The 288,358-nt window shown below is 44.6% G+C and overlaps 7 protein-coding genes across 9 annotated transcripts in view; 4 read left to right on the top strand and 3 right to left on the bottom strand.

Annotated features, from left to right (window-relative positions):
• Window positions 1–19,561, top strand: part of WIPF1 (WAS/WASL interacting protein family member 1) — a 20,759-nt gene extending 1,198 nt beyond the window's left edge. The window contains exons 2-7 of one of the 2 annotated variants that reach the window (XM_056861508.1): window positions 3,601–3,730; window positions 4,527–4,703; window positions 9,524–10,300; window positions 13,870–14,094; window positions 15,153–15,266; window positions 19,493–19,561. In XM_056861508.1, coding sequence (XP_056717486.1) covers window positions 3,601–3,730; window positions 4,527–4,703; window positions 9,524–10,300; window positions 13,870–14,094; window positions 15,153–15,266; window positions 19,493–19,548 — 1,479 coding nt within the window. In that variant the 3' untranslated portion in view covers window positions 19,549–19,561. The remainder of the gene's footprint in view (window positions 1–3,600; window positions 3,731–4,526; window positions 4,704–9,523; window positions 10,301–13,869; window positions 14,095–15,152; window positions 15,267–19,492) is intronic. The other variant, XM_056861509.1, reaches the window with a different exon arrangement.
• A 28,163-nt stretch (window positions 19,562–47,724) lies between these two features.
• GPR155 (G protein-coupled receptor 155) lies at window positions 47,725–85,982 on the top strand. 2 transcript variants are annotated; one of them, XM_056861571.1, is made up of 15 exons: window positions 47,725–48,210; window positions 57,251–57,650; window positions 61,131–61,296; window positions 63,316–63,471; window positions 65,643–65,726; window positions 66,721–66,841; window positions 68,269–68,353; window positions 68,448–68,538; window positions 71,450–71,663; window positions 73,509–73,613; window positions 75,269–75,402; window positions 77,159–77,254; window positions 79,156–79,220; window positions 81,185–81,322; window positions 85,716–85,982. In XM_056861571.1, the coding sequence occupies exons 1-15, from the start codon at window positions 47,748–47,750 to the stop codon at window positions 85,966–85,968; spliced, it is 2,571 nt and encodes an 856-aa protein (XP_056717549.1). In that variant the 5' UTR covers window positions 47,725–47,747; the 3' UTR covers window positions 85,969–85,982. The 2 variants fall into 2 exon arrangements, with proteins under 2 accessions (XP_056717549.1, XP_056717550.1); XM_056861572.1 differs by having other exon boundaries at window positions 85,663–85,835.
• A 4,642-nt stretch (window positions 85,983–90,624) lies between these two features.
• Window positions 90,625–103,763, bottom strand: SCRN3 (secernin 3). The gene is made up of 7 exons (XM_056861576.1): window positions 103,599–103,763; window positions 101,925–102,106; window positions 99,056–99,255; window positions 97,824–98,033; window positions 93,979–94,141; window positions 92,647–92,827; window positions 90,625–90,833 (listed from the first exon to the last, which is right to left on the bottom strand). The coding sequence occupies exons 1-7, from the start codon at window positions 103,755–103,757 to the stop codon at window positions 90,669–90,671; spliced, it is 1,260 nt and encodes a 419-aa protein (XP_056717554.1). The 5' UTR covers window positions 103,758–103,763; the 3' UTR covers window positions 90,625–90,668.
• Window positions 103,764–109,282: 5,519 nt separating this feature from the next.
• Window positions 109,283–130,887, bottom strand: KIF17 (kinesin family member 17). Its single transcript, XM_056861190.1, has 14 exons — window positions 130,657–130,887; window positions 129,445–129,591; window positions 128,435–128,536; window positions 127,272–127,461; window positions 124,511–124,951; window positions 122,730–122,839; window positions 120,746–120,887; window positions 119,591–119,667; window positions 117,565–117,647; window positions 116,344–116,575; window positions 113,473–113,728; window positions 112,493–112,566; window positions 111,039–111,159; window positions 109,283–109,452 (listed from the first exon to the last, which is right to left on the bottom strand). Exons 1-14 carry the CDS (start codon window positions 130,885–130,887, stop codon window positions 109,283–109,285), a joined length of 2,376 nt encoding a protein of 791 aa, XP_056717168.1.
• An 8,018-nt stretch (window positions 130,888–138,905) lies between these two features.
• Window positions 138,906–165,311, top strand: CIR1 (corepressor interacting with RBPJ, CIR1). The gene is made up of 10 exons (XM_056861574.1): window positions 138,906–138,980; window positions 141,252–141,346; window positions 144,093–144,166; window positions 145,513–145,526; window positions 145,626–145,681; window positions 146,191–146,239; window positions 147,057–147,174; window positions 159,907–160,013; window positions 162,050–162,135; window positions 164,578–165,311. Exons 1-10 carry the CDS (start codon window positions 138,909–138,911, stop codon window positions 165,248–165,250), a joined length of 1,344 nt encoding a protein of 447 aa, XP_056717552.1. The 5' UTR covers window positions 138,906–138,908; the 3' UTR covers window positions 165,251–165,311.
• A 13,920-nt stretch (window positions 165,312–179,231) lies between these two features.
• SP9 (Sp9 transcription factor) lies at window positions 179,232–181,731 on the bottom strand. The gene is made up of 2 exons (XM_056861573.1): window positions 181,632–181,731; window positions 179,232–180,608 (listed from the first exon to the last, which is right to left on the bottom strand). The coding sequence occupies exons 1-2, from the start codon at window positions 181,650–181,652 to the stop codon at window positions 179,232–179,234; spliced, it is 1,398 nt and encodes a 465-aa protein (XP_056717551.1). The 5' UTR covers window positions 181,653–181,731.
• A 61,514-nt stretch (window positions 181,732–243,245) lies between these two features.
• The window catches only part of OLA1 (Obg like ATPase 1), a 107,874-nt gene continuing 62,761 nt past the window's right edge, over window positions 243,246–288,358 (top strand). The window contains exons 1-4 of the mRNA XM_056861575.1: window positions 243,246–243,346; window positions 245,367–245,510; window positions 248,499–248,626; window positions 285,125–285,300. Coding sequence (XP_056717553.1) covers window positions 243,246–243,346; window positions 245,367–245,510; window positions 248,499–248,626; window positions 285,125–285,300 — 549 coding nt within the window. The remainder of the gene's footprint in view (window positions 243,347–245,366; window positions 245,511–248,498; window positions 248,627–285,124; window positions 285,301–288,358) is intronic.

The following is a 288,358-nucleotide window of genomic DNA, read 5'->3' as shown; positions in this document are numbered from 1 at the left end:
CAAAGATGGCTCTTCAAAAAAAGAAAATTAAATCTTGCTGTCAAGCTATATTAGAGGCTTGATGTGAAGAGAATGGCAGGCAAATATTTTTATGGGATTAAACGGCTTCTTAAGAGATGCTTTACATACAAGGAAATAACAGAAGTATATAGTTGCCAGGTGTTAACCAGAGTTGTGCCTGGGCACTGAAACAAGCGCACAAGGTGCTGTGGTGTATTTTGCATGTTTTGAGCCCTTGTGTATGCCACTTCCCTAAAACAAAACAAAACAACACTCAACAACCAGTGTTTGGGCTATGGAAACTTTTATGAACATGTCAGTTAACTAGTACTGTTACATTGCCTACTTTCAGTTATGCAAATAGGCTTTTTAAATACTAGCTGTTTGTTGATCTCTTGCTGTCCATTTTGACGAAGTTTAGTTCCAGTTTTGATGAAGTTTGCCGGCTGCCTCTACTACCCTGTCCTTCAGATTGGGGGGTTAATGGAGGACCTTAAACTCAGCTGGCGCTACCTGGGATAGCATAACATCAGCAGGTTCATTCAGCCAGGTTTTGCTCAAGCCGTCGAGGTCTGCAGGCTTCCCTATAGAAGATTCTGAATAACAGATCTAGGATAGCACGTTACAGAAATCTAAGTGGAGCTGTTAGGAGGAACCTCTCCACTTACATCCTTCCAAATCAGACTGATACTAGGTAGGTGATCAGCTAGATCTGAGTCCAGTCGAACCTTAGAGAACAAGATTCTCTTTGGGAGCTCTGGCTCTCGAAAGCTCATACCGCAAAAATCTTGTTGGTATCGAAGGTGCTGCTGGACTTAAATGTAGCTGTTCTGATGCAGGTCAGATGAGAAGCATTGCATTTCCTGGTCTGTCTCCCCAGGTCAGCCCCCTCCCACCACCACCGTACGTTCCTCCACCTCAACATGAGCAAGGGTTGTTATTCACAGTGGGTAGCCGTGTTAGTCTGTTTGCAGTAGTCAAAAAGGGCAAGAGTCCAGTAGCACCTTAAAGACTAACAAAAATATTTTCTGGTAGGGTATGAGCTTTCGTGAGCCACAGCTCACTTCTTCAGATATCTGAAGAAGTGAGCTGTGGCTCACGAAAGCTCATACCCTACCAGAAAATATTTTTGTTAGTCTTTAAGGTGCTACTGGACTCTTGCCCTTTTTGACTAAGGGTTGTTATGATTGTGGTATATTCTTAGAGTGCTTGAGCAGAACTGGGGAGACTGGCATTCCAGGCCCCACTCAACAATAAAGCTTGCTGTGATCTTTGGACAATTGATCTGTCTCTCTAACCTACCTCACAGGGTGGCTGTGAAGATAAAAGGTGGAAAGGGAAACTGTATGTGCTGCCCTGAGCTTTTTGGAGGAAGGATGGGATATAAATATTTTTTTTAATGGAAAAGTGTTTGGGGGGGGACTAGAACAGAAATCTCCTAAATTATTGTGCTTGAGAGGGGGAAAATATGCTTACTTAGTGGAATCTTGAACAAGCATGAGTCAGTTTTTGAACATCTGGGAAAATTTAAGCTGCTTCATGTTTTCTTTTTTTTCTGTTAAACATATAATTGAACTACAAACTTTAAAAAAAAAAAGGGCAATCCACGGCAGGCTTTAAATGTGGACCGCAGGATGCTGTGAAATTAGAACGGCTGTGTATTGTTCGAAGTAGCAAAACAAAATTCTTCAAGTGGTTTTGATAAAAAATGTTGTCACTGACAATTTTATTCCCGTACAAATATATCTCGGATATCCTGTTTTTGGATAGTGGAAAGATAAGAAGAGAAGTTTTTATGTGAATTTTTCTGAAATAGCAGGCAGTTCAGAGGCAAGAGTTTGGTAACCCTTGTTTCTCACCATTCCCAGAAGGTGTTAATTTCTGTTTCCAGGATGTATGTCTACCCTGCCCATCAGTGACAGTTCAAGCCATTTTGCCACCTGAAGTGGGAGCCCTAATTACCACTGCTGCAACCCTCATGATCCTCTGCTGCTGTTGCTCTTCTTCCCAATTCTTCCTAATGTCTAGACAGAAGCTCTTTTGATTTAATTTCAACCCGTTGGTTCTGGTCCGACCTTCTGGGGAAACAGAAAACAACTCGGCACCATCCTCTATATGACAGCCCTTCAAGTACTTGAAGATGGTTATCATATCACCTCTCACTCTTCTCCTCTTCAGGCTAAACATACCCAGCTCCATCAGTGTTTCCTCATAGGAGTTGGTCTCCAGACCCCTCACCATCTTTGTTCCCCAACTCTGTTGTCTCCAAGGCTGTTCTGTTCTGTATCTTTCAACTTCCTTTTTGGCATGTTTAGCTGAGAGGCTAGGCCTGCTCTGTATCTGGCATGCAGGAACATCCTCCATGATCTTTTTTGGTCAAGCCCAGCAGCCATTCCCCTATATTTCTAGCTATATCCATGACGTACAACTATTAGAATCTGTAATGGCTGGTGAGGGCATTGGGAAATATGTAGGAAAGAAAGATCTGGTTTCTCCACAACCAGATCAAGGGCTGTCATATAGAGGAGGGTGCCGAGTTGTTTTCTGTTGTCCCAGAAGGTGAGACCAGAACCAACGGGTTGAGATTAAATCAAAAGAGTTTCCGTCTAGATATTAGGAAGAATTTTCTAACAGTTAGAGCGGTTCCTCAGTGGAACAGGCTTCCTTGGGAGGTGGTAAGCTCTCCTTCCCTGGAGGTTTTTAAGAAGAGGTTAGATGGCCATCTGTCAGCAATGCTGATTCTATGACCATAAGCAGACGATGAGAGGGAGGGCATCTTGGCCATCTTCTGGGCATGGTGTAGGGGTCACTGGGGGTGTGAGGGGGAGGTAGTTGTGAATTTCCTGCATTGTGCAGGGGGTTAGACTAGATGACCCGGGTGGTCCCTTCCAACTCTATGATTCTATTTTAGTTAACAATAATTGCACATGACATGACTATCCTTTAAAAAGGGTCTTAAGGCCACAATCCAGGAAGCTCCTTGAGGCATGTAAAACAAGTGGTAGCTTACTAAGCAATGATTTTGTCCATGGCAGCCAGAAGGAGGGACCATATGTTTGGAAATCAGCTTGCCATGCAAGGTGGGAGGTAGTTCAGGAAAGAGAATATCAAAAATTTCTCTGAGTTCATGATACAAAATCATCTTGTTCTACAGTTTGCAGCCTAAGATAGGTGGTGAATGTCAAATACATAAAATGTCAGGAATTGTGAAAAAGAGCTACCAAAAATCTTGTGCTCCCTGAAATTGTGGTATACGCTGGGTAAGGCTATAACTTCTTTTGATGCACAATGTTGTGATGATTTTTGTGAGTTTTGAAGTAACTATGCTCCCTCCAAGGCGCAAGAGAGAGCCCTCAAAACAGTAGGTATGATGGCACGTTATCTGTTGTAATGAAAGGAGAAGTGCATTCATGTAGAAATCCACACGGAACATTTATTGGCTTGCTCAGCTCTCCATGCGGGGAGGGGGGCAATTGCAGCTAACCTTGTTGCTAATAGGTAACAGGAGGACCAATTCCTATGTCATCATTTAAAAGTATTTCGAGATTTAAGTGCTTCTATTCAGGTTGTACCTAATCTTTTAGTTTTGTTATTTTGCAGGCCAATACAGAGAAGCCTGCTTTAAACAGGTCAGAGCAAGCAGGGAGAAATGCTCTTCTGTCAGATATTAACAAAGGAAAAAAGCTCAAAAAGGCTGTTACCAATGATAGAAGTGCCCCAGTTATTGAGAGTAAGTATACATGAATATTGCTTAATGGGCTAGAAACACAGAAGAATCCCTACGTTACTAACTGGGAAGCTTTGACGTTGGGAGTGTTGTCTGTAGTGTTCTGCATCCACATGTGCAAAGACTGCAATACTGCCTGTTTATTTTAAGTCAGGCCACTTTATTTGAAGTCTATTTAAGTCAAATTTTAAGTTGATCTTTTGTATGGGGATAGTCATATACATGCATACATATCGTCCTTTATTGGCCTAAAATCACTATACATACAGTAGCATGTAAAAATATAAATATTTGAGATATAACCTTACAAAATGGTTAAAAGACACTTGCATAAGATAGTGTTGTGAGTTAATATATCCATCTATTTAACTGATTTGCGGCGTTCTATAGCAATCTTTAAAAATTGTGCTACAGTCTCCAGAACATGGAGCGAACAATTATTCAATAGAAAGGAAGCATTACAGGAATCGAAAGCATTCAGTCTACATGTCTGCAAAGGGCTTAGTAGTTCATTACGAATTTCTGAATAGAAACTACAATAAAACAAAACATGGACAACTGTTTCAACACAATTACTGCCACAGGGACAAAGTCTTTCTGATTGGGTGACTTTGCTAAATCTTCCATCGAGTAACTCAGATGGCATAACATTAAACCTAGCTAGGGAGATGGCTCTGCGATAGGATGGATATATGGGGACAGTCATAACTTAATTGCAAGTGTGTATGAGCAACCTACAAGTTGTATTCCATTATAGGTTAACACTCACTGTCTTCCTCCCTCTCTTCCGTGACTGTAGAGCCTAAAGGAGGAGGAGGAGGAGGTGGTGGTGGAAGCAGCAGTGGCTTTAGTAGCAGTGGTGGCGGCAGCAGCTGCGGCAGCGGCAGTAGCTATGGTGGAGGGGGACCACCTGGCTTAGGAGGCCTGTTCCAGTCAGGGATGCCAAAGCTGAGGCCTACGTCAAACAGGGATAATGGTAAGGAGAGTGTGATCAAGATATATTCTGTGAGGTGTGGAACGTTCTACTCGGCGACCAACAAGGAAGATAAGAAGGATAGAAAATGTGCCACCCCCCTCATGCAAATCAGTCATTGTTTGCTAGTGGCAGGGCTATAGATTACTCCTTGGTTCTGTGAACATGCTGGGAAATGTGTTCCCTTATAATATCTGAAGGGGAATGCCTCTCTGTGTACTGCCAATGATATTTAACAATTTTCCGTTATTTGAGGTTGATAGACAGAGACGGGTTGAGTCATTTGATAATGGAAAGAAGGCACTCACCCTTGCTGAAATTGTTTTTAATAACAAATCAGAGACGATAAAGACTGCAACATTTATGTATATATTGGCTGCCTATTTTAAAGGATAAGGGGAATATACTAAATATTACATATTTTGGCTATTGTTCTTTAGCGCGGTCCTGCTTAAGGCCTAATGGTCATTCGAGCAGGATCATTAAAGAAAGGCCATTTATGCGTGGGAGGTTTTGCCTTGGATTTGCTGCTTTCTAGATGCGCATTTTCCCCATCCGAGTTCTCAAAACTCTGCATGGGGGCTTACTTTTGAGTTTTGAGAATTTGGATGGGAAAAAATGTGCATCTACAGAGCAGGAAATCCCAGGCAAAACCTCCCATGCATAAATGGCCAAAGATATTTGACAATGTTGCACCAGGAACTTCTAGCTGCCACCAAGTGGGTCCCACATTAAGCCTGCTAGCCGTGAAGCCCGTGGCCTATTTCCCTGCTCGCCATCATTAGTACCTTAGTTTCAGATGGCAGCCATGTTAGTCTGCAGTAGAACACCTGGATTCAAGCCTGGTAGCCCATTAAAGACGAACAAGATTCAGAGTATAAGCCAGAAGTGTCAAACGTAAAGCCCGCGGGCCGAATCTGGCCCACGAGCCAGCCAAGCCAGCCAACCCCCCCCCCACTCTAAATCTGGGCTGGCGAGGCATGGCCCGGTCCGACCAAGTGACATTTATGTCATATCTGGCCCTCGTAACATTTGAGTTTGACACCCCTGGTATATGCTTTCAAGAAAGCTTTGACTGGCGAAATTTTATACCTCGAAAATCGGTTGGTCTCTATGGTACTACTGGACTCCAGTCTAGCCATTCGTACTTTACAATCTCCTGTCTCTCACATTTATTTGGAGGAAAGCGCCTCAGTTGCATTAGTCAGGAAGCGACATGTGGCATCACTTCTCAATTTACTTATTTAAAATATTTATATCCCGCTTTCCCCCCCAGTCAGCAGGACTCAAACTGGCTTACATCAAATAATAATAAAAAAAAGCTAACTCACATCAACATGAATACTTATAGAAGGAAGCAAATCACAGTTTCCGCTCGGGTTCATTGGGAAAGCTCTGCTTTACATAGCCTGCAAAGCCTGTGCCGGTATCCTCAGGTGAGCACAATTGACAAATAACCAGTAATTCAGCGTTTGTGCCCTTCCTGTGTGGGATTCAGGAATACCAACACTGAGCTCTGTTTTACTTTGAAGGTGTTATCTTCTCTAATCTCTCTCTCCCTTCTACGGAGGGGGAAGGGAAGAGGATCACCCTGTATTCCTTGGAGGAGGAGCAGGATCCCAATGTAGTTGGCAGATGGCCATTTTGAGATGCATTGTGCTTAAATGCTGCATCCTGTCCCCCCTCCCCTCTTTCTTCCACCAGCTCTCATTTTGCTGTCTTTAGTATCACTGTAATTGTAGCCTATTTTTCATAGTGCTTGGTGGGTGCTAAGAATGTCCCACATGATCTTAAAAAATGATCCAACCAATGGTCAAAGGCCCCCCTACAATGCTGAGCGCCAAACTACACATTACTTATTTAGTTACTTCATTTATACCCCAATTTTCTCCCAAATGGAGACACGAAGTGGCTTATATGGTTCACCGTCCCTCTGTTTTATCCTCACAACAACCCTGCATGGTAGCTTAGGGTGCGTGCATAATTGGGCCAGGGTACTCAGTGAGCTTCCATGGCCCAGCAGGGATTTCAGCCTGGGTCTCCCAGATCCTACCAAAATACTGATATTATTTATTATGCAGGGTACACTAAACTAAAAACACTGGGCCTTAAATACACAGGCGTATCAATTAAAAGAATATATAAAAATAGTTGCTAACTTTCAAACATAGTTGATGATACAAAATCAATGTAAATGACCAATAAATAACCCAAACACGTTTCAGCCTAAGCGGCCTTCTTCAGTGGTCAATTCTCTGTGTTAAGTGCCTTCAAGTCGCTTCCGACTCACGGCGACCCTATGAATCAAAGTCCTCCAAAACGTCCTATCTTTGACAGCCTTGCTCAGATCTTGCAAACTGAGGGCTGTGGCTTCCTTTATTGAGTCAATCCATCTCTTGTTGGGTCTCTTATTGAGTCAATCCATCTCTTTTCCTGCTGCCCTCAACTTTTCTTAGCCTGACTGTCTTTTCCAGTGACTCTTGTCTTCTCATAATGTGACCAAAGTACGACAGCCTCACTTTAGTAATTTTAGCTTCTAGGGTCAGTTCAGGCTTGATTTGATCTATAACCCACTATTTTTTTTTTGGCAGTCCACAGTATCTGTAACACTCTTCTCCAACACCACATTTCAAAGGAGTCTACTTTCTTCCTATCAGCTTTCTTCATTGTCCAGCTTTCACACCCATACATAGTAATAGGGAATACGATGGCATGAATTAACTTAATCTTGGTGGCCAGTGACTTCAATTATACATTCACATATTTTAGAAACATATCCAGAAATACAAATGAAGGTATGCTGTAAAGTAATAACCTTCTATATTGTGTGGCCATTTATACTTGTTGTTGTAAAACATGGAATTTTCACCATTTAAATTGGCACACACAGCGGTCCTATAATATATTTCCAATGTTGTATGGATGTGTATATCAGCAGGGATTTTAACCCGGGTCTCCCAGATCCTAGCCCTGTGCTCTAACACTATACAATGCTGTTGAGCTGAATAGTCTGATAGCAATCCATACCACCAGTGAACACTAGTGTGATAGAAATCCATACCACCACAGCACAATCCCACAATGTTATGTTCTTTAACAAGCCAGATCTGCAGTCCCTGACTCACTTTCTCTGCACCCGTACAGCCACTGCTGTTTAAAATAGAAGTCTGATTTGGCTCAGGACTGCAGCATGGGGGAGGAGGGCTTCTTATCCGCCCCCTACCCTGCACAGCTTTCCTGAGACAAAATGGCCCTGGGGTGGTCATTTGCCCTGTTTTGGAGTTGGTGTGTTAAAAATGTTGGCCCTGAGCAGGGATCTGAACCAGGTTTCACTGGTAGAAATCCCCCCCCCCAAAAAAAAGATTGCTACTCCATTCCATATTGGTCTTGTATGGGTAAGAAAACATGTGCAAATACCCACAGTGAGTATTGTTAGATGTTAGTGGGAACTTGTGTTCTTTACGTTCAACATTTTTTTTTTTTGCCGAATATGTCCATCCAAAGCACTGGTGTACCTGTTGAGCTGCAATATGCATTCGGACCCATTTGTTTATAGGCCATAGAATAATCCAAACAGTCTAACAGCGCAATCCTAAATAGAGCTATACCCCTCTAAGTCCATTGAGATCAAGAAAGGCGTAACTGCTTAAGATTTCTCTGTAATTCTGAGCAGATCGGGGCCTTCATGGTGTAGTGGTTAAGAGCAGTGGTTTGGAGCGGTGGAGTCGGAGAACCGGGTTTGATTCCCCACTCCTCCACATGAGCAGCGGAGGCTAATCTGGTGAACTGGATTTGTTTCCCCACTCCTACACACGAAGCCAGCTGGGAGACCTTGGGCTAGTCACACTCTCTCAGCTTCACCTACCTCACAGGGTGTCTGTTGTGGGGAGGGGAAGGGAAGGTGATTGTAAGCCAGTTTGAGTCTCCCTTAAGTGGTAGAGAAAGTTGGCATATAAAAACCAACTCTTCTTCTTCCTGACTGGTGATATCTACTATAAGAACTTAAATTTAGCAGTGGGGTTAAAACATACGAGGTGATCTTTCAGTCTGTGTTGATGAAACAAAGTCTTTCGGAGCTGGTATTATCTGTTGTGTCACAGGCTATTTATGGATCCCCTCTTAATCTCATAGCATTTAACATGCCACAGCTTCTCTGAGAGACTCTTTCTGTAGAAAGGCTAATGATAGACACCACATCCTCCCTGCTGTGGAAACCCTACCTGTTTTTGCAGCAGGTTAATGAGTATATAATAGTGTATAAAGTTGTGTGATGGAAAAAAAATAGCAAAAAAACTAGCATGGTAGAAAATGGAGCATTCATTATGTGCATGAACTGAAAAATCCTAGCTGATCACCCTTTTGTGAGTTTTTTAAAGGGATCTCCATACCCCAGTCCTTCTTTAGGTGCTTACATTGACACAAAGAAGAAGAAGAGGAGTTGTTTTTTATATGCCAACTTTCTCTACAACTTAGGGAAGAATCCAACCGGCTTCCAATCACCTTCCCTTCCCCTCCCCACAACAGACACCCTGTGAGGTAGGTGGGGCTGAGAGAGTGTGACTAGCCCAAGGTCACCCAGCTGGTTTCGTGTGTAGGAGTGGGGAAACCAATCCAGATTAGCCTCTGCCGCTCATGTGGAGAAGTGGGGAATCAAACCCGGTTCTCCAGATTAGAGTCCACCGCTCTTAACCACTACACAACGCTGTACAAAGGTTTGTGCAGTTTGGTAACCATCAATAATAGTTCCCAGGTCATTACAAATTGCCCTTTCAATGCCAATTCCCCCCCCCCCTCTGTGTGATGAACCCTCTTTGCATTTTCAGACTCTCCAGGAGGCAGAGCTCCAGTTTTCCCACCGGGAGGAAGAGCAACATCAGCAAAGCCCTTTTCACCCTCGGGTGGCGTAGGGAGATTTCCAGGGCCTTCTTTTGGGCAAAGAACTGCAACGCCGGAACCGCAGAGAAACCGGATGCCGCCCCCAAGACCTGATGCCGGTTCCAAGCCCGACACGGGCGCCCCTCCTGTGCCAAATACACCGAGACCGGTCCCATCGAGTCTTTCAAATCTGTACAACAGAGGACCGCCCCCTGTGCCAGCGACAGCCAGGCAAGCCAGCTTAGGGCTTACGCCGCCGCCTTTCCCAGGAAACAGAAACGTAGGGTTCGGTGGAAGCATTCGCCAGTCGCCACCAGGTAGTTCTCCCTTTTCAAACCGGCCTCCTCTTCCTCCAGCACCGAGCAGGGCAGCAGAAGACAAGCCACCTCCACCGCCTCCTCCGGCGACCAACAGGCCACCTCTCAACAGAGAACCTTCCCTGCCACCTCCGCCACCTCAGAACAGCAAGCCTCCGGTACCTTCCACCCCTCGGCCATCTTTCGCCTCGCAGCCTCCTCCTCCCCCACCTCCCAGTAGGCCAGGTCCACCTCTGGTTCCGCCGACAGCCGCTGGAAATGACGAAATGCCACGACTTCCTCAGAGGAATCTGTCACTGTCATCTCCTTCGCCACCAAGCTTGCCTGGTCCTAGTCGTTCTGGACCTCTTCCGCCCCCACCAAATGAGAGACCGCCACCTCCTGTAAGAGACCCGCCCAGTAGATCAGGTAAGGCTTCATGCATTCAATCGTCCAGTAAAAAAAAAAAAACCAAACATTGAAGAAGAAGAAGAGTTGGTTTTTACATGCCAACTTTCTCTACCACCTAAGGAAGAATCAAGCCAGCTTATAATCACCTTCCCTTCCCCTCCCCACCACAGACACCCTGTGAGGTAGGTGGGGCTGAGAGAGCTCTAAGACAACTGTGACTAGCCCAAGGTCACCCAGCTGTCTTCATGTGTAGAAGTGGGGAAACCAACCCAGTTCACCAGATTAGTTCCTCCGCTCATGTGAAGGAGTGGGGAATCAAACCCGGTTCTCCAGATTAGAGTCCACCGCTTCAAACCACCACTCTTAACCACTATACCACACTGGCTCTCTAAGTGAACTGATGTGGTGATATAATATAAGAGTTTGAAGACTTGGCCTCACTTCATACCTTTAAAAGTCCCTTGTGTTCGGTGGCATTGTTGCTGTTTAGGGGAAGGAACATAAACTGGAGCATCTACACTGCTGTCTTGGGTCCTATAAGTCTGGTCTATGTGATTTTATGTACATGCAGGCACATACTTGCCATGTGGTCACGGAAACTTCATGGCTACAGTGAGAGGGTCACTTCCCATGTTGGATTTTAAAGTCTATAAACTGGGGTTTGATGTCACATATATCTCATGAGGCACACCTATGTAATGGTCAGGGTGCTAAGTAATGTATGTGACAAGTGATAAGTAAATGGGGCATTTTCCCCTGGTTGATCCTGGGGAGCCAGCGTGGTGTAGTGGTTAAGAGCAGTGGGTTGGAGTGATGGACTCTGATCTGGAGAACCGGGTTTGATTCCCCACTCCTCCACTTGAGCAGCGGAGGCTAATCTGGTGAACTGGATTTGTTTCCCCCTCCTTCACATGAAGCCAGCTGGGTGACCTTGGGCTAGTCGCACTCTCTCAGCCCCACCTGCCTCACAGGGTGTCTGCTGTGGAGGGAGGAGAAGGGAAGGCGATTGTATGCCGGTTTGAGTCTCCTTTTTCTTCTAAATCTTCAACTCATCTGTTTTGGTTGTTCTTAGTATATTTACTTTCACTTCTTGCAGTAAAGTCCTTCTCCTCCCCACACACACACTTCCTGTCTGCTGATAGCGAGGCTGTTGTTGGGGCAAAGTAATTTTGAACAAATACAGTCAGGCACCCATTGACCTTTTGAGTGGTTGATACTGCCTGGACTTTGAAGTAGGCAGCTGGAAACGGGCTTTCTCTCCTCCCTCCCCACACCCTCCAGTTCCATCAACACCCCTAACCATCTTTCATCACCTTTAGCACACCTAGAAGCCAGCTGGAGAAGCTGTGTGGGGTAGGGTGAATGACCAAAAGACATTCTTACACCTTACAAAGTCCTTGTGTTTGTAGTGAGACAACATGAGGACTTTGCGTCAGGTGTGCCCCCCTCAACTCATGAATGCCATTTTCTTCTCCAAGTGTGGTGCGTGGATCGAAGCAGCTTCATTCTCCCCCCCTTCCCACCACACTCTTTCTGCTTCCTCAAACCTCCCCATGGAGCCACAGTTGCCGTTCGCTACGTTTGCTACGCAAATTGCTGCATGTAAATTTGGCAATAGAGCCCAATGCAGGTTTGAGGAAACAAAAATATCACGGGAGAAAAGGCGGAAGATCTAACAGAGCACTGTGATTGTGAAGAACACATGAAATTGCCTGATACTGAACCAGACCCTTGGTCCATCAAAGTCAGTATTGTCTACTCAGACCGGCAGCGGCTCTCCAGGGTCTCAGGCTGAGGTCTTTCACGTCACCTACTCGCCTAGTCCCTTTAACTGGAGATGCCGGGGGTTGAACCTAGGACCTTCTGCAGGCCAAGCAGATGCTCTACCACTGAGCCACAAGGGCACGAGTGGATCTGGGAGGCACAAAAATCCCATGGATGATTGGTGCAAAATCCTCATGTCCTCCCCCAAGAAACATGAGGACTTTGTAATGTGTAGATTGGCGAGAGAAAGGAGAGAAGAAAGTAGCAGGAGGGAAGGCAGGAGTGTGAAAGGGGACAAAGGAAAGAGTCAAAAGGAGGGAGCGTGTATGGAGTTCAGAAGGATAAACAGAAGAAGATGAAATGGATAAAGGAGGAGTCAGGAAAGAACAGCAGCAACAGAGTGCCAGGAAACACATCAGCGGGCACCACGTTAGGGGGTTACTGGTCTTATGGATCGATTTAGCTTCAGCATCAAGCATGGTACGGCTTTCCTTTGTTGCCTCGACCCCCAGATGCCGTTCCATCACTAAGAACCCATTGGCAATGAAGGTGTGAGGTAGCATTATGGGTGCTCCTTTTATTAACTCAGTGGAAACTGTTATCAAGTAAGGTTCCACTTCTGGAAATTCAAGTAGTAGTTGTTTTTAAGTGCTCAGTGGAGTATTTTGCCTTAGATCACCCTACCTCAACGAATCCATACTGCAGTAATAACTTTGCGGAGGGATCATTCACAGAGTACCAGCTAAAGAGAATCCGGATAGAGAGATCCAGTGTATCTAACTTTCCCGAGACTGCCAGACCCAGGGAGAGCCCCATACACCAAGGTGCTTCCCAAAAGTTGGAGAGTCCTTGACCAAATCTGCTAGCCCCTCTGCAGAGGGCAAGGGCGTTAAAAAAGCTTTTTTTGTCGCTTCGTTGGGTCCCCTCCACTTCTCGTAACAATTATCCACGCAGAGAAACAGAAAATACCTTCTCTTGGTGAGCCTCACTAGACAGACATTTTTAGTTTTTGTTGATAGATAAGAGCCCCGTGGCGCAGAGTGTTAAGCTGCAGTACTGCAGTCCAAACTCTGCTCACGACCTGAGTTCGATTCCAACGGAAGTCGGTTTCAGGTAGCCGGCTCAAGGTTGACTCAGCCTTTTATCCTTCCGAGGTTGGTCAAATGAGTACCCAGCTTGCTGGGGGTAAAGGGAAGATGACTGGGGAAGGCAGTGGCAAACCATCCCGCAAACAAAGTCTGCCTAGGAAACGTCGGGATGTGATGTCACCCCATGGGTCAGGAATGACCCGGTGCTTGCACAGGGGACCTTTACCTTTAGTAGCAATGTAGGTAGAACTCTGATTTGAGCCACATTGGAAAGGAAGAAGGAATAATCTTTCCCTTCTCCCTCCACTTGTTTCCCAACCTCAGATATCTCTCCAGAACTGTTAGCTGGCCTTGGAAGATATGCAAGTTTCTGTTTGTTGCCTGCAGCTACCCCCAGAGGGGCAAATAGCTGCTCTGGAGGAAGATTAAAAGTTGGGAAACAAGCGGGGTTATCCCGCTCCTCTGTGCTATGGCCCTGATCCAAATAACAAATATGTATACCCTGCAGTTGCTGTTTTACCAATAAAAGCTGGTTAGGGGATCCATTCACAGATCTAGTTGTAAGTGGCTCCAGCTTAATTTTTCTCCATATATATATAAAAAAAACCCTGTTGTTTGTTTTGTGCTCAAAAGCAGAGAGAGAGAGAGTGAGCAGCAAGGCCCAGCGTTGAAAATAAAAATGGCGCTTTGTGCTAAAATGTAATTTTCTGCTCTTCTTGCCTCTTCATGCTTCAGGACCCCTCCTTCCTCCCCCACCGCCAATCAACAGAAATGGTAGCACTTCACGGGCATTGCCAGCTACTCCGCAGTTACCTTCCCGAGGGGCGTTTGATAAACTCCGAAGTGGGCCGGTGCCGCCACCCCCTCCCGACAGGCCTGGGTGCGGAGGTCCCCCTCCCCCTCCGCCTCCCCCTCCATTGTCCGCTCTCCGAAACGGGTTCCAAGACTCTTCCTGTGACGGTGAGTGGCGGTTACTCTGAAAACGAGAAGAACAAATGGAGACAGTCAACTTTCCTGGGACATCCACTTCCTGAAAATAAACGGCACAGGAATCTGAGTCCAGTAACACCTCAGAGACCAACAAGATTTTCAAGGTATAAGCTTTTGAGAGTCAAATCTCCCTTTGTCAGGTATGGTATCTGACGAATACGGTATCTGACAAAGGGAGCCTTGGTTTGTAAGGTGCTACTGGACTCGAATCTAGCTGTTCTACTGATGACCAACATGGCTACCCTTTGAGACTACACAGGAACCTTGGAATGAATGTTGTGAGGTGTTATTATGCCCTGTTGGTGCAACAATCTCAACGTTCTCTAAATTGTGTTTCATAGTCCTTGCTCGTGAATTCTCTAGAACTTGTTTACAGCATTGAGCAAGTTCCTAAAATGTGTCGAGAGTATGAATGTTCCAGGACTGTAGTAACAGATACTACTGGGCTTGTGCGTTAATACTTATTCTGGCAGGGTAAAAGCGAGACAGGACTTGCTAGCGGGGGTGAGACTTTCCCGTTGCAGGGTGTGGAAAAGAGGGGGAAAGCTTTGTGTGTTCCTTCTACCAACACTGGCACTACAGGAACCACTGACCTCTGGATCATGTCCAATTCCAATCACACCCAGTATTTCCAACCTTTTTCATAGTTTTGGATCCATGAAAAGGCTCATATTAGGTTTGTTTTTTTAGCTTTTCCAAGGGTAGGGGAATGGGTTTAGGACGGGCATGGAAGAAATGCAAGAGTAATTTCAGTTGGACATGTTATAACAATAAGAAAAAATACAATTAGATGCTGACTAATTGCATTGTGTTTCCCAAGGGAACCATTTAAGAGCAACACCTGTTCTGACTGGGAGGGGCCACTGACAGAGGAAACTCTGTAGAATAATTTAAAAATATAACTAAAAGTTGGTTTACAAGCTGCAGAGTGTAGTGTTTCAGGGGAATTCTTCTGGGATCAATGTGGTGTGACATCTGTAACGGGAAGTTGCAGAGAGCTTTTTAAAAAGCTTCTTGTTTCTATCCAGATGAGTGGGAGAGCCGGTTTTCCTTCCATCCTCTGTCTGACCTGCCACCTCCAGAACCATATGTGCCCATGAACAAGAACTACCCCAGTAAACTGGCAAGGAATGACAACAGAAGTAAGTCCTTATGTTAAAAAGACATTCGGTGCTGATGTCTTGGGTGATTGCAGAGAGAGAAACTATATTAAGTGCGAGGAACACATCATAGAAAGGCTGGATAAATGCTACATATTGTTGGGTAATGCAGAAACCGAAATGGTAGTGTAGACCATGGAGGGGAGGATCCCTGGGGCCTGCTGCGGGGTGATCTTTATGTGATTATGGGTCTCTTGCCACTGCTGGCTATATAGTTATGTCATCCCAGAAACCCCCTTCCATTGGATAATAATAATAATAATTTATTAATACGGTCACTGACCAGCAAAAACAAACAAGCAAACAACAACAACCACAATAGATAACATACCCTTGACTGAAGAATGGTACACTCCTGCTATCTGGGATGGTCGTCCTCTTCCACCAAGCGCGCAGCTTCGGGAGGGACGCACATGGAGCTGTGAGGGAGGTAGGGGACACCCACCTAGCCAGCCAGGTCAGCCGAATCAACCCTGGCAATCAACAGGGTGACAGATGTCGCAGCCAGATCTCCCTCACATCCCAATAGATAATATGAAAACCACAACAACAGCTACTACTGCTACTTCCATTGGTAAATAAACAGCTTGAGGACTACAGCAACTGGCAGCCAAAGTGGTTGTGTCTGAAATGGTATCCAAAAAAATCCATTAGCAACTAGTACCCAAAACGGTTTAGAAAGGCTGCATCAGCACCTCCTCAAAACAGTGGTTTGGATGTACCCTTATATCCTGGTCTTTACGTGCAGCTCAGTGAGGTGGCAGAATTCAGGTGTAGCGGGGTGAAGGGCATTGTGCCACCACAGGAAATGCCTGTCTCTGCTTGCCACCCGCCTCACCTCTGAAGGCAGGGGATGCAGAGAGCAGGGCTTAAGCGGCAGATCTCAATTGGCAGGCTGGATGGCATGGAAGGAGACGGTCCTTCAGTTACCCAGGCCCCAATTGTTTGGGGCCTTGAAGGTAAGAACCAGCACTTTGAATTCTGCAGAATATCTATTTTGTTTAAACCTTTTCTAATTCAAATTAGATAGGGGCACATTGGATTTTTAAGACTTGAAACCAGGATGGCAGCTCTCTTATTGCCATTCGTATATTTTCTCCCCACTAGGTCTAAAAACAAACAAACAAACAAAACATGTTTTGCAATGCTTCCAAAGCCATCAAAAGCTATTTGGCAAACACTAATAGTGGTGTGATGGGCCCCGTGGCGCAGAGTGGTAAGCTGCAGTACTGCAGTCAAAAGCTCTGCTCAAGACCTGAGTTCAATCCCAACAGAAGTCGGTTTCAGGTAGCCGGCTCAAGGTTGACTCAGCCTTCCATCCTTCTGAGGTCGGTAAAATGAGTACCCAGCTTGCTGGGAGTAAAGAGAAGATGACTGGGGAAGGCACATGCCTAGTAAACGTCAGGATGTGACATCATCCCATGGGTCAGTAATGACCCAGTGCTTGCACAGGGTCCTTACCTTTACCTTTACCTAATAGTGATGCGGGGGGGGGGGGGGGAGGAGGAATGGATGGACCGGCAACACTACTATGCTCAAGTCTTCATAAACTGGCTGTGTGGCCCGAAGCAGAGTTATTCCCCTCTGCCATGGATGGTTGCTGGGTGATCTTGGGCCAGTTACATTCTCTCAGCCTAACCTACTTCACGTGGTTGTTCTTGTGTGGATAATATGGAGGAGGAGAGAACCATGTTGTTACCAACTAGAGAAAAGCAAGGTATAAATACCTAAATGAAAAATAGAAGCATTTTAAAATGAGTTCTTTTACCCGACATTGTAAATGGCTAGCTTAGGCATATGTAGGGTTGCCAGGTCCCTCTTTGCCACTGGTGGGAGGTTTTTGGGGCGGAGCCTGAGGAGGGTGGGGTTTGGGGAGGGACTTCAATGCCATCGAATCCAATTGCCAAAGCAGCCATTTTCTCCAGGTGAACTGATCTCTGTCGACTGGAGATCGGTTGTAATAGCAGGAGATCTCCAGCTAGTACCTGGAGGTTTAGAAAAACAGTACAGGAAACTGTATATACACAAAGTGCAAATATTTATAAGCTACTGAGGTGAAACATAGACCATATACGTGACATATATACATCACAATTATATACAATATGTACAGTTCACACAAAAAATGTAGAGAAATTTCCAAAGGTCTCAACTGAGTACCACAAATATATAGAAGAAGTTCCAAAGGTCTCAGCTGAGTACCAAATGAATGCTAATATTGTAATCCTTGTGTAAAGTTCATATAGAGCCACAATCATCGATGGATACGGCCGTTTCAGATCCACAGCAGTGGAAATCTTTCTTCAGTCCTTCTAAAAATTAATATATTACCATCAGTATATAAATATATAAAGATTATGACTATTAAAAAATGAGTCAATACAATATACTTACAATACAAAAGTGCTGTTACATATTCATCATTCCTTCCCACACAGGGTAAGTATGAGCAATCAGACGTCAGTAAAGTACATCACATAGTGCAGCTAGTAAACTAGAACAGAGTCTTAATCAGATACATAGGAAAACCCAGGTGTTGCTGATGATACATCCCCGAAGTGGGTTAGAATTCTTTAAAGTGACAATGTATATTTTAGCAGCATCAGCTTTACCCTATAGAATGTAAGAAATCTCCAGGCCCCACCTGGAGCTTTGCAACCTTAGAACTGGCCATCCTAGTATAATACCATATAGTCCACCATTTAAGGGTAAAGAGTAATGCTTCAGGTCACAAACTGGCAACCCCAATAATGCAATTTGTGGTGGGTAGTTGGTTGGAATTCTTAAAGTGACAGTGTATATTTTAGCAGCATTTTAACATTGGCTTTACCCTATAGAAAGCAAGAAAAATCATTATCCAGGTTTAATCCATTTGGAGACATCGTGTTCAAAAGGTGAATGAAGAAAGCCTCCTTCTGCCTTAACAATCTTTCGTTGTCACCTATATTGAAACGTTTCCTCTGCAGTCGCCAGATTACAAAGTAGCGAAGCTCATTTTCATTATGGTGCATCTCGAGAAAATGTTCTACAACCGGGGCAGATACTATCTTGGCCCGTATCCTGGATTTATGCTCCAATATGCGCATTTTAATTGGTCTAATTGATGAGCCTATGTAAAATTTGCCACACGGGCAGCGCAAACAGTAAACACAGAAACGCGTGTCACAGTTGGTACAGGACTGCAATTTGAATACAAAATCACTATCAGTTCTCCTGAATTCTTTGACTTCAAGACATAGATCACATGCCATGCATTTATGGCACTTATAGTGTCCCACAATAGATTTGCCTGAAACATCCCTGTATATATCTGAATGCACTATCTTATCTTTGATAAACTGCGTTTTGCGGAAGCCTATACGGGGCGGAGCCCCGCATCCTGGAATCTCCCTCAAAAGGTGCCAATGTTTTTTCACGATGCTTGCAATATGTCCAGATAAGTGGGTGTATTGAAAAGCAAAAGTAATTGGCTGTACTTCGTTCCTGATTCTTGGTTCCCTATACAATAAATCTTGCCTATCTACTCTATTAATCCTGGATTGGGCATTGTTAATAACTTTAGGAGGGTAACCCCCACTATGTGATGTACTTTACTGACGTCTGATTGCTCATACTTACCCTGTGTGGGAAGGAATGATGAATATGTAACAGCACTTTTGTATTGTAAGTATATTGTATTGACTCATTTTTTAATAGTCATAATCTTTATATATTTATATACTGATGGTAATATATTAATTTTTAGAAGGACTGAAGAAAGATTTCCACTGCTGTGGATCTGAAACAGCCGTATCCATCGATGATTGTGGCTCTATATGAACTTTACACAAGGATTACAATATTAGCATTCATTTGGTACTCAGCTGAGACCTTTGGAACTTCTTCTATATATTTGTGGTACTAAGTTGAGACCTTTGGAAATTTCTCTACATTTTTTGTGTGAACTGTACATATTGTATATAATTGTGTTGTATATATGTCACGTATATGGTCTATGTTTCACCTCAGTAGCTTATAAATATTTGCACTTTGTGTATATACAGTTTCCTGTACTGTTTTTCTAAACCTTTTGGTACGAGTACAGAGGTGCCGTTTTTCTCCCCAGTACCTGGAGGTTGGCAATCCAAGGCATATGCCTCAATGTGGAAAGTGGTGTGACATCAGCACAATGATAAAATTAATGTGATTTTAATTTCCTTTTCCTTTAGGTGGATCCAGCCGCCGAGAAAGAGGTGCCCCTCCTCTTCCACCTATTCCAAGGTGAAGCAGGACCTCCAGGGTTCTCCTACATCTCTTGAACCCCTCCTCGCTTTCAGCATTTTATCAGAATACTGCCTCTCCAACAGCGTTTTTCTTCCCTCTGGAGAGAAGTCCCTACCGCATTTTAAAATGGCAGAAACCAGGTCCAAGCTTATTCCCTTTTAATTCCCGCTCAGTGTAAATGAGACTGAAAGTGCTTGCTTCAGATTTCCACGTTAGTTTATCAACAATAGATTCACAGACTGTGATCCTTAACCCCATTTTCCAGGAATTTTTAAACTTCCAAATCGATGGGACCTCGCTCTGATCAGGTACTTATGATCCAGGGTGGGGTAGATTATATTTCCCAGAATGCATAATGGGGTCTTTTTGCATCTGTGCACTCAAGAGTCCAATCCTTTTCTTAGTCTTTGCAGCATCAATGAGAGCAAGACAGGGTTTTTTTAGCACAAGGGTCAGCAACATTGCATAGTGTATGAACCTGTATTGCATCCAGCCAGAAATGGGTGTGCTTTCCAGAGACTGACGCAATTCAGTTCGCCTACGCATGCTAAACGGCTCACCATATGCTCCTACAACACATCCTGGATCAGTTTGCCCATCTGTTGGATCACATCAGTTTGTTGATGGTAAAGCTAGGTTGCACGGAAGCTGATGCATTCCCTCTCGGGGAAAGAAAAGGGGACAATTCCATGGTGTTATTCTCTTGGCAAACTACCAAATCTGGAATGAATTCGAGCTTTTTGGAGACCAAAGGAAAGGGTTGCTAGGACCACTGGCAGCAGTTTTTGTGAAAATTCACCAAAAATTCCAATGCCCTGTTCCAGATTGAGGCGCCAAGAGAAAAGAAACAAGGTTTCTGAGCAAATATCCCCAGCTGGATGAGGAATGATGGGTGCACCAAGTTAATGTGTGCGCGTGCTGTTCTGTCTGATCTAGCAGCCATGGATACATGTGGACTGTTTTTTTTAAAAACAACAACTAAAAACTGGACATTTGGCTGCTCAGGATTAGCTCTTTTCCCACTACAAAATTGGGATTTTAGATTTCAACCAAGAGCTTTACCCACTCAGCCCAGGTAGCTTTGTATGTCCTCCATTGGATTGGGTGCTAGAATATAATAGTTCGAAGGTGATTTCTTGGAGTTCGATTCCTCATTTTGCTAATGGTAATGTGATTAAACTATCCTTTTCCCTCTGGGGGGGTGTCTTACGTGGGTTTTGCATAGTGGATTACTGCAATGTTGTCTGCTTTGAGCAGCGCTAGAGAAAATATGCCCCCTCCAAATGAACTAATGCATATCAGCATCTCTCATTGCTTACAAGTCTCTCTGCCCCCAGTCTATTATCTCTCGCTTGATAAAGTTGAAACTATTTTAACTATAGAAGTTCGAGGTGTGTGTGTGTTGTTTTTTGAAACTGGTTGTCGTGCAGCATCAAGCCTCCAGATACAAGCAGGACATGTCCGAACGCCAGACACATTCCACTGACTAGTTCAAACTCTCATTTGAGTTTCTTTTAGAGTGCAAAACAGCTGGCTAGGCTTGAGCACTGGCTTTTCTGCAACGTTCATTTCCTTTCAAAGAGCTGCTGTTGTTGTTTCCCTCCTGAAATGCTATAGGAAAATATTCCTCAGCTACACATTTTTAGCATTGTGACAGGTGGTACATGTGTGTTAAATGTTCCAACTGGTGTTCGGTTCATTCAGTTTGGGTCCAACTGACGGCTTATTTGGCAAGAGAAAGGAGATCCTTAAGAGGACTGTGGTTGTTGTTTGGAATATGCCTGATGAGTAGAATTACTTCTTAGGTAAGGCCCTGACCTAGATAGCCCAGGCTAGCTCAATCTCATCTGATCTTGGAAGCTAAGCAGTGTCGGCCTTGGTTAGTATTTGGATGGGGGCCCACCGAGGAAGTCCAGGGTTGCAGTGCAGAGGCAGGCAATGGCAAACCATCTTTGATTGTCTCTTGCCTTGAAAACCCTCTGGGGTCACCATAAGTTGGCTGCACCTCGACTGCACTTTTCGCTGCTGCCACAAAGTTCTCAAGACTGATTCCTCAGGAACATCTCTTATGTATTGTCTGCTTTTTAAAATATGCATATCGTAGGCTACAGCATGCCCTTTCTGCTGAAGTCAAGAAGAGAGGCTATTGAAAAGAAAAGAATCCAGTTATGGAATATACTGTTAAAGCTTAATTGTGAAAGAACAGTGAGTAATTTAGAAATGCACATGAGAATGTCTGAATCTTGGGGAAAGGGGATTCAGAAATGATCACAGTGGTGCTTTGTATGAGTGACTGGCGGTATTTCTTTAGACCAGACGTAGGCAACCTTTTTGGCTCCAGCACTGACAGAAAACATGGCGTCTACCTGTGAGGTTGTTGGTGTGCCAGGGGGAAAAAAGGTGTTTGAGGGTGGCAGGGGGAGAGATGAGAGTTGTACTTGGCCAAACACACTGGGAACAGGCCAAGCCCTGGTGTTACTGCCAACACCTCAGAGACTTGCCAGGCCGGCCACTGTGTGAGTCTGAGGCACGGTGACAGGCATAAATCATTGCCCGTTGCCTTCTCCCTGGCTGCCATTTCCAGTAGTCCTTGTTTGCACCCTGAGGTCTCACTTTGGATGCTTGAGTTGAACACCAGCCCTGCATCTTGAGGTAAATGGTCTGGAGCTATTTGGCTCGGGCCTCAAGGGTTTTTGAGCCCTGCTTTTAGACCTTGAGTGTTCCCATTGATAAATACAAAGTAGGTTTGGAGCGTGGTATGTAGGAAAGACGAGGGGGGACAAGTAGCCTAGCGTGTTCAGTACAAATGCATGTATAAAGCTTTTCGTGACTAATTTTGACTAAAAAATATCGCCGGTTGGCCAGTTAGAGAGTCAAATGTGGAACTGTGCTCCATGTGCTCTCGCTTAGGATGAAATGCTTACAGAAGTTGACTTCCAGGATCCAAAGATTATACCCACTCATATTTTATAGAAACAACAGATTGGATCTGTGTTTATTTTATTTCTTACACAAATGTCAAAACAGCAATGCCACTCAGGATCTTACATAGTTTATAACAATATTGTATTTTGGTGGACTATGGTTCTTCCCCAATGCCTATAACAAGCATGACTTATCCAGTATTAATATTTCCCAGATTTTGGTCCAGTCACTCTTGTGTGTAGGTTTGTGCTTTTTTAAGAAAAAAAAAATAACACCGCAAGATGTTTTTTTTACAAAAACAATAAATTACTACTTAAATTTTGTTAAGACTGGAGCACTTAAAAGCTTTCTGAAGAGCAAATTAAGCTCAAGTATTTTGAGGGGAGCTTTTTATTTCAAAATATGCTCCAGCAGCTGTACGTTTTGTGTAAGTTGCTTAAGAGAAAATTCTCTTTTTGAATGAATCAGTGAAGACAACAGAAAGGAAGGCAGGGTCCTTTTTACTTCTGGTGGTAATGCTTTCAACTGACTTCTAAGGTCAGTGTACATGCACAGTAGAATGGAGAAGCAGGGGAAATGTAGATGGTAAACTGGACTGTTTCGCTGCTTGAGACTGCAGGTGAGGTGTGGTGGGTGGAATCCTAAAAGACAATTTCTTGGGAGTAAGCCCCACTGAATAACATGGGACTTACTTCTGAGAAGACATCCTTCAGATTGCTCCCTGATTGTTTCAAAGTTCTAGATCCTTCATTCTCTGTAAGGGGAGAACTTATTGCCACATGGGAAGGACTAGGGCACGATCTCTTTTGTCTCTTTTTATTTGCCTCTTTATTTACACAGGGAAAGCATTTAAAATGCCCCTTTCCCACCTGCTGTCTGAAGAGTGTACAGTCAGTGGCGGACCTACATTTTTGGGATCCTGAAGCTTGAACTGTTATGGGGGATCCTTCACAAGCAGCAATGAGGTCTAGGTAACTGCTGTTATCTTCTTCAATGGGGTTGTTCTGTGGCAGAGGTATTGGTTCATTCTCTAATAGAGAGGTAGAAGGTCATCAGAGGGGGCTCATTAGGATAAAGAGGTGAAAATCTGATTTTGGGTGTTAAAATGCACAAGCGAGACGAGTGCAGCCTGAATTGAGAATTCAGATGTCTTTTTATGCTTCCGATTGGCTCTAGCCTAAGAGCTGAGCTATAGAACTATTAAGCCATGCACCAACGAAGGATTCGAGGATCCAGTTGCCAAAATGTAGGCTATGAATAGATTCTGGCGAGCTCAGCGAGCCCATACAGCTGGTGCTGCAAGCCCCCGAGAAAATCTTGAAGTTTGACCAATTACAGGGACGTTTTGAGGCAATACAAAATGGGTATTAAAGCATATTCTAAGGTCAGTATGAAGTACTTCAACCCATTGGCTTGTGAGTCTATCACTAAAATAGCCTTATTTTAATAATAAACACTTTAAAAAACTCCATTGATTTTATTGGAAAATTCACTCATTATAAACAAAGTTGCTTCAGGGCCCCTCCGGGATTAGGAGCCCTGAAGCTTAAGCTTCATTAGTTTCTTAGTAGATCTGCCACTGCATTCAGCCTTTTCAACCACATCAGAATTTTACCAACACATGTAGACCTTGTTTCTGCTGGGGCATCAGTTATGAGAAATGCCAGGCGCTTTCAAGCGGATGTGTCAGTCAAAGGCCCTTTTCATATCCCTGTTTACTCCCTTGTTGGTGCTGCCACTGGATCATCTCTCGGGTGAATCAAGTTATGAAGCTGTGTGCTTTAGCCAGGCAGCTGGAACCTCTGACATGGAGAGGACAAGGCAAACATGAAGGGCAGGGGGGAAAGCAGAACCGAAGGAAGATGCAAGGTTAACCCTGGTGATGGAACATCTGTTCCTGTGGCATTTGGAAAATCAGATTTAGTTTTATTTTCCACTGTCAACTGGCTGTATGATTGGGGACTTTAATTCCAGTGCAATATTATCTGAAATTCTAACCAAAGCCTTAGCTTTTAGAATGTCATGCGGCCTTCAGAGAACGACGCAACGAGCGCTTCTCTCTTCCTCAGAGGACGACGTTTGAGCACTTTCTCTCCTATAGGAATCTTCCTCAGAGTACATGTTTAACATTGTCAGAAAACATTTCAGAGGAGAAAAAGAAAATAGGTCCTGTTTACGTTGGGTAGTATAAAGCATCTCTCTCTCTCTTTTTTAAACCAGATATATTTTTAAACAACATGTTAATGTTCATCATATCATTTTATTACAGATATTTAGATTAAAGTATTTATTTCATTATGCATAACTTCCAAGCAGGAAAAAACAAAACGGTTTCTTCCCAGTGGTGCCTTACTACTTTTAAAAATCCATTTTTTAAATTTTTTTTAACAAAGGCATTCTTGTACATTCTTTCCCCACAACCATCTTTCCTGGTGTCAGAAATCACTAACTGTGTGTTTTGAGTTAAAACACAGTGCAATCCTAACACAGTGCAATGGGATTAGACTGGAGTAACTCTGCATAGGATTGTACTGGAGTAATTACAGTTTCCATCCCTTTGCTGTCTAAACACCATTATATGGGAGTGTTACGAACTTCAAAAGGAGTGCCAGATATCCACTGAGGTCATGTTGTATCAAAGCAAGTTTTGGTTTGATCAATAGAACTTCCAAATGATTGAGTTTAGATTGAGGTCTTTAAACAAGCAAAAAAAAATGCGTATGAATGAAATGGATTGAGTTTAGAAAGCAATCATTTCCAATATGTAAAACCTCTTTTTTTGTGAGATTGCACATATGTATTAGAGTTCAGAATGCCCACACTGTAAATAAGATGGTGTCTATTGACTTTGCATTGGGTTATGAATATGCACATTTTAGAGAATCTCTACGTTTATCACTGTGACTCACTTGTGAGAAAAAAAGAGATGACGGATGAAAATCATGTTTGTCCAAAGCAACAATTTAAAATAAAATTTGAACAAATGTTTGTCAGAGAGCAGCTGTAATTGCATTTTTTAAAATAAAATGAATGCATGTAATGCAAAGGGATGACTCTTCTGTCTTCACTACAAGAGCTAGAATTTTTTTCAAAGCTCCTGGGGGAACATTTTGGGAGGTAAGAGTCCCCAAATTTGAAGCGTGGCTGCAAGGGACTCTCCTTCAATGGTCACCAAAGTTTGGTGAACCTTGGGACAGGGCGTCCAATTTTATGGGTCCGCAAAGGGGTCGCCCCCATTCTGCAGGCATTTAAATTGCGCAAGCAGAGCTGTCCATCAGGTTCAAAAGTTCAGCATTGCCAAGGACTAGCTGAAAGAGGCTATTCCAGGCTGCCACCTCAAAGTCTGGGCTCTGCCTTCATTTCTGGGTTGCTGTGCATGATGTCCATGCAAATGAGCTTCCAAATGGAGGGAAAGGGCTTAAATGCAAGAGAAATAAGGCACTAAAAACTTTCCTTTTGGTGGCAAATGATGTCCTGTGAGCAGTCCTTTATTGTGGTAATGAAAAATCTGATTCCAAGAGATGGTCACCGTGCGGGGAAAAGAAGCCTGTACTCAAGGTGACATTCAGTTTGACCACAGGTTTTTTGGGGAGGGGGGTGAGATCAGAGCCAGCTGAAGTCTCGACCATGGGGGCTGTCTGAAGGAGATTGCTCACCACGTGGATGAAGAAATCTCCTTCAGAAGCCTGGTGGTGTCAGCAGCTGTTGAAGATGGCTCTTTTATTTGGAGGGTATATCCCTCTGGATGGGACTGGGTGAGCCCCGTCTTTTAATGACTCTTCTACCTGCAGACTAGTCTTCTGTTGGGTGATATACCTAGAAAGTTGGTCAGACCAAGTTGGCTCCAATTATGCGATCCCCATCTCAAAACCAGTCAAAAAAAGAAAGAAAAAGGGGAGAAAGCACAAAGCCATGGCTCTGAGCAAAGGCGAATAGCCGAGCCTGAAAAGCCGACTATGTATTCGGCTTTTTTGGGAATCGCCTATTCGGCTTTGGCTTTATCCCCAGGTTTTCACATTCAGTAAACCCTAAACCCAAAATTTACCAAAACATCTAATTTCGGGTTTATTTTCGGTTTGGGTTTATCGATAAGCACAACCCTATTCCTAACACTCTCCAACGTCTATACTGCATTGATTCAAATTTAATGGAATTCAGTGGCATTCATGAGTATGTGAAACACACTTCTCCCCCCACCCTAAAAATTTCAGTAGGACACAGGCATGCTAAATTTTCTCTGAGTTGTGCTGTAGCCCTAAGAGTAGAGAAATCTTAAACAAGATATCATAGTTGAGTAGACTTTAATGTAGTCTGGACACTGGTTCCACATTTTCCTCATTGGAATGATCGTGCAAGCTTACATGTAAACAAGTTTTTAGGAAGCTAGACTTTTATTAGTTACTATTCAGGGATTTCTCCTGAAAGTAGGGTTGCTAACTCTGAGTTAAGAAATTCCTGGAGATTTGAGGGTGGAGCCTAGGGAGGGATCTCAACTGAGTATAATGCCATAGAGTCTACCCTCCAAAGCTGTCATTTCCTCCACAAGAACTGATCTGGGTAGTTTGGAGATCAATTGTAATTCTAGGAGATCTCCAGGCAACTGTGATTCTGAAATGCAGTAAGCTCAGACAATAAAATATTGTAAAATTGTTAAAATATGGGATACCATAATAAAGAGAACAGCTAGATTTGAGTCCAGTAGCTTCTTAGAGACCAACAAGATTTTTTGGGTATAAGCTTTCAAAAGTCAAAACTCCCTTCATCCTAATCATGGGGAACACAACATTTGACTGAACATTCATTGTGAATTACGGTTGCAGGTTTTCAGTTCACCACTAGGTGATGCTTTTTTACTTAAACCGAAAAATAGAACTTTCAGCTTCCTTGACTTCTAAATTCTCCTAGACATTTTGGTACCCAAGAAGGCACCAAATACAGATGAACGCTCATCAGTGATAAAAATGTAATGAATGGCTGACGATTGGCTGTCCTTCACTGCCTCTCTAATATCTGTCTCTTGAGAATTCCATCTCACTCTGCCTCGTGGTAGCAACAGCCCTTGAAGTCTCGGTTAATTATGACATTTCAAACATGTTTCAACCAATAGCATAAAAAAGCTGGATCCAAAGTACTGTGAGCAAAGCAAACCTTACAGAATAGGGGGTATTTTGGCAAATCTTTCCCTTCTGGTGCAGAACCCCCTCCCCCCACACACACACTTTGACCACTGTGCTGTTTATAAATATTCCATTATGGGCAAAATATTGGGGGTTCACAGGACTGCATTTCGGAGGCAGGAAAGTCTTATTCTCTGCCAGTGGGAATGCCACTCCACTAGCATGTCATTACTCCAATGTAGAAGCTCTTTTGAACACCTAATGCAGGGGGGGCCAACGTGGTGCCCATGGGTAATATGGCACCTGTACACAACTTTTCTGGTGCCTGCCAAGTGTTTTTTAGAAAGTGGGTGGGGCCAGGTAGGGATTTTGCCCAGCATGTCTTCTGATTGACTACTGGAGATTTGAATAGCTATGCAGATTTTTTTAAATGTTGCCATGGCAGCAGCTGCCACCATGAACTGGGTACCCAAGGTTGGGTGGAGAAAAATAAAATGTTATATCAATCAATCAAATTTTATTTCAATACAATATCAGCTCTGAATAAAAATCAAAGTTAGGTTAAAATAATAAAATAATAAAAATTGATGATTCTGGGAGGGGTGATTTGAAGAAGAGGAGGAAAGATCTTCTATGGGGAAAGGTTTTCAATCAGCCATTTACAGTCCCACTAGACTGGAGGCAAAATTTGGCTACTTGAGTGGTTATCTCTCGAGAGGAGTCTGCTAAGAGAAGGGACACTTTAGCTTCTTCCGATCTCCCAGGAAAGGATGACAATACGGGGAGAATAATGTTAGATAGAAATGTATTTATTTTAAGGTGCTTATATCAGGGTTAAAAACATTAAAAATGATAAAACAAGGCTCAATAGCAACTAATGGGTTGATAAACTTTAACCACACACCATACATGTTTCGGCCAACTAGCCTTCATCTGTGGTCAGATAAAAACCCATATAGTGCACACAAACAATATACAAATGTATAGTGACCTAGTAGAGGGGTCACTATGTTTTGCTTCTGTTTACCACGTTTTAAATTTCACCTTTCTTCCATGATGCTGAGGACAGCTCACGTAACTCTCCATGTTATCCTGTTAACAACCTTGTCATGTAGGCCAAGACAGACACCAAATGGCCCAAGAACACCCTGCCAGCTTCGTTGTGAGGAAAGATTCCATTCCAGGTCTTTCCAGTTCTAGCCCAGCATTTCAGACCACTAGACTGTCTCTCATTCTGGTCATTCATGAGAGGAATAGGATCAAGGAGAGCCAGCCTGGTGTAGTGGTTAAGAGCGGTGTTTTGGAGTGGTGGACTCTGATCTGGAGAACTGGTTTCAATTCCCCACTCGTCCACATGAGCGGTGGACTAATCTGGTGAACCAGGTTGGTTTCCCCACTCCTACACATGAAGCCATCTGGGTGACCTTGGGCTAGTCACACTCTCAGCCCCACCTACCTCACAGGGTGTCTGATGTGGGGAGGAGAAGGGAAGGTGATTGTAAGCCGGTTTGAGTCTCCCTTAAGTGGTAGTGAAAGTAAGCATATAAAAATCAACTCCTCCTCCTCCTTCTACTACTACTACTACAACGACGACGACTACTACTACAGTTCCCCTGCCCCCAACATATTCAACCCAGCTGACCAATAGTGGGCCTCAAATCTCCTGATGGCCAAACTACAGCCTTGGTTCCCGCAGAACTGCCTGTCTACATCTCAATCACATGTGAGGTACCATTCAGTTTCTTTTTTTTCTCATTCCTGTGCTTCTCTCATCCTCCGGTGTAATCTCTGTTGCTGCCTAGATGCTCAATCTTTCTTGGCATTCTTCTTCTTATTTCCCGTCTGTGCCTGTCAAGACTGAGCCCTTGCCATGCTCCAGCCTTGTTTGTAGAGAAACCGAGCCAGGTCAGTAAACTCAAAACTACCTTTAAAAGTTAAAGGCTTTATTAAAGATTTAAAAAGTTCAAAATGCAGCAGGCGGCCGGCGCCCTGGGGAGGGAGAGGAAAAGCTTCCCAGCTGGCTCGCGGGGCTGCAGCAGCTCCAGGAAGCTCAGAAAAGCTCTAATATAGTTCTGCGTATTTTAATGTTGACTGGAACTTATCGTGTAGAAGCAGGGGTAGCAGTCCTTGAGAGATAAGATTTAATTTAAGCCAAAGAATAATGGAAACAGTACAAACCCTTGCCTCCACCCTCACCAGTCCTGCCTCCAGTCTAGCAGTAGCATTTGATACACAACGAGATAAATGGAGGGCTGCTCTCAAGAATTTAGATTGAACCCGCTCCAGTGGGACAAAAGTAGATGAAGGTGGCCAAAGTAAAGTCCTATATGTCAATTGTGCCACTGTTTTTGGTTGGTAAAGCTTAAGAGCGGCTGGAAAGTAATGCCCTCCCTTAGTTCTTAAAAATTTAATGATGTTTAAGTCAGATTTTTGCCCTTTCTCTTTTGCATAATCGCTGTGAGCTTTTTTAGAACCAGAGGCTTCTAAGACTACTCCTAAGTACTTAAACTTGAGTACCTTGTCTATCAAAGTTGTTACCAGGGAGAAGTCTCTGGATAGTTCAGACTGGTTTAGGCCAGAACAAAATTCTCAGGAATAAGGAGTGATATCATTTCCCCCTCCCATCTTCCCACAGATATGTAGTCATCCAGTTAAGCTGGTATGCAATACTGTCCTTGACCATGTGTTATCTGCTGGGGAAACTATCTGCAGGTGTTGCTTGTTAGCTATGAGCTCTGCTAGGCCTCTCTGAACTACAGAGCAAATCCTAAGCCTACAAAATGGAGAATATACTGGTGTCAAGCTAATGTCAACAACAAAAATGGTTCTTCTGTCTTCACAGTGCCTTCCTGAACTAGACAAGATATTTTTTCCCTACTCGCCTTCCCCACAGCTGGACGGAAACTGCAGGGGACTCATTCTTCAGGCGCTGTGCCCAGGGAACCCTAACCTGTCTCATTAAAAAAAAAAAACCTTGACGTGCTCGGTATGATGCATTTCAAAGTGCACCTGTGTCCCACATCCCAGCCTATTAACAGGATGAAGATGGAGGGAAGCCAGGCCCTGATCACTTCGTAGGGGTGAGGATGGTTGAGGGGAGGGTTGTAGGAAACGGAACAGAGGCCGACAAGGGAGAGTGGACAGCTTGGGTTTCTTGAATCAGTGTGGTGTAGTGTCAGATGAGGATCTGGGTGACCCAAGTTCAGATCCCTGCTCTGCCATGGAAGCTTGCTGAGTGACCTTGGACCAGTTGCATACACTCAGCCTAACCTACCTCACGGGGTTGTTATGAGGATAAAATGGAGGAGAATGATGTAAGCTGCTTTGGGGCCCCACTGGGAAGGGAAGCCCTGCTGGATCAGACCAGTGGTCCATCTAGTCTAATATCTTGTCTCACACAGTGGCCGACCACTTCCTCTGGAGGTCCAACAACAGGGCACAGAGGCTGAGGCCTTGCAGAAACTTTGTCTATCGGGAATTCTTAATGCAATTGATAAAACATCATATTGCGCAGTATAGCTTCACAAACACTTCTTGATTGGCTACCAGCCATCCTGCTGAAGTGTTTGTGAATCTATACTGTGCAATATGATGTTTATCAATTGCATTAAGAATTCCCGATAGACAAAGCTGCTGCAAAATGGGCTCAGCACCGGGCTCCCATCTCGGGGATTGACAATCTTCTGAATATTGGCTGCCTCATTTTTCTTCACTGCAAGAATGGGCGTCTCTGCCTAAGAAGATTTTGCTCGGGTAGATATCCCTGCACCCGAAGCACACAATTGGCTGACATTGCTTCACCACTTTTGTTGGAAATTAAGAACTTTGAGCAATTGTAATCATTTGGGATGTTAGTTATCTTTGCACGTGCAAATATTGTTGCCTTATTGTGCTTTGTAAATTTCATGATTCAATAAGATTATTAGTTAGCCATCAGTGCTTGTTTTGCTTTTTTATAACTATCTGGAGATTGGCAACCCTACACAGGCAGTTGCCTCTACAGGGTTGGTTTTATTTTGTCTCTGACTCTTCTTTTTAAATATTTTTATTATTTACTCTTCTTGCCCCCCCCCCCCCGCACTTGAGCTTCTTCAGTTATTGTGGTTGGCTCTGTCTCCCATGATGGCCATTTTGTGGTTGGGCCCACTACCCTGTGCCAGAATTCCAAAAGTGCCTGGAGACTTGAAAAGGTTGGGGACCCCTACTCAACCCTATGCTTCCAACACAGCAGACTGAACAGGCCGGCCTGGTTGTTTGCCCTGAATACATAAGCCTGACTTGCTGCTTCAGTCTGTAATATTTTGAACCACAAAAACTGGCCAGTGAAAGAGAGAATTTCACAGCTCCCATGTTTGTCATGCTCCAGCTATAACAGCATTGGAGCTAATAGGATTAGAGTTTAAAAACGTCAGAGTAGAGCATTCAATACCTATTATTACTCTTTTTAAAACAATATTGAGTTACTTAAAGGGGTTTGAGGCAACCGGTATATCTGGAACCATAAGGGGGGAAACAAATAAGGAAACACACACCTGTTAACCACACATACATTCTTCAAAGAATATTCCCCAGTACTGAAGTTTTAGTTGTACTTTTCCAACATTTCCTAGACCAGCGTGTTACCAAACAGACGATGACCAAGAGCAAAAAACATGGTAGTTTTTAAGACATTGTAGTTTCACTACACATTTTGTTGTTGTTTACAGCACCCAAGTTGAAAGGGTGCAACTTACGTTGTTGTTATTATTAGTAATAGTGGTAGTACTAGTATAGCCTGTAGTTATTTGTGGGTACAGAAGGCAGCTGGTTCTGCACACCCAGATGTCGGAAGGTCTTAATAGTAGCAGCAATTTGGAGAATCCAGATAGTATCTCGTGCACAGCACCTAGTCTGAATCCACAACGTTGGCTGGAAGAGAATTCCAGTAATTGACACTTCTGGGGGTGCCCATTGTGCTTATTTTTACACATTGTACAGTGGGGGGCCATGCTAATTATAGCACATTGTGTGTGTGTGTGTGGGGGCAGACTAAATAGCAGTGCTCAAGAAAGGAAGTGGGGTGGTTTCACCTGATTAGGCTCAGTTTAACCTGTGGTCCATTCCCTTTGTTTTGGTATATAACTGCTTCATAATCCATAAGCTAGGAAGCTTAATGTAGGTATTCACATTTTGGCATAATTAGCAGGAATACCATTACTTTAAGTAAGGGAAAGCATGCCATCGAGTCTCAACGGACTCAAGACAACCCAATGAAGTTCCACCTCAACGGGTTTTCAAGGGAAGAGACAAACAGAGATGGTTTGCCATTGCCTTCTTCTGTGTTGTCTCTGTCTTCCTTGGTGGTCTCCCATCCAAGTACTAACCAGGACTGACTCTGCTTAGCTTCTGAGCTCTCACAAAATCGGGCTAGTCTGGGCTATCAGGGGCTGCTACCGTTAACTTTAAATTAAGTAAAACAAATTAATGAACACAATAATAGCAATGGCTTACCTTCAAAAAAGTTACCAGGTGTTCTTATTGTGTGCCTTTCCTCACTATAGGACCAGGCAAGAAGGGTTATCAACCTAAAGATGTCCCTTCCCAACCACAGAGCCAGTTTCCATCTTCTAGCTGTGACCTGGCTAAAGCTGGGAAAGCCAAGCCCAACAGGCATTGAAGAGGCAGGGTCCTCTTTCTCCAACAAATGAAGGCAAGACAAACTCTCCAAGGGTTTGCCTCTGAACGTCTGTCTCTCCAAGGCCCATCTTCATAAACAGCTCTGGCCTGAAAAAGCCTAGTTAGAATAGGACCCAGACTATCCCGTTCTAACCTTGTCTACTAGAGACATCTTCTCCTTTCTCCTACAACTGAAGTCCTAAGTTCTTCAAAGTCCATTTTTCGCTATCCCTGCCCAGACAGGTGCGAATCTGAAATATTTCTCTTACTGACTTTGTGCAATACTATATGGTAAGTCATTGCTTTTTAGTAGCCTGCAGCATCAGAAGCTCTCACTATCTAATTCTGAGCATGGCCCTAGAATGTACATCTAAAAATGTGCCTGCTGGGGCCATGTAACGAGAAGGGGGATTTTTCTTGCAAACCCAGGGAAACAGATTAACTAAATAATCTGTTGTCTTCACACACACACACACACACACACACACACACACACACACACACACGCTCTGGAGACTAGGAGCATAAGCAGGTGAGTTGAGTGATACTAGAGGAAGGCATACCTGCCTATGATTCAGCCAGGCTTGAGTACCCACTCTGATATGGAGGCTTGCCAGGTTCGCCTTCGCCACTGGCAGTAGGTTTTTGGGGTGGAGCCTGAGGAGGACAGGGTTTGGGGAGGGACTTCAATGCCATAGAGTCCAATGGCCAAAGCGGCCATTTTCTCCAGGTGATCTGCTCTCTATCAGCTGGGGATCAGTTGTAATAGCAGGAGATCTTTACAAGGAAACAAAGATTTTTCTGTTGACTTTATTTTCATGGGCTTTATTTGGACATACTTATTGACCTACATTAAACTTGGGCCTTGCTGCACTGATATAAATAGTGTAACATAACAGTAGATGATAATTGGGTTACTATATATAGTATGTTATAATACAAATATTAATTGCTGTTATAATAGAGATTAATTGTGTTAATATTGGCCTACAACTGTGTTTTTTGACTACTACTCATAATTACAGTTGAGTTTACTATACTGAATACTACCTGGAGGTTGGCAACCCTACTGATATGGAGGCTCACTGGGTGCCTTTGGGCCAGTCACTCTCTCATTCTAACCTACCTCACAGGGTGATTGTTGTCATGATACAGTGAAGGAGGGGAGAACGTTGTAAGCAGTTTGGGGTTCCCCTTTCGGGGGGGAAACGGGGGTATAAAATAGTTAAATATAAAGGTTTCAAGCTTCTGGATGTGTTCGGAAAACAAAGCACCAACCCGCTTCAGGACGTGTAGCTTTTGTTGCAGTAAAACAGGGATTCGCGGGGGAGAGGGAGACCCAAGATCGTTACCAAGAAAACAGTTTATTTGCAGCTGCTGACTCAGAGTCCCGATTATACTGGGGAAGAGATATTGATCCAAATTCAAGTTATGACGATACATCAACAAGTTATGCACATCTGATTGTATTACAGACAGAAAGGCAACTCAGTACAGTTGCAGTTTCATCCAGTTTCTCCTATCATTGTTTATCGTTCACTCTGACACTCCATAGTGGGTCGCCGTGTTAGTCTGTCTGCAGTAGCAGAAAAGGGCAAGAGTCCAGGAGCACCTTAAAGACTAACAAAAATGTTTTCTGGCAGGGTATGAGCTTATATATATACACACACATATATACATACACATATATATACATAATTCACAGTGGGTCGCCGTGTTAGTCTGTCTGCAGTAGCAGAAAAGGGCAAGAGTCCAGGAGCACCTTAAAGACTAACAAAAATGTTTTCTGGCAGGGTATGAGCTTATATATATACACACACATATATACATACACATATATATACATAATTCACAGTGGGTCGCCGTGTTAGTCTGTCTGTAGCAGCAGAAAAGGGCAAGAGTCCAGGAGCACCTTAAAGACTAACAAAAATGTTTTCTGGCAGGGTATGAGCTTATATATATACACACACATATATACATACACATATATATACATAATTCACAGTGGGTCGCCGTGTTAGTCTGTCTGCAGCAGCAGAAAAGGGCCAGAGTCCAGGAGCACCTTAAAGACGAACAACAATATTTTCTGGCAGGGTATGAGCTTTTGTGAGCCGCAGCTCATACCCAACCAGAAAATATTGTTGTTAGTCTTTAAGGTGCTCCTGGACTCTGGCCCTTTTCTACTTCTGACACTCCATGACTGTTAGCCCAGTGACCCAGTGCACAGAGCAGGCTTGTAGCTAGGCAGAAATTCCTTCCCTGGCAGCCTGGAAGCCAACTATTACCGGGAGATCTCTGGGGTCCGGTCACACTTCCCAGAGCAGAGGCCGCCCGCTGCAGAAGCCCAGGCAGGAAACCCACCGGCTCCCTGCCAAAGGCGCCTTCGCCCTCCCATGCTCTCCGTGGGCATTTCAGGGATGCCCAGGTGCCCCCAGCGAGCCGGGCTCTTATCAACTTTTCCAACTAGGTGGGGTCAAGGGCAGGCCCGGGCTTGTGCGCCTCCCACCGCGGTTTGCCCCCGGATTATAAGGGATGGTGGCCGGAGCCCAAGGAGACGCGGAGGCGCGTCGGGGAGGGGAGAGGCGAGGCTTTGGCGAGGTAAACACGCATCGCCATCTTGGGCGGGCTGGACCCGGGAAAGGCCCGCCTCTGCGGTGAGCTCACACGTCGCCGCTTGGGCTCCACGCGCCTGGCTGTCCGGGCTGGGCGGGCGAGGGCCGGAGATGCCCGACCCGGGTCCCCCGTCGCGGCTGGAGCCCCCCTAAGGGCGCGCGCAAGTAAAGCCCCGCTCGGCCCCTGGCGCGCGCGGCGCTCCCTCCTTCCCTTCCCACGTGCGCCTCCGCCCCAGCGGGCTGGGCGACCCCCCCCCCGGTCCCCCCAGACCGGACAGGCAAGAAGCAGGGTGGAGAGAGGGGCTGGGAGAGCGCTGGGGTGGGGTGGGGTGGGGAGAGGGGCGCCTGCAAGACGACGCACCTTCGGCAGGGCTCCCCCAAAAGGGAAGGCGCGTGCAGAGGCGCGGCGCCGGCTCTCCACCGGGGGCTGGGGCTTGGCCGGGGGATGAAATCCGTGTGGGGTCCTCCTGCAGAGCGGGTTGCCAACTCCGGTTTGGGAAAGACCTGGAGATATTTTTTTTTAGGGGGGGGGACCTCAAGCGCTGTATAATGTGGCCATTTACGCACGGGAGGTTTTGCCCTGGACCTGCCGCTCTCTGGAGGCACGTTTTCCCCATCCGGATGCCCCAAACTCTGCACGGAGGCTTGTTTTTGAGAATCTGGATGGGGGAAACGTGGCTCTAACGAGTGGCAAATCCTCCCGTGAATAAATGGCCACCCTCCAAAGCGACTCTTTTCTCCTTGGCCATTTGTGCCTGGGAGGTTTTGCCTGGGAGTGGCCGCTCTCTAGACGCACGTTTTGTTTTCCCCATCCGAATTCTCTGCACGGGGGCTTTTTTTCGAGTTTTGGGCATTTGGGTGGGGAGATGCGCTTTCAGAGGGCGGCAAAACCTCCCGTGCACAAATGGCCCTTGGGAACCGATTTCTGCAGCCTGGGCATCTGGGGCAACACCGGGAGATCTCCAGGCCCCACCTGGAAGTTAACTGGAGAAATAGGCACAAGTCCCAAATGCTAAGCTGTGCCTGTTTCTCCACCTGGAAGTGGGCAACCCTAATACAGGCTGTTCCCACCCACCCCCGCCACCCCCCAGGTCTGAGTGTAACACGGGGGCGCCTGGGTCTGGGATGGACCCTGCGTGGCGCTGGGCGCGGGCGGATCCTTCACGTGCGCCTCTGCTGGGGCTCAGCTGTTGTAAACAGCCGCGTCGCTTCGGGTGCGAATCCGCTCCGACTCTCCACCAATAAATGCCACCCGCTTCTTAAATGTGGTCCTATTGGCTCCGGTTGGCCTTTCGGGGTGGGGTGGGCGGGGGGCTTGGGAATGGAGACGCCGCCGATGCGCTTGGCTGCTGGCGGATTGGCGTGGGCGGTTGGATGGGACTGCCATTTATTCATGGAAGGATTTGCATTGGATTTGCCACTCTATAGATGCCCATTTTCCCCATCCGAGTTCTCAAAACTCTGCATGGGGGCTTATTGTTGATTATTATTATTATATAATTTTATTTTATTTTATTTAATTTATATATATATATAATATTATTATATCATTATATAATATAACTTATTATTGTTGTTGTTGTTGTTGTGAGCCGTGTATCCAAGGCTCGGTGCCTTGGATAGGGAGCGGTCGGCACGTGCGTCTTGTGAAATTGGACGCGCGGTGACCAGTGCCCGAGGGGATCTTGGTGCAGATCGGGTCGTGGGCAGATCCCTGGCCATTATTGCCCAGCCCTGCCGGAAGATGCGTGGCCTGCAGCAAAATGCTGCGCTTGTTTACTCGGAAGTCATTCCTGCTTCCTCCCGTGAAGATAATTCGCAGTGGGTCGCCGTGTTAGTCTGTCTGCAGTAGTAGAAAAGGGCAAGAGTCCAGTAGCACCTTAAAGACTAACAAAAATATTTTCTGGTAGGGTATGAGTTGTGGCTCACGAAAGCTCATACCCTACCAGAAAATATTTTTGTTAGTCTTTAAGGTGCTACTGGACTCTTGCCCTTTTCTACTACTGCTTCCTCCCAGTTATTACATCCCTGGTTGTAGGTAACTCCCGGCGCTTATAAGTTTGTAAATCATCAGAGAACTAAACGGGGGAAATGGAAATCGAACACATGAAGCTGCCTTATACTGAATCAGACTCCTGGTCCATCAAAGTCAGTATTGGCCATTTATGCAAGGGAGGTTTTTGCCTTGGATTTGCCACTCAATAGATGCACATTTTCACCATCCGAATTCTCAAAACTCAAAAATAAGCGCCCATGCAGAGTTTTGAGAATTCAAATGGAGAAAATGTGCATCTAGAGAGCAGCAAATCCAAGGCAAAACCTTCTGTGCATAAATGGCATCTACTCAGACCAGCAGCAGCTCTCCAGGGTCTCAGGCTGAGGCCTTTCACGTCACCTACTTGCCTGGTTCCTTTAACTGGAAATGCCGGGGATTGAACCTGGGACCTTCTGCACATCTAGCGGATGCTCTACCACTGAACCACTGCCCCTCCCAAAAGTCCTGCAATCTAGAGGAAATGTGCCAATTTGAAATCAATTCAACTGCATTTTAAATCCAACTTAAGTTAAGATCTAGGCATGCCTGACTTTCTGTAGATTGTGTTGTCAGGCTGTAGTCCTAAAATGGGTGCAGAAAATTCCATTAAAATCCATTATAAATTTTACTTGCTGCAGTATTGCAAACATTTGTGTTATACTGCTGTTCAAGTAACAAGGTGCCACCTTGCAGTAAGACTGCTGGTAAGTATTCCTCACAACTTCATTTGTATGAGTGACTTACGAGTTGAGAGATAGTTGGTAGCAACTTCTCTGATGGTGCCACCTTACCAACAGTACATGGGAGTTGCCATTGCTGAGATCTCCTGGGTTACCTGTTTGAGTGAATTGAAGTCTCACAGCCCAGTCATAATGGCTGAACTAGCACTTACGCTTTTGTGTACATGTGGATCTTGTTTAACATGCTGGACTAGAGGGACCACAGGTCTGATAAAGCAGGGCTCTTCTTATGTTCTTAAATCCATGGAAAACATGCCTATCTTGCAACATCAAATTGACTGCAAATAAGACAGTGCCACCTTAAACTCGCTGCGTTTAGAACGATGTAACTCTTCTTAGGATGGCATGGTTAATGTTGCTCATTTGAACGAGATTAAGAAAGAAAACATTTTCTTGTTTTAGGCCTTCTTGATGTTATACGGTAATATGATGTTGGTTTCTCAGATCCCCCCCCTTAACAATATTGTTAAATTTTTATTTTGTTAGTTTCTTACCTTTCTATTTTTCCACTATGGAATGCAAGGCAGTGTGCTTGAGGTTCCCAGTAGATCTCTCAGAAAAGCACTGACCAGACTCTAGGATCTTTTGTGAGTCTGTGAAAGGGCTTTCTGATGTCTTAATAACAACAGTAGTGGAGACTGAGGAAGAAAATATTAAAGTTTTGCCTTCAGGGAGACTGAGGAAGAAAATTGAGATTGCTTTTGTGATAGAGACAGCCATTTTCTGCCTTTTTTATTAATTCATTTCAGAGATGAGATGGCTTTGCAGGGACTCGGGCTCTTTTTTTTTACTGCCTTGTCTCATGATTATTGCTCATCTGTCATAACCAGGTGTACGACCAGATGGCAGAAATTTGCAAGAACAGGAAGTACACCACTCATGTCTCTTGATTGGAGTAATTTACAAGCCCAAAATGGTGCTAACTTCCTCTTCCAGCAGTTTTACTTCTGCTTAGGTTAAAGTAGCCATACTCAATCAGTGCTCTTGTCTTTGCAATGGTGCCATCTTTAGTAGCAAGTTGTGTGTTTTTAAAATTGTTTTTCTAGAAATTTTATCCCTTTGGCATGTTGTGCGCTCAGCAGGCGTTGTTGTCTGTGCACACAGATTGTGTGGTGGGGGGAGGTGGATTTTTTGTTTTCAGGGTTAGTATTGAAGCAGTTACCAAAATTGAGGATACCCAAGTGGAAGCATCTGAAACTCAGGAGAAGCAGGCACGACCGTAACTCTTGTTACTTTATCAAAGCTTATTTGCCCTCTACTTGGTAAATTCCCTGATGAGTCAGTTGAGCTTTTGGCAAAGAAGCTCCTATTAGGAGAAGACCCTCAGCTTACGCTCCAAACTGCCAAGTTCTGCGCTGTTGCTATTAAAATACACAGAGATTTATCAGAGAATGATTGTTAGCATATTTTACAATTTTATCAATTTTAATGATAATTTTAAAAACGGGTTGCTTTTATTGACCTCACACCTTTATATGTACGGGCAGTCTGTGATTCTGCGGTGCAAAACTAATGTGTCTGGAAATTTTGATGTTTTGGCACGTGATTGGTCAGTCGATTGTATTAATTGACTTGACTTGACTTGTTACTTTTTCCTCTCCCTTGACTTGTACTAGGATGGAAAATGGAGAGCCATAGTTTTCTTTCACGAAGGAAACTACAGCAGAACGCTAATTTAGGACCTCATCCCTAATTTACGTTGTAATCTATCAATACATAAAATAATAATAATTCCAGAGGGGTAGTTGTGTTGGTCTGTTGCAGCAAAATTAAACAGAAGTAAACCCAACAAAAGAAAGAAAAATGATAATTTGGTACAGAATCGCTATGTTCTGGACCTTATGTGCACAGTGGCTATGTGATTTGCTGGTGGGTCAGCCCATTTCTAAGAGGGGCTGGATATTTGGTGGTTGTGGACGGCGCATTCGCACTGCGCCCGGGAGGTTTCCCGCTGGTATAAAAGTAGATATTTTCCATTAAAAAATAGAAAAATTGCTCCATTGCCTTTAGTGAGGCTACACCAGCAAAATAGCTGGCATAGCAACGCTGCAGTGTGAGGGGGTGTTCTTGGGGCAAAAGGGGTTAGGAATTTGGAGCTCCATCCCTAGAACGCCCCAGGAGCGCCTCCCAGGATGCTGACGCGGAGAGATATGCCAGGGAAATACCGGCGGGAGGCCACGCCGGCATCTGAGAGCCGCGCTGACGTTGTGGTCCGGGGGGACTGGCGTAAGTCATCCTACGCTGGTCTTCCTGGCAGTTTGCACAGTGCAAGTGGCACGGATTCTGGCATAGGGGTCACAGCGGCTCCTATGGGCATTCCTCTCCTTCAGGGTTGCACAGCAAGATCCTGGTCTGGTGTTGCAGGACAGGAAGATGAGCATGATAGTTGACATGGGAGTAATGTCTTTCAGTTACTCCACATTGTGAGTTATTTTTTCCCAAGTGTGTTCTGAGTTCAAAATGCTTTAGTTATTGTCCCAATGTGCTGTAGAAAAAAGTAGAGCCAAAGGGGAATGTGGATTTAGGATGTTCTCCATGGGCAGCTTTCTTCCCTGTCAATGACGGTCCATTGCAAAACAGCTCTCTGTAACTGTTTAGCTTAGCAGATTTCTGCATGCACACAAAAATATAACACTGCTATTCCAAGGACTGTGCATCATACGAAATGGTGTTCTGTTACCCAGTGTCGTTAGCCCAGTTGCTTATTCTAATTGTCCCACATCAGTTTCCTAAGACGATTTAAATTATTTACATTAATCTATCTAAAGAACTTCAAAAATTAAAACTACACATGAACACATGAAGCTGCCTTATACTGAATCAGACCCTTGGTCCATCAAAGTCAGTATTGTCTACTCAGACCGGCAGCGGCTCTCCAGAATCTCAGGTAGAGGTCTTACACATCACCTACTTGCCTAGTCCCTTTAATTGGAGATGCCGTGGATTAAACCTGTGACCTTCTGCATTCCAAGCAGATGTTCTACCACTGAGCCACAGCGTCTCCCCAAATGAGGGAACTGATGTTGCCAACACAAGATCGCGTCTTAATCCACAAGCCCCCCCCTCCCCTTGCTGGATGGAAATCAGTCCAAACATATGCGTGCAAAACATTGATTAAAAGTCAGTTTTAATGAGGAATCTGTACTATTCCAGCTCATCCTGAGGACAGAAGTTAAAATCTTGTCTTGGTGCTCACAACTTCTGGGACGAAGCCCATATACGAAGGCCCTAATTCAGCACCCAAGAACACTGAAACCAGCCAAGTTGAGACTGAATTGGATACAATCAGTCTAATAGTGTTATGACTCAACCGCTACAGCTGGAGGAAGACTTCAGTTTGGAGAGGTCTGTTTCAGATAATCCTTTGAAAGATAAGGTTTCAGTTGACCAGAAAAGATAATGGATATCTCTAAATGATTAGCTGATACAACTGGGTAAAAATCGTCCTTTCCAAAATCACCAGACAAAGCTACATTTCAGAATGTTTTGTCATGTCAAAACCAAGGGACGTTACACTCTTTCATGCACACTTTCCGTTGAAGGAAAATCTTTTGCAAGAGGTGTGCAGACTAACAATTATGTAAAGAGAATGTGTAATCCTGGCTTTTCAGAATCTATGCTGCGAAATCATAAAACGCTGGTTAACTTCCTGCCCTTACACAGAATGTCTCCAAGAATAATTGATATAAAATAATTACGTCCTTTGGACAACACAAAGGCCAAACTTTGTCTGCCTGTTCACACCCAGGAGGCTGACACCATGCTCAGATATCTTAGTTTAGATCCCCAACCATCTCTTGAGAAGGCAAAGATGGTGGATCCTGTGAAACTATGACAAATTTTGACTTGTCATAGTGGAACCGGAAAGAAGGCTGCATTTCAGATAACCCAAACATAGGTTTTGTTTCAAATGCAACTTCTCCTTGGTTTTCACATTGAACATTTTGTCAGTCAACCACACCATGAACAAGCAAAACTGTTGTCTGTGAAGTTCTAAACATCTGAACTGATACATGTTATGGAAATACCAGTGGTACTCAACTGTCTTGGGAAACAAATTTGAAGAGACTCATTACACAAGATATGTAGTCAGACCTCTGGTCCAGGTAGTCCATAAAATCCATTCCTGCAAGGATGAGAGATGGTACTTTACACAAATCAAATTTCGCCTCGCATATGAGATACTCCCCACTTAGCTGGAGAGGGCACTTTTCTTCATATGTTTGTTCATTTGTTTAAAACATTTATTAGCCGCCTTCCTTCCTGCTAGAGCTCAAGGCAGCTTAGAGCATAGAAAAAAACACATAAAATATAATACATTAAAAACATAAATGCCAAAATTTAAAATCACAGTTCAGGATTGCTGATAACTATCTCCCATTGCCTCATAAAAATAGAAAGTGAGGGAGTCAAGTGCACCTTCCTGGGGAGGTTGTTCCAAAATCGTGGGGCTGCCACTGAAAAGGCCCTCTCTCACGTACCCACCAAATTAGCTTATTTGATTGATGGGAGAGTCAGAAGGGCCTCTCCCTGTGATCTTAATTCACAGGCTGGAGCATCTGCTGTGGAAATGCAAAACAATAGCTAGCTTGTGAGCCCAAATTCACTTAGAAATCAGGAAGATAATAAATCAGTTGGGATCTGGACACTGTGCTCCTCAGCGTTTACACAGATGACTGTGCTGCCTCAAGATAATTTTCTGTTGGTGATTCAAATGGAGGTTGCTCAACGCTGGAAAGCAATTGATCCCTCAAATATAAATCAGGGGTATCAAGGAATCTGGAGTACTGCATTAATGGAAAAAACCTGCCCACCAAATTAACTATCAAAAGAAATAGCCAAACTGCAGACAACAGGCAACTTATTACTAAGTAGTATTATGACATTTCCTGAGTGCTAGATACTAACCCACAAGATTTGTCTCTCCGCCACACACATTATCCCACTGCTCTATTGCACTAGGGTCCACAGCTAGAAATAATAATAATAATAATAATAAAATTTGAGGCAAGAGAACCTGGCTCAAGTATAAATCCACCCGAGCCTGGATTGATAACTGAGGTGAACTGACAGGTACAAGATAGCTTTGTTTTTTAAAAGTGAAACAAAGCGAAGTTTATTTGTGAAAAACACAACTTAGGTTAATATTAACACTCAACCAGGAGTTGTGGGATGTTAGGTTTCAGCCAGTACTTGCCCAAAGGAAAAATTCGTTCCGATCTTAACCTTTTCCCAGTACGCAGCTCCTATGGGCTGGTTCAGAGCACTGTGCTGATTGGCTTCTGTGTTGCTGGAATACGTTTCTGTGCTCTACCTGTCACAGGTATTTCTTTCTTTCATAAGCAATACAAGCTTTCCTATTTCTCAAGTGTTCTTCTAAAGAGGTGTTACTTCCTAATACATTTTATTAGGATTATTGCAAAGGTTAATTATTACTCAGCTCTGTATGTCTGTTCTGAACCTAAGGACGCTAATTGCTCTGAACTATGCACATGTTTCAGTTTTCATAGAGACTGCTCTTTTGACAAAGTGAATATTGCGTAACCCTTTCTCACTTCGAATGACTCAATGTTTCTGCATAACTTCTGGTTTTTAAAAAGCAAATCAGTTTTTTATCGGCATACTGAATACATTTGCTAAGCAATGTCTTACTAATAAATTGCTTATTGGCATACCTAAGAGCTTTCACATTGGTAATGCTGAGCCTACCTGTTTAAAAATGTGTGTTTGCAAATTGATGGTTAGTTCTGCTTAATGTTTTCAGTGTGGCCACTCCAGGCAGGAGTCTGGAGAAGCAGCACATAAATTCCCTAACAAATAAAAAATAATGCCGAATGTTTCAGGTACCGTAAAATTTGCTCCAAAGTTATCTTTATTTCTGTGTAAAAAGCTCTTGTAATCCTGTAATTTTTTTTTACCTAAAAGGGCTTGAGAACCCTTTACAATGATATCAGGTAGCTGTAGCTCTGACTATTAAAAGGGGGAAACCTGATATTGTCTTCCTGCAAGTGGCCTTCCATACAAACCGTAGTAGTCCCTAGGCAGCCATGGAAACAAAAAACTAAAATTTATCCATATTCCCATGAGAGAGTGCTATTGTGCTTTGTATGATTTTATTGAGAGCCCGTTCCTGAAGGGGGGCGGAGCTCTTTAGGAGTGACCCCGCGCCAGCATAAGTGCCATGGCACCTACGCCAGCGTGGTATCATGGCACCTGCGCCAGCGTGGGGGCCACAGAACCAGCGCAGCCACTCCAGGAACTAAATCCCGGAAGAGAACGCCTGCATCGGTGTGAAGGCATTCCCGGGGCGGATTTGATGCTAGTTGTCCTCCTAACCCCTCTCAGCCTTGGCCCACCCCCTCGCACAATACTATGACACCTTTTTTGGGGGGGTATTGTAGCCTCGCCGTTCTCAATGGGATGTCTTTTCCTTTTTAATGTTTTCTTTGTTTTTTTAAATATCTTTTTTACTTCCGCGGTAGCCAGGAAGCCTCTAAGGAGGAGGCGTGGGTGCGCCACTCCCGGCCGCTGCGGAAATATCCCCCCGCCCCAGAATGGGCTTTTTACTTTGTGAGCTGCCTTACGCAGGTCTCTGGAGAACCAGCCTATACGTTTTCTAAATAAACTTTTAATTGCCATTTTCACTTTCCTTTGCTGCACCTGCAGACAGTTGTAAGCACACTATTTACAGGTACATTTAATAATCAGAGTTGCCTCGTTTTACTCCTCTTTAACTGGCTACGGAAAACTTCCCATTTGAGTGGGCGTGCTCCCCTTCGAATAAAACAGCAATAAAAGTGAAAAACGTGTACAACAAAGTCATAAAATGCTCAGAACGGGAGTAGGACTGGTCGTCTTATATTTTCAAACATCTTTGGAAAAGGCATAAACGAACTCTGCCATTTGATTTATGAAGCTCAGTTACGACACGGTTGTAGCAATTTGAGCGGGTTGTAGCAATTATTTGCAAGGTGAAATTGAAATTAATTTTTATGATTGGCATAACGCTGCTAGCCTAGAGTATATGATGTTTGACGGTTTTCTTTTTTAAAAAACAACAACAACAGCCAGTTATGCCAGTGAATAATCGAATATGAGATTTTGAAAAACATTTCGGCAATCCCAGCCTTCGATAGAATTATGATTTTAGGCCTTGGTGTCTTATGAAGTACTGAAACGCCAGGCTGAATGAAACTGCCCATACTGTTGTGGTGAACGAAACAAGGCCTTCCTCCATTTACAGCAGGGGTGTCAAATGCATTTGTTACGAGGGCCCCATATGACATAAATGTCACTTGGTGAGGCCAGGTCGTGCCTCGCCAGCCCAGATCGGGACTGGGGGTGGGGGGTGGCTACCTCGGCTGGCTCTCAAGGGGCCGGATCCAGCCCGCGGGCCTTATGTTTGACACCCCTGATTTACAGCATTAATACTTGCCAGGCAGCCAAGTCGATGGCATGCTTCAAAGAGCATCTGTGAGGGTTGGCCATGCTGGTGCTGTTTGTTTACACTGGGCTAAACATGTTGCATTAGTGCGCAAAAAAAAATGTTGGTGCAATATGTAGCAGTAATTGCCTGACAAATTACTGTGTAGTTTTTCTGCTTTTACTGCATAAAGTGTCGATGCTTTTTTCCGTGCCATGCTTTATATGTGGAACATAAGGCCACATCTTTTCTTTGGAAAATCTGCTGTCAAAACTCCTATATTCAACTAAGGTTGAACACATTTTATATGCCAACTTTCTCTACCGCTTAAGGCTGAACCAAACCGGCTTCCAATCACCCTCCCCACAACAGACACCCTGTGAGGTAGGTGGGGCTGAGAGAGCTGTGACTAGCCCAAGGTCACCCAGCTGGCTTCACATGTAGGAGTGGGGAAACAAATCCAGTTCACCAGATTAGCCTCCGCCGCTCATGTGGAGTTCTGAGAGAACTGTGACTGGCCCAAGGTCATCCAGCAGGTTTCACATGGAGGAGTGGGGAATCGAACCCAGTTCTCCAGATTAGAGTCCTGCTGCTCCTAACCACTACACCACACTGGCTCTCATAAAATGTTGGTTAACCAGTTACATTGTTTTGATTTTGTTAATGGAGACGACTCTTTTTGCTTCCACCCCCACCCCCACACACAGTTGGGTTTGACAGCTTTTATTAAAACTGGTGTTGCTTTTATTGGTGGTGGTTAATTAACTTTTATATTGCTTTTATGTGTGCTGTAAGCCACCTTGAATGCCCTCACCTAATTGGGTTGGAAAGGTGACAAATACGCTTTCAAAACAAACACACCCAGTTCCCCAGCTTTGAAATCAAATACATATTTAAGAAAATAATGAATACTTCTCAGTCCCAGTCTATCCAGCGTGGTGAGAGCCAGCATGATGTAGTGGTTGAGAGTGGTGGTTTGGAGCAGTGGACTCTAATCTGGAGAACTGGGTTTGATTTCCCACTCCTCCAAATGAGCTGCGGACACTAATCTGGTGAGCTGGGTTGGTTTCCCCACTCCTCCACATGAACCCAGCTCGGTGACCTTGGGCTAGTCACAGCTCTCTTAGAGGTCTTTCAGCCCAACCTACCTCGCCGGGTGTCTGTTGTGGGGAGAGGTAGGGAAGGTGATTGTAAGCTGGTTTGATTCTTCCTTAAGTGGTAGAGAAAGTCGGCATATAAAAACCAACTCCTCTTCATCCTCCTCTGTAATCCTTCCAAGCAGGGACAGCATCCCTTCTGGAACCCTATTCTCAATGCCCTATTATGTACATACGTGTCGTCGAGTCCCAAACAACTTATGGCACCCCCAGCAAGGCACTTCCAAGGCAAGTGAGAAACAGAGGTGGTTTGTCATTGCCTTCCTTTGCAGAGTCTTCCTTGGTGGTCTCCCTTCCAAGTACTGACCCCGCTTAGCTTCTAATGTCCTAATGGTGCTAGATAAATGTTCAGGGGGATCTATTAACAATTTTGGAACCCGGTGATAAGTGAATGTGCTTGTGGTAGGAGTTCGGAAATGCAGTTAGGCTAATTGGTGAAACGAACCATGCTCTCAAAAGAGTAACGCTGCCTTTCTTGTCTTATTTCACAGCTCAGAATCCACATGCTGTATATTCGAGGCAAGCGGTGAACGATCATGGATGTTTTTAAGCAGGTCGGCAGGAAGGACCTCTCTTCTACCAACATGTCCAGTCTCCTCACAGGCGGATTCGGGTACCCACACAACTTCACTAGCGATTCTCCATCAATGTCCATCAGTAAGCTTTTCCCAGCCTTGTTACAGTGCTTTGGTATAATCCTTTGTGGATATATCGCTGGCCGAGCCAACATAATCACGTCAACTCAGGCGAAAGGACTAGGAAACTTTGTCTCTCGCTTTGCCCTCCCAGCTTTATTGTTCAAAAACATGGTTGTCCTGAATTTTTCCCATGTGAATTGGTCCTTCCTATACAGCATCCTGATTGCCAAAGCGTCAGTGTTCTTCTTAGTCTGCATCCTAACGTTGTTGGTAGCCACACCAGAGAGGCGGTTTAGCAAAGCTGGGCTTTTTCCCATTTTTGCTACTCAGAGCAATGACTTTGCACTAGGATATCCTATAGGTAAGAAGCCATTTTTTAAAAAACGTATTCTTATCTTTTGTCATTTACTTTGTAATATATTTATGCCTGGTATGCATATGCCCTCTTTATGTACACAGCAAGTATACTGTTCTGCCTGCTTATGAAATATCTACTGTTTGAATTTGAGAAAGGAATGCGTTCCTCAATACTGCAATCGTACAGGTAGCGTGAAGTGTGTGTGTTAAGTGCCGTCAAGTCGCTTCTGACTCATGGCGACCCTATGAATCAATGTCCTCCAAAATGTCCTATCTTTGACAGCCTTGCTCAGATCTTGCAGATTGAGGGCTGTGGCTTCCTTTACTGAGTCAATCCATCTCTTGTTTGTCTTCCTCTTTTCCTGCTGCCCTCAACCTTTCCTAGCATGACTGTCTTTTCCAGTGACTCTTGTCTTTTCATAATGTGACCAGAAGACGATAGCCTCAGTTTAGTCATTTTAGCTTCTAGGGTCAGTTCAGGCTTGATTTGATCTATAACCCACTGATTGGTTGTTGTTTTTTTGACAGTCCACGGTATCTGTAACACTTTCCTCCAACACCACATTTCAAATGAGTCTACTTTCTTCCTATCAGCTTTCTTCAGTGTCCAGCTTTCACACTCATACATAGTAATAGGGAATACGATGGCATGAATTTAACTTAATCTTGGTGGCCAATGACACATCCTTACACTTCAGAATCTTTTCTAGCTCCTTCATGGCTGCGTGAAGTAACTTTGTACAAATAAAACCTCAGTTAACTGGTGCTGTGCAGTGCTTATGACTTCATAGAATCATAGAGTTGGAAGGGGCCAAACAGGCCCTCTAGTCCAACGCCCTGCTCGATGCAAGATCAGCCAAAAGCATCCCTGACGTTTAGTGGGGCTTCCCTGGATCATTCCGAGATGTTGCAATGTCCACATAGTATCTTTCCAACACTGACAGTTTATCTCAGAATTGCAGTTGTGTATTGTTTAGTGACAGGTGTGCTTTTACGTTGAAATCCGCCTGGGAACCTCTTCACAAATTTAGTGCCTACTTATTTTTTTACCACCAGAAATCGACTCAACTTGTGGCAATCCCACAGAGTTTTCAAGGCAAGAGATGAGCAGAGGTGGTTTGTCATTGCCTGCCTCTGCGCAGAGACCCTAGACTTCTTTGGTGGTCTCCTGTACATGTACTAACCATAGCCAAACTTGCTTAGCTTCTGAGAGATGTTGTAGATTGTGCTAGCCTGGGCCATCCACATCAGGGTTTTTACTTGCTTATATAACATTTATGACTAGTATGGCTGATGATACTGGCTACAATGAGAGGAAGTTTTGTTCCAAGAGGTTATGAGGATACGAGCTCCGGCTATTTTCAGGCCAGTTCACATGATGGCAACTTCTTGCATATTAGTGTCTGCAAGACTGCAGACAGTTAAAGGTGCTTAACCTTTATTAACATCAGTGGGATTTTACATTCTAGCTGCGTATAAGATGGTAGCCAATGTGAGAGGTTTTTGGCCTGTCAGTCTTATGAATATTTCTGTGAATGTCCAATCTTGACTGGTTGTATCAATTTGCGAGAAACTGAACTAATGCAACATGTAGTGAGTCTTGATCTGGTATTATATACAGTGAATTACTGAAGTTACAGCTAACTCATTATTGTTTTTAACAGAACTGATGGAAACAAATCAATGTCTCTGAATTAGCTTATTATTTTTAATGTATTTTATTTGTACCCCATAATTCTCCCCAGTGGGGACCTAAAGCAGCTGGCATCCCTGTACTCTCCTCCATTTTATCCTCACAGCAACCCTGAGAGGTAGGTTAGTCTTGAGAGTATGTGACTGTCTCAAGGGCACCCAGCAAGTTCCATGGTAGACTGGGGATTCGAACCTGGATCTCCCAGATCCTAGACTTACACTCTAACCACTATACCATGCTAGCTCCTAAAAGTAATAACATTGGATGCCAATCTGTTTCCGAGTTCAGCTCAAGGTACTAGTTATGATTTTTAAAGCCCTTCACGATCCTGGAACCCACATATTTAAAGGACTGTCTTCTTTCATCTATCCCTGTGTGCCAACTACGGTCTTTAGGCCACCATCTGTGGCTATCCCACTTAGGGTGGCCCATCTGACATTGACCAGGGCATAGGCCTTTTCCATCGTGGCTTCTGCTCTGTGAAATGGAATGGGCTCCCTGAAGAGGTGAAGGGAGAGCCCTTCTTGGAGATCTTCAGGCAAAACCGCCCTGTTTGCCAGGGCACCTGGTGTGGGTGTGAATGGCATGCATCTTTTAAAGGGGAGGGAAAGAGAGATTTGGAATCTGTGGTTTTAATTGGAATTGGTTTTTACTTATTATTATAAGCCGCCTTGAACCATCAGAAAAGGTGAAAGGTATGAACATTTTAATAAATAATCATTTCAGTGAGAAAGTATAGCCATATACTTTGGTGCAAATAAATAAATTAAAAATTTTGTGCCAAGAAAACCAGTACTCTTTATCTTGTGTAAATTAATCATGTTTGCATAACTTTCTTTGCATAGATTATTACGAGGAGGAACAATGAGCCAATGAGGCCTTGCTAGCCCTGTATTTTGAGTTAAAGGGTTGAATCCAGCAGAAAATCTCCTCTGATGGAAGGCATTTCTGTCAGCGGAACATGATATCCTTGCCACCTCCTTCTCTCTGCAGCCCAAAACTCCCCCTGAAAGTGACCCTTAGGGACAACAGGAGTGGGGAAATGGCAGGGGGTTGTCAGCCAAAATTTCCATCAGCAGAAATTTTTCATTGGATCCAACCGAGTCATGAAGAGGGTGAACACATGAAGCTGCCTTATACTGAATCAGAGCACTGGTCCATCAAACTCAGTATTGTCTACTCAGGCTGGCAGTGGCTCTCCAGGGTCTTTCAGGATGAAGTCTTTCTCATCACCTACTGCCTGGCCCTTTTAACTGGAGATACCAGGGATTGAACCTGGGACCTTCTGCATGCCAAGCAGATGTTCTACCACCAAGTCATGGCCCCTCCCCTGATGTAGAGTTCTGCAGCCTGTCGATTTTTCTGCACTTGTGCAGAATCATATAATATGCACAGCCCTGAGTTTAGCTCAAACAACACTTTTTTAAATATGGAGAAGCTTCAAAGATCCTTTGTTAAAAGTATTGAAAACATTGCTTTCAAGTTTACCTATTCGCAAGACTGGTATGCCTGTGGTTTCTAAGGTAGTGCTGTTTATGATGTCCATGAGCAAAGGTAAAGAAGGGTTAAACTGGGAAAGGTAAGCTGAGCATCTCTGGTGCAATGTAAAAAGAACCTATTGACTCGGTTAATCTGGGTGGTTTCTAGAGGTCCTCATTAAGTGATCCTTAACAGGGCATTGTTAAGCTTCTGTTGCGTAGTCTTTAAACACAGCTGATAGTGTAAATACTGTGAGTAACTCCTATTCAGCTGAGTGGGCAAACCGGTAAACTTAATGAAACGTTTTTTTTAGCGCTAAGAAGTACTCAAAGTATTCAATGATCTGTGGATCATTGTGTAGCAAGACTTTCCATCAGCTATAGTTCCCTGACCCCCTGCCCATGAAATTTTGTTCCTGGAGGGTCAGTGAACCCCCAAGAACAGGAAGGGGCACAGTGGTGGTCTGCAATTGGAGAGGGGAATAGGCAAAAATTGCCACCCTCCCTTCTGAAAATTTCAGGGCCCTTAAGTCTTCAGAGTTGCATAGTTGGATATATGACAAGTATTTTTAAAGAGCTATCCTGTTACATTTGATAAGAGTGTACCTGGCCTGTTATCTCTCCTTCCTCCCCAGTTTCCGAGCAATGTTATTTATGCAGGTTATCTTTGAGAACACACAAACTGTGTAAGTGGATAATACACAGACCATTCATTTTGCAAGCTGTAAATTCTTTTTCTAATTACAGAGTTCCTGCACTTTCTTTTTCAGGACTTATTTTGCCAAAAGAAATTATCTGTGATTTTTAAAAAATCTGTACCTGCAACCCTGCAAACATTGGGTTGGTGGACCTTTGCAACAGCTTAGAAAACAACAACAACAAAGCACCCAACACCCCCTTTCTTGGCTACCAGTTAGTTTTTGGACAGAATTCAGCATGTTGCTGTTTACTTTTATAGCCCCACCTAACTTGGGCTCCAGGGTATCCTGAAGAGCGTCTTCCTCATATAAACCTGTGTACTTTGAGATCATCAGGAGAACCTTTGCTTCATCTCTGTAGGAGTTTAGAGGGCAAGACCTTTTTTATGGAGGTGTTACATAGGGGAATTCTACCTACTCTTGGGCCTATTCACACTTAGGCCAACAACAAAAAGGGGGGAAAAACCTTAACCCTAAAAAACTAGAATAAGGTGCCCAAAGGTCAGGAATCAACATGAAACATGGGGCTAATATTGATACAAGTAATCCTGTAAATGATGTATAATAAATTTAATACAAACAAAATAAATAACATATATAGCCCTGTTCAAGCCTCTATGTATCTATTATGAATATACCAAATAAACACAAAAGTACAGCCAAACAATTCCAAAGCTAGGACCAATCTCCAGATTAGAGTCCGCCGCTCTTAACCACTTCACCATGCTGGCTCTCATCCAGATACAATTTTTGCATTACCTGCCAGCGTCTCTAGGTTGACAGCTGGGAGGTCAGTCAGTCCCTCAGTTAGTGGGCTGGATTTAACCTAGAGACCTTCAGTTGCTGACCCTTATTGTATAGGGTCAAAGGTGACATATGTGCCTGACCTGGATGGCCCAGGCTAGCCTGATCTCATCAGATCTCAGAAGCAGGGTCGGCCCTGGTTAGTACTTGGATGGGAGACGACTAAGAAATACCAGGGTTACTATGCAGAGGAAGGCCGTGGCAAACCACCTCTGTTCATCTTTTGCCTTGAAAACCCTACTGAGTTGCTGTAAGTTGGCTGTGACTTGATGGCACTTTACATACACACAAGGTGAAACACAAAACATCCCCTTAATTTCTGCATGGGTTTTGATGATTAAATTGCATTCTTTCCTCTGGGACGGTCCCTTATGCTGGAACTGGGCTCACTGAAGTACCTTATCTCTAGCTTGCAGGCTCTGTCTTTCTCTTTCTTTGCAGATACCTCATCTCGTATTCTTGGTTCACCTTCTGTACTGTCTGTTTTGGTTGCTTCTTGTATGTGTTTGAAATAGAACCTCACCAGCCTTTTTAATAGCGTCTGTAGCTTTTTAATAGGCATTCTGCAGGGCACACGCCCCGTCTGAAAGAGCTGCTCTGAGCCCAACCTTTGGGTTGGGGAGGGCGGGGTAAAAATGCAATAAAATAAATAGTGTCTTCCAAGCGATGGCCCAGTCACAAAGTTTACTGCATTACCAAGTAATTGCTTCAGATAAGGAATGATGAGTGTTTATGCCAATGAATATGCCTGCTGAAATGTTTTGACTCCACCAATAGCATAGAGAGCAGTCTTAGTAGTGGGTCATAGCAGCAAAATACCAAGAATCTTAAATTATTGAGTTCTACCCTTTTAATTGTGTGTGTGTGTGTGTAAAGTGCCGTCAAGTCGCAGCTGATTTATGGCGACCCCAGCAAGGGGCTTTCAAGGCAAGTGATTAAGCAGAGGTGGTTTGTCATTCCCTTCCTCTGCTGAGTCTTCCTTGGTGTTCTCCCTTCCAAGTACCGGCCCTGCTTAGCTTCTGAGATCTGATGAGGTTAGGCTGTACCATGCCGCCTTCCCTCCCACCCTTATAATTACAGGTGGGCAAAATTAATCAGACGGAGCTGATGACCTCATCCTTGGAGCATGGTGATGGCTTTATATGCTCCTTTTTGAGATCTGGGCCTAGATCTTCTGGTGTGGATCACAAGAATAGGTTGCTGGCAACATGTGGTACCCAGCCTCACATTTTTTGAAGAAGAATTGTTTACGTTTCTATGGGTGATCTCATGGAAGTTGTCGTTAATGTTGCAGCAACAAGCACATTGAGATAGATAGATAGATAGATAGATAGATAGGTAGGTAGGTAGGTAGGTAGGTAGGTAGAATCTTCCACATCTCCATAGGCAATTTGTTATTTGGGATGTGCTGTGTAGGAAAAGCAATGGGCCAGGTTATCTGTTTGGAGTACAGTTTGTGTGTTAAGTGCCGCCAAGTCGCCTCCGACTCATGGCAACCCTATGAATCAATGTCCTCCAAAACGTCCTATCCTTAAAAGCCTTGCTCAGATCTTGCAAATTGAGGGCCATGACTTCCTTTATAGAGTCAATCCATCTCTTGCTGGGTCTTCCTCTTTTCCTGCTGCCCTCAACTTTTCCTAACATGATCGTCTTTTCCAGTGACTCTTGTCTTCTCATAATGTGACCAAAGTATGATAGCCTCAGTTTAGTCATTTTAGCTTCTAGGGTCAGTTCAGGCTTGATCTATAACTCACTGATTTGTTTTGTTGGCAGTCCACAGTATCTGTAAGACTCTGCTCCAACACCACATTTCAAAGGAATCTACTTTCATCCTATCAGTATCAGTGGAGTGCAGTACTCTTATAGAAATGAGTAATACTTCTGTGATTCTGAAATGCACAATATCTATACTGCATTGGGCTAGTTTATGTGACCCGTCCGCAAGAGTAAATAGCCATGAATCTTTTTTGTTTATCTAGGTATTTCTATCTTGCTTTTTAAAAAAACCCACCCAAGTTGTCTTACAAATCTAAAAACTGTAAAAAGCAACATCGTATTTAAAGCAACACCTCTGCAATAAAACACATTAACAGTTTTTTTATAGCCACCATCAAATAAGATGGTATTAAAATGAGTGAATGAGACAGAATCACCTGGCACCTAAAAGAAGCTAAACTAGGCACCAGGAAAGTTAGACAAGGGAGGGAACGCATAGTTGGTGCATTATTATAGAAAAGCCCTTCTCCTCAGTAGCCATTAATCTGTTCTCTAAAAGGCTTCAGGTCTGGACCTCAACTGGTAGGCAGGTTTCTATAGGAGCAAGCAGTCATTCAGATAACTTGGGTTCAGGCAGTGTATAGCTAGCCCTTTATGGGAAAGTCATAGTACTTTATGGGAAAGTCATAGTATCAAGTCCTATGAGGAAAGGTTGAAGGAGCTGGGTATGTTTAGCCTGAACAGGAGAAGACTGAGAGGGGATATGATAACCATCTTCAAGTACTTGAAGGGCTGTCCTATAGAGGAGGGTGCTGAGTTGTTTTCTGTTGCCCCAGAAGGTCGGACCAGAACCAATGGGTTGAAATTAAATCAATATATGGAGGATGTTTCCCCTGGGTAAATAGTACCTGTTCTTTCTGGGGCACTTTCTGTTTTCCCAGTTATGCACTGTAGCACATTGTTGACTGCACTGCGGGCATACCTTTTAAAAACTAAAGAAGAAAAAGAAGAAGAGTTGGTTTTTATATGCCGACTTTCTCTACCACTTAAGGATGAATCAAACCGGCTTGCAACCCCCTCCCCCTCCCCACAACAGACAGCCTGTGAGGTAGGTGGGGCTGAGAGAGCTCTAAAAGACTAGCCCAAGGTCACCCAGCTGGCTTCATGTGGAGGAGTGGAGAAACTAACCCAGTTCACCAGATTAGTCTCCACCGCTCATGTGGAGGAGTGAGGAATCATACCCGGTTCTCCAGATTAGAGTCTACAGCTCCAAACCACCGCTCTTAACCACTACACCACCCTGACTTTAAAGTGGAACAAGTCCTAAAAACTAAAGTGGAACAAGTTCTAATACTGTGTAAGATGATAATTTTACCAGCATGTTTAATTCAGTTTTATCAGTAGTTAATAATGGAATTCCTTGCTTAGACTCTTGCCTTTTAATAATTATGGGTGTGAGAGGTCAAAAGAAATAACCGCTCGTACGTTTCAGTGCAGGGATTGCGCTTGTGCTGGGAAAGCCATGTGGGAAGCAGTAGAACCCTTGATTCTCTGAAATGTGGAAGCGATTGCATACTTGCACACTCGGGAAACTCTCTGAACCAGGCTTTTCATTTCCTAATTCAGATGGCTTGCTTAATTACGCTCCCGCATGGGTGGTACACGGCTTCCACAAGCAAATGAAAACTTCTTGGATCCCATGCCATGCAATTAAAACTTTTACATATATATACAACTCTTAAATTATTGTCTTGGAACATAGCAGGGTGGAGACGTAAGGTGAAGGACTATGAATTCCTAGAATATCTCAAGAAATTTGATAATGTCCTCCTACAGGAGACATGGTGTACAGCTCCGATAGTGGTAGAGGGGTACAAAGCTTATTCCCTACCAGCCCGTAAATCAAACCCGAGGGGCCGCTGCCAAGCTGGCTTAGCCTTCCTTATTTCTTCACACTTAAACCGGCAAATAATATCCTTACCAGACTGTAATGCTAACAATCAAGCCCTCAAGATTATTTTCAGTAAAAGTGCTTTAATCTTAATTAATGTTTATATTCCAGTGTGCTCTGATAGACATAACTTATATCTCCAATGGAAACTACTTGGTGACTATATTGGGGACTTGCAGCCCATTCCTGAGAATGGGGCTGAAAGTTCTGTGGAGGCGGCGTGACCTTGCCGCCGGAGAGGCCACGCCGGCGCAGGGGGGGGGGTTCTGGGGGTGGGCCAGGGGGAGGAGCCACTTTTAGCCACTTGCGCTGGCAGGCAGAACAGCATTGCTGCGCCTGCTATTTAGCTATTTAGCAGGCGCAGCCTCGCTGTTTTCAATTGGGCGAAAACCCCCAGTTAACCCCCAAAAAAAGCCGCAAAACGGCTTTTTTTTGTTTAACGCGTCGGGGAAACAGCTTAGGAAGAGACGCCACTGCGCCTCTTCCCTGCCGTCCCCGTATGCCTCAGCTCAGGAATGGGCTGTTAGAGCAGAAATTTCCCTTGATTGAAATAGTTTTAGCTGGTGGTTTTAATGCCAGATTGGGTAACAATGCCTCCGCTTTTATGTATATTGCAAAATGCAGACATGTCACTGTGTAATCACTTTTATGAAAATCCTTGTCATTGACTGTTTTGTATTTTTAAAAAACTTTCCCCCCCCTAGTTGAAGCTTTATATCAAACCACGTATCCAGAATATCTCCAGTACATTTACTTGGTCGCACCGATATCTCTTATGATGCTAAATCCCTTAGGATTTATCTTCTGTGAAATCCAGAAATCAAGGGACAGTCCGACTGCCTCTCTCAGCAAGATGGAGATCCTGGTGCTTGGACTTCTTCGAGTATTGCAGAACCCCATAGTATTTATGGTCTTCATAGGAATTGCCTCAAATTTCATTCTTGGGCAGAAGGTTCCGGAATACCTGGAGAACTTCCTCGATGGACTTGCCAGTTCATTTTCTGGCTCCGCGCTTTTTTATCTGGGGCTCACCATGGTGGGCCAGTTAAAGAAACTGACAAAGGGTGCTTTTGTTGCACTGATTCTTCTTATTACAGCTAAACTGTAAGTTTTATTTTCATTCTTTATTATCGTATTTTTGTGAGGGTCCCCCCACCCCAACATTGTGCAAAAGTCTTAAATTTTCTGTCGTGGGGTGGTAACAGCATGAATTTGAGAAATAACTTGGGAGTTATTTTCCCCTAGCATTGTAAAATTAACGTTAATGTTGTGTTTTGTTGGCTGATCTACTGTGTTTGCAACTTTGTACCCAGTTATAAGGAGCCCCGTGGCGCAGAGTGATAAGCTGCAGTACTGCAGTCCAAGCTCTGCTCACAACTGGAGTTCGATCCCAACGGAAGTTGGTTTCAGGTAGCCGGCTCAAGGTTGACTCAGCCTCCCATCCTTCCGAGGTTGGTCAAATGAGTACCCAGCTTGCTGGGGGTAAAGGGAAGATGACTGGGGAAGGCACTGGCAAACCACCCTGTAAAACAAAGTCTGGCTAGTAAACGTTGGGATGTGATGTCACCCCATGGGTCAGGAATGACCCAGTGCTTGCACAGGAGACCTTAACCTTTTTTATACCAGTTATACATCTCTAACAGGTTTGCTCACACACCCTGAATAAGGCACTTTTAATCCACTTCCAGTGCACTTTGCAACTGGATTTTACTGTCTGAAATGGAAAAATCTTGCCGTTAATGGTCACTAAAGTGCATTAAAAGTGGATTTAAAGTGCATTATTCAGCGTGTGTGAAAGTGCCATTTACGTCAGTGCCATCCTTCGTCAGTGGAGCACAATGTTTTCATCTCCTGTTGCAGCCCCAAATGCCCTTCCCAGTTGCTGCTCATGGGGACCAGGGTCCTCATGAGCAGCATGTGGAGGAATTGGGAGGTCTGCAGCATAAAGGAGTAATTAGTGAAAGCTGCTCCCCCTCCCCCAAGGAATGTTAGGCATGCTACAACCCAGCATGAGTAATATGACTCTGATTATTATTATTACTTTGCGCTGGGCCTGCATGTACGTATGTGTTTTCTTTTTCTTTTTTTGCTTTAATCGTTATGTGGTCACAAAAATCACAAAACCACAAGGTTGGAAGAGACCACAAGGGCCATTCAGTCCAACCCCCTGCCACGCAGGATCCCACAATCAAAGCGCTCCCGACAGATGGCCATCCAACCTCTGCTTAAAGTCCTCCAAAGACGGGGACTCCACACACACACACCCCGGAGGCAGGGCAATGCATCGTCGAACCACCCTCACCCTCAGAAAGTTTTTCCTAATGTTTAGGTGGAATCGCTTTTCTCTTAGTTTAAATCCATTACTCCACGTCCTAGTGTCTGAAGCAACTGAGAACAAGCTAGTTCCCTCATTAACATGGCATCCCTTCAAATATTTAAACGTGACTATCATATCACCCCTTAACCTTCTCTTCTCCAGACTAAACAAACCCAGCTCCCTAAGTCTCTCCTCATAGGGCATAGATTCCAGACCTTTGACCATTCTGGTCGCTCTCCTCTGCACACGCTCCAACTTGTCAACATCCTTCTTAAATTGTGGAGCCCAAAACTGGACACAGTATTCCAAGTGAGGTCTGACCAATGCAGAATACAGTGGTAGTATTACTTCCCTTGATCTAGACACAATACTCCTTTTGATGCAGCCCAGAATTGCATTGGCTTTCTTAGCCACCGTATCACACTGTTGACTCATATTCAGTTTGTGGTCCACTAAGACTCCCAGATCTCTTTCACATGTACTGTTGTCAAGCCAACTATCTCCCATACTGTACCTGTGTCTTATGTTGTTTCTGCCTAGGTGAGTACCATACACTTCTCCCTATTGAAATCCATTTTATTGCTTATGGCCCAGCTCTCCAGTCTATCAAGGTCATTCTGAACTCTGACCCTGTCCTCTGGGGTATTAACTATCCGAGTATGCACTTCATACATGTACCCAAAAAAAGGGAGGAAAAAACATAACTCTAAAAACCAGAATTAAGTACCCAAAAGGTCAAGAAAAAAAGCCTAACCAATAAATATACTCATATAACACAATTACAGTGCATTCCTAAGGAGTGCATTCCTAAGACTGGAGTAACTCTCCTTAGGAATGCACTGTTAGACATAGAACCATACAATCAAACTCATTTAATATGCGTTTGATTGTATGGTTCCATGTCTAATTGTGTTATATGAGTATATTTATTTGGTAGGCTTTTGCAGGGCCGTATATGTGTTATATGTATGATTAGATTTTAACCTGTAATAAATTTATATAGCCATTGTGCACTTTTAATTGTTCAACTTTAAATTGTATATCTTTTGGCTTTGTATGTTTCTTTTGTTTTTCATGACCTTTTGGGTAATTAATTTTGCACTTCATACGTGCACAGGTCCCCTTAGTCCAGCACGTTTGGTAAGAACCTCAGCAAGAACTATGTAATACCCCTGGAAATGACCAGCAGGCCACCACTGGGCCGTGATCTAGCTTTTTGCCCACCCCTGCCTTCTTGTTAGGATTTTAAATTGGCAGGTACTGAAATACAAGTAGCTGAAAACGACTCTGAACAGTTCCTCTTTATTTTTGATAATCCTGAAAGCTCATCACTCTTTATCTGGGACGCTTCTATTTGTACAGCTGTGGAATAAATATCTTTGGCTATGCCATTTGAATGGAGAGTGAGTGGAAGGGGAGATTTCAGTTCATTCGGAAAACATAGTCAATATTGACAAATGTGTTTTCTCTGTTTGCACCGCTGGTGTGTGTTCAGCAAGTCCACTGTATATTCAGTGAACACCATAGCTTTTGCAAGTGGGATGTGCATTTGCAAATGTGTACGTGCAGGAATTTCTGGGGAGGGGGGAGTTCTTGGATCCCTAATTGCCTTCCAGGTAAATGTCTATTTGTGTCTTCAGTCCTAGATCTCTTCCCAAACCTTAGCCTGTCCACTGTATATTCATGTCATTTATGCTAACAAGTATATCTGCAGTGTAAAATGTGAAATGGCTCTGAATTTCTCTTTTTTTCCTTTGAATACAATAATCGCTAATCATAGTAGAGGAAAGAGCTGGGTTTGAGTGGATTGAGAATTAAATGTTGCCAAGACCCAACACTGTCTCAGCAGAAGAAGAGAAGTTGAGCTTATTATTGGAAGCGTCCAATACTCTGTTTTGCACAAATAGTTGAGTTCATTAATACCTTGAGAAACCTAAGAGAGAAGCAGCATTCCTATGGGAGACTTTGCTTAATTTCCTCCTCTTCCGGTTATTACACAGCAGTGCTTCCCTCCCACAGACTATAATCCAGAACGCTTGAATCCCAATGAAATCCCTGCATTTAAGACTGCTGAACTTTGCATTGAATTGTGTCCCCATTATATTCAAAGATCACACTAAGTAAAACAAAGTTCTGTTCCCTAACCTCCCTTGCTTTTTCATTCAAAGACTCCTTTATTGAACTTGGTTGCAGGCTGCAATTAGAGCAGATTGTTGAGATTTGCACGCCCCCGTAATCTGTGTTTCCCTTTCCCTTCTTTCTTTCAGACTGTTGATGCCACTTCTCTGCAGGGAAATGGTGGAGTTATTGGACAAGAGCAACACTTTAGTCAACCACACCAGCTTAGCAAACTATGCATTTCTTTACGGAGTCTTTCCAGCTGCTCCTGGCGTGGCTATATTTGCAACGCAGTTTAACATGGAAGTAGAAATTGTACGTGTCTGAGCCCTCTAACTCAGGGAACAAATGTAGAATTAGAGCATCCCCTATTAGAGCCCCATGGCGTAGAGTGGTAAGCTGCAGTACTGCAGTCCAAGCTCTGCCTCCGACCTGAGTTCGATCCCAATGGAAGTTGGTTTCAGGTAGCCGGCTCAAGGTTGACTCAGCCTTCCATCCTTCCGAGGTTGGTAAAATGAGTGCCCGGCTTGCTGGGGGTAAAGGGGAGATGACTAGGGAAGGCACTGGCAAACGTCGGGATGTGACGTCACCCCATGGGTCAGGAATTACCCAGTGCTTGCACAGGGGACCTTTACCGTTACCTTTTTATTAACAAGAAGCAGTTTCTTATGCAGGCATTCCTGGTTCCTTGTATGCTCTTCCAAGATAAAGGCTGCAGTCCAACTCGGAGCTGAATGCACTTGAGCCCATGGATCAGGGATTGCCAGCTTTTTTCTTGAAAGAGAGCTACTTCTGAATAATGAGAAGTATCCTGAACTCTCTCCCCCCTCCTCCCCTGGCAGCATGATAGCAAGTTTTGTTCTGTCCTAGAAACAAAACACAGACTCAGAAGAGTACCAGAAATGAAGCTCTCAGCCTAAGCAGCACAAATAAAATCTTACCAAATAAAGGCTTAAAAAAACAAAACAAAAACCCTAGAGCAGATACTTTGATGATCTTTTCATGGGCTCTCTAGGGCAGGGGTCCCCAACCTTTTTGAGCCTACGGGTACAATTGTTATTCTGACACAGTGTGGTGGGTGCAGCTATAAAATGGCTGCCACAGGTAGGGCAGTCAGCCACAAAATGGCTGCAGCATCTTACTTTCAGTCATGCAGCGGAGATCCTTGTGCTGTGATAGCAGCTACTGCTAAAGCTACTGCTGGAAACTCCTGCCACAGATGCTTAATGTGTTCGGTACCTCAACTGTTTAGTCATCTCAGGTTGTTTCTTTTAAAAAAAATTGTCATTGCATGCAGATTATTTCTTCAGCTTCACACTTTTTTTTCAGGCTCTTCTCATATCCAATTCATGGGCCGCTTCTTCTGTTACTGTTTTGGCAAGGGAGATTTATGTTATGTTCGAAACTAGCCTTCAGCAGTCTCCCTAGTGGGTGTACTTAAGGTCAAGATTTTTGTGGTACTCATGTTTCTACCAGATTAATTCCTTTGTCAGGAAAATGTAGTGCTCTAAGACCGTGAATGCCAGCCTTTTTGAGTAGGACAAAACAAAACAAAAATTTGAAGACCCCCTCTCATAATGACAGTTTGATTGAGAAAATACATAACTAAAAGATCAAAATGACAGTGTTTAATGCACATATAGATTTGCTGACCCTTTGCAATAAATGTGTGCCGGAGTCCTTGGCCTCCACGTTGGAAACCACTGTCCTCAGAGGTCTCAAGGGAAAAAAATTGTCGCCTGACAATTTGAGCAACTAATGCTTTTTTAAGTGTCTACCGAAATGAAAAGCCTAAGAAGGTGCTTACTTATATAATCCAATTATATGCAGCTAACTATTCCAACACTACAATACAACATAAACAACCAAGAGAACTAGATAGCTAAGCAATGCTCCTGTTGGAACATAAGTTAAGCAAAACATATGTCCTTAATTGTCTGAAGACATGCGTGTCATGACATGCGTAAGTGAAGACTACCAGCGTGTGTCTCCTATACTTGGACTTTCAAGATTTCTCCATCTTCAGACTTTCAAGGTCTCTTCACCATCAACTGTTTGGATTATGTATCTTCAAACAATTAAGGACATATGTTTTGCTTAACTTATGTTCCAACAAGAGCATTGCTTAGCTATCTAGTTCTCTTATTCTCTTGGTTGTTTATGTTGTATTGTGGTGTTGGAATGGTTAGCTGTGTATAATTGGATTATATAAATAAGCACTTTCTTAGCCTTTTCATTTGGCTGTGTGCTGTAATTTGTATTTCTGCTTTGTTCACAGCATAAGTTGCATTTTGTTTGTGTTTTTTAAGTGTCTGTCATATTTTCTGATTTCAGATCACTTCTGGAATGGTAATTAGCACTTTCGTCTCTGCTCCCATCATGTATGTTTCTGCCTGGCTGTTAACTATTCCATCTATGGATCCAAAGAAACTGGCATCTGCAATCCAAAACGTTAGCTTTGATATTAGTATTGTCAGTCTTGTTTCTTTGGTAAGTATCACAATATCAAAATTTCGTTACTGTGGTAAAAAAACAAATTAGATCTGGTGAGAACTGATGGTATTTTGGACAGTTGCTTGAAACTGATACAGTCATGTAATCTAGATTATTGGTTGAAAGATTGTCTATAAAATTAATGCGTTTCTGTCGGATAATGGAAGATGGAACTCGTAGATCCTGTTGCCTTTGAACAGGGATTTCCCCAACATGGCGCCTGCCACTGGGTTTCCTAGAACCCATTTCCTTCTTCCTCGGAGCATCTCTTTCCCAAAGCAAAAAACCAGTACTGGCTTTGCCTCATGGGAGCAAGAAGTACTTCAGAAAAACACAAGAGGATCACCTTTATGTTCATCAGGTGTGCTGATTTTTTTTAAAAAGCTACCTTCGTAATAAGGAGATGCTTGACATGAAACCTCCAAACATCTGGTGGAACTGCCCAACGTTTTGTGATTGGTCCCACTCCACTCTATCCCACATGGTGGTCATTTTGTTGTACCCATTACTTATTCTCAAAATTCCTAAATTGCTTATAAGTTCAACGAGTTTGGGGATCCCTGCTGTCTTGCAAGCCACAAAGTGGCGGATGAATGTCTCCTCAACCTTCCACCAGATTGCTTGTTAAAGGCACTCCTATATTTATATCTCCATAAGCATCCTGGTGAATGGTGTAATAAGAAGGGAGACAACCAATCAATCCAGTAAACCAGTTTGTCTCTAAAATAAAAAGCGCAACTTGTGCTCTGGTGCGACAAGGTGAGTACTTTAGATGTGGTATTTTTCTACATAGCTTCATGGTGCGCGGGTGTTGGGAAAAGCATGTGAATGAAGATTGTCCATGCAGTATTTTTACCATGCGTATGTTTGGTGGAAAGCTGTATTTGGACACAGCATCCCATAATCTCTTGCATACACAATAAAATAAGAGGCGCCTTGACACTATTAGCTACTCTTCTCCATCTTAATTCTCCTGACATCTGGTACAGTTGGCTGCTTTAAGGTGAAGGAGATTGAGGCTTCAAACAAAGGTCTATCAGACTAGGCACAACAAACTTTCTTTTATTTATTAAAAACATTTATATCCTGCTTTTCTAGCAGGCTTGGGGCAGCTAACAACAAGAATTAAACACTAACAACATCTAAAAATGATGCCCCAGAAGTACACATGCTGAAACCTCAAATGGCCATAAAACATTTCAATAAATTCCTGTGCAATATATGGTTTGTTCCAGTAAACTCTGCTTGAGTTTAGTACTTAGTATTTAGTATAAGTGAACGATAATTTTTTTAAAAAATAAGGACTTGTTAATTATTAGCTTGTAAAAATCAGAATGCTGATTCAAATAAAAGAGTGGTCTTCTGACTGTGTTCCCTGAGATTTCTTAATGAAATGATCCATTAAAGGCAATGAAGCTCCTTGAAGGTGACTGATTCATCTTTCTCTGCGGTGGGTGACTGTAAGAGATTCCTGGTTACATCTTTGGGCACATGGGAGGCCACAGTGGGTCCTGGTTGCAGAACCAGATTTATGCAGGAACTAAGTTAATTACAGTTTAGAGCCTCAGATTAGGAGGTGCATCTAAATACAATTTTTTTAAAAAATACTACATTTCAGTGTTAGAATAATACTCTTTTTTGGTCTCTATACACTTCTTTGGTCTCTGGGGCCTCTTAAACTTGGCAAGGTTTAGGGCGTCAGAATGACTTAATCGAGCCCTGCTGGTGAAGCATCTTGTTTGAACTGTGTGAGCCTTAGAACACTTCCCAGAAATCTATTCAACACCTGGATATCCTTCCATAGAAAAGGTTGCCTGAAGGGTTTCGGTTTTGTTTGTTGTTTTTTGCCATCAAGTCACAGCTGACTTGTGGTGACCCCATGGGGTTTTTCAAGGCAAGAGACGTTTAGAGGTGGTTTGCCATTCCCTGCCTCTGCGTAGAGAACCTGGTGTTCCTTGGTGATCTCCCATCCAAGTACCAACCAGGGCCTACCCTGCTTAGCTTCTGAGATTTGGCAAGATCAGGCTACCGTGGGCCATCCAGGTCACAGCATGCCTGAAGGTGGAAAGTTTGAAAAGTGCTGAAATAAAAGAAAGGTATGCATATCTGAATGACATTTTTGTAGGGTTTTTAAGGGAAAGAAAGTCATGACGTTATCTCTGTTTCAGGTGTGGTCCCTTGCTGTCATCCTTCTGAGTAAAAAATACAAACAGCTTCCTCACATGCTGACAACGAACTTACTAATTGCTCAGGTCAGTACTGTATAGAATGCAAACAGTTTTGTCTTCAGAGGATTTCTTGAATAAATGATTGCTTAGAAACTAATGGGGATCAGAACGTATTAGTTTAAAAAAACGTGTTTAGATCTTTCGTTTCTTATAAAGTTAGTATTTGTTTATTTTATTTATTTAAATCAGTTATTAGCTGCTTTTCTTCCATACGACACTCAAGGTGACTTACGGTATAGATGAAATACATAAAATAAAATGTATAAAATCCACGATAGATTGCTGGGAGGAAAATATGATATTTCTCAGTTCCTAAGTAGAGATCTTTCTTACTGTTTGCTTTCTCTCTTTGGTATTTTACATTTAAAATACACGAGATCAACAACATGTTGATGCATTAAAGGTAAATGTAGTCCCCTGTGCAAGCACCGGGTCATTCCTGACCCATGGGTGATGTCACATCCTGACGTTTCCTAGGCAGATTCTGTTTATGGGGTGGTTTGCCAGTGCCTTCCCAAGTCGTCTACACTTTACCCCCAGCAAGCTGGGTACTCATTTTACCGACCTCGGAACGATGGAAGGCTGAATCAACCTTGAGCCAGCTACCTGTACCCAACTTCTGTCCGGATCAAACTCAGGTCGTGAGCAGAGCTTTTGCCTGCAGTACTGAACTTACCACTCTGCGCCATGATGCATTACATGAATCAATGAGAAAAAAATTATCAATTAAAAAGATGCCCTGATTAATGAAGCCTAAAGGCTTTCCTTCTTCCCTGCCGCTGATAATGGAATTCTGCTTTTAAGATGGCCAGCAGTGATATGTGTGCGCAGTGTCTGAAAACAAGGAAAAGGAAAGGTTATTTCATCAGATTCATTATTTCAATTACATGCAAATCCTTGCATATCAGTTGATTTAAGTGTATGGTTTCATAAGTGAACTGTATGAATGAAGCTTATCTACATATCTTTAATGGGGTGCCAACCTTAAAAGAAATAACTAATTTTTAACCTTTTCCAGTGTGTCTCCTGCATTGGAATGGTGATATGGAACTTCACTATTGAAGAAAGAAGTATCACTGTGCAAATACTTGTGTTCATTTTCCTGTACAGTGCACTTTATAGTGCTTTTTTGTGGACAGGTAAGTGGAAAAAAATTACAAATCCTCATATGCAATTACAAAACCTTATACGCAATGGGGATTCTGCAGTTTCCTCCCCTTAATTATGCTTCCCTGGGCTTTTCCTTTCCAGTCTTTTTGCATTCCGAGCCACCTCTTCCATGGTCTTCCTAACCAAGAGCAATGTGTTTTTCCTTATTACTCGGGGTCTGCCTGGATTCCTTGCCTGACTCAAGGCCAAACTAGATGTGACATCTGTTCCCTGACCTAGTTCATAATCACATAGGGGAACTAACATTCCCAGTAGGCAATGGGGCACTCCAGGGCCCTATTGAACACATGAAGCTGCCTTATACGGAATCAGACTTTTGGTCCATCAAAGTCAGTATTGTCTACTCAGACGTGAAGGACCTCAGGCAGAGGTCCTTCACGTCACCTACTTGCCCGGTTCCTTTAACTGGAGATGCCGGGGATTGAACCTGGGACCTTCTGCATGCCAAGCAAGCAAGACTGGATGACCTTCAGGCCTAGGCTAGCACCTTCCTCCTGCAGCTCTCTAATGGAAGGCAAAGCTGATTTTTCTCTGGACTTGGATTCTCAGATTGTGAAGATCTAGCCCCTTATTCGACTCTCTGCAAAACGTGGTGGTGGTGGTGGGGGAGAGGAACAGCACTGCAGCAGATGCGAGTCCACGCTTCACCTGCTGCCCAAGGCATGCCAGGATAGCGGCTCATCCCTGCTCTGCACTATTCATCTTGGAGGAGCAGCCTCTCTCCCCTGCATGCACCATTTCCCCAAGCCGAAACATCTACTGGGGCGGGACTTATCTGCATCACTAATTTGCTGTCATGATGTCTGTCTATAAGTTGGGTCAGGGAGCCCCAACCCGACTTGTAGCAGGCACCCTGCCTAGTTTGGCCCTCATGCATGCTGTCAGCTAGACTTGTTGCTTATGCTCAGAGGCCTAGCAATTGGCACCATTCCCCTAGCATAAGGGTTCTCGACTTTTCTGAACCTGCAGGCCACTTTGAAACTTCTGGCACAGAGTGGTGGGTGCAGCCAGAAAATGGCTGCCAGAAATTGGATGCCACAAGAGGCAGAGCCAGCCACAAAATTGCTGCCGCAGCTTACTTTCAGTCACACAGTGAAGATTCTTCTTCTGTGGTGGCAGCTGCTGCCAAATCAACAGATTTTATAAATCTGTACAGCCAGTCAGAAACCTTGTTATGCAAACGCCTCATCTGGCCTCCACCACTATCTAAAACACTTGGCAGGCGCCAGGAAAGGTGATGGCTGACACCCATGGACACCCTATCGGAGACCCTGCCCTAGCATATTCCTAGTTCTTTTGCACCTGCTTGCAAATGACCTGCGTTTGGACTAATCTGCTTCCTGAAAAACAGCAAGCTGAGTTTCTCTGTTGTGTCTCCCTCTGACCCCTCTCCCAGGTCTCTTATCCCTGTCTCTGCTGCTTTTGAAAAAAAAAGAAGCCATAAAGCTCCCTGTCGGAATTCTCATTATAATAGGCTGGGGGTAAGTGAGCAGAGGTTCATTCTCGAGGAAAAAAACCTATCGGAAATCTTGAGCCAGTTGTGTTTATGTTTGAGCTTGCGTTTCCTTATTGCAGAATCCCAGCAGTTCTCGTTGGAATCATGTTACTCTCTGGCGAACGAAATAAAGATGTCATTGATTCTGCGTTTTTTTATGGGAAACATCAGGTATGGAGATGGTTCTCTTCCCAATTTTTTGATGGCTTCCTTTTCCCCAGGTCAGTGGTTGTGGACAGGGCCGTCTTAACAGCATTATGGGCCCCTGGGCAAACCAGTGTGCTGGGGCCCCTACGACAACCACTCACAGGAATAAAAAGTAAATGGTTGATAATATTAAACATACTTAACTTAAAGTCACTTAACATACACAGATTAGCATAGGGCCCCTATGCTCGTGGGGCCCCCGGGCAAGTGCCCATTGGGCCCATGCGTTAAGATGGCCCTGGTTGTGGACCCCTTCATGCCGTTCTTCTGAAAAGAGAACGTTTTGTACAACAGGGCAATTTTTACCCAGTGTATGAGGGCATCTCCAGAATTGGCTTGGGGAGGTTGTCTGGAAAGAGAAGACCAAAGGAAAAGCAGTGCCCATGGATATCTATGCAGTTGACCCATTTGTCGTAGCTTTTTCCTGGAGGTAGCACTTCTGCTTGAGGAGAGACCACATTTTCCCAGCAGTCCACTGTCAATATTTTATTGTTAAGGAAAATAATTATTTCCCTAATCAATGCATCCATTTCTATTCCAAATATTGAGTAGAATGTGACTCTTTGAGGGTTACTGGATCTTGCTGGATATTATCTGTGAGTAGTTGTCACTAGTGGCAAGGGATAACAACTTCTGGTGCATGCCTGGTTATGTCTCAAAGTTTTAAAAAGGAAATTGCATCAATGGCAGATCAGCCAAGAGAAGCAGGAAATGGAGGAGCAGAGCCTAAGAATAGAGAGAGAATATGCACCTTGATGGTGTAGTGGTTAAGAGTGGAGGGCTCTAATCTGGAGAACCGGGTTTGATTCCCCACTCCTCCACATGAAGCCAGCTGGATGACCTTGAGCTAGTCACAGTTCTCTCTGAACAGCCCCACCTACCTGTTGTGGGGAGAGGAAGGGAAGGCGATTATAAGCCGGTTTGTGTCTCCTTAAAAGGTAGAGAAAATTGGGGAATAAAAACCAATTCCTCTTCTTCCTCTTCTTACCACTTAACAACATTGCAGCTGAATGTGCATAGGGTGGAGAGAGTGAGTAGGTATAGAATCAGCAGCACTCAGTAAAATTGATGGACATTACACTGTGGAATTCACTGCCAGTGGTCATAGTGATGGCCATGAGCATAGATGGCTTTAAAGGGGGAGAGTCATGGAAGAAAAGGTTATCCATGGCTACTAGCCATGATGACTCAGGAGAACCTCCATAGTAAAGCTCTGAATACCACTGCTTGGAGGCAACATCAAGGAAGGCCTTGTCTTCTATGCCATGTTTGTTGGGCAGTCTGTGAAAGAGGATGCTGGGCTAGATGGACTACTGGTCTGGTCCAGTAGGGCTCTTTAATACGTTCTGTTCCAGCCAGGTTCTTTTGTATGTACTTGCTTTGTGAACTGGCTGAAAAGCATTGAAGATTTGATATGTTAAGTATGTGTGAGAACTGTGACGGCTTGCTTATTCGTGCAAGTTGCTGCATGATGCTGCGGACATCCCATAATGAATATGTGTGGCTGAATCAGCCCCTGGAAACCCAGTATGGTGCCACACATTGTCCATAAGTTCCTTTTTAAAAAAAGGGTGGGGAGAGGAAGAAATGTCTTCAGCAGCAAAGCAAAAGAAAAGGGTTATGCTTGCATAAATGGAATCGGGCAAGTATCCTGAACACTTTCGCTGGTATCCAACGTAAAAGGTATAGCAGAAGCAATAGTTTTTGGCGTTTACCCAGCGTCCTAGAGTACCATTTCCCAGCCCATGGGTCCCAACCCAAAAGTGGAGTGCGATGCTTGTGAAAGGGGGTTCCAGGCTTTTGCATTTTTTATTGATGAGAAGAAGAGTTGGTTTTTAAATTCTAACTTTCTCTACCACTTAAGGGAGACTTAAACTGGCTTACAATCCCCTTCCCTTCTCCTCCCCACAACAGACACCCTATGAGGTAGGTGGGGCTGAGAGAGCTCGAAGAGAGCTGTGACTAGCCCAAGGTCACCCAGCTGGCTTCATGTGGAGGAGTGGGGAATCAAACCCGGTTCTCCAGATCAGATGTGGAAGAAAGAAGAGGGGAATAAAACCCAACCTAACAACAGAAGCTGGGTACCCAAGGTTGGGTGGAAAGGGAAAAATAAATATATATGTGTGTGTGTGTATGTGTGTGTATAAATACTGAAAATATAATTTATTAGAAGCGCTAAAGGTTAAAATTATTTAAAAGCATTAAAATAGCACAATGGCATTTCCTGAGGTTGATAACTGTAACCACATACCAAACGTGTTTCGGCCTATAGGGCCTTCATCAGTGGTTAATTAAAACCCTTGTTAAAACTGCACACATTTACAGAAATAAATTAATAAATACATATACAAACAGTTTAAACCCAACCAGGCATGTGCATAGGTTGTAAAATCTATTCCCAATTACTCAAACATCTGGTCATATAGGTTCTAGTTGTAATACTGATTAGTATATGTCTCTCATATGCTATTTGTGCAGGTATCAACCTAGTAAAGCATATAATAAATTATATTTTCAGTATTTATACACAGATATTGTGTGTGTGTGTGTGTGTGTGTATTTATATATATTTTTTTTTCTTTCCACCCAGCGTTGGGTACCCATCTCCAGATCAGACTCCACTGCTCCAAACCACTGTTCTTAGCCATTACACCACTCTGGCTCCATTAGTGGAATAAAGGGGGTCACCAATACCTAGTAAACTTGGACTTATGGGTCACCAATACCTAGTAAACATGGACTTATGGGTCACCATACCAGGAAGCTTAGAACCACTGTCCTAGAGAAAATGTGATGCTAAATTTTGTTAACCCCCCCCAAATGCTTGCACATTCTTCAGATAAAATGCCTCTGTCCCCCCACTTTTTTTTTGCAGATGATTATTACGGCAGTAATCGTATTCATCAGCATATTGATCTCAGGTGTGTCGCTCATGTGCCTGAACAGAGCCGGCCGAGAGGCCAGCGGTGAAGCACTGACCCAGCAATCCCAATCGAGTGCAACGGAGGAACCTGAAAGGGATATAAGCGAGCAAAGCACGTCTTCGACCAGCGTTTCTCATTCACTGACGAGCTCTTCCATGGAACGAGGTATGGCGAATACCAGCATAAAATCGAACAACGAAAAAGGGAAAAAACCTCAACCAACTATGTTGACAGAGCTTCAAAGGCTGAGCTTCAAATTATACAATATAACAAAGCAATTACGTTTATTGCAAGGTGTACACAGTAAAATTGTTAAAAATTCAGGGCCTGGAATACAGGCGACATTGTTTGTATATCAACTGTACATAAGAATTTTATAACTGATTTTTATATGTCGCCTGTATTCCAGGCCCTGTGTTTTTAACAATTTTACTGTGTACACCTTGCAATAAATGTAATTATGTTGTTATATTGTATAGTTTATAGCTCAACCTTTGAAGCTCTACCAGCATAAAACCTTCAGAAGTAGAAAAGCTGTGAATGATTGTTCCCACTTGCTGCAGGAGTGTCTTAATTCTTGATATCGAGGTCTCAGTTGGGAGATCATTTCCCCATTTTAGTGCTCTTTACTGAGGTTGCCATTGCTTACCGTGGCCTCAGTCATTCCTTTCCTGCACCTGGTGTGAAGTAGAGTATCCATCAGACTGGAAGGGGCATCTGTTTAGAATATTTATTTAGAAAAATGTTTATCTCTGGAGGAGCTGCTCAAGGTGTCTTACAAAATAAAGCACAGTGCAGCCATAAAACAGCATAAGAATCATTAACGTTTACAAACTGTTAAATAAAAACCCAGCCATTGATTTACACTGTGTAATCTACCTTGAGTCTCAGTGAGAAAGTCAGACTATAAATAACAAATAAAAACCAGCCAGAGTATTTAAAAAACAGCACAAAAATTTAGCAGCCTAAAAGGATCTTTATAAAATAATCGGCAGGCTAGAAGCAAACTGTGAACACAATTTTAAAAGATCAAAACTAACCCCCATGTTTTGGCCTGGCTCTAAGAAGAGAACAAGGTAAGCACCAGGCAAGCCTGAAGGGGAAGGGCATCCCTCAGGTGAAGGGCCACCACTGAAAAAGCCCTGTCTCCAGTTGACACCCATCTTGCCTCACATTTGCGAGGGAGGGGGGCATAGAGAGCAGTACTTGGGAGGTAGATCTATACTGGTGGCCGGGATTTCAGGTCTACAAATGGCATAAGCCACACAGACTGGAGAAGGCGGGAATTCTCCTTTGTCTCTCGTTTTCCTGGCTGCCATTGGAAATCCCTTGTTCCGGTGGTTCTGTATTGAACAGACCTCAGACTGGGAGTGGGGGATTTTCATTGGCCACCAGGAAAATTAATTTGGCCTTACAAAGTAAATTGAATTTACTACTATCTATGTGTAAATGCACACATAATTTGCTATCTAAAACTTTCCACTGAAGACTGAGAGATGGTATGATAACCATCTTCAAGTACTTGAAGGACTGTCCTATAGAGGTTGGTGCCGAGTTGTTTTCTGTTGCCCCAGAAGGTCAGACCACAACCAACGGGTTGAAATTAAATCAAAAGAGTTTCCGCCTAGACGTCAAGAAGAATTTTCTAACAGAGTGGTTCCTCAGTGGAACAGGCTTCCTCGGGAGGTGGTGAGCTCTCCTGCCCTGGAGGTTTTTAAGCAGAGGCTAGATGGCCATCTGTCAGCAAAGCTGATTCTACGATCTTAGGCAGTTCATGAGAGGGAGGGCACCTTGGCCACCTTCTGGGCATGGAGTATGGGTCACTGGGGGTGTGGGGGGGAGGGAGTTGTGAATTTCCTGCATTGTGCAGGGGGTTGGACTAGATGACCCTGGTGGTCCTTTCCAACTCTATGATTCACTCCCTGCCATATGCTGCCACAGATGAAGTACCACCCTCTCAAGAGATGCTATCTTTGTCACAAGGGTATTTAATTTTATTTTCCTCTGCAGGGTGCTGTGCGTGCCAAAAGCAAGATGGAGAGTTATGCTCCCCTGAAGGAGAGCCAGCGTCTCCCCTTAGTGCCAATCATAACTGCACTCTGTCAATTGAGACAGGTAAATTCCAGTTGCAGCCTAGTATGATACTCAGGTTCGCAAAAAAACTCAGGTTCACCCTAAGCCGGTTTCCACTAAAAAAATGGGGGTTGGGCATTTGGGTTGCTCAGATTGCCATAACCCTCCTTTATCCTTTCTACATCTTCTGGTTCAGTGTGGCATCATCACGAGTGGGGTTTTTGACAGTGTAGGTTCTTTTCACCTACTCCCACAAGATTTGTGTATTACTGTTATTATTCTCTGAAAACAGCATTGCAAAATCAGTGTTATCAAGTCTTCATTTCTACTAAGTGATGAATAACTAATCAGAAGAGTAATTTTAATGGTAGGTAGAATTCATAACCTGTCATCACAAAGTGTCATAAAAATTTTATCTCTTCATCATCATAAACAATAAACTTTTTGGGAGATAGATCTCGATGGGTACCTGTGATTAATCTGTCTGTAGCAGTAGAAAAGAGCAAGAGTCCAGTAGCACCTTAAAGACTAACAAAATTTCTAGCAGGATATGAACTTTCGTGAGTCACAGCTCACTTCTTCAGACACCTGAAGAAGTCACTTTAGTATAAAGGTAGGGTTGCCAGGTCCCCACTCACCTTCTGCGGGAGGTTTCTGTTTTGTTGTGTGCGTGCGCGCGCGCAGCTGGCAACCCTATATAAAGGAGATACATATTTTGAGACTGTTGGACAGGCAAGCTGTTACTCTGCTAAACCTTTGGACTCCGAACACAGCTCGGGAGTATGTGGTTGTGTTTACATTGTCCTCTCTTCTGTCTTATTGGACTGTTTCAGCAGGTTAGGAAGCTTTAGGTGTTGAACTGCCTTCTAGGTAAGCAAGCAGGGCAGCACATTCTATGTGCCATATCTAGTGGGTGGCCAGAGATGTTTATCACTGGGCATATACTTGGGGATAGGCAGTGCAACCCCTTGTAAATAGCTGCCCCCTCTATATTAGCAGGGATCGTGCATAAACAAAAGGATAAATTAAGTCCTAGGGCAAAGTCCTTGTTATTGTTATTTAGGAACATCGTTCTGCCATCTAGTGGCAGGAACTGAGAGTGCTGTCTCTAATGTATAGCAGAATAGTGCAAACCCTTCCTAGTGAGTGTGCATTTTGCCTGTTTGGGACTTGGTATAGGGAAGAAGCCACAAAATGTTCACATTTTCAGCTCAACAAGCCTAGACAGTGCAGTAAACATAGTAGGTGGGTTGTTTACACAGGTAGGAATGGAAGCTGAATTGTATGTCTGTTCTAAAGAGCTGCTTTAATACAACCCTTGAGGCTTTCCTAATGGGTAACCTCTGAACTTATAAATTGGGTGACAGTTTGTTTCCCAAACTGAGACAGAATGATAGCTTTTCTTAAAATTGCCTCTTGACGAGAGCTATTCAAACAGTATTTATAGTAGCACTCTGCACAAGGTTAACTCTGAATCATGGCGACAACCCATAGGATCTTGTGTTAGATCCCGGGTTCAATCCCCAGCATTTCCAGTTAAAAGGGATCAAGTTATAGATGGGATGTGAAAGAACTCTCTTTGAGAACCTGGAGAGCTGCTGCCAGTCAGAGTAGTAGGCAGAATTGAGCTTGCTAGACCGGCGGCTTCATGTGTTCGTGGCAGCCTGACTTCCTCTGTTGCACTTAATGTCTTTCAGCCAATCAGTGCTTGAGTCCATGTAGTTCTCAGACCTGCATGTTGGCACAGGAAGAGCAGTTTCTGCAGGTTGGGGACCAACAGCTGGCCAGACATGTGCTGCTGTGCCTGCTACTCATCGTGGGCCTCTTTGCCGTAAATATTTCTCTCTATTTTCCCCATTTACTGATCATCTCCTTGGTTTGTACAATAAGGCTGTGTTGTCTTGTCCAGTTCCACTTGTAAATGCATAAAAGAGATGTGTGTGTTAAGTTTATGCAGTTCATGAGAGGGAGGGCATCTTGGCCATCTTCTGGGCATGGAGTAGGGGCTCACTGGGTGTGTGTGGGGGAGGTAGTTGTGAATTTCCTGTATTGTGCAGGGGGTTGGACTAGATGATCCTGGTGGTCCCTTTCAACTCTATGATTCTAAGTGCCATCAAGTCGCTTCCGACTCATGGCGACCCTATGAATCAAAGTCCTCCAAAATGTTCTATCTTTGACAGCCTTGCTCAGATCTTGCAAATTGAGGGCTGTGGCTTCCTTTATTGAGATACTTGATTGAAATCCCCACTAAAAAGTTTGAAGTCCCGCATGAGCAGACGAATTTTGTTTAAAATGTCCGTGGAACTGATACATGCTATTTGCTGGTATATCTGGTAATGCTTACACACACACACACACACACACACACAATCTTTAAAAATGTGCAACGTTGCTCAGAGCAGGGGTCCCCCACCTTTTTCAGCCTGTGGGCTCCTATGGATAGGGTTGCCAGTTCTGGGTTGGGAAATAACTGGAAATTTTGGGGGTGGATTCTGAAGAGCGAGGGGTTTGAAGAGGGGAGGGACTTCAACGCCATAGAGTCCAATTGCCAAAGCAGCCATTTTTTCCAGGTGAACTGATCTCTATCGGCTGGAGATCAGTGGTAATAGCAGGAGATCTCCTGCCACCACCTGGAGGTTGGGGGGAGAAATAGACACCACTGTACTAGTATCGGGGAGATTAGGAAATCAGTACAGGAGCGAAATCAAATTTAAAGTGCAAAAATATCTTTATACGCTACTGTGTCTAACCTTATACATCAATATTCTAAATCACATATAAAATGTATACAACACACAAATTAAACAGTAAACAAGCATACAATCAACCACCTCAAAGGTGAAGGAAGAAAGGGAACAGTTCATATATGACGTGTCTCAGAGAGTACAAACATCATTCTTCTGCGCTCTTCTCAATGCAGGTAGGTAGGAGAATATCAGTATTCAATGAGGAAAAAATTCATGGAGGATACGGCCGTTTCAAATTCTTTGAATATGAATTCTTCATCAGTCCTTCAATAAAGTTCCTCTTATATTGCACATGCTAATAGTATTTCAAAGTGCTTCCCACAAGGCTACACTTTTGAATCTTACCCCTTTCTTCCTTCACCTTTGAGGTGGTTGATTGTATGTTTGTTTACTGTTTAATTTGTGTGTTGTATAAAGTTAGACACAGTAGCGTATAAAGATATTTTTGCACTTTAAATTTGATTTCGCTCCTGTACTGATTTCCTAACCACCTGGAGGTTGGCAACCCTAGGAGGGGAAGAAGGGTGGACTTTGGGCTGCTTGTCCAGCTTGAATGCCTTTGGCGTAAAACAAGTTGCTGGAGTTGAGGGATGTCTGATCTAGCACAGCTGTTCTTATGTTCAATGGGAGTATCTATGTTCAGCTTCCTCAGTTGATTGTGGTTCTGGCCATGAGTAAGAAATACGTCACTAAATAATTGGCACAATAAAAATGAATGTGCAGTTTTCTGTTTGAACATATTTCCTTGGTTAAACAAATGTACTCCCCCCACCCAATCCTCTGCAAATCTCAAAGTGTAGAATTCACAATGTGAACGTTGTGGGGGTTTTCTTTTCACAGAATCTCTCCAGTTGTTTGTGGTGGTTATTCAACCAAGAACCTGGAAGACTCTATGTGGAACTGCAGTTCTTCTGTGCTGTATTTAATTTTGGTCAGGTATTTATGCATTGCTACTCTCCAGCGAGGACACTGATCCTATGCACACCTCCTTGGGAGTAAGGCTCATTGAATTCTGGCGAGGGGATGTGGCTCAGTGGTAGAGCATCTGCTAGGCATGCGAAGCTCCCAGGTTCAATCTCCGGCATCTCCAGTTAAAGGGACTAGGCAGGTAGGTGGTGTGAAAGACCTCTGCCTGAGACCCTGGAGAGCCACTGCTGGTCTGAATAGACAATACTGACTTTGATGAACCAAGGGTCTGATTCAGTAGAAGGCAGCTTCATGTGTTCATGTGACTTGCTTTCAGGCAAACGTGCATAAGGTCAGCATGGGTGTATTTTGCTTTGCTTCTTCGCTTGTCTTGATCTTGATGAAAGCTTTGTGGTTGACTCCGAAATCTCCCAGTCTTACTTACCTGCCTTTGCAGATTACACAGCTGCTGTCCCAATCTTCCACCTCCACCCTACTCCCTCCAAAACATTCCTAGTAATAGAGTTATTTAGTTATTTAGAAAATTGGTAGGCCACTGTTGAGAACCTGGTCAAGGCAGCTCACAGCCACAACAATACCAATAAGTCAGTAAAGCAAGCCTGGCTGATAAAAACTAGTCAAGCCAAGTGTGTCTTTTGTTAAAATCTCACAACCAGGTAGGAGGTAGACAGTTCAGGATCCTCGGAAGAATATCATCAGGGTCTGCAAAATTTTAATAGCCTTATTACATCTTACATAATACATTTCAATATAGTATCTATCTTGCATCCAGGTTTCTTGAGAACATTAATGCTAAAATGTAACTTTAAAATTAAATACAAAAGGTGAAAGGATACAAGGGTGTGGAAAAAGCTCTACAAAAAATAGTTTCACAGGGGAATTTTTTTCTGTAGAGATGCCAATCCAGGCCTACAGTGCATTATATACAAAAATGTTGCAGAGGGGAAACAAGGGATGGAACCAGAGTGGGGAAAACCACAGCTGTAACAAGGGAAAGGGAGATTTTGATAGATAGACATTGATTCATGGTATCTCAGTATTTATCACCTCAAGGAGTAAGTTAGATACTTAGACAATGTAAATCAGTTCAAATCCAAAATATCCATGGCTATACCTTCTCCTAGGAGGGAAGGCAGCATGGTACAGCCCGATCTCATCAGATCTCAGAAGCTAAGCAGGGTCATCCCTGGTTAGTATTTGGATGGGGGACCACCAAGGAATACCAGGGTTGCTATGCAGTGGAAGGCACTGGCAAACCACCTCTGTTAGTCTCTTGCCATGAAAACCCCATAAGGGGTTGCCATAAGTCAGCTGCAACTTGACGGCACTTTACACACACAGATATACCTTCTCCTACTTGTCACTCCTAATTTGTATGATAGTTCAATTGAAAACTTGAAGAAGAATAGTTTTTGAGGGGTTTACCACTCTTAAGTTGCCTGCAGTGTTTCCTTCACACTGAGGGTTCTTTTTGCTGTTTTTTTCCATGAGCATCATTGTAAAATTATCGTTGCCTTTATTATGCTTTATTAATTGTAGTTAATTTGGAGTCTTTGTGATATTTTCTGAACTTGCCCACAATATTACCTTATACTGCATCCTCAGTATGTCTTTTTCTCTTCAAGAGTTACCATTTAGTGAAATGCAGTATATTAGATGAGGGGGAGGGATGATATATTTCCTTTTTTTTTTTTTTTTTTTTTTTTTTGAGGCCTCACAGACTTTCCTGAGAATTGACGCTTGGTCATTTTTTCCATTCATGGTTTGTACCATGTTAAAGAAAAACTATTAGGTACTTGTTGTCCTTACAGTTATTAGATCATGGTAATCTCTCATCTGTCCTCCACGTTAGTTTAGATCTGGGATTTTTATGAACTGCTGATCTCTTTTTTTCTTTCTCTCTTTTCCAGGGATTCATTTCTTTTGGAATATTTGGCTTAGACAAACATTTAATTATTCTTCCATTCAAACGAAGGTAATTTTCAGATTTTTACCATTATATGCATAAATATTTTTACATGATATGAATAAATCTGCAAGTTGCTTTTGGAAATTTAAGCCCCGTCCATATTTTTCCTTCCAGCCTTCCTTATTTAACCCAGGCCTGCTTAGCATTGCTGCTCTACACTGCTCTGTCGGCCATTTTGAATGTAACTTATTAAGCATTGAACACATGAAGCTGCCTTCTACTGAATCAGACCCTCGGTCCATCAAAGTCAGTATTGTCTACTCAGACCGGCAGCGGCTCTCCAGGGTCTCAGGCAGGGGTCTTTCACATCACCTACTTGCCTGGTCCCTTTAATGGGAGATGCCGGGGATTGAACCGGGGACCTTCTGCACGCCAAGCAGATGCTCCACCGCTGAGCCACAGCCTCTCCCCTCTAATTATTTTTAGGCAATGGCAAACCACCCCATAAACATGGTCTGCCTAGGAAACATCATGACATGATGTCACCCCATGGGTCAGTTTTGACTTGGTGCTTGCACAGGGGGACTGCCTTTACCGGTTAAGCAGTGGCAGTGCTAACAAGCTCTAGATTGGGGCACCCAGCATCAATGTAATTGGATTCCACAATGGTTACCTTAAATATGTGGTAGACAGCCATTGGAGTATCAGTGGCAGTAACTATGATTCATTTCTGTAACAATTTTCATATCCAAAGACGTATAATGTACACTCTCAATAATTAGGATTGTCAGGCCCCTCTTCGCCACCGGCAGAAGGTTTTTGAGGTGGAGTCTGAGGAGGGCGGGGTTTGAGGAGGGGAGGGACTTCAGTACCATAGAGCCCAATTGCCAAAGTGGCCATTTTCTCCAGGTGAACTGATCTCTATTGGCTGAAGATCAGTTGTAATAGCAGGAGATCTCTGGCTAGTACCTGGAGGTTGGCAACCCTATCAATAATCCTGTGGGATCAGTAAAGCTGAGACAATAACTGGCCCAAAGTGCTGCAGTGAGCTATATTTGGCAAACCATACTCAAATCCAACAAAAGCTTGTTCTGGAACCAGCAGGTGACGACAAAGGTGACTGCTCTGGAACCGGCTGGTGACTACATAGGACAGTGATCTCCAACCTTCAGCTGGGGTCATGAAGTCCCATCTGCTGGATCACGAGCCTTTGGGTGGGGGGAAATTGCTGCTAGAGCAAGGGGAAATGGGTCTCCTGCTTCTCTTGGCACCCATCCTAAGATGAGTTGGTGAGGTCACTCAGCAGTAGAGTCATAAGGTTCTTCTATGGCTTTGGCTTTCTCCTCACTATAATAAACTTCCTAGTGTCTTTCCTTTCCCAGGCTCTCTTGGGCTGTTGCCCATGAGCCTGTCCTTCACTCCCATGAGGGTCATACTTCTGCCCCCCTTTCTGTCTTGGCAATGGACGCAGTCACTTGTGGCAGGGGTCTAGATCATACTGAGTGGGCTGTGGACCCCCTGTGCATTCACTTGGCATAGAAGGAAAAATTGGCTTCTGAAGGTCAATAGAGCTACCAGCTTGTGACTTCAGTATACATACAAACTAAGATCTGGTTCATGCATGCATGTTCCCTAGCTGATTTCTTATCAGTTGATAACATGAAACTCAGGGGCTGACTAGCTTTCTTTGCGGGCAGGGAGAATGGGTGTACCGAGGAGATGGGAAAGTTTCGAGATGGCCCATTCACAGAGACAAGTCGCCCAGAGTTGTCCTTGAATGTAGGAATAGTTGTTCTCTTCCTTCAAATCATTGTTTATCCCATGTCCCTTCTTTCTAAGCTAAAACAAAAATAAGCTCCCAATTATTTTGAAATCTAAGTACTAATTGCATTTCAAAACTTCCTATCAGGGAAGTTTATCAACAATTGATACAATATAATTCACAGAAGTATTTAAAAGTTTCCTATTGTTCCTGCTCTTTCAGTCATTACGTTATCGTTACGGGTTTTGTTTCTAATTGTTTTTTTCAGGTTCGAGTTCCTCTGGGGTAACAGAGACACAGGGGAAAGAAGGGATTCCTCCATACCTGAGGAAATCCGGATGACGTGCCAACAGTTTGTTCATTACCACAAGGATTTGTGTGTCAAGAGCATTGTCCAGCGCAGAAGGTGGGGCAGTGGGAGAGGGCTGTTCTTAAGCTTGGGCTGGGGACGTGGTTTGTGTTAATACCAGTTACGTGTTAATACATAACATGTAACTGGTGAACTAGGGCTGTTGAAGCCCCCAAAGGGGTCTTACTGTGGCTGTCTTCTGTTCCATCAGGAGGGGCTGGGGAGCACTTGCAATCCAAGATGATTCCAATTAGGCACGGGACGTTTTGGAGATGCACACAGGATCGGCTGATCCATTCATCCCAATAGGGGAAAGGGGAAAGCCCATATCTCGGGACCCCCTGACCCAATGTTCACAAAACGTGGGTGGTCTCTTAAGAACACTGGTCTGAAACTCCACTCAAAGTTTGGGATCTGCACCCCCAAAAATGCGCCCCCTGCAGCCACGGAAAGAGAAAAGGGGGGGAGGCGATATTTCTGCCCCCACTGAACCCATCTTAACAAAACTTGGGTGGTATCTTAAGAATAATTGTCTGAAGCTATGCTAAAAGTTTGGGGGCTATATCCCCAAAAAGCGCCCCCTGCAGCCACATAAATGGAAAAAGGGGGGGAGGGAAAAGGGGGAGAGCCCATATCTCAAGACCCCCTGACCCAATGTTTACAAAACTTGGGGGGTATCTTAAGAAGCTTCATCTGAAGCTCCACTAAAAGTTTGGGGTCTGTACCCCCAAAAATGCGCCCCCTGCAGCCATGGAAAGAAAAAGGGGGGGAGCCCATATCTCGGGACCCCCTGACCCAATGTTTACAAAACTTGGGGGTATCTTAAGAAGCTTCATCTGAAGCTCCACTGAAAGTTTTGTGTCTGTACCCCAAAAAATACGCCCCCTGCAGCCACAGAAAGGAGCAAATGTGCACAAGCACCCCCCACACACACACACGAGGATTTCGCGCTCTCTCTCTCTCTCCCTGGCCAGGCCGCACATCAGCTGATTCCTCCAGTACTCAATCCTGACTGATTGGCCAGAAGAAGACCCAGCTTGGCCACCGATTGGCCGGGGGAGGAGAATGCTGCTTACTGACGGCCCCGAATTTGCCGAATTTATTCGCGAACTCCCGAACTCGCTGAATTCGGTCCCCCCGGTTGCCCGCCAGTTTTGAGTTCGGTTCATGCCGAACTAAAAACCACCGAATCGGGAAATTCGGCTGATTTTCAGTTCGGGTCGAACCGAATCAACAGCCCTAAGGTGAACTGCTTTTGTTGTGGTAAATGCTTCCAAATCACAGTAAATAGAAATCTTAAAGGGACCAGGCTTCTTAGGCTTGGATCTTATAGTAAATATCCATACCCATGGAACTTCCTTGTCTCCCCCTTCCTTCTGGAGCCTAAAATGGTGCTCTCGAGGACAGGGGACTCCCCCCCCCCTGGAAGAGCATGAGGGGCAATCAGAGATTGGCAACAGGATTGGGGGTCAGTGAGAAGTTATATGGGCATGGTGGATTTCTTTCCTGTTTACATGGCTAATTGATTTTGGGTATGTGTTTTAATTCCTGGAAAGTTCATGAGATTTCACTGTACTTGAGCACAAGAACTACTTTACAAGTAGTAAAAACAGAATTTAACGACCAATCAGATTTAAAAGCACAAGCTAAGAGGAAATATTACCCAATGCTGATGCCTTTCCTCTAAAACTGTTTGAAACGGAATACTGTTGAATGTCTACATTGTAACTGTTCTATATGATGATAAACGTATGTATTCCCTTGACCCCCTTCTCATCTGTATTGTCATTCTTATGTTTCTTCTTGGTTTAATGTCCTGCATCAGAGTGCTTCTGTGGCGTTGGTCTAATATTTTGCTGACTGTCCCCTTCATTAATCAAAACTAACATTTTCTCACATTTTGCTGCTTATTTTAATGCAAATGTTGAGAGACTCCTTGGTCGTCTTTCGCTGTTGTATGGTGTCACTGGTCTTGACTTGCTCCAGAACTTTTCACTCTTGCTTCCTATTAGTGTTTACGTACATATGTAAGTGCCATCAAGTCGCAACTGACTCATGGCGACCCCAGCAAGGGGCTTTCAAGGCAAGTGATTAAGCAGAGGTGGTTTGCCATTGCCTTCCTCTGCAGAGTCTTCCTTGCCGGTTCCCCATCCCAGTGCCAACCCTACCTAGCTTCTGAGATCTGACGAGATAGGGCTATACCATGCGGTCGTCCCTTGGAGTATAGGGAAGCAGAATCACTGTCACTCACTACCATTAGTCAACTTCTGGACACTGGGTTGGAAGGCTTTAAGAGGGGAGTGGACATGTTCTTGGAGGAAAGGGGTATCCCTGGCTACTAGTCAAAATGGATACAAAATGTAGTCATGATGCATACCTATTCTCTCCAGGATCAGAGGAGCATGCCGAATATATTAGGTGCAGTGGAACACAGGCAGGATGGTGCTGCTCCAGTCGTCTTGTTTGTGGGCTTCCTAGAGGCACCTGGTTGGCCACTCTGTGAACAAACTACTGGACTGGATCGGCCTTGATCTGATCCGGCATGGCCTTTCTTATGTTCTTATTTAGCTAAAATTTCTGTGTGCACCAATGCCCCACTTCCATGGCCAATTCTATTTCGCCAATTCCTCCCTTTCCATGGCAAACCTCACCCCCTGCCCCCAGCTATTCTTAGGGGTTCCCCAGAAGCAGCGTTTTAGGGTGCACTTTAGGCAGGAGAAAGGCAGGGAAGTTGCACTTCTGTGGATGGAAGTCCTTCTGTTGGCAGAAATTTTAGCTAAATCCAACCCTACGTTGTTACAGCTGAGGGTTAAAAGTTCTGTTCCCTGGCTGCAACAGTGGAACTGGTGCTTCATTTCTTTCTCAGTGTCATTCTCAATACCCTGTGTATTAATGAAAAATTAAAGGGATAAGTGACTTTAATTACTGCTTTTCTAAACTAGCAGAATTCTAAACTTTTGCAAATTGAAGGAGAGTTTCATAGCTGCATTTGAAGGCTGCCTGTTTAGCCAGTTATTTTTAAAAATATGTATTTCCAAGGCCCCAGAATGCCCATGATAACACTTCACATGAACACATGAAGCTGCCTTCTACTGAATCAGACCCTTGATCCATCTAAGTCAGTATTATCTACTCAGATGGGCAGAGGCTCTCCAGGGTCTCAGGCAGGGGTCTTTCACATCACCTCCTTGCCTAGTCCCTTTAACTGGAGATGCCGGGGATTGAACCTGGGACCTTTTGCATGCCAAGCAGATGCTCTACCACTGAGCTGCAGCCCCTCCATAAAGAGGCGTAGCAGTGAAAAGATCTTTACTGCGTGCAGCACCTCACAGCATTCAGCATCAGCATGGCGTGCCAGTGATACACACAGACTACAGGCAGTGCATGTAATTGTGCTAGTGTATGTCAGAAGGAGCTTTTAAATTTGTTCCCACTGCATGAAGCACAACCGCAGGGAAAAGCAGTTTGGCAGCCTCATCTCAGAGCCACCATCTCAGTGATCCCTCACTTGAAAGGGACCACCTAGCTCCGGATATTGTTGTGCTAGTGAATGATGGAAATGAGCCATAGGAACATAACTGCAGGGGCTTTGGGGGGGGGGGGGAGCACCGAATCATTGCTTTCTTGTGTTTCTGTCTTCGCCGTGTCCTGTATGTGCACATCCATTACCTCTTACAGTGCATTCCTAAGGAGAGTTACTCCAGTCTAAGCATTCATTTCAATGGGCTTAGTGAGAGCCAGCGTGGTGTAGTGGTTAACAGCGGTGGCTTGGAGCGGTGGACTCTAATCAGGAGAACCGGGTTTGATTCCCCACTCCTCCACATGAGCGGCTGAGGCTAATCTGGTGAACTGGATTTGTTTCCCCACTCATACACACGAAGCCAGCTGGGTGACCTTAGGCTAGTCACACTCTCTCAGCCCCACCTACCTCACAAGGAGTATGTTGTGGGGAAGGGAAGGTGATTGTAAACCTGTTTGAGTCTCCCTTAAGTGGTAGAGAATGTCGGCATATAAAAACCAACTCTTCTTCTTAGACTGGAGTAACTCTCCTTAGGAATGCACTGTTAGTTTCTTAGAATCCAAGGTCTTAGTTCTCTCTTTGGCCTTCTTGTATGTAGAGTGGAGATTTTAATCCATATGGTGATGAATGTGAAATCATTGGTTGGTTCCTAGGTACTAATCCAGTTAACAAAGCGATAGCTTGCGTGTGGCCTAACTTTAGTAGACATGCATGCGTTTTGATTGTGATTAATGGGGGGAAAGGTAATCATGCTTGCAAAAAAAAAAAAACCTTTAATGGTTAGCAAGTCCTCTTTTTAATGTTCTTTTAACTATCATGCTGTCTTTCCTTGTTTTCCCCCTATTCCCCCCGCCTTTTCTTCCCACTCATCAAGCAGTGCTGGTACGAGATTTACAGAACATGTGGGTGAATCATTCCTTTGACATACAGGTGTGGAGTAAAGGTGGCCACTGGCGTCTTCTTCGGCTGCGACCTGGTGGACTGGCTCATCGAAGTCGGCCTTGCCTTAGACCGTGGGGAAGCTGTGGTGTATGGAGACAGATTGGTGAAAGGAGGCGTCATCCGGCATATTACCAATGAATTTGAGTTTCGGGATGAGCAATTACACTATCGCTTTGTTCCTAGGAGATCCATGGTGAGAGAAAGCCACGGAAACGGGGAGGTCCTTCGGAGCTTAGCCTGATGGGGCTTTCCGAAACACTCCGTTGGGACACTCTTGGATGGCACAGCTGTTCAGTTCTCAGCTCTAATAGGGTCCTATTTGTCTCCCGCCCAAAGACAATTATATGTAACATGTATTTAATGCAGACTTGCCGTAGGTCACTTCAGGGAATTATTTTAACTCGTATAAACTCAAAAATAGGATGTGTTTGGTACTTATTTTTTAACGCGGACAGGAGTCACGCATAGTAACTGATCTAGTTTTCTCTTCCTGTCTGTGGTTATCTGCTTCTGCAGGAAACTGTGTTCTCTCCTTTTTTTCTCTTTGTGCTTTTGTACCAGGCGATGCACTGGCAAAAATAACCAGCTAAGATTGGCTCTTGAAAAGCTCTTCTTGGCCTGTGCTGGCTTTTTGCTTTTTGCAAGCGAACCCTCCATTTAAACCAACACTGTGGGTGTTTGGGAGGATTAAAACTGAGAAATAAACAGACTGTTTTTGCTCTTTGGGGCCTTGCCTAAGCAAGCTGGTCCTCTTAAAGACCTCAGAAGCGAGCTGCAATCCTTTACTGTCCATTGCTTTACTGTTGAAGTCCGTGGGATTTAAACCAGCCTCAGGGTATGCAGGATTGTCATCTAAACATTTTTTTTTTAGTTTTTCTCCATTCATAATTGCTCTCAGAGGAACTGTTGGCTTACAACTACTGAAAACCAAGCCATTTGTTTTTTCACAAACCTCTTAAGTACTCATCAGCCTGGTATCAGTTGATGTCTGCGAGGTTGTGGTTAATTTGCACCTCCTAAATTAGACCAAAAAGCCTTTCTTAAAAATAAACATAACCAAATACTTGAATAAGGTTTGATTCTCCCCCCCCCCCCCATATGCAACTTTGAGAACTCATTGATGTATATTTTATCCTTGGAATAATGACTTGGGAGGTGGGGGAAAACCCTCTATTTTCATGGGTTTCTTAATAGGTGAGATGCAATCAAGTGCCAGTAAACCCCCCACCACCAATTTTCAGCTACTCTATTTTTTTATACCCATGTTTTTCTTGTCTATATATCTTGTCCCTTTTCTCACTGCAAGCGGGTGTTACACAGTAAAGAACACTAGAGGACGGAATGGCATTTACTGATCTTTGTAAAAAGGAGAGGAATGCTAACTTTTCATATAGTTACTAATTGCCAGCGTAACTGAAATAAACGAATGAATTTGAAACAGGGCTTAGATCTGCATTATCTTCTTCTAACACGCCTTCATTTTTTACCATCGGGGTGGTGTATTAACTGCACAATCCTAATGGGGGGACGACGAAAGGGAATCTGAGCAGGCGTGACCCCTTCACCAGCATTAATGCCACTTGCGCCGGCTAAACTGGCACTAACACCAGTTCCAGGCCAGTAACGCCAGTTCTGGGGAGAAGCGTGAGCTGTGGATGCCGGCACAGCCTCGTTGGCAGCATTTTCCTGGCACTAGGGCTCGTGCTGGCGTCACAGGGGGCATTCCCTTTCAGCCTGGGAATGCCCCTTTTTGCAGGAGTGTCACGGGGCTTGGAGGAATTTCATTTTATTTTAGCTTCTGCGCCTCTGCTTGTCGCTGAGGAGGCGGCGTAGCTACACCGCCCCGGAGTCTGTCGTAAGTAAACCCCCCCCCCCGGTTAGGATTGGGCTGCCCGTTTTGGTAGGGGTATGGATGTATTTCAAAGACAGGCTTCTTAAACTTGGCTGTGATCCTGTAGTAGTAGGATTTAGTCCTAACAGCCTCAAGTAGCCACAACCGATGCACATTATGCATGAAAGATGTGATCTGGGGAACCACTTACTTTCGCTGTTAAACATGTAACTAACAGGTATCATATCGATGTTGTACTTGAAGAGTTTGCTGACAAAGTTTCTTCTATCTTGTATGCAAACTTTCGTAATGAAGAACATTTTGTTTATAGTAAAGTGTGGTTTAACCTAGTCTTCAGCTGAAAATGGGAGCCCTGCTGTTATATTTCTGAAGCTGATCATGTTTCTGTTTTGGGAAGAGTTATGGAGAAATCCATTTTGGAAATAGTCATTCAACACTTTCTGCTTTTCAGTTTCTCAATAAATACAGATCGTTCTATCTTGTAGCTCCAAATATTCCTTTCCACAGTTGGTGGTGTGTGTGTTGGGGGGAGACTTAATTATTGCCTGGCACCAAGAAATGTTAACATCATTATTTGTACTTGGCATCGTACTTCACCCAATAGTCATCCCCTGGTGTTTTTGTCCTCATGCCTGCAGCTCCCTTGCTGCTAGCCCCCCAGTTAACTGAGCGGGCAAAAGTGCACAAGAGGACAGCAGTCAAAGAGTGTGCAACTGGCCATTGGGCTTGCCGCTCAGTATATACTGAAATTGACCACGTGAAGTCGTATGGTCCAGCTGTCTTTACTATCTTTTATTCCTGTATCAGCACATATAATTTATCGTTCTTCTTTGGCATCACAAACACGGTGCCAATCCACTGCAAAACCACACTCCTCCAGAAAACTACCAGCGTTCACACGCAGTGGTGAAATTCCGCACATACAACCCGCTGCAGAAACGTTACCTTTCATTTGGTGTATTTTTGGTAGAGTTAATACATTTTCATTTTAAGGCTTTCCCATTGATTTGAGTACCCGTTCCCCCCACAACACTCTGAGAAGAAACAAAATACGCCTATTTTAAAAAAAAACACATAAACCAACAGGCATCATACAAGTGAAGATAAAATGATTCTGTTCAATTAAATGTTGACAGAAGCCCAATTCCTTTGGTTCAATAATTCGTTTAGTTCCTGTTTAGCATCCTACCATCAAGTTTTAGGCCACAGATAAAGCTTGCCAAGGAATATTTAACTGTGTTCAATGACAACCAAGCTTGAGATAGGCTGCAACAATCACAAGAAAGACCCATTGAAAGCCACAGGCTTTTATTCATGCTTGTTCTCTTCCATGTTTTCCAATGGGGTCTTAGATGTAACCAATTTTTACCGTACTGTTGCATGACTGCAACATGTGTGTGTAAAGTGCTGTCAAGTCGCAGCTGACTTATGGCCACTCCTTTTTGGGGTTTTCATGGCAAGAGACTAACAGAGGTGGTTTGCCAGTGCCTTCCTCTGCACAGCAACCCTGGCCTTCCTTGGTGGTCTCCCATCCAAATACTAACCAGGTCTCACCCTGCTTAGCTTCTGAGATCTGACGAGATCAGGCTAGCCTGCAACATACTTGCATAAAAACTCTTGCTTTTCTGAAGGAAACTGTCATTAAACCTTTCAAAGTCATCAAAATCTTATTTACATTTAGTGCACCTGCTTTAGATTTGTATGTCTTTGAAGAGGCACATTCTCAAAAATGCCTGAACTTGATAATTAAAAATGATATTGTCATCTTGACTATTGGAGTGATAAAAGCACAATATTGTATAGCGTCTTTCACAGCAGATATGGAATTCTGCTCTTAATGTCACCTTTCTCCGAACAGCATAGAAAGTAACACTGGTATGTGACTGACGGAAGAACAGTATACATGCTTTGTTGTGCCTGGGAGACATTTTTATAACAGTAGACTTGCAAACTTACCATCTTACTGCAGTTTCACAGTAGGTGTGTTTTTATAGATCTGCAATACTGCTCATTGAGAAACTGGCTTGTGGTATTTGAATACTTTTCCTGTGCAAAGCACATAACTGGGGGGAAAAATCGCTTGTAACCAATTATCAATGTAAACTATTTTTAATAGTACTATACTGATCTGTTTTCTGGCAGTGTACAGCGGCCGCCTGATTTCAATTACTTCCATTTAAAAAAAAATATTTCTGTACAGTCAGACTTTTCAGACTGACATTACAGCATTCTATTTTTATTCTATGTAATAACATATAACCACATTATCTTGTGTGTGTGTAAAGTGCTGTCAAGTCGCAGCCGACTTATGGCGACCCCTTTTGGGGTTTTCATGGCAAGAGACTAACAGAGGTGGTTTGCCAGTGCCTTCCTCTGCACAGCAACGCTGGTATTCCTTGGTGGTCTCCCATCCAAATACTAACCAGGGCTGACCCTGCTTAGCTTCTGAGATCTGACGAGATCAGGCTAGCCTGGGCCATCCAGGTCAGGGCCACATTGTCTTAGGGCCTCTTAAATATATTATTTCTATTAAGCACTTAAAGTTCTGAACTGCAAAATCTAGCTCTCTAATGCTAAAATCAGGAGCAAGCAACAAGCTCACATACGCCCTGCACTTCTGTGCAACTTCTTCTTCATCCACATGATTATGAATTACACCGATGGTGTTCTGAAACCACGATTCATGTTAGTAGGGTCAAGTTCTGGTTAACAGCAAACCCTGGCTTTGTGTTAATCATGGGTAAGGACATTGGGAAAGAATGCCATCAGATATTCTATGTCTACACCACTCACTAGAAACCTATATGTGTCATAAACTCTACTTTGTTTTAACACTTCAATCTGAGCTCTATGTACAGATAAGACGTGCGCAGTGCAAATCGCCATCATTAGATGGTTTAGAGCAGTATTCATAATTAACAGATCTATGTCCCATGCCTAATATTAATATTTGTCATTCTGTGCTCAACAAGGGCTATTTAGCTGGAACAGGCCATGTGCAAACAAACCTGCTTTGGGAAGCCATAAGTGCAATTTACTCGGACAACAGATTAAGTGCAAACAGTACCAAATTCTACAAGGGCAGATCTTTAATCCTTAGGCATATATTCATGGATTTCTTCTTCTACGCACTTTGAGAAAAGGTGAACTGCTTGGTCAACGTCGAAGCATCCGCTCTGCAAAATATGCTCCATTTCATTAATCTTCTCCTTCTCTAAATTTCGAATCTGCTTCAGCACTTCGTTGCCCTTTTCCTACACAAAGATGTTTTAAAATTAAATTAAAAATGCAACGCATTCTTCAACATTTCATGAACATATACCTTTAAAATCATAAGGCTGGATCCAGCAATGAGTGAAATTTACTTGGTGCCGTTCTGCTTGCGCAAACAGCACAATGACTGCAGCACCACACAGTCCTTTAATATCATTTTTAACGGACCAGTGTGAATATAAATGTAAAGATGGTTCACATGATTACATTTAATTTAGTTTTAAAATCGTATCAACAGAAATATTTTTGTGCTGTGTTTTGCACACACGGAAAAGATGGCCAGAGGTGCGATCTTTTTCACTTGGTGCAGGCAGACAGTGAGAAGTCATTTTACCACTTCTCCAAGGACTGTGTTGCACATGACGAAATCTTCCATAGGATCCAACCCATAATCTTGCGTTTTTTAAAAGTTTCTTACCGAGAGCCACCCACAGCTTCTAGTTGTGGTGTTAGGAATGTATATTCTTTATCAAAGTTGGATTATTTGAAGTACTTAATTCTTGTGCTGGTACATTTCACCAGAAAACAGACGTAAAATCTTTGGAACAATCACCACCACGAAGAGTTTTCTCACTTTAGTTTCCCATACTTATTAAAGTGAGAAAACACTTCGTGGTGGTGATTGTTCCAAAGATTTTACATCTGTTTTCTGGTGAAATGTTTATTCTGATGCTGTTTTAATAGTTTTTATCCACTTGCCATGGTTTCATGCTGCTATAACAGTGCTGGGGTGGATCCCTCGTGCTTTTAGTCTCATCTAAATCCTCTCTTTACTACATCCCATGTCCTACATTGCTTTTATCCACGGAGGTCCCATGAGCCCCAGCATAGCTTTTTAGGCAGTCAAAGGGGACTCCCCCTTTCAACCAGTGAAATAACTGGTTGACTCCAACCCATGTTTTTATTCTTATTTTATGTTTTAAGCTGCCTTGAATATATTTAGAAGCAGCGTTGGTTTTAATACCCCGCTTTTCTCTATCTTTATGGAGTCTCAAACCGGTTTACAATCGCCTTCCCTTCCTCTCCCCACAACAGACACCTTGTGAGGTAGGTGGGGCTGAGAGAGTTTGGAGAGAGCTGCGTCTAGCCCAAAGTCACCCAGCAGGCTTCATGTGGAGCTTCATCAAACCTGGTTCTCCAGACTAGAATCCGCCATTCTTAATCCTTACACCATACTGGCTTGCTATGACGAGTGTGGGATAAAAATATTCCAATAACTAATAAGACATGGCTTATCTTGAGATATCCTCTTTAGGCAAGCACAAAGGTTTCTCAGCACACTGTGTAAAAAATAGCAATAGTGGCACGTATATGAATGAAAGGGAGCACAGGCTGTCTGTACTCTGTGTATGTGTATAGACATTCAGCTTGTCTTGGACTTAATGAGAAGGCAAAAGAAGAGTGGGAACAGGGAAAAGGCAGGGAGCGCTGCCAGCCAGACTGCGCCAATTCCTATCCTATGAACCAGGGCCCAAAAGAGGACAGCATACCTGCAGTTATACAATTGTTGCTGTCTTACTGAATGCCACTCTGTTTGGTGGAACGCCACGCTGTGTGGCTTTCGAGGTGAACATAAGAATTATTTAGCTTGGCCCAAGCCTAGGAAAGAGATACTTCAGTTCGCACATATATCCTCTTGACCTTTCATAAGTACATCTGGGCCTGGACCACAAGCTGAAGTATTAAATTACACTAGGATTATTTGAGCAGAACAGCTTGTACAACTTCTTTTCCTGAGCTCTGTTTTATATCGACACTCTTCATCCTATTCAGATCTCTCTTAGATTCACCCACCTTGGAAGTTTCCATCAGGACAGCCACGCTTTCGTGTTTTTTGTAGAGTTCGTGCCTTCTGTCTGGCTTAGACTGAAAACGCGGCTTCTTTTTAACTGGATCCTCAGGACCAAACACTGGGGAACTGGTTCTTAGCAGCTGAGTAATATTTGGCACGAATATGAAAGGTTTAAAGACCGATCTGCAAAGTCAAATGTAAACACAAAGTAAAGTGAAAATCAGTAACCGTGCCAAGTTGATCAATGGATGCTGCACACTTCTCCCCCTACTTTCCTTGAGGAGAGCTTTCAAGTATTTCCTAACCCACTTAACATTGAAGAAGCAGAAGAAGCAGAAGAGTTGGTTTTTATATGCCGACTTTCTCTACCTCTTAAGGAAGAATCAAACCTGCTTACAATCACCTCCCCTTCCCCTCCCCACAACAGACACCCTGTGAGGTAGGTGGGGCTGAGAGAGCTCTAAGAGAGCTTTGGCTAGCCCAAGGTCTCCCAGCTGGCTTCATGTGGAGGAGTATTTAGATAGTCAAAGCAGATTCCACAAACATACCATCTCTTCAAGCTAGTGATCTTTAACCATACACACTGACTAGATTACTGTATATGGGTCTGCCTTTGAAGAGCACTTGATTCAAAATATGGCTGCCAGGATATTAACCAGAGCCAATTAATCTGAGTATATTTTGTCAGTCCATCGGGATCAAACTCAGATCATAAGCAGAGCTTTGACTGCAGTACTGCAGCTTACAACTCTGCGCCACGGGTAATGAGGACTAAGCAGGTTGGGGCCTAGGTATGCTCCCATACAATCCTGCTCCCATACAATCCTGCAAATTCCTTAAGATCATCCTCCAAGGCCCTGCTTTGATTACCTAGCCCATTTCAGAGGCTGTGGGTGGCGGTATGACCAAGGATTGATCTGGATGGGGGACAGGGCTTGTTCTCTGGTGGTGCCCAGTTACGGAATTCAATTCCTCCCCAGAGATACCCATTTGGTTCCAGCTTTATTATCTATTAGGCATCAAGTAAAACTTACTATTTTTAGGCACCAAGTCAAAAAAAGTCTTACTGTTATTAATATGATTGCTAAAAATCATCTTTTTTGCTTGAAACAATAAAGGCAGGGTATAAACCTTTTAAACAAGAGCAAAAATATATTTGGAAGAGTAGTCTGATCAATTAATAGGAACAGCCATTCGTGGGGAGTTAAGTGCCACTGTTGCAGATCAGTTCTGGAACTTCTGTTCCATTTTGGAAGTCTGTTTACAAGGGTCATCACCGAGAAAAGTTGCACTGGCAGGGTTTAAGTTTTGTGACAAATTATTGTGTATGTCACCTGTCAGGGTCCGGGGTTCCAGTAAAGAAATGAATGCAAGGGAGGCTGAGATCCTGCGGGAGTACAGAAACCATGCTTCCAGTGGTCATAAAGCCTCCTTCCATGTTAATACCACTCTCCTTGTCCCGAAGAATACTCATCATTGTTTCGGCACTTATCCTGCCTATGAGAAGAAAACACAGCATGTAACTAAACAGTGACTCTTATCAAGCCACATACCTGTCTAGCAACAATTAGGGGAAAGGGTAAAAGGGGAAAGGATATACTTGCCAAGCCCTATGAGGAAAGGCTGAGGGAGCTGAGAATGTTTAGTCTGGAGAAGAGGAGGTTGAGGGGGGGACATGATTGCTCTCTTTAAGTTTTTGAAGGACTGTCACTTAGAGGAGGGCAGGGAGCTGTTCCTGCTGGCAGCAGAGGATAGGACTCACAATAATGGGTTTAAATTGCAGGCGGAAAGGTACCAGCTGGATATTAGGAGAAAAAAATTACAGAAAGAGTTGTTTTGACAGTGGAATCAGCTACCTAGGGAGGTGGTGAGCTCCCTTACTGGGGGTCTTTAAGCAGAGGTTGGACAAACACTTGCCAGGGATGCTCTAGGCCAGCGGTTCCCAAACTGTGCTCCACAGAGCACTTGGTGCTCCGCAAAACACCTAGTGCTCCGTGAAGAGATTGGAAAGAAAAATACTACTGTCATTCAGTTTAGTATATAGGTGCTAGGTGAAAATTAGTGCTCCGTGATGAATTTCTCGCCTGAAAAGTGCTCCATGACTCAAAAGTTTGGGAACCGCTGCTCTAGGCTGATTCTGCATTAGAGTCCACCGCTCCTAACCACCGCTCTTAACCACTACACCACGCTGGCTGTCAAGATTATGCCACTTTCTGTCAGTTATGTCAAACCAAAGACAGTATGGTCTACTCAGACTAGCAAGGCTCTCCAGCGTCTCAGGTAGAAGTCTTTCACATCACCTACTACCTGATCTTTTGAACTGGACATGTCAGGGATTGAACCTGGGACCTTGTGCATGCCAAACAGAACCTCTACCACTGAGCCATGGCATCTCCTTCTAGGGGAATAAGAGTGCGATTAAACAGATAACGTTGGGAAAGGGAATGCTCCAGAAGAACAAGGGACGAGCAGAACTAAACAGGGAGTAGCTGAGATGGAAATGAAAACTTGGAGAGAAAATGGGCTGAGGGAGGAAAGAGATGGTTATGGCGAGGAACTTCAGAGATGAGGAAGGTAGAGTTCACCCAATTGCTTACAATAACCAGTCAAATCTTTAGACACAGGTTTCTCGCCTATATGAATGAATCTCTTTCTCTGTCTTTTTCAAATGCTCAGTGTGTCCCAGACTTGCTAGTGTGGTGTGGTGATTAAGAGTGGTAGTTTGGAGCGGTGGACTCTGATCTGGAAAGCCAGGTTTGATTCCCCACTCCTCCACATGAGCTGTGGATGCTAATCTGATGAACTGGGTTGGTTTCCCCACTCCTACACATGAAGCCAGCTGGGTGACCTTGATCTAGTCACTCTCTCTCAGCCACACCTACCTCACAGGGAGTCTGTTGTGGGGAGGGGGAGGGAAGGAGATTGTAAGCCGGTTTGATTCTTCTTTAAGTGGTAGAGGAAGTTGGCATATAAACACCAACTCTTCTACATTTTAAAATGTTTTCAACATGTTTTCCTGGGTTTTTCATCTAAAAACACCTAGTGACCATCTTAAATTAACCATCTCACTGTTAAGAAAAACAAATCCTCTGCTGCCAAAATTTTAGAAGATTTTAAAAAATTGATAGTAAAATCTTCAGAGATTAGTGTGTGTTACAATAATGACTCCCTCAATATATTTTTTTAAAAAAAACAAAGCTTAAGCAGCGTCAGGCTGATAATTTGAACACCTGGTGCGCCTTAAAAATGCTGAGGTAAGTACTGGAAAATGGAGATTTGGATAAAGACCATGATTGAACCTCCACAACGCCATCACACTAGACAGGTATTAAAAAAAATGTTCAGTATTCAGAAGCTGCAATCCCCCCCAAATGAACGCGGGATTTGCATTATCACAGGGATATTACAGCTATAAGCAATCCACTGGGGAGCGTAAAATAACTGCTGCAATTGGGGCTGGCAGAACTCCAGCAGAACAAATATAGAAACAGAGGGGTGCAATTTTATTTGGGCTTAAGTTTTTTTGAAGCACACATGACTATAACTGCAATTCTCATATACATCTAGTAAGCAATCAATAGCAAGTTAATAGCTGTTGCAAGAATCACAGAGATTGGCTGCGCTCAAAAGAGAGTGCCATACTCCTCCGGAGTCTGTGCTGCTACAGACTTCCCCTGAAGCCAGGCTCCTCAACTATTAGGTGAGCTTCCTTAAAGAAATACAAACTATAAGCAACCAAATGATCAGGGGACAAGATCAACTGCCCTGTGAGGAGCAGTTAAAACGCTTAGGGCTGTTTAGCTTGGAAAGAAGGCGTTTAAGGGGAGACAAGATAGAGGTCTATAAAATTATGCATGGTATGGGAAGAGTGGACAGGGAGAAGCTTTTCTCCCCCTCTCATAATACTAGAATGCGGGGCCATCTGCTGAAGCTGGAGGGTGAGAGATTCAAAATATAAAAAGGAAGTATTTCTTCACACATCGCATAGTTAAATTATGGGACTCCCTGCCCCAGGATGTGGTGATGGCTGCCAACTTGGAGGGCTTTAAGAGGGGAGTGGACATGTTCATGGAGGAGAGGGGTATTCACGGCTACTAGTCAAAATGGCTACTGGTCATGATGCATACCTGTTCTCTCCAGGATCAGAGGAGCATGCCTATTATATTGGGTGCTGTGAAACGCAGGCAAGAGAATGCTGCTGCAGTTGTCTTGTTTGTGGGCTTCCTGGAGGCACCTGGTTGGCCATTGTGTGAACGGACTGCTGGACTTGATGGGCCTTGGTCTGATCCAGCATGGCGTTTCTTATATTCTTATGTAAGTTAGGGGAAGGATGTGCTCATTCCTGATAACACCCAGTTTTTTTGTGGTGGCTTTCACTGATCCAAGAGGGATAAGAAAGAGCCAAAGCTATAAACAATCTGCACTTGTCGTACCAGTCTTTGGGCGTGATTCAGTAAATGCTATTCTTGTATTCCAGTAGCATCATTACACACTATCATACATAATCAGGGACAGTGCTGAGATAAGAAGCTGGCCACAAACCTCTGCTTGGGCGTGAATCAGAGAGGAGGAAGAAGAGACAAAAAGAAAAGACAGAAGTCTAGACAGATAATGTAAGGATAAAGAGGGTTGTGTCCAATGCAGATTTTCTATGGAAGACAACATCTTACAGGGGTAGTTGAGGGGGTTTCCCCGATTTCCCCTTCCCCTGAAGACCTCTACATCACACCCAGCGTTATTCCTCCCCCACACACACACCAAAACTAGGAGGCCACATTTTGAGGACTATGGTGAGCTGCAGTGGGGGTGGGGGAGGCTGGAAATACAATCTATTATGTTAGCAGAATTACAGCACATTATGTTGACAGCGGAAGATGGGCCCAATGTGGCAGATTAAAGATGCCTTCTCAAGTCTGGAATTGTTGAAAGCCACTAGGAAAAAGGAACAGTAAATAGTTGCTAGTCCTGAGTACTGGACCTGAGGCCAACTTGATATTTACATTGGGGGGGGGGGGCTGTGGCTCAGTGGTAACATGTCTCATCTTTCAAAGGCTCGTTTGTCTAATAACTTGCCAGATGGAGGGCCTGAGTGTCCTATAGTTGCCCTTTAATACCTCGACAGATGTATTCACGTATGTAAAAATGTACAAACTTAAATCCTATCACTATTCAAAGATACCTTCGTGTTTCTTCAGCAGCTTATAGCCTTCGCAGTATCTGCCTCTCGTTGCAGTCATTCTGGCAGTATTGACGTAGGAATACGTGGCGGCAAAATCGAACTCTTTCTCGCCATCCCACCATCCTCTGCTCCTAGCATAATCCTTTATTTCTGGATGGCCACGATCAACCTTGGTTATGGACAGCTGATTGGAAATGTTCCGCACTCCCTCTGGATTGGTTTTTAAAACAGACATGAACTGTGAAAATAGGTCTCTTCATGAACGCCTCAAAATGTACTGCACAAACCTGACCCAATGAGTTTCTTGTTTTGTTTGCATTTAGAAGGATACCGGGAGATTTTATTACACAAGGTAAATCCCAGAACACAAAATGTATTGTTCCCTGCCACTCATCTGTTTTATGCCCCAGCTTTCCCTATGGCCTGCTCAAAGGTGGCTAACAAAATCAAAACTGCCCAAAACTGTTTGAAACCAACGGAAAGATTTCATAATATTATTGTCTTGATGGTAACACTGAGAGTGGCTTTTGGCCCCTTCCTCCACTGATAATAGTAGATATTGTTCCATGCTCAGAAATCTGCTTCTGCCCCCGCCCCCCGGCATGCCTAAAAAGGAGGTGTAGCAACGCCATTCTCGGCGCCCCTGGGAACGCTGGCACGGGCCTTTACGCCGGCGTCCCTGCCAGCGGAAGGCCCCACCAGCGTTCAAGGGGTGGCACTGCCGCAGCGGTGACCAGCAACTGGAGTCCAGGCCTCCACACCGGTGCTGGGGCCACTAACACCGGCATAAGTAGCCTGGCTGCCACACAGGGGGCCCAAATGCCGGTGCAGCGCCTTCCTGGCCTCCTAAGGGCTTTCTCCCTTAAAGGTCAGGAATGAGCTGTAAGCCACTACCCCACACTGGCTCTTGACAAAGCCACACCGGTATCAGTCACACCACCTTTGTCAACATTTGCATCCATGCTCATGTGGCCTATGGAAGATGGGCACTTGAAAGTCATATATTCTTAATCTATTTAGAGGACACAGGAAGAGTTATGGGCATTATTCTCCAGGATCGGAGGAGCATGCCTATTATATGAGGTGCCGTGGAACACAGGCAGGATGCTGCTGCAGTTGTCTTGTTTGGGGGCTTCCTAGAGGCACCTGGTTGGCCACTGGGTGCACAGACTGCCGGACTTGATGGGCCTTGGCCTGATCCAGCAGGGCCTTTCTTATGTTCTTATGCCTACCTTTCACATGCTCTGCTGCCCAGTGCTTTTCAGAGGTTTCCAGCACCCAGGCTTCCTTTCTGTCGGCGATCAGGAAACTATTATGGTAGGTAAACGCCATGTGGCTCTCCATACAGTTCCCACCTTGGCCGTACTTTTCCAACAAGTCAACCATGATGCCGACAGCTTTCTCAGCAGTGTCAGCTCTTTCAAGTCCAAGTCTTAAAGAAAGCACAAAAGTGTTAATTTTTTGTAAGAAATTGCTCTTTGTGACTCCTAACAGCTATTTTAAGAGAATATTATTGCAATTGGGTGCACATTACTCTACCTAGAGCACTGGTTCCCAACCAGGGGTCCATGGACCCCCAGGGGTCCGCGAGAACTAAATTAAGGTCCACGAAACAAAGTTATAAACCCATAATAAATTAATATTTTCAATTAAAAGTTCTCTATTATAATATATATATATATTCAAATATAATTCTAAGTTTAATGTTTAACTAACAGTTATGATTAAAGTTTATTTTCAAATTCCCTGAATTTTTATTTTGAACCTTGGGGTCCCTGCACCGAACAAAAAAGTCCTAGTGGTCCCTGGTCAAAAAAAGGTTGGGAACCACTGACCTAGAGGTTCCAGTAAGTTAAAAAAAACAACTCCCGGTTCTGGTTCATGGTAGTGTCCGATATTTTCCCCTTAGGGCAGGGGTCCCCAACATAGTGCCCATGGACATTGATACCTTTCCTGGTGCCCGTGAAATGTTTTTAGAAAGGGGGTGGGGCCAGATATGTTGTTTGGCCAGTGGAGAACTGATTGGGTGTGCAGAGTTTTTAACATGTTGCTTTGGTAGCAGCTGCCACCACAGCACAAGGATCTTCACTGCATGCCTGGAGGTATGCAGGAATGAGTCTATTCAAGAAAATATTTTAAATATGGTCATTTTTAAAAATATTCAATTTAAAAGCTTCTGCCTGAAATGTAAAAGAGTTACTATTAGATTTTATTTATTTTTAAATTTTGTACCCTGCTCTATCCCAGCCAAGGCCAGGCTCAGAGTGGCTCACATCAAAACAATATTACTAATATAATCCATTTTACATTAAAATACAAATATAACTCCCAATTAAAACATAATCTATAAAATCTAAAATCCAGCTGGCGCCCAGTTTCATGGTACGCTGGTCAGCAGCCAGCCCAGGGAGAAGAAGAAGAAGAGTTAATTTTTATATGCCGACTTTCTCTACCACTTAAGGGAGAATCAAAGCGGCTTCCAATCACCTTCCCTTCCCCACCCTGCGAGGTAGGTGGGCTGAGAGTGTGACTAGCCCAAGGTCACTCAGCTGGCTTCGTGTGTAGGAGTAGGGAAACAAATCCAGTTCACCAGATTAGCATCCGCTGCTCATGTGGAGGAGTGGGGAATCAAAACCCGGTTGTCCAGATCAGAGTCCACTGCTCCAAACCACCGCTCTTAACCACTACACCACGCTGGCTCTCGGAGGATAGTTTGAGTCCCCAGGTCAGTTAACCTGAATAAATAGGGATGGGGGAAGGGAGGCCAGCTATGATGGAAACCGTTGCTGCCTCAACCATAGGCCTAGCAGAACATCTCTGTCTTACAGGCCCTGCAGAACTGAGCTAGGTCCTGGAGGGCCTGGGTCTCTCTTGGCAGAGTTATGCATAGCCCCACTCCCTGACATTCTGCAGTCAGCTCACCTTTTTTGGCAGCTATTTTGTTGTTGTGCCCGCCTCCCCGTGTCAGAATTCGAAAGGCGGCCGTAGCATTGAAAAATTTCGGGGGCCCTGCCTTAGCAGCTTTGAAGAGAAGGACTACTCAAAAATCTTTTTGCCCCGGCAATCCTTAAAACAGTTTCTATTCACAGAGCACTGGCAAAAGAGTGTGCTTGCAAGGTTGGGAGGGTTTAGAAAGGTAGGAACAGCTAAACAGCTCAGCCCTGATTGCCTTTGCATAGGGTGCTGAGGTTGCTACTAGAACAAAATGGAGGAAAAAACCAACAACAGATTCAAATCTGACTGTGCTTCTTGGGAGATGGATTCACAGAGGCACCACCTATTGCTCGAACATCAAAAACGAGGGCTTTTTCTCCCTCTTTAAGATAAAACGGCATTTTCCTAGAAGGAGGTTTCCATTATATATTGATATTGCAATAAAACCTTTATGGGAAGCTAACAGCTTGAAGTCTTCATATGTTTCCCAGAATTATTAACGTTTCAGGGTAACATATGCACGTTTATCCCTTGTCGACTGCAACTTTGCGTGACATCTGGCATGTGTAAAACAACACAGCTAGAGTTTTCATCACAAACCCAGCATTTTTCTAAAGAGGCACTTGACACACTCAGCTGCGAGCCACTCCGTGCCGAGTTATCACAGCGATGAGACACTGATCTAGACGCTGGATGAGACACTGGATCCCAACTAAAATTTCCGTCAGCAGAATGGGACTTTCCCACCTCCCACTGCAACCCAGTGATCTCTATGAAGTGCTGCTACTGTAGCAAAGAGGGTGTGTCTGCAGTGGAAGGGAGAACTGGTGGAAACTGACAAATCAATCGGGATCCAAGATCCAACCCCACATGTGAACCAGCTCCAATATTCCCACTATCCACATATGGGTAAAATAACATCTTTCTCCAGCAAGCTTCACTGAGGCTGTGGCTCAGTGGCAGAGCATCTGCTTGGCATGCAGAAGGTCCCAAGTTCAATCCCCGGCATCTCCGGCGACTAGGCAAGTAGGTGATGTGAAAGACCTCTGCCTGAGACACTGGAGAGCCGCTGCCGGCCTGAGTAGACAATACTGACTTTGACAGACCAAGGGTCTGATTCAGTATAGGACAGCTTCATGTTTTCATGTGTTAATGTTGCTTACACACCTGACGAGATCCATGCCCAGGAGCGCTTCATCATCACCGATTTCTTCTCTCCCCCACACTGCTTCGTTTCCAATGCAAACCCCATGCTCATTGGCTCCCATCTCAGCACCCCATAGCCATGATGGGCGACTCAGGACAACTGCGTATGTTTCTGGCACTTGTTCTAGTTCTATATAGGTGCACTGCAATTTTAAAAAAAACCTAATTATAATAAAAATGGGTAATGAGATTCTGCAAAACATTTTCTGAGTTGTCTGTTGTATTCTACCCGGTATTTTTTAAAGGAAGTATTAGCTCAAATTGCAACTAATTAACTATCTGAAGAAGTGAGCTGAAAGTTCATACCCTGCCAGAAATGTTAGAAGAAGAAGAGTTAGTTTTTATATGCCAACTTTCTCTACCATTTAAGGGAGAATCAAACCGGCTTACAATCACCTTCCCTTCCCCTCCCAAGAGACATCCTGTGAGGTAGGTGGGGCTGAGAGAGCTCTAAGAGAACTGTGACTAGCCCAAGCTCACCCAGCTGGCTTCATTTGTAGGAGTGGGGAAACCAACCTGGTTCATCAGATTAGAGTCCACCACGCATGTGGAGGAGTGGGGAATCAAACCCAGTTCTCCAGATTAGAGTCCACCGCTCCAAACCACCACTCTTAACCACTACACCACGCTGGTCTTTAAGCTACTACTGGACTCTTACTCTTTTCTACAACTAATTAACTGTTAACCATAACTGAATTTCATGCATTGGCTTCTGGTTTCAGTGACGCTTTAACTGAAGCACCAGCATGGAATTTTATTTTGGAAATGATTGTTTGTTTTGCTTCTTCCCTCTTTAAGCGGTAAAGAAAAACAGAAGTTCTAAGGTGATTCTTGTCGTGAGAATTTTCAGTATTGATCATTAGTTTATATTAAAAATATTAGTAATCTATATTAAAAGAGTTTGGGTTGAAATTGACCACATACATTATCACCTATAGACCTGACTTTTAGCTGACATCAGCTCTAATTAGGCTCTTGACCCTAAAGGGCACAGGAGCTAGTCAACCAAAGCACATTGCGTGCTCCAAATCAAGGCCGTTCAAGCAGGCGGCAAATTGTCTGCCCACTCTAGGAGGAGATTGTTTTGGGAACATGGATGGACAAAACAATCAGATATCAAAACTGACATTGAATTATTATGGAACAAGATATTTCTAAACAATTTAGTCATGATTTGCAGAAAACTCATTTCCTAAGAATGTAACAGGGAGGGGTCATATGGGACCCCCTCTCCTCTCTATAAAGGAACAACCCAAAACCCCAGTTCTTTGTCCTTCCACTGAGAGACCACAGACCCTTTGAATGGTTGCCATCTCTGTCTCTCTCTTTGGAAGTGATCCAAAGGCCTTTGTTTCTGTATGTCTGTCAATGTATGTATACGTTTGTTAAATATATGTTCAACTAAATATTGCTTTCTCCTTTGCTTCATATTCTTTCTGTAAGTTCAATAAAACTGTTTACTACTTATATTGCTTGAATGCTTCTCTGTATGAAAGGTTCTTTTATATCCAAATCTCTCTGGGTTGCTTTTGGTAAGTGAAGCAGGCAGAGAGGGCCATGCACAACGAACTAGAAGGTGGGGGTCCACAGATTCCCGCCACAATTCTCTTCTCTTTCCAGCCGCTTTGTTCTTACCTCGACCTTTTCTCCTGGCTCATGATGGGAAGCAGGGAAATACACGATCTCCTGGACTTCATCAGAGGGCCGGTCCGAGTTTTTTCCAAAGATGATCCTGTTGCCAAGTGTGGCTGGGGGCAGAGCCACAAAAGTATCACAGGAGGAAGGTTCCATCATCCTGGAAAATAATACAGAGGTCAGATAAGCAGCTACCCTTTTTCCTGGTGCTGCACAAATGATAAATAGCTGTCTCAATTGCTATTGAAAGAAGGAAATACATACAATGTGCACACCATCTCAGATAAAGAGCTAGTAAAAGGTAAAGGTAAAGGTCCCCTGTGCATTCCTGATCCATGGAGTGACGTCACATCCCGATGTTTCCTAGGTGGACTTTGTTTATGGGGTGGTTTGCCACTGCCTTCCCCAGTCATCTTCCCTTTACCTCCAGCAAGCTGGGTACTCATTTTACCGACCTTGGAAGGATGGAAGGCTGAGTCAACCTTGAGCCGGCTACCTGAAACCAACTTTCGTTGGGATCAAACTCAGGTCGTGAGCAGAGCTTTTGACTGCAGTACACCACTCTGCGCCACGGGGCTCCTAAAGAGCTAGTGTGTGTGTGTGTAAAGTGCCTTCAAGTTGCAGCCGACTTATGGTGACCCTTTTGCGGTTTCATGGCAAGAGACTAACAGAGGTGGTTTGCCAGTGCCTTCCTCTGCACAGCAACCCTGGTATTCCTTGGTGGTCTCCCATCCAAATACTAACCATGGCTGACCCTGCTTAGCTTCTGAGATCTGACGAGATCAGGCTAGCCTGGGCCATTCAGGTCAGCACAAAGAGCTAGTAGCAGGCTTTTATTTAAAAACACAGTGGGATTTCATGGCAAGGCATGTAAGACAGGATGAGATGCCTTAGAGCTTTATTTATTTTGCTGTTGAGTCACATCTGACTTATGACCCCACATCTGGTGGGGTTTTCAAGGCAAGAGACGTTCAGAGGTGGTTTGCCATTGCCTGCCTCCACATCATGACTATGGTATTCCTTGGAGGTCTCCCACCCAAATACTTGCCAGGGTCGACCTAGAACTTTCTACTAGGCATAAAAATGATTAAATCGTACAATGTAAACAGATTGTATTATTTATATAGGACAGATGTGTGTGTATTGTATTGATAAGCTTGCATACATTTGTGACTGAGTATAATCACCAAGAAAGGGTTTGAGAGATTAAATTGTGGTTTCGAATTCTAGCTATTAAGAAAGAAACAAGTTTTAATCGGATTAGATTCCCATCTTCAGATGTCAAGACAAATTTGCATTAGAACAACAACTTCAGTGCCACGCAAAGAGAGAGTGCCTGATCCAGACAATGAACTAGGCTTTGTTTCTTCGTGACGTGTGAATGCAGCTATACACACAAACTTGAAGCTGCCTTATGTGTCAGATAACTGGTCTATCAAGGTAAATACCGACTACTTGGACTCGCAGCAGCTCTCCAGGGTTTCAAGCAGAGGTCTTCCTACTACCTGATCCTTGTAACTGGACATGCTGGGGATTAAACCTGGGAGCTTCTTCCTGTGAAGTAGATGGGCTACTCCTGAGCCATGCTCCCACACAGCTACGATATCAGAGAAGCCTCTGGGAAACTGTTGATCAGCTCTGTGAAAACCTCGATGTGCAAGAATTAGTAAAAAAAAACCCTCCCAGTTCTGTGCATTATGCTCTGCTGATAAGAACCTGTTGGTGGTCCCCGGCCCGAGGAGTGTGTGGCTGTCCTCGACCAGGGCCAGGGCCTTTTTGGCCTTGGCTCCGGCCTGGTGGAATGTTCCGCAGGGCCTGTAAAACAGAGCTATTCCTCCAGGCCTATGGCTGAGGACAGCCGCTGGTGAGATCAAGGGAGATCAGTGCTGGCCTTCCTACTCTCCCCCCTTTTCTAGCCTATAACCAACTTATTGGGGATGGATAGCCGACCAAGTTCTAAGTTGTTATTTTACAGCTGGCTTCATCTGCGACAGTGGGCCCTTTATATATATATGGCGACCATTGTTTTCTAATTAATGGAACGGTTTTATGGTTTTATGTTTTATTGTTATATTGTAAATGTTAATGTTGGAGCCCGGCCTTGGCCAGGGGAGGGTGGGCTAGAATGAATGAATGAATGAATGAATAAAACAATGTGCACGTGTCATTGGCACTAACTGATCTCACCATTCTGACTTCCTGCCCTGAAGATCAGTCCTAGGGATGAGATGCTTCTCTCCCCAAAAACTCAGTGTAGATGTATGTGTGCATAGGGGGTGGGATACAAAGGAATAAACGCACTGGAGCATTCATATGAGTGCACAGAAGAATTAACTCTATAATATTATAGTTTCCCCCCTTATTAGTTAATCTGGAAAAACTACCACCCTTCTCTGAATTCACCATCATTAAGATTACAGACCATACTTCATCCATAAACATGGATTAAAACGATTAAGAAAAATCATGGGTATACTGCCTAATCATGGGTAGTAGAAAAGAGCAAGAGCCCAGTAGCACCTTAAAGATTAACAAAAATATTTTCTGGCAGGGTAGGAGCTTTCGTGAGCCAGATACTGAAGAAGTGAGCTGTGGCTCACGAAAGCTCCTACCCTGCCAGAAAATATTGTTGTTAGTCTTTAAGGTGCTACTGGACTCTTTGCTCTTTTCTACTACTGCAGACAGACTAACACGGCGGCCCACTGGGAATTATAATCATGGGTATACTGTCTAACACGTGTTGTTGCAATGAACACCAGCTGCGTTGTGCTACTGCTGACTTTTCCTGCTGGCTTATCGGCTGCTTTTTTTGGCTGCTGGTACTAAGCTGGTAAATGTCGTCATTTTCCGCCTTGGAGCGACTTGGAGGCACTTTGGCCATTTACGCACGGGAGGTTTCGCCTTGGATTCGCCACTCTTTAGATGCGCAATTCCCCCCCCCCCATCCAAATTCTCAAAACTCAACAATAAGCCCCCCCCCCTGCAGAGTTTGGAGAATCTGGGTGGGGGAAATGTGCATCTAGAGAGCGGCAAACCCAAGGCAAAAACCTCCCAGGCACACAAACCTGCGTTAGGGTTGCAGGAAGGGAGAAGGGGGCCGGGGCGCCTACCCGGTTCGGGGCTTCCCCGGCTTCAGTCTGGAGCGTCACGGGGACTCCCTCCGCGCCCTCCCGGGTCTCTCCTCCGGACGAAAAGCGGGCAGGCAGCTGCCCAGCGGGGAGGAGGAGGAGTCCCGTTCCTCGTCCGCCTCCTCCTGCAAGAAACGCCGCTTGCCCCGGAAGCCCCGAGTCGAAGGAGGGACTTGGCGGTGGCGATGCAAACAGAAACCGGCAGGAACCGAACCCATCATTCACAGTCCCTTCCGATATAACTTGTATTCAGGGCTGGAGCCGGCATGCCTTGAGGTTGGGTAGCTGCTGGGGCCCAGGGTTTATGGCAGGGTCCGTTGCCTCTGACCACGCACCTCCCCTATTGCCCACCCACTTGCTTGCAAGCACTCTCACATCTATGCTCCCAAGCATATGCAATGCCCAGCATCATCCAGGAACAGGCATGTGGGTGGTGCAGGCATCTGTGAATGCAGGTGGGGAGAGGGCTTGAGTGGGTGGGGGAAGCACAGGCACATGGGTCAGCAGGTATGAAGAAAGGCATGTGGGGGGGGGGGGGGCTGACAGTAGGCAGAGAAACCAAAATCTGGAACTGGCTTCTTCCTTTTTACCTCTCCACAAAGCAATGAATATCTGAGTTTTGCACCGTTTGTCCTTTTTTGTGCATGTAAGCCTCCCCTATAGCTTCTAGAGAGCCGGCGTGGTGCAGTGGTTAAGAGCAGTGGACTCTGATCTGGAGAACCAGGTTTGACTCCCCACTCCTCCACATGAGCAGCAGCTGCTAATCTGGTGAACTGGGTTGGTTTCCCCACTCCTACACTCGGAGCCAGCTGGGTGACCTTGGGCTAGTCACAGTTCTCTTAGAGCTCTCTCAGCCCCACCTACCTCACAGGGTGTCTGTTGTGGGGAGGGGAAGGTGATTGTAAGCCGGCTTGATTCTTCCTTAAGTGGTAGAGAAAGTCGGCATATAAAAACCAACTCTTCTTCTAGATCAGTGGTTCCCAACCTTTTTTTGACCAGGGACCACTAGGACTTTTTTGTTCGGTGCAGAGACCCCAAGGTTCAAAATAAAAATTCTGAGAATTTGAAAATAAACTTTAATCATAACTGTTAGTTAAACATTAAACTTAGAATAATATTTGAATATATATTTTTAGAATATTTGAATATATATTTTTATAATAGATAACTTTTAATTGAAATATTAATTTATTATGGGTTTATATCTTTGTTTCGCGGACCTTAATTTAGTTCTCACGGACCCCTGGGGGTCCATGGACCCCTGGTTGGGAACCAGTGTTCTAGATAATGAAACATGGATGGATTCTTATTAATGGCAAAATCCTACCTTTCCCTTCTCAAGGAGACAGTGAAAATTGTTTGCAAGTCATATTGCTTTGTGAGTGCACTTGCATATTCATTTAAACACTAACAGCCCAACACTACCCATTTTTCTTCTGATTCCCTGATTTGTTCAATAGGGCTTGCTTTCAAGTAAGGGTTTATAGGATTATGCTCAAGTATTCTCCATATTCTTGGCAGTCATTTTGGGGCACATACAGTGTTCTTATAACATGGTACCCCCGTGTCTTGCACACCGGGCAAATGAATGTGCAAAAGAGATAACATCTAGGGAAAATATATAGGGAGTTGGTGCGGTCACGCACAGTTGTAAGACAGAAGTATGGTAAAAAAAAATTGGAACATTTATTAAAAATATCTATACAAGTATATCCCACTATGTCTCAGACTCAAGGCAGCTAACACAAAAAGTACACTAAAACAACATTAAAATATTAAAATATTAAAAATAGCACAGCCAAATCTCCCACAAACATTTTACCTTCCCCAAAACACCCCTGGAGGCAAGACTGTTTTTACAAGCTTTCTTCAGTAGCAGAACTTGTTCTGCAGTTTCTACTGCCGCCCTGTGGCTTGGAACAGAATAATCTTGATCTGGTTTTTCCAAATGCATTTTGCTTTTTGTGTGAGGTGGCTTTCCTGTGGGCATTCTTCCCTGCATGTGCATTGGGAACCCCATTCAGTAAACTGGGGCATCCAGATGGCATCATGTTCAATATGGACGTGACTTGTCTGGCACCCGTTTTCTCTGAGCTGGAGAAAATAAAAACCTCATTTCCTCCGGTTTAAAGAGGAAACGGCAGGACAGCTGCAGGAGGAACATTCAGTTTTCTGACAAACTGCCTACCCACTTCCTGTCTCGCAGAGAACTGGGGGGAAAGTTTTAGGGCGGTGGAAGCTTCAGGCCTACCACTAAGTGGTCTTAAACAACATCTCTTCCAGGTTCAGTTTCTTTTCTTGCTGCTGGGCAAAGCAACCATCGGGAGAGAAAGGCCAGGCCCAAAGGGCAGTGTCACTAGAAAACGGCAAAGGAAGGGGGATCAGTGAAAGGTACCAGCCCTACCTTGAACATGGAGGTAGAATGGGCTGTAAGTCAACTAGCCTTTAGGGGGGTGGGGAGAGCCTAGGTCCTTTCAAAAAGCAGCTGCCAATACAGAGGCAAAAAAGAAGGGCAGGAGGACTAAATGTGTTGTGGCCAGAGACTGGCAGCTGCCGTTAGAAGGGGTCTCCACTCCTGTTGTTCCGGGTTTTCTTGCGTTTCGTCTTGGTTGAAGGCACAGAGAAGTCCAAGGACTCAAGGCGAAAGGGGCGCGGCTGGGGCATCTCTGCTGCCTGGGTCGGGGGAGCACTGGAGGATGGAGGATGGGAGGGCGCGTTATGGGAAGCTGTAGTGGACAGAAAGAAAAAGAGGTGAAGTCCAGGAGCCTGTGCTGCTTCCAGAAAATCTTACCTGCCTGTGCTGTGCTCACCACCAGCAGTGGTCTAGATTAAAACTCTGCAGTGGTTCAATGGCTTTGTCAAAAGAGACCCGATCCCAGAATCACAGAACTGAAAAGGAGCAAGAGGCCAGCATGGCCTTTTAATGCATGTAAAGAAAAGAGCTGCGTGGCGCAGAGTGGTAAGCTGCAGTACTGCAGTCCAAGCTCTGCTGACGACCTGAGTTCAATCCCGACAGAAGTTGAGTTCAAGTAGCCGGCTCAAGGTTGACTCAGCCTTCCATCCTTCCGAGGTCGGTAAAATGAGTACCCAGCTTGCTGGGGGTAAAGGGAAGATGACTGGGGAAGGCACTTGCAAACCACCCCGTAAAACAAAAGTCTGCCTAGTAAACGTCGGGATGTGACGTCACCTCATGGGTCAGGAATGACCCAGTGCTTACACAGGGGACCTTTACCTTTTTACCTTAAAAAAAAGCTATTCCACAGATTAACCCATCCGGATTACAGAGCGTCCTCAAATGGATGACCATCGGAAGTGTTCTTTGGTGGCATGATGCTGGAGCAGGAGCAGGTCTCCCCAGAGGCAAGGATCGGGAGGCGCTGGGATTACTGCCTAGCTGGGGTCTGGCAACAGGACTGCTTCCCCCAAGGCAGCACTGGGACCTGGATCAGGATTGCTAATTCAGAGGGCAAGCAGTGGATAGCCACAGCTGGTCAGCATGAAGTGGTTGAATCAGGAGGAGTAGGAGGAAGAGCTGGTTTTTATATGCCAACTTTCTCTACTACTTAAGGAAAAATAAAACCGGCTTACTATCACCTTCCCTTCCCCTCCCCACAACAGACATGCTGTGAGGCAGGTGGGGCTGAGAGAGTGTGACTAGCCCAAGGTCACCCAACTAGCTTCATGTGGAGGAGTGGGGAAACCAACCCAGTTCATCAGATTAGCCTCCACGACTCCACCATCTCTGGCGATCCTTGCATATTTGGGGGGGGGGGCTGCTGGTTTGAGGCCTGGCTGACCTTAGCACTGGAAGGGTCAAAGGGCTCTTCTGTTGGGGTGGCTTCCAAGGTAGGTTCCTCTGGCAAGGCCTCTGGATCTAGGGACTCGGGGTCTAATGGAGATCTGGAACCATCAGGAGGATCCTGAGGCAACAGGTCTTCCTCACAGGAGTCAGCTCCCACATCCCCCCACTCTCCCTCACATGACGAGCCTGATCTAGGGTCCTGACAGACCTTGCTCTATAATAACTTAGATCATCAGCCCCAGTACTGGCCGTGGGTCACCAGGATATAAAGCCAAGAAGGGCTTTGCCCCATAGTCCTTTAAGGGATCCTTTCGCAGGGTGGGGGGAATTGGGCTTGGTGGAGTCACGTAGGACAATAATAATAACAATACTACCAAAGTGGATATCTAGGAGGAAAATGTTAGCTGCTCTAAGCCAGGCTTCGGCTGGGATAGAAAAAAGGATAGAAGTTCAGTTAACAAATATAAACAAACAAACAAATAAAACCAAATAATGGATAAGAAAATTTACCCAGACTCTTCCCAGAGTCAGCACTGAGAATCTGGCTTGCTCGTTTTGATCGGAAATAACTGCTCGCAATATTCTCGCTGTCACTCTTGTTCAGCATCGTTTTGTAGCGGTCTTCTTCCTGCTGGAGAAATAAGCACGTGGTCACCAATTTATCAGTATTTAACCCACAGTGTTTACTCGCTATTATTCTCCCTTGAATTGAATCCACAGAAATCTGAGGCCCACCTTCCCAGGTCTAATTTCCACTGTCTTAACTGCAGGACTACACGAGTTCTTTGTCTATACCCTGCTGTCCTAGAAATAAAAAAGTTGCAAAGTAGTAGAAGCAGGGCTTCTACTGGAAAAAAATGTTACGTTTCTTTAAAAGAGGCGTACAATGATGTTATTATCTACATTTCTCAAATTTTCCACAAATTAAGCCTCTATTAAGCGGAAAGGGAATCCCCCCACCCCCAGGCTGTTGGCAACCCTAGATGGAAAGCATAACCTAAGGGCATAATTCCACCAAGATGGTGCTGGGGGTTTGCTGCTCAGCCCCCTGGCCTTTGGCAAGGGTATCAGAGATAAGGCCTGCGGGCCAGATCCAACCCTTTGAGCGCTGTTATCCGGCTCGTGAGCCAAGGCAGCCACCCCTCCATTCCCCCCACTCCTGATTCAGGGCTGCAGGGGCCTTCCAATCCACGCTTCTTGCTGGCTGGGACCCCCATGTGGAGGTCAGAGCCCGCAGGCAGCAGGGTTTGGAAGGTAGGGGCTCCAGCTCAGCACGTAGATCACCCTACCCTGCCGCCCCTGAAGTCAGGGGTTGCTGGAGAGGGCGATGTACGCACTGGGCTCACCTGCTGAGGCAGCCACACACACACACACCCCAGACCCCATCTGGGCCAATCTGGGCTGCTACAAATGGCCCAGCCCAACCAAATGACATTATTTCATATCCGGCCCTAGTAACAAATGAGTTTGACACCCGTGGTTTACGTGTACTTTAGCTTTAATGGCTTTAATTATGTGTTTTCTTTTTTTTTAATGGTTTTTATCATGTGATTTTATAATACTTATTTTACCTGTTATATCAGGGCTGTCAAACTCAATTGTTACGATGGCCGGATATGACATAAATGTCACTAGTTTAGGCCGGGCCATGCCTCGCTAGCCCAGATTGAGAGTGGAGGGGGGGTGGCTGCCTCGGCTGGCTTGCGGGCCAGATAAGAGCTCTCAAGGGGCTGGATCCTGCCCCCGGGCCTTATGTTTGACACCCCTATGCCTTGGCCCTGATGAAGACAGAAAGGCTGATTATTAATGGTGCAAATAAATAAAAGTTGTGCTAGGAAAAAGCTTGTGGCAACAAAGCACATTTGGATTGTTTATTATATTTTTTATTATATACATGTTGCATAATTTGTATAATTTATTCTTAGTGATTATATACTGCCTCCTCAGATGGAAGTCCTGCTTACCTCTGTCGATGTTTCCCTGTGCTCCGACGCAGAGCTCTTCTTGCCTGCTTTTGTCTGAGACGACGATGAAACCGCTTTGAGAAAAAACAAAAGGAGCGACTGATACAATTTAATCAATACAGTGAAAAGGTTAAGCTAAATAATTAATTAAAATCAACGGCGTCCTTCATTTATCACATTCAACAATCGAGGAAGAAGAAGGGGAAGGAAGAGAAGGAAGGCCAGCAGGACAGCAACCGTTGCTGTCCTCAACCATACGCTCAGTGGAACAACTCCGCTTTGCAGGCCCTGTGGAATTGATTTAAATCCCCCAGGGCCCAGATCTCACTATGGAGAGCAAGGTGGGGCCAGAGCTGAAAAGGCCCTGGCCCTGGTTGAGGACAACCAGACATCTTTCAGGACCAGGGATCACAGAAGATTTTCTCTTGCAGAGCCAAGAGCTCTTTGGGAGACACACCGGGAGAGGCAGGACCACAGATACGATGGTACCAGTTTGTTAAGGGCTTTAAAAGTCGGTGCTAAAACCTTAAACCTGATTTTGTCTTCACTCTGGAGCGAGTGCAGCTGGTGGAGCACTGGTCAAACGTGCTCTCTCTGTAAGGACCGCACTGCCGCGTTCTGGACCACTTTATTTTATTTACTTTATTTATACCCAATTTTTCTCCCCAATGGGAACCCAAAAGGACTTACAACATTCTCCCCTTCCTCCATTCGATCCTCACAACAACCCCGTGAGGTAGGTTAGAATAAGAGTGTGTTACTGTCCCAAGGATTTAATGTTTTGTATGGTGGATTGTGATGGCCTTCGGCTGCAGACAATAAACTTTATCACTATCACTGTCCCAAGTTCACCCAGCAAGCTTCCGTGGCAGAGGGGGGATTCAAACCTGGGTCTCTCAGATCCTAGTCCAACGCACTGATCACTACACCAGGCTGCCACCCAGATGGCAACAAGGGCAAGTCTAAGGTGGTCTCCTTACCAGGGAGGCTGGTCTTTTCTGTGATGGCCTCTGGGATTCTCCAGCAACCTGAGTCCTCGTCCCAGATGGACTCCCGCTTGATCTTGTCAAAGTTGCTGTAGCTACAGTCCCGCCGTACGAGGGGCTGCACCTGCTCCAGAAGCTGTTGATGGAGCAGGAGTTCCCGCTCCTGCCGGCGGATGGTAGCCAGGTAATCTATCTTCTCCAATTCAAATTCAGACTGAAGGTCTCTGATTTCAGCCTCAGCTGCCCGCAGCTGAGAAAAAAAGAACCAGCCGAGAGAATAAGAGCTCGATAAAATGAAGCACTAATAGCCATCTTCCCCAACTGATACTGGAGAGACAGTGTGGTGTAGCTGTTAAGAGAGGTGGTTTTGAGCGGTGAACTCTGATCTGGAGAACTGGGTTTGATCCCCCGCTCCTCTGCATGAGTGGCGGAGGCTAATTTGGTGAACCAGATTTGTTTCCCCACTCCTACACACGAAGCCAGCTGGGTGACCTTGGGCGAGTCACACTCTCTCAGCCCCACCTGCCTCACAGGGTGTCTATTGTGGGGAGGGGAAGGTAAGGTGATTGTAAGCCGGTTTGAATCTCCCTTAAGTGGTAGAGAAAGTCAGCATACAAAAACCAACTCTTCTTCTTCTACTTTATGACATGTTAACCAAACTGCTTGGAAGAAATTCTGAGATCCCTTTCTGTGATCATCATCAGACTGGAGCTCACATCCATTAAAAAGTCATTTGATTACCTTACCGTTGGTAAAAGGCAGCTGAATATGCAAACTACTGAAAATGTTTGTGTTTGAGAAGATGCACTACCGCAGACATCTCATATCTATGATTTCCACATGCTAGTTATTACTTGATGCTGCAGTTGCAAAGTGATGAACATCCACATGAAAACTGGTCCTCAAGGCATGTAGAATTTTAGTTTCTCAGTGAATAGCCCAACACCCCCCCCCCAATTCTGTGGTTCTTTCTATCCTCATCGACCCTAATAAGAACGTTAAAAGCCATTACAATATCCACAGCAATTTCCTTGGCACACTCTTTTCACAGCTAAGTGAAAAAAATAATCTGCATCATCACAATTCATTAAAGGTGCCACCAAAGTCTATATACTGCACAGCGATATTATGGCCCGAAAAGTGAATTAGATTATTAGATCTGTTATCTTGCTCAATAAATGTTGTCAGTTACATGAGTGGGAGCTTACTACAGAAGCAAGTAAAGAAGAAGAAGAGTTGATTTTTATACCTCCATTTTCTCTACCTTTAAGGAGTCTCAATCTAGGTTACAATCAGCTTCCCTTCCTCTACCCACAGCAGACAACCTATGAGGTAGGTGGGGCTGAGAGAGTTCAGAGAGAACTGTGACTAGCCCAAGGTCACCCATCAGGCTTAATGTGTAAGAGTGGGGAAACCAACCGGTTCTCCAGATTAGAGTATGCCACTCATGTGGAAGAGTGGGGGATCAAACCTGGTTCTCTGAATTAGAGTCCGCCGCTCTTAACCACTACACCATGCTGGCTCCATGCTGGTAGACGAGGAAAGTTTTTCCCTGGCCATGCTGAGCCTTGATCAAGTTGCACCAATTTCCAGCATCCACCTTGCTACTTACCCAAATGTTCAAATCGATTCCAAGGAAAAGCCTGGCTGGGTGCGTGAGGATGGATCAGGAGGTATTAACTCTATCCTTGTATCTTCTCACCTGAGAATCAGCAATTCGGCAGCGATTACCCATGTACAAGGGTGTGTGTGTTCATTGACTGCCCAGAGGAGTCTCCAGCCTTTTGTAAGCCAGAAACCACCTTTAACCACAGTCTGCAACATCTGCTCCCCTTTTTTATTATATGTGGCTCTTTGGAAACAGCAGCTGGTCAAGCACTCCTTCCATTTTCTACACAACCACTAAAGGTACTAGGATATTTTCCTCAATATCATTCAGGAACTAGGAAATGTGAATAAGGAACTGGGAACAAACTGGGAACTGGGAACCAACTTCAGCCTCCTAAAGGTGTCTTCTTCCGCATCTGGTCTCTTTCTTGCCTCCTCCTCATGGAAAAATAAATCTCAGCGCAAAAAGGAAAGCAAAGAAAATGAGGGCACCGGTGCAGCCCACCGCAGACTGAGATGCAACTAATTCGACGGTCTAGAACTGAAAAGCAATGCTTTGCGAATGGCAGAAGGTGCAGCCCGTTCCTTTCTGAATTACTCTGCTTTCAGATATTTTAAGGAAGGGGTTGCCAAGCTTTAATGAGAGTTACTCCCCTCGCTTCCCAACATGTTACTAAGTTTTGTTCGGTCATGGAAACAGAGACGAGGAAAAGCCATGAAACTATCAGCTAAGCAGTAAAGTGAAAAATCCTATGAGATCAAAGGTTTTTTTTAAAAAACAAAACAACCTGGAGCAGCTATTTTCATTTTCTTTTCCTGGGTCTTCTAGAGCAGGGCTTCTTAAACTTTTTCCACTCGCATCCCCTTTTCGCCCAATAAATTTTTACACGATCCCAGGTATATAGGTATATAAAATAGGTTTACAAATCAAACATTTACTGATAATAAATCAAAATTTTTGCAACCCCTACATTCAGTTACGCAACCCCATATGGGGTCGCAACCCACAGTTTAAGAAGCTTTGTTCTAGAGGATGCACAGGATACTCTACAGCAGCTGTTGAACCTACCAGTTGCTGAAAAGCTATCTGTTCCGAGATCCCTGTTTTACGAGGATGAACAGCGAATAACGCATCCATGCGTGCAACAGATGTTAGACAGGCGTGTTTTGTACTCAGGTAATTCTGCTGCAGGGGAAGATGCTCCTCCCAGCCACTGTCCAATGCAGGTGTGTTTGAAAGGGGGGGGGAAGACTCACCTTCTTCTTCATCTTTTCCAGCAGCTTGTTCTTTGCTCGCACTTCTTCCTGAATGGAGTCGTAGACGTTGAGCAGGACCCAGTCGCTGCTGTCCACGTCTGACCCCTGCAGAGCCTCCAAGAGCTGCTGCTTCCGCTCGTCGGCCAGCCTTTTCCGCCGCTGGCGCTTTTCCTTCAGGTCTTTGTTTTTGGCCTGCTCTCCTCCAACCACTTGTTGCTCCAGCAGCTGCAGCCTAAGGGAGTCCGATAAAGGCCTTAGCTCTAGGGACTGGTTTGCAAACTTTCTGCGTTCAGGACCAAACTGGACAAGATGGTGGGAATTCTTTGGAGCTCCCAGAGTTAAAAAAAATTACCGGGTGCACAAGGACCCTGACTGAAATGAGGAATTTATTTGTCTAAATATTTATGGGGACCTGAAGCAGATTACAACAGCATTCTGCCCTCCAGAGCCAGTGTGTAGTGGTTAAGAGCGGTGGTTTGGAGCAGTGGACCCTGATCTGGAGAACAGGGTTTGATTCCCCACTCCTCCACATGAGCGGTGGAGGCTAATCCGGTGAAATGGATTGGTTTCCCCGCTCCTACACATGAAGCCAGCTGGGTGACCTTGGGCTAGTCACAGATCTCTCAGTCCCACCTACCTCACAGGGTGTCTGTTGTGGGGAGGGGAAGGGAAGGTGATTGTAAGCCGGCTTGATTCTTCCTTAAGTGATGGAGAAAGTTGGCATATAAAAACCAACTCTTCTTCTTCTCCATTTTACCTTCACAACCACCACTTTATGAGGGAGGTTCAGCGGAGAAGTCTGACACAAGGCTTCCATTATACTACATTGGCTCTCACAGTGCAAGGGAAGTGGGGTGTTAAGTCTGTGTCATTTCTGCATTCTGAAACAGGGCCCAAGAGCTGCTATTTGCCCAACTAGGATAAACATACAGATACCTGCTTCAGTCTGTATCAGTTTACCTAATGGAGCCCCGTGGTACATAGTGGTAAGCGGCAGTCCTCCTTTAGCACCTCGAGTCATATTTTCCACATTTACCCAACTGTCCCTACCATCCCCTCCCTGTAAAAAATAAACGTTCAAATGGAGGAAGCTATATACCCATCTGTCGACAATTCCCAACCTTTGGCGTTCCCCCGCTGGACAGGCTGTCAGACTAGATGGCCTGTAAGCCCCCTTCCAGCTCTAGGACTCACTCCATGGACATCACCTTCACCACTGACCTGGCAAGTACTTGCTGCTGGTCCAGAGTTGCAGGTACTTCTTCAGGAACGTCAGGAACAGGAGGCTCACCTGTGTCGAACTCCTGGGTGCAAGAGGAAATTGGAGGCTGCCATTTTGAACAGACATGAAATCTGACAGATGGTAGGCTGGTTTGCAAAGACCTTGCCAAATTGTTAAAACACTGTTGTTGTTGTTTTCAAGTAAAGGAAAAAGGACTTGGCCCGGTCATTGGACACAGATCCAGAGGTCTATGATCCAAGCCAGATATAGAGCATTGGGCACCCAGTGGTCAGATGTTTTCATTGCTGCTGTCGGCTGAGCTACTGCCATATTTCAGTCCTAACCAATCGGCTGTTTTGCAGGCTCTGGGAGAGAAAAGGGAGGGGGGAAATAATCTGCAGATGCCAAGCAACCTCAGGGGGTGCTTTCCCTGAAGATGCTGAACAATCGCCACAAACCAGCAAAACAGCTGAGCTGCATAACGTGGTTGTGCTGATAGAGCTTATCATTTCACAAAGCCCATGTAAATCCTGGATACAATTAAGATTATTTATTTTCAAAGATGTGGGAGCACTCTTATCCCCTACTATCTGTCGAGGTAAAGGCAGTCCCCCGTGCAAGCACCGGGGTCATTCCTGACCCATGGGGTGACGTCACATCCCGACGTTTACTAGGCAGACTTTGTTTACGGGGTGGTTTGCCAGTGCCTTCCCCAGTCGTCTTCCCTTTACTCCCAGCAAGCTGGGTACTCATTTTACCGACCTCAGAAGGATGGAAGGCTGAGTCAACCTTGAGCCAGCTACCTGAAACCAACTTCAGTCAGGATCGAACTCAGGCCGTGAGCAGAGCTTGGACTGCAGTATTGCAGCTTACCACTCTGCGCCTACTATCTGTGCATGACACATATATATTTCCTGGCACATACATACCACGTCAACTGTAGCAAACTATTTTGGATGTAAAGCAATAGCATAGTCTGGTTTTCAGATGTGCTGTAACCTTGCTAATAGCTATCAGTTTCAAGTATAGCAGTGGAGGGGGCAGGGAGTCCAGAGGGGTAGCTATGTTAGTCTGTGGCTGCAGTCCTTGTGGTGCCACAAGACCCCTGATCATTTTTGCTTTTAGGAGCATTAGCTTCAAATCATTTTCTACATCAGACATAACTCAGGAAGGCTTGCATTCTCTCTTAGACTTAATCCAAGGACTAAGTGGCACAAAACACTGGACTTTCAATCAACCCTCTTCTCAACAAGGGGACTAGGGAGGAAGTCTTAGAGCTCCTGCCTTCCCTCCCCATGCTGTTTTCCTGAGCCAAAATGGCCCGAGAGGGAGTTATTTGCCCCCACTTTAAAGCTGCACATACAAGGAATACTATAAGGCAAGTGGGGGGCAGAAGCCCCGCCCCCCACACCATGATCCCAAACTGAATTGGGCCCCTGAGCTCCTTTAAAAAGCAGTGCCCCACTACTTATGTGTAGTTTGGCCCTAAGTAAGGGCTTTAAGCCCTGACCGGGATGGCCCCAAGCTAGCCTGATATCATCAGATCTCAGAAGTTAAGCAGCGTTGGTCCTGCCTAGTACTTGGATGGGAGACCATCAAGGAATGCCAGGGTTGTTATGCCTTGAAAACTCTACTGGGTTGCCTTAAGTCAGCTGCGACTTGACGGCACTTTACAAACACAAGGGCCTTAAAACATGTGGAACTATTTCCAGCGCTCAGAGCTTCCTGTGCATTCACTTAATTCAGATTACTTTCAGAACCAGTATCTTTTTTTGATAATGAATTCCAGAAGGGGGAAGCAGGTGCAACAGCAAACAAACTGGCACTAAAGTTTCAGCCAACTGGGATCCCGTTAAGAGGGACATATGATTCTGCATGACTGTAAATGGCATATATCATGTAGCCATCCTGATGGAGAGCGACAGTTCCCACCCATTCCATGTCATTGTGCAGCTTTTTAAAAAGGTTTTGTGTATAATGCAAAATGTATTTAATCTTCAGAAGAAAATTCATCCTCTGGGATACCTTGATCGGCACTTCTGTTTCTAAAGCAGGGCCTTGGGGAACTTGCTCAGGAAAAGTTTCAACTGGCTGTGCAGTTCCTAGAGAAAAGGAAGGGAAAATGTCATGAAATAGAAAGTTTTAAGTCAGAATCTCTGTAAGGCTAGAGACAGACAGTAATCGGTACCAAAGATGAAAACGGTTTGAGAGTGCCTTTGCTTCCCGTGGTGTCAACATGGTGTGTTCTTTTATTCCACTGTCACCCTTGGTAAAGTCTGTTCGCCAGCAGAAGTGGGATGAACAAACATAGGATGAACACTTCTATAAAATGGACTTCAGCAACCAGGAAAAATAAAATCAAATGTCTCCAGGCCTTAAAGCATCTTCCTGTCCTATGTATGTTTGTTTGATTATCTACTTATTTCAAAATGTGTATCTTACATTCTCCATAACCTGCTCAAGGCAACTAACAGCCTAAGGCATAACAACAACAAAAACTATTATTATTGTTGTTGTTGTAATTATATTATTGTAATTTGAAACATCACGAATAAAACAAAAAACCTCGGAATTAAAAAAGTTTTAAAACCACAGCCAGTGAAACCAGGACTGTAAACTTGGCATGAAAACAGGGCATAAAAGCAATATATAATCTATTCTCACATTATGAAGTGCTTGTGTTCTCCCCCCCATGTGGCCAGTTTCAATTCACGAGCACATGGGAGTGCAAGGATTATGGCCCTACATCTAACATAGCAAAGAAGGGTATTGGCTGTTGCAGATTTGCAAAGAGCAGTCCATGAGCACAATTCTAATGTCTACATAAGAGCAAAATTCTAATGTCTACATATTAAGAATCCATCCCTGGTATGTGATCAGAGCTCTGTATTTTCTCTGCTAAATAAATAACAGCAAGGTAACACATATCCTGCCACCTCTCCAAAATACTCAGGTCTGTGACCTGAATAAACTGCACAAATCAAGCAGGTTGTTAGGTCTGGAGAGGGGTAAGGGGCCAACAGCTTTTCTAGTCTGAGATTTCTCAAGGTTCAAGAATCTCAGGGAGCTGAATTTTATGCCCAATACCACAACCAGAATTTTTCTGTGCTTCTGGGCAATTCTGACTTATACATATAAGTAAATACCCAGAGGGTCTGGTTTGGATTGCTTTGCCTGTACCTGCTTCCTTCCTCTCTTCCAAAGCAGCCAACTGGCGATCACAAGCAATCCTCAAGGTGCTGATGTCCTCCTCGAGCTGGACGCGAGACTTTTGCTCAGCTTCATAATCAGCTTTCAGCCTTGCCAGTTTCTTCTCATACTCCTGAAAAAGCCCAAGGAAATCAGCTGAAGCGACTTGGGAGTAGGCCCATATCATATTTGCCTGTTGTGTATCTTGATATGCTTTAGCAGCACAAATTTTGTAACTAAGAATACTTAAGGGTTGGGGGTGGGGTTGTAGCTCTAACCTCAGGTGAATCTTGCTAATTAACAACAGAAAAAGATGGAGCAGCTCCCGGTGAAAAAGGTATAGCCAAGGGGGCTTGAGGGTATTGCCACATGGGCAATGCAGACCAATGACCACAGAAGACCAACGTGCATAATTCTGTTAACGAGCCGGAACAGCTCGGGGTGCCCACTTTAGGAAGAACTTTCATCTCCATTTTTACTTTAGCTGGAAGAAAGTTCCATGGTCATTAAGGTGCTACCAGACTCAAATCTTGCTCTTCTACGGCAGGCCAACAAGGCTATCCCACCTGAAACTGTGCTGTTCGCAGATGTCTTAAGGGACCTTCCCCCCTCTTGAAAAGCCATTTCTGGAGAAAGTAATTAGGCACGGAAAATTATCATGGGGAAGGGAAATTTGTTCTTGCCTCCTGGTTTTCCCTTTCCCAAACATTCCCTCCCCAGGTGGCTTTTGAGGGAAAAATAAAAAAGGACTGTCAGTCACAGGGTTTGACTCGAACTGTAAGTTTTCCATCCTCCTTCTCAAGACACTGCTTATGTGTCTGCTCTGTGTCCTGTCAGACATGTGCTATGAGTTCTGTATTGAAATTTAATCCCCAGGCATGTGAGGGCGCAACATGGATTGGAACCACAGTGCAGAGGGAAGGAAGGTTTAGGCCTTCTCCCCCCACTTCCAGTGCTATTTTCCTGACCGGAGGTAGTGCTACCTCAGGGAGCTGATAAAACTACATGTGTATTGATGGGCTACACATCCCCCCCGTGGAGAAAGTAGCAGTTCCATGAGGCTGTTTCACGTCAGAAAATTGGTGAGACTTAAGCCCCTTCTCCTCATGCTGTAGTCCTGATTCAAATCAGGCTCCTACATGCCTGAGAATTAACGTTTAATAGGGAACTCCAAGTTCATGTCTTCTTGACAAGACCCCAGATACACCTATAAACAGTGTAACATGTAGTCAGGCCTTCAACCAACAAGGTCAAATCTCATTGAGAGACCCAGGAGGAAGGGGCAAGCTATTCTTTCACAGGGCTGTCCCCACCTGCCTCCCTCATTATATGGTTTACACCATCTTATTTTCCTGCACGTTCTGAGAAACTTCCTCTCTGTTTCTACGGGAGAGAGAAACTGAGAGGTAGACACCAATATGGTGATGGAAAGTGCCGTCATCACAACCTATTTATGGCAATCTTGTAGGGTTTTCAAGGCAAGAGACAAGCAGAGGTGGTTTGCCACAGCCTGCCTCTGCATGGTTACCCTGGACTTCCTTGGTGGTCTCCCATCCAAGTACTAACCCAGGCTGACCCTGATGAGATCAAGATAGCCTGGGCCATCCAGGTCAGGGGGGACACCAATGTAGGTATGATAAATATATACTGTGAACATGTGGGGGAGAGAAATAATCCCACACTGAAAATCTAACAGGGATTTAAAAATTTTAGAGATTTAAAAAACAAACACATGTACATAGTTCGTAGAGTAGTAAGGGAAGCAAGGAAGATGCTATATATATAATAGTTTTTCATAGCCAAGCAGGATGTGCTAGAAATCTCAGCGAGCCATCTGCCCTGTGCTTTGTGCCCACGAAACAAAGGAGAGAGACTCAGCTACCCAACTGGATTGTTTTGGTAATTATTTGAGAGACAAGGCTGTGCCAGGAAGATTGTAAAGGATTCCTGGTGGCAAAGGTCCAGGCCAACTTACTTCTCTGATTAGCTCCTTCTCTTTCTCTGCGTCGGTCTGGAATTCAGGAGCGAGCTCTGGTTTCCCCTCAGGCTGAGCAGCCACAGAAAGTAACAGGTGAGGCAACTCCGCTAAGGAAAGAGAGAGAAGGCGCAGCTTAGAGTGTCTTGGAAGCCAGCGGGAAAGCTGCCCAACTAACCCTTTCCTAATGGACTGCATTTAAATTATTTGGTTCAACTACACCAAAAAAGCTTTACTAGATGATTTTTAAAAATTATTTATTGATCCGCAAGGAAAGCGTACTGGTGATTCAGTTCTTGCAACAATAAGATATTCTCCCAGCTTGCACACACATGGTGGGGAAACCACAATTTCTTCTAGCAACTCAAGCTACAGTACTGAGTTGCAGGGGAAATGCCATACCAGACCAGTATGGTATGGCTTGATTTGTGGGATAGGTTTATAACTCCATAGTAGAGCATCTGCTTAGCACAGTTAAGGTCCCAGTTTCAATCCTTGGCATCTCCAGGCAAAAGGATCAGTTAGCAAATGATCTGAAAGACCTCTACCTGAGAGACGTTGCCAATCCGAGCAGACAATACCGGCCTCGACAGATCAGTTTCATGGCTATCAGAAGAATGATGGACAGCTCAGAGCACTGTGAATGCCTAGCTGTAGCGTATCAACTGTGTATACTACAGCCGCTGCCCCGCTGGTGCCACCTCCTCTCCCCTCTTTAGGAATGAAGCACCCCAAGGCCAGTTGCCTGAGAGGTACCAGTTCAACCTCAGGCACCTGGCTATGCCCTCAACAACAGAAGGTAGCCAGAGTCGTAGCAATGGAACTGTACTGACAAAGTCTTTCTCCAGAATGTGAGGCAACAGACCGCTGTTCTATTTCTGTTCCAAAACTGCTGTTCTGTGTCATATTATTTTGGGTCCCTACCTGCTGCTATACATTTTGACAACATTTTAAATAATGTGATACCTCCATCTGCAACTGAATCAAGTAGCCTTTTAAAGATTGCTGGTTCTGTGTCATTCTGTTTTAACGCTATTCTATAACTATGGTTGTTTATGCATGGGTTCTCATGTTCGCTGGCGGTCTGAATTGGTTGTTCCTTGGAGTTATGCATGAGTTTTCCATCCATTAGAAATTACCTTGTGCCCAGCCCTCACAATGTCCAGGTCTACCCATTCCTCTGTTAACCCAACTCTTCCATCTTCCCTGAGCAAAGCCCGGGTGAAATCTCCATGAGGAAGGCAAAGCGCGGGACTCGCAAGCTTGGTTTTGCTCACAGCCAATTATAAAGCAGCATGTCCAAAGGCGGGGATTCAAATACTTCATGCTTCCTGGGAGCTCTTTCTGAGCACAAGAAAGGCTTTTTAAAACCGAGGCTTGGATTTCTCTCCCCTCCCTTTCAGATTGCTCCATTTTGTTGTTGTTCTTAAAATGCTTTTTTATGTGGCAATTGGGTTTGGGGGGAAGAATTTTCTCGCACAGTAAGTACGACCAGTAAGCCAATTACAAAGCAGCATTTAAAGGGGTGGGGACTTGATTTGAGCTTGGAGACTGCTGGTGCATAGATTCCCAACAGGAAAGTGTGGGTCCAGCCAGCAACAAACCTCAGGTAAAACTCCCATCCATAAATGACCTGTGACAGGTTTTGAGGATTGTTTACTTGTTTTATTATTGCACATCACCCCTCGAGAACCTTTAGCTGAGAGGCAGAGCCGAAATCATGGAAAGGAAGAAATAACTCCGCCTCGTCCAGAGGCAAGGGATCCTACCGTGCAAATTACTTGTGATGCTCTGCTGAGTCAAAATGGCCTTCAGTTTCTTGATCTCCTCTTGGTACTCCCGCAGCAGGGCATCTTTCGGATCCTCATTGATGCGGGGCTTGTTCTGGATGTTCTTGGCTCGGTGGGCGTAGCGCAAGGTGCTGAGGGTCTCGTCGTAGTTGTTGTCGGCGGGAGACAGGCACGCCACCATGAGGGTCTTGGTGTTGCCCCCCAGAGAATCCTGCAGCACCCGGGTCAGCTTGGAGTCCCGGTAAGGGACATGCGTACACCTGGTGTCTGCCAGGGCTGATATGACGTTGCTGAGAGCGGAGAGAGACAAGTTGATTTTGGTGGCTTCTTTGAGGCGTTCTCCGACAGCTCCGGTTTTGGACTGCCTCTCGCTTCCGGCCAAGTCCACCAAGTTGAGCTTGGCGGCCCGCAGGTGATCTTGTCCCCTCTTGTCTGCAAGAAAAGAGTCTGCATTGGGCTCTGGAAGATCCTAGATCATTCTGGCACAGATCATGTGGAACCCAGGAGAGCCACGGCTCTTGCCAGTGCCTTTCTTGGCACCCGCTTACTTTTGGGGGACCAAAAGGTCCTGAATAGAATAAAACAACACAGGGACTTCCTTATCAGCTAGACTAACTGGCACAGTGCTGAGGCTCATCCTGGGCAGGCACCTCATGGCAATGGGCTCTTGCTTTGGCCATGAACACAGACTCTCTTCATGGAAGATCCATGGCTACTAGTCAAAATGGATACTGGTCATGATGCATACCTATTCTCTCCAGGATCAGATGTTTTCAAATCTTTTCTCCTCTCCTTAGCTGCTATTAGCTCCACAAAGGGTGGGGGGGACTTAGGGGCTTTTCTTAAGGAGAACTGGAACTGCACAGTGATACGGTGTCACAAGTTCCCAAGGTTATGTGGTCACAAAAATCACAAAATCACACAAGGTTGGAAGAGACCACAAGGGCCATCCAGTCCAACCCCCTGCCATGCAGGATCCCACAATCAAAGCGCTCCCGACAGATGGCCATCCAACCTCTGCTTAAAAACCTCCAAAGACGGGGACTCCACCCCCCACCCCCGAGGCAGGGGATTCCACCGTCGAATCGCCCTCACCGTCAGAAAGCTCTTCCTCTTGTTTAGGTAGAATCGCTTTTCTCTTAGTTTAAATCCATTACTCCGTGTCCTAGTGTCTGAAGCAACTGAGAACAAGTTAGTTCCCTCATTAATATGGCATCCCTTCAAATATTTAAACATGACTATCATGTCACCCCTTAACCTTCTCTTCTCCAGACTAAACAAACCCAGCTCCCTAAGTCTCTCCTCATAGGGCACAGATTCCAGACCTTTGACCATTCTGGTCGCTCTCCTCTGCACACGCTCCAACTTGTCAACATCCTTCTTAAATTGTGGAGCCCAAAACTGGACACAGTATTCCAAGTGAGGTCTGACCAATGCAGAATACAGTGGTAGTATTACTTCCCTTGATCTAGACACAATACTCCTTTTGATGCAGCCCAGAATTGCATTGGCTTTCTTAGCCACCGTATCACACTGTTGACTCATATTCAGTTTGTGGTCCACTAAGACTCCCAGATCTCTTTCAAATGTAATGTTGTCAAGCCAACTATCTCCCATCCTGTACCTGTGCCTTATGTTGTTTCTGCCTAGGTGAAGTACCTTACACTTCTCCCTATTGAAATCCATTTTATTGCTTATGGCCCAGCTCTCCAGTCTATCAAGGTCATTCTGAACTCTGACCCTGTCCTCTGGGGTATTAACTACCCCTCCCAACTTGGTGTCATCTGCAAATTTGATTAGCATATCCTCTATTCCATTATCCAAGTCATTTATAAAAATATTAAATAGTACTGGTCCCAGGACAGACCCATGTGGCACCCCACTGGTCACTCCTCTCCAGGATGAAGTTGTGCCATTAATGAGCACCCTTTGGGTTTGGTTGGTCAACCAATTACCAATCCACCTAACAGTAGCAGTGTCCAGCCCACATTTTACTAGCTTTGTTTCAAGAAGATCATGGGGGACTTTATCAAAGGCTTTACTGAAATCAAGGTACACTACATCTAAAGCATTCCTTTCATCTACCATACTTGTCACTCTTTCAAAAAAAGTGCATGTGGCTACTACACATATAGGCCTTTTCCTTTTGCGTGCACATGCGCGCGGTTGTGTAGAGTCACATTCCAGGACATTCAGATGCCTACACAGAGTAGAAGGAACTCCTCAGTGCTGGACATCTGAGACAGCGCAAATGCCGAAGGGTGTTATATTAAACAAATATAATACAAGTTTGCCACGACTTGAATTTCTGAACAGCCCAGATGTTCTTTTAGAACTGCCCGCTAACCCACCCTGGAACTGCACATTTTACACATTTTGAAAAGGCTCGCTCAGTGGAAGAGGGGAGGATTTAAACGAGGGGAACAGCAAAGCAGGGAAAACTGAAACAAGTTTCTCCCAGCGCCGGTGCCGTTGCTCTGATCGAAATCAGAGCCCCCACCCCACACAGCTGTTTGAAAGGGAGGGAAAACTGGTCTTATGGTCACAGATCACCACTGTCCCGTCTGCTTCAGACCTGAGAACTACCAGGCTCTTGTGAATGCCCACGATCTGCAATATCTGGGCCTTGCAGACCCAATACTCTTTTGTCAACATTTACCCATGACACACAGGCATTTGCTCTGTGCTCGAACACCGCCCCCCCCACCAGCAGAATCCATCCGGCTCAGCCAAGCGACATTCCAGCACCTACCCACAGTGTAGATCTCCATGGTGATCGTGAAGATGGAGTGGGAGCGAGAGGAGTCCTTGTTCATCAGGGTGTAGCCCACGGCCCGGTTTTTCAAGCCGGTCTCCATAATGCGCTCGCACTGGGCCATGTTGTGCACTGTATGCAGGGACAGGCCCTTCACATAGACTCCTCTCTCCGGGTGCTCTTTCAGCTACAAAAAAGAACCATTGTGACAAGAGTTATGATGCAGACCCCCCTTCCCTCGAATATCCGAGGAAGGAAAAAACTACCAGAAACTCGAGGGCAGCACTACAGTGTTGAATTAGGATCTGGGAAAACCAAGTTTGAATTCTCCACTCTGCCATGGAAGCTCACTGGGTGACCTTGGGCCAGCCACTCTCTCGCAGCCTATCCTCACAGGGTTGCTGTTGTGAGGATAAAATAGAGGAAGGGAGAAAGATGCTGTAAGAGTCTCTGGGACACCACTGGGAAGAAAAGGATAGGAGGAAATATCCTCTCTGCCCTTCGGAACGAGACATATTTTTGGTGGCTTCCCATGGAACAATTACACCAGTAGCGTTGCCAGGTCCCTCTTTGCTACCAGCGGGAGGTTTCGGGGGTGGAGCCTGAGGAGGGACTTCAATGCCATAGAGTCCAATTGCCAAAGCGGCCATTTTCTCCAAGTGAACTGATCTCTGTCGGCTGGAGATCAGTTGTAATAGCAGGAGATCTCCAGCTAGTATCTGGAAGTTGGCAACCCTATACATCATCTACTCTGGTGGCATTTTATTTTGGAATGAATATTCATCCACCACCAGAAAGTTTCACTAGAAACAGCAACTGTAAGTTTTGCAGTCCCAAATAACATGGCTGGCAGATAGGAGGGCTGTCACTCTTATAGCCAGTGGACAGGAAAGGTTATGCTCTGATGTTAAGTAAGAGGTACAAGTAGGGTGTGGAGGACTGGATTTTGCATGCTGCTTTATTCTGCTAGATCTTTAGCAGTAGGCCTCTAGTTCAATATCCTTTGCATAATGCATTTTTCAGACTTTGCTCATTTTGATCATGGTGAGCTCTCAGAATTCTGATTTCATCGGTCTGTCTGTCTGTCTGTCCGTCCATCCACCCACCCACCCACCCACCCGCTTACTTCCAATTAAGGTCCTTCCCTGCTTAGTCCTCACCTCTAATTTTTGTTTGGTGTCCGAACCAAGGAGGTCTCTGATGTCTTCGTTATAGATCTCCAGATAAGAAGCCCTTACCAAGAACTTTGTGTTTTCTGCACACTGTACAAAACCAAAAATCAGACTTCTTAGGACTGCAGGCTTAGTTACATCCGCTAGACTTGTTTGGACTACATTTCTTATATCAGGGGCTCCTACGTGCCTAGTTCTCATTATGGTCGGCAACCTGGGTTGGATCTCACAAGCCCATTTTGCTAATGGAGGAATGTTCCATAGTGGATTGAGCCTTCCCATGATGCAATGCTATGCCAGGGGAATGTTCTTTCTGCCAGAGAAAGGAACCTCACCTAGTGGGATGGATCCACAATATCCAGCCCCCCCTTGTGTCTAGGCTGCATCATTCAGATTGCTAGTGCAGGATCACATGATTGAACACACCATCATAAATAAGAAAAACACAGAAAATTAGCTTGTCGGGAACAGGAGTCTTCCTGGTATGTTAGTTTTCCATGAGGTTTTTTTTTGTACCATCAAGTTACAGATGACTTATGGTGACCCTGTAGGGTTTTCAAGGCAAGAAATATTTGGAGATGGCTTGCTATTGCCTGTCTCCACGTCACGACCCTGGTAATCTTTGGAGGTTGCCCATCCAAAGACTTGCCAGGGCCGACCCTAGCTTCTGAGATCTGCTGAGATCAGGCTAGCCTGGGGCTATCCAGGTCTGCACAGTTTTCCATGTAGGTTTTTATTAATGAAGGAAATTCTTCTCTTTCTTTCCTTTAAATAAAGTTGACAGGCAATTATTTTCTTCTTGCAAAGTTACCCATGAATAATATTTGATAGAAGAAGCATCTTATTTGGGTTCTAAGCTACGGTTAGTACTAGCCATGGTTTGATGTGATGTCTGAATTGAGCTCATAGAGTTGCAACGGAATTCAGGGAATGGTACCCAAAAATAGCTGATTGCGCAGAAAAGACATTAGCCAGAGGATCACTTTTGTAATTTATACCTGAACACTCTCAAACAAATGTTCAAAGGCTCTGGGAATTATGCCCTTCTGTGAAGGGGGATCCGGAATCCCTTGCATCGTAAAAGACTTCCCGCTGCCTGTCTGCCCATAGGCAAAGATGGTACCATTATAGCCTTCCGTAACACCCTGGAAAACAAAGGGGAAAATGCAGAATACTGATCGCCTTGGACTTATATATGTTGCAGCTCAGTTTCCACCATGCCTCAAAACACTGTGGTCTGGATCCAAAATTGTCAGTGTAGAACGTTTGTGGAAGTGTTTTTTTTTATTGCTATCCCCACCCCACAGCCGCCTCCTCAAATTTCACTACTGAAGGTAGAGACCCTCAAAAAAGGATTCTGTGTGACACAGGAACAGAGGGGCTGGTGACTCTGTGTAATCTGCCTTATGACCAAGTGAGAAAGGCGGACTACAAATAATATAAACAAACACATTCCTGCCAAGTCATGATCCTCTCTGCAGCTTCCGGTGCTACATGGCTTCCTGTTCTGGATGGTCCCTTGACCCTTAGCAGTGGGCTTGTGTAGGAGACAGATGGCTCCTGGGGAAGGGGAAGACGATAAAATGTGCTTGCTTGAATTTGTTACATGGATGCAAAACTTTGGATCCAACCCTCCTGTTTGGGGCCAAACCATACTGGAATCCAGCAACTTTCTAATTAAATTATTAGGTGTGTGAGGCCGCCTTTCTCACTGGAAACAATATGAGGGGGAAGTATTTAAATCTTCCCCCTGCAGCATGTTTCTAAACTGAAACGGCCCTAGGTAAGCTGCTTTTTTGCCCCTCTGGGGAAATATACATGCCCATGTATTTGCTTCCCCAATAGGGCAAACAGCAGTTCCCAGATAACTGCTTTGAAAATAAAATTACTGGGCCCTCCAATCACAAAACTCCCAGCATTTCATCAGGTTTGGCCCACACTTAGCCTCTTAAACCCCCTTTGCTCTAAGCAAGCATCTTGCAAGATGCCCCCCTCAGGTCACCCTGTGAAATTTCTTTCACGGCTGGTTTGTAGAACTTCTGTAGTTATGTAATTTTTAGGCTTAGATTATTTGTAGTAGCAGCAGTGGCTGTTGTTGTGGTTTTCATATTATCTATTGTGGCTGTTGTTGTTTGCTTGTATGGTAGTTTGTTTTTTCTGGTCAGTGACCGTATTAATAAATTATTATGAACTTCTGTAGCTATGTTTACCTCAACAAGTGGATAGGCGATTTCATTGTAGATCTGTTCTGTGGTGTGGTCCATGTAATACGCCCCATCGAATGTGAACTGTTTTGGTGGGTCCTCTGAGGATGCTAGGTTCTGGATGAAGCACTGCCTCAGGGCGCTGTCCACGGTCAGCACTATCTTGCATCTGAGCTGCTTTTCACGGTCATTTAGAGGACGGCACCGCACGATCACCTTCACCGCTTCCGAAGCCATGGTCAAAACACGTCCATGCTTTTACCTGGGTGGAGAACCGATAGGGAGATAACCTACAAATAAGATATTTTTCATTGTTTTAGTTTGGGGGGGGGGGGGTTAAGCCAATGACTCAAACAGGACATCGGCTAAGTTAAAAGTGTTATTCTCCTTAATGTAGATGATCAAGTACACAGAGGTACTGCAAGACATCAAAAAGATAAAATCTCACAACTTATTTGCCATTACCTAAAACATGATAATTAAGTGTAATAAACTTTCTACTACATCAATCCATCAGCTAAGCTCACCACATTAAAAGTTTTAACTTCACCAGTAAATAGGTTATCAACAGTCAGTAAACCTTTTAAACAGGGTCACTATAACTAAACAAACCAAAAATATTATGGAAAACAAGCCTTTAACGAAACGCAAATGATCCAACAAGGTATTCACGGTTTGTCAATCCTATTTTTAATATTTTAGGATCCGACTAGGAGTCAAATTAGACAATACATTTTTTCACATGTTTGCACACGTTTTCAAGTATTCCTCGCAGCCACACAAGCATCTATAGAGAACTGCTTCTTTTCCCCTCTTTTTTTTAAAGGGGGAGAGAGAGAGAGAGCCCAAACAGGTTCAGAATAGTACCGGAGGGGGGGGGGGAGAAAGGGCTCCTGCTTTCCCCACAGGCAGTTTAGTAGACTTAGAGCCAGTGTGGCGGACTCTAATCTGGAGAACTGGGTTTGATTCCCCACTTCTCCACATGAGCGGCGGAGGCTAATCTGGTGAACTGGATTTGTTTCCCCACTCCTGCACATGAAGCTAGCTGAGTGACCTTGGGCTACTCACAGTCCTCTTAGAGCTCGCTCAGCCCCACCTACCTCACAGGATGTCTGTTGTGGGGAAGGGAAGGTGATTGTAAGCCGGCTTGATTCTTCCTAAAGTAGTAGAGAAAGTCGGCATATAAAAACCAACTCTTCTTCTTAATTATCTTGTTTTAGATATGTCATTGACATAAGAGTAAGCTGTATTTTGAAGATTTTGTACAGCATGTAAACCACTAATAAAGATAGTTATGTGGCAACATGCTTGCTCTCCTATTCCGCGGTTGGTAATAGGAGAGTTTTATATGCTATGGACATAAATGTCCTAACTGAGATTTTAAATTGTGGTCTTATTTTTATATATATATAATTGTTGTTGTATTTACATTGTAAGCTGCCTTGAAACGACTACTGATGTGAAACGACTACTACTGAAAGTGAAAAGAGAAAGTGCCAAAGCAGGACTACAGCAGGACAACATCAAGAAAATTACACAACTTTAAGGTTGACAATGAGAAAATTGAAATTGTTCAAGACTTTCTATTCCTTGGCTCCACCATCAACCAAAAGGGAGAGTGCAGCCAAGAAATCAGAAGGAGATTGAGACTGGGAAGGGCAGCCATGAAGGAGCTAGAAAAGATTTTGAAGTGTAAGGATGTGTCACTGGCCACCAAGACTAGATTAATTCATGCCATCGTACTATTACTATGTATGGGTGTGAAAGCTGGACAGTGAAGAAAGCTGATAGGAAGAAAATAGATTCCTTTGAAATGGGGTGTTGGAGGAGAGTGTTACGGATACCGTGGACTGCAAAAAAAAAAAAAAAACAAATCAGTGATTTATCAATCAAATCAAGCCTAAACTGACCCTAGAACCTAAAATGACTAAACTGAGGCTATCGTATTTTGGTCACATCATGAGACAACAAGAGTCACTGGAAAAGACAATCATGCTAGGAAAAGTTGAGGGCAGCAGGAAAAGAAGAAGACCCAACAAGAGATGGACTGACTCAATAAAGGAAGCCACAGCCCTCAATTTGCAGGACCTGAGCAAGGCTGTCAAAGATAGAACATTTTGGAGGACTTTCATTCATAGGGTCACCATGATTCGGAAGCGACTTGATGGCACTTAACACACACACAAGCTGCCTTGAGTTCTGCCAGGTAAAAAGGCTGCAAATAAATGTTTTAAATACATTATAGGCTATCTGGACTTTCTTTGTCTATGCATCAGATACTAGTTTCATGAGCTATCATAGGTCTCTAAATGGTACATTTATTTGCTCTTCACATACTATTTTCCCTCAACCGTTTGTTTGTTTTACTTTAAAATACACAGCCCCTTGAATTGGATCCAAAATGGGCAACCAGTGCAGTGCTCTCGATGCAGGTAATATATGTCAAATTACCTCTCCTCAGATAAGAACCGAGTAGAGTCATTTGTAAGGGCCGCCCCATGTAGAGTGCACCCATCCTTGAGATTACTCTTGCACAGGTCAGGTTGCCTGATTCAGCTGGGTTTGAATACGGGGCCGACCTCTATGCCAGATGAAACTGATAAAAGCCCTTCTTGACACAAACTTATCTGGCCTTTCAGACAAGATCTCTGGGGTCAGTCATAAGGCCCAGGCTCTTAACCACCTCAGATCAGACACACCCTATGTGCGTATACCACGTCATTCAGAACCCTATCCTTCCCAATGAATACAACCTCCATATTGTCTTAATTTACCTTGAGCTTGTTCCCCCTTTGCCACTTTACCACAGCAGGCAGACACTGGCCAAGAAAGGAGGGTAGCATCTGGAAGCTTAGTTAAGGCATGTAGAGTTGAGTATCATCAACGTACCAAGAATACCCTACTCCACAGCTTTGGAAAAAGCACTGATGGTATTCATCATAGGGACCCTTATATTATTTCCACAAGACTTTATCAACCAGGAAGAACAGGGATCAAAGCCATAGTTTGTGGTTCATATAGCCCATGGCAGGGGTCCCTAACCTTTTTGAGCCTGTGGGCACCTTTGGAATTCTGAAACAGGGCACAAAATAGATGCCTCTGGAGGTGGAGCCAGCCATACAATGCCAGAGAGCAAGGTTATATATAACTCTAATAGCACCTCTTCAACATTTCAGGCATAAGCTCTGTTTAACAGGATGCCTTTTAATTTGCACAGCCAATCAGAAGCCCCGCTGGGCAAAAGCCCACTTAGCTCCAACCACTTTCTAAAAGCACTTGGCGGGCACCAGGAAAGGTGTTGGTGGGTGCCACATTGGAGACTCCTGGCCCATAAGATTCAGTTGACATTCTAGAACAGCCTGAAACTCTTTGTTAAAAATGGACCAAACAGTACTAAAGACAATATCCAATCTATTCTATAGCTGCCATAGTTAGAGTGGACAGACCAACAGTCTGACTCAGTATAAGGCAGTTTCATATGTTGATCTGAGAGATGTTATCTGCAAAGTATGCCACAAAAACCATCAAAGCTAATAGCCAGCTACCAATCAGTTTGGGACTACAAATTTGTAGTCAATAAATATAATAAATAAATAGTAAGCAACTACACTGGATGTGATTCAGCTGATGTAATGGTAGCAGAGAAATAATTCTTTTTTGCTACTTCTACCGACACTTGTCTTTGCAATAAGTTCTCTAGAAGGGTCCGTCAGACTTGGCTGTTTTCTGCCAATGATACTCAAGTCATCTCTGAACTCTCTTATGATCTCTCAGTTCTCTATCTTGGCGCTGGTTTTCCACCTGTGGATGGAAGAAAATGCTGGGGAGAAACCCTGTCTATTGCCCCAGGATGGCATTCTAGGCTTCAGCAGAATTACCATTTAGATATGCAGAATCATCCAAGAGACCATTCCATAATCCTGGAGGATTCATTCATCCCCAATAGTGGAACATTTTAATTAGTCTGCAGCTCCTGCAGAGAGGAGGTGCTACATCACCCATGTTTTGAGCATATAATAGTCTGACAAAGGCACTACTTATACTTCTAGCTCTTTCACCAATCTGTTTAATGCAGAAGATTAAATCCATGTTGGGCCCAATAAAACCAGGGAAAGGCCCTTGGTAGCCATGACGCCCAAAGTCTTTGAGCATTGCTCTGTAAGGTGGTCTCTGCATTAATGTAGCAATCCGTCAGCATAATAAAGCTGGGGTCATTTGAATCCAATCCAGAAACCACCTCTACCAGCTAAGACTGGGCACTGGAGAGCAGGATGGATGGTATGTCAGCAGGCAATTCTCTGAATGGCATAGAACACAATGCATGTTAATTTCTTCTTTTTTAAAGTCTTTTGGCTCACCAAGTGATATCCCTTTAGCTCTGGATTCCTTGGCAGAAACAGTCCTAGAGAGATTAATGCCAGAGGGCCATTTGTATTATTTGTATTTATTTGACCCACAAATTTGGTTGAGTCTTAAAGCTTAGAAGAGACAATCTGAGACATTTTTTCTACAAAATCATTTATTGGCTGGGACAAACACAGGAACAGAGATTATGTAGCTCATTGTGCACCTTCCAGCTGATGCCTGTGAGAGTTCAACTGATATGAAAACCTCAGAAGGGGAAATTCCAGACTGTTTGGGGGAAGAACCAGTTCTCAGAATGAGTAATGGAAAATGGATTCTGTGGTAGTTTGGTTGCTCACTGCATCACTCCTTAGTAGTCTTTTGACACCAATGAATTTGGTTGTTGTGGACCAGGGATCCCCAACCTTTTTTGAGCCTGCAGGCATGTTGGAATTCTAATATAGCATGGTGGGCGCAGTCACAAAATGGCTGCCACAGAAGGTGTAACAAGCTACAAAATGGCTGCCTCAGCTTACCCTTGCTCACACAGTGAAGATCACACAGATGCCACCAAAGCAACATTTTTAAAAATCTGCACAGCCAATCAAATCTTCAATCACCAATTAGAGACCTTGCTGGGCAAAAGCCCCACCTGGCCCCTCCCGCTTTCTAAAAATACTCTGTGGGCACCAGGAAAGGTATTGGTGGGGGCCATGGTGTCCATGGGCACTACGTTAGGGACTCCTAGTATGGACAGACAGAAGCAGGGGTTTCAGGCCCATTTTGCACAAAACAGTTGATTGCCTGGAAAAGGTAATGGAACATGGATTCTGTGGAACGTTTGTGGCTCATTGCATCTCTCTTTATGATATGATAACCATCTTCAAGTACTTGAAGGGCTGTCATATAGAGGATGGTGCCGAGTTGTTTTCTGTTGCCCCAGGTCAGACCAGAACCAACGGGTTGAAATTAAATCAAAAGAGTTTTTGTCTAGACATTAGGAGGAATTTTCTAACAGTTCGAGCCATTCCTCAGTGGAACCGGCTTTCCCGGGAGGTGGTCAGCTTTCCTTCCCTGGAGGTTTTTAAGCAGAGGCTAGATGGCCGTCTATCAGCAATGCTGATTGTATGACCATAGGAAGATCATGAGAGGGAGGGAACCCTTGGCCATCTTCTGGGCATGGAGTAGGGGTCACTGGGGGTGTGGGAGGGAGGTAGTTGTGAATCTCCTGCATTGTGGTCCCAACTCTATTATGATTCTGATTACTCCCATAGGACCTATGTATTTGGTTGGCGTGGAAACCTCAGAGGTTGTTGTTATAGGCTATTATTTTGCACAAAACAGTAAACTGGGAGGCACTGGAACACAGATTCGATGGAAATTTTGTGACTCATTTTTTCAGTCCTTGGGAGTTCCTGGATAGCAGGGAATTTGGTTGGCGTGGACAGCTGAGAAGTCACTGTTGCAGGCCCTTTGCCTGTAAACCAGCAGACTTATCTGGAAAAGTTACAGAAATGTGGATTCTGCTGAACTTCTTTGGCTCATTTCTTATTAGTCCCATGAGTCATGTACACGTGTTTGGTATGGACCAATTGCACATGGCTGCTCCAGACCCTTTTTGTGCAAAACATTAAACTGCTCAGAGCGGGTCCAGTGGAATCAGCTACCTAGGGATGTGGGGAGCTCCCTCTCACTCGCAGTCTTTAAGCAGAGGCTGGACAAACATTTGTCAGGGATGCTGTACGCCAACGGTTCCCAAACTGTGCTCCATGAGAGCATTTGGCACTCCATAAAACATCTCCTAGTGCTCCATGAAGAGACTGTAAAGAAAAATACTATTGTCATTTGGTTTAGTATATAGGGTGTGTGTGTGTGTGAGAGAGAGAGAGAGACTCAGAGGTGGTTTGCCAGTGCCTTCCTCTGCACAGCAACCCTGGTATTCCTTGGTGGTCTCCAATCCAAATACTAACCAGGGTTGACTTAGTATATAGGTGCTAGGTGAAAATTAGCGCTCCGGGATGAATTTCTCTCTTGAAAAGTGCTCCATGACTCAAAAGGTTTAGGAACCGCTGCTCTAGGCTGATCCTGCATTGAACAGGGAGTTAGACTAACTCTTAATACCTTGTTGGGAATACAAGCGCGATCAGAGTTCATCGGTTCTTGTAGGTTATCCGGGCCGTGTGTCGGTTATCTTAATACATCGCTGGGAATACAAAGTGAGGTCACCCCTATGAAAAACTACCACGGCAGTGATAATATGAATAACGAAACTGTAATATTTTTGTTGAAGGCTTTCACGGTCAGAGTTCATTGGTTCTTGTAGGTTATCCAGGCTGTGTAACCGTGGTCTTGGTATTTTCTTTCCTGACGTTTCGCCAGCAGCTGTGGCAGGCATCTTCAGAGGAGTAACACTGAAGATGCCTGCCACAGCTGCTGGCGAAACGTCAGGAAAGAAAATACCATGACCACGGTTACACAGCCCGGATAACCTACAAGAACAAACGTAATATTTTTGTTGTTGTTTTTGAAATGCAAACAGATGACATTTTAATTTTAATAACCACTCCTATTCGGAGGTTAATTGATGTTTAGAGGGTTGGCTTTCTTTGATCGACTGCTTGATGGTATGCCAAATAAAAGAAAAGGGCATGAGTCCAGTAGCACCTTAAAGACTAACAAAAATATTTTCTGGCAGGGTGTGAGCTTTCGTGAGCCACAACTCACTTCTTCAGATACAGCTAGAATGTGAACCCACCCGTCTTTCAGTAGAGGAGAGTGAATTCAGGCAAGCATTAGTATGTCGATGTGAACAGTATGTCAATGTGAATAGCAGGCGTGATGGGATTAGGGGTGGTCTGCAGAAGAGTCTGTGAGGTCCAGGGGAGAGATGGGTGTGGAGAAATCGGCGTTGGTCATGAGCCATGAATGCAAGGTCTTTATTCAGCCCAGGTCAATGCATTGACTTTAGTGTGAATATCAACTGTCATTGATAAAAGAGAAACTGCTGAATTACAGTTGATATTCACACTAAAGTCAATGCATTGACCTGGGCTGAATAAAGACCTTGCATTCATGGCTCATGACCAGTGCTGATTTCTTCACACCCATCTCTCCCCTGGACATCACAGACTCTTCTGCAGACCACCCCTAATCCCATCCCGCCTGCTATTCACATTGACATATTGTTAACATTTACATACTAACATTTAACATACGAATGCTTGCCTGAATTCACTCTCCTCTACTTAAAGACAGATAGATTCACATTCCAGCTGTATCTGAAGAAGGGAGCTGTGGCTCACGAAAGCCCACACACCCTGCCAGAAAATATTCTTGTTCGTCTTTAAGGTGCTCCTGGACTCTTGCCCTTTTCTAGTACTGCAGACAGACTAACACGGCGACCCACTGTGAACTGCCAAATAAAAGCCGTTGAAATTTGAGTTTGTGGGACCGGGTGGGGTGGGGGCGGTGGCCCCGAAATGTCTGGGAACCACCGATCTGGAGAGCGGCGAAATCCGAGGCAGGCCTCCCTCGTGAAGAGGGCCGCGGGGCCTACCCGGCGCTCGGCGGCTCCTCACCTAGCCTGTCCTGGCGGCCTCTTGACGACGGGGCCTTGTAGGCCTCGCTGGGCCTCGGCGCAGAGGCCCTCGCTCCTTTCGCGCCCTCGCGGGCCCGGCGCGGCCTGTGAGGGGAAGGCGGGCGAGGCCGACGGGGAGGAGGAGAAGGAGGAGGAGTCCTGGCTCTCGGCCGCCCTCCTCCTGCAGGAAACGCCGCCGGAAGCCCCGAGCCGAAGGAGGAACCCGGCCGCGGCGATGTAAACAGAAGCGGCCGCCGAGAGACTTGGGGCTCGGGAGGCCGCGGAGCGCGAGGGAAAAAGAGACGGGAGTCCCTAATCCCCTCCTGCCGCCGCCATCATGGGGAAGTCGTTCGCCAACTTCATGTGCAAGAAAGACTTCCACCCGGCCTCCAAGTCCAATATCAAGAAGGTCAGTCTCTGTTTCCCCCCCCCCCACATTCCCGCAAAAGTAGATGACCCCCCCCTCCGTCTATAGCAGTGGTTCTCGTTGCATCTCTCTTTATGATATGATAACCATATAATATGCTCTAATATGATAATGGGCTCCATTACCCCCTTTCACCATTGTTCAGAATATAATTTTTTTCCCCCTTCCCAAAATGTGTGGGTCAAGTCGCTTCCCACTCATGGCGACCCTATGAATTGATGTGGTAAACCAGAGGTTCGTGGAGGAGGAGGAGACCCGACTATGGAAGAGCCACTGATTTAGCAGTTTGCAATAATCTCTTTTCCTTTCTGTAAAATGTATTGAAATGTATTAAGACATCAAGCTTGTTGCTGGGCAGAATATCTCTGTGTGTCAAGGAATTGGGGCAAGAGTCATGGAGGGTTACAGTAAACCATAACAAGAACTGGGTGAAACTGTTACTCTACTCCATGTCTGGAGTGCTATCAGCTTTACCCTGAATGTTGATGGGTTGTTATATCTTGAATTTGGATAAATATCCCTTCCTCTGTACCATCGGGGCTCAGAGATTTTTACTCGGGAGAGTGCTCTGGGTAGCAGCTGCTCCGAATAAATAACTGTTTTCTTGCAAACAATGGTCTCGGGTCTCCTCCTCCTCCATGAACCTCTGGTTTACCACATCAGAATGAAAGTCCTCCACAACGTCCTATTTTTGACAGCCTTGCTCAGGTCTTGCAAAGTGAGGTCCGTGGCTTCCTTTATTGAGTCCATCCATCTCTTGTTGGGTCTTCCTCTTTTCCTGCTGCCCCTCCACTTTTCCTAGCATGACTGTCTTTTCCAGTTAGAAAAGGGCAAGAGTCCAGTAGCACCTGAAAGACTAGCAAAAATATTTTCTGGTAGGGTATGAGCTTTCGTGAGTCACAGCTCACTTCTTCAGATACCTGGCTCTCTTCTGTATCTGAAGAAGTGAGCTGTGGCTCAAGAAAGCTCATACCCTACCAGAAAATATTTTTGTTAGTCTTTAAGGTGCTACTGGACTCTTGCCCTTTTCTACTACTGCAGACAGACTAACACAGCGACCCACTGTGAATTGTCTTTTCCAGTGACTCTTGGCGTCTCATGACGTGACCAAAATACGATAGACTGTTTTGGGAAGGCTATCTCAAAAGGTGTATTCCAGATAATAGGCACTTTGCTGAATAGTGTGGTCCCAATTCCTTCCCTGGAACACTAAAATCCCCCCCAGGGGGGAATTCCCCCCCTTGCTGAGAACCCCTGGTCTATAGGATATCTAATCAATCAATCAAAACCTTTAATGGCATATAGGATAGCTTTTCAAGTTTTTTCCCCCTCCTTACCTGCCTCCCACCACAGATTCCCCCAGTCGTTTCCTCCCAAGAAAAAAGCATCCTTTCCTCTGTATTTCATTTCATTCATCAATGAACATGATCGCGGGGACTAGAGCCAACGGCCCTATGAGCAGCGGTTAAAATGCTTAGGGCTGTTTTAGCTTGGAAAGGAGGCAGCTAAAAGGAGACATGATAGAGTTCTATAAAAATTATGCATGTTTTGGAGAGAGTGGAGAGGGAGAAGCTTTTCTTCCTATCTCATAATACTAGAACGCAGAGTCATCTGCTAAAGCTGGAGGGTGAGAGATTCAAAACAGATAAACGGAAGTATTTCTTCACACAATGCATAATTAAATTGTGGAACTCCCTGCCCCAGGATGTGGTGATGGCTGCCGACTTGGAAGGCTTTAAGAAGGGAGTGTTCATGGAGGAGAGGGGTATTCATGGCTACTAGTTATACCCAGTGATAGATGCTAGTTCTTTCCCTCACACACATGCACCGCCCAGGGGATACATGCAAAAATTATTTTGAATGAATGAATCCACTAATCTCGGGTTCTGTTTGCACAGTGGAGTACAGACAAGCATTGCTCCACCAATGAGCCCTAATTTTTCAAGCCTTAGCCATCCATATTTTTTCCAGTTCAGTGATACAATTTTATTTTAAAAATAAGGCCCAGACTTACACAGATCAGATACCCAGAACTGCACAGCTATTAAATGTGGCTGTACTGCAAGTTTTTCTTTATATAAACAAAAAGTTATTATGGTAGTTTGCTGTTTTTATTTTGTTTCCTTCCTAATCTTTTAAAATGCTGCTTGCCTTTCTTCCATAGTGCTCTGGACAAACATGCTTGTAGGGAACTTTTCACTGTAAAGATATTCATACAGAAAATATTTTTTAAACCACATGTGTTCTGATTAGGTATGGATGGCAGAACAGAAGATATCTTACGACAAGAAGAAACAGGAAGAGTTAATGCAACAGTACCTTAAAGAGCAGGAATCTTATGACAACAGGTGAGAGATGACATTGTGCCATTGGGGAGGGGCCGTGGCTCAGTGGTAGAGCATCTGCTTGGCATGCAGAAGGTCCCAGGTTCAATCCCCGGCATCTCCAGTTAAAGGGGCTAGGCAAGTAGGTGATGTGAAAGGCCTCTGCCTGAGACCCTGGAGAGCCGCTGCCGGTCTGAGTAGACAATACTGACTTGGATGGACCAAGAGTCTGGTTCAGTATAAGGCAGCTTCATGTGTTCATGTGTACCATCACAAAGAGGGTGGGAAGCAGCCTAGCACCCCTTTAAGATGTGTGGGTACAGCTCCAGCTGAGAATGCTTCTCCCTCTGGTTTCTGACTATCATAGATGGAGCAGTGACAGAGAGTGCCTAGAGGCACCTGGTTGGCCACTGTAATATGCACATATATTTATGTTCTTGTATAATGGCATAGGTGTATTCAGAATTTTATGTATTCAGACCACTGAAGAAGGCTTCACAGTCAAAACACGTTTGGTCTTAGCTTTGGTACTATTGTCTGGTTGGATTTTTGTATTTATTTGCTTTGAATGTTCAGTATTCATAGTAGATACATAGAGGCTTGAACAGAGCTATAGATAAGTTGTTTATTTTTGTTTGTATTAAATTTACTCTATATCGGTTCTTGTAGGTTATCCGGGCTGTGTGACCCGGATAACCTACAAGAACCAATGAACTCTGACCGTGAAAGCCTTCGACAATATTTTTTACTCTATATCATTCATAAAACTATTTGAATCACTATTAGCCCTATGTTGCATGTTGATTCTTGACCTTAGGGTGCTGTCATTGGCTGTGCCAATATGCTGACACACAGTGCAGTCCTAAGCTGAGTTCTATCTATGTCCATTGAAGTCAGTGGACTTAAAAGAGTGTAAGTTTGCTTAAGATTGCACCGCAAGACACCCAGAGCCATCCCTGACATTGCCGAATGAAGAGGGCAGGTCCTCCAAGCCCCCTCCTGTGGGGATTCTAACTGCCATCTGGCCAACTGCCTCTGGGAAGAATTGTCCCACGGGAGCAGCCCTAACCCACTCAGACCCCACCCTGCATGTTGTCATCTGCTGAGTTTCTGGGGCAGGCTTGCTTTTTGCCACGTTGCCACCACTGAGGCTGCACCGGCAGCACGTGTCTCCTCATATGGACATCTGCTGCAGAAGTGGGAAAACCAATCTGATGGGATGCAACCCAGCAGATTCTCTAATTCTGATAACTGCAGCAAAAAATGTGCAGATACACACACTCTCTGCTGAAGTCTGCGAAAGCAACCTTAGTGCATACTGGGCTTCAGAAGCGGACCTTCCAGGCCATTTGCAGGCAAAACCAGTTATTGTCAGAATGGGTAATGGGACATGAATTCTGTGGTAGTTTTGTTGCTTGCTACATCTTACCTCATTAGTCCTGAGGGACTGGTGAATTTGGTTGGGATAGGCAGAAGAAGAAGAGTTGGTTTTTATATGCTGGCTTTCTCTACCACTTAAGGAAGAATCAAACGAGCTTGCAATCACCTTCCCTTCCCCTCCCCTCAACAGACACCCTGTGAGGTAGGTGGGGCTGAAAGAGCTCTAAGAGAACAGTGACTAGCCCAAGGTCACCCAGCTGGCTTCATGTGTAGGAGTGGGGAAACCAACCCGGTTCACCAGATTAGCATCCGCTGCTCATGTGGAGAAGTGGGGAATCAAACCCTGTTCTCCAGATTAGAGTCCATTGCTCCAAACCACCGTTCTTAACCATACACCACACTGGCTCTCAGGAAGTGGGGGTTCTGTACCTATTTTGTGCAAAACATAATTACCTGGAACAGGTAATAAAATGTGGATTCTGTGGAAATCTTTTTTTAAAAAATATTTTATTTATTTCGAAAGGGGGGATACAGAAGGAAGAAAGGGAAAGGATAGGGGACCGTCTGCGGATAAAATACAATTGTAGAAAATAGAAATAGTGTTTCAACATAAAAAGGAATTTGTGGAAATCTTGTAGCTCATTGCATCAGTCCTCATTAGTCTCACGGTACATAAGAATTGAAACCAACACCTGTTGGATTGCTCCTGGCCTACTACCTTTGGCATCTCCCCTGTAACACAAATAATGCAATTAGTATTATGAAGATACGAGTCATTTTTCATCACTTATGTGAATTAGGGAATTTCCATACTATGTGTGCTGCTTTCAGGAGACACCTGTACAGCAACCCTGGTATTCCTTGGTGGTCTCCCATCCAAATACTAACCAGGGCTGACCCTGCTTAGCTTCTGAGATCTGACAAGATCAGGCTAGCCTGGGCTATCCAGGTCAGGGCAATAACTTACATAGCGTACAGAATATACCCAGTCCCGCTGAAACAATGGAAATGAATTGTGTCCTGCTAAGATAACTGAACAGGGAAGTCAGGATGTTGTTTTGAGAGCCAGTGTGGCGTAGTGGTTAAGAATGATTAAGACTCTTTTGAGACCTTGGGATAGACCTAGTTCTTTCCGAACTCTCTCAGCCCCACCTCACTAGGTGTCTGTTGTGGGAAGAGGAAGGGAAGGCAATTGTAAGCCGGTTTGATTCTCCTTAAAAGGTAGAGAAAGTCAGCATATAAAAACCAACTCTTCTTCTTAAGTCTTAACTGCAGTGTTAAAATAGTGAATTATTGTAGGTATTTTATAAATCACATTGAAAAATGCCTTCAGGTTCCAATGCATGGTTCTTAACGTTTCCTGTGGTACATCTTTGTTTTTCCTATATAGATTGCTTATGGGTGATGAACGTGTGAAGAATGGTCTAAATTTTATGTATGAGGCACCACCAGGAGCCAAGAAGGGTAACTGTTGTTCTCTGATGGTTTATATGGTGTTTATTGATACTCGTGTTGGGAGAATAGCACCACTAAAAATCTCAACACTTATTAACAACTGGGATGACGTCAATTTTTCTTCCATAAATAGGAAATCTCTTATTTATGGATTATGAATGAGGAGTTATTTTTAACCGAAAACACTTTAGAAAGCATTCAGCTGCAGTCGAATTAAGCAATGGTATTCTGTTTGTAGATTTAATGGTGCATTGATGGCTTTTATAAAGTGAGGAGCCTCTACTGCAGGTAGAGGATCTCTGGCATCATGTCAGCTGTTCATATTTTCCTGAGACGAGAATACTGCTTACCGTTAGCAAATAGTAGCAGCAACGAAGTGTAAAAAAAATCAGATTCTTGCAGCAAGCTATCATAAAAGGAGAACTCGATGGAGCTTTTCCATTCAGCTGATTTTTCAGGAATGTGGTCAAATTGTTCTCTATATATTGCTGCAAAACAGCACCTGCTGTAAGTTATTCCTGGGAAAGGCGTTTCAGCTGCTTATGTTTGGTCAGCACAGACGAGGTCAACTTCCTAGATGCCCACAGAATGTTGTGCTCGCCTATGAACCCAGAGCAGCATACATGGCCCTTTCCAAGCACCGGTCAGTGCCTGGCATCAACGCAATGGGATAACTTTTCCCTCCCCCTGCTTGGACTGAGACTTTTGCAATGGAGTCTCATAGAACTGAATCAATGAATAAGTATTGTTCCTTTTGAATTACATCCAAGGTTTGAATAGTACTTTTACAGTGCAATCCTTTGTAGGGTTACTGCAGTCTGAGCCAACTGAAATTGATGGGCTTAGACTGGAGTAACTCTGCAAAGGAGAGTGCTTGTTAAGCCTGGTTCACAAATTCAGAGAAATGAAGTGGTCCAGACCTAAGGATCACCTTTTAGAATGCTCCCATATGTTAAAAAAAACCCACAAATAAAAAACTAGCACTTCAAGAAATAACAGAAAGAGAGAACTTCCTTGAATGTTTAGTTTTCTATTGGCATGGTCCTCTGTTTATATGAAGGGACATTTAAACTTGGAATCGACCATCTGTATCAATCCAGTCTACCACCTCAGGTCTTTGTCATTTTGTACTTCAGTTATGATCTTAAGTGTTATATCATTACAAGTAAATCTTTCTGAGAAGAAATGAACTTTCTAAAAAGAAATGAACACTCACACACTCCCAAGTTGGTAAATAAGAGGTTTTTATGGCATGCCAAATGATTAAATTCTGTCTGAAACCCTGATATCTATGAGCCTGTGTATCTAATCTTATGCCTTCTCCTTTCCCCACATACATTGCTGGTGAATTTAAGAAGAGACCAAAGAGGTAATTTTGAAATGTAATTCCTTATATTTTGGCAATCTAATTTTCAAATGGGATTTTATTTTTGGACTTGCCTTAATTATTATTTTTTAACTTTTTTAGCAAGAGGGAGAAACAGAGTACAAATTTGAATGGCAAAAAGTAGCTCCACGTGAAAAGTAAGAATTACTATTTTATTACTTGGATAATCTCATTTGTAGAATTTATTTTCATGTCTGCATACCCTTTCTTGTGTGTGTGTATATGTATTTGTGGTGCTCTGTTTCTATAAAGAAAAGTTTTCTCAGCTGGTATACTGTATTTCTTTTTTTTTTAATTACAAAAAAATAATCTTCTTAAATGATATCTTTTATCATTTTTTCTTCAAATTCAAATCAGCTGAGTATAAGGGCTCCAACATCTGATTTTAATAATGTATAAAATCCATAAATTTGGGGAGGGAATAAATAGGAAAAAATCAGAATGTCAACACTTTCTATACTATTTCTCAACCATCATGCAATGTCATTCATTTACAAACCAAAGATGATATTGATTGGGACCCATATATTTTATTATTCTTTCAACATACGGTACTTATTTAGATTATATCCCAATAGAACCAAAGGTCAGGTAGCATAAATGTTATGTTGTGTGAGAATATATCTTGTTTTCTTGTATTTAATAGATATGCTAAGGATGACATGAACATTAGAGATCAGCCATTTGGTATCCAGGTAAGTTTTGTATATTTGTGTGTGAGTGTGTGTGTTGTGCCGTCAAGTTACTTCTGACTCACGGCAACCCTATGAATCAGTGTCCTCCAAAACGGCCTATCCTTAATAGCCTTGCTCAGATCTTGTAAAATGAGGGCCGTGGCTTCCTTTAGAGACTCAAACCATCTCATGTTGGGTCTTCCTCTTTTCCTGCTGCCTTTGAGTTTTCCTAGCATTATTGTCCTTTCCAGTGAGTCTTGTCTTCCCATAATGTGACCAAAGTACAATAACCTCCGTTTAGTCCTTTTAGCTTCTAGGGAGAGTTCAGGCTTAATTTGATCTAGAACCCACTTTTTTGTCTTTTTAGCAGCCCATGGTATCTGTAAGACTCTCCTCCAACACCACATTTCAAAGAAATCTACTTTCTTCCTGTCACCTTTCTTCATTGTCCAACTGACTTTAACCAGTAGTTGTTTCAAGTCTTCAGTATTTTCTGCCAGTAATGTGGTATCATCAGCATTATTCAAATTGTTAATGTTCCTCCCTCCAATTTTCACTCCACCTTCATCTAAATCTAATCCAGCTTTCCTAATGATATGTTCTGCATACAGATTGAAGAGATAGGGAGATAAAATACATCCTTGTCGAACACCTTTGCTAATTGGAAACCATTCTGTTTCTCCAAATTCTGCCTTAACAATAGCCTCTTTTTTACTCCTCATTTTTAGTTGAATTTCAAATATTTATTGATGAACAGCATATTTTACTTGGCACTTACTTACACAATAATGTTGTAGAAGTGTTTAGATATAAAACTGTGCCAATCATTATTTTCCAGGTGCGGAATGTGAGATGCATTAAATGTCACAAGTGGGGCCATGTAAATACAGATCGAGAATGCCCCTTATTTGGTCTCTCTGGGATTAATGCCAGCTCTGTTTCCAATGATGGATCAGGTAGGTGCTCAAAATGTAATTTAGACATATTTTGAAGTGATATTTTTGACATCCTGTTTCAAAGCCACATGGATGGTCTTGCTTCATTGATATGCCAGGTGTGTGGCTAGAAAATAAGATTGATGGATTTCATAGTATCTTTTGTCACTTTAAGACTTTCAAGCCTAGTTTGTGGTTGTGTCTTAACTGTAAGACTTGATATAGACATTTGATTGTAGGCACTATAGATCAGGTTGCTCTGAGGACACTTTGTGGTGTATCCTTTTTTGAAAGGAATCCCAGTCTGGTTGATAAACTGATAGGTGTTATGGACTGTTTAAGCCTATGAATACTACACTGGGTCCTAGAGCATTCTGGTGTGCCACGGGGTGTGTGTGCTGAAGTGTGCCTAGACCAATGAAGCCATTGTCCATTCGTGTTAATTTCTCTTCCCCATCCTTGCATGCTAATATATGACCCACACGCTCCAAGATTAGATCATGCCTTTAAATGTTAACGCCCTGAGTTTCACTAAAAGAAGCTGAGTGGTGCTGCAGAGACCTTCCACACCTGACTCTCTTTGTGGCATTTGAAGAACAGAAGAGTGGAGGTCAATGGTTGCCAGGCAAATTCTTGACCATCACTGAGGCCTGCAAAAAGCTCCCCTGGCAGAAAATATCTCCAGCCTGAGGCAGGATGCACCTTCTTTACTATTAATCTTGTGGTTTCCTGATTATTATTATTATTACATTTACATCCCATCCTGCCTTTCCTCGTGGTTCAAGACGGCTTACAATTACTAACGGCCAGTTCGTTGCTGTCTTTTCTTACGCTCGGTAATCTTTAACCTCAGTTATGCCTCTGCCTCTGATTGGTATCAGTATTACTGCTGGATATTGTGTCGCCAAGATATCTCGTAAAGAGCAACTGTGTATATGTATCTGATCTCTTCCTCATGCTGTATGTGCTTCCTTGATTGCTCATAGCTTACCCTAAAGGTGCAAATTTAGCCTCTGCAACCAACCTAACTGTTATTAGTTTGCTTATTTCTATTTTAGCAGCTTTAGAACAGTGATTCTAGAAGTCTTGCACTATCTTTATTTTTCTTCCACGCTGAGGTTTCTCTGCCTTTCCCAACCATTTTTCCAAGGCATAAGTATCTGTTTCAGGAAGTTGGTGACTCTTCCTCATGACTACTGTGCAGCTATTGATGAGAACAAAAAGGATAAATATTACAGAGCAGTTTTTTGTACTAATGGTTTGTGAAATGGCACTAGTATAGTAGCAGGTAACACCATCCCAATATAGACGTTTAATTTTATTAGCCAGATGCAATTCACTTCCAACAGCTGAATACATTGGAAGATTCAAAGCTGTAACCCTGGAAGGAAAGAAAGGGTTCTTGTGCTTCTGGAGCAGTAGAAACTATCTCACACATGGTTACATTTTCTCTTGAACACATGAAGCTGCCTTATACTGAATCAGACCCTTGGTTATTCCATCAGTAGGCTGTCATTCCAGTCCCAGAACACTTTTTTGCTACTTCCCGGGGCTGTCATTCCACTCTGTAACCTATCCTTCCAGTCCCAGAGTCGTCTGTCTGGGCCCAGAGACCTTATTTGAAAAGTCATTCTGCATTTTCGTTGCAATTTTTTTGTTCTGTAATGTATTTCAATAGAGCCCATGCAACTCAGTTGGCATTCCCAGCTCCCATTATGTCCAGTGAGCCTTCAAGCCTCTCCGTTGTTTCCAGTGGGCAAGTCTGTCATTCCTTTTAGTACATCTCCCTGGGAAAAGCCTCCCCACTTGGAAAGGGCTGTGGGCTGGCCATGGGCAGCCTCTGACCTGGCTGCCACCGCCCCCTCTCTGCCCACTGCAACTGCTCCTTCTGCCCCCCCCAGATCCCGCCCTGACAGCCCCCCATTTCTAGTGGAACCTGGAACTTACTGCCTTGGCGGAGCTCCATATATATATATATCAGAATCACTGGCTCGCAGCCTGTGCTTCTGACCCATCTGCAAACCTGTTGATTTCACTGCTGATGCTGGAAGAACACCAGGAGGATTGTACCCATTCAGATTAAAGCCTGTGTCCGGTACTAATGAGTGCCTTGTTCTGTAAGAATGGATGTCTATTTCCACAATGCAGACAGCAGAGATCTGTACAGTCGAAATAACAAATACTCCGCCAGAGTTGGTTTCATTTTTTTCCCTTTTGTATGCAGGCTGTAGTGCTAATCCAGTTGGTGATTCGATATTTTTTAAAAATATAATCTTTCCACTTTCAGAAGTCTTCTATTGAATAATATATCTTGCCGGTGAATGGAGATTATTTTTGCAATAAGGCAATTTCACCGGATGTGGTTATCATGGGATAATCACACCCCTGGGGTACAGCCATGCCTGTAATCTCCCAGGAGTGTAATTATTTCATGACAACTGCACCCCCCCTGGTGTTGCATTTATTTCCATTATGAAATCTTAGTTTGATATATAAAGTAACTTACTTTGATCACTGGAAGCTACATGGTAGCGTTAGAATGATCCAGCTGCGAGGTTTACGGAGACCAGCGATAAGCTTTTACTACTCCCTTTACAAAGTTAAATTAGGCAATCAAAATGCTTCTTTGGACTAAGCTGGTTTAGATTCTCTCTCTCTCCCCCATTCTTAACTTTTCAGGTTCATAATCAAGATAAGGTATGAACAATATTATATCATATTTATATGCAAAGCTATCAGTTGTGCATCTCACTGAAGTGTCCGTTGAGCCAAAGAGTTTCTTATTTTTTTTGACACAACACTTTGCCTACCAGTTGAGCAGTTTTGCATCAGAAGAGTCCTGGAGAAGCCAAATAGCTCTGATTCTTCTAATGTTAAATTAGATATTTCAAGAAATACATGGCTGGCACCGAAAATGCTCTCTCTCCTGTTCCCAGTTCTCGGTCAACAGCATCTAAGAACCTTACCTCTTATTGTGATATCATGACTACACACACACCTTTTTCTGCCCCTTTCAACATCAGTGACATGGAGCAGAAGCAAGGAAGAGCAGGACTTCATGATGTAACTTAGACTACTGTTTAGGAAAGGGAGTAGGGAGTTAGACCCACTGCAGCTCTTTTCAGTGGCAGCCATGAATTTAGTTCTAAATGAAGGGCTTGCTCATGATTACACCCCAGATGTACTGTCTGTTTGATTTCAGTGTCACTTGCTCACAAGTAAACATCATGCTTAAGAGTACAGTCTAGAACCGTGTTGGCGAACCTATGGCACGCGTGCCAAGTCTGGCACGTCGAGCCCTCTCTGTGGGCACACACGGGGGCAGCAGGGGCTTTGAAGGGAGCACGGAGCCGTTCAAAGCCCCCCCTTCCCTGGACTCCCCGCGCCCCCCCTTTGCCGAGCTGGGAGGAAACCTCAGTATTCAGGTTAAATTGCCGTGTTGGCACTTTGCGATAAATAAGTGGGTTTTGGGTTGCAGTTTGGGCACTCGGTCTCTTAAAGGTTCGCCATCACTGGTCTAGAACAACTTCAAAAATTCAATCAGGAAAATAAAATTAGGGTTTTCCAATTAATCTATTGACGTATGCCCTTATGGTGTTATTTTGAACACAAAACACAGTATCAATGCAAAATTATTATGCACCAGGATTGAGTTAGAGAGTACTGATCACGATAGACCAATGGTCTGATTCAGTATAAGGCAGCTTCATATGCTCATGTGTTCCCGCGGGATTGTTACATGTTTTTGCTTTTAATTGTGCTAAAGGGGGAAATATTGTTAGGGGGTAAATTTCGATGAATTTTACCAATACTAAAATCATTTGAAATTAGTGGTGGACATATGTTCTCTGTACTCTGCCGGAGCAAGATCTGAGCCAGTGATTCTTAACCGTGGGCTTGCAGCCCTCCCGCTGGGGATGGGGGGGTTCTAGAAATCTTGGGAAGCTTTCAGAAGTTTGGCGGGCATTCAGGATTATAGACAGCCTCTTCTCCCACTTGCAATGGCTTCTAATAGCTGACGTAAGAGAGCTGTTTGATATTGCTCATCCTGCTCAAAGGGTAAACTCCCAGATACTTTCCCCCTAGGTCCTTAAAAATGTGGCTCCAAGCAAATAGTAATCAGTTCGTTAGCTGGTCAGAACACAAGAGCATACGAAGTTGCCTTACACTGAATCAGACCATTCGTCTATCGTGATCAGTACTGTCTGACTGTAAGCAGCACTTTGTCCAATGTCTCAGGCAGAGATCTTTCACATTATCAGCAACCCAAGCCCGACATATAGAGTTTTGACTCTGAAAAGCTCTTCCCCGTGAACGTCTTGTTAGTCTCTGTGGTGCTACTGAACTTGCATCAAGCTGTTATACTGCAGACCGACACGGCTACACTCTGAAACCTGAGCCTTTTAACTGCAGATACCAGGGGTTGAACAGGGGACCTGCATGCAAAGCAGGTGATCTACCACTGAGCCACAGTCCCTGGGTACAAGGTTTTCATCGAATAGACACCTGAGATCTTCTTCTTCTTGATTAATCTCTAAGTAGCCATTGGCTGGCCTTGGGCCTCTTGATATCTTAGCCCCCCCCCAAAAAAAAATTGCCTTGTCCTTCCTGTCTTGGTTCACCAGGCCTTGCAGCCTCCCAAACTCTCCCTATGTGCTTGTTTTCACGGCCAGAGAACCTTCTTTCCAGTTCTGATAGAATTCTAGATCATGGCAAGATGTTGTTTATCCAGGGCTACCCCTTACCAAGCGGTGTCCAGCGTCGCCACTTAGGCTTGTGCAAGAGTGAGGCCTTGGCTTAGATTTAAGGGCTTTTTACTTAGAATCAAGGTGTGATGGGCAAGAGGCTGTCCCGCCCCCTGAAGGGTAAAATCAGAGGAGCTCATAGGAGTGCTGTTCCAACATCCAGGAGGGGAGCTGGAATATTGGAGGCAAGAAAGGAGAGGGAGTTCTGCCTGGGAAAGAGAAGGCAGTGACAGGGAAAAAAGAGGGGGTAACTGTGCCAAGAAGAAGAGTTGGTTTTTATACTCCAACTTTCTCTACCACTTAAGGAAGAATCAAACCGGCTTACAATCACCTTCCCTTCCCCACAACAGACACACTGTGAGGTAGGTAGGGCTGAGAGAGCTCTAAGAGAGCTGTGACCAGCCCAAGGTCACCCAGCTGGCTTCATGTGGAGGAGTGGGGAATCAAACCCGGTTCTCCAGATCAGACTCCCCCGCTCTAAACCACCGCTCTTAACCACTACACCAAACTGGCCCGTAAGTGTGGCAGAGTGGTTTAGCTCTTATCTCTGGGAGATAATAGAGTACCACGGTTATAAGGCCTGTTTCTGGGGATGAGCAGACCTGGTACCATTTAGTCTGTCTCTTGGGGAAGGGCAGGCTGGCGTGGGTGGGATCCTGAGCGTGTGAGAGAGGATCCAACCTAGTGGCTAGTCAGTAATAGCCTGTTTGTGTCCTAGAGCACTGAAGAAAATTCCAACTACTCTCTAAAGCCATAGCTGATTTCAATTTATGTGCCTCAGCCAGGTTTCTCCTTTGTCTGCCTGGAGACCTGGGCTGCTGTTCTATTCCCTAAGACTAACCTGTAAATAAATAAATATTCTCTGTTGTTTCTGTTCGAAACCTGCCTCAGTGATCTCCATCAACTACTTGTGCACTACATATACTTAACCTCACAGCAGCAAACCCAAAGCCTATACACTCACTACCTTTAGAAGGCCTGGTAACTGAAGGGAAGGTTTCTAGGTTAAAACAACCCTAGATCCCAGATAACCTTAGGAGGCCGTGTCGTATATTCAGGCTGGGGGGAGGAATAGGCTTGTCACACAAGGCTCAGTGTATTCCACGATTTCGCACGGATGCTGGAAATGCACAGAGGGTTGGAGCCTCGTTGTGTTTTCCAGGGGCAGAATGGAGCTTTCCGGCCTCCCCAACACCACTGCATACCACTGCTCCTGGAGGATGGTGGCCCCTGAGTAATAACATGAGGCAGGTCTGCAGCAGCAAGAGGGAGTTGGTGGAAACTGCCAGTTTAGTCTGGATCCAACCCAGAATGCCCCCCACACCTTTAGAATATAAGAAAAGCCCTGCTGGATCAGACCAAGGTCCATCAAGTCCAGCAGTCTGTTCTCACATTGGCCAACCAGGAGCCTCTAGGAAGCCCACAAACAAGACGACTGCAGCAGCATTATCCTTCCTATGTTCCACAGCACCTATTATAATAGGCATGCTCCTCTGATCCTGGAGAGAACAGGTATGCGTCATGACTAGCATCCATCTTAACTAGTAGCCGTAGATAGCCCTCTCTTCCATGAACATGTCCATTCCCCTCTTAAAGCCTTCCAAGTTGGCAGCCATCACCACATCCTGGGGCAGGGAGTTCCACAATTTAACTATGCGTTGTGTGAAGAAATACTTCATTTTATCTATTTTGAATCTCTCACCGTCCAGCTTCAGCAGATGACCCCTCGTTCTAGTATTATGAGAGAGGCTCCCCTCCTGTTGCAAACCTATCCATACCGCCATTGCTTCCTTACTCTACCTTTAATATTTTTAGATTGTGTTAAATTACATGAATGTGGACAGATATTTAATGTAGAAAATCTTTAGTGTCCTTGAATCCTTGGAGAACTTGCTTCGTAATTTTGTTTTTCCAGTGTACAGCTTAAGAATTTGAAAGCAGTATTACCTTGCACTGCTTGTGAACTACTCATAGTAGTAAATTTTTGCAAGGGTAGTTTTGATTCTTTCTTGCTGTAACTGCAAGGTGATCTTCATGCAGCTAGAAAACTTGGCATATTTTATTGAACTAAGCAAACCTGCCTGCAGAGCCTGAATTAGGTACAGGCCTTCGATTTCTAAAGAAAGGGATACATTTTGAAATAGAAATTTCTTATTTAGGTGTCTTGTGTACCACAGCCAGCCTCTAGAGGGCAGCATGTTCACTCTGCATCACGGTGAATCAATAATTCAAAAATGCAGCCTTCTGAAGCAAAGCTTTAAAAGTAGCGACAATATCTTTGGAATAAGTAGCAGTTCTCACAAACAGAACCTTCCATAAATGGCATACCTCTCTCTTTCTTCCCTTGTTCTTGCTATAAACCTTTTTCTCATTTTATAAATGAGCATTTCCCCCCCCTTGCTGAAATAATGGTTTTGCCCAGTTGAGAAATTGCTGATTCACCCCTGCCCTACATGTTACCTTTGTTGCTACTGCTTTTGTCTTTGCGGGAGCTGGGCTACACTGTCTCTCAGAATGGCAATGGTGGCAGGATGGGCTGTGGTGTCATAGCCTCACAGCTATGGTAGAGCAGCTGCTTTGCAGGCAGAAGTTCCCCCGGTTCGATTCCCAGCGTCTCCGGCTACAAGGGTCAGGTAGTGGGTGACATAGAAGACCTTCACCTGAGACCCTGCTGAGAGAGACTGCCGGTCAGAGTAGACAGTACTGACCTTGATATACCAGTGGCTTGACTCAGTATAAGGCGGCTTCCCGTGTTTCATACGGTGGGTTCCATCCCCACCCCATGCCCAGGCTGCCCAGTTGCTGGGCAAATAGGGTTGCCAGGTCCCTCTTCACCCCCGGCGGGAGGTTTTTGGGGCGAAGCCTGAGGAGGGAAGGGTTTGGGGAGAGGAGGAACTTCAATGCTACAGAGTCCAATGGCCAAAGCGGCCATTTTCTCCAAGGAGACTGATCTCTATCGGCTGGAGATCAGTTGTAATAGCAGGAGATCTCAAGCTAGTACCTGGAGGGTGGCAACCCTATGGGCAAATGAAAGGACAGACATGTCCAGCCAGGCCAGCCTCTACTCCTCTGCCCTCTCCCGTCTCATCTTTGGGTCAAATCCAATCAGCCTCTCTGCATTCTTCCCTATTTCAACTCCAGGACACTTATTCTTGGCCTAGAAATATCCTGGCGACATCTGTTCAAGCGAAACTGTCTCTGTGATCTGTTCAAGGCCTCACGTATCACTGGGTCGTCTCTGATGCTCCGTGCTGCCAGCCATTCCAGGGCACTGTCTGAGTTCTTGACAAGGCAGGCAAAGACATTTCACAGCGAGGTTTCACAGGGTTGCTCCTTAGCTACATTTCAAGAGAAAATTTCAAACAAGCAACGTGTGTCAAGAGTTGCTTTTTCATACTTCCTAGGCAGAAACCTAGGGTGCTCTTGAAGAATAATGGCGGCGTGCCCCCATGTTCTGTGCCATTGCCCAAGCCATGGTTTTGTTTCGCAAGTGTCTCCATGCAGCCCAGTACATAGGACTTACCTGTTATTAGCATCTTTAATACCACCTCTGTATATCTCTGCCAAAAGATTGCCTTTTACAGTTACATCAAAGGCTCATTTTGTTCCCATTTGCAAACTGCTGTTTATTTGGCGTCAGCTGACTCGGCACACTTAAAAGTACTTCTTTTTTAATGTTTCTTTTGAGAATTTGGGGCATGCTGAGATGTTTCATAGTTCAACAGCTTCCTTTTAAAAAAGCTTTACAGTTGAATGAGAAGAAAATGCATGTATCTTTGATATCCATCATTGGTCTGGCAATTAAAGTATGTTTTAGTACTAAATAAGCGTTTGATATATAAAGGCATGACAAAAACACAACAACCCGCTTGGATGCACTGCTGTCATACTGTTCAGCTACACACCGGGAGGAGGGGGGAGTAAAGGTATATTACAGGTACTAGGCTTGTACAGCAGATAGGAGGTTGTTTACTGTGCTGAATTAGAAATGAACACCGCTCCAGCCCCAAACCAGTCCCACTGAGGAAATCATACACAACAGCAGCAACTTCTGAACAGAACGCCTGTGGTGGCAAATCAATAATCTGAAGCAAGGTGAGAGAAAACGTTAAAAACCGAAAGTTCACCTTCTTTGTTTCTCGCTTGCGGGGAGTTTGTCTTCGGTGATCCTAAACCTGCAATCCTAATTTATTTGGAAGTTAATTCCACCGAAATGAATGGCGGAGGTTAGCAAGTGATTATATGTTGAGGCTCTGGGAATGACACAGCTCTCTGAATTGAATACTTCCTATATATATATCATAGCCCTTCAATATTGTCCCGGGCTTACCACCCCCGTCTCACAGCAGCAAGGGTTAGTAGCACCTTAAAGACTAACAAAATTTCTGGCATGGTATGAGCCTTTGTGAGCCACAGCTCACTTCTTCAGATACAGCTAGAATGTGATTCCATCTATCCTTAAGTAGAGACAAGTGAATAAGATGCACAATGGCAATGTAAATGTCAAAAGCAAATAAATGACATTAGCAGGTGTGATTGGATTAGGTTTGATATGCAGAGGGGTAGTAGGCGTGGAGAAATCAGCATTGTAATGAGACAGGAATCCCAGATCTCTATTACGTCTGGGAGAATGCATAATCTTGAGCTTCATTATTAGTTGTAATTCAGCAGTCTCTCTAATCTTCCTTTGAAATCCCTTTGTAAGAGAACTGCTACTCATCAGCAACTGAATGTCCTGGAAGGTTAACATGTTCCCCCACTAGTTTCTGAATGTTGTGGTTTCTGATGTGAGATTTAGGCCCATTCAATCTTTGGCCATTTATGCATGGATACTTGGACTCACGTTCGCCCCCTGTCTGACTTGGTTGTTCCTTGGAGTTCTTTATGAGTTTTCCGCCCATTCGAAATGACCTTGCTGCCAGCCCCTCACAATGTCCGCATCTTCCTATTCCTCTGTTAACCTGACTCTTCCCACTCCCCTGAGGTCAGCCCGGTTGAAATCGCCATGCAGACGGCAAAGTGAGGGCCACAGGAAGATTACTTTCCTCTCTCAGCCAATCCAAAGCGGCGTGCAAAGAGGCGGGGATTCAAATACTTCCTGCTTCCTCGGAGCTCTTTCTGAGCAGAAGAAAGGCTTTTTAAAACCGAGGCTTGGAATCTCTCCCCCCCCCTTCCTTTTACATTGCTCCGTTTTTTGTTCTTAAAATGCTTTTTTATGCAGCAATTAGGTTTGGGGGGATCTTCTCTCACAGTGAGCACTGTGAAGTAAGCCAATTACAATGCAGCATTTAAAGGGATGGGACTTTATTTGAGTTTGGACACTGCTGGTGCAGAGATTCCCAGCTAGAAAGTGTAGTTCCAGCCAGCAACAAACTTCAGGTAAAGCTCCCATGCATAAATGACCTTTGTTACAGGGACTGGCCTGTTTGTCCAATGTAGAGGGGGGAAGGGCATTGCTGGCATGTGATGGCATAAACCATTTACTTGCTTTTGACATTTACATTGCCATTGTGTATCTTATTCACTCATCTTTACTTAAGGATAGATGGAATCACATTCTAGTTGTATCTGAAGAAGTGAGCCGTGGCTCACGAAAGCTCATACCCTGCCGGAAATTTTGCTAGTCTTTAAGGTGCTACTGGACTCTTGCTCTTTTCTACTGTGAGTGACGGAGTAACACGGCTACTCATTGTGATCTAGTAACAAGTAACTGTATAAAACCAGTGAAGTGACCACAAAACCCATTTTGGAGTGGATTGCTATTGCACAAATACTGTGCGCACAGCGGATCCTTCTAGAGGCCTGTCTCCTCTTCCTGTGCCTCCTTAAGCACCTACTTCTGCCACATTAATCCCATCATGGTTTTGAATGACTTCAACAAGGATTTTCCCCGAACCGTGTACTAAAGACACAGGCAGGGGGTTGTGGCTTGGATCTCGACCCTCTCTTCAGTTTCCTCAATGTATCATCCATCAGAGGTGAAGCATGTGCCTACAGCAGTAGGCATTTTGGGCTTAGCATGTTGTAATGAGCAGAGCGCACTTACCCCTGGAGGAACGTATTTCCCAACAGAGGGCATGTTGCAGGAGTGGTGGCCCATCTCTTTCCAGGCACAATTCAAGGTGTCGGTTCCTAAGCCCTAAACAGCTTGGAGCCAGGGTATCTAAAGGTTTGTCTCCTCCAATACTATCCAGCCCATCATAGAATCATAGAGTTGGAAGGGACCACCAGGGTCATCTAGTCCAACCCCTGCACAATGCAGGAAATTCACAACTACCCCCACACCCCCAGTGACCTCTACTCCATGTTCAGAAGATGGCCAAGATGCTCTCCCTCTCATGATGTGCCTGAGGTCGTAGAATCAGCATTGCTGACAGTTGGCCACCTAACCTCTGCTTAAAAACCTCCAGGGAAGGAGAGCTTACTACCTCCCGAGGAAGCCTGTTCCACTGAAGAACTGCTCTAACTGTTAGAAAATTCTTCCTAATGTCTGGACGGAAACTCTCTTGATTTAATTTCAACGTATTGGTTCTGGTCTGACCTTCTGGGGCAACAGAAAACAACTCAGCACCCTCCTCTGTATGACAGCCCTTCAAGTACTTGAAGATGGTTATCATATCACATCTCAGTCAGACCCCTCACCCTCTTTGTTGCCCTCCTCTGGACACGTTCCAGCTTGTCTACATTTTTTTTAAGATCTGCCTTTCAAGCCCTGCTCTTCTGTGCCCCCCTGCCTTCAGAAGTGAGCTGGGTGGCAACAGGACATTTTCTGTGGTGGCACCTCATCTTTGGAATACCCTCCCCCTTGAGGCTGGCGTGGAACCTGCTTTACTTTCTTTTAGGTGCCAGGCCCAAAACACATCTTTTTAGAAGGTTTTAAGTAGGGGTTTTGTCTTAGCTTTTTAGATGGTCTGTTCTGTTTTATGGATAGTTTTTATGCTGTTAATAGCTTGTTTTTTATTGTTCCATAGTTTTATTGTAAGCCATCTCAAACAGGATTCTAAAGAGGTAGCACAGAAATATCCTAAATAAATTTTTTAAAAATCGAAGAAGGGGTTGGGATCCAAATTGTTGCTCTGGGGAGAACAATTTGTAGACCCAGGCACACAGTGTCCAAGAAATTCTTCTAGAATCATGTGTTATTGATAAGTGAATGTCAGAAGATAGGAAGTCCAGATAGTGCAAAGCAGGTCTGTGGAAGTTGATTTTACTGACCAACAAGACCGCCTTTGGATCATACCTGTGAGCTGTCAGAAGCAATGACAGGCCTCTGAATACATCCCCACTTCAGAAGGGTCGAGCCAGCGCTACCATTAAAACTGTGGGTCAATAAAAATAAAATACACAGATGGGGGGCCCAGCTAGATAGGATAATCTTAAGGTGCTTGCGTGGGCATAACCTGCTTTAAACCATGGTTCCAAATACTAGATATCGGTCACACTGGTTAGTGTTAACCGTAGTTAACGTTTCAGATGGGAAAATAGTTCGTGCTTAATCGTAGTAAGAGCCCAGGGTTGGGGGAGGGGGGTTACAAGAGAAAGAGAGAGCAAGGAGAACAGGAAATCTCACCGCCTGTATGTCATCCGTTACGGGAGAGAAACCGTTCAGTTGAAGTGTTCCTCTTAAAAGTGTATTTTTACATCAGCGTCAGGAAGTGTTTTAAGACTTAAAGTTGGCATGGGTTTCCTAAGCTTTCTGTGTATTTTTTCGTACTTTTATCGAAAGCTTAGAGCCAGACAATACCTAAATATATTGTTTTCAGCCTGACAAAAGTTACATAAGAAGAGAATCCCCTTGCACTAAAAGAAAAATGCAATTATTTTCTATTCTGAATCTCCAGACTGCTGTTTTAGAAAATCATATCTGATTATTTGCTCAGCAGAAGATTATTGAGTTGATTTAGCTGTGATTTTACTTAACAAAGCTTCAGCCGAATTCCCACTGTGGAGTCCAAAAAAAGGTAGAGAGATATAAATGATACATTCAAACTGTGATTTTGGTGAACAGGGCCGTCAATGCACCCCTCGGAGCTAATAGCGGAGATGAGAAACAGTGGGTTTGCTCTGAAACAAAATGTGCTGGGGAGAAACTTGACCGCAAATGATCCATCACAGGTAATGATCTTTTTTATCAGTAAGCTGAAAATGTCTGTAAATCTAAATGTGATTGCTTGTGAATTGTTACTTAATGTTTCTGTAATATGCATATCTATAGGAAAGCTGAACAGACTGGAGCAAGAGACCTGTATCCTGAAACTTACTGTGTTTTCCACTTTTGCGTGTGTGTGTGTGTATATTAGCCAGAATGACAGCTCTTTTTTTAAAAAAAAAAAATTTCCAGCCTGTAGTTTAATAAATGAAATGCCTTCTGTAGGTTGGCAGAGCTTTAGTACTTCCCAAAGAAAATGGTTCTGGTGAGATAGTTAACCCTTTGCTTTCTGATGGTTCAGTGTACACCCAATTATTAAAAAATATTGTTTAAAATTACATTCAGGCTATGTGTATAAAGTGTATATAAAACATAAATGCATTTGGGTCCCATCCCCAAGATATCTCATTATGTATATGCAAAAATTCCAAAATATTCCAACTTATGGAAAGATCCAAAATACGGACCACTTCTGGTCCCAAGCAGTCTGGATAAGGGATACTCAACATCTAGTGGATAGTGCCATCAAGTCACAGCTGATTTATGGCGACCTGTAGGGTTTTCAGGGCAAGAGACCTTTGGAGGTAGTTTGCCATTGCCTGCCTCCACATTGGGCTGAGAGAGTTCTGAAAGAACTGTGACTGGCCCAAGGTCACCAAGCAGGCTTCAAGTGAAGGAGTGGGGAAGCAAACCTGGTTCTCCAGATTAGATTCCCACCGCTCTTAACCACCACACCATGCTGGCTCTCCATTTAAGATTCTACCTCCATCCTAATTCACACCCATGAGCCAGTTCAGATCTTACCTGCCAGAGAGAAACCTCAACCTTTGCTATAGGTGGTGCCTAAGCTTGACACCTTACTTAGGTTGCCAACATGAACACATGAAGCTGCCTTATACTGAGTCAGACACTTGGTCCATTAAGGTCAGTATTGTCTGCTCTGACTGGCAGCGGCCCGCCGGGGCCTCACGCTGAGCTCTTTCACATCACCTGCTGCCTGGCCCTTTCAACTGGAGATGCCGGGGATTGAACCTGGGACCTTCTGCATGCCAAGCAGATGCTCTGCCTCTGAGCCATGGCCCTTGCCAGATCCCTGGTAACTAGCCTTGAAGGCATGTGTACCCCACCCCCTCCCTTGTGCCACAAAGAGAAAATAACATCTGGCCCCGGCAGTGTGTTCTGCTTATTTTGCGGTTGTCCCCCTGAGACCGCATGGCTCTCAGGGGTGGTTGAAGAAGTCAGGGAAATGCCAACCCAAATAACTGTGGTGCAGGATGGATCGGGTGTTTTTATTTCTTTTTTTGACAAAGTACATGAGACCCAAACTATCTGTCAGAGATTTCTCCATAGCAAGCGAGTATCCAAATAGGAACCATGCTAATTTTGTTCATGTCATGTACTAATCACTCTTATATAAAAAGCCGTGTTCAAAGTGATAAGACAAAAAAAATATAGACAGCACTTACTTTAAAAGCTTTGAAAACTATGTGAAAACTGAAAACAGTGAGTACCGGAAAATCGTCCCATAGCATGTATAAGGCAGGATCCAACCAGGTGGGGAAAATTCCCCTGTAAACACCCACTAGATACCCTATCGGGGATCATGAGACAAGCATGGGCAAAATCTTGTGGGATAAGGGCTGCAGTCAAAAGGAGAATTAGGTGAGACTGAGTGAAAAAGCTGGCTGGATCCAACACCGTTTTCTGTTGAGTCACACTGATTTTTCTATTAGTATGGTGGGGCCTCATGTATATTGATGTTTACCCTTTGTCCTCCTCGAAGGAGCTGTTTAGAGAAATGTATTTCAAGCACCTCTTTCAACAGGAATCCTTCCTTTGCAGTGTTCTGGCAATTTATCTCTTCCCAGAGCCCCACATTTTACTCACATGTCATCTTAAAAGAACCAACATATTATGTAGATTATTGCTGTCATGTTCAGCGCAGCTTTCCCGCCCCCCCAATTCGTAACTTATAGCACTGTGTTTCCTGTCCTCTTTGTAGGAATTTGTTGCAAGTGAAGGAGAAGATGACCCAGAAGTGGAATTTTTAAAATCCTTGACTACTAAGCAAAAACAAAAACTTTTGAGGTAAGCGCATCGCTGGCACAGAATGCCATCTCTGTTCGGAACAGATAACACAAAGTGATCGTTGCGGAGCCAGTGTGGTGAAGTGGTTGGAGTGTCAGACTAGGATCTGAGAGGCCCAGGTTCGAATCCCCAGTCTGCCGTGGAAGCTAGCTGGGTGACTTCGGGCCAGTCACACAGCCTAGCCTACCTCACAGGGTTGTTGTGAGACTAAAATGGAGGTGAGGAGAACGATGTAAGTCACTTTGGGCCTCCATTGAGAAGAAAGGTGGGGTATAAATGAGGTTAAAAAAATAAGTAAATAAGGTCTGTCGAACAACTCTTACTGTAAAAAAACTTTTTCCTAATATCCAGCCGGTACCTTTATTCCTGCAATTTAAACCCATTATTGAGTGTCCTATCCTCTGCTGCCAACAGGAACAGCTCCCTGCCGTCCTCTAAGTGACAGCCCTTCAAATACTTAAAGCAAGCAATTGTGTCCCCCCTCAACCTCCTCTTCTCCAGACTAAACATTCCCATCTCCCCCAGCCTTTCCTCATGGGGCTTGGTATAAAGTAGAATCTAGTTCTGAGTAGACATGCCTAGTACTGCAGTCTTACTCAATAATGACTGAAGGTATCTAAATATGATGATGATGATGATGAGTTGGTTTTTATATGCCGACTTTCTCTACCACTTAAAGAAGAATCAAACTGGCTTACAATCACCTTTCCTTCCCCTCCCCACAATAGATACCCTGTGAGGTGGGTGAGGCTGAGAGAGCTGTGACTAGCCCAAGGTCACCCATATGGCTTCATGTGTAGGAGTGGGGAAACAAATCCAGTTCACCAGATTAGCCTCCACCACTCGTGTGGAGGAGTGGGGAATCAAACCTGGTTCTCCAGAACGGAGTCCACCACTCCAAACCACTGCTCTTAACCACTACACCACGCTGGCTCTCTTTCCTTCATAAACTGAAATAAAAGTAGAAGCAGTTACTTAGGGAACAGTTATATCCTTTAATCAAAAAATTTACCAGAAAGCAGACTAATCTGCTGGTTTCAATTAGGGCTGTCAAAAAAAAAAAAAATTCGGTACAGTTCGGATTCGGCCGAATTTGACCCTTGTGGGTTCGGTACGTGCCGAAGTCCGAACTCCCCCGCTTCGGATCCCCGGTAATTCGGGGGGATCCGGAGTTCGGGGGAAAATTCGGCCCCAGCGCGCCTTCAGAGGGATTCCCTGAAGGCGTGCGGGGGCCCTTTAAACTGATCTGAACCTACTGGGAGGCGCAGATCAGTTTAAAGGGCAGCCCGCCCCCCTTCAGCGGGATCCGCTGGAGAGGCTCAGGCTGTCCTTTAAACTGATCTGCGCCAGAGGCGCAGATCAGTTTAAAGGGCAGCCTGCACCTTTCAGCGGGCTCCGCTGGAGAGGCTCGGGCTGTCCTTTAAACTGATCTGCGCCTCCCGGCCGGGAGGCACAGATCAGTTTAAAGGGCAGCCCGCCCCCCTTCAGCGGGCTCCGCTGGAGAGGCTCGGGCTGCCCTTTAAACTGATCTGAGCCTCCCAGCTGGTTTGCAAGTGCTTTCCCCAGTCACCTTCCCTTTACCCCCAGCAAGCTGGGTACTCATTTGACCGACCTGGGAAGAATGGAAGGCTGAGTCAACCTTGAGCCTCTCCAGCGGAGCCCGCTGAAGGGGGGCGGGCTGCCCTTTAAACTCATCTGTGCCTCCCGGCCGGGAGGCGCAGGTCAGTTTAAAGGGCAGCCCGCGCCTCTCCAGCGGAGCCCGCTGAAGGGGGGCGGGCTGCCCTTTAAACTCATCTGCGCCTCCCAGCTGGGAGGCGCAGGTCAGTTTAAAGGGCAGCCCGCGCCTCTCCAGCGGAGTCCGCTGAAGGGGGGCAGGCTGCCCTTTAAACTCATCTGCGCCTCCCAGCTGAGAGGCTCAGATCAGTTTAAAGGGCAGCCCGCGCCTTTCAGCGGGCTCCCCTGAAGGGGGGCCGAATTTGCCAAATTTATTCGCGAACTCCCGAACTCGCTGAATTCGGCCCCCCCGGTTGCCCGCCAGTTTTGAGTTCGGATCCGTCCGAACAGAAAATCACTGAATCAGGGGAAATTCGGTTGATTTTCAGTTCGGACCGAACCGAATTGACAGCCCTAGTTTCAATACTAAATTTGTGGCCTAGGTTTAGGTAGCTTGCCCCTGCTTTCCTTTTTTGCAGTCCATAATGTAGCAATTGGATTGTTTTTATAGTAAGAACAGGTATCTTTAAAAAGGCTGAGGTGGTAAGCTTGGAAGGCCAAGTGGGTATTTAAAAAATAAACTCATCACTGTCTGGAAGGTATTGTGTACTACCTGCTTAATTGCCGGCCTGTAAGAGACACCGTGGTGGCGTTCCATTGTCGTTTTTTTTAAATATATCTCTCTCTCTCTGCTTAATTGCTCTACTTTTTCTGGGTTCAAAATGAAAGGAAACTGGACCGCCTGGAGAAAAAGAAGAAGAATAAAAAGAAAGATCGTAAGAAGAAAAAGCAGCAGAAGAGAAAAAGCAAAAGTAAACACAGGAAACATAAGAGCAGTTCCTCTTCCACATCCTCCAGTGAGTCTTCAGTAAGCAGCAGCAGTGGAGAGACTGACAGGCCAGATAAAGCGGCACAAAAGAAGATGGATTCTAAGGCAAGAAGAAAAGGCAAGTTTTCAGAGGCGAGCAGCAGCAATTCTGAAGGGGAGGCGAAGACGAAGGGGAAACTTTACGGAGAGCGCTCCAGCAGTCATGGTAACAAGGACAAAGGTAGGGAGAAGTATAGACTTTTAAAGCAAGACAGTTCTGGGGAGAACAACAAACGGAGCTCCCGGGAGAGCAAAAGAGAGCCCGCGAGCAGAAACGAGGATGGCACAGACAAGAGAAGGGAATCCGAAAGTCACAGGAGCGCCAGCAAAAGCCGGGAGGAGAGAAGCGGGAGAGGTTCCCGCGCAAGGCACAGAAGCCGCAGCCCCCCACCAAAGTGGCACAGGGGGAACAAAACCGAAAGCCACCCCTCGGGCCTTTCCAGGGAGCAACGCAAACGCAGGGACTGCGAGAGAGAGGCGTCTGTGGAGAGGGAGCCGAGAAAGAGGAGCCGGAGCAGGGAGAGGAAAAAATAGATCATGTGGGAGGCAAACACAACCTCTCGTCTCTTCTGTTGTTCCTTTTGTTCTCGAGAACCTGTAGTGAGGGCTGTTGGCGCTCTTTCCAATAAATTGGTTGTTTTGCATAAAATGTCACCCACCTACTTCCAATAGCCCTGTACGATTTGTATGAACGATTGTAAACAAAATGCAAGCTTTTTAACCTGAACAATGTCTTCTTCTGTTGATCTCTTTGTGTGTGTGTGTCTGTCTGTGTGTCTCTGTGTGGGGGGAGGGGCAAGCCGCTCGATTTAATTTTGGTTTGGAAATTATTTTATAATTTTTTTCCTGTTTGTTTTAGAGACTTGAGTGCAAAAAAAAGTACTTGGCATGCCTCTGTAAAAAGTAGGGCTTTACCAGTCGTTATTCTTCTTCCTTGCTTTCTGATGGATGTAAATACTTGGGTGAGGTGCGCTGGGAAAATAGCACTTGACACAGCTCTGGATAAAATTACTATTTGAGAACACAGAATGCTTGATTGTTTTTGAACAGGACCCGGGGTTTTTCCTCCCGCTCCACCTAAAGAGGACAATTTCATGAGTGAAAACAAGAGAGCCACATGGTTCCACATAAATGTGTAGCTAACATTTTGACCCCCTGCAGAGCATAACTTAGTCAACCCCATCCAAGCATCTTGAACTCCTGTTGGTATATCTTCGTACACTGTCAAGTTATTGTTCAATAATTTCTCAAGACATGAGAAGAATATTTACTGTCTTAACGGTATCTTGGGGCTGTGTACTGTAGGAATGTAATGCCAATGCCACAGTTACCTTGTCAGACAGCACTTAAGAACATAAGAAAAGCCATGCTAGATCAGACCAAGGCCCATCAAGTCCAGCCGTCTGTTCACACAGTGGCCAACCAGGTGCCTCTAGGAAGCCCCCAAACAAGATGGCTGCAGCAGCATTATCCTGCCTGTGTTCCACAGCACCTAATATAATAGGCATGCTCCTCTGATCCTAGAGAGAATAGGTATGCATCATGACTAGTATCCTTTTTTACTAGTAGCCACGAATAGCCCTCTACTCTATGAACATGTCCACTCCCCTCTTAAAGTCTTCCAAGTTGGCCACCATCACCATATCCTGGGGCAGGGAGTTCCACAATTTAGCCATGCATTATGTGAAGAAATACTTGCTTTTATCTGTTTTGAATCTCTCACCCTCCAGCTTCAGCAGATGACCCCGTGTTCTAGTATTACAAGAGCGGGAGAAAAGCTGCTCTCCATCCACTCTCTCCATAATTTTATAGACTTCTATCATGTCTCCCTTTAACCACCTTCTTTCCAAGTTAAACAGCCCTAAGCATTTTAACCGCACCTCATAGGGCAGTTGCTCTGTCCCCCTGATCATTTTGGTTGCTCTTTTCTGCACCTTCTCAAGCTCTGCAATATCTTATATTTCTTATCCCCCCAAACCCAATGCTATAAAGCTGGGAACTGGATTAAATAAAATTTGATTCCAAAAATTGGGTTGCTTTGCCTTCAGAACTACTTTAGCCATTTCAAAACCATGCCTAGAAAATCCAAATTCCAACTTCTTTTGTACTTCTCCTTGAGAAGGAAAACCCATTTGTTAAAGGGGAAAATGGTGCAGTTGACCTCAGGATGCACACAAGCGGCTTTTTCAAGTCTCCCATTTCCACTGCGATGTGAATGGAGCCTCCTCAAGTTATTTTGTATCGTCATGCAGAATTTTTTACCCATTCCAGTGGGTTGTGGAAGTTGACGTTGCTGCTGTTCTCCTGGCTCAGCCTTTCATGTGCGTCACAACGTCACCTCACTATTTTTCATGAGAAGCTCTAAAGTTTTTCTGAATGTATCAGATACTAAGTATAAGTAGGAGTGAAGTCTGGATTAGCTTGTAAGAGCGATCATTAAAAGAAGGAAAGTTGGATGGCCTGAAGGCCTCCAGGGTCATCTAGTCCAACCCCCTGCACAATGCAGGAAATTCACAACTACCTCCCCCCCCCACACACACACACACACACAGTGACCCTTACTCCATGCCCAGAAGATGGCCAAGATGCCCTCCCTCTCATGAACTGCCTAAGGTCATAGAATCAGCATTGCTGACTGATGGCCATCTAGCCTCTGCTTAAAAACCTCCGTGGAAGGAAGGCTCACCACCTCCCGAGAAAGCCTGTTTCACTGAGGAACCGCTCTAAAAAAGGTAAAGGTCCCCTGTGCAAGCACCAGGTCATTCCTGACCCATGGGGTGATGTCACAGCTTGACATTTACTAGGCAGACTTTGTTTATGGGATGGTTTGCCAGTGCCTTCCCCAGTCACCTTCCCTTTACCCCCAGCAAGCTGGGTACTCATTTGACAGACCTGGGAAGGATGGAAGGCTGAGTCAACCTTGAGCCGGCTACCTGAAACCAACTTCAGTCAGGATCGAACTCAGGTTGGGAGCAGAGCTTGGACTGCAGTACTGCAGCTTTCCACTCTGCACCACGGGGCTCTTGAGGAACCACTCTAACTGTTAGAAAATTCTTCCTAATGTCTAGATGCAAACTCTTTTGATTTAATTTCAACTCATTGGTTCTGGTCCGACCAGGGACATCAGAAAACAAAAATGGGTCTGTGGCCATTGGTTTGAAATGCGCAGGATTTTGCTGCATGAAAATTGTTTGCAGTATAGTTTCTGGGCTGTTCTAATTCAACAGCCAGCCTTTTGCTGGTGATAGCACATAATTAGCATTTCTGTAGTTCAAAAAGAATCTCCTAGACCTGCCCGGGCTCCCAAAGACTTAATCGAAGACTGAAAAATTATAAATAGGCAAATAAAATGTCTGCTTAAAACCAGCAAACTAGTTTACCACCCTCCCACAAGGACTTTAACCCCATCTGCTAAAAATCAGCTCACCTGCCTTCCTGAACAATATTTAGTTGTCTTTGGAAAGATGAAGGCAAAGGTCTTCCATAGCTAAGAATCACACACTGCAGATGCTTTGGTAGTCTTTTACCCTTCCTGCCCCAAAGCAGTACTGTTTATAAGGGTGGGGTCAACTGATTCTGAAGTATTGCAATGGGACCTCAAGGAAAAGGCAGGCTCTTTTTTGGGGGGGAGGGGGACAGAATCCAGCATATATCTCTGTTAAAAATGTTAAAACTTATAAAACAAGGCACAATGGCAACTAATAAGGTTGACCGACCTGAACCACACAGAGCATATGCATTTTGGCCTACAGGCCTTCCTCAGTGGTCAAATAAAAACCCATATAATGCACACACAAGTATTAAATGTATGACCATATATAGATAGAATATACCAGCCCAGGCATGTGTATAGGATGTATAAACAATTTTGAATTAGAGATTCCTCTATGTAGAATACCTAGAAGTTGTTCTACCCTGGGCTGTATTGGTCTCTCATACAGAGTGTGCATGCAAGTATCAGACCGGCCCTTTGACTTCCTGGTAGGCCCACAGCCAGGATCAAGCTAAGCTGGTCTGTTGCTATCCTCACCGTGTCCTGGGGCTGAGCCGAATAGCCCCCTCGGGCACTGCCAGTACCAAAGTGCAGATTCCTCCAAGGCCGTTCGTAATATCTCAGTCCACCCCCTGGCTGAAACACAGCTTGGATTTGGATCTCTTCCCACAGCACATTTTAGCAGTACACCGAAGAGTTTTCAAGGGGGAAACTAAAAATGTAAAGTGCAAATGAAGCAAATGTGTTCTGTGCAGCTCAGGTGTACAAACTTGGCACCTGAAGAAGGGAGCTTATACCCTGGAAATTGTTTTGGTCTCTGGTGCTACTAGACTTAAATCTTGCTCTTCTACTGCAGAACAACACAAAACAAACGCGGCTTTGTTGCTGTGGAATTGCTAGTTGCAAATACATTAGGATCAGGGACAGGATTTTTAAAGTTCCTTTTTAGGGGAGTGTTCATAGAATCATAGAGTTGGAAGGGACCACCAGGGTAATCTAGTCCAACCCCCTGCACAATGCAGAAATTTCACAACTACCTCCCCCACGCACAACCCCCACTCCATGCCCAGAAGATGGCTAAGATGCCCTCCCTCTCATGATCTGCCTAAGGTCATAGAATCAGCATTGCTGACAGATGGCCATTTACCTCTGCTTAAAAACCTTCAGGGAAGGAGCACTTACCACCTCCCCAGGAAGCCTGTTCCTCTGAGGAACTGCTCTAACTGTTAGAAAATTCTTCCTAATGTCTAGATGGAAACTCTTTTGATTTAATTTCAACCTGTTGGTTCTGGTCCAACTTTCTGCAACAGCAGAAAACAACTCGGCATGTTCAAAAGTGTGACTTTGCTCCTGAATCTGGTGGGCTTAATTCTAAAAATAGAATCACTTTGCCACCGTTACTTTGGCTGTTATTTTGACAGTAGAAAATCACACCCTGTAGGAGGTGCTGTCGGTTTACAAATGACCACACGCGACTGCTCTGCTGAATTGTGAAAACCGGGATGCCTCCAGCGCCGGGCTGGGCGATTTGCAGCCGCAGCAGCGTAAGCAACGCAGGGCAGTCGCCGGCCGCAGGATCCAAACTCTGGCGCAAAACCCCAGCTACGCTGCTGAACTGCCCTTGCGTCACGGGGGTGGGAGGAGGACTGCAGAGGCCTTTGGAGACAAGAGGAAGAGTGAATCCCGGGGATGACCCTGATGCAGCAGCGAGCAGAGAGCGCCATGCCAAGGAACTGGAGCTCTCCTGCCTGCCAGCCCACGCCGTGGCATGACTGCCAACGGGAGCAGGTTCCCCCAGTGGTGACTAATTTCCAGAGTGAACATGGATGGCATAGGATCGGGCTGAAACCGTAACCTTGCTCACGGCCAAGTATATTTACATTTAAAAAAACTGAACCGGAATTTGTGCGCTTAGAGGCGATCTCTCTCCTGCAGGCAGGACTCCCCGGTCTAGAAGGACTCTCGCCTCCTCCGGCACTCAGAGGCAGGGGCCATTTATGCCTGGGAGGTTTCGCCTTGGATTTGCCGCTCTCCAGACCAGATGCCCGTTTTCCCCATCCGCACTACCCCAACTCTGCATGGGGGCTTATTTTTGAGTTTGAGAATTCAGATGGGGGAAAAGGTGCATCCAGAGAGCAGCAAATCCAAGGCGAAACGTCCCAGGCATGAATGGCCCGGGTTTCCCCCCAAAGCTCAGCAGCTGGCAGAGAAAGCGCCTCGTCGGTCACCCTGCCAATGAGGCCAGAGTTTCGCCGACGGGGCGGCCGAGGAGACCTCTTTCCCCAAGGGAAGAGCAATCCCAACACCACCAGGTTTTAAACCTGACATCTGCCCCCCCCCTCCCACCAGGGTCGGGATCTCTCGGTTTTGCCACTCTGTGGATGCACCTTTGCCCCATCCGAATTCTCAAAACTCTGCCTGGGGGCTTATAGTTGAGTTTGGAGGAGTTGGATGGGGGAAATGCGCATCCAGAGAGCGGCAAATCCAAGGCAAGAACCTCTCGTGCGTAAACGGCAGGAAGGCGGGTCCGATGCTGGCGTGGGTGGGGAATAGAACTCGGGGAGAGAGGCGCCCGCATCAGACACACCACCCCTTCGCTGCAGTCCTGGTGGTGTAGACAGCGAGCCAGTCGCCGGGAGGGGGCGATCCGGGCTGGAATCGTTCCGCGGCCCAGCGCCCTCTTCTCTCCTGCCCCCCAAAACGTTGAACACATGAAGCTGCCTTCTACTGAACCAGACCTTTGGTCCATCCAAGTCAGTATTGCCTTCTCAGACCGGCAGCGGCTCTCCAGGGTCTCAGGCAGGGGTCTCTCACATCACCTACCTGCCTGGTCCCTTTAACTGGAGATGCCGGGGGCTGAACCTGGGACCTTCTGGACGCCAAGCAGATGCTCTACCGCTGAGCCTCAGTTCATGGGAAATGCACGCACAAGAGGCACCCAAAAAAACCGTCGAGGGAGATGGTCAGTCTTACTCTGGTTTGGCAGGCTGCCATCCATTTTATGAAGTACTTCTGTTGAAAATGGCGCGCTTACTTCCGAGTAAGGACTGTTAGGCTGGGGGTGGAAGCGCAGGTAGGGTATGAGAATCCTCTTTCAAGCTAGGGGTTTAGACCCAATGAGATTACTCCAGAGCAAACGGCCTGAGGCATGCCATCGAACCACGGCTGCAATCCTGTGCACATTTAATCTGGGACTGAATAAAGTGGGATTTACTTCCGTGTAAATACGCATGGGGCTGCACAGTGGAAGAAGCCTGATAAACTATTCTCGTCGAGGAAACAGTCGGCGGTGCTGGATTTGGAGGAGGATGCAAGCCAGAAATTGGGGTGCTTTCTTAGTAAGGTCTTCCTACAGCAACTCTGAGAAAAGGGGCAGGGCAGTCCCCAGATAATCTGTGATTCCGCGTACTTGTGTTGATTCCCTGTACTCCCTCCCCCTTGATTGCGCGAAAGCTTGCGGCTTAAATGCTTTGTGGATCGCAGCTTCTGAATGGGGCGGGACTCCAGGGAAACGGTAGCAATTACACGAGTATTATTACCACCACTTACTCCGGATTAAGAGTTTGCAGTCCAGGCTGGAGAGGAACCACTCCAGGACGCAGGAACCAGAGCCAGTGGTTCAGAGCGGTGGAGTCTGATCTGGAGAACCGGGTTTGATTCCCCACTCCTCCACACGAGCGGCAGGCTCTAATCTGGTGAACTGAATTTGTTTCCCCACTCCGACACACAAAGCCAGCTGGGTGACATTGGGCAAGTCACTCTCTCTCAGCCCCACCTACCTCACAGGGTCTGTTGTGGGGAGGGGAAGGGGATTGTAAACCGGTTTGATTCTTCCTTAAGTGGCAGAGAAAGTCGGCATATAAAAACCAAAGTCGTCTTCTTCCTTTCTGATTATGTGCTCTGGTGTCTGCGGTCCGGTCGGGAAGGCGGCCGCCTCTGCGCTGGAGGAAAGGGCAGGAAAGCCCCATTTCATGCCTGTCCCCCTTTGCTCGATAAGGAGCCGAATTTGCTGATGAACCCCGGGGGAAAGAGCGGGAGGTCCCCTCCTCTGCCTCCCCCTCCCCCCAGGATTCCCACGGGCTCAACCAGTGCAATCCTAAACAGATTTACACCCTTCGAAGTCCACGGTGGCCAATGAGTTTAGGTTGGCACTGGAGGGGGGGGAAACCCAGAGTAGAAGAAGAAGAGTTGGTTTTTATATGCCAACTTTCTCTACCTGTTTAAGGGAGAATCAAACCAGTTTACAATCCCCTTCCCCACAACAGACCCTGTGAGGTAGGTGGGGCTGAGAGAGTGTGTCTAGCCCAAGGTCACCCAGCTGGCTTCATGTGGAGGAGTGGGGAAACCAGCCCGGCTCACCAGATCAGCCTCAGTCGCTCATGTGGAGGAGAGGGGAATCAAACCCGGTTCCCCAGATCAGACTCCACCGCTCCAAACCACCGCTCTTAACCACTACACCATGCTGCTGTGGCCCCTCTAAATTGGCACCGGCGGAAGGGCTCCCGTTCTTGGCTACCTGCTCCGGTCTTCAGAATGGTGCTGGGAAGAAAATACGGATTATACTCTTCAACTTCCCTGTTTGGTTTTTCTAGAGTCTGGGAAGGGGGTGGGGAGACTCAGCCGACAGCTTGAAAATGTAGATGGCGAGAGGGAGAATAAATTATTACTAATTGAAAAGTAAATAAACAGGTGACTTTTCAGCTCGGATTCCCTCTTGAATCGTTACAATAAATATCCCCGAAGGGAAAGCTCTCTATTTATGTTGTCATTGATTAATTCGCGCTACCTCATTTGATTTCGATTTGGAACGATTTGATTCTAATTTAATTAGCATGTAATTTGGATGTACATAATTACTGTAATTATGACATTCAGGTAAGGCAGCTTTAGGCTGAAAGGCATTTTCAAAAAAAATATATCGTCGTCCCCCCAACCAACCCCCCCCCCCCAGCAAAAACCTTACTTTGTAGTGGGGAACGGACAAGGACTCTGCGCCCTGCTTAGCCAAGTAGTAATTAGCACATCTTCCCTCGAACAGGCAGCGCGGGGAGACGCGGAGGAAGCAGCGGAGACTGCCCCAGCCCCCCAACTCCGCGCAAGGGGAGCTGCGGCGCGCCGGGGAGGCGGAGGCTGCCGGGACCCCCAGGACCCCCACCCCCCAGCAGGCCTAGAGGGCAGCTGGGGCCGCGCCCAGCTCCTAGGCGCCTTGGAGAGGGCCGGTGCGCAAGTCACGCATGAACACACATGAAGCTGTCTTCTACTGAATCAGACCATCAAGGGCCATCAGAGTCAGTCTTGTCTACTCAGACCGGCAGCGGCTCTCCAGGGTCTCAGGCAGGGGTCTTTCCCATCACCTCCTTGCCTAGTCCCTTTGACTGGGAGAGGCCGGGGATTGAACCTGGGACCTTCTGCATGCCAAGCAGAGGCTCTACCACTGAGCCACAGCCTCTCCCCTTAATATGTTAAGTCCGCTCGGATCCCATCCATACAACGGGTCTTGGCGTGGGTGGGCGCCTCTGTCGCCTCGGCGCAGAAAGGACGGAGGTCCCGAAGTCTGTCTTAGCTCCTCCACCTTCTTGAGATGAAAGGGGGGGGCAGGAAGGGGTGTTCTTAATCCCCCCTCCTGTACAAAGCAAAGTCAAGGTTCTTCTACAGAAAAGGTTGCTTTCCTGCAACACTGGCCATTTATGCTGGGAGGTTTTGCCTTGGAGTTGCTGCTTTGTAGATGCACATTTCCCCCATCCGAATCCTCAAAACTCAAAAATAAACCCGAATGAGAATTCAGATGGAGGGGAAACGTGCGTCTAGAAAGCAGCAAATCCAAGGCAAAACCTCCCATGCATAAATGGACACCCTCTCCTTTTTCCCCCCTCTCCTTTTTCTTCTTCGGTGTCGGTAGCATCATTTGCATGTCTTACTCTGGAGGAATAGCAACACACACGTACATACGCCCCCATTGCAGCGGATCCTAATGCGCATAAAATTGCGTTCAGGGCCAGCGTCATGAGCGCGGTTAGTCTCTGGAACGCGGGGCTCTCCTGGCCTAGCCGGGAGCCTTGAATTTGGAAGGTTGGCTGGGTAAAGGAGGGAGAAGGGAGTTAACAAACGAGGCTGCTTTCCCCTCCCTTCTTAGGGGGTGGTGGTTGTTTTAATGCGATGTTTTAAATCGGTGTTTCTTTTCTTTTCTTTTAAATCGATCTGCAACGCGGACACCTACAGCGGGGGCGATAAAGGAATGCGCCTTCCAGTTTGCTCTTCCGCAGTCTATCCCCGCAAGAACAGCGTTCGCACATGGCTGGAATAGGATCAAAAGCACCTTCTAATAAGGCCATTTATGCACGGGAGGTTTTCCCTTGGATTTGCCGCTCTCTAGATGCACCTTTCCCCCATCCGAATTCTCAAAACTCTGCATGGGGGGTGTGTGATTGTTGAGTTTTGAGAATTTGGATGGGGGAAAGGTGCATCTAGAGAGCGGCAGATCCGAGGCAAAACCTCCCGTGCATAAATAAAAGAAGTAAAAAAAAAAACCCACCCACTTCTTGTTCGTATAAATAACCTTGGCGACAGGTATCGCCCACCCGCCAGCAGAAATGCAAGAAATCTCTAGAGTCTGCAAAGAGATAAAGAGGGGGATGAAGGGGGAGGGGGGGTTAGCCTAAACCGAGAATTAAATCCCTTCTGGATAGGCCAAGTTTGAAAAGCGAACGGGTTTAACAAATACAATAACGTTCGCGTCGGCCAAAAAACCCAAATGCTTCGCTCGCTGATGCACAGCGCAGTTTTGTTCTTGTTTCCATCCTTATTGGGAATAGACAAGACAAGAGAGTGGCAAAAATAGCACGTTTACGCTGTTTCCGGGAAAGTGTTCGCTCTACAGCCTCTAGATGGCACCAAAGAGTAAACAATTAGAAAGTAACTCCCCCCCCCTTTCCCTCTCCTCTACTCAAAGGACGCAGAAGTGACTGTCAAACATAAAAGCAAATCAGAGTTTTCGGGTGGTTTTTTTTTTAATATGTTAAGAATGTTATGTCTTAAGAAAGATTTGTAGCTAAATTATTCTCACTTAAAATAAACACTTAGTATACCAATTACCCAAATAGGCCGCCTTTTCTGTAACATTTTCTTCATCTGCATTTTTGGAAGTGAGCAAAAAAGAAAAAAAATCTTGGGTGAATACGGATAAACGGCTGGAAATAAATTGGAGATGAAATAAACTTGCCAAGTGTGTGTGTGTATTAAATTTATATAAATATATAAAATTACGGCAAAAAAAACAGCTGTCTCTGATATTGCAGGAGGTACATATTTAAAAACTTTACAGAACAAAAGAGGGGACACATTTTAAAGCTTAGAGCTGTTAAAGTGGCAGGCGGAGGGTATTTTTTTCCCTACATCAACGCACAGCCGCCTCGGGTTTGTGTGCGTGTGTGAATGCTCTTCCCCCGACAATCCTCTTCTGAGGACGTGTTTCCCCACCGGTATCCGTGATAAGGTCGATTCTACACTTGTACCCACTGGAAAATATCAGAGAAATAACAGCAACATAAAACTGTTTATCATACGGATTTCCACCCTCCCCCTTCTGAACGGCGGCTGGAAAAACGGGGAGATCCGACACCAGTCCTTGCCTCCCCGGTCTACATTCTCGCACCCGTGACAAGATCCCTTTTGCTCTTCTTCCGACCGGCTCGGGTTTCCTTGGCAGAGCTGGCGCGCCTCGCCCCAGGCAGGCACAAAGGGCTCCCCCGGGCTGGGCGAGCTCCAAAGTTTGCAGCCCAACTCTTGGTTTCTGGGGAGTCCGCCGATGATGGACGTTTCCTGACCCGCGGGGGCACAGAGGTCCTTGATCGCTGAACTGCGAAGGGGAGCCCCGGCCCGGGCAGAACCGGGACGGAGATGAGAGCCTTTGATCTGCTTTTTATGACGGGCGGGGAACCGTGACGGCTTCTGCCCAGCACCCGGCCAGGAGGCATTCCTCGGCAACCCCACAACAACAGCCACAACCGGGGTGGGGTGGGGGGCGGCGGAGAGGCCCCAGCCTCATCCTGGAGCTCATAAAGCGCTGGGTTTTCTTGGCTGCTGCCCGACCGTGTCCATCCTTCCTTCCTTCCTCCCTCTCCTGCCCAGCGCGCAAGGAAGCGCGTCGCTAAGGGATGCCCGCACCGATCCTGGAGGGGCGAGCCGGGGGGTGCGGGGGCGGCGGGGAGAGGCCCGCAACCTTAACAAGTGCTTTAGGCCAAGGGAAGCTCGCGACGGGGAGGAGAGGATGAAGACGCCGGGACGGTGGGGAGAGAGAAGCGCGTTGGACGGGCCGGAGGACAACGCAAGGCCACCAGCTCCCCTCCAGGCTCGACGCGCGACCGGCCCCTTTCCTCGCATTCCTCCCCTCGGCCCGCCCCGAGCCCCGCTTTCCAGTGCCGCCTTTGCAACCCGCTGCCGTCCTCCTTTGGGGGACAAATGATCGAGCCCCGCCAGTTTTTTTGCTGCCTGCGTTCGAGCACAATTACCCAGCAAAGCTAAATACGGCTCTCGCTAGACACAACAGATGTTTTTATTCAGGGAGCGTCTTTGGGTCCGGTTTACGGCTGCCAGCAAAACCCCTTTCCCGGATAATTTTCACCCCCCCCCTGCGAAATTTGCATGTCCCTTTTTTTAAGCTTAAAATATATTTGATCCTTTTATTCTGCAATGTGCTGTCTGAATTAACTTTTTTTTCCCGCTCCCTCTCCCTTCCCCCTTTAAAGTAGCGCAATTATCTCATTGGAACGATTTTCCTTTAAAAAAAAAAGATATACTGTGACTGTTAAGTTGGTGGTCAGAAGACAAAGGGAGTGAAAATAATTTTCATTTCAGTAATTGCCTTCTGGTCAATTTAACTGTGCCTTATTTTGAAAGAGCTCGCCTAAATGAGATTCCTGTCCCAAATGTGTTCCCAGGCCTTATCCCAGCCTTTAATTATTCCTGAGGTTCTCTCCCCCCCCTCTCTTCTTCAGAATAAGACGCTGCACTGAGTAATCACAAAGAAGCCCGAGAGCATCCTCGAATCTTTTCAATAGCCGAGCCACTGATATTCAAATAACGTGCAAGGACCATTTGACTGCATGGGGGGGACAGAGGCAAGTCGCTATTTGCATAGATCAACTGTCTTTTGAAAAGGAAAGGAGCAGTTGTCTTTCCATAATATTAAAGAGAGAGAGAGAGAGAGAGAGAGAGAAAGAGAGAAAGGCGCCCGGTTATCAAATCAAGTGCTTAGTTTGGAAGGCTTTTAAAACGTTTACATTTTATCTCAGGTTGCCCTTTACCGTTTGACATGCAAATGCGGCGCAGTTAATTTAGACAATTAAAAAGGATCTTCAAGGGAAGCTTTGTCATCGAGAATATTCTGAGGGTTTTCCCCGCGGACCAGCTGAGATAAAGTTGGCTAGAACAAATGATGTCTAGGAGATTAATTAGATATTTGATAAGACATGAATCTCTAATAAGGGAATACAAGGCACAGGGGGCTGCTATGTGCTCCAAGTCAAAATTAATAACATTTAACAAGATTTTCATTTAGGCATGAAATGTCTTTTCCGGAGTATTGACTCTGGCGATTTATTCCGCCGGGATTGCCTTCCTCAACCTGGGGGATCTTGCTAGCGACTCAACAGACTTCCTTTCCCCCCAATAAATATTTGCTTGGGGCCAGTTTTATCCTAAGGGCAGTTTATAAAAATCTGCTTCCAAATCGGGAGTGGCATTTTAGTCCCTCTCCTCTTCTTAGGGGGCGGGTGGGTGGTCAGTTTAAAGAGAGCCGTTTTAGCAAATCGGCTTTCAGATCAAGGCTGTTTCGAGAGCGCAAATCCAGTGGGGATTTATTTTGTCGCCGATTTCAATGAGGGGTTATGAATTGCAACCCTGAAATGGTGTTCTTAAAGAGGGGGGGGACTGTTTTATCTGGATTTCCGGGTATTTAAGGGGCGCGGATGGTTAGCGCGGCTGTCAAGTATTTTTAATTCGACTTACATTCATGTCACCTTTCAATCTGATTCGGTGCACATGGTAAAAGAGTCGCCCGCGGATTGCAGTTTTTAAAAAGTGCATCGGCGTGTCGAGCTGACTGGGGAATAAATAACCAGTACGCTGTTCAGAGTCCTTTAATAATAATAATACCAAAAAAATTGAAAATATTATGTCAAGAATTTTCTTTCCAATACAGATAAAACGCATTTAGATTTCTTTAAACAACCTTAACTTACTGGTGTGAGTGAAATGCTTAACTCAACATTTTAAATATCTTTTACATATATACTGACCTCCACAAAGTGCATCAGAAATAATAATAATAATAATTTTTAAAAATTCCCCTGAATTTCAGGAATTCACCCCCCCAAAAAAACCCCGATCAGAACAGACATTTACAAGGGGAAGGAGAGAACACAATCCTTCGCGTGTGTGTGTTTTGGAACCCTATTTATACATAAGTTGAATGAATGAATGAATGAATGAATGAAAGAGAGAAACCGTCTCAGACCTTGTCCTGTTGAAATTTCTCACCATGAGACTTGTGTGTGTGTGTGTGTGTGTGCGTCTGTGTGTGTAAAGGTTGATTTCTCCTTTCCCCCCCCCCCGGTATTAAATATAAAAGCGTCGACTTCGCCCAACAGGACTTGGCTCTAGTTTGCAGTCGGTTTTATCGGTATAAGCTATAGGGTGATAATCCACTCCCCCAAGGGGGCTGCGTCGCGGTCCCGGGAGGGGGAAGGGTGGGGGGCGTCTGCTCCGCTGAGTCCGCTTTGGGGACAGGGGAGGGGTCGATCTCCAGCCGCTTCGGTTGCTCTTCGCCAGGAAGAGCAGGTCGCCTCGGGATCGCTTGGGGGCGGGGGTGGCTGGTTGTGTCCACGCCGGTGCCCTTCCGGCCGGGTTCAAGGCTCTCCAGCAAGCAAGTCTCTCCGAAAGTCTCCAAGGCGAAAGTCTTGCGCAGCGACGCTTGGCTTGGCTGCCCTCCCCCCCTGCCGCCCTCCCGCTCCCCCAAAGTGCCCCCTAGGAGTCATTGGGTCCGGCGGCGGAGTCCTTGGGCCGCGGCTCGTGGAGGAGGAGGTCGGGCGACTGGGAGCGGGGCGTCTCGAGGTTGCTGGCGTCCGTGTCGCTGTCGCTGCCCTTTTTGCCGCCGCCGCCGCCGCTGTGGGTCTTGATGTGCTTGCTGAGGTGGTCGGAGCGCATGAAGCGCTTGTTGCAGACGGGGCAGGCGAAGCGCTTCTCGCCGGTGTGGGTGCGCAGGTGCCGCTGCAGCTCGTCGGAGCGCGTGAAGCGCTTGCCGCAGAAGAGCCAGTTGCACACGAAGGGCCGCTCGCCCGTGTGCCAGCGCAGGTGCGCCTTCAGGTGCGACGTCTTGCCGTACACCTTGCCGCAGCCGGGGATGTGGCAGCTGTGCAGGCCCTTGCGGCGCAGGCTGGCCCCCGCCGGCCCCAGGCGCTCGGCCTCCTGGCAGTTGGGGCAGTCGCAGGTGGCGCGGCCCGAGTAGCGGCGGGCCGAGCGGGACGAGCCGCCCCCGGCCGCGGCGGCGGCGGCGGCGGCCCCGGAGATCATGGCGCTGGCGGCGGCCACGGCGGCGCTGGAGTCCGTGTAGGCGGGCAGCACGGGCTTGAAGCCCTCCTGGGCCAGCAGGTGCGGGCTGCCCGAGAGCAGGTGCGAGGCGGCGGCGGCGGCGGCCGTGGAGCCCAGCCCCGTGGAGCTGAAGGCCGAGTGGCTGAGCGAGCCGAAGTCGGCGGCGTTGTAGGCGCCCAGCTGCGAGTGGAGGGCGGCCTGCGGGGCGGCCGAGTGCAGCGAGCCCTGCAGCCCCCCCGCCGCCGCCGCCGCCGCCGCCGCCGGGCCCGGCACCTCCAGCCACGAGCCCGGGTTGGCGTGCACGTCCCACCAGGGCGAGGCCGCGCCGTTGGCCACCTCGCCCGCCGCCAGCGTGGAGTGGAAGCCCGACTTGTACCACGACTCGTAGGGGTGCGCCATGCCCACCCGCGGGTACAGGCTCTCGGCCGCCGAGCTGTGCACCTTGGAGATGAAGGCCGACTGCCCGCCCGCCTCCTGCGGGGACACCCCCGCCGCCGCCGCCGAGTTGGAGAAGAGGCCGCTGTAGTCGCTGCTGAAGGCCGACGAGGTGGGCGAGCTGGAGGCCAGGCAGAAGGCGCTGTTGCCCCCCCCGCCGCCGCCCCCCAGCGCCCCCGAGCCGCGGCTGCCGGCCACCGCGAAGCCCGACAGGCTGGAGCCCAGGTTGCAGCTGGACGTGGAGCGCTTCCACGGGTGGAAGCTGCCCTTGGCGAAGGCGCTCGACTCCGGCAGGGTGGTCAGCGGGCTGGTGTTGCCGATCTTGTTGCAGGTGGCCGCCAGCATGGCCAGGGGGGTGGTTCCGAAGCGTGGCTCTTCCTGCCGGGGGGGGGGAGAGGGAGAGAGACAAAACGGAGCCGGTCAGCTTCGCCCCCGAGCAAAACGCCAAAACAAAACTCCCGAGCGAAACCCCGTGCAGAGTTTGGAGACTTCAGGTGGGAGGCGTGTGCCTCTAGAGAGCGGCAAAGGCGAGGCACAACCGCCCGTGCCTTCTCGCCCCCAACCGGACGCGCCATCCGCCCTCCTTTCCAGCGCCCAGGGGGCCACCAAACCGCCCCCCCCCCACGCCTCCCCGCAAGAAAAGTTGGCCGCGACTGAACGCCTTCGGTCCTATTTTGTTGGGAAAGGAGAAACTCCCATTCGGGTCCAGTCCCGTCCACCTCCGTCTTAATTTGCGATGTCCTCCCCGCCACTTCCCAGGCGCTTCAGAAGGAAACCCCCCCCCCCCGCGCACCGAATGCTATGCCCACCGCGACATCCTGTGCTAATCGCAACGCAAGCGCTCGTTTTATTTAAAAAGCACGCCTGGTCTCTCCACGCAAGGTTTTCAAGGCAGGGCCGCGATTCTCTTTTTTGTTGTTGTGGCGGCGGTTGAATCAAGCCGGTCTTTTAAAAAGCAAAGCTACCGAGCAAAACTATGCGCTTTATCTAAAGCCTTCTAATCTAGCGAAAAAGAAGAAGAAAGAAACGGCACGAGAACGTAAATACAGCCAACCGGGGTTTCTGGAAGATGTGGCCGGTAAACCCGAGAAGGAAGCCATTCAAACGCGGCAAATGTTAAGGAAAAGAAGCCGCGGGAGGGGAGGGGGAGAGAACCACACCATCGGAGTCAGGACAAATCAAAGCGGCCAGCAAAAAGGATCTTTAACAAGCCGCCTTCGGTGGAACCTTATTCAGCGCATCTCCCTTCGCCAGGTGCACAGCCGTCGCCTCCCGCTACACCAACAGTTTGGGTCGCGGTGACACCCCCCCCCCCAAAAAAAAAGACGAAGAAGAAACGATATGCATCACCTTAAAACTAGGACCGTGCCCGGGTGGATGGAGACGCGTCTCCGGACTTACCCCCAGAATAGACGTAGCCATAGCCAAGTCCCTTGGCTGGGCGCTGGGCTCGGAAGGGGGGGGGGGCTCTGCCTTGCGCGCAGACTGGCGGGTTTGCGCGGCGTCCCTCCCAGCTCCCCGCTGTACTCCGCCGCCACTAAGTACACTCCTGGCTCTGGACAAGCTAAACTCAGCCTAAGTGTGGGGAGCGCCTGCTTTGAAGTACCGCTGGCTGAGACTCTCGCCCAATGAGGGCGCAGAATGAACAAGCAGGAGCTGCCCCGCAGCCAATCAGAAACTCGGAGGTGCAAGAACCCAGGGCTCCGGGCGCGTGCCACTCAAAGGCATAAGGAGTATATCTGTATACACACACGCATCGCCAGCGTGCTTTGGTCTTTTTAAAGCATTCTGTTGCGATTAACTCTCCTTAAAGGGACAAACAATTAAAACCTGGTCTTAAATAGCCTTAAGGTTATGACCGAAGACATGTAAGGATGGCAGTTCATCTTTTAGGAACCGTTTCGGCAAAGGGGGGGGGGCACAAAAGGCATGGAAGGGCGCAACCTGATTTTTTTTTTTTTGGCCAATCTTATTCTCCCCCCCCCCTGCGCACTTGTGTTCGATTTTCCCTTTATACCCCAAACTTCACACAGCTCATTAATCCAACGATTCCATTCCGCAGAACTAGCTGTCCCATTAAATCTGTAATTCTTTCACACCATAGGCCTTCGCTGTCACCCTGGTCTCTAAAGGGTGGGGGCAGTACTATATTGCATGGCACGAATTGCACGAAACGCATTTGGAGAACCGTCAGCAAATATCCTACCTCCGTTACCGGCAGTGACATTTGTGTCTTGGGCGTAATTGTACATTTGTTTGTTTCGTTTGGAAGGGCCAAAAAAGACATTGCAATGAGATGATATAATGTTCGTGCTGTTTTTGTTTGTTTTTAATAAAAGAAAGAAACTAATTCCGGTCATCTGGGTGGTGTTGTATTTCTGAACCTGCAAAGAGCAGGTAAATCGTAAAGGTGCGCACGATAAAGACTCATCAATCTTCCACAAATTTGCGTGTCTGCAGGAAACGCTTTTTTAGTCCCCGTGGATGCCCTGGTGGTAAAACGCACCTTGGGGGGTTATCTCCCCACCGCACCCCCCACGAGAGCATACCAACGCCCAAGGAGTTGTAGCTACTTTATTCTAATCGCATGAGTCCAGAATATGAACTTTACGCAGCTCATTGCCACGGTGGCAAAGGAGCCGGATTCGTTTAAGGAATTGCATCAGACTCACCCAATCTGTGTCCGGCCGAAAGATCAACTTTTCAAAAAACAACACCACCACCTTGCGATGCCCTCTGTACTGCTGGAGTTATTCCCCCCAGTCTGTCTGTCTGTCTGTCTGCTCCTCACAGCGGTTATGGGGAATGGGAAGATGGAAACGCGGAGAGCTAAACTTGGTCTCTTTCTCCTGCTAAATCTTCTGCTCTGCCACATCTGCTACTTCGAGCACCACCAGTTCGCAGATGCAAAATACACGTGGTTGAAAGGCAAAGGGGGGGGGAGAGAATCACGATTTTCCCCAACCCAACCAGCCTGCCTGCTTTCCTTATGTCATAATTAAAAAAAAAATCAAACAATCTAGTATATAATAAAATAATTTTTTTGTGCCACCTCTTAAAAAACGCACGAACTAGTCCCCAAGTCACTCTAATCCAAACCAGCTATCATACAGCTAGAAGATCCTTTCTTTGAACGCTTTGGCGCGTCCCCTGTTTTGTTTGGAGCGAAGTGTAGGGTTGCCGAAATCCAAATGCTAGAATTGTAGAAGTCGGAGGACTCTCTTGCTTATCTGCCCCCCACCCCAAAACCGCCTTTGCACGGTAACTTACGCTGAGCTGTGGGGCTGGGGGAGAGAAGGGGTGGCGGAGAACGAGGAAGGCAAAATTCACCCAGGGAGACAGAAGTGAGGGCTCTGCCCAAGGGCGCTCTCTGTATGTATGTGTGTGTGTGTGTGGGGGGGGACTATTGAAAAGCGATCCTGGGAGGGGATCCAGCAGCCCAGCTGAGGCAAGGAGACCCACAGGGACATCCGGCCAGGTGGCTTTCGCCCAGCCAACAGGTGACCGTCTTCTCCATCCCTCTAGCCAGGCAGGGAGATGCGCTCTCCTGTTTATTTATAGAATGCCCGCCGGTGCCTCTGCTAATAGAGGTGATGGTTAAGTGGCGCTGGGGCGTTTCTGGCCAACCAGGGGGCAGCTCGAGGAGGAGAGAGGGAGAATCTTCTCCCACCCTCTCTTTAAGGAAGGCTGGCAGTAAAATAATCCCCCTACACCCATTGCCAGAGGAGGGGGGTAGGTGAGTGGGTGGGCTTGCCCTCCCCTGCGCGCACGCTTTTAAACCATTCATCTTAAACCCAGCGTCTGGGTGGGGGGGGGCACCCACAACAGATTTGCCCACCCAATCCGCTTCTGATATAACAAACACAAGCAGCTTCCCCCCAAACCTAATTACATTTTTTCCGCCTTGTTTTTAAAACACAGGGGCGTTGTGTATTGCACTTATCCATCCATATTTTATTTTATTTTTTCTTAGTAAATAAAAGTGAAATCGACTGATTCGGCTGCCTCTGAAAAGGGAGCCAGTAATCCAGGGCTCAAGGGGAGAGAGGGAGAGGGAGAGATAAATCTCTACTCCCAAATCTTTAGGGGGTCAAGCATTTTCTGTCAGATTTCTTCATACTCCAAAAAAACCCGAGTTTTTAAACAAAGATCAGCGTGTTATGCTGAAGTGTTGAGCTGACTGTTAAAACATTTGGGGGTGATAATGACAATGTAACAAAGGCCCTGGTTTGGAGTGAATCATCACCCTTTTAAAAGTTAAAGCAATTTTCAGGAGAATGGCTTTCAGCAAACGCTTTACATTATTCAAAACGGCCAAATAATGCTCTATTATAGCGCCTGAATGCTGCCAGTCAGCCCATAAGTGCAATTTGTGCAAAGGCTCGGTGCCTTATCTCTACTTCTTTATAAAGAGGTGAATATAAAACAATTTCTTCCAAACCCAGACAGAGAGCACGAAAATTGCTTCCCTTTCTGCAATCAGGGCAATTTAACTGGAGTGCAATTAGCACTATTAAATGTCGATTCTGCATAAACAAATCTGACTAAGAAGCGAAAGTGGGGTGAGAACCTCATATAAACTGAAACTGATTTTTTAAAATTATGTATCCGGGTCCTTTACAATTGATCCGTGACGTTTTTTTTTGTCTCGGAATATATTTACATGGTAAATAACGCCGTGGCTAAATCAACACGCGTCTCTTCCCCTCCCTCCCACCCTTAAATCTCAATATGAATACTAATAAAGAAAAATGGTCTAATTAAAGGCAACAGCCCTCCTTCCTTTCAGGAAAAATTTGGTTCCCCCGATTCTTCCCCCCACCCCCTCCTTCCCAGGGCTCTTTTGATCTGCACCAACTCTTAAACTTGCAACATTCAGGAGGTAGGACCGCGAAACAATCGGTTCATTAGAGATGATTGGGGGGCTCGCGGGTTCACGCTCAAGAGCTCGGGAGGGAACGGTGGCTTCGCTCCGGCGGGGTCGCGGTTGCTCCAAATCAGCCGGCAGAAGAGCAGTTTGCCCGGGAATCCGAATCAGGGGCTTCGTGACCGGCGTCTCTGCGCGCCTGCCCTTCCCAGAAGGCGCAAACACAAGCCTCGCCAGGCAGAAGAGGAGAGGAGAGGGGTGGGGTGGGCGGAAAGCTGCCCAGCACCCCCTCCACAATTTATACAAATGATTGCATCCCCCCCCTTTTTTTTTTAGGAAGGCGAGGCTCTCCCCCCTCTGAACCTCCGTCTCAATTACGCTTTTCATTTACACGAGACAGAAACGACCACTGGTTTACCGAGAGAAGAACTTTGGTTAAGAAAAGGATTCTCTCTCCCCCCCCTTTCTCTCAAAGAGCTAGATTTAAGGGGGAGGGAAGGGGGGAGAATAATGTTGTGTGTGTGTGTGGGTGGGGGGGAGATAGAACACCCGAGTTTTGTTTTGTCCCGTTCCCCCCCCCCCCGCAGAAGTCCTGCGAATCCCCTTTCTTCGCGCTGCAAACAGTTTTTGCCTTTCGGAGGCCGACGGCGACGCGTTGCTTTTGATTAGAGGGAGAGAAGAGGGGGGGGAAAAAGATCTGGCCTTCTAGGTAATAAACAAGCAAAAAAAGAGCGTGGGGGGGGGAGAGAAAGAAAGGAGGAAGCAGCTGGGGATCAAACGGATCGCGGAAATTAAAGGGGGGAATTAGGGGACTCTTGAGCGGTCCCTGTCTCGGCTTTCATTTCAGATTTGTTCCTACGACGCCCTCCCTTCCCACCCCCTGCAAACAAAGCCCCCCCCCCCAAAGCCGGAGCGTTTCATCTCTCCCGGGTTAGGGGCGGCAGCGGCGAGAAAGGAGATGCGGATCGGCCTGCTCTTTCGCTGGGGGGTGGGGGAGAGAAGCTGCGGGATCGAGTCTCTCCTTGGGGTCCTCTCCCTCCCTCCAGCGTTGCCCCCCCCTTCTGACCGGCTGGCGTGGATCTGGATTTGACCCCCCCCCAGTTCTGCTGGCCCCCTCCCCGCTCCTCTCCCCTCTCCCGCAGAAGACGCATGAACAATTAAAAAGGGAAGACTCTGTTGTGTCAAAGGAAGGTGACTGGATGATGGTTTTAATTACTACAATTATTGGGGATTATTCAACAAAACGTCTTTAGGCTTGTTTGCGGCCCAGGGAGAAAGACGTCGGCCGGGGCGCCTCCCCAAAAGGCCTGTTTAAAGGCCCCTTGGCAAGGGAGGCGCGGTGGCGTCGAGGCGCACCCTTGGCCGGCCTAGCCTGCCCGAGCCTGGGCCGACCCACTGGAGGCCAACTGGCTCCCCGTGCTGCGGAGGGCAAGAATGTCCCCCCTGATGGCAGAAAGTGAAGGAGCCTGAGCTGACCGGGGTGATCCTCAAGCCCCTCTGCCGAGAAGCGGGATCCTGATGTGGGAAGGCACTGGAGGCTTGGCAGAATCATTAAGAACGTAAGAAAGGCCCTGCTGGATCAGACCAAGGTCCATCACGTCCAGCAGTCTGTTCACACAGTGGCCAACCAGGAGCCTCTAGGAAGCCCCCAAACAAGACGGCTGCGGCAGCATTGTCCTGCCTGTGTTCCACAGCACCCAATATATTTGGCATGCTCTTCTGATCCTGGAGAGAATAGGTATGCACGGTGACTAGTGTCCATTTTTACAAGTAGTCATGAATAGCCCTCTCCTCCATGAACATGTCCACTCCCCTCTTCAAGCCTTCCAAGTTGGCAGCCATCACCATATCCTGGGACAGGGAGTCCCACAATTTAACTATGTGTTGTGTGAAGAAACACTCCCTTTTATCTGTCTTGAATCTCTCACCCTCCAGCTTCAGCAGATGACCCCGCGTTCTAGTATATGAGGGAGAAAAGCTTCTCCCCGTCCACTCTTTCCATGGCTTTGCGCATTTAGGCCAGAGCCAGAGGGCTGTCCATTTGCACTGGCAAACCAGAAATGCTGCCTGCCTTGGTCCTGGAGACATCCCCTCTCTGGACGGGCAGGGCCATCAACCAGGACAACAGAGCAAGGCTGGAAACTCCTCAGGGCAGGGGCCTGACATTAGCCTTTTGGGATGCTTTTCCTGACCAAACTCCCTGGGCATGTTTACCAGGGAGACTTGACAGCACTTAACACACACACACAAGTGAATACAGAGGTCCTTACTTCCCAGTCACCCTGCTGAGGATTGCTCTTTTCTCAGCAAGAGGGACTCCACTGATGTCAATAGAACCGAATCTCTCTGCATAGGATTGCTCTTCCCGTCCAAGCGCCACGTGCTCTGGCGGCACTGCCACAAATCCAGCCATTCATAGCAGAGGCCGAAAGGCGACCGATGAGGCCGGACAGATGTTGCCAGCAGGGCAAGTGAGCGGCCTCCCCTTCCACCGACAGGGAGTGGGGGGAGCGGAAGCCCGGCCACTTTCTGGAGAGGAAGGCAGTCCCCCTGTCTAGAGTCCGGCTCACTGCCTTCCCAAGGCCACAAACAGTCCTTCCCAAACACCAAAATAGTCCTTGCCCAAAATCTGAAGCCCTTCTGCCAACTGATCTCCTTGCAGCTGGGAGCTCCTCCGGTCTGGAGGCAAGACTCAGTGCCGACGGGGTTGACTCAGCAGTCCGGCTAGCACCAGCCCAGTTTTAAAGGGGGGCTATTCTCCAGCCGGGACCTGCGCCACCGGAGTGCAGATAATGATGCATACCTACTCTCTCCAGGATCAGAGGAGCATGCCTATTATATTAGGTGCTGTGGAACACAGGTAGGATAATGCTGCTGCAGTTGTCTTGTTTGTGGGCTTCGTAGAGGCACCTGGTTGGCCACTGTGTGAACAGACTGCTGGACTTGATGGGCCTTGGCCTGATACAGCATGGCTTTTCTTATGTTTTTAAGTGCTGGCTGATAAGGCATTGACATTAGATTCCTACAGAACACAGTCCCAAGAAACCTTTAAGGCAGTAAATATTCTTCTAAAGTCTTGAGAAATTATTGAACAATAACTTGACAGTGTACCGAGATATACCAACAGGAGTTCAAGATGTTTGGATGGGGTTGACTAAGTTATGCTCTGCAGGAGGTCAAAATGTTAGCTTCCTAGAGGCACCTGGTTGGCCACTGTGTGAACAGACCGCTGAACTTGATGGACCTTGGCCTAATCCAGCAGGGCCTTTCTTACGTTCTTGAAAAACACAACAATTTCAACATATAAATGATACTCAGTTGGTAAACCATACAGACGGAGATGGCACCATATGAAAGAGCCAACACATGTTCATTTTATAAATGAAACTGCGGACCAATGCCTGATAAATTTGAGGTTAAATTGTGGAACTCCCTACCCCAGGACATGGTGATGGCTGCCAACTTGGAAGGCATTAAGAAGGGAGTGGACATGTTCATGAAGGAGAGGGGTATTCATGGCTACTAGTCAAAATGGATACTAGTCGTGATGCATACCTATTCTCTCCAGGATCAGAGGAGCATGCAGAATATATTGGGTGCTGTGGAACACAGGCAGGATGGTGCTACTGCACTTGTCTTGTTTGGGGGCTTCCTAGAGGCACCTGGTTGGCCACTGTGTGAACAGACCGCTGGACCTGATGGGCCTCGGTCTGATTCAGCAGGGCTTTCCTTATGTTCTTATGAGTGCTTCTTGGTGGTGGGGAGTCTGAGCCCAACCCTTTCAGGCACACTTGCTCCAAACCCAGGAGGCGAGAGGTTGACACTTGTTATGAACAGGATAAAAACCGACACCCACAAGATCTGCTGCCGGCCTTGGCCTGGAACCCGAGGGGACCCTTCCTCTGTCGGGGGATGGATGGTGCCTCTTTCTGAAGGGCCCTCCTGCCCCATTGCCTGGGCTTGGGGGGGAGTCGAGGGCGCCATCAACACATGAACACATGAAGCTGCCTTCTACTGAATCAGACCCTTGGACCATCAAAGTCAGTATTGTCTACTCAGACTGGCAGTGGCTCTCCAGGGTCTCAGGCAGAGATCTTTCACATCACCTACCTGCCTAGTCCCTTTAACTGGAGATGCCGGGGATTGGACCTGGGACCTTCAACATGCACTACCACTGAGCCACGGCCCCTCATCCTGCGGCAGAGCTTCGTTTCTTTCCCCTTCCCTTCCCCGCCACCAGGCTCCTGGGATGGAGGCCTTTGGCTTCATTGTCCTCCTCCGTCTGCAATCCACGGGGCTTTGCTGAGGCCTGTCCTGGGGGTCAGGAGGAGTCTACCGCAAGCCATCAGGTTGATCGATGTGCCTGAAACGATGCGCCGGATTTGCTCCTCCCGGCCGCCGCTGTACCCCTCGAGGCACTCCAGAAAGCTGTTGGGGAGGGAGTCCTGTGTGGTTAGGAAACTTGTGAGCGAGGGAGGGAAGGAGGGACGCAGGGGGAGGGAAGAGCCCCAGATGCCTGTTGTCGCTGAGCTTTGTTTGGGTACCCCCCCTTCCATCTTTATTACAAGGAGGACTCTGGCTGAAAGAAATCGGAGCGACCAAAGGAAGCAGGTCTGTTTGGTTTTCCAAACAAGCAAACAGGCCCAGGCGCTCTGCCAGTGCATTAGAAAGTCAAGGAGGAGGCTGAAGTTGGTTCCCAGTTCCTTATTCACATCTCCTAGTTCCTGAATGATATTGAGGACCATTTAAAAGCTCTGCACCCCAAAATAAAGTTTGGACCACTACATATCATACACCCCCACATTCAGGGGACTGTGCCCTCCGGGGAGGCATCTCCTAAGCCAAGGCCCACTTTGCAGTAGGGGCCTTCCTGCCATGACTCTGTGCCTAGGATAGCCTCAGCTCCCTTCACACTCACTCGGGAGCCTTGGAACAAAATGAAGGAATGACTTGAGGTGGCGGGGAGGGAGGTTACCCTGACTGCCCCCCTCATTGGATCTGCTTCTGTGCAGATCCCCAAAATGGATGGTCACTTGAAAAGGAAAAGAGATGCTCGATTTCTTCCTGCTTTGCTTTCATCTCTCCCTCCATAAAATCTCCAGCAAATATTTGGGGAGGGGGATGGAAAAGCAAATTGCAAAGCTTCATATTTTATCCACTTGCAGAGGTTCCTGGGGTAGGGGCCCAAATGAGCAAATGAAAGGGTTCAGTGGACTTATTTCCAAGCACCTGGACATTGAATTGCATTCTTCGAGGGCAAGCCTATGCACATTTACTCAGAAGAAAGCCCCACAGAACTGTAAGTGTGCACAGGATTTTTAAAATTCGTTTATACCCATCTTTCCTCCCAATGTGAACCGAAAGCCATATGTTGATCTCATCTCCTCCATTATATCCTCAGAATAACCCTGCGAGGTTGGTTAGAATGAGAGAGAGACTGGTCCAAGGTCATTCAACAAACTTCAGGACAGAAGTCGTCTTGTTTGTGGGCTTCCTAGAGGCACCTGGTTGGCCACTGTGTGAACAGACTGCTGGACTTGAGGGGCCTTGGTCTGATCCAGCATGGCTTTTCTTATGTTCTTATGATTTGAACTCAGCGCTCCCGGGACCAACCTCTATACCACCCCAATCTAGGACTGCAGCCACAATCATGGTTGAGGTCCTCCTTCCCTCAGTACTAGTCAATGGGGTGGGAAAGAGAAAGTGTTTTTCGCATAGGATGCCTAATTAACTCATGGAACCCATTGCCTCATGATGAATGGCCACTAGCTCACCTTGATAAAGAGGTTAAATAAATGCATGGAGGACTGGTCCATCGGTGGCTCTTGCTGAGTAGCTAAGCATCCAGAGGTAGTTTATCTCTGAATACTAATTCCTGGGGTGGGGGTCAAGCGAAATGAGAAGATTTCACCTCCATGCTTGTGGGCCACCTGGCTGGCCACTGTGGGAAACAGGATGCTGGACTAGATGGGCCACTGCCACTGGTCTGATCCTGGAGAGCTCTTCTTCTGTCTTCTGAATCTACCCTGAGAAAGAGGAAGAAGGAAGAGTCTTGGACAGGCTGCCAAGTTTCCTAAGATGCTCTGAAGAAGGGGGGGGTGTTTACAAAACAAACAAACGCACGCAACTCAGAATGCTTTCAACTCTCCAAAGTGGAAACTGATGGGGAGAAAACAAAGGCACGTTCGGAATTGGCAGCCATTCTGTCAGCTGGAAATCTTACCCGGCCCATTCAGGAAGGGAAATATTAACTCCTGAAGGACTCCATGGGCTGTGTTGCATTTGCTCATATTAATCTCTCCTCAAGCCCAAGTACCACTTGGAGCTTGCTCAGTGTTGTCTTTGCACAAGCACCATTTTAACAAGAACTACAACGCCCAAAGGAGGAGGGCCAGGGCATCTCTGTCAAGAGCTCTGTGACTGCATACCTCCTGGGCCTAAGGGCCAATTCACTTTATTTTTTTAGCTGCCTCTCCGGAGAGGTCTGCCTCTTGCATCTGGCTTGCAATGTTCTTTAATTATTAGAACGCCTCTCAATGTGGTTAAGACCTAGTTCCCCATTGAGGCAGATGGACTGTCCCATCTCAGATCGCAGATATTGCAAGTGAGTGTGTACGTAAGGGGGTCTCACATTATTATTTTTCTGCCATCAAGTTGCAGCTGGGTTATGGAGACCCCAAGGGGTTTTCAAGGCAAGAGATGTTCAGAGGTTGTTTGCCATCACCTGCCTCTGTGTAGCAACCCTGGACTTCCTTGGTGGTCTCCCATCCAAATACTAACCAGGGCTGACCCTGACTTAGCTTCCAAGATCTGACGAGATCAGGCTAGCCTGGGCTATTCAGGTCAGGGCATCTTACATTATATCAGGAATGTAATGTCATCTACTTAACCTACTGTAAAGGAACGGCCTTGCAAGCCCCATTCCTTTGGGTTCTGCGTACTCAGAAAAGCCCTGCAGTCAGCCTTGGTCTCCATTCAGTGATGATGCCCCTTTCCTTTACTCCCAGGGGATAACCATTCTGGGTAGTAACTGCTGCCACCAACAAAAAAGAAGAACAGTTGGTTTTTATATGCCAACTTTCTCTACCACTTAAGGAAGAATCAAACCGGCTTACAATCACCTTCCCTTCCCCTCCCCACAACAGACACCCTGAGAGGTAGGGGGGGCTGAAAGAGCTGCAACTAGCCCAAGGTCACCCAGCTGGCTTCATGTGTAGGAGTGGGGAAACAAATGCAGTTCACCAGAGTAGCCTCTGCTGCTCATGTGGAGGAGTGGGGAATCAAACCCAGTTCTCCAGATCAGAGTCCACCGCTCCAAACAACCGCTCTTAACGAGTGGGTTTAAGATTGTGTTTTATACACGTGCTGGTCTATGACCATAACAACAATAAACAAACAAACAAACTGCTCTTAACCACTACACCAAGCTGGCTCTAATCTAAAAGAACAGCTAGATTTGTGTCTGGCCCAGGCTAGCCTGATCTCATCATCTGAGAAGCTAAGCAGGGTCAGCCCTGGTTAGTATTTGTATGGGAGACCACCAAGGAATACCAGGGTTGCTGTGCAGAGGAAGGCATTGGCAAACCACCTCTGTTAGTCTCTTGCCGTGAAAACCACAAAAAGGGGTCACCATGAGTCGGCTGAGACTCGACGGCACTTTACACACACAGCGCCTTAGAGACCAACAAGAGTTTCAGCATGTAAGCTTTCGAAAGTCAAAGCTCCCTTGATCAGACACAGCAGAACAGAAGTGGAGATCTGAGTCCTTCTACCCAAGTCAGAAGGTGGGGAGTGTTGTTGGAAAGAATGCTTGTAAAGGATGAAAAGGTACAATGTATATTGTAATCAGCTTGATTAGAACAGAGGGGATCCCTGCTAGATGGATCTGTACATCTAGCACTTTGTAGCTGCATGGCTGTTTCAAGGCTCCGCCTAATTGCTGCATCTCCTCTTACTAGCTAGCCTGGGAACAATTTATCATGCTTTCACACTTCAGGGATGGCACGCTCAAATGCTTCTCCTCCCCTTTACTGCTCTTGGGAAAGCAGGACTGAATAAGCATGGTGTGGTTATGGAGAGAGATCAGGTGTCAGGCATTCAAAATATGAAGTAGAAGAAGAGTTGGTTTTTATATGCCGACTTTCTCTACCACTTAAGGAAGAATCAAACCAGCTTACCACCTTCCCTTCCCCTCCCAACAACAGACAGCCTGTGACGTAGGTGAGGCTGAGAGAGTGTGACTTGCCCAAGGTCACCCAGCTGGCTTCGTGTATAGGAGTGGGGAAACCAACCCAGCTCACCAGATTAACGTCTGCTGCTCATGTGGAGGAGTGGGGAATCAAACCCGGTTCTCCGGATTAAAGTCCACTACTTCAAACCTCCGCTCTTAACCACTACACCACGCTGGAAGTTTAATAAACAGTTAAAGAGAGAACACATGGTCTGTACAAGCATCAAGCAGAGCAAGGATAAAAAGAAGCAGTGAAAACATGCAAGGTTCTTAACTCTAAATTTTATACTTATTCTAAATTATGTTAAATTGGGATAGGCTAGCTAGATTCAAGTCTAATAGCACCTTAGAGACAACCTTCTGAGAGTCAATGCTCTCTTCGTCAGATATGAGTAGAAAGGGAGATCCATACACCCTTGTATCCCAGTCAGACGGTGGGAGGGGTGTTGCAAAGAAGGGAATCTCTTGTAGATAGCAGTGTAAAAGCAGGATTCGAGTCCTGCAGCTCCTTAAAGACTAACAAGATTTTCAGGGTATCGGCATTCGAGAGCAGAAGCTCCCTTCGTCAGTCTTGCTCGTCTCCTGTAGTTTTCCTTTCGTCAGTCATTAAAGCTTCTGGAGAATGCAAAATGCAGCCTCAGTTATTGAAATAATGCAGGGTGCAGGGTATTTCTTCACACTTGCCTCATGGATTTGTTGTGAATATAGGATGAAGTACAGGGGGGAACTATTTAATTTCCACTGTGCAGGGAATTGCTTTGTATGCTACACTCCAGCCCCACCTGCAGCTTGAAGAGGTATAGGCCAGACCGAGTCTGCTTTTTGTGGGAGCTAGGCCTTAGCGAATACCTGAAATGTAAGGTGGAATGCAACAAGCATGTATGTATTCGCAGATATGTGTATACCACACTAGTCCAAGAGCCTGCAGTTTTCCTTGCTGAGAGTACTCACTGGTTTACTTCAGTACAATGTATGAAATAACCCTGCATACGGGTTCTACTGAATTTTTAAACCTCCTTCTTAAAAACCAGATCCACACACCTATTAAACTGATTCAGCATCTAGAATTAAATCGGAAGATATATGTTGGAGTAATTTAGTTTATTTCAGGACATCCAAGTTCCTGGATTTAACTGAATGGTCATTTAAGATCTTAATGTTCTGCTGTCCTCATTTACTAGATAGTCTGTTCTGCTGGTCCCTCAGTTCCATGGAACTCACCAAGACTTGATATGGAATCTCTTGGATAACATTGCAATGGAATTTACTTCTAAGGAAGTAGGCTTGGATTGGGGCTGCCTGAGGGTATGCTCACTGGCCTGAAAGTAAAACCTTGCTGAACGTTAATAGGACTTCTGCATGACCTTGTATAGGATTTGGTTACAATTAGCTAAACGAAAGTGCAGTAATTCTGAATTACCTTGGTGTGTTTTGTCAGTTAGTACTCACCCCCTGGTTAATACTCACCCCCACCTACCTCACAGGGTGTCTGTTGTGGGGAGGGGAAGGGATGGTGATTGTAAGCCGGTTTGAGTCTCCCTTAAGTGGTAGAGAAAGTCGGCATATAAAAACCAGCTCTTCTTCTTCTGGTAAATTAAAGACAGGATATTTCCCCCTCCAGGACAGTTGGAAAACCACTGGCTGAAGCAAATAGTGGCTGATTTCTCAGGGTACCCAAACCCCATTTCTAAGTTTCTCATCCAGTTTCCATTCATTTCATGGGAGGGGGGAAAATCCCCGCAAAAAAGTGAAGATTCTCAGTTCTGCTTCCCCACTACAGCCGCCCGGAGCCAGATACCTTCCAGAGCGTAGGCCCCACTTCCCTTCCACTGGGCCCAAAGAAAGGCCAGCGAAGGCCCTCCAAAGCCAGGCTCTGCCTCCCCGGTCTCCCCTCCCCTTCTCAAACTCCCCTGGCCAGCCTTCCACGCTTGGAGCCTCCCAGAGCCAGGGCCTGGCTGCCTCTCCCAGCCTCCCTCTTCCATCTGGCTTGCATTGCCCTGTAATGATCAGCCTTCGCATTGTGATCAAGTGAACTTTTACTAATTTCCCTCCCCCTCCCTTATTGTTTTGGGGGAAAGAGATGCCGCGTTTCATCAATGGGTGTGTGTGTGGAGGGGGGCAATCAGACGGCCACAGCGGAGAGGCTCCAAGTAACTTAAGTCAACTGTAAAGAGTTCAGGGAGGCTCTAATTACGGTACAGAGGAAAGCAAAACTGTTCACTTCACCACCAGCAGCCAGGATCTCTCTCTCTCTTTTGGCAAACTCCCTCTCCTTCCCCTCCCCTCTCCAAAGCTACAGAGGTCAAGCAGTAGCAGTCACTCCACCCCAGGTGAATGGGGTAAGCGTTGGCAGCCAAGCAGAGCAATCCACCAAGGGGAAAGAGAGGGGGGGAGAAAAGAAAAAGAAAAGACTGATTGCATCTTGGCTGTGGCATTAAATGAGCCATTATCAGGAGAAGCTGCAATAATGCATACAGTCACTTGAAAAGAAAAAGCAGGTTTCCTTGGCGAACACACCTATTATTTCGGCAGTACTCCAGGAGTGTTTCAATAGTGTCCAGGTTTGTTGCTTATTTGAAATACATTTGAATTGAATACATAGACACTGAGGCTTAAAGGGGGGGGGGGAGAGAAAGAAAAAAAAAGGGGGGAGAGAAGCCCCCCCTTTCCCCAACAACACATTTTCGCCTGAGATATGCCTGAAGTTCTCATTACACTTACCATTTGGAAAGGACAGATTAAAGGAAAATGGTGGATTTTTTGGAGCAAAATAGACCTGGAAATGATTTTGGCCCCTTTTGACCTAGAAAAAAAAGCAGATTTGACAGCTACACAAAGATATTAGTCATAGGTTAGATTCTCTGGCAGTCAGCTTGGCAGTTTGTGTAAGAACACCACCTCATAAGACAACCTTAAAGTGTTTTTTTTTTGGGGGGGGAGGGAGTGTTGTTGTTTGGTCTTCTTAAGACAGGAGTGTCAAACATCCAGCCCTTTGGGATCTCAAGTCCATATAAAATTGTGGAGTAATTTGTAAAATTTACTCTTATAAGTCAACATCAACCTTTGGCCCTTTCCAATATATTAGCTGCATGGCCAGGGTCTCAGGCAGGGTTCTTTCACATCACCTACCTGCCTATTCCCTTTAACTGTAGATGCTGGGGATTGAACCTGGGACCTTCTTCGTGCCAAGCAGATGCTGTACCACTGAGCCACAGCCCCTCCCCATTTGCAGCCTGCAGAAAAGGGCGTGGAAGGGAATGGAAGGAAGGTGGATTTTGTTCCTTGTAAAAGGAGGCTTGGGTAAGAGGGATGTTTCAGTTGGGAAGGCTGTTTTGACATGCAGGAGATCTTTGAAGCAGAGGTAGGTGGGGATCCCAACTGTTGTGCAGTATAGACTTTTATAAATATTTTACAGGAAGTATAAAGGTGGGAATCTGAGAGCTGCAGGGACTTGCTTAGGAGGTAGCTGGGTGCTGCAGTGATGCTGGGGAAGGAATCTTGGCGGGCAAGATGTCGCTAGCCTGGCTAGCCCAATCTTGATCTCATCAGATCTCAGCTGCTAAGCAGAATAGGCCCTGTAAGTATTTGGATGGTAGACCATCAAGGAAGCCCAGGGTCTCTATGCAAAGGTAGGGAATGGCATTGCAAACCACCTCTGAATGTCTCTTGCCTGCAGGTGCTAGGGTTGCCAGCTCCTGGTTGGAAAATACCTGGAGATTTTGGGGGTGGAGCCTGAGGAGGGTGGGGTTTGGAGAGGGTAGGGACTTCAATGCCATAGAGTCCAATTGCCAAAGCGGCCATCTTCTCCAGGTTAACTGATCTCTGTGCCTGGAGATTTGTTGTAATAGTGGGAGATCTCCAGCTACCACCTGGAGGTTGGCAACCTTAGTGGGTGCCATGGTGCCCACCAGCACCTTTCCTGGTGCCTGCCAAGTCTTTTTGGAAAGTGGGTGAAGTCAGGTGGGGCTTTTGCGTGGCCAGATTTCTGATTGGCCTGGTATCTCCAGTTAAAAGGCTCAGGATTCTGGGAAAGATTCTTGCCTGCCTGAGATCCTAGAGAGTTTCCTCTACCAGTTAGCCAAAACTTAGCCAGATGGACTCTGTACAAAGTGGGTTATTATATGTTTCAATTCAGTTGCCTTGAAGGTCAGCCTGAGAATTATTTATCGATTGGACAATGTTAATGTCCCTGCAGTTCAGACCCAATGTCGTATTTTTGAACCATGCTCCTGTAGCATCTCATCCTAAGCCCTCGCTTAGATATGTAGCAAGCCTTAGGATCAAACTGTAAGTATGAAACGGAGTGTGGCAATTTTACATTTCACTTCTGCATTTGCATTCTATGCATACAAACACGATAATTTCACATTTGAAAAATGTCAAATATAGTTTACTCATTGATATGAAAATTTCATGAACTCTACTTTCCCTAGTACTACATATTCAACGAACCTAATTACTGCAGCTATTTACATTCATAAGATTTTCTCTGCATCCAGAAAGGACAGAAACATTTCTTCTGTCTAAATGAAAATGTTGATTTTTAAAGTCAGTGTTTTTGATCTCTAAAAACTGCTGTATGATCTCAGGGAAAGCAGGTTATTATTGTCTCAATGTGCAAATGTTTTTGCTGTAAAACCAAATGCTAGTGCATAAGCTGGATGTAGTAAACAGGGCTGAGTTTTGTATTGTGACCACAACCCAGTAAGCCGTGTGGATAAAACCAAATTTCTCCTCCACTTGGGATATACTCTGAGCCTAGTGTATCCTAGGCCCAGTGTACAGTCTCCAATTTGCACTTCTTAAGAGGCAGCCAGTGTGGTATAGTGGCTAGAGCAGGGGTGTCGAACGTATTTGTTATGAGGGCCAGATATGACATAAATGTCACTCGGTCGGACTGGGCCATGCCTCCCCAGCCCTGATTGCTAGGGTTGCCAGCTCCAGGTTGGGAAATCCCTGGAGATTTTGGGGGTAGAGCCTGAGGAGGACAAGCTTTGTAGAGGGGAGGGACGTCAATGCCATAGAGTCCAATTGCCAAAGCGGCCATTTTCTCCAGGGAAACTGATCTCTGTCGGCTGGAAATCAGATGTACTAGTGGAAGATCTCCAGCCACCACCTGGAGGTTAGTAACCCTACAGATCGGGACTGGAGGGGGTGGCTGCCTCGGCTAGCTCACAGGCTGGATAAGAGCTCTCAAGAGCCCAGATCCAGCCCGTGGGCTTTGTTTGGCACCCCTGGGCTAGTGTGTTCAACTGAGAACTGGGAGACCCCAGTTCAAATCCCCACTCTGCTATGGAAGCCTGCTGGGTGACCTTGGGCCAGTCACACAGTGTCAGCCTAACTTACCTCATAGGTGTCAGCGAGGGCATGCAATCGGACCCTGGATAGCGTGCCTCGTGACTTTCTTTTCACCTCTCGTTCCCATGAGAGAATCTTCCAGGGAGGAAGGAAGGAAGAAGAGCCAGAGGCTTTATAAATTCCCATTTCAAAGGGACTTCCCGATTGTAATCTTGCTCTGATCTCAAGGTGTGATTTCTCTCTCTTGGTGTTGGGGAACCTCTAATGTTTTACATTTCAAAGCTTTTACTTGTAAACATTCCTGACCTGTGTACTCTATAAAAATGCCCTCCAAATGAGTTTGCCTTATTGTAACGTTATGTCTTCTTAGACTACTGTACTTCTCCTTTGAATAAATTCCTTTTTAAACTCTCTGCAACGTCTGGAGTAAAGTCGATGATCTTCAAAAGGCAACGGGGTCCTAGAGTCTGACAGTATGTTACAATCATCATTTTTTAAAAAAATTTTTTGTGTGTGTGTTAGAAGGAGTATTAGGATGTCTGCACCACCCTCGGTGCCGCTTAACGCGGGAGGGGAACCTCGGCAGACTCCCGTTGATATTGAGGTTGGCCGAGGCGGAGGGACCCCGGAGCAGCGTCCGCTTGGACGTACCGATGGCCCTGACAGGCTGACGTGGACCCCCCGACTCTCGGAAGCTGGACGGCGACAGAGGGCAGCGTCCGAACCAGGGGGCGACTTCTACCGAGGCCCGCTGGCCGCTTGGTACGGAGAGGGGGAAGGGTGGAAGGAACCTACGCTCGCTCACACCCCTACCCTCACCACAGAGGAGGTCGCTCTGATGCGTGGACAGAACCAGATGCTCGCCCTACAGAACCGGGACCTACAGACCCAGCTAAACACCCTGCAGCGAGACCTGGCAGCTGTTCTAGGGGCAGTGAGGGAGCTCGGCCAGCCCGCACAACCACCCCAAGCAGACCCGCGGCCCAATCCAGGACCGCTCGTTGTTGGGGGGGCCCTCACGCCTAGACGCCCTATGGCCAGAGACCTGAAAGTATCTTTCGACGGGTCCAGCTCACAGTTGTCACACTTCTTACTCCAAATCTCCGGCTTCATGAAGGACCAGGGGGAGACCTTTGCCTCAGAAGAAGCTCGGGTCAGATATGTGATCAGCCTGTTGGAGAAAGAGGCCGTGGAGTGGGCTGTGACGGCGGCAGAAACTATGCCTAGGGTTTTGGCATCCCTGGATGAATTTTTGTCTGCTCTATGACGCCGCTTCGAAGATCCCCACAGGGAAGAAAAGGCTAAGGTTGCCATGCGGCGTTTGAAGCAGGGGACCCGATCCGTGAGTGAGTATGCACAGGACTTTTTATCTTTGTCGTGCAAGATACGGGAGTGGAGTGAAGCCACCAAGGTCCAGCACTTCCGCGAAGGGCTACGATGGGAAGTGCTGGATGGCTGTTTGACTTTGGGGGACCCAGAGTCAGTGGAGGAGTGGATAAGTTTAGCGGCTCTGGTAGAAAATCGCAAGCTCACCCTCCAGTTCGCCAAAGATCGTCCTTCGAAGACGACCCCCATCCCCGCGAGAGGGGACAACGCAGCAAGCTCTCGGCGAGAGGGAAGATATTGAGGGGTCTACAGTCTCGACAGGGCACGTCGGTTCAGAGAAGGAGCTTGCCTCCAGTGCGGGAAGATGGGCCATTTTGCAGCGAAATGTACCAGCATGCCGACAGAAGGGACAAACAACAGGGCGACCCAAGAGCGGGAGGCGTCACCACCTCGGAACCGGGAGCACAGGAGAGCAGAGGGGAAGGACGGTCGTCGTGGAACGACAGCCCTGCAAGCAGAAGTCTCATCGGAGTTCCACAACCGCTATACCCAAGGTAGTTCCAGAAGTCCTTCACCGGCAAAAAACGAGGATGGCCTTCTGTGAGGGAACCGGCACAGAGGGCGCCCTCGGAAGAAATCAAACCGGCTCCGTATTGGGTGAGTGACCAGGGAGAGACATTGCTGATACCTGTTGTATTACGAAATCCTCAGGGGGGGGGGAACCTGTGGCTGTCGTGGCTATCTTGGACTCCGGGTGCTCCCGGACACTAATTGATCAGGCAGTGGTAGAGCGCCTGAAAATTGGGACTCGAGAACTGGACCAGCCCTTACATTTCCACCAAATGGATGGGAGTGACCTGCGGGGGGGCCCTGTTCATCTGCGTACTCACAAAATGTGGTTGGGGGTGGGAAACCACTGGGAGCAGATCCACTTCATGGTTGTCCCTAAGATTTCCTACCCGGTGGTTCTCGGCATCAATTGGTTGGCGGGGCATAACCCGAGCATTGATTGGGAACAAAGGCGGGTGGTGTTTGGAGCTCCCCAGTGCGAGAGACACAGCCGGGAAGACTTACCCGGGAGCGAAGGGGGAAGTGCCGCGACTTTGGAGGCACCCACATTGTCCCCGGAGTACAGCGACTTTGCAGATGTATTTGAGGGGACGGACTGTGACTTATTGCCTCCTCATCGCACAACGGATTGTGCCATCGAACTGATTAAGGACGTAAAACCGTCCAAGGCCCGAGTTTATTCCATGAGTCCTCAAGAGAAAGCAGTGTTGCGAGAATTTCTGGACAAGAACTTGAAGCGGGGATTCATACGGCCGTCCAAGGCTGCGTTTTCTTCTCCTTGCTTCTTCGTGAAGAAGAAGGGTACATCTGATCTCCGACTGTGTGTAGACTATAGGGGGCTGAACGCTGTTACAGAGACTAATGCCTATCCCATTCCCTTAATCCCAGACCTCCTGAGTGTGTTACAAGAGGGGTGTGTTTTCTCGAAAATTGACCTGGCGGAAGCCTACTACAGAGTCCGGATCAAGGAAGGGGATGAAGCTAAGACAGCCTTTTCCTGTTGTTATGGTTTGCTTGAATTTATGGTAATGCCTTTCGGTCTGTCTGGAGGGCCATCGTGCTTCATGCAGTTAATTAATGAGGTTCTGCACGATCTCCTATTTAGGGGCATGGTGGTTTATTTGGACGACGTGCTAATTTACTCCAGGGACCCCGCAGAACACAGGGAATTGGTGCGGGAGGTGTTGCGTCGTTTAAGGGACAATCATTTGTATGCCAAGTTATCAAAATGTGCCTTCAATCAGGACCAGTTGTCGTTTCTCGGCTATGTGATATCTCCCAAAGGGTTAATCATGGATCCGGAGAAGGTACAGGCAGTATTAGACTGGGAGCCTCCAAGAACTCGCAAACAGGTTCAGCAGTTCTTGGGATTTGCTAACTTTTACAGAAGTTTTATTCAGGACTTTGCTCAGATAGCGTTGCCAATTACTGATTTGCTTAAAACCAAAGGGAAGGGGCAAGAGGCTACTTTTGCGCAATACCAGGTGCCTTGGACCGCCAAGTGTCAGGCGGCTTTTGAAACTCTTAAGGAGCGCTTTACCTCTGAACCCGTTCTGGCTCACCCGGATTGCTCCAAACCATTCACCTTGCAGGTAGATGCCTCGGATAAGGCGATGGGAGGTGCGCTCCTTCAGAGGGATGACCAAGGCAGGCTTAGACCCTGCGCATATTTTTCTAAGAAGTTCTCTGGCCCTGAGCTCAACTGGCCGATTGAGGAAAAAGAAGCCATGGCCATTAAGCATGCACTCACGGTTTGGCGGCAGTTCTTGGAGGGGACGGCCGAGTCCTTTGTGGTCTGGACAGATCACCGGAACCTTGAATCGATTTTGGGTCAGCGGAAGCTGTCCGCCAAACAAGTGCGCTGGGCGACTTTTTTTTCTAAGTTTCGCTTCACCATCAAACACATGCCTGGGAAAGAAAACTGCTTAGCAGATGGGCTGTCTCGCATGCCGCAATATGAGTGTCAGGTTGAGCGGCCGGTAGGTTCTCTTTTCACCCGGGAGCACCTGGGTTTGACTCCGGAGGGGAGTAGTGCAGGGGTTCTGACCAGAGCGCAAAGCCGCGCAGCGGCAAAAGACTCGAGTTCAAGTCCCCCTCGAGAGGTGGTCGTTCCCACCTCCTCAACCCCGGCAGTCCCCGGGGAACTTCCTACCACAACCCCTGGGGAAGGGGGGGAACTCTCCCAAGTAGAGCAAGGGGACCAAGCTGAAGGATCGGTACCCACCTCCTTGCAAGAGTCGGATGCTGCTGTCTCCCGCCTCTGGACAGTTCCAGAATCCCTCCCGGAGATTGTCAAGAAGAGGTGGGGGGAGGCTCTTCGGCGGGAGCGGGAAGAGGAATCTCTCCCATCCCAGGTAATGGACAAAAATGGTATCTGTAAGAACAGATATTACGTGCCCAGGGAGTTGAGGTGAGATATATTGGAAAGGAGTCATAGTTCTGCCATAGGGGGACATTTCGGGTTTGCGAAATCCTTGCACCTCATAAGAAGGCAGTTTTGGTGGCCTGGAATGCGCCAAGACATCGAGGTGTTTATCAAATCCTGGTGTGCGCAACTAGCAAACGTTTGATGGGAAAGCCCCCGGGACTACTAAAGCCTCTGGAAACTCCAGAGGCACCCTGGCAAGTGATTGGGATGGATTTCATAACCGACCTTCCGTCCAGTCAGGGGAAGACTGTCCTATGGGTAATCACGGATCTTTTCTCTAAGCAAGTTCATCTTGTGCCGTGCGAAGGGATGCCATCTGCGCATAAACTGGCTCGCTTGTTTGTGCACTGCATATTCAAATTGCACGGATTTCCACGGAAGGTCCTGAGTGACAGGGGCTCCATGTTCGTGTCCAAGTTCTGGAAAGCATTTCTAGGACTTGTAGGTGTACAGTTGGGTTTGTCGTCTGCCTATCACCCTCAGACCGATGGACAGACCGAAAGGGTTAATGCGGTGGTTGAATGTTATTTGTGTTGTTTTGTTAATTACCACCAAGACAATTGGGTTGATCTGCTGCCTTTGGCAGAATATGCCTACAATAACTCAGTACACTCTGCAACAGGGATAAGCCCGTTCAAAGCTGTATATGAGATGGATTTTGGACCCTTGGGGGCTGTACCTATCCCTCCAGAAGGCGACCCTCCGAGGTGTCTAAATGGGCTCACACAGTGAGGGACACTTGGCCCTGGCTTGTAAAAAACCTGGAGCAGGCTAAAGACAGGTACAAAATACAAGCAGACAAACATAGAGCACCTCAGTGGAAATTGAATGTAGGAGAGAAGGTGTATCTCTCCACCAAGAATCTAAGGTCTTTACGCCCGTGCAAAAAACTGGCCCAACGGTTTGTAGGACCATTCCCTATCTCCCGTGTTATCAATGAGGTTACTGTGGAGTTGGACCTGCCCAAATCCTTACAAGGGGTGCACCCGGTGTTTCACGTGAGTCTGCTAAAACCTTTTCTACAGGCACCGGAATGGCATCCCGAGCCCGAAGCTGCAACTCCCATCATGGTGCAGGGAGAACAGCACTTTGAAATATCCAAGGTGTTGGATTCTCGAAGGCGGAGGGGACGGTTGGAATATCTCGTGCGTTGGAAGCATCTAAATTCCAGTCACGATGAGTGGGTGTCCGCTGTTCACGTACAAGCTCCCACCCTTGTAGCGGATTTCCATCGCCACTATCCTGCCAAGCCGGGAAACCCGGGGGGGGGGGGCTTTGGGGAGGCCGAGTGTCAGCGAGGGCATTCAATCGGACCCTGGATAGCGTGCCTCGTGACTTTCTTTTCACCTCTCGTTCCCATGAGAGAATCTTCCAGGGAGGAAGGAAGGAAGAAGAGCCAGAGGCTTTATAAATTCCCATTTCAAAGGGACTTCCCGATTGTAATCTTGCTCTGATCTCAAGGTGTGATTTCTCTCTCTTGGTGTTGGGGAACCTCTAATGTTTTACATTTCAAAGCTTTTACTTGTAAACATTCCTGACCTGTGTACTCTATAAAAATGCCCTCCAAATGAGTTTGCCTTATTGTAACGTTATGTCTTCTTAGACTACTGTACCTCTCCTTTGAATACATTCCTTTTTAAACTCTCTGCAACGTCTGGAGTAAAGTCGATGATCTTCAAAAGGCAACGGGGTCCTAGAGTCTGACAATAGGGTTGCTATGAGATAAAATGGAGAAGAGAACTATGCAAGCTGTTTTGGGCCCCCATTGGGGAAAATGGCAGGGTATAAATGTAGTAAATAAATACATTAATTATGATCACTTTGGAATAACCTTGATTTATGTGTGTGTACACACATACAAACACGTATGCTGCTGTATCTCATGATTTGACCTCAAATATGGGGGGAGGGCAGTGGAAGGGTTTTGTTGGTTGCTTTATTTGGTTGTGTGATTGTAATTTCCTACTTGAAAAAGATCTCCCTTAGTACATGAACAAATGGCAACTATGGGATTAAAAATATGTTGTATGCCACACCTGGGGCTGCATGTGTGTACTTCTCTGTACCATATGCACAGTTACCAACACATGGTCAGCACTAACAAGTGTGTGAAAGCACCAGTTACCTCAATGGGGAGGGGCTGTGGCTCAGTGGTAGAGCATCTGCTTGGCATGCAGAAGGTCCCAGGTTCAATCCCTGGCATCTCCAGTTAAAGGGACTAGGCAGGTCAGTGATGGGAAAGACCTCTGCTTGAGACCCTGGAGAGCCGCTGCCGTTCTGAGTAGACAGTACTGATTTTGATGGACCAAGGGTCTGATTCAGTAAAAGGCAGCTTCATGTGTTCATGTGACAACTTAAGAATTATCAGCACTGTCCAAACTTCTTATCTGTTCCACCAGGAACAGCCAATGTGTTTTTGACCCTTTGCTGCTTATCTCTATATAAAATCCATAACTACCTGTATTGATCTGACAGTAAATTAGTGATTCAGAAGGTCTTTTAATTTTACTTGTTCCATGCCTCAGCCACACTACTGCTATGAGGAGAAGGGGATCTTATGTATTTCTATATATTACCTTATTTTCTGCTGCCACCATTTACCTTTGAAGGTTTCTTGGTTTATAGTAAGCATAGGATAGTCAGATACCAAAATCAAATACATAGATGCTTATTAAATAATTAAACATTTAAACTGCTTATATGAATATTAATATTTTGATATCCTTCTGCCCCATATGAATCTTGTTGGTTTTTAAGGTGCTACTGGACTCAAATCTATAAATTTGACAGAGACTCACTGAAAATCTCTGACAGAAGACTAGTCCCTTGATAACAATATCTAGGAATCAGCTCCATTGTGTGGCAGGCTGCCCAGAGGACCACATACTATCATAACTGATCTCTTGGTTCTCGGCTGCTCTGTGCTGAGATTTGCCAAGAACCATAAGAAGAAGAGTTGGTTTTTATATGCCAACTTTCTCTACCACTTAAGGAAGAATCGTATATCCTTGACTGAAGAACGGTACACTCCTTCTATCTTGGATGGTCGTCCTCTTCCAACGAGCGGACAGCTTCGGGAGGGACGCACATGGAGCGGTGAGGGAGGTAGGGGACACCTGCCTAGCCAGCCAGATCAGCCGAATCAACGGAAATATGACGCCATACACTTTTCTACTGGTTGAAAATCCACCTTCATCCCTCTGGCTTAATTCCTAGTCTGCTTGCTGCCAATCCCTCTTCTCAGTGGGTTTTGAGAGCCACAGACAAATTAAGAGTTATAGGGTTAGATCCAGAACAACTTTTAGAAGAAGGATTAAAAAAAAGCAAAAGTATGGTCCATCAACGTCTTACTGATATTGAGTAGTCAAAAAGGGCAAGAGTCCAGTAGCACCTTAAAGACTAACAAAAATATTTTCTGGTAGGGTATGAGCTTTCGTGAGCCACAGCTCACTTCTTCAGATACAGCTAGAATGTGAATCCATCGGTCTTTAAGTAGAGGAAGAGTATGTAAATGTCAATAGCAGGCTTGATTGGATTAGGTGTGATATGCAGAAGAGTCTGTGATGTCCAGGGGAGAGATGGGTGTGGAGAAATCAGCATTGGTAATGGGCCATGAATGCAAGGTCTTTATTCAGCCCAGGTAAATGCATTGACTTTAGTTTGAATATCAACTGTAATTCAGCAGTTTCTCTTTCCAATCTCCCTTTAAAATTCCTTTGTAAGAGAACTGCTACTCTTAAATCTGCAACAGAATGTCCTGGAAGGTTGAAATGTTCACCCACTGGTTTTTGAATACTGTGGCTGTGAATTACTGATATTGAGTTACAAATAGAGCATGCCGCCTTACCCCCTTTCTATAAGCATTTGAAACCTAAATCGGCCTTGGCTCTAGCTCCATACCTGGACAATATTACCAATCCAAACCACAGATGGGCCTTTACAAGGGCAAGAATTGATGCCTTTCCCTCCTCGTTACTTTATGGTAGATTCCAACGAACTCCCCGGTCTATGAGACTTTGTCCCTGCTCAAATGATTCTGTAGAGACAGTCCCTCATGTTTTATTTTACTGTGCTTTGTATGTTTCTGAAAGAAAATGGTTAATCGAACCTTTATTACAGCATTTTACCTTAGCCGGAAATTCCTTACACCAGTCTGAGAGCTTTTTCTTGAGATATCTCTTGGAAGACAAGAATATGGGGGTTTCACGTTCGGTAGCAAAATTTTTGTTCATTGCAATTACCAAACGTAAGGCACTCTCAAACAAACCAGATTCCCCGCAGTCTGATAAACATTGAGACTTTTTATTATAGTGTAAATTATTATGCATGGATTTTAATTGATCAATCATGTATAAGACCTATATAATGTTTATAATTAATTCTTAGCTGTTTACATGTTTTGGATTACTTTTTATTCCTCCTAAACTTAATATTTTTATTTTCTGTACATGTGACGGATATTTTGACTGGTCATGGACCCGTTTCAATAAACTGACTGACTGACTGACAAGCCTGGGGATCAATGGGGTGACAGATGTCGCAGCCAGATTGCCCTCACATCCATTAAAAAAGAATCAAACCCGCTTACAATCCCCTTCCCTTCCCCTCCCCACAACAGACACCCTGAGAGGTAGGGGGGGCTGAGAGAGTGTGACCAGCCCAAGGTCACCCAGCTGGCTTCATGTGGTGGAGCGGGGAAACAAATTTAGTTCACCAGATTAGCCTCTGCCGCTCATGTGGAGGAGTGGGGAATCAAACCCGGTTCTCTAGATCAGAGTCCACCGCTCCAAACTACCGCTCTTAACCACTACACCACGCTGGCTCAAGGGGATTTCCCTGTTTAAAAACCTTCTCCTTCCCACTCATCCTTTGCCTGGGGTTGTTAATCCAGTAGTTAAAGTGCCACCATCAAGAGAATCCCCTTTTATTCTTTTTTTGTACTCAAGAAGTGTGTGTGTGTACATATTTGTGAGGATGTCAGAGGCTTTTTGTCTTCTGTTCCTCTCCCCTTCTCCCTCCCTCCCTGTCCATCAGCTTTCTCCTGTCCAGTACTGATAAGAGTTCCTGTCAGCATAATCCAGTGGCTTCCAACGTTGGGGGCAGGATTTTCTAAGCAGTTAGCTCACACACCAAAATCATGAATAAAATACATTTTTTTCCATAAATCCTAGAAACCACAGATAATTGGGAACAATTAATCGACAGATCATTTTAAGCAGAATACTGAAAAGAAATTGGAAAATGTACCTTGCTTCTAGTACTTAACAAAGAACCTCAACATTCCCTTCCTATAAATGGGTCCAAGGCCAAGCACCTTTGCACAGTCTGGCAGGGCCTTTCTGTGATAGCAGCATCTTGACAATGCAACAACAATGCAGGCTAACAGTTTCATCGATTTTCCTGGACCTTGGGAGCTTATTTCTTTTTTAACCCAATCAAAATTTAGGGACCAAAGTTTTCTTCCAAGCCTGCTCTTAACCTATCACTTCAAATGTCTGGATAACAGAGACTAATGTGCCAAGTGTAGGGGGGTTAGTAATGATCCGTCACAGTGCTTGACAGCTTGACCACATGGCAAATTGAAGCCGGGATGCAGTTTCCTTTGATTTGCTCATACATCACCATATACATGTTTCTCTCCTTCCTGAGATGAGATAAGCCTGTGTTATTCCAAGGGTGTTTACCCATTTATAACACATACTCCATAGCTTTGCTTTCCTCACAGAAGTAAAACCACCTCACATTTCCCTCATAACCTTACAATTTCTAAATATCCATCATTTTACCACAGGATTGTAGCTGTCCCTCTACGTGGAACATTAACCAAAAACCCGGGGGCAGTCTAGCACAGGGTTGGCAAGAAATGTCTTCACCTGTGCCCAAACTTCATCAGATGAAGGCATTTCAGAGCAGTGAAGGCATTTCAGAGTTGAGCAAGACAATGGAGAAAGTTCTCTACTTTGTGTCCCCCCCCCCATCTTATTTCATAAAGCTGGACCTCCAAAGTTGATCTCAAGAGATGAGCGGGCTCATACCACAGGAGGTGACGAAGGGTACCTAAGCCCTAACCAGCACTGTAAACTGGCTCATGGAGTTTAAACAAGGGCTGCAGTTGGTGAACCAGCTCAAGATGACCAAACGATTCCTAGATATAGAATTACAGGAATTGTGCAGCCAGCAAAACCTGTTCCCCTGTAAATCTCGGGATCCCACTACCTCTGGATTGTCTGGCGCCCTATTCCCACCACCTGCTTAATTCACAACAAAGAGCTTATATGCTTGTGAGGTTTAACATTCTACCCTCAGCTGTAGTTTTTGGGAGGTTTCAGAAAATACCATATTCTAAAAGACTCTCTACGTGCAGTATGAGCAGTGTAGAATCACTATAACATGTTTATTGTATTGTCCTTCTATGTTGATACCTGAGCTAAATTTCTTAAGTCACTCTTAGATGAATGGGACAGAGTTTCGGATAACTGTAAAGTTCAGTTTCTTTTCTCTGAACAAAACTCTGATATACCTTTCCTTTCCTTTCCTTTATCGCTTAGAAGCTCCTTGATCCATTGATCTTGAGCAGCATAAATCTAGTGTTTGAGGGATATAAGGACTAAGATAAATCTTGCCACTGACAATGTAGCCTTGGGATCCCTGTCACTTAATAAAAAAGGCATGTCAGACACAGAGGCATTGGATTTATATGTTAAAAGGGGAGAGAGATAAAGTGATCAAAAACTCTGATATAATTGAAAGGGTAGCAAAATTTGTACAACTAGCTATGAGGCTTCGAGAATTTAAATTCTGATCCTATCTGGTCCTATCGTTTGTTCTCCTTATTTTTAGCCCCTGTATTAATTGCACACATGCCAATAAAGGTGCTGCTACTGCTGCTGTTGTAAGATGACCAAAAGTACTCCAAGCCACAGAAGACACAAGGGCCTCCATCTGCAGATATGGATCTAAAAACACTCTCAAGCCGTGGACCTGTTGTTTTAAGGAGAGTGCAGCCCTGTTTATAGCTGAGTCCATATATCACCAGGTATTGCGCTACCATAATAATTAACTTTCTAGATATTCATGTCCACACAGGGCTATCTAGGATGGAGGTTAGGGCCCATTCCTGAAAATTGGGCCCAAAGCCCTTAGGAGGCGGACTACAGCCTCTGCCGGCACAGGGGCCCACACCACTGGCGCCCGGAAGGTGCACACCGGTGTTAGTGGCCCCAGCGCCGGCATGCAGGGCCAGGCACCGCTCCCCGACCACTGCTGCTGACCACCCGCCTCTGGCTGCCGGCACAGGCTGTGGCGGCGAGCTGGGAGGTGTTCCTGGGGTGTAATGGCGCCGGCCGCAGGGCAGGGCTGACATTATTCGGCCTCCTGAACACTTTCGGCTCAGGAACGCTTTTTGCTGGCGTATCTGGCGTTTTTGGTGCCGGCAGAGGTTTCGGCTGTGCCAAAATCTTTTTAGGAGGCAACGGCGCTAGTTTGCCTCCAACGCCCGGCGTGGGCATTCCTTTCAGGAATGCACTATTATGACAACATGCTATTCACTGTCATGTAGATCTATCCAAGACAGGCTGATTCTTACAGAACATATTTTTTCCTGGACTGAATTTCACAGGACAAAGGTATAGGTATAAGTACTATGGACACTGAGTGTAAAATGTGAAAGATCAAATATTCAAAACTATATTTTTAGACTGTAATTGCTATTGTCTAGTGTGATTCTTCGAAACAGATGCATTCAGATCAAAGTTTCATGAGGCAGGAAGATTGCTAGTCATTACAGTCAATACCCGCCCCACCCTCATCTCAGAACTGAGGCAAAACTTAGTCGCATTAAATGAATTTCCCCATCATTTCCAAATATTACTAAAATCCATCCTTGGTAATACATTGCAGCTTTTAAGAATGCTGATCAGGAGATGAATAACAGCATGCCAGGAATTATAGTCTACTGGAGTTTCTCCTTCCAGATCATAAATACTACTGTGAGAAGCTTGATCTAATACTTTTTGTTCATTTTTGTCACTTTAAAATAAAAAGGCAAAGGTGGTACTCAAACCTGCTGTGATTTGGAAAGACTGATAATATTAACAACATATTTCATTGCAATCCACCAGTTTTTATTTGCTGCTCCGGTGTTATCAAGATCTTGCATCGCTGACAATCTGTCTACAGATATAATGACGATGACAAGCAATATGTATTCCTTTCTCTTCTTTGTATGAGACCCAGTATGGTAGTAGTTAGACTAGAATCTGGGAGTCCTTTGGTGAAAACGCATGGGAGGTTTTGTTTTGGATTTGCCGCTCTCTAGATACACATTTTCCCCATCTGAATTCTCAGAACTCTGCCTGGGGGCTTATTTTTGAGTTTTGAGAATTTGGCTGGCGGAAATGTGCATTTAGCGAGTGGCAAATCCAAGGCAAAACCTCCCATGCATTTTCACCCCTGGGTTCAAATGCCAAGGAGAAGGAGTAGTAGTAGTAGTAGTTGGTTTTTATAGTCCGCTTTTCTCTACCATAAGAAGTCTCAAAGCAGCTTACCATTGCCTCCCCCCACCCCTGTTCCCACAACAGGCCCCTTATGAGGTAGCTGAGGCAGAGGGAATTCTGAGATAACTGTGACTGGCCCAAGGTCACTCAGCAGACTTCACGTGGAGGAGTGGGGAATCAAACCTGGTTCTCCAGATTCGAGTCCTCTGCTCATGTGTAGGAGTGGGGAATCAAGCCCAGTTCTCCAGATTCGAGTCTGCCACTCATTTAGAGGAGTGGGGCATCAAACCTGGTTCTCTGGATTCGAGTCTGCTACTTTTAACCACTACTCAACGCTGGCTCTCTCAGCCATGGAACTTAGAAAGGCATTACTCTGCTTAAGACGGCATTGTAAACAGTGAAGAAATTGCTTTTGGAAAAATATTAGAAAGGTAGAGTGTGTTTATATGAAAATGCCATTGGTGAAGGACAGTCAAAGATGCAGCCGGATGTCACCAGCCTACAATTCTGATATATGAGTACAAGTAGATATAAATTCTATGGAAATTAAATAATGTGTTTCAAACTAGAATTTTAAATACCTGTATTTTTGGATCTAAACATTGGCTTCAACATTTAAAAAAAATTCTGCAAAGGAAAACGCTGTAGCCATGTTTAATCTTCAAAACCTCAGTTCAGCAAAAGATGGGTTGGGTTAATTGTATATTCTAGTTCAAGATCAATTAATAGTGATTTAGTATTCAATCATATATCTTGAGTCATTAGATGTGAAGCAGGCTGTTATGAAGATGCTGAAACTTTATTTTTTAAAGTAAAATTGCACCTGTGTGCTTTAAAAATTAGATTATTCTATAAAATTAATTTTTTTTGCAAACTAAACTGCTTCTTCTATTATGGAAACAAATTCTGACTAGTTATTACATTTGACAAAAAAATGGCCTTTGTGAACGCACAATATGTTGTCATTGAAAATGTGCAAATACAGCACTCCCATTGACCAGATATAGCATAATGATTCTAACACAAAGGATGAAATGCCGCATTTGAGCCATTCATGCAAGCAACCGTCATTGATATCAATGTGAAGTTGGCATATGGACTGAAAATAGTTATAAGGCCAAGCAGATGTGTACAGTTTAAAAGGGGGCTCACAGCATGGAATTAGGCTTTATTTTTTGGTGGGTAGTTTTTTGTGCCATCTTGCAGAAATGTACTTCTTCTGTAATGCATTGGCAGTAGCCTGCAGAAGATGACATCATGGACTTGAAGAACGAAAACAATACCGTTTCTTACTTTTTTGTTTAATGTTTGTAATATTGAGAAGTCCATTTCATGTCTTATATTCATTTCAGGGTGCCAGAGTCTGGAACGGTTCCAGCCTCGGCTTTACAATAAGTAAACTGGCTAGGCCAGCTGCTGTGAAAGAGTCTGGTGGTCCTTGGGTTAGGGTTCCCAACCTCCAAATGGTGGCTGGAGATCTCCCACTATTACAGTTGATCTTCAGGCGACAGAGATCAGTTCCCCTGGAGAAAATGGCTGCTTTGGAAAGTGGGCTCTACGTAGGGTTGCCAGCCTTCAGGTGGTGGCTGGAGATCTCCCACTATTTCAACTGATCTCCAGGAGACAGTAGGGGTTGCCAGGTCCCTCTTTGCCACCTGTGGGAGATTTTTGGGCTGGAGCCTGAGGAGGATGGGGTTTGGGGAGGGGAGGGACTTCAATGCCATAGAGTTCAATTGCCAAAGTGGCCATTTTCTCCAGGTGAACTGATCTCTATCGGCTGGAGATCAGTTGTAATAGCAGGATTATAATGTACAAACCATGTGACCTATTATTAAGCTAGTTTCCTTCCCCTTCCAATTTAGCTAGATTGTAGCTAAGTAGTCTGGGTTTGGCAAATCGCTGAGATGAATACATGGGTACATGCTTCACCTCCCCTCCCCAAATGTTGAAGTTTAAATTCTGGTTTTGATTGTGCTGCATGTTGTGAACCACTTTGGGTTTTTTCTTGCTAAAGAAGGCGGCATGTATGTGATAAAATAAGTAAACAAAACTGATAATAGAATAACTCTCCAGCCAGCTTCATGGGCATATAGCTGCAGACTAGGATGCTAAATTTTAATTCAGACATTTACAACACTGCTGAACCGTACAAGCGAGAAGCAGAGGTGGTCTGATGACGTGTTCCTTTGCAAAGTCTTTCTTGGTGATCTCCATCCGAGTACTGATACTACTTAGCTTCTGAAATCTTATTAATTGGGGCTGTACTATACCATTTCACATCCTGTAAAAAGTTATACAGCCCCCTGCCCAAATCATGACAGCTTGGGTGAAGACTTCCTAACCACTTCCTTAATTCACTAAAATTGCATGACTACCTTCATGCAAAGTGTGGACATGCGGTGATTTGCAGTTGTGAAATTCATAAGGTTGCCAACTGCCAGGTAGTAGCAGGAGATCTCTGGCTAATTCAACTGATCTCCAGCCGATAGAGATCAGAGCACCTGGAGAAAAATGGCCGCTTTGGTAATTGTACTCTATGGCATTGAAGTCCCTCCCCTCCCCAAACCCCGCCCTCTTCAGGCTCCGCCCCCAAAAATCTCCCGCCGGTGGCGAAGAGGGACCTGGTAACCCTAAAAATTCACCATGTATTCTGTGAGTAGGCTAATACACATGTGCAACAGCAACTGGACCACATTTCCCAAGATCCTGCATGATAACGTAGAAATTTCAAGGCACTCTTCTCGATAATACCATGACCCATGACAGGACCCTAGAACTAAAAATCACAGTGGAAAGATTAGGGACTCACCATTTGACTGTGAATCTAACTGAAGTGTGGATATACAGCCATCATTAATGAGAGTAGAAGAAAGCACTTTTACTGTCACCTTATCTTGAAATTGGTGCTTTGGTCCTCTCTGGAAGCAACTAAGAGAATATGCTGGCCTATTTATGTAGATAGCATGGCTCAGTACCCCACATACTCAGTGTGCTATGTAGGAGCCAGGATCAGGGATTACTTGCAAATGAATGGGGAAGACAGCTCGCATTCAGATCTGAGACACAACCAGGGGGGAAGAGTGGCCAAAACGCTCTGTAATCGGTATTGTTAAGAGACGTCAGATACTTCAGCTCTACAGAATTCCATTGAATGAAATATTGCAGATCTACAGTATATAATCCATTATTTTAAAAGTTTTGATCTGGCAGCAGTCCTAGCTGAAGAACCATTATATTGCCTCAGCAAAAGAGAGTGCCCAAAAGTTTGCTTTAAAATAGAAAATTGACTGGAGGTTTATTATCTCTAGCTGGGATAGAGGTTTCGGGGTTAGGCAGAGAGAGAAACGGTTGTAGAAACAGAGGCGATTCTGAGTGAAGGAAAACTTTACGATCATTATTATTATTTTTTGGTAATAGATCATTTTCTATAGAGCATCTTTGGGTCTATAGACATGATAAATTTGTTTGCATTAATTAATACACACACACACACACATTTTAAATGATGAAATACACCCATATTTATTATATTATTTAGGTCCATGTGGATTGTAAAGGATTTAAAGCCTGTGATACTAAAAACATTTGCCTTGATCCAGTAAGAGACACCAAGGTGCTCATCCAAACCTTCATGTTCAGGTTGAATGCATTTTTTATGTTTGCCTGCCATTGCAATTTAATGAAACCTAAAAACTAGAGAGAAAATCCTGAGCCTGTTTGCAAACAATAAAGGTTGTGATTCTATGCTTACTTACTTAGAGGTAAGTTTTAATTTCCTTTTAAGGATTGGTGACCAAACCTACCAATTAAAAACTGAAGACGGGTGGCACTAACTGATGCACCAGTGTAAAGTCGTCCAATATGAGGCTGAAGGTATTTAAACAATTATTTGTCATCATAGTGTTAAATCAGTTTTGTCCAAATCAGATTGCCAAGTGCCTCTTCGCCACCGGCGGGAGGTTTTTGAGGCAGGGCCTGAGGAGAGCTGGGTTTGGGGAGGGGAGGGACTTCAATGCCACAAAGTCCAACTGTCAAAGCAGCCATTTTCTCTAGGTGAACTGATCTCTATTGGCTGGAGATCAGTTGTAACAGCAGGAGATCTCCAGCTAGTACCAGGAGGTTGGCAACCCAAGCTGTCCTGGAAGTACTTCTGATTTCTAGACTAGAGATCTCTAGATCAATTTCCTGGAGAAATGGTAGCTTTGGAGGGCAGACTGTATGCCATCACATCCCTGCTGAGTTCCTTCTCCCCTTTAACTCTGTTCTCCCAAATCTCCAAGAATTTCCCAAGCCAGCATTGGAAAACCTAGGCCTTGAATTTCAAAAGATATAAAAAGAAAGGGCCCTAATTCAGCTCTGGAGGTTGGGAATTATTTGATAGTTTATTCCGAGGATGGCTCACACCAGCTGAGAGTGCTTGTGAGGGCCAAATTTAAGGGGGAAGGGATGCCAGTCTCCAGGTGTGGCATCATGCTGTTGCTACGACAGCCTTTTCAGTCTTCCACCCCCACCAGGGGAAATGGTAACCCTACTGGCAAACCTAGTTGAGAAAAGAGCCTAGTTGGGAGTGCAGCCAGCAGTCTAAGCACTCCAGGATAGGTTGGAAATGGAACTAGAAAAACTTGGGCCCACATGCCTAGGAAGCTGCAGATAAAGCAAGACCTCTGATGTAAGCCTGTTGTGGACATAGGCTTTTGAAATCTCCATGAATACAGAGTAGGGTTGCCAACTTCCAGGTACTAGCTGGAGATCTCCTGCTATTACAACTGATCTCCAGCCAATAGAGATCAGTTCACCTGGAGAAAATGGCTGGTTTGGCAATCGGACTCTATGACATTGATGTCCCTCCCCTCCCCAAACCCCACCCTCCTGAGGCTCCACCCCCAACATCTCCAGGTATTTCCCAACCCTTAGCTGGCAACCCTAGACATTGAAGATTGGAAAGATAAACTAGCAGAGTATGCAGTTATAGCTAAGCTGACCAACCAAGTAAACAAATCATCTAAGGAAGAATTATAAAAAGGTGGTATGGTATTTCTTATATGCTTAGAGAGTGGTATATAGATAAAAATGTTTCGTTATAAGATGGCATGATATAAAATTTTGTTATTAGGTTTAGACATTCTAGTAATTATAAGTTGAAGGACTAAATATTATGTTAGGAAAAATGTATTTGTTTTATAGTGGCTAATGGCTGCATATAGTTAAGTAGGGTATTGAATTAAGGCAGGGATAGAATATTTAGATTATGACCCAAAAGTTAGTATAAAGGAAAGGCCATGTTATCATATTCAGACTTTATGTTATAAGATAGAATATATATGGAAATATATGTTTATCCTGAGGAAATAGAACTCGGTATATTGTAGTACTAAGTCATTTCCTTTATTCTGTGTAAAGTCTTGTGATGTTTTGTAGGTGTTGTATTGTGATGTATTTTATGTTTTGTATCTTATTAAAATGAAATCAAACTTTTAAAAAGCTGGCTTCATTTGCAAACATTATGTGGCTCACATTTTTACTTTCCTGTTCACAGATCTTCACATCTAATCTTTAATTTGATAAACCAGATGCAATTGTTGGAACCTGTATCCCAGGTATATTGTACGGGAAACTGAATTATTCATGCATAATCCCATAGCTACCACAATTTTGTTTAAACAAAACATGATTTTTGCAAACATGGCAGAGACTTTGTTACCGAGCGTGTGCTCTAAGAGCAGTATACACATTTTAGAAAACACTGATGAAGCCATTACTGCTGCCTCCATTTGTTCATAGCGTGTATCATTATTCAAGAAATTTAAGAAGCAGGATGATGGAAAATCACACAGAAAGAAAAGAAAAGAAAACATAGACTTTGCCAGAAACAAGGGCTACATTTTTATTCAAGAGGCCTGTAATGATGGAAAATCACAGTGACAAACACAGAGGAAAAGGGGATCCGATAAAGGACCTGAAATTCCCTGCGAGTACAAGCAAGAGAACGGCCGTCGCCTGAAAACAGAGGAAAAACAAAATTAACTCGAGAAGAGCTGAACGAGGAGCTGAAGCACAACCTAGGAACAAATCACCACAAATGCTGAAGATTAAGTTCAACAAATCTACTGCCAAATAAGCCAGGAGTCCAGGCCCATCCATATTAATGAAGCTGAAATAGAACTCCCAAATGGCCGCAGAAGCGCAAAGTGGCACACAAAACATTTTTCTTTTAAATAGATTGTAGATTGGATCACAAGACTATCAGGAAAATGAAGGGCATCCGCAAAAGAAAAACCATTACATAGCTACAAGCGGGCTTATAAACAATTACAACATGTTTCCCAAACCTAAATGGGAGGAACGGTAATCACCGACTGCCTCACAACTGTTGAGGATAAGATGGGAAGCAGGAGGATACAAAGGAAGATGTCAGTTATTCGTTTGTTTGTTTTCCTGCCCTTTCTCAACATGCAGCACAATTTGTAGGCTTGTAAGGTCTTGTAGAAGAAAGAGAAGGAGGGTTGGTTTTTAGACCCCAAATTTATCTGCCTTTAAAGAGTCTCAAACCGGCTTACAATCACCTTCCCTTCCTCTCCCCACAACAGGCACCTTTTGAGGTAGGTGGGGCTGAGAGAGTTCTGAGAGAACTGTGACTAGCAGGCTTTATGTGGAGGAGCGGTTAGGGTTGCCAGGTCCCTCTTTGCCACCGGCGGGAGGTTTTTGGGGTGGAGCCTGAGGAAAGTGGGGTTTGGGGCGGGGAAGGACTTCAATGCCATAGAGTCCAATGGCCAAAGTGGCAGTTTTCTCCAGGGGAACTGATCTCTATCGGCTGGAGGTCAGTTGTAATTGCAGGAGACCTTCTGCTATTACCTGGAGGTTGGCATCCCTAGGTGGAGCTTAAGGAGAGCGGGGTTTGGGGAGGAGAGGGACTTCAATGCCACAGAGTCCAATTGCCAAAGCGGCCATTTTCTCCAGGTGAACGGATCCCTATCGGCTGGAGATCGGTTGTAATAGCAGGAAATCTCCAGCTACTACCTGGTGGTTGGCAACCCTACTCAGCTCACCCAGTCTCCCACTGGTTGCCAGACTGTACCTGGCAACCCTATTTGGGATCCCTGAGGTCAATTATATTGAAATTCATGGAGGATGGATTTCTGCCAGCTTCTTGATATTTTTGTGCATGTAGTCTGCAGTGTTCCCAAGATCAAACTTTTTGCACGTTGGATATCTATGTGATGAAATGACACCTCACCCACAATTAAGCATTCCGTGTTAGTCTAAAACTGCCTCTCAAAGTAGGACAAACTAAAGTAGGTTTCCAGGCTAGATTTCAGCTGGAATCCCATGTCCTCTGTAAAACAAACCAAAGTGTTGATTTATGGATGGCTGCCTTGGGAAACAAAAAGCTCCCAGTGGTGGGCACTGGTGGCTGAATGCAGGCAGGAGGCAGTTTAGGCAGGAATTTCAAGCTATTACCAATACCATGGATTGGCCATAGGGATTAATTCAAATGGTGACTTGTTTGTCCAGAGGACACCCTGTAAGTAGTGTAGTGTTAGTTAAGCATTCTAGAATCATAGAGTTGGGAGGGGCCATTTCCCAGAAGCATATGTCTTATTTAGCGCTTCTGCAGACAGGAAACCAGCAGGCAACCACAGGCAACCTGGCAACCATAGAGTCCAATTTCCAAAGCAGCCATTTTCTCCAGGTGAACTCGTCCCTATTGGCTGGAGATAGGGTTGCCAGGTCCCTCTTCGCCACTGGCAGGAGGTTTTTAGGGCGGAGCCTGAAGAGGGGGGGGGTTGGGGTGGTGCTTCAATGCCATAGAGACCAATTGCCAAAGCGGCCATTTTCTCTAGGTGAACTGATCTGTATTGGCTGGAGATCAGTTGTAATAGCAGGAGATCCCCAACTAGTACCTGGAGGTTGGCAACCCTAGCTGGAGATCAGCTGTACTAGCAGGAGATCTCCAGCTAGTCCCTGGAGGAGGGCAACCCTACCTAACGTCCGTGGGAGTTTTGTATCTCATACGGAGGGAGATAAGACATTTTCCCACAAGCAATGCCAAAAAGAAAAGAAAAACTGCTCATGTACCCTGTGGTGAGTTTTCCCCTCACCCCCGGATATACGCTGCTTTTCCATTCCTCATGTATTACAGCAGAAACGGCCCACTGAGTTTGACTCTCTCTGGAGTGCCCTAACAATGTACTCGCGTGTGAGGCTCGGCTTCTGGGGAGCTGATCGCTGCCTCAGACTCCCTACGCTTTTAACAGATTTTTTTTTTTTGGCTCTGCAGTGGAATTTCTCTATCAAGACACGGACTTGTCTCCCCACTACCCTCCTCCTTAAAGCATAGCTACGACGGCTCTTTGCTGCTCTAATGAGTAAGGCTACGGGAACATGTCACAACTTCTTTAAGTGCACTATACTGACCTCTGATAGCATCCAGCCAGTTTTAGTTTCCATCATTATTGTAGAAAGTGCTATCTTTTAAGCAGCACAGCTGTTGCAATCTTGTAAGAACTCTGGCTGACCTGTGTAAGGTTGCAGCCTGTTCCAGATCTTAAGAGGACTCGTGTATTTTTGAATGATGCTCCTTTTCCTTCTATTGTCCTTACATTACTTTCTTCCCTCACCCCCCACTCAGACATACAAGCTCAGGTCCGAAATCAAAATCTACATTATATCCCACTGTCTTGGAAGTGTAACAAAAAATCAAAGATACGTAAAGGTGTGTTTTTTTGTTCCCTCCCCAAAAGTCTTTTTAAGGTTTTTGCATTTCCTTTCCGCAGTATCTATTTTTTGCTAAACATATTTTTTGTCTCATGCATGTCTTTTAATAGCCGTTAAGGCGTCTATTCGCCTTTTTACAAGCTTGCTGAAATCGCCATCATTTCGTTTGCCTTTTATACAGCACAATAGCTGTCCCAGCATAGCACTGGACTCACGAAAAATATCAGCCCTCCTATATGCAGACGATATGGTCCTGCTGACCATAACCCAAATTGGGCTGAGAAGGATGCTGTTTAGACTTTGTGTTTTTTGTAAAGAAGAATTGCTAACTATCAACTATTCTAAAAATAAGGTGACGGTCTTTGGAAAACGACAGTATATGTCCAGATGGTCCATGGACAGTTTTCCAGTTGATCAGTATCGAACCTTTAAATATCTGGGATTAACATTCAGTGACACACTTTCCTGGAAGGTCCACACGGAAGTCATAAAAGCAGCAGCCCTTCAGTTAGTGGGCGCCATCCTAAAATTCTGTTGTACTAAAGGGGGCTTCTTGATGGATCTGGCATTAAAGTTATTCCAGAGCAAGGTGATTGCACATCTCTTATATGGTGTGTAGGGCTGGGGTTGGAATGATACTCTAGTAGCTAACCTGGAGAGAATTCAAAATCTGTTTCTGAAAAAGACTCTAGTTCTACCTCATAATACCCCAGATGCCTTACTGAGAGTAGAAACAGGTCTTCCTTCTTTGCGGGCACGTGCATATAAAGCCTTGTTTAATTATTGGCACATGCTGAAGAGAGCTCCAGCATGCCAGATCTCAGGCACTTATTTCTCATTAAGATGAAGAAGAAGAAAAGAAGAAGAGTTGGTTTTTATAAGCCGACTTTCTCTACCACTTAAGGAAGAATCAAGCTGACTTACAATCCCCTCCCCCTCCTCACAACAGACACCCTGTGAGGTAGATGGGGCTGAGAGAATGTGACTTGCCCAAGGTCACCCAGCTGGCTTCATGTGTAGGAGTGGGGAAACAAATCCAGTTCACCAGATTAGCCTCCGCCGCTCATTTGTAGGAGAGGGGAATCAAACCCGGTTCTCCAGATCAGACTCCACCACTCCAAACCACAGCTCTTATCCACTACACCACGCTGGCTCTCTAAACGATCCCATTTGGTCATCTAACTACAGTGAAATCCTTCAGTTATATGGTTTGCCAGATGTTTTTCCAGGGGCTTCCCAGGCTGACTTCAACTGCAGGGCCCAGATTTATAGGATCAACGCAGTATTTGACTGGTTAGTTATACTAGGATCCAAATTTTCACCTTGGTATAAATGAACAAAAGTAGATCATTCTAGGGCACACTACCTGTCTATGATTACATTCTTCAAACTATGTTCAGCCTGTACATCAATCTGTCTTAAAACAATGCAAACAGCTATTCCCAACGTCCAGTTGGCCAGCGTACATGAATTTGTGGAGGCTCAGAAATGGAAGACCTATGCCATTACATGTTGGTTTTGCCCACTATATCATGCTCCAAGGCAAAAATTCTTAAGGACAATCTTGGCTAAGTTAGACCATTGTACAGTGAAAGAGAAAGTTCTATTTTTCCTCGCAGACACCGAGCCAGCTGTCTCACATAAAGTTGCTCTCTTTGCTCTAGTGGCAAAGAAGATTCGGGCTAGGCTGACCCAGAGTATTGTTAGAGATCATAACTGAACTGCATATCTCGTTTATAAGTGGTTGACATGGTAAGATGCGAGATTCTCCATTCACAAAAGCCAGCTCTGTTCAGGCAAGCATTAAAAGCTACAATTTCAAGTCATGAGAGGTTATGTTTTTTGTTAGTTACATTTTACATCACTTCACATGTCTTATGTTCAATATTTTGATAAGCTTCAGCAGTTTATAGAAACTTTTTCCCCTTCCTTCTTGATTTTTACTTTTTTAAAAAAATGAAAATATTATTATAAAATATTTTTTTGCGTATACAGTTTACCTTCAGTTATGCAATGAAGATCCATGTGCTGTGGTGGCAGATGCTGCTAAAGCAATGTTTTGTTTTGTTTTTTAAGTCTGCACAGCCAATCTTCAGTGAACATTCAGAAGCCCTATTGGGCAAATGCCCCATCTGGCCCTGTACACTTTCTAAACCCATTTGGCGGGTGCCAGGAAAGGTGTTGGTGGGTGCTATGGTGCCCATGGGGACCACGTTGGGAATCCCTGTGCAATCATTCACAAATGCATTTTCCTGTGTGGGCAAGACAATCCAATTATTATGGATGGAAAATTAAGACTGAGAATGTGCACCAAAAGAAATATTTGCTCAAAGCTTAAACACGTTGCCAAGTTTTTTTGAGATCTTACTGTCGTGCTTAAATTCGCGGCCCAGATACTTACTTTGTACAAAGTCCTATTGAAATCAGTGGGACAGAATAAATATGCATAGGATCAGGCTGTTAGTCTTTTGGTTCTAAACTACAAAGATTAAGGCATATAGATATTTACCTGCTACTTATTTATCTAAGTATTTGTTACCCTGCGAGGTGTAGTGGTTAAGAGGGGTGGTTTGGAGCGGTGGAGTCTGATCTGGAGAACCAGGTTGATTCTCTACTCCTCCACATGAGCAGCGGAGGCTAAGCTGGGGAATTGGGTTTGTTTCCCCACTCCTCCACATGAAGCCTGCTGGGTGACCTTGGATGAGTCACGCTTCACCTACCACACTTAATTATATCCAGTTAAAATTAAGGTGATTTTAAAGTGCTTAATGTTTAGTTTTGTTGTGTCAATGGTTGGCACCTAAGGGCATTGAACCTTACAATGGAATTAACTACCAGTGGATAGAGTGAAAGCCATGAGCATAGATAACTTTAAAAGGGGATTAGTCAGATTCATGGAAGATAAGTCCATCAATGCCTACTAGCAGGCAGCAATAGCTCTGTCTCTTCTTTACTAACTAAACTGACCTAGCAGGAAATTTCCCAGTTAGCTAAATTGTCAGTCCACTCATATGCTTACACACCTTCTTATCTCAGTAATCTATTGTTTTTACTTTCTTGCTAATTAGATCTATGTCAGTCAATCATTTAGACAAGTCTCACACATACCCCAAATTAGCTGTGTTGTGGCATAAGGCCTTTCTCCTCTGGATTAGCATGAATCTGAATACCAATGCTAGAGGCCTTGGCCTCTGTGCCCAGTTGACACTCCAGGACAACTGGTGGACCACAGTATGAAATACCATACTAGACTAAATGGACCACTGGTATGATCCAGCAGAGATGTTCAAGGATTGCCAGGTCCCTGTTCACCACTGGCAGGAGGTTTTTGGGGCGGAGCATGAGGAGGGTGGGGTTTGGGGAGGGACTTCAATGCCATAGAGTCCAATTGTCAAAGTGGCCATTTTCTCCAGGTGAACTGATCTCTATCAGCTGGAGATCAGTTGTAATAGCAGGAGATATCCAGCTAGTACCTGGAGGTTGGCAACCATAAGATGACTGGATATCACCTGCCCCCACCTCCCATTGCCTGCTACTGCTCAGGCAGCTGGTGGAAGAAAAATAAAGTAAACAATTGCCATCATTGTGACAACATTATATCACTTCTGGGGAAAAACCTGGAAGTGATAATATGCCTCTCTAGGAATTGCCATAAATTCTATGATAAAATCATAGAGTTTCCAGCAATTCCTAGAGAGGCATGATATCACTTTCAGGTTTTCCCTGGAAGGTACATAATACCATCGCTCTGACGGCGCCCTCCATGTTCCTGGCCCCAGACTCTTACCAGTTGCAAGCCACTGGCTCATAACCCTAGTTTTTAAAGTGGCCCTTTAAAAAATTGGTTTTCCAGAGTACAATTCATTTTCCATCTGGAGTTTCTAATCTACATTACAAGGCAGTCAAACACCCACGAAAGGTTTGCAATGTCACCTTCCCCCTAAGCCCCCTAGGTGCACAAAATACCCAGAATGAGGTATAGAATCTCTCCCTCTTGTCTTTGAAATGTCAAGCAAAGCCCTTAGTTTTGCTGTTGACTTTGAAGTAAATACATGTTCCTTCCAGGAGAAGGTAAAGAATATGTTGGCAACAAAACCACAAGGTGTTTGCAGTACCACTCTGCTGCCTTAAACATTGTTTTTAATCGAGGAGAGTAGCTGAAAGACTGCTTGACTTCAGCACGTGTTTGAATTGTAGAATGAGCTTAGTGCCCGGAGAGCATCTCTGTGCTGGAGGCTGACATTGGTTTTCAGGTCATTCAGTTAAGGCCCTCTTTGTTTTTTCTTAACTCTCCCATGAAGCTGCAACATTTCTATCTCTATATTTTCTGAATCACCAGTAAAAAAAAAAGAAAAAAAGAATTGTTGTACATGCATGCATACCTAATGCAACACTGTAAGATATGCAGCAAAAATACATTTAAATGATTCTTAAAGCGGAAATATATCTGTATGAGGATTATGTCTTCGGCAGAATGAGTCAGCTCTCTACTGAAATGTTACGAAATCCATTGATTATTAATTATTGGATGGAAGCTATGTATATATATTTATAAACCATAAACTTTCATCAAGGATCTCCTTTAACCAGTCTAGCAATGTTTTTGTTAATCTATTTTGTTGTGGTTTTATGTAGTTCAGTGAAGCTAAGCACAAAAGATGGGGTATACATATTTTGATAAATGCTCTATACTACTGCAAAAATGTTTGAAATTAGGACCCACACCATCTGCAGGAAATTAGGCAGGGTACAGCTGCTCCTTATTTTAAAGGAGAAACAAAAATATATAGGAGTGATTAGTTTATTAATTACGGTTGCCAACCTCCAGGTGGTGGCTGGAGATCTCCCACTATTACAACTGATCTCCAGCCAATAGAGATCAGTTCCCCTGGAGAAAACGGCCACTTTGGCAATTGGGCTCTATGGCATTGAAGTCCCTCCCCTCCCCAAACCCCACCGTCCTCAGGCTCCGTCCCCAAAATCTCCATGTATTTCCCAAACCGGAGCTGGAAACCCTAGAAGTGCTTGTAGTTGTGAGCATGGGTAGTGGGAAGGCTCATGAATGGGCAGGGGAATGACGCACAGGCAGGTGGGGCACATGGGAAGGGAGTAGGGTTGCCAACCTCCAGGCACTAACTAGAGATCTCCTGCTATTACAATTGATCTCCAGCCGATATAAATCAGTTCACCTGGAGAAAACGGCCGCTTTGGCAATTGGACTCTATGGCGTTGAAGTCCCTCCCCTCCCCAACCCTGTCCTCTTCAGGCTCCACCCCCCAAATCTCCAGGTATTTCCCAACCCAGAGCTGGAAACCCTGTTCAGTATTATGAAATTATTTGTATGAATTGGTTCTCAAATTGTAAGAACAGAATCACTTTTGAACTTGCAAGCAGTTTCCTGACTGCAAGCTTTTAACTTCCTGCCCAGAATTGCAAATTCCTTGGGAATGACTTGTGCTAAATTCAGTCTTCCATCTGCCCTTTTTATCTAGAATTGTAGATACTTGATGATAGCATTTTAAAATTAAAGCTCAATGCATATGCTTCAGTGTCCAAGATTCCTTGCGTTTTCCTACAAGTAATGTATACTCTGGCAATATTCTAATCACCATTACTTTACAAAAAATCGCAGAACTCCGAGCATTTCATTTTATAAGCTTAAACTAGGACGTGCCATAAGAACAGTTTTTAGAGCTCACTGTCCTTCAGTTTTCTTAGCAGGCAAACACTTGGAGGAGTCCACTGTTTAATGGTTCAGGAAAGTTTTAAAATCCTAGAGACTCTTCATCTAGTGTACCAAATACCTGGTTTATTTTATGTTAGAGGTGTTTTTTTTCTGGAAAATGACAAGATGACAATGGCAACCTTTAATATCTAATATTTATTTTGCATTAAAATACATTTATTTTATAAGGGTGCAATTTTGCTTTGATTCCATCCTGGTTGTTTCCCTTTCCCTTTTTTACTTTCTCCTGTGGGGTTCCTGACCCAGTGTCTTTCCGTCTCCATCCTCTCTCCCCCCTTCTAGGGTTGCTAGGTCCCTCTTCACCACTGGTGGGAGATTTTTGGGGCAGAACCTGAGGAGGGCGGGGTTTGGGAAGGGACTTCAATGCCGTAGAGTCCTATTGCCAATGTGGCCATTTTCTCCAGATGAACTGATCTCTATCGGCTGGAGATCAGTTGTAATAGCAGGAGATCTCCAGCTGGGACCTGGTGGTTGGCAACCCTACCCCTTCCCCCAGACTGAGGACATCAAGAGTGGGCATATATACGGCCACCTGTTAAAACATCTTCCCTGCGGTGGAGTATTTAGGTGCCATCAGGAGGAGTTTGTTAGTTGTGTAGTGATTTTAAATTGTTATTGTATTGTATTTATCTATTATATTGTCTTTTATGATGTTAGCTGCCCTGAGCATACTAATAAAATTTATTACTATTGTTGTTGTTGTTGTTATTATTATTGCTTTATGCCCCACCGAGGTTCCTCCCCACCCCAAACTTCACCCTCCCTAGTCTCCACCTCTAAATTCTCCAGGTATTTCCCAACCCAGAGCTGGCAACCTGCTATGGGGTAGAGTTATTTCCCTGATTTTGCTCCACATGCACAGACCCTCAACATATAGGAATAGCCTTTCCTCCCCAACCCATTCGGCTTCTTTTTTAAAGTAGCTGTTCCCCACAGATGCTGTGTGGCTGCGATTTCCCAGGCCCATCTCTTTACAAACTGTAACATTTAGTTTGCCCCTAAGACCACCTCAAATTGCATGCACATATATTCGGAGGTAAACCCTATAGAAAGAGCCCCATGGCACAGAGTGGTAAGCTGCAGTACTGCAGTCCAAGCTCTGCTCACGACCTGAGTTCGATCCCAAAGAGAGACGGTTTCAGGTAGCCAGCTCAAGGTTGACTCAGCCTTCCACCCTTCCGACATCGGTAAAAGGAGTACCCAGCTTGCTGGGGGTAAAGGGAAGATGACTGGAGAAGGCACTGGCAAACCACCCGGTAAACAAAGTCTGCCTAGTAAACGTCGGGATGTGACATCACCCCATGGGTCAAAAATGACCCGGTGCTTGCACAGGGGACCTTTACCTTTTGAAAACCCTATAGAGTTCAAAGGGATTTTCTCCTAAGCAAGTATCCAGAGGATTACAGCTATATTTATTTCCCAATTGACAATTTCTAATTTTTGACATTTTGTGCCTGAAAGTTATGCACCGATAGCTTCAGCTGAAATGAAATGTTCATCGTAGTACGGAAAAGTGGAACACACTATGAGAACAAAAGAATCATATGTAATTTATATAAAAACCCAGGAAGCTATTATTACAGTAAATTATATTGAACAAAGAGCCAAAATAAGAGGTCCGTCAAGGATGCTTATTGTTCTCACAACCGTTTAACATATTTATAGAGGGTGAAATCAATAAAATAAAAGAAGTGGAAGACTTGGGCATTAAAGTAAATGGGAAGGAAGTAAACTGGCTATGCTTTGTTGGTGATATGTTGGTGATAATGACTGACATGGAAGGAAAGATGCAGAACACATTAAATGCATTTCTCTCTCCCCCCCCCCCCCCTGAATTACAGCCAAAATCTAAATGAGGATGAAATTGATTTTAGGGACGCCTTCTGACACATATATGGAGTATGAAAGATAACAAAGAACAAGAAGTACAAGTATAAACAAACAGAATAGTATTAAGTATTGTACGGCAGACATTTTATTAGCAGAAGCATGTGTTGATGGGAGGGATATGTTTACTGCTGGGAAAGAAATGTAGAAAAAGATATACAAGGATACAGCTCTACCCTTATCCTTCAGGAATCAGCCTTAGCTGTGGTCTGGCTGGTGGGGACCCTTGGGTAGGGCTTTTTGGGGGGACTAGTGGAATATTGTATATTATGGATTTTAATGTATGTTATTGATTTGATTTTAATGGTCTCTTATTGATCGTATTTTATTTGAAGAAGAAGAGTTGGTTTTAATATGCCAACTTTCTCTACCACTTAAGGAAGAATCAAACCAGCTTTCAATCACCTTCTCTTCCCCTCCCCACAATAGGCCCCTTGTGAGGTGGGTGAGGCTGAGAGAGCTCTAAGAGAGCTGTGACTAGCCCAAGGTCACCCAGCTGGCTTCATGTGGAGGAGTGGCGAAACAAATCCAGTTCACCAGATTAGCGTCCGCTGCTCATGTGCAGGAGTGGGGAATCAAACCCGGTTCTCCAGATTAAAATCCACTGCTCCAAACCACTGCTCTTAACCACTACACCACGCTGGCTCTGGTTTGTTGACTGATTTGTAACCTACCTTGGGGACTTCCAGCTGAAAAGTGGTATATAAATAAGCTTCTTACAGTGCAATCCTATGCGGAGTTATTCCTGTCTAAACCCATTGGTATCAATTGGAGTGATTCTGCATAAGATTGCATTGTTGGCTAATTACTTGAAGAAATGAAACTGTACAGTCATAAATGACAGACAGGAAGGATGAAATGTGGTATTGGAGAAGAATGTGTAGGAAACTGAATAGAAAGGAAAACCCATAAAGAAATGGTGGGAAGGATGGGAGAGCAATAGGAAACTGATGCAAAGCATGACAAAGAGATGATCCTGGTGATGTCAACTTCTAAATTAATATTGGCAACACAATTCATTCTTATAGCCAGAACTGGCTTGCTTTTAGAGTGTATAAGAATGATACACTTTGCATGTGAGTAGGAATTGCTTATTTGGGAGTACATTCTGATTAGAAGTAAGTCTAGAACAGTAACTCATGCAGAGATACAACAGCCAACCTTTCCTGAGTAATTAATTATGCTGATTCTCTGCATGAGTGCCATTAAATGCCTTAGCATAATTACCCACCTCAGAGGAGGATGATTGAAAGGAATTATCCTCCCCAACACAAAGCAGAACTGATTTACACAGTAGAATGGTGGCACCCTCCTCTGTGAGTAGGTGCTTTGGGGTGTATATATAATTTCTTTTTTGCTTGTGGCACATTAATGGGTGACAATTCAGTTTGGGAATAAGAAGTTTATATAGCCCAGGCTAGCTTGATCTTGTCAGACCTTGGAAACTATGCAGGGTTGGACCTGGTTAGTATTTGGATAGGAGATCACCAAGAAATACCAGGGTCTCTACGTAGAGCCAGGCAATGGAACAGCACCTCTGTTAGTTTCTTGCCAGAGAGCCAGGGTGGTGTAGCGCTGAGCAATGGGACTATCTGAAGAACACGGTTTGCTTCCCCACTCTTCCACATGAGCAGCGGACTCTAATCTGGTGAACCAAGTTGTTTTACCCACTCCTACTCCTGAAGCCTGCTGGATGACCTTGGGCTAGTCACAGTTCTCTTAGAGCTCTCTCAGCCCCACCTACCTCACAAGGTGTCCATTGTGGGGAGAGGAAGGGAAGGAGATTGTAAGCCAGTTTGATTATCCTTAAGTGGTAGAGAAAGTCGGTATATAAAAACCAACTCTTCTTCTTCTTCAAAACCCTACAAGGTTGCCATAAATTGGCTGTGACTTGACGGGCAAAAAACAACAAGTTTGATTTTGCCAATGTGCGAGGCTAGAGGTCATGATTATAATTCAGAGCCTGTTTAATGCATTGAAATTGTGTTGGGTAAGGATTGTGGGATGGCCCAGGCTAGCCTGATCTCGTCTCAGAAGCTAAGCAGGGTCAGCCCTGGTTAGTATTTGGATGGGAGACCACCAAGGAATACCAGGGTTGCTGTGCAGAGGAAGGCACTGGCAAACCACCTCTGTTAATCTCTTGCCATGAAAACCCCAAAAGGGGTCGCCATAAGTCGGCTGCGACTTGAAGGCACTTTACACGCACACAAAGATTGTGTTACTACAGGACTACAAGGTGGAAATTGCAATTAATTGAGATCCTGCTTGCTAAGGTTTAGAAGTTCTTCTGCAATACTCATTGGAATGCAAGTCTGAAGAGCCAGAAACATGTTCAGAATCCTTAAGGATTTATCTGTTGAGTGCATTATCCTTTTTTATGAATAAAAAAATAAAACGATACATAAAATGTCTACATCTTTTATTGTCACTGTCATCATTCATGTCATATTTAAGCAGTGAGAGATTTCCAAGACCGTAATAGTAACATGTAGATCTCCCCTCCCCCCACCCCCACAAATATGACAGAAATGGAAAATTTCTCTCCTTTCCGTCCATTCTCTGGGCATTCCTGACCTTAATGAGATGTGCATCCAAGAGCGTATTCCACTGAAAAGAATAGTGTGGATAGCTGCATCTGTGCTTGGATATGTATCTGACCTCCAGAAACCCTTTAAAATGCAAGGAGCATTCTGCTTTGCAATTTATAGGCTCCTCTGAGGGATACGAATTGGGTCTGGAGAATGAACATCTAAGGATACATGTTCCCCCAGCCTAATCCCTCCCTTTAGACTCGATTTAAAAAAAGCAAGCTTTTTGATTTCCTTGACGGGTTAGGACTTGTGTTTACGTACTGTTCTATGCTGCCAGCATTTTCTAGAAACATAAGAGCAACATTCATGTATAGCCCTCAGTCCCTACTTGCATTATGGGGGACCCTACACATTCTTAAACATTCTCTATGTCCCTCCAAGTTATGCCCCCCTCTGTAATAGGGTTGCTAAGCTGCTGCCTACACTTGGGAGTATCCTGCAGGAACTGGTGAACTGACTTCATGATGATATATAGAATTTAATTAAGCTTGGATACTTGATTGGAAATGGGGCTGAAGAAATTTTCTTGAAACAGCCGTTCCCCACCCATCATGCTTAATGAAGATTTTGTGATCACTTATACATGTACCTGATGGACTTTTTAAAATACTTTTCTATATACTAAGAAGATTCTACTATTTATAGACTGTACTATTCATAGACTGCATCAAACACGTTTTGTATATTTTGTATATATCGTTTATTGTCACTTGTTGTAGTCCATTGTACTTGTTTAAATGTTTTGAAACACAATATACACATTTTGTATTATTGTACTGATTTCTTCCCGTGCCAGTTTCCAAACCTGACGGTATTAGCACGGAGGTGCTCTTTTCTTGTTTTGCTAACCTCCAGGTAGTAGCTGGAGATCTCCTGCTAGTACAACTGATCTCCAGCCGATAGAGATCAGTTCACCAGTAGAAAATGGCGGCTTTGGCAAGTGGACTCTATGGCATTGAAGTCCCTCCCCTCCCCAAACCCCACCCTCCTCAGGCTCCGCCCCAAAAACCTCTCGCCAGTTGTGAAGATTGACTTGGCAACCCTCCCTGTAAGCTTACCAACCATGTCTTGGGAAATTCCTGGAGATTTGGGGAAATTACCTAGGGAAGGTGGAGTTTGGAGAGGGGAGGAAACTGAAGGGGGATATGATACCACTGAGTCAGATGAAGACATGAAACTTTCTTATACTGAATCAGACCAATGGTCCAGCAAGGTCAGTATTGTCCACTCAGACTGACTGTGGTCTTTTATGCATGGCTGTTTCACTCACTGTCACCTCTCTGACGACTTGAGGTATTTTTGTTGATTATGCATGTCGTTTCTGACCGTCAGAGGTCGCCTCACTCTCCCCCTGTGTTTCCCCGTGTTTTTAGAGACCTGTTTTATCTCAAATTTCAAAACGGCCAAAATGGGGGAAACACAGGGGGAGAGCGAGGCGACCTCTGCCGATCAGAAACAGAATGCATAATCAACAGGAAGACCCGAAGATGTTGGAGGGGTGCCGGCGAGTGAAACACCCATGCATAAAAGACCAGTGACTTCCCAGAGTCTTAGGCAGAGGTCTTTCACATTACCTACCTACCTGGCAATGCCAGGGATTGAACCTGAAGTCTTCTGCATTCCAAATAGATGCTCCACCACTGAGCCGTGGCCCCTTCCGAGTGCACCATCTGAAGCTGCCATTTCCCTCAGGAAACTGATATCTGTAGTCTGGAAGAACTCCAGGCCTACCTGGAGATTGGTAATCCTACCCTCCAGTCTTGTTTTGGTGTCTACAAGGGGAGTGATGCATTTTCTTTGAACCCAGCAAGAATACCATTGCCCAGTCCAACTTTTAAAGAAGTACTTCTAGGCTCCTGCAAACGAAAAGGAAGAAAACAAAGGAACTGAGCCATATATTTCTCATTTGGCGGCACACGATATTTCTCTGTAGGTAAGCTGGCCCTGACATTTCCTTTTCATTTAAGTTATTGTTTCCAGAAGTGTCTGGGCTGTTGTTCACAGTTTCCTTACAGGCAGCAATCATCTCAAAAAGCTTTTGGAGATCATAGTCACTGAAAGAGCCTAGATAGGAGGATGGCCTAAATAATAGCATCATGTATTTTGACAGGGCCAATTTAGGTAGGAAGAATTGCTGTTTACTTCTGAACACTTATTTTACTTGGCATATTCTCTGAAGGACATGGCATGTGATCCGAGAATCAAAAACTGGAACCATTTTCTTGTTAAAGCAAATACTTTAAAATATATTTTAAAAGTTCTCACAATGCAGAATAGGAATGTGGTTCTGAGGAGTCGTCAAGAGTAGCAGTAGTCTTAGCCAGCTGGATTGTAAAGAAAGTGGCAAAGTCAAAAAGGAGTTAACTTCCTGAAATGACTTGGGGCTGGAGAAAGATTATAGTTTTTGAGAGAGCTGAAAGTGATTTGGAAGAAGGACCAGTGGCCATAGTGTGAGGTAGACTTGTCCTATTTTCTTCTCTGGTCAGCAACTGTTTTGCAGGCTTTTGTATTATTTAAGGCTAGAATAGACATAGTATTTGCAGGCATGTATGTTTGCCACCATGTGGCCACAATCCGTGGACCATTAACACACAGCATTAGTGGATTGAGGAAACTGAACACTTCCCCAGACAAGGTTTTCCCTCAAAAGTACTTCTTGGGAAAAAAAGAAGCTTTTCTTCCTTTAGAGATAATTCACAGTGGGTAGCCGTGTTAGTCTGTTTGCAGTAGTCAAAAAGGGCAAGAGTTCAGTAGCACCTTAAAGACTAACAAAAATATTTTCTGGTAGGGTATGAGCTTTCGTGAGGAACAGTATGTAAATGTGAATAGCAGGCTTGATGGGATTAGGTGTGATATGCAGAAGAGTCTGTGATGTCTAGGGGAGAGATGGGTGTGGAGAAATCAGCATTGGTAATGGGCCATGAATGCAAGGTCTTTATTCAGCACAGGTAAAGTAAGATATTCAAACTAAAGTCAATGCAAACTAAAGTCAATGCACAGGTAAAGTAAGATATTCAAACTAAAGTCAATGCATTTACCTGGGCTGAATAACGACCTTGCATTCATGGCCCATTACCAATGCTGATTTCTCCACACCCATCTCTCCCCTGGACATCACAGACTCTTCTGCATATCACACCTAATCCCATCAAGCCTGCTATTCACATTTACATACTGTTCCTCTACTTAAAGACCGATGGATTCACATTCTAGCTGTATCTGAAGAAGTGAGCTGTGGCTCACGAAAGCTCATACCCTACCAGAAAATATTTTTGTTAGTCTTTAAGGTGCTACTGGACTCTTGCCCTTTCCTTTAGAGATGTGGGACCAGAAGTAAATATCCAGGAGCAAAAAGCCTCCTTCTTTCCACTTGCCCGTTCTGGACTTTATTTTTTGTTGTTTATCTTACACTTTTCTCCCTAGTAGGGATTCAAAGGGACTTACAACATTGTTCTCCATTTTATCCTCACAACTGTCCTATGACTAGGGTTGCCAGGCCCCTCTTCGCTACCGGTGGGAGGTTTTTGGGGCAGAGCCTGAGGAGGGTGGGGTTTGCCAACGCAGCCATTTTCTCGAGGTGAACTGATCTCTATCGGCTGGAGATCAGTTGTAATAGCAGGAGATCTCCAGCTAGTACCTGGAGGTTAGCAACCCTACCTATGAGATAGGTGAAGCTGAGAAAGAATGACTGACTGACCCAGGGCCATCCTGTCAACATGCAGAGCAAAGTGGAAATTTGAACATGGTTCTCCTTAGTCTGACCCTCTAACTCTGTTTCAGGGCACCCACCCCCTTAGTTTCACAGTTTATTTGCTGGGCTCTTCAGAGAGTATTCCAATTAAAATATTCTCATACCCTGTTTCAGAGGTGCCCAATCTTGATGAACCTAGGGGCCCTTTGAGAATTTTGTGAAAGACCTGTCTGCATCACCACTAAGTTGCTGTAGGGTTGCCAGGACCCTCTTTGCAACTGGCAGGAGGTTTTTTGGGCAAGGCCCTAGGAGGGCAGGGTTTGGGGAGGGGAGGGACGTCAATGCCAGAGTTCAATTGCCCAAGTGGTCATTTTCTCCAGGTGAACTGATCTCTATCGGTTGGAGATCAGTTGTAATAGCAGGAGATCTCCAGCTAGTACCTGTAGGTTGGCAACCTTAAGTTGCTGCCACAGGGGAAGGGCCATTTACAAAATGTCTGGAGGCTCCAAGTCAAGCTTCATGCTATGATGGAGGCAGTTGCTTCTGAACAGGTAATCCCTGCAGACACAAAGACCTCTTCTGAAGCACCTCCTGTAGGGTTGCCAGGTCCCTCTTTGCCACTGGTGGAAGGTTTTTGGGGTGGATCCTGAGGAGGGCGGGGTTTGGGGACAGGAGGGACTTCAATGCCATAGAGTCCAATTGCCAAAGCGGCCATTTTCTCCAGGTGAACTGATCTCTATTGGCTGGAGATCAGTTGTAATAGCAGGTGATCCCCAGATAGTACCTGGAGGTTGGCAACTTTACTTCAGGATCAAAAGAAGACCTAGGATCCTTGGGTTAGAAGAACACTTTGAAATTACTTTTCTCTTCAGATAGGTTTGCCATGATCTTTTTTCGCTGTCAACCACTTTGTCCTTGGCGGCTGTTTTTGCTCTGTCCCATTTCCACGCTTCATTTCATCCTCCGGGGCTAGCAGAGCACTTTCCTATGCTTAGTGCTTTATATTAACTTTCCTTCGTCACTAGTTCCCTGCTTGAATCCTCCTTGAGATGTGGAAAAGCCTTTTGCTATTATCTCTTAAATTTGCCTCCAACGATTTCTTTCACTGACCAATTGCCATTCCCATGGGACTTCTAGCATGTTAACACTGGGACCATTCCCTGTTGAAGAGCTAATGCTGACATATCCAGCCTTTGATAAGAAAATAATTCCTTATTCTTGTGTTTTTAAAATGATGAAGGCAAATAAATAAATAAATAAAAATAAAAGATTATTGGGACTGCAGTGTCCCCCCCTTGATTAAAAGCGGCTATTTGTTGCATGTCTTAAGCATACTTGATAAAATAAGAAAAAAGAGTGTTGGATAGATGCAGTAAAATATATTAATTAGTCCTGTTATTCCACATAAAGCATGCATATTTTGTGGAAGACAATCCATGTTCCAAAACAGATTTCAAAACAGAGATCATCAGTTTGATACACGAGAGGGGAAAAGACTGCACCCATGTACATACACACACACGCACAAGACTGTATCACAAAATCGCATGATGTATAGGCCTTGTGGTAGCCATGAGGTCTTTGTATCATGTGAAGTTAGGGTTGCCAGCTCCGGGAAATACCTGGAGATTTTTGGGGCAGAGCCTGAGGAGGGCAGGGTTTGGGGAGGAGAGGGACTTCAATGCCACAGAGTCCAATTGCCAAAGGGGCCATTTTCTCCATGTGAACTGATCTCTATTGGCTGGAGATCAGTTGTAATAGCAGGAGATCTCTAGCTAGCACCGGGAGGTTGGCAACCCTATGTGAAGTGGCCCTTAGTTTTTCTTAAAATGACAGGAAATACATACTATACCATAACCCTCCTTCCCTATGCCTATCAGTCCACATTGTGGATTTAAAAGGTAGGGTCAGAAGCTGATACTGTAGCAAATGAGAACAACTACTAATAACTCAACATTATACTGTTTAAAGGTCTGCCCTGCTAGGAGTACTCCATTAAAATTTAGATTCTCAGGCACTTGGGTTTCTATTTGGCTTGGGACTACTACTAGGGTTGCCAACCTCCAGGTAGTCAATATAAACAAAACAAAAGCACTCCCGTGCCTATACCATATGGTTTGGAAATTAGCACGGGTAAAAGGTACACAAATGCACAGAGCCAAGTAGCAAAAATGCAAATGTTAATAAGTGCAAAACATCAAGGACAGCAGTGTGAGACAAATAGACCTAACAGTAGTGACTATACAATGTACACTAACAGCAGTGACTACACAATGTACAATATATACATGGATTATAGAATAACCAGGCAAAAAAGTCCTCTTCTTAAGTCTATCAAAGTTGGTTGGTTCCAATTGTATAATATGTTCATCTGGTTGGAACCAACCAACTTTGATAGACTTAAGAAGAGGACTTTTTTGCCTGGTTATTCTATAATCCATGTATATATTGTACATTGTGTAGTCACTGCTGTTAGTGTACATTGTATAGTCACTACTGTTAGGTCTATTTGTCTCACACTGCTGTCCTTGATGTTTTGCACTTATTAACATTTGCATTTTTGCTACTTGGCTCTGTGCATTTGTGTACCTTTTACCGTGCTAATTTCCAAACCTCCAGGTAGTAGCTGGACATCTCCTGCTATTACAACTGATCTCCAGCCAATAGAGATCAATTCACCTGGAGAAAATGGTCGCTTTGGCAATTGGACTCTATGGCATTGAAGTCCCTCCCCTCCCCAAACCCCGTCCTCCTCAGGATCCACTCCAAAAATCTCCAGGTATTTCCTAACCTGGAGCTGGCAACCCTAACCACTACACATGGAAGAGAGTGCTCTGACCCTCCTATCTGCAGGACCTTCTCTCCTCTTATACTCCACCACATCAACTTTGGCCAGCGAATGGGTCGCATCAACAACTGCTTGTACATGTGCAATCTCTGTTGGAGCCTCCACCTTATGGAATGGCCTTGCTGAGGAAGTCAGGAAGGCCCCCACTCTTCTGGCATTCTGCAAACTATATAAAACCAAATGGTCCAGGAGGCATTTTTATAAAGGTGATAGGACTATATTATACCAGAACGGCTCAGGAAGATGTTTCAGTAAAGGGAACAGGTCAGTGGACTTTCCTGCTCTGTATAGTATGTATGATCTGTTACTACATGCATTATCTTGCACTCACTGCATTGTATTTCTACTTACATAATACCATTTTCTACCCAGACTTGGATGGCCCGGGCTAGTCTGATCTCATCAGATCTCAGAAGCTTAAGCACGGTCAGCTCTAGTTAGTACTGGGATGAGAGATGCTCAAAGTTCAGTGTTGCTACATAGAGGCAGGCAATGGCAAACCACCTCTGTTTGCTTCTTGCCTTGAAAAGCCTAAAGGGTTGCCATAAGTTGGCTGCAACTTGTCAGCGCTTTCCACCATCAATACCATTTTCTGTTTGTTTAACATGTCATATTTATGCCTTGTTCAGATTTCTGCTTTGTTGAAATTTCTGAAATCATAGTCCTATTATATTGCTTATTGGATGTCTCATCCTACTCATTGCATTTACTTACACTGTGTAATGAGAAAGGAAAATGATTAATAATGTAAATAAAATATAATTTTTAAAAAATAAAATCTCTCCCCTTCCACCACTTTCTTGACCTGAAACAATCTCAAAGAGTCGCTGTTTGTTTCAAATTGGGAAAATAGCACGGGGAGGGGAAGGCGGAACATGCTCTCTCCATGCTCTGTGGCCCCAATCGGAATCAAATCTCCATGTGCCCGAGAATCTAATTTCAACAGGGAACTCTTAGTGTATATCTACTTGATAGAGCCCAGAGGAGACACATCAACAGTATAATATATAGTTAGGCCCTGACAGTAACTTCACCTTTCTAAGAATAGCCCTGAAAATGATTCTGTTTTGTAGGGGTCACTAGGGGTAACATGGGATTTGACCCTGCTGGCTTAAATCTAATTAGTTATATATAAAAAAAATTAAATCGGGTATAACCCAGAAGAACTTGTCATCCCAAATGATATAGTAACCTGTTTTCTTTCTATTCATGCAGAATGTTTTAAATTGACTTTACGAAGTGGCTTTGAAATTTCAGCTGTCAAATTGCCTTTATCAAGTACATGGATCTGTTATTTTTAGAATGTATTGTACAAATTGCATATGGGAAAAACTCTCTGTTTTGCCTCCGATGCAGTTCTTGTTAGTGGGGAGCAGCAGTGTGTGAGTAGGAGATTCTTATGGTATCGTGGTCACTTCCAAGTGTATAGGAAAGATTTGGACCTAAATCTTGAACTGGATTCTATAGCTCAGCCGTTCTATTCTCTGAAGTGCTTGTTTGAAGCATCCCGTTATGAAAATCAAAGACTATCCCTTGAGAAATATAGGTCACCAGGTAAATAGTAACCTTTAAATTAAGGGTTGTACAGTAACGTGTTCCAGGTTTGGCTATGAGAAAATTTAATTCAAATCCCTACAAAGCTCACTAGGCAGTCTTGGACAACCTCATAGGATTGGTGTGGAGATAAAAATGAAACTCTGTTGAAGGCTGTCCTGGATGCTTTGAGGAAGGGTGAGACACAAAGGTGACACAATGAACTGGATATAAGGAGATGCGTAATATATATTGACTCAGATCAATGGCTCACCTGATCCTGCACTTGTCTGTGCTGACAGACATTTATTTATTTTTTATTTATTACATTTTTACCCCTGGCCCAAAGGTGGTACACAGAGGGTGTTACACAGAGCTTTTTGGTAATGTCTTTCTCAAATGTAAAGGAACATTATTGTCAGGGCTTTCCCCCACTCGAAAGTCCACATGGTGTAATATTACATCTTGTATATTTATTTACATCTTGTATACTTATTTCTAAAGTTATATATTATGATTTTTTTTAAAAGGCTTCATCCTGAGAGATCTGTGGTGAGGCTGGCGGCCTTAACTACATGTGATCTGTGTGTGGCGTATAGGGTTGCCAACCTCCAAGTACTAGCTGGAGATCTCCTGTTATTACGACTGATCTCCAGCCAATAGAGATCAGTTCACCTGGAGAAAATGGCCACTTTGCCAATTGGACTCTATGGCATTGAAGTCCCTCCCCAAACCCCGCTCTCCTCATGCTCTGCCCCCCAAACCTCCTGCTGGTGGTGAAGAGGGGCCTGGCAACCCTGGTGGTGTAGGCGTTTAGGAATACAATCTCTATTTTAATTCTCTAGATCTCAAAGACGCATGGAAGAAATTGTGAGGAATATGCAATTCTGTACTAGTTGTAACCAGAAAGAGAAATTCTCACTCATTTTTTTAGGCCAAAACCCTTGACTCACTTAGATAATTTAGATTCAAAGAGAGCTTAGTGGATTGAGAAAAAGACCCATAATGGGAACAGATTTCTCCTCCGAATGGGACCAGTGATTGCAGTGGATTCCAATATACTTTATATATCATCACCAAGAAGCGTGATGAGATACAAGAAAGCTCTTCAGATCCAACACCTGGAGATCTCCTGCGACAACTGATCTCCGGACGACCGAAATCAGTTCCCCTGGATAAAATAGTTGCTTTGGAGGATGGACTCCATGGCATTATACCCTGCTGATATCCCGTCCTGCCCCTCCCCAAGCCCCACCCTCCTCAAGCTCCACCTCCCCAAATCTCTAGGTGTATCTCAACCCAGACTTGGCAATCCTAAATTAAAGTGCTGGGACTACAAACAGGAAGAGCCAGGTTCAGACCCCCTCCCTCTTGAAACTGGCTGGGTGACCTGTAGGCTGGATACACATGTACACACATTATCTCTCTCTCGACCTAACTTATCTTAAAGGGTTGTTGTAGGGACCAAACGGAGAAGAACTCTCTATGCAGCCCTGAACATCTTGGAGGAAAGATGGGATAAACAAAAAGCGTCAGCTCTCAGCCCTGAAGAGCTAACAATCTTAAAATCTCAGAGAAGAAAACAAGGGGAGGGATAACCAAGGGGAGAGTTCATCCCAGCCGCACATCCTTAGGTTTTCGTTCCTTTTGGAGAATGAAGGAGAAGACCACCCTGTGGGCGCAGGGGCAAAAAAAGAGGGAGGCCCGTGTTGCCTGTAGACAAGGGTTCCAGGGGTAGTAGCCGTGTGAACGGCCAGGGTCAGTGCTACCATTAGGCGAATTAGGCAGCTGCCTAGGGTGCAGACCTCAGAGGGGGGCAGAACTGGCCTGAGGGGCACCGTTTTAAGACTAGTTTCTTGAAAAAAATCAACTGACAATTTTTTTATATCTATATCTATCTATCTATCTATCTATCTATCTATCTATCTATCTATCTATCTCTGTATCTGTATGTATGTGTGTGTATGTATGTATGTGTGTGTGTGTTAAGTGCCGTCAAGTCGCTTCTGACTCATGGCGACCCTATGAATGAAAGTCCTCCAAAATGTCCTATCTTTGACAGCCGTGCTCAGACCTTGCAAACTGAAGGCTGTGGCTTCCTTTATTGAGTCAATCCATCTCTTGTTGGGTCTTCCTCTTTTCCTGCTGCCCTCAACTTTTCCTGACATGACTGTCTTGTACCCTGACCTGGATGGCCCAGGCTAGCCTGATCTCGTGAGATCTCAGAAGCTAATCAGGGTCAGCCCTGGTTAGTACTTGGATGGGGGACCACCAAGGAATACCAGGGTTGCTGTGCAGAGGAAGGCACTGGCAAACCACCTCTGTTAGTCTCTTGCCATGAAAACCCCAAAAGGGGTCACCATAAGTCGGCTGTTGTTGTGGTACTTAAAATTTCATATATGTATGTATATATACATATGTGTGTGTGTATATATGTGTGTGTGTATATATATATATGTGTGTGTGTATATTTCCCCCCCCCTGGGTATATATATATATATTTCGGGTATATTTCGCTGCATAGGCTTTACCTGAGCTTATATTTCATAGCACTGTTGTGGTACTTAAAATTTCATATATGTATGTATGTGTGTGTGTGTGTGTGTGTGTGTATATATATATATATATATATGTGTGTGTGTGTGTGTGTACACACACACACACATATACATACATATTAATATGTGTGTGTATATGTATATATGTATATGTGTGTATATACACACACATGTATATATACATACATATATGAAACTTTAAGTACTACAACAGTGCTATAAAATATAATTAATTATAACGTTTTATAAAAAGTTTTGTAGGAATGCATCAGGCGTTTATTTTTCCCCCTACATGTTTTTTGAAAATTGGTTAGCAATTGGGGGGCGGGGGGGGGGGAAGTCGTTAGCCTTGCCCAGGGCGCTAAATAAATAAAATAAAATAAACAAATAAATAAATAAGGCTGGCGCCGGCCCTGAGAGCGGCCCACTCTTCTGCAGAGCAAAAGTACCCACGGGAGCCTTGCGGCGCCGCAGAGGCTTCACCCGAGCGGAAGCTTTTCGCCTGCGTTGCACGTCGTGTCGCGAAGATGTGCGGAGCAGGCGCAAAAAAAAAAAAGGGCCGGAGTGGGAGGGGGGGCACGCCAGACGCCCCCTCGCCCAGGTATGCACGATGCAAAAAAATCCCCCCCCCAGCGTCCATGCATCCCCCTCCCCTCCGTTAACCTTTCCCCCCGGCCAGTCCCCGCCCAATGGGAAGCGCGTCCCGCCTGTTCCGCCGGCTGCTGCTGCTGCTGCCTGGGCGGGTCGCGTGTCCGCCAGCGACGGGGTTCCGCGTCGTGTGTCCGGCCAGGGCGCCCTTCTCACCCCCCCCTGCAAGGTGGGCTCTCCCGCTCCGTTTGCAAAATCGCCCCGTTTGCAAACCCGTTTGCAAAAATCCGTGGGGTGGGTGGAGGGGAACGCGCCGCGTGCACGGGGAGCGGTGGGGCGAGAAGGCCCGCTGCAACCCTTGGCAGCCTTCTCTCGCTTGGGGTGGGGTGCGTGCCTCCGAGCCCCTCTTCGTAAGGGGCCGGTGGGGGGAGGACCCCAGCTTGCAGAAAGGGGGGTGGGCGGGCGAGGGAAGAGGCCGGTTCGAGGCCTGCTTGTTGCTAGGAGGGCGGGTTGCGGCTGCCCACCTGCTCTGCAGCAAGGTGGTCAGCCGGAGCCTGGCTTGAGCGGTGCAACCGGTCCTGCCTTCTGCCCAGGTCTAGATGTAGCTGCCAGGCTGTGCCCGCCTTCCTCCTGGGGGTGTGGGGGGGGTGTGGGGGGTGCATGGCTGGTTTGGGGCGAAGTGGGGTGTTGCAGTGAGGCGGGGGTCCTTTGCAGGACGCAGGGGAGGGAATGGGGCTTTAGGGAAGCTTGCGGCTGAGAGGCACGGGGGTGGGATAGTTGGGGGGCAGGCGCCGGTCTGCCCTGCTGAGGGTCGGCATGGAGCAGGAGGGCGACCCCCGAGGTAGGGGCCCGGTTGATAACCCTGGGGTGCAGCCGCCCCTTGGGCCGAAGGCTGCCCCATTCCTCCCTTCTCATTGCCCCGCAAAGCAACTCCTTTTTTTAAAAATATATATTTTTATTATTTCTCAATAATTGCTATACATCTCATTTGACAGTACCTCCTATATACCAATCTTTGAATCGATAAAGAATCAAAGAATTATTAGGTGTACGTCTTCAGTATTAAATATAATTAATTGTAATTGACTTCCCCGCCGACTTCCTCCCTCCCTACAAATATCTGGTGTCTCCTTTGTATTAATATTTTCTATTCCTTATAAGTCATTATTTTAATCCGTAAAGCAACTCCTGACCCGCTCTGGATTGTTCTGCCGCCTGCTCCTTTGGCTGCCTGGGAAGGTCTGCTTGCTGCTGCTGACAGCCTGGCACATTTGGCTGGCGTGGGCAGTGGGTGCTGAATTGCAATCCTTTCTTGGGCTCCCAGATGGTTATTTTTAGGTCAGCCGTTGCAGGGGTCTTTGCAGAAGCTGCCGCCGTTGAATCCAGCGACCTTGGAGCTGGGGGGCAAGAAAAGGGCCATGCACAGACGCGTGCCCGGGTGTTGGTTGGCTGCCGCCCCCTCCTTGTGGTCTCTAGGGAATCCCAGAGGGCCTGGTCCTTCCCTTACTGTTATGTGTGACCGTTGTGGCACCCAAAAAGGTATTTGAGAAAGGAAATGTGTGTGTCAGGGTGGTTTGCAGCATCCTAGGAGGGAGTTGGGGATTTGAAGTACTCTCTGTTACCTTTTTTTCTTTTCCATTTCAGATGCCCCCCAAAAAGGGAGGTGATGGAATCAAGCCACATCCAATCATTGGAAGATTTGGGACATCCCTGAAAATTGGCATTGTCGGGTTGCCAAATGTTGGGTAGGTGACTAATGGAAATAAACTTTGCTTAGTCACCCTAAAGGTACTAGGCCCTCCTAAATAAATCAGAGTTATGCTGTAGTCTGTAAATGTTACAGTGCTGGTGATAAGGTCAGGCTTAAGGATTTCCAGCATTAATTTATTTCATGCTTATGTTTTACTTGCATAGGATGATTTACAAATGTTTCGTAAATGTTCTAACCTGCCTGGGTTCCAACCTAGAAGGCTGCCGTTGCTTGTTATCTTGTAGTTTTAAAGCAGCAAATATCTGGTTACGGATGAAATTACTTGAATGAATTCATGAAATTACTTGAATGGACTCAATACAAGTAATTTGAACAATTTTGCAAAATTACTTGGATCAGACAGTTGATCTTTGGTAATAAAAGCAATACAAGTGTATCTTATACTGGATATGAATTCTCTAGATGGAAATATGTCTGAAAGGAAGCAGTCTGTGTTTATATTGATATAAAGAAAAATCTTCAGGGATTTTTTGTTCTGGATAGATATAAAGTAATGAAATTGAAGGAAAATATTAAGGAGTAAGGAACAATATTGCATTGCAAAGCACAGTAAGTTTTGGAACAAGAGTGGAGAGCTAAGGAACCCTTGTCATCTGACTGTGAGGATCTTTTTCTTGTCTACTAAAATAAATAAAAGCCGGAGGGAAGCAATTATGTGAGAAGGCTGGACAGTGTATGTCATTATTAGTGCAAAACATTTACCACCAGTAGTGAGCTTGGTGCTTTACAAACTTAGTGACACAGTCTCTGGCCAGAACTCTGGACATCTTTGTTGGGTGGTTGGAGGTGGTAAAGGTCAGATAGGTAACTATTACAGAATAGTGTACAGCAGTGATACTCTGTGTCTCTTTGACATGCCACCTCTGGCTCTTCCAAGCACTGCTGGGCAATGTAGTGCCTACCCGATGTTTCAGGAAAGTGGGCAAGACCCTTGACCAGTGGGGCCTGTGATTGGTAGTGGGTTTCTACTTTGAAACAGCCGCCTCCCTGAGTCAGGGACCTCATGCTAAGGAGGAAAATCACTGGCTTTTTTGTTGAGGGTGGTTAACGTTGTGGTTGTGTGTGAACCACAGAGTGAGTACCACTGCTGTAGAGAATAATTAGGTAAGTAAGGTGAGCTAAGGAGAAAATCTTTTCTAAAGAATAGAGTCCTGAGGAAAGACTTACACTACAATCCCATACTGAGTTACTTATTTATATCCATTGAATACATGAGTAATTCTGTTTAGAATTGCACTGCTAGAAGATTAAAGCGATTTACAGTGCAATCCTAAACAGATTTACACCATTTTGAGCTCATTGACTTCAGTGGACTTAGTGCAACCTTTAAGCAGAATTATATTGTACTAATAATAACAAAGGACCATTTGAAATTTAGGGTGCAGCATTCTAGAAGATATAGACAGGTTATTGAGAAAAAGAATGTCTTAAATTTAAATGCAAAAAAATAAGGCTTTTGGTAGTTGAAATTGAGATGGATTGCAATTGGTTGAAGTCAGTAGCAAACTGTCTGTGATATCTAATTCCATTGTAACAGTTGCCATTGTGATCACAGGTCACGTGCCATCGTGAAGTAGTGATAACATGATCTTGGTACTCATAACACTCGACATAGTCCCATTGCAGTCAACAATGTAACTTTGAAATAAAGTTATTTGATTTTGTAAGCATGATCTTTTCAATTACACTAATCTCATTATGGGAATTATGTTGTTAAATTAAGGAATATTCACTAAAGGGCTTCGAAGTCTCTTTATTGTATGAAGCAGATGTTTATTATCTGTTAAATATGTGAACATGCTAAAGTGATATCCCCCCGGTTTGTAAAGCGGTTTATGAAACCTTTAACATTTAACCTCTTAAAAAGAACAATACAAATCCTAGGGACTGTTGGTGCTCCATCTCCAGTTGCCACTGATTTAAGCTTTGCAATGTTGCATATATTTGTTGGCTGGTCTCAAATACACATCTCTCTGTTTGTTTTTCAAAATAAGGAAATCTACCTTTTTCAACGTGTTAACCAAGAGTCAAGCTGCAGCAGAGAATTTCCCCTTCTGCACTATCGATCCAAATGAGAGCAGAGTACCTGTGCCGGATGACAGATTTGATTTCCTTTGCCAGTATCATAAGCCACCCAGGTAATTGTTTCCTTCACAAAGCTTCTTAATATTAATGGTGCTCATTAGCCAAAATTTCTGTGACATCTAATCTGCTCTTCAGAATCCTTAAGCATACTGTAGCATCTTTACTACTTGAGTAACTCTCAAAACTTGGGTTACCTTTCAGTGACCATTAAGGTTCAATCTGTATGTAGACAGCAAATCATTACAGCAAACACTAAAGTTTACAAGATTTCAAAGCAACTGTGCGAGGATTTTCTTTAATCAGACAACTTTAAGAAGATCTTTCCGATTAAGTCTTCAGGAATTTATTTATTAACCTTTGCATTCTTGTTGTCTGGCCTTGTCTAGGTATATCATGTCTATGATGGGGCTGATTATCTTTTCTAGTGGCAAAAATGTCTTCGGCTTGAGATGATCTTCACTTAGCACAGACAAGCCGCTGTTCACGAACCTTCCTCAAAAGTAGATCTTATGAAATACTCCACAGACCTAAATTGGGGTGTGTTTTTTTTGGTTAGTGTAACAGGTGTTCTGCTGATGGAACAACATCCTGACCACTCCCTTTGCAGAACCCCATTTGGTCCTTTACATTGTGTCAGTTGGGAGGGGGGTCTATTCAGCTTTGCTAATGCTGCTTAGAATCGATGCCTATATCTTTATGGTTTGAGCAGAGCAGTCCAGTTCAGATGGGGAATCGCCAAGTTCAGACTTTAACCATTTGTTCCTCTAGTTTTAGGGCAAAGTTAAATGTAATGGTGGTGGTGGACATGGGCTTTTTTCACCTGCTTGTCATACTTACATGTAAAGGGTGTGAGTCCTACTTTAACAGTAAATGGAGTACACAGGAAAGGATGCTGAACTCTCCTCCTCCCAACTTGAGTTTATTGCTCTAGCCACTTTTCTCTGTCCCCAGCTCACTTCCCGTATTGGATCCAGAAAGGGAGAAAAGTGGCTGAAGCAGCTAGCTTTGGGGAGGTAAGGAAAGATGGAGAGGGTTTAGCACACTTTCTCCATGTCTCCATGTTTTATTGGTACCTTTACATTATGTATGAATGGGACAGACACGTGAATGATAGTTGTGTCTAGTTTAGTCCTTAAACACACTCCTCTCTTTCAACCTCTTCATTGCATTTCTTTGAGCCACCCATTTCCTTTGACCAGTTCCTTCCATTTCCTGTTTTCTGAGCTGTTGCTCCTGTAGGGTTGCCCAGTCACTCTCGGATGGAACTAACCCTCACTATGTCTTGTGACCTCAGAGCAGAGCCTGTTCATCTGGGCAGTTTTTGTATGGAGAATGTGCACTGTAAATCCTAAACATGTTTACTCACAAGTAAGTCCCATTGTGCTGGGTGGGATTTAATCCCCATTAAATTTAACACACTTAAAGTTATGCTGGGTAGAAATACTTAAGGAGAAGGGAGTTCAAGAGGGATGGGAGTTTCTTAAAAGCAAAACATTGAAGGCGCAATCACATGATTCCTGTGGGAAGGAAAAGTGGGAGGAGCCTAAAGAAGCCGGGGAGGCTCTATAAGCAACTTTCCACAGATTCGAGAAACAAAAAGGAGTCATTTAGGAAGTGGAAGGAAGGCCTTATAACTGAGGATGAATATAAACAAATAACCAGTGCTTGTAGGGAGAGTGTTAGAAAAGCTAAAGCTCAGTATGAGCTTAGGCTAGCAAGAGGTGCCAAACACAACAAAAAGTTATTTTGTTATGTTTGGAGTAAAAACAACAAGGACATGGTAGTCCCATTGCAGGGACAGAAAAGTGAAATTGTAACAGATAACGAAGAGAGGGCAGAACTGCTCGATTCCTACTTTTCCTCAGTCTTCTCTTGTGAGGGAAACGGTGCTCAACATGGCAAAAACAACACACGATGAGGGAAGGGAATTGCAGCCTAGGATCGGCATAGGGTTAGTACATAAATACCTAGTTTCTTTAAAGGAAACTAAGTCCTCAGGGCCAGATGAATTGCATCCAGTGGTATTAAAAGAACTTGTGGATGTAATTTTTGAGCCTCTGTCCATTATTTTTGAGAATTCTTGGAGAACAGGTGAGGTGCCAGAAGATTGGAGATGGGCAAATGTTTTCTCCATCTTCAAGAAGAGAAAAAAGGATCCTGGTAATTTCCTCGGGAGGTGGTGGGCTCTCCTTCTTTGGAGGCTTTTCAGCAGAGGCTAGATGGCCATCCATCAGCAATGCTGATTCTGTGACCATGAGAGGGAGGGCAGAAAGGGTTGCATCAGTGTTTGGCTCTCGCGGCCCTTTCTTACATGCCCAGGGTAATGCCAATCACCAATTTGGGGTCAGGAAGCAATTTTCCTCCAGGCCAGATTGGTCAGGGATCATGGAGGGTTTTTTGGGGGCATCTTCTGGGTGTGGAGTAGGGGATCACTGGGGATGTTGGGGGGGAGGTAGTTGTGACCCTGGTGGCCCCTTCCAGCTCTTTGATTCTATGAACCTGATGTAGTCAAAAGACCTCTATCTTCTGGATGTATTATTTTGTACTTATTTGTTCTTTACTTAATAACTTCTCTCAGCCTGAACACTGGACAGGTACCATAAAGAACTATTTAGTAAATTAACACTCGTTCTTATGCTGTTCTTATGCTGTTTTGATTTTTTGTTTTGTCACAATTATTTGGATGAGTGTTTAACTTAATTATGGTTTCTTGAAATTAACAACAATGTACCAGAATCCCTTGAATCCACATCCATGACAGGCAAAAGTGTGGATTTTTAGTACTGAATGAAGTTTAGCGTTGAGGCAGAAAGGAACAGCTTAACCTGAAATCTAACTACGGTAACCTGTAGTGACCTACCTTTCACTCTTAACAGGCTCGCTTATTAGTTGAAGTTTTTTTAAAGACCTCTATTCTCGAAGAGATTGTGTTCTTCATGATGTTGCAAATATACATTTATATGGAAAAACAGCATACCCAACCTCAATCATTCTGACCTGTACTGTTGCTCATCGCTAAAACTTTGAATTGTATCTTTCAGCAAAATTCCGGCTTTTCTGAATATCGTGGACATTGCTGGCCTTGTGAAAGGAGCTCACGCTGGACAGGGTCTAGGAAATGCTTTTTTGTCGCACATCAGTGCCTGTGATGGGATCTTTCATCTACTACGTATGTAAACCAAATAATTTTACGTTAATATAATTTAAGCCTGGTTGTGTATCTTTTCTTATATAAGAATGAAGGAATAAAAAACTAACGACGACTGACAACTTACAGAGGGGGAACTCGTCTTCTCCCCAGAGTAAACAACTAAAATCAGCTTCAGAACTCAGATCTTACCTATAAATGGTTTTGTATCCACCACACAGTTCTGACAAGTTATTTACACTTGAATCTTTGGAAGAAGGGGCAGTGGTTTCCTCTGATTCTCCCCTCCCTCTTTGCCCCCGTGCGGTCCTGAGGGGGGATTGCTGGGTTATGGTGGAAGAAGGATGTGGGACAGGCTCATTCCACAAAGTCAGTGGATGGTTGGATACATACCAGTAAGTAGAATGTTTTTATGACACTGGAGATAGCTTTAGTTCGCTATGGACATGTTTTTGTGTTCATAGTTTAAGGAGAGCACCGTTTGCAGCATTCTACTGAGCATGTATAGTTTAATCTAATTACTTCCTGCTATTGTATGAGGAGCCTTGCTCCATGGGAAGAGAGTTGTTGCATCCAACCCAATGTATGCATATTGGATTTTATTTTGGTTAGATAAAGTTTAAGTTATTCTGCAGTGACAAATGGCAAATCAAATCTCATTTTGACCCTTTTGGCTTCAGATAGAGCAAAGGTCATAGTATGATGAGGCTGGGCTCATTGTAGGGTATTTAGCCCTGTGGGTAGTATTGGTGGTGTGTGAGTTACCATTCATTTTTACCAATCTGGAATAACTGAATAATCTTATTCAGTTATTTATACTATATCCAAGAATAAAAAATTACATAGTTCTGCTAAACTTAACAGCAATAGCTCCAAAACTGTTTTCGCAAGGTGAGCAACTTATAAAGCAATGGAACAAAAACATTACTTTGTCTAGTCGGTTCTTGCTGAAGTATTCCATCAGAATAATTTTTGAAATCTTGTTTTAGGCTATCTATTCTCTTAAAAAGTAAGGTTGAGGTCTAGCATTCCTTGCAAAATGATGATTGTTTTTGTATCTTATTTTTCGGATATATATATTCAGCTCGGTTATATCCGAGCGCACATCCCTACTGTCAAGATCTTGCAAGCATCTTCTTAGAATTGTGCTGGTGCATTCTGCACCAACAGAAGTTTCTGAATTTTATTAAAAATACTTCTAGACCAACTTCCGTTGCTTGACAAAAATAATCTTCAGAGAAGTTCCACTTAGAACATAATAAATGCCATATTCATGCTCATCTCCCAAGTTCTAAACCATCTTTAGGGGAGTGCAGCCCTATCTATCTGATCTCATAGTTTTGCATTTGTTGATGGAAGCTTAGCATTTTTGTATGATTTTGTTGTGATATTGGGGGGTGCACCTCAATGGACAATGTAGACAGCTGGTAGTCTCGAGAAAAGCTGTACCACTGAACACAAATTCAGATCTCTGGCACTGTGAGAACCAACTCTTCAATCTTCTTGATGTACATTTCTCCCTATTTCTTTTATTATAAATTCAATGATCTGGTAACATGAGGATTGTAATGTTTAGTACAGTTTTGCGAAAGAGAAATGTATTAGTATCAAAACACCTCAAACTTGCATAAAGTTAAGGAGGTGTATATCAATATTGTGTGTGTAAAGTGCCATCAAGTCGCAGCTGACGTATGGCAGCCTCTTATGGGGTTTTCAAGGCGAGAGACTAATAGAGATGGTTTGCTATTGCCTTCCTTTGCATCAGGACCCTGGAATTCCTTGGTGGTCTCCCATCCAAATACTAACCTGGGCTGACCCTGCTTAACTTCTGAGATCTGATGAGATCGGGCTATACCATGCTGCCTTCCCTTTTCATGTTTATTAATAAATAGTGTTAATTATAGAATATATATTCAATGTGACAATTAATTTTACTCTACATTGAACTGTAGATTTTTTAAAAAGTCTGTAAACTGGGTGCACTTTGGGTTAGGAGATTCAATTCTGCACCTGGGGGAACTTAAAAAAAATTCTCCCCCTTTCTTTTTTAAAGAACCTCTCCTCTGTCCCCCCAAATACCTTACAAGATCTCAAGTCTCACTTGGGGTTACCAAGGCAACTGATAACAAAAATGCTGAGTCCCCCAAAGGGACATCTGGGGAGGGGTCTCAAGCACTGGACTGCACACTTGGAACATGGTGCTTAGCAGAGGGTAGTAAAACCTGCCGGAGATTCTGTGCAGTGTGGTAGTTTCTGGTACTGTGTCTGTGTCTCTGTGTGTATGGTAACTAAGACTGCATTTGGGAATGGCTGGTGTAGGGCAGGAATGGGATAACCTTCCCCCAGGTAGGTATGAAGTTGGGGGGGGCAGAAGATTGGGGAAGTGGGGGCCCATTGGTCAGGAAAGTAGGCTGTCTCTTCCCTCCTCAAGAGAGCCAGTGTGGTGTAGTGGTTAAGAGCTGTGGTTTGGAGCGGTGGTTTGGAGCAGTGGACTCTGATCTGGAGTGGGGTTTGATTCCCCACTCTTCCACATGAGTGGCAGACGCTAATCTGGTGAACCATTTTGTTTTCCCCACTCCTCCACATGAAGCCAGCTGGGTGACCTTGGGCTAGTCACACTCTCTCAGCCTCATCTACCTCACAGGGTGTCTCTTGTGGGGAGGGGAAGGGAAGGGGATTGTAAGCCGGTTTGCTTCTTCCTTAAGTGGTAGAGAAAGTTGGCATTTAAAAACCAACTCTTCTTCTTGTGGGTCCCTCCTCTTGTAAAAGCAGTATGCACCAAACTCCTCTTGTAAAAGCGGTATACACCAAATTAATTTATATTATCGATGATGTTTATGCAGCATCAATTAAACTTATGGGTATATTTTGGTAAATATTGTTCTATATGTTGTAGTTGACTTGACTATAGTAGTGTGATCCCACTGGGGTAGGTAAACTTCAAAAATTTGCAAAGGGATCCGTATTTCGAAGGTTGTTGTTAGATATGTGGTCCTGAGGGCTCTTGAAACCTCCCCCCCATGCACGTATTGCTTCTCAGTGTATGGAAAATCTCATGTACTTTAGTGCTCTAACAGAGGTTACAAGGCATTTGCAAAGCAACTTGTAGCTACTCCAAAATTATACAAAGTAGTAGTAACAAAGGTTCAAAGAAATTGCAAGACGTGTTTTACTGTATACATATAATGAGTAAAAACAAAAAACAAGTGTTGATAATATAACACAGAACCACAACTGCGACAGGTCTGCCCGGCTAGTATCCCGTTTCGATATCCATCTACAATCTGAAGAAGGATATCGAAACGGGATACTAGCCGGCAGACCTGTTGCTGTTGTGGTTCTGTGTTATATTATCAACACTTTGTTTTCGCTCATTATATGTATACTGTAATACATGTCTTGCCATTTCTTTGGACCTTTGTTACTACTATTTTGTATACTTTTGGAGTAGCTGCAAGTTGTTAGATAAACGCCTTGTAACCTCTGTTGCTTTGCACATTTTTTTCTATCTTCTATCAGAGGTTTCTCCCCTTTCTTTTTTTCTGTAGTGCTCCAATACAATATAATAATCTTGATGAAGGAAAGCCATGTGTGCACCTCCGTTACGGGGTCTGTTGAATCTTTCAGAAATTCGGCCCAGCACATGTGAAGGGTAAACTGAACAGCTTTACCGGTTATTAATTGAGGGTTAACTTTTACAAGTTGTTATACATAGAAGTTCTTTCTGTTCTGGAATTTCTGAATGCTTGCAGATTTTCTGAAAAGGGTTTAATATGGCTTCAATGTGGCATTTGTAATATTGTCCCCTTTCTTGTAGTTCTGTATTCCCTAGGCATGTTGTATTTTTATATTATCAAAGTAGAAATCATCCCTGCTGATAGATACTGCTGGCAGCTGCCTGCCGCAGAGAGGAGGCATATGATGATACCGCTTAGCCACACTCCACTGCACTAGCACTTTAGTGAACAAAGCAAAAGCCACATCTCATCCCCTCAGCATGTGTGGTTTTCCTTTGGCAATTATAGTAGTACCATTCGTACAGCTGTACTTAGGCAGTGACACATTTTTCCTCCTTACATCTGTACTGTTTTCCGAAAGTTGTAACTTAAGATGTCAGAATTTATTTTGTAATGAGCTAAAAATACCTGCGCGGTTTTGTAAAACCAGGATTTATTTTCAATTGGTGCTGTAAATGTTAGCTAGATTGATTTAGCTCAGGATAATACTGGCCACGGTATCCTTAGGTAAGAGTGCTTGCATGTTGCCTCCCTCCACTCCCCCAGACTGAAACCTTTCGGGTCTGGGAGGGCTTTTTCCCAACGTGGGTTCCTTCATAACATGGATTTTGTTTCTCCTTCGCAGACCCAAGATTCTAAAACGGGGTTAGACCATGATTTAGAGTCCCAGAGTGTGGGAAGGAACAAACCCCAGCTTGCCTACTGCATTTAGATGACAAGTCTGAGAGTTTGTTCAAAGGTTTCTAAAACCAGGAATCTTTAAGTTGTGCTCCACATGTGGGAGGAGGAGGGAGGGAATGTACAAACACAGCTGAGACCCAGTGTGTTGGGAGTAGTTGGAGTGTTGGAGTAGGATCTGGGATCCCCCTTCCTATTGAGATCTTTTTGCAGGGCCCCAGAAATCCTGAAGGCGAAGGACCTCTGTGAGTGGGTTTTAATAGAGTGCGAGGAGAAGAAACTGGAATTAAAAATTGGCACCGCCCCCTTCTTTCATGACTGTATTGAAGGGTTTTCTGTTTGCATTTTCTTTTGGTATTCTTTTTTCATACAGACGCCTTGAGGGGTAATTATTGAATAATTTTGTCTGGATTCAGAAGGAAGGCCAGACATTTGCGCAAGGTTCAATGTGCACAAACTAATTCTGTGTACAATTAGACGGGTGCAAGGTCAGATATATGGACTTAATGGCTTAAAGATGATGATTCCTCTCTTTGTAGCTGTTTCTTAATAAAAAGGTGTGGTGAAGAGAAAGTAGGAGGCTTGCCTTAAGACATTCTTGGTGGACCGATTCCATCCTTTTCTTAAAAAACAAAACGTCTTAGCAGTAGCTGAGTAACATTTTGTTAAATTTGCTCTCCTGTCTGCAGTCAGTTGTTTGAGGCCTAGGTGTGTCCAGAGGCAGAAATTGAAGGGCATGAACCAAAGGTTGTTCGCCTTTGGTGCATAGGTTGAGAGTCAGATTCTAGAACTGGGAAGATGATCAGATAGCGGAGAGAGACAACCACTTTGGCAATTGGAAGTCTCCCATCTCGTTCTTGTTTGTTTTGTCCCCCCCCCCCCGTGGATTAGCTGCTTTTGGTCCCCATTGGGGAGAAAAGCAGAATGCAAATATGGTAGATAAATAAACAAATAGAACATTGAAAATACGATTGGCAACTAACCGAACAGCAGCAACTCCTTACAGTGTTCTGCTTTTCTGCGATCACTTTCTGCTTGTTGGGACTTTGCATCTGTATCAAGAATATCTTTGTTCTTTTCTGATACATTTTTCAAAATTTGCTCTATGCAGAAATTCGAATTCTTGTTCAGTTCAGGGATGTTAAGCTGCAGAGGCCTGGCTGCATGTGGATTCACCTTGATTTTGAGTTAGCAGCTTGGCCGTTTTCTCCTTTCACCCAGCAGCTCCATTGTGTAGTTGCTGATGTTAACATAACAGTTTGCCCTTCTTTGGCCTTTTATGCATGGGTGTTTCCCTCGTGGTCACCCCTCCCACGACTGCGGGTCTTTGTTTTGATTATGCATGCCGTTTCCAACCACCAGAGGTCGCCTTGCTCTCCCCCTTCCAACCGTCGGAGGTCGCCTGGCATTCCCCATGCATTTACCCGTGTTTTGCCTGCGGTTTCAAATTTGAGATAAAACAGGTCCCTCAAAACGTGGGGAAACGCAAGGGGAGAGCGAGCCGAACTCTGACAGTTGGAAACGGCATGCATAATCAATACAAAGACCCGAAGTCGTGAGGGGTGTGGCAAGGGAAACAGCCATGCATAAAAGGCAACAGTATACAGGTGGGTAAACAGGAACTGCGGTTTGTTCAGCAGTCTGTGGAGACTTGTTGCTTACTTCCTGGGTTCCATTCAAAGCTTTGTGTTGTGTGTTTGCTTTCTTAGGGGGAACCTTTCTCCGCTAGTGCTTTTGAACTGATAATGTCACTCTTCAGGTGAAGAACAGTTCTTACGATGTATTCATATCTCTTTTCCGTCCTCAGGAGTTTCTACAGCGCTCCTGTTATTTTTGACGCCTTTGCTTGAAGCATTGCAAAGTGATCTTGTTTGTTGCTCTCTGGTGACTTCTTTTGAGGGGTGTTTTCTAGTTGCTGCCTCAATTCATTTAATTCCTTTTCCAGTTTTGCATTTGTTTCAGAACTTCTCCATGTTTACAGGCAAGTTGTCTCAAAGCTGGTTGTGTTCAGCTTTAATGCTCTTCTTTGTTCACAGGATGTTGTCTCTCTTTTTTTTAAAGCTCAGAATTCTCCTTCTTGAATTGCTGCATCCTCTCAGCCTTGGGTTTCTGTTCAGATAGCACTTCTCTGTTTCATAGGTAGAATTTGTATGGTTGCTGGAGGGAAGTTAACAGAAAAGAGTAGCCCTTCTTCAGTTCTAGTAAGCACCATAGAGTTCCTTTTTTTGATAACACCTTAGACAATAAATCTTCCTGTGGTGTTTTCTTGTTAAACTTTCAAGTGCCACTATATTCCTTAATTTATCATGCCACCTATCTAAGGATATCCCTTTTGGCATTTTTCCACCATTGGGCAATAAGCGTTCTAGCTGCAACTAATACAAAGTTAATAAGTGTTTTTGTTTACAATGGGTGTTTTCATTGATAAATAAATTGAGTAAGGCTAGTTCAATAGTAGGATTTATTGATTCCTGAGTTACTTTAGCAATTTCTGCAAATATTGATCTCCAAAAGTTTGCTATAACTGGACATGACCACTACATATGAATAAACATCCCTTGGTACACACACAATCTGGGATTATGGCATTACTGGTCAAACACTGTTTGAGATATGGACTATTGGCTAGTGAAAAAGTTAAATGTTTTAATTTGTAATTAAATTTAGTAATTTAGATTCGTTTGCCTGTGAGTTCAGCTGTTGAATATGTTATAATATTTAGATGTATTACAGATCTTTAGAAACTCGATTTGGTGTTACATGATTTCTTAATTACACTGTCTATTTAGCTCGGTATATCTTTGTATTTCAGCTTTAGGCAGCTAATTTATTTTTCACATGTTCAGTTTGAAACCCTAACTCTGGCATAACAGTGCAGTCTTACACAAAGTTGCTCCGCTCTACGCCCATTCATTTAGTTGGGTTTATACTGGAGCAGCTCTGCATAGGATTGCATTGTTAGACATGTCAGCAACGTTACATTAGTTACTTTTTAAAAACAGCTTTGCTTTATTTTGCAAATCGATCATGTCGAGCTTTTTTTTTTTAGCTGTTGGATTGATTATAGGTGATCTAATAAATCACGTAGTAAAAACACTGCTCTGAAAGAGTTAAAAAGAAACATTGAAAAGAGGGTTTTTTTTTTAAACAAGCCACCTGTTGCCTTAGATGCGTAAGTGTATAAATTTGAACAAAGTGCTCATCACTCGTCTGCCATCAGTGGCAGCATAAAAATTACTTGTGGTGCTTGCTTTGCAAGAAGTTCTTTTGTGTTTGTGACACCGGCTTTGTTTTATACAATTAAAGTATTACACGCTAGAATAATCTAAATTGCAGCCACTAAACGGTGATGTGGTTCTCTTACCCCCCCTTCTATAGAGCTGAATTTGTTTATTGATTGTATGCAGCTATTGACTACTGCTTTAACATGACAGGCCCCTTGGGAAAATGCTTTTTTCTGCCAGTAGGGAAAGCTTTTCATGCTTATTAAAAAGTTCATTTAGTTACGATTAGCCTTTTATTCACTCTCTCTCTCTATTTTTAAAAGCCACAAACTAAGAGCTTTGTAAATGCTTTGTGATGTATCTTAAAACGAAGTCATTTATACTTCAGGGGAGATTGTATAATATGTTTCACAACACAGTTACATATTCTATTACGGATCATTAGCATTGAGTTGGTCCACTGGACTACCGGTAATATGCCAGGTGTAGCTATATGGTAAATCTGTCTTGTGTCCTAGCTTCAAACTTTGAAATTTTATATTTAATACTTAACTGCAAAACTGTGTCATTTGTCTTTATGCATGGTCTTTCACTCCTAAAAGAAATCTCCAATAATTTGTGTTAGGTAAGGGGAGTAGGAGCCCCATGGCACAGAGTGGTAGCCTGCAGTACTGCAATCAAGCTCTGCTCACGACCTGAGTTCGATCCCGACGTAAGTCGGTTTCAGGTAGCCATCTCAAGGTTGACTCAGCCTTTCATCCTTCCGAGGTCGGTAAAATGAGTACCCAGCTTGCTGGGGAAGGCAATGGCAAATCACCTCATATACATAGTCTGCCTAGTAAACGTCATGATGTGATGTCACCCCATGGGTGCTTGCTCAGGGGACTACCTTTACCTTTTTAAGGGGAGTAGACAGAGAAAAAGACTTCCTTCCGCCTTCTCTTTGCCCCCATCTTTTACCCACCCAACTTAACAGGGTATGTAGATGAGAGGCCTGTAAGTAGATTTAGTTCAGGGTGTTTTTAAAGGCTTAATTGTGGCTACAGGTGCCATTGATCTCAACAATCAGGAGCTAATTGTTTCCCTCTCCACTATTTTCCCAACCTCAATCCCTCTTTAAGAGCTGCTGTTTACCCTAGGGGTAGAAATTGGCACCTACCACTTGTATGGTGTCTGCATGTTACTTTGGTGGATCAAATAGCTTCTGGAATTGCGAGAGCATGAGGGAATTCACGGAAATGATGCCAAAAGGATTAACCCCCTTCTGCCATGCCAGAGCCCCAAACTGGATTGGGCTCCCTGTGGCTTTCGTATGAGAAGCTGCATGAGATCCATTCACAAATCCTCCAATGGATTTGTTTGGCTGTTTCAGGATTCTGAATGAAGGCAAGGCACTTTTTAGTTGGGAGCTTTTGTAGTTTCTATTCAATATACTTTCATTTTCCTTCTGTATCATTGGCATTTGGCCTTTCATCTGGGTGACTTGTTTTCCAGTTCATTTTAGGATCCCACAAGCAGTTCCTTCTGTGAGTAGGGCTGCAATCCTAAGAAGACTTTCATGGGAATAAGTCCATGAACAGACCTGGATAGTACTGCTGCCTAGATGCGTATGTGGGGGTGTCTCCCAGATATATACTGCGAGTGCTGGTGAAAGAACCCTGTTCAAACTGTGAAACTGAGCGTAGAATACGATGTGCTTTGGTATAGATTCATCTGGAAAACAGTTTCATAAAGATAACTTCCTTGTGGCCCAGATCAGTTGCCATTCCCAGCTGGGACATCTCTGACTTGAAGGGGGGTTATGATGATAACAGGTGGGGGAACTATTGATAAACCACAGGAATGACAAAGGAAGTCCCTGTCTTTGTTCCTCCTGAATGCGGTTATTCAGGTTCTTTGCGAGTTGCCATATTTGGCTTGTTCTAGATGTCATTAGTTGCTGCTGTGGGTCCAGTTGGGCTGGTTATTCCTTAGGGTTGGTCAGGCTGGTAACTGCTTATGTGAAGTCCTTAAATTGGGGTTAGGAGTAGATGGTCTTTTGCCTAACCCCAAACCTCCTTGATCCCTTCCTTGGATGTTGTATGGGTCAGCCATGGTCGTTGTTCTGCTTATCCATAACATTTGGTTGGATCTTGGCATCCACCTAATGGTAACAGTCTATCCTGACTTGCCAGAAGAATCTAAATTTTAGCTAGTGTGTCTACAGAGCATTTATTTTGAAGAAATGAAGTGCAATACTGAATGAAGTTTACGGCTGAAACTTTAAATCCAAGCATGGGAACAAAGTTTGAGAGGAGGTTCAATAAAACTAGAGTCTGGGAGTTTGTGAAAACGTGCTTGTAGTTAAAGTGGAGAACCTCTACTTAAGCAAGTCCTTTTCATCAACACAGGAGTTTGGGACTATGTGATCTCTGAGGATTAAGGAGCAACTTCCATTGCTGTGGTCTAGAGCTTTGGATTCTTGAAAGATACTCGATAACGAGATTAGTTCTGTCCTTTTCTCAAAGCTGGGTGCATATCATCATTTGTCACTCTGCCTTTTGATCTATGGTTGCTTTGCAGGCCTGTCCAGTCTGGAAATTATGCTTTAGTATGTTTGGGTGGTGCCTGGTGATATGGTAGAAAGTTCTGTCGAGTCGCATCTGACTTATGGAGACCCCATAGGGTTTTCAAGGCATGATACGTTTGGAGTTGGTTTGCCGTAGCCTGCCTCCGCATGGGCTGAGAGAGTTCTGAGAACTGTGACTGGCCCAAGGTCACCCAGCAGGCTGCATGTGGAGGAGTGGGGAATCGAACCTGGTTCTCCAGATCAGAGTCCGCCTCTCTTAACCACTGCACCACACTTGCTCCCAGATGATGCCTACTTTTGGGGATTCCTACTGGGAATGCCATGTGCTATGGGCATATCCGGCATGTGCCTCTTGCGGCAGTTGCAGAAGGGTGCCATGTACCTGGCAGCATCTTCGATATTTTATTGGAGATGCGAGTCAATAATAAACCCCAATAGATGAAAGAGGTACCCGAGCCACTAGGGAGCTGCTGCAAGTAGCCGAAAAGGAACCTTCTAGTGGAGGTTAGCATGGAGGAAGTGATGCTTAGGGTCAGAAGAAGTGTGGGCCATTTGCCATTAGTCCCAGATAATTGTAAGAGGTTGCTGGAGCTGGAAAACGGAAGGCACTGCTCACTAAATCTGGTCCTAGAACCGCTGTTTAGTAAATTAACCCATTAAGCTACTCAGGAGCTACCAGGGTGACACTGGCTGGCAGAAAGGAGGGGGGAGTAGAAGACTACATTTTTACTTTATATTTTAAACCTACAATGGTTTTGAGTGTTAATGGAATAGAATTGCTATCTTCAGGCAAATTATTGTTGATTTTTAAAGAAAACCTTTTAAAGTATTGCTGTTAGGCTTCTCTAAAGCTATTGTTACAAACTGAAAGTACAGTGTAAGTACATTTAGTAAGGTAAAGATACACCTTCAAACTAAATTGACCTGACAACCCCCACAGCAATTTGCTCACTAAAACTCTACAGGGTTTCAGTGATTAAAACCCCAAAAGAGCATGCAAACAAGGTTACTACTTGTTTTGATTGTTTTTTAAATGACAACCTAAAACTAGTTGGAAGCTTTAAGCATGTGCAAGCATAATTTCCTATGGTTTTCCCCCTTTCTTTGCACAAGGCATAGTGTGATGTTACATTGGTAAAGGTGTCATCTACCTTTAGAAGTAATACAAATGAATGCTAGCAAATTTGGTGGACGGGGAAAATTGTGAGATATTAGCAGTTCTCTGTGTCTAAAAATATTCCCGGTAGTGTGGGGCAGGAATACCATTTCCATAATAGAACCGCATCCAGTTATTTCATAGAGATTGAGGTTTTGCTCCTTTACTTAATGCTGGTTTTTGAAAGACAATTTGGGAGGGGCAGAACTAACATAAGGTTGTAGAACTTGGTGAAACTGGGCGTCTTAAGTGGTGTGCTGCCTCAGAATATTTTTGCGAGAAGTCTTTAATTCTGGATTTGGATCTTACTGGGTCATGGGTCTTCCAAAGGAATCTTGCATACAAGGCGTGGTAGCAGAAGCCCCCGCTCCCTTGTGGCTGGTCTTCAAGGTCATATTGCCTGGAGGTCCTGTTTGGCTATCGTGGCTAGTAGTTCTTCCTGGAGTATGCTCAGTCCTAACTCAAGGTTTCAACCCTTAAGTGTTTAGATGAGGGAGAGTGAAGACGGGAGGAAGATGGCGGACGGAGGGTGTAGGCTGCTCCGTCTTCAGAGGTGTTAGCTGAGATTCATGATTCAAAGACACTATATAGCTAAAAGTAAATTCATTTGTCGTGTGTAGATGAGGGCGTTGCGGCCTACAGGCTGTGGATAGAATGCCCCAAGGAGAGTATTGGCCACCCCCGGTAACCAAAAACACATTGGTTTTAATGTTAATAATGAACTAGCTACAACACATGATATCTATAAATTGTGATGTCTAATGATGATTTAATGTATTCACGGGTGAAAAGATGGTTTTTCTTCCCCATTTTCTCTTGACCTTTCTAGAAATGAATGTGCGGTGTTCAGTTAGCATTTCATGACAGAAAGAAGATCTAGAAAACTGTAATTCTGAGGAATGAGTGGAATTTAGTAACTATATTTGTTTACACTTTTATGGAAAAAACTTCTTTTTGCCTTTAAAGTTTTTCTCTTTTTCATTTACTATTCTGTAGAGATGCTAAGCAAGCTTAGTCAGCAGGACTTTGGCATTTTTACTGTGGGCTTTATCCGGATTGTATGTTAGCTAGCTGGAAGGATTTTACTGTCAAATATGACATACCGTATATACTCGCGTATAAGCCGAGTTTTTCAGCCCAAAAAAAGGGCTGAAAAAGCCGAACTCGGCTTATACGCGGGTCAATACGGTAGAGGGGGGAGGAGGAAGGAGGGAGGAGGGAGGGGGGAACTTACCTCCATCACCGCCGCCGCCGGGCCCAGCCGCCTTCCTCTGGCCGGGAGGGGCCTTCCTGCGCAGGCAGGAGGCCCCCGCCGGCCGCGCCGCCGCTGGCCGCGCGCCTGGCCGCCTTTCTCTGGCCGGGAGTGGCCTGCCTGCGCAGGCAGGAGGCCCCCGCCGGCCGCGCCGCCGCGGCCGCGCGCCTGGCCGCCTTTCTCTGGCCGGGAGGGGCCTGCCTGCGCAGGCAGGAGGCCCCCGCCGGCCGCGCCGCTGCGGCCGCGCGCCTGGGCGCCTTCCTCCGGCCGGGAGGGTCCTCCTGCCAGCCCAGGAAGGCCGCGCCGCCGCCGATTCGCCGCCTCTTCAGGTAAGTAGGGGGTTCAGGGGCTCTTCCCCCTCCCCCCCTTGGATGGCACTGGGGTCGGGGTGGGTTTGGGTGGGTTGGGAGGGCCCGGAGGCCGGCGGGAGGGCGACCTGGGGCAGGGGCCCTGCGCTCTAAAATGGCGGCTGCCATTTTAGAGCGCAGCATTGCCGGTAAAGGGAATTTCTTATTGACCCTCGGCTTATACGCGGGTCAATAAGAAATTCCCTTTTCTGGCCTCAAATTTGGGGGGTCGGCTTATACTCGGGTCGGCTTATACCCGAGTATATACGGTAGAAAAAAATTAATGGAAACTTGCCTCTACTGTTTAAATTTCAGGCTAAAGTGTGAATTTCTTATGTTTATTTGTATGTCTGGCGCAGTTCGGGGCACTCGTTTTAACATTTAAGTCCTGAAATATTTGCGATGCTACTTAATCTTACAGTGTGATCCTATGCAGAGATAGTCTGGTTTGAGCCCATTGATGTTAATGGCATCAGTCTGGAATAACTCTGCATAGGATTACGTGAAGACTATATCCTAGGTGTTCCCGCCACGGCACCCACCGGCACATTTTCTGGTGCCCACCAAATGTCTTTAGATGGTGGGTGGGGCCAAGTAGGACTGTTGCCCTGCAAGGCTTCTGATTGGCTGTTAAAGATTTGATTGGCTGTGCAGATTTTTTAAAATGCTTCTTTGGCATCAGCTGCCACCACAGCACAAGGGCCTTCACTGTGTGGTTGAAGGTAAGCTGTGGCAGCTAATTTTTCTGGCTGGCTCTGCTTTCATCAGGAGCCGTTTTGTGGCTGCCTTTTTGTGGTTACACCCACGGTGTTGTGTCAGAATTGCAAAGGTGCTCAGAAAGGTTAGGGACCCCTGCTGTATGTATCCTATCTCTAGGCCCAGTGTGGAACAGTTGAGCTTAAACAATTCTCTAAAGGATTGTGCAGGTAAAGCAAAGCTGGACGTATAACTAAGTACAATTTAGCAAATCCTTCGGCTGCTTATGAAGTGATTCAAGGTACTGAAACTTGAAGGCCCAGGAAGAATTTCAGGCTTCAGCCAAGTCACAGAATATGCCTGTCTATGCCTCATTGCCATCTCGACTCTTGGTTCTTGTGATCCTTGTGGTATGTCAGCTTCAGATATCGGAGTGCTTTTGGCTCTTCGTGTTTCAATTACTTAATATTTTAAAGGGTGTTGTCCTCTGGATTTGTCAGATAGTCTCTCCGCCGGCCCCGGATAGATACAAGATGGTACAAGATGGTTTCCCCCACGGACAAAATGGAGTCCTTTGGCACTCCGTCCCTCCCCGTTTGCACCTGGTCTCCAGCCCAAGATCTGCAGCTCAATGGAGACCCTCCCCGGTAATGGCTGATCTGATACCGGGTCCCACAGAACAATACTGGGAGCCCGTAGTTTGCTTCGGTATTGTGTCTTTGTTTCCAATAATCCAATCAACCCCATTGTATCCACCCTATATATGTTTCAATATTCCCCCATACCTTTTTGCTAGCCTTAAGTCTTTTGACCTGCTGAAATCGCTGTTCTTCTGAAATAAACTTTTTACTCGCTGTATCGTCTGGAGGAAAGTTATTGCCTGGAACGCATCGACTTGCTGAGGCCTGACAGTCGAAATACATTATAATAATCAATGTGATCTTTCACTCCTATATACCCTGCATGGGCCATTATTGAATATATTTTTCCTGTCCCATTCTTTCCTGTCTTATTTCCTTTATCCCTTAGAAGCTCCTTGATCCATTGATCTTGAGCAGCGTAAATCTAATGTTTGAGGGATATAAGGACTGAAATAAATCTTGCCACTGACAATGTAGCCTTGGGATCCCTGTCACCCAACAAAGAAGGCATTATGTCAGAGACAGAGGCATTAGATTTATATGTTAAAAGGGGAGAGATATAACGTGATCGAAGTTCCTCATAAATGTGGTGTTCCAAGAGGGCATGGGCTAATGAATCAATAGAGCCAGAAGAGCAAAGGACAGGTCCTGTCTGGGTATGGTATATTCAAAATCCTGCCCTGCATAACCATAGAGGGGTTAGCATTCAGTCTAGCTAAACAGAAGGCTCTAGAAAGAGGTGGTGCCTGTCCTATTTCAGGAATGAGAGTAGGCTTGAGTAAACCTGCTGGAACTCTCCATTAGCGTTATCTATGGGCAGTACCCACACTGGATTTGCACTTACAGTGAATGGATATAACAAGGCGTGGTGGCGGCTAGGGTGAGATCAGTAATGCGCACAAGGCAGAAAGCTTATAAAGCATGGCAATACGGATTATGTTATATTTTTGTAAGAGATTCTTCTAATTTTCTTACTTAAAGTGCCTATTGATTATTACACGGTATTGATAAAACGACAAGATGTTCCAAGACAGGTCAAATTTCTAGCAGTTCCGGCACCAAGTTAAGAATACTGACTATATATTTTACAACATCTCCTTTGTATAGCTAAATTAAGCTTTTTGTATTAATTAGCTAGTAAATACTGTTTTCGGTGTGGTTCAGTTACCGTATGGTTGCTTGATTATATGTTATGAAAGAATTGTAATAGTTTTCTAGATTATTGAATGATATATTAGGAAAGGGATGAGAATCAGGTTTGTGCAGATAATAGAAGGGGGGAACAAATGGCAAAATACACCTTTCACAATAATTCTCAACCTTTGGTTATGCACCAAGTGTCTCAAAACATAATGATTTGATTAATGTGTTTTTCTTTGTATCTAGAAAAAAAACCATAATGTTGTTATAAGTGTGTGTGGCTGCAACATGTAGTGCATTTTTGAGTGTGTGTAAGATAAAGCATGCATGTTTGATTGTACACAAATGTATTTGGTGCCTTTTAAAATCTGGCCATTACATTTTACACTTCTTTTTGGCAGGGTGTTCTGGATCATGCTTAACTTTGTTTTTTGTTGTTTTTTTTTAATGAAAAAATTCAAGGTTAGTATTATGTGCTCATAACCATCTGGATATGGATGCGTGTAATTTGAACAGTACTTTCAGTTGACACATAGTAAATGAAATGTAAAATATGTAATATATATATAAAAATAAAAAATGTAAAATAAAATTTTCAGTAAACATGGAAATTTATACTGGAGTAACTGTGCATAGGACTGCACTGTAAATCATTTATTGAAAATGGATGTTTTCCTGAATTGTTAGTTCCATCCATGTAGTAACCTTCAGTGTATGTAGGTGAAAGTTTTTTAAACTGTGTAATGAAGTTCTTTCTCGTGTGCCCCAACTCTAAGTATGCTGATCTTTATCTTTTAGATATGAACAGAAATAAATTACTTGCATTTATTTTTCTTTTACTTCACAGTATCTCATAGAGTTGGAAGGTACCACTAGGGTCATCTAGTCCAACCCCCTCCTGTACAATATAGGAAATTGACAACTTCCTCCCCCACACACCCCCAGTGACCCCTACTCCATGTCCAGAAGATGGCCAAGATGCCCTCCCTCTCATCATCTGCCTAAGGTCATAGAATCAGCAATGCTGACAGATGGCCATCTAACCGCTTATTAAAAACCTCCAGGGAAGGAGAGCTTACCACCTCCTGAGGAAGCCTGTTCCACTGAGGAACCGCTCAAACTGTTAGAAAATTCTTCCTACTTATAAATAATACTTACTTATTTATAAATAACTATTTCATAAGTAATTGAAATTATTTTAAAATTAAACATTACTATAGCTGAATTAGTATTAACTTCAGTTACTTTATCCTACATGTTGTATTTGATCTAATATCACTTACAATGTTACTAGTTGTTAAATACTTCTTAAAAAATCTAGCCCCCTGATCATTTTAGTTGCAGAGCTTGAGAAGGTACAGAAAAGAGCAATATCCTTTTTTAGGTGTGGTTACCAGAATTGTACACAGTATTCCAAGTGTGGTCTCACCATAGATTTGTACAAGGGCAGTATGATACGTATTACCAATACTGAATCACCCCCTATGAGTAAACAACTTCCTTCAAATTTGTATTTAATTATTTGTTTTCATGTGTTAAAATAGTATTGGTAAAACTATCATGTTTTATTGAGGGCTATTTTGGGTTTGAGGGTTAAGTACTTGCTTTTGAGGAAATGTCTGCTCTGCAATTTGTTCATCTGTCTAAAAAATGATATTCAGCCTTTCCATCAAAATGAGGCATCCAGCATATTAAGATGTACACACACACAAACATTAATGGTAAGAGTGATAAAAAAGTCACTGATAAAAGTGACAGTAAAACTATGCCAGAAAGCCGGGAAGGGGGGCAGGGAGAGTACACACACAAGCAGCAAAAGCTCTACTAAACGGTACAGATTTTGCTTGACATTTTAAATGATGACACAGATGGGCTCAGGTGAAAGTCCTTCAAGGTGGGAGTTCCATAGTGGGGGAAGAAGGTTTGTCTCTGGTGGCCATCTCCCTAAATTCTGAAAATGGGGGCACATGGAGAAGGGTCTCAGATTATGAAGGGCAGGTTTGTATAGGAAAAAAGGAGTCTTCGTGGTACCCTGATCTCAGACTTTTAAAGGTTGTGTACAGTCAGTGTCTTACAGCTCACTCCTGAGCTCATTCCTGCAGTGGCCAGGGACAGCGTGGCCGCAGTGCCTCCAAGGAGGTTTCATGGCCACTGCAGGGGAAGAAAGGGGCATATTTTAACTTACAATTTAAAAAGGGGGGGAAGCCCCATAGAGAAAAGCAATGCTACACCAGCAAATCCTGGTGCAGTACCACTGAAGCGTAAGGGGGGGTTCCCGGCCTGAAATGGATTAGGAGTCTGCCTACCGGCAGCTCTGTCCCCAGGAACGCCTCCTGGGAGTCCAGTGGGAGACCAAGCCAGTGTCCAAGGGCTGCGCTGCTGTGGCAGTCCTGGGGGGCTGGTGCAAGTGGCACTACACTGGCGTCTGTGCACAGCGCAAGTGGCATGGACGCCGACGTCGGGGTCTGGGTGCCTCCTGAGCACATTCGGCCTCTATGCTCAGGAATGCGCTGCTGATGCCGACTTGGAGTACTGGTGGAATATGCTCACTACTTCAAGTTGACATTTGCCCTAGTGCCCTATTTTGGATTGGTTGAGGCTGTTAAATTTTTTTATAAAGAAATTATACACTGCCTAATTCAAGGTGGCTTACAATCAATGTATGATAAAAGTGTAAAATGGCTTCTCAAAGGTATACACATCATGGTAGACTAACCTAGATTTTGCTGAGGTGTAGTTAATATTGGAAAGATGGTTCTTTTCCAGAAGGGACTGCAGCAGGCATAATAACCCAAACTGGTAGAAGTTAGTCCAAAGTATGGATGCCACTTGTGCATCTCGAATCATTGTGGGATCTAACAGCAGCCCTCTTCCATGTGAATTTGATCCTTTAGGCAGACTGCAAACCAACCCATCCAGCATTATTTGAGCGCAATCTTCACAGTCCAGCAAAGGGACCCATCAGTAGAACCTCTGGTTTGTCTGTATTGAGTTTCAATTATTGAGATGGATGGTGTCTAATAATCATTTCAGGACAATTCAGAACATCCAGTGCATTATCTGGTTTAATAGGAAAGGAGAATTAGAGTTGTCTGTTACCTGCATATTGAGGGCACTTCATCCCAGACCTCTGGATGACCTCTTCCAGGTGTTTCATGTAGATGTTAATGTGGGAGGGGGAACGACTTAGAGCCGAACTAGATGAAATAATATCCTCGGGAATGCTGCTGCCATTTTACTGATTGAATTTCCTCTTTAGAAATGCCATGGGGACCCAATCTTGCTCAGGACCATGGCATGAGGGGGCTCCTCCCCACCTGGCTTTCAACAGCTGAAACAACCCTGTGGGAAATTCCACCAGTAAAATGATGGTGGCATCCCCAGGGGTATTATATTGTCTACTTTGGCCCTTAGTGGAGCCCCGTGAAACTTCATAGCACAAATGTTGATGTGCAGAGTATTGGTTTTCCAGCATCATCTTTTGGAATCCTGATTCTGTTAGATGATCTAGAATGATTTTGGAATTTGAATTCTATGGCATGTTTAGGGTTTTCCACACCAAGGATCTCTCATGAACGATTTCAGGTAGTCATGAAATTCCAAATGGAAAATTGTTTGCACAGTATGTTTTGCCATGGTAATGCTGGCTAACATCTAAACCAATGACACTTTTTTTTGGTAGAGCAGATAAATATAGGTTGAACAAATGGAATGGGTCAGATTCTGCAGGTCTCGTGTATATCAGATCTTTAGATTTTGGTTAGTTCAAACATGGTTTTTAAATTATGGTTCTTTATATCTTTTGAGCGTGACTTCTTAGTAAATTGATGAGTTTCATTGCCAAATTATTTTTGGTATATTTACTTACTACATCTGTACAGATTTTTTTAATGTTTATTTTGCTAGGTGTTGTAATTTTAATAGTTGACAAGATAGTACTTAGAATGGTATGCTGTATTTTACTTTGACAAAAATATTAATTTTGCAATTTTTAAAAAAAGTCTTAAATAGAGAACAATTAAATTAAGCCAAACTTTGTGGTGTAAAAGGGTTTAGTCTTAATATTGGGTAACAAGTTTAGTAAGAACAAGTCACAAGTATTTTGCCTAAGCAAAGGGATATGGCCTTAAAGCTTATATAAAGTTTAAGATCTCCATGGATCTTAAGCTGAGACTTATTCAGCAAAAAATTATGTTCAAGATATACTGGACTGATATACAGTGACTCTTTTAGCAAAGGAATGAGTAAAGTGTCTATTTGTTGGCGTTGTAACTTACAAGACGCTTCCCTTAAACATATGTTTTGGGCATGTCTAGTCATTCAATTTTTCTGGGAAGAAGTTATTACACATATCAATTTTGTATTAGAATGTTCATTGATTTTTGAAGATGTCTATGTACTTTTAAACTATTTGCCTGTCTCGAGGAGGCTAAGCAGTGGTCAATGAAAATAGACCCCTCTGTGCCCTTATTACAGCTGAAAGACTCATACTACAACACTGGAGATGAAAGCCCACCTCTGGTAAATCAATGGATTTATCAATATTTGAACGTACGGCATATAGACGAAAATTGCACATGGACTTTTAGATATTTTCTTTTTTCCTTTTTTTTGGAAGGAAATAAAAATAAAAAAGAACAAGACATTTTTCATAACTAATATTTCAGTTACTGGCAACATTACTTAAGGGAAAATATATGTTCCTTTCCATCAGCAGAATTACCTAAACCTCTGGAATGCTGTGGTTTTTAACTTTACTGTCAATTTTTGTGGTTAGAACATCCATATAATTACTATAATTATAGTTTGCTTATTTTTAAATGTTTTAAATCTATTATATAGAAATGTTTTTTTTCCCTTCATGGGTAAATTTTGCAGATAACAATATAAATATACCTCTTTGCTCTGTAAAAAGACATATTTTTTTCCAGAAGCAGTCTTAAGAGTACCAGAATTCGTGTCAATATTCAGAATTCATATTTCCCTTGAGCAGATGATTGTGATAAAAATGGTACATGGTGTGTTTTCATTGCCTGTTGAAAGACTTGCATGCAGTTAAAATAAGCATTTTGATGGTGGGTGAATTAAGAGTTTTTTTGTCAGTCTCTTCTCATCATGGATGATTAGACTAAAATGTCTGCTTGTCTTGACTTGAGATCACCACAGCTTCAGATAACATGCTTTGTGATTGAAGGTCGAAATATTTTGAATTCTAATAGGCTGCCAGATGAATTGCCTGAAATAGACTGTAAAATTTCAAGGCTTCCTTTTTCCATCTGCTGTGAAAAGAACCATTGGGAATGGCTGAGCTTGATGATCATAGAATTACTGGATGGTGATTCTAAAACCCTCAAAGGGAAGTTGCTATGGCGATCTAGTTCCAAACTGTGAAATGATTCACCTTTGAAAGGCTTCAGGGTCTGAGAAGCTGAACACATCATTGTTCAGGTGGTCATTGGTTAGGAAATTGCTGGTGCCTGTGTAATCAGCACTCCTGTGGTAGTTAACGATCTAAAAAGGTTTGTTCTGAATGGTGTGGGACAACAGCAATATGCATGAGATGGCTTCTCAGTCCTGGTTTGTTAGCCCCATCGCAGTCAACGGCATGGGAGATAGAAGAACGGCTTCACCGGGGAAGTCTTTAAAACAAAACAAGAAATTGTTTCCTGGTGGACGTGGCATGTGAACTTGATGGGAGGGCGGGGCGGAAATCAGCTCAAAAAGCGGATGTTGTAAATTGATTGTAAATTGTTTGACTGTGTCTCAGGGGTTGAGGCAATTCAGGGTAGAGGGGAGTTGTGTTCACGTTCAGAAAGTGTAAACCAATGAATTAAGTTTAAAAGTTGCTTTTCATTAAATTGCCGTTCAAGAGCCATGTGAACATACTTAATGTTCTCTAGAACCAAGTGAATACTAGACTCGTGAGCTTTTAGGAAACTGGTGGTGCCGACAGTTTACTTCTCCGTAAGTCTGTGAGAGTCAGCCAAGCTTAATGTCTCAGTTTCAAGCTTAATGTCTCTGTTCCATGCGGTATTCAGAAATGTTTTTGAAAGCCTTATGAATTCTTATTTATTAGTGCTGGAATGTAGGCCATTGTGTGCAGTAGAAATATGTTGTCATTTTTGGGATTTTGGGAGATTTTGGGGTGGGGTTTGGGGAGGGGAGGGACTTCAGGGGGTATAATGTCATACAATGCAATTCTCTGCAGAGTTACTCCAGCCTAAGCCCACTGAAATGAATGGGCTTAGACTGGAATAACTCTCCCTAGGAATGCACTAGTAGAGTCCACCTTCCAAAGTCTCCATTTTCTCCAGGTGAACTGATCTCTGCCACCTGAAGGTTGGCAACTCTACTTAAGCAACTGATTTTCAAGTTCATATAGTTCAACATTTAGAGGTACTGACTTATTCCAGTTGAATGTTAGTTTATGTATTTCAAGTATTTATATTCCACCTTAAATCCTTGGACTCAAGGCAGCAAACCATATGGTACCTTACGTCGCAAGGACATAAAAAATAGTACAATTAACAAAAACTAAAATGCACAATTTATCAATTTGAAAACATTCTGATTTAAAACAGATAGGATCAACAAAGTCACAGCCTAATCTGCTGGAAAACTCCACCCTCCACCATGTGGTGTCTGGAATAGGACTACTGTACATGCTTTCCTAAGTGCCACAAGGGAAAGTTCCTTCCTCAACCAAATTAGCAGGCTGTTCCAAAGGACTGGGCCCACCATAGAGAATGCAGTGATCTTGCTGTGGCTGTAGTTCAGTCCTAAAGCAGGGCACCTTATGGAGGAGGATATCTGAATAACGTCACTGGTGCAGACGAGTATACTGAGATGTTAGGATAGCAGACACCATTGATATCAGCATAGGAGCATGTCTAAAGAATGGTGCTGCCATCCTCCAGGTCAGTGGTTCCCAACCTTTTTTTGACCAGGGACCACTAGGACTTTTTTGTTCGGTGCAGGGACCCCAAGGTTCAAAATAAAAATTCCGAGAATTTGAAAATAAACTTTAATCATAACTGTTAGTTAAACATTAAACTTAGAATAATATTTGAATATATATTTTTATATTTTTATAATAGAGAACTTTTAATTGAAAATATTAATTTATTATGGGTTTATAACTTTGTTTTGTGGACCTTAATTTCGTTCTTGAGGACCCCTGGGGGTCCGTGGACCCCCCGTTGGGAACCAGTGCTCCAGGTGGTGGTTGGAGATCTGCCACTATTACAACTGATCTCCAGGTGACAGAGATCAGATGACTTGGAGAAAATGGCCGCTTTTGAAGGTAGACCTCATGACTTTAAATGGTATTCCAATGTTCTTGAAATTCAGTTCACAGTGTAACTTGGTAGAACAAACGTCTTTTTCTACATTTATGAATGTATGCATATGAGTGTGTTTACGCAAACTATAGTAGCATTTTGAATTACTTATTCCCCCAGGATCAGTCTGAATTTAAGAATAAGAACATGTTTAATGGAACAAAATCTTTACCTAAATGGGAGGTGTATATCATACAAAAATAATTATTTCTGAAGTCACTGAGTACTTTCATTTAAAACATATTTATACATAATATTGAAAAAAAAATCTAGTTAACTTTAAAATATGTAAGTTCTTGCCATTTAGGGTTCTGTGAAGCTGATCATCAAGAGGACTGCAAATCATTGGCTGTTTCTATTTTCAGAATTCCACATCCCTGAGTAATTTGCTTTAATTTCACCCAATCTAACCTATACTTCACACCGTAACCATTCAGCTCTAAAGCTAGGTTCTGTGCATAAGAAAAGCATATAAATGTCCACAATTACACTGCAAATGATTACAACTAGTTAGTGTTTTATGAAGCACTGTAGAACCAAAGTGACAAAGTATTTGAAAAATTCTTCCTCCAGAAGGCAAGTTTTGTCTGAGAATTTTATTTTTCGCCTCTCCTTTAAGTTACTTTCCTTCAAGTTGTTGACAGATGTGTCCACAGCAGTGTGAGTGTGGCCAAGAGGAAAATGTGGATTCTCACCACACTTAGTGATTGACTTTTCATAAAGAGGAACCAAAGGAAAGGATGGCCAATCCTAGGGAAGCATTTCGGATCACTCAGCTGATGTTTCCTGCTTGCCACAGATAAACCATTAAAGAATCTGGCTGGCCGAGTATCAACAACAGCAGTGAAGACTGCGAAAGAATTTCTAGAGTTTCTGTGCCATATTCCTACTTTTTCTGTGTATGAGATTCCAAGGGATTTAGGTTTGAGGCTGTTCTCAAATTTCTGTGTTAGTACCTGTGGACTACATGTACCTTAAATATGGTTTTTCACCTAGGCAGGGAGCTTACTCTCTCCCATCTCTAAACAAACTCAGGAAAATTATTTCCTTTCCACCACCCTTGTCATCCTTTTTGGGTATTTGGGTGATTCACATTAAAAGTTTAATACAAGTAAAAAGTTAAATACAAGTAATGTTTTAAAAAGTGTTCTATAAGACTGGGACAAAGGTTTTAAGACAAACGTGAGGGTGTATTTTCATTCATTTACAAAATGTATACCCTGCCTTTCTGCCCTCATAAGGATCAGCAAGGTGGCTAACAAATTAAAAATATGCATAATAAAATCACATCTTAAAAGCCACTACAATCAACACAAAACACATTCAAACTATTAAAAACCAGAGCTAAAATACACGTATAAAAACAACAATTAAAACATTGGGCAAGAAACAAAAGAATCGTCACCGCTGGCAGAAGATGGCAACAGACGGGGACAGATGAGTCTCCCTGGGGAGAAAGTTCCAGAGTTTTCACAATTGGACTTTTACAGCCCAATCCTAACCGGGGTGGGGGAGGGGGGCTAAGGAGCCAGCATGATCCTAGTGCTGGTTGCGGCGGCTAAACTGTCACTAATGCCAGTGTGGTGCCACTTATGCCAGGGAGCAGCACGGCAACGCGAGCTGTGGGCTCAAGTGCAGTCTTGCCAGCAGCGTTTTCCCAGTGCATGGGCTCTCGCTGGCATCAAAGGGGGCGTTTCTGGAGGTGGAGCTGGCTTTTGTCAGCCCCCAAAGCCCTTTCAGCCCGGGAACCCCCCCTTTAGCCAGCGCTGAATTATGCCTGCAAAAAGGCAGGTGTAGCCCCTTGAAACCCTATGGAGGAGTTTCCCGATGTTTTCTTAAAATTACCTTTTTGGCTTCCTTTCTTGGGCCGGGAAGCTGCTCAGGAGGTGGCGCCGCTGCTTCTTAACCTCTCCCCTTAGGATTGCGCAGTTAGTAACCACTTTGGCAATTTATGGAGTTGTACATTTTTACTAATGCCAGTTGTACATATTTACTAATGCTAATTTTTACAAGGGCCCCGTGGTACAGAGTAGTAAGTTGCAGTACTGCAATCAAAAGCTTCTCATGACCTGAGTTCGATCCCGACGGAAGTCGGTTTCAGGTAGCCGGCTCAAGGTTGACTCAGCCTTCCATCCTTCCCAGGTCGGTAAAATGAGTACCCAGCTTGCTGGGGGTAAAGGGAAGATGACTGGGGAAGGCACTGGCAAACCACCCTATAAACAAAGTCTTCCTAGTAAACGTTGGGATGTGACATCACCCCATGGGTCAGGAATGACCCAGTGCTTGCACAGGGGACCTTTACCTTTTACCTTTTTTACATTTTTAATATGTGAAACTTTCTTCTGCTGTCAAGTTGTAGCTGACTTATGATGACCCTATAGGATCTTCAAGGCATGAGATATTCAGAGGTGGTTTGCCCTTGCCTGCCTCTGCATAGCAACCCTAGACTTCTTTGGTGGTCTCCAATACAACTACTAACCAGGGCCATCCCTACTTAACTTCTGAGATCTGATGAGATCAGGCCAGCCTGGCCTATCAACATCAGGTCATGTGAAACTAGACATCATTGATTTAAAAAGGCTGCTGAAGCTTGTTTTAGGGTTTTGTATATTTCTACAGCCCTTGCAAGTATCCAATGATCAAGAGGCTCAACCAGTCACTGAATAATCCCTTTTTGATTAATGGAGATGGCTATTTTTTGCAAGTAGAATTATTTTTAGATGTCTGAAGTTTGCCAAAGAGCAAATATCAATTACATTTTTACAAGGTAATTTTTATATTCAAATTAATAATACATATCTACAGTTATCAAAATAAGATGGTCATGGAAATCAAAAACTGGAGTGGGGAAACTAGTATGTATTGGAGGATAAGGAACATTTGAAAAAAATGTAAGAGTAGGTATTCTTAACTATTAATTGAACCCTGATAACATTTATACAGTATTAACTTAGATACATTAAATATCAAAGTGGAACTCTGCAAACGTTATTCTAGTATTCTGCATCAGTTTCTTACAGTAGACAAAGCATAGGCAGCTTCATATTTATGTCAAAGTAGTTTCTTGTGCTGTATCATAAAACTTTCAGTCCAATCAGCAACTGCATTTAAATACTGCAAATTGTAGCAGCAAAACAATAATTCTGCTGATTAGCCCCTTTCCATTTCTTGTAAGTGAACTGTTTATGCTGTTGAGTACCTTTTGAAAAAAGAAAAAGCCAAAACAGCCTTGATTAGTCAAGGAGTAATTGGATGACTTGATTTTAGCAAGAGAATGAATTGGTTGATGATAGCCTGTAACTAAGTGTAGTGGTTCTGTTCAGAGGAATACATAACATAGAGTCATCAGATCTTGACAGGTATAACATAAGCGCTGGCAAAATCTCTGGATGTTTTGAAATAATTGTCATATGGCCAGTGTAAGAGATGGCAGAAGACTGTGCATGTTGTTAAATAATATCTGAAGACAACTTATTATTGAAGGAGTACATGTAAAATGTAGATCGGATTTACCATGTTAAAATATGGAGAGAAGCAGGATGGAATACATAAATACCTGACAAGGCCATGCTTCTTTCACTATATTGCAGCGAGAGCAAACCGAGGCCATCAAGCAAAGTATACATTAAATTACTGGGATTAGGAAAAGAATCCACAACACAGAGGGAGTGTTGCTGCTGAACATTTGGAAGCTCCTAGTTTAGGTGAATCGCGAGGGGGATGAGTGTTGGGAGGTTGCCTTAGTGTCCTCAGGGAGCACTCATTCATAAGCAGTTGCCTTTGTTGCAGGATGACTCTGCTCAATAACTGATGTTTTGTGGAGTCTCCCAATATTTTTTTATTTGTGGTATCCCTGCCCACACTGCTATTTGATATTGACCCTTTTGGGGTAACAATGACAGCCCTTTCTCAAAATTCCAAAACTGTTCACAGGTCCATGAGGCTGGGGACCCTTGCGCTAATCACGACATCTGCTGGTGTTTTGTTGTCTTCAGTGTGAATCTGTTCTTAATTGTCTGCCCCTGGTTAAGTGGCTTCCTTTTATGTTGGAGACTGATACTTCCAGGGGCACATTAGAGGCCATGCTGCCATGGAAGTATTGGGCCTAGTCAGGAGAAACAACCTGTGCTTCCTTGGTGGTCTCTCTTCCAAGTACTGACCCTGCTTAGTTTCTGAGATCTGATGAGATTGGGCTAGACCAGGGGTCTCAAAACTGCGGCTCCAGAGCCGCATGCGACTCTTTGGCCCGTTGAGTGCGGCTCTCCGAACTTGGTTCGGAGCCCCTGCTCTTGCGCCCGCTCAACTGTTGGGCGGTGCGGGCTTCCTTTGGTAGACCTGGCCTCCGGCTGAGTCCTATTGGGAGGCCATGTCTACCCACTGGCTTTCTTGGCGGTACACCTGGACTCCGAGGAGGGGAAAAAGTCCCCCTTCAGAGGCCAGGTCTACCAATTGGCTTCTATGGGCCTCCGGAGGCCAGGTCTACTGCCAAGAAAGCCAGTGGGTAGATCTGACCTCCCAATTGGACTCAGCCGGAGGCCAGGTCTACCAATAGGCTTTTATGGCGGTAGACCAGGCCTCCAGACGAGAACTCCGGACGAGGAGGGGAAAATGGCAGGGGCTTACAATTTAATTTTTATCAATAAATAAGATCACTATTAAGTATGATATCAAGTTTTATTCAGTGTACCTATAGTTTAATTAAGACTTAAAACTTTAATTAAAGTTCATTAAGTTAATAAACAGTGTACCTACCTATATAGTTTAAGTTTAAGAAATTTGGCTCTCAAAAGAAATCTCAATCGTTGTACTGTTGATATTTGGCTCTTTTGACTAATGAGTTTGCCGACCCCTGGGCTAGACCATGCTGCCTTCCCTCTCACTCACAGTTGTCTATTTTATCTAAGAACTGAGCTAGGGAAATAAATGAATTGCCTCTTTGCCCAAAGAATCATGCTTTACTGGAATCATGTGTGCTCGAATGGTTTCATAACTCTAGCTCTCCCAGTTTTTCTCAGTGTGGTTGACTTACAGCCCATCCCTGATTGGGAGGGCTGTTGGCTGGAGGCAATGCAGCCGCGCCACCTTCAAGGGAAGATTCCCCCCCCCCACTGAAGCCGAAATCTTGCCCTTACCTGCAAGCCCTGTGGAACCACCCCATAGCGTTCCACAGTGGCGTAACTGCAAGTAAGGGCAAAGGGGGCATTCTATCCCTATAGAATACGTAGAAGCAGAGCTTGAGGAATGGTATTTTACTGCCGTTTTTGTATACCAGTTATGCTTGAAGATGGCAATTCTCCCAATTTAATTTCTGTTAATATATGTACCAGTTTTCTGTTGGTATTAATGTTGCGGTTTGGTGTAGTTTGTGGAAATGATTAATGACAGAGTGCTGATATAGCACAACACAAGCAGTAGTTACAATTAATTTTAAAAATAGTATTTAAATTTGAATGCATTTCAGCATTTTATAAGAATTGAAATTTAGCAATCTATGAAAATTGACAACAAAAATTAAAAACAATAATACGGAGGGTCACCATAAATCAGCTATGTCTAGGCGGCACTTTACACACACACACACACACACACACACACACACACACACACACACTGCAGTGTTTGATGAAATGTTTTGTGACTTCTATTAGTATTAAAGAATATTTTAAAAAATGTTATCACATTTTAAAAAATGGCCTGAAGTTTTCCTTTTAAAGGATTTTTGAAATTTTATTATCTGCAAACACACAATAGTTCTGAAGTACAATTTTTTCCTTGTACGCTGCAGTAAAGGTTACATATAAAAAGTGATTTTTTTTGGAAGGAACCCTATGTTATTGTCATACATATTATTTTTCTCATAGAATTTTTTAAAAATCTGTGTTTTTGTTTTTGTTTTTTAAACCGATGTTAACAGTGATTCCTTTTATGGTTAATCATTTGTCAGTCCACAATAACAGAAACAAGGAACAGAATAGTTATATATCATCACTAAATGTGAAGTTTGGCAACATGTTTATGCAGTATTTTGTTTGATTTGTTCCAGGAGTGATATATTATAGCAAGCTTCCTCAGGCTGTCCACACTGATGAGTAGCATTTCCATTTACGTCCACAACTGGAACTCGGTGATCGCTTCCACGGCGTTGCATAGTGTGGTGCCTAACGCAGTTTATGCTCTTTTTGGCAGAAGTCCATTCAGCTGTTTGATTACTTCTGTATTCTCCTGCACTGCTGTCTATCGATCAGGCAACATTTTCAGGATGCTTTCTGAAAATGTAAGAAAGAAAGGAGGCAGATGTGCCAATTTATACAGGACATGCTTTCTGGAAGGATAATGTCTCAGGTACAAGAAGTTTGTGTTTGGATGTCGCGCTGACCTGGACCGTAGCTTTCACCCAAACCTTTTTTGGTTCTGAACTCTGTAGGTATAATCTCGATTTCTGTTTAAATAAGAACATATGAATATAAGAAAAGCCATGCTGGATCAGACCAAGGTCCATCAAGTCCAGCAGTCTGTTCACACAGTGGCCAACCAGGTGCCTCTAGGAAGCCCTCAAACAAGACAACTGCAGCAGCATTGTCCTACCTGTGTTCTGCAGCATCTCATATAATAGGCATGTTCATGGAGAAAATAGGTATGCATCATGACTAGTATCCATTTTAACTAGTCATGAACACCCCTCTCCTCCATAAACATGTCCACTCCCCTCTTAAAGCCTTCCAAGTTGGTAGCCATCACCACATCCTGGGGCAGGGACTTCCACAGTTTAACTATGCGTTGTGTGAAGAAATAGTTCCTTTTATCTGTTTTGAATCTCTCACCCTCCAGCTTCAGCAGATGACCCCGCATTCTAGTAGAAAAGCTTCTCCCTGTCCACTCTCTCCAAGCCATGCATAATTTTATAGACCTCTATCATGTCTTCCCTTAACCGCCTTCTTTCCAAGCTAAACAGCTCTAAGCATTTTAACCGCTCCTCAGGGCGGTTGCTCTAGTCCCCTGATCATTTTGGTTGCTCTTTTCTGCAATAAATAGAAAGACAGAAATGCAAGTGCAGCTGTTGCTTATAGAGTCCCATTTGTCATGGCACACTAGTGTATATTTTCTCTGACTCAGCAGAGGGGATCCTACATGCTTAGAAACCTGGGCAGACGGTAGCACATCTAGAGGCTGCAGAATTTATGGTTCTTCTCTGCTATTCAGTAGCTGTATCCTTGGAGCTCTTCCAAAAGCTTAAAATCACACCAACTGGTTGTTCAGGATGATTGTGGCTGAGCTGGATTTATTTCCTTTTCCTATTAAGCAGCTGGTTGGAGGGTTGGTTTGCTTTGTGAAAAGGGCTTTGGTTGTACTCTGTATTGGGTAAGGAAGACTCATAGTGCAGGCAGTAAGGGAGTATATTACTCAATCTAATCAAAACCTCAGGCTTTAAAAAAAATTGTAGCCAAGGAGAGCACATGCATTTTTACTCTCCATGTCTACCTTCCAGCTTCAGAACTCAAGCTCAGTGTAAACATCCCTCTTGATCGTGCCTGGTATAAGAACTATAAATGGCCAAAGATTTGGGGAAGCTGGTTATATTGACAGCCTGTCACCAACATACTTTGGTGCAATAGGCAGATATATCGATGCAGCTAAATATACACTGCCCTGACCTGGATGGCCTAGGTTAGCGTGATCTTGTCAGATCTCAGAAGCTAAGCAGCTTCATCCCTGGTTAGTGCTTGGATGGGAGACCATGAAGGAAGTCCAGGATTGCTAGGCAGAGGCAAGCATTGGCAAGCCGCCTCTGTTCATCTCTTGCTTTGAAAAACTTATGGGGTCATCATAAGTCGATTGTGATCTGACAGCACTTTCCACCACCAAATATAATCTGTCACCTTCCCTGGCAATACACACAACATGCGGATACTTTCGCGAAATTTGTATGAATGGTTTAAACCTGTGCCGTCTGTCAGTGCACCTCTTGTTGGTGACATTGGCAGCCACTCTAGCATTTCAGAGTTGTGTTTACAAAATATGTTTCCACAGATAGTGGTGGGGAAATCCTACAGGGTTAGTCAGGTTGGAAACTAAGGGAGAGGGGGAGAATGCACCTGCTTATAAAACGTGAGACAAAAGTTGGATGATTCTGAGAGCATGACCCATTCTCTCTTATGAATAGCTTGATAGTAATTTCTAAGAGGAAGGTAATGGATCCGATTGCACTTGTAATCACTCAACTTGTTTTTACAAGCCAGGAGATGGTTTCTACAGCTATGGAGCAGCTTGGCGCCATTCTTGTTCCATTTATAGGCTTGGGACACGCTCACACAACAAAATGCTGTTTCTGCTAATGCCCTTTCTGTAATGCACTCAAACATGTTTTTGATGCTTTAATTTCTCAACTTGCACCCTAAAGGTGCAATGTGCAATAGTTTCTTACAATGCACATCGTTTAAGTAGTTTTGTGTGTTGTCCTGCCCAAGATGTGTTTGATACTGCATAGATCTGTAGTAGAGAGGAATATTGCAGCACCAGATATGGTAGTAGGGCGGTGATTTCCATATGTCAGCTCCGTGGGCAAAGAAGAAGACATCAAAGCATCCTTTCTGCACATGCCTCCCATCACAAAAAAAATATGTTTCACTGGTAACAAAAGACTAACAAAATTTCTGGCAGGGTATGAGCTTTTGTGAGCTACAGCTCACTTCTTTCCGGTTTCTCACTATTGTTGTGGAATGTTGTGTTCGTTCGGGTTGAGATTTACAAGTAAAGCATGTCATGATGCAGTATTGGTCACCTGACGAGGAACACACAACACATGGTGAATACTGGGTGGTTGACACAGAGCTCTTGTCTCAGTATTCAAAGTTGGCTGCTGCAGTATTTTATCCGGAGACCCATGTTTCTTTTATAGCAGTTCAGTTAGAACTTGATGACCATTACTGAACCATGGTGATAACTGGGCTGCAAATGTTCCTCTGTTAACTCCACCCTCTGTCTCTCTTCTTTCTGAAGCTGTTGTGCTCAGCTGCCACCACTGCATCTTGATGCCATAGAAGGCAAAGGCAGTTGATAAAGACACCGTTGGCACTACAAAAGCACAGCATGATAACTGGGACATTGCCTCGTTAACACGATAAACCTGAAACATGCTATAATAATCAGAACTGCACCTGAACCCACCAGAGGTCAACGTGTTTTGTGTTTTAAATTCCACTTGGGTTTTTTTTTTGGTGAAGAAGTACTTGGCTGAGATTACCTAGTCGCAAAAATAATGTCTTCTGCAGGGCCTGTTAAATATTCAAAGGTACTTCTATTAGTGGCTCCATTTTCCCACCCAATTTTCTAGACCCGCTTCTGACTGTGAGCTCATTCTTCATGACTATGCTTCTGTTTGCATTCTTCAGTACGGTTGTTCCTGTTATTTATGTGCGGAATTGATCCAGAATGCCCAGAGATTTCAAATGTCTAGCTTTGCTTTTGGCCTCCGTCTTTTGTAGAATGTTCCATGATGTTGTCCTTGTTGATACTAAAGGGATTCTTGAACTCCAGAATGTTTTCCATACAGTGACATGATGGTGGTCTGCAACTGGAAGGGGGAATCCATGGAAATTTTGGTTAGTGGAAAATTTAGTCTGGAATCACTCGATGTTGGAATCCTCCTCACTTCTTCGTGGATTCTGTTCCAAAAAATTCAGTGTTTTAGTTGAGAATGAATGCTCTGTAGGTGCTCTAACAGCTTTAAGAGAGAGCCCAGGCAAGAGAGAGAGCTGAGTAAGGAAGGATTTAAGTTGGTGTTCAGGTTCATACAAGGAGAGATGGTAGTTCAAATAAGTGATTCCCATATCATGTCAGTCTTCAGTGGTAAGAACCACCCCCTTAATTTGAACTTGGAAGCATACAGAAAACTTGTGTATCTGTCTGAGCAATACATTGTCACCTCTGAGCGCACCAGTCGATAGAGAAGCTGCTTTACTCTGAACCATTGAAGCTTCTGAGTCTCCTTCTAGGACAGTCCATAATAGAGCATGTTATGGTAGTCTAGCCTTGAAGTTTCAGAAGCATGGAGCAAGGTGGCAGGATTTGGGGAATCCTAGGGAGGGGGGAAGAAAGTTTCTGAGTAAGATATAGTTAAAAAAAATCCTTACTGTCATATTGCTTTGATTTTCAAATGAGACGGTGGGATCAAATAGGCCTAACAGAACTCTCAAGCTCTTTACAAATCAAAACAGTGGTCATGATGGAGTTGAAAGTGATGAGGGGGGAGACTACTAGAGAGTATTTTTTTTTAAATGTAAGCAGTCTTTCTGCTTCAATGAGCAATTCAAGATGGCTTTCAATCGGAAAAAATAGCAATATCCATAAAATGTAAATAAGTCATAATAGTTCAATCATAGCAGCAGTTCCCTTTAAAACATAATTCAAATGGCGGTATAGTTTACATAAAATTAGGAAACAAAGACATTGCTCTGATACATGCATATACTTAGATTTGAGATTTGCTCCTTTGTAAATCCATGGAGCCAATTTCTGGATTCTAAAGTAGCAGGACTAGGAATTTCCCTCTCTGGCTTGTCTGAGCTAGCTTTGATAGAGCTTGTACTCTGATTAAGAAACACCTTCAGCTATCAAACTGGAGTCATCTTCTATCAGATGCTAAATGAATTTGCTCTCCCTTGTATCTGGATTTTACTCCTTTTCGCCTTTTCTTCTCCCTGGCCCGTTTCGGTGTGTTACCCATTCCTGATCTTTTTGAGAGATTTTTCTAACCATAGGGTTAAAGGATTTGTTCTTAAGGTGCCTGGAACCCTGACACATTTTTTATTTACATGTAAATTCTACGACAGTTACTCCCCCCCCCCTTCTTGTAACTTCCCAGCCATTCGGAGGACTTGATAGTGATCATCACTATTCAGTCTTCTGTCTGGAAATTAAAATCACATCTCTCTGGCAGTTGCCAAATATATCTCATCTGTGCTAAAAATTCGAGCCACTGCCATTAATTCAGTGCCTAGTTAAATATCCTGGGATTCTGTGGCTATTTTAATTGTAATTTTAATTCACTATCTTAAAATATGTATTTAATATTTATTTTCCCTTAAGTGCTGAATGTTCCTTTTTCTCTTGTATTTTTATTGTTATATTAGTCAGACTTTTTGACAGTGTGCTATATAGACTTCCTTGAATAAACGAATGAATGAATTTGGGATTCATTCTGTCCTTTAAATAGTATTTGTTGACTTCAGGTGGTCACTTTTGTTTTTACTTACTTTCTTTATACCCCACCTTTCTTCCCATTGTAGACCCAAGGCTTCTGTCATTCACCTCTCCTCCATTTTATCCCTACAACAAACCCGTGAGGTCATTTAGGCTGACAGTGTGACTGGCCAAAGAGCTTCCATGGCAGATTGGGATTTGAACCTGGGTCTGGAGGTCCTAGTCCAACACTCTAACCACTACATCACTTGGCCTTCATCACTATATCACCAATTATGTTAATGAAGAAGCTGCCACACATGTTTCCTATGATGTGTACCTGGGACAAAAAAGTAACTTGTTTGGAACTGTAGTGAAATGTAATCTTAATTAAGAGATTGGAACAGGGGAGAACCAACTAACGGGAAGTTACTAGGAGACAGAGAGATAGAGCAAGCAGGCACTAGGGAGGAACTGTTGACTTTTTTTTAGTATTATAGAAGTTCAATAAATACTTTGTTGTACTAATACCTGAAGTCCCTGGCATTAATAAGACATGGTATCAGAAGTGGGATCTGAACTGCTAGCAACATAATGGAATGGGTCTTGCCTCCCTCCAACTGTAACTCACCAAGCATCCTGAAATTTTGATCCTAGGAGTTGAGACCCTTGCAAACAGGATGGAGGAAGATTTTTTTTTTAAAGTGAGGAACAGGCGTAAATCCCGCTCTTCCTCCCCCAACCAATGGAAGCGTATTTCGATAGGTAAAAAGTGGTGGTAGGGTACAAGCCATTTACTTTGACATTTGTTGGGTTGCAATCTGTAGGCATAATTCTACCCGCCCCCCCCCCCCCATATTGGGGGAAAGAATAACGTGTGAACTGGACTTAATTTTGCTAGACGTCTCTTTGGAAGGAAGTGATAGGTGATTGATTTTCATGCACCCCGACAAGTTACACGACAGTTTGTAACTCTCAGTATACATCTCACAGTTTAAATACAGCTAGAATAAAGATTCAAGTCATATGGTTCTAAGAGGGAAAGCTAGGTAGTCAGTCGAGTAAACAAAATTCAACATTTTTGTTGACATATATTGAGACGACAAAAAAAAATCTAACCCATTTAAAGTAGTGTTTTCGGAGGTAGTAGGATTTGTTATATATGCTACAGAGTCTATAAATTTTACAGTGTCTGTAAATTTGTGATACGAATTATTCATGAATAGGTCTAAATTCTCAAATTGTAGTTTTCTGTTGAGCAATATTTCTAATTTTTGTTTTCGTGCTATCCTTTATCGATCTCAAGAGTTATCTCCATTGAATTACGTTGCCACATTATGTCTTCAGAGGGGCATAAAGTCAGTACACATGCTTCAGTAATATCTGGTTGTTTTACCCTTATGTTTCCAGTTGGCAATTTGAAATTATGGCTTCAACTGCACTTTAAATATGTGATAATAGCATGTATTTCTAATAAGGGCCAGCACTATTTTGGTTGAGATAGCGTGAATGGTTGTCACTCATATGTGACAAATGCACCTTCATCTGCTTTCTTTGATGGCCCCCTAAAAACCATACCCTCAAATCAGGCCGACGAAATTAGCTGCTGTGTAAATTGTGTGTCTGAGTGGTTCATTATCTAATCACCGTCAGAACCATAGTGATAAAGTAGTTTGAAGCAGAGAAGAGGTCTGCCAGATGATTTGCAGGCCTTTTTTTTGTAGATCCTGTTTCCCTTGGAAACCCATCGCTATAGGACAGAACTTCAGAATTCTTTAATATAAACTTCATTAAAAAAAATAATGCTGGCTCTTTGTGCTTAATGAGCGACTAAAGATTTTCTGTTTCTAACCACTATTGTTGATAAAAGTGATTTAAGGTACTTTTTATTTGGTCACCTCCTAAGAAATGAATTGACCCTGACACTAAAAAGTTTCATTGTAGGTTGTCAGTAAGATTCTTGTCCAGAAGTAATACACACACACACACACACACACACACACACACACACACACACACACACACGCTTGCAGGCGAGTTTTGTAAATCCTGGTGACTATAGCTGCAATCCTAAGGACACATTCTTTGGAGTAAGCCCCATTGAATAATGTGGGAGTGTTAAGCTGCAGTACTGCAGTCAAAAGCTCTGCTCACGACCTGAGTTCGATCCCGACGGAAGTCGGTTTCAGGTAGCCGGCTCAAGGTTGACTCAGCCTTCCATCCTTCCGAGGTCGGTCAAATGAGTACCCAGCTTGCTGGGGGTAAAGGGAAGATGACTGGGGAAGGCAACGGCAAACCACCCCACAAACAAAGTCTGCCTAGAAAACGTCGGGATGTGACGTCTCCCCATGGGTCAGGAATGACCCGGTGCTTGCACAGGGGACCTTTACCTTACCTAACTTCTGAGTAGACCTTCTTAGGATTGCTTTTTCAGGCACCTTTTGTCTACTTTTTAATCGGTGTTGATTTTTGTGTGTGTGTGATCTTAGACCCACTAGGTGTAATATGCTTTTGTTAAGCGAGAGTACTGTTTAATATCTGATTTTGCTCCCTCCCCAAAGGATCATTTGACGATGATGACATCACGCACGTCGAAGGGAGCGTCGAACCAGTTCGTGACATTGAAATAATACATGAAGAACTTAGGCTAAAAGATGAGGAAATGATCATGCCCATTATAGACAAACTAGAAAAAGTGGCTGTACGAGGAGGAGACAAGAAATTAAAACCTGAATATGTAAGTAAGAAATGCTTTCAGTGGTTAAAAAGACTTTTTCAGGTGAAGATTAATTTTACATATGGCAGGATTTGGCATGGCATTCATCAGCAGTTGTTCGCTGTCCTGGGGGTGGGGGGTGGGGGAAGTACTAGGTAGCCCCAGATTTAAGACATAGTTCCTACTCCAGTGTTGTTGCTTTTCATTAGGACATTGTATTAAATCTCAGTTTTAGAAGCAGGTTTAAATTGTGATTATATAAAAAGTGGATTGAGAGAAATTTCTCATATAGAGTGTGTGTGTGTGTGTATGGTGTATATATATGGTGGAAATGCTAATACGTGTGGCTTAATAGTGAATTATTTTACATCTGCATATCTGTATTTTTGGCTTGATTTCCAACCTCCCCCCCCCCCGAAATAAAATAAAAAGACAAATTTACGCTGCTCCTTAGCTATGCATTCTGAATGATTTCATCTTCACATTTTAATTCCGCTACTTGCATATCTTATCAGAAGCCGTGGTTGTTCTCACCTTTCTGCTGCATACTTCCTGATACAGTCTGTTTTCTACCCATTTCCTTTGCATCAAAAAGGTGGCTTCATGTAAGGTTGCCATTCTCCGAGATGACTGAAGATTTCCTGGGATTAGAAATGATCTCCAGGCAACCGAGATCAGTTCCCCTGGAGAAAATGGCTACTAAGGTGGCGTCTATAGCATTGTACCACACTGAAGTCCTTCCCCAAACCCCACCCTGCCCAGACTAGCTGGGGAAACATATTTCCACCAATATAACCTTCAAAAGATCAAGACAACCCGTTTAACCACTCCAGCTAATTATCGGCATGGAGCAAGCAACAAAATTTTTATTGCATAGCAAACTGATTTCTACAAAAGCGAGGGAATGTTTTAATATAACGTAGATATGCTAACTTTGATAACTCCATGTTCAATAAAGATGGGTGTGTATCTTGTGTGTGTGTGTAAAGTGTTGCCCAGTGGCAGCCAGATTATGGTGACCCGTAGGGTTTTCAAGGTGAGAGATGTTCAGAGGTGTTTTGCCATTGCCTGCTTCTGCTTAGCGACCCTGGTGGTCTCCCATCCCAATACTAGCCAGGGACAACCCTTCTTAGCTTCTGAGATCTGACAGGTTCGAGCTAGACTGGTACGCCCAGGTCAGGGCATGTATCTTATACTCCACAAAAGTGTGAGACATTCAGCATGGTGGTTATTGCTGGAAAATGGGATTTACTCATGACCCGAGTGCTGCACATAGCCTGGCAAATGCATCTCTAAAAGTTAGTAGCCCACAAACTACTTTACTAGCAGCCTTGTGAAATAAAGAACTTTATCATCCACAAGTTGATTAAACAAATACTTCTCAACATCCGTAAAAGCCTTACAATCTCAGATCTTTAAAAACCATTGCTTTAAAAAGGGAGTGAACCATAGCTTTAAAAAAAGGGAGTTGCTTTGAGCATTGATAAATCAGGTAAGGAAATGAAATATTTTAAATGGGGCTTGGTTTTGTTCTGTCCTTGTACTTAAAATGCCAGGATGCATGGGGAAGGGGGGTGTTCACTGGTGTATCTGTCACAGTTAATTGGCAAAAGCTGATTGAGATGTGTTATTCCTGTGGCTGAGAATCATGAATGCATCTTGCCAGGAGTACTGGATGCTGACTGTATTGAAGGCCCTCCTCAGACTCCAATAATTAGAAATGGAGAATCCTCAACTTCATGTTTATTTATTTATTTCTCAAATTTCTAACCTGCCCTCCTTAGCCAGGACAAGACTCAGGGCGAGTCACATCAATGAAATCAACATAGTACGCACACATGTATGTATGAATATAAAGCATTTAAAACAATAAAATTACCACATCACACTCTTATACAACTACTAAAACCATAGCGCACAAATTAATACAGAACCCGCTGAGATATAACAAGCAGGCAGGACCCAATCATAACAAGAAGGGGGGGGGGTAGGGAAGCCAGCACTGATGACATTTGCGGCTGCCCTCAGTTGTAGGCCTGGTGGAATAACTCTGTCTTACAGGCCCTTTGGCGCAGAGTGGTAAGCTGCAGTACTGCAGTCAAAAGCTCTGCTCACGACCTGAGTTTGATCCTGACAGAAGTCGATTTCAGGTAGCCGTCTCAAGGTTGACTCAGCCCTCCATTCTTCTGAGGTCTGTAAAATGAGTACCCAGCTTGCTGGGGGTAAAGGGAAGATGACTAGGGAAGGCACTGGCAAACCACCCCTTAAACAAAGTCTGCCTAGTAAATGTCGGGATGTGATGTCACCCCATGGGTCAGGAATGATCCCGTTCTTGCACAGGGGACCTTTACCTTTACAGGCCCTGTGGAACTCTTTAAGATTCTGCAGGGCCCTGGTGTTACTAGGAAGAGCATTCCGCCAGGCTGGAGCCAGGGCTGAGAAAGCTGAGAAAGCTGAGAAAGCCCTGGCTCTTGCCAAGTATCCCATTTGTGTTATGAGTATCCCATTTGTCATTATGCCTAGGATGATAAAAAGAGTGTGGTCCTTTTAATGTTCCAAGGCATTCCTGGATGATGCCCAATACTTTGATCTGCTTCAGGTCAGCCTCTTGCCTAGTCTCAGGACTGAAACCGCCCTGTGAGTTGGAGTAGATGGATACCGACCTATCTGTGACTCAGTGGGAAAATAGTTTTACTGTAGATTCTCCAATATCGTAGCAAGCTTTCATGTTATAGATCTTAAACATTGGCCTAGGCTGTGGGGTGTGGCAGTAGTCATGGTTAAAATGTTGATATGAACAATCTGAAGATCCCCTAAAGAAACAAATGTCACCTGTTGGCAGTGATGTGGATTTTCTGGAAACATCAGCATTGAAAAATGTCCTGGAAAACTTCTGATACGTAAAATAAAGTATGATTTGTCATGTTTGTCTCGATTTATATGTTCGGCAAACCAATTTTAAAAGTGCCCAGTGCTAATTTAATGTTGCAGTAAAAATAAATACTTGAACTGAAATACTTGATCAGGAGAAAAGAAAACAGATGGTGTCAATGTTATATTCACAACTTCATGAGGAAAT

Source organism: Euleptes europaea, chromosome 15, assembly GCF_029931775.1.
Source record: "Euleptes europaea isolate rEulEur1 chromosome 15, rEulEur1.hap1, whole genome shotgun sequence".
Lineage (NCBI taxonomy): Eukaryota > Metazoa > Chordata > Lepidosauria > Squamata > Sphaerodactylidae > Euleptes > Euleptes europaea.
The sequence above is the reverse complement of the archived record's forward strand: the minus strand, read 5'-3'. Positions and strand labels throughout refer to the sequence as shown.

What these genes read in the sequence shown, in the direction of transcription:
- GPR155 (XM_056861571.1), top strand. Translation starts at nt 47,748, where the DNA reads ATGGATGTTTTTAAGCAGGTCGGCAGGAAGGACCTCTCTTCTACCAAC. An exon ending in TTGTCAGTCTTGTTTCTTTG is followed by an intron (nt 63,472 to 65,642) that starts GTAAGTATCACA and finishes TCTCTGTTTCAG; the next exon opens with GTGTGGTCCCTTGCTGTCAT. An exon ending in ATTCTTCCATTCAAACGAAG is followed by an intron (nt 79,221 to 81,184) that starts GTAATTTTCAGA and finishes TGTTTTTTTCAG; the next exon opens with GTTCGAGTTCCTCTGGGGTA.
- SCRN3 (XM_056861576.1), bottom strand. Translation starts at nt 103,757, where the DNA reads ATGATGGAACCTTCCTCCTGTGATACTTTTGTGGCTCTGCCCCCAGCC. An exon ending in AGCCAGGAGAAAAGGTCGAG is followed by an intron (nt 102,107 to 103,598) that starts GTAAGAACAAAG and finishes TTAAAATTGCAG; the next exon opens with TGCACCTATATAGAACTAGA. An exon ending in GCTGCTGAAGAAACACGAAG is followed by an intron (nt 94,142 to 97,823) that starts GTATCTTTGAAT and finishes TTCTTCTCATAG; the next exon opens with GCAGGATAAGTGCCGAAACA.
- KIF17 (XM_056861190.1), bottom strand. Translation starts at nt 130,887, where the DNA reads ATGGCTTCGGAAGCGGTGAAGGTGATCGTGCGGTGCCGTCCTCTAAAT. An exon ending in ACACCAAACAAAAATTAGAG is followed by an intron (nt 127,462 to 128,434) that starts GTGAGGACTAAG and finishes TCTTTTTTGTAG; the next exon opens with CTGAAAGAGCACCCGGAGAG. An exon ending in CAGCAGCAAGTACTTGCCAG is followed by an intron (nt 116,576 to 117,564) that starts GTCAGTGGTGAA and finishes GGACTCCCTTAG; the next exon opens with GCTGCAGCTGCTGGAGCAAC.
- CIR1 (XM_056861574.1), top strand. Translation starts at nt 138,909, where the DNA reads ATGGGGAAGTCGTTCGCCAACTTCATGTGCAAGAAAGACTTCCACCCG. An exon ending in CAGGAATCTTATGACAACAG is followed by an intron (nt 141,347 to 144,092) that starts GTGAGAGATGAC and finishes TTTCCTATATAG; the next exon opens with ATTGCTTATGGGTGATGAAC. An exon ending in ATCAGCCATTTGGTATCCAG is followed by an intron (nt 146,240 to 147,056) that starts GTAAGTTTTGTA and finishes ATTATTTTCCAG; the next exon opens with GTGCGGAATGTGAGATGCAT.
- SP9 (XM_056861573.1), bottom strand. Translation starts at nt 181,652, where the DNA reads ATGGCTACGTCTATTCTGGGG. An exon ending in TGGCTACGTCTATTCTGGGG is followed by an intron (nt 180,609 to 181,631) that starts GTAAGTCCGGAG and finishes CCCCCCCGGCAG; the next exon opens with GAAGAGCCACGCTTCGGAAC.